The following is a 280,104-nucleotide window of genomic DNA, read 5'->3' on the forward strand; positions in this document are numbered from 1 at the left end:
TCTCTCTCTCTCTCTCTCTCTCTCTCTCGTCACGGCAATTTAAACACACAGTGTCATACCATTTGCATTAAAGTGGTGTGAATATATACGTAAATATTGGCGTCCCTTTTAAATACATATTAATTCCAGGGGTTTTTGAAGTGTTGCTTTGAAAATCACTTGGTAGTGTATGGATGGTCTGAACAATAACATCCTGTGTGATGTGTGTGTACGGTGTATACAATGCAAGACATGAAAGCTGTAGTTAGCGCCTCTTATTCTGTCTGTTTTATTTTTGTGTGGGTGTCATCTTTGAGCAATATCAGTACTTGGTTGCTTAAAAACCTATGATATTTACCAGTTATCGATCACTGCGGAAGATGGGGTAAATAAGCCACATATTATGGATAAAATTTGATGTTCACGAAGACTTCATAAAAAAAAACTAGCATCGGAGAAATCAACAGGTGGCCGAATGAAATTCACCATGCATGAGCTCATTGCGGAAACACTGCAATATACATTTCAAGCAGTAACGTTAAACCAACAAGAATTTACACGGTGTGTTAACAGACGGCCTCAATGAACTCTACCCGGCGAACAGACGCCCTAAAAATAACTCCAGCCTTTGCAAAGAAGACACGGTGTTTCCGATATCAAACAGAAGCCAGGAGCGCATCTCCAGGCGAAACTATCGGTGTCACACATCGGAATTTTAATTGAATTTGCCAGGCAACCGATGGGTTTCACTTGAATTTCCATTTACAAATTGAAAACACGCCAACAATTGATCAGATACGGCACCTAAGTGTTTGTCACACTTCAGCGACGGCCTACAATTAAACATCTCACATTGAAAACTTTGAGCTTGTGTCATTTACCCCATGACGTCACGGGCCGGGTCGTCATGTACATTTTACCCACTGCAGTCGTAAACAAGGTCCACCATTAAGTAGGGATCTAATATACATCTGTCCTACAGACTTGGCCAGATTTTCAACTTGATTAACTCTTTGACACGTTAAGATATACGCGCTTGATATTGCCAAGGCAACGACTCGCCTGCCACGACCTTTTTGGTCTGAGGCAACGCCTGGCTTGACCGGGTGTCTTCCTTTTGTTAACGTCACAATTATAGAGCACATTATTGACTTAAGGGAGAAAAAACCTAATGTCTTCCCTTTGAGTGCTGGAGGTGTAAAAGCATACCGAGGACAACCACTTTGCCCTCCAGGAAGACCTCCCTTAGAGCGCCCTCTAGTGTCAACATTGCACGTTAACTGAATCTGTAGTCTGCGACAGTTCAACTAAACGTTCTTTCTCTCGGACTTTAATATCGCAGTGATCCCTACAAAGAATAAACAAACGGTATAGTCATGTATATATATGAACAGCGGCACGGAAAGAATAACCAAGAAATTAGAACAAACAGTTACACAAAATATAATTTGTCACCTGGACCTCGCAATGACAGCAGATGTCAGGAAATCAACATGGGATAACATATTTCAATGTACCCTCTGTGTCGAAACGTTGTTTATCAAGTAACCCCCTTGGTCGTTATTTCCCTAATATCCTGCTGTGTGTACCACTGTGTATGACCAAGAGGTCGTGGAAAGCCTGGCGTTATGGTTAAGTTTTCAAAACCACCCATATTTCTTTCCCTTCGGTATATGTTGACAGAATTAGTGAATGATATCAATTCTGACGTGTACGTCCGTACACAGGCAGTGCAGATATGCCGGATACTGGCGTTTTCATGTTGTCAAAGTACCACATATCTAAAATAAACGAAAAATCCTGTTGTATACGTAAAATGTAAAAATCATTTTAGATTGTAACTTGGACGGCACACAATTCCACACTCCATCGAGGGTATCCATAGGTTCATGGTTATGAGTGTCACTTTTTCAAGGGTAATCACTTAAATAGTTTGTGAGAGTGAATTTCCCTGCAGTATTCGATCCACCAAGGAAAATTGTCCAGCAGTGGTTGTTGGGGATTTTTTGGTAACCACCCAACCTGGATATGGCCTTTGTAGTTCAGTTTATTCTCAGCAGATCGTCAAGCTGTGATTATCGGAATTCTCAATGTTGGAAGCAGGTTGTTTAGATCCAAACCATTAAGTGCATAAGAATTCCGTACTGTGTATGTTTCCATTAATGATATACAGAGAAAATGACAACAGGAAGAGTGATACATTTTCAAAATGATGATTAAATTTTCTTACCGTTCAAACTCTAAGTATTTCAAAAAGATATTTGTTTATTTTCAGCCTCTCAGCGCTTTATAATACAGCCTTATAAATTCATCTACTCTCTCCTCACTGTCAGGATGACCCTTATTTTAGACACTGAACAATAAATCTTTGGTATAAAGATCTCTATCTTTAGACCCCATTTTCTGAAAAGGCCTTTTCATTCTGCCCTGCTTTTCAGAATAAAGAGGTCATCGTTGATCTGATCGAATTTTTTACACTCTTTACATGAATCACTGCAATGTATGTCTTTTTCGCTGATATCACACCATAGCTCAGATCACGCATAGAGAGAATAAACCTTCGAGTCCGACCTAAGCTTGTTTAATATGGACTTTGCTCCGGATAGAAAAGTCGTTTTGATTTGTCGCATGCTTGTTGACTTGGCAACGGTCGTCAACTTTAGCATTATGAATATACGGGCAACTTGTAACACCCGCTCAATTACATTTAATTTAGGTTTTCTTCATTTAATTTTGCTGAGTCTTTTATCAGTTTATCGTCAGAGTTCGATTAAAAAGAAAACATATTAATGGTAATGTTTTAAAGGAATCTTGCCCTTACACTAGTACTCGCAGAACATCACTTTCATTTCCTTCCTTTATTCAATCAAAACTTGACTTTGATGACTCAGCAAAAAACTAAATGAGTGTAAGCCAACATGGATTATTGTGTTTCTGGAACTGTTTACGTCACTATAAGTGTAGCAGAGACATAAGAGCGAGACGATGTCAAAATGAGAATGTTAAATTTTGCAAACTGTACTTGCGATTGTCACCTTTCATTTAGAATCTAGGAATTCGCCATGATTGATTTCGCTGTCTTGACACTCAGCCCCAGATCGGTACTTGTTATCGCTGAAGTGCCACGTATGCTGTGAGGACATGCTTCGGCACGAATACCCAATTAAGGATCTCTTTGTCAAAATGGATTCAATCAGGCAGCTAAGGGAGCGTTCAGTTTTTACGGCCTGGGGGGGCCGGCAAAATCTTGTCACCGGTGTTCAAAAAAATGTAGACCCCCCCTGTATTTTTTGTGAAAAAAAGATGACCCCCCCCCCTTTGTCAGACGAAAAAAATTGATGACCCCCCCCCCCTGAAAAATAACCAAAACCCATATGTCAAATTTACCCGCATGGTTTGGATTTGAACTCCGGTACGCGGCGCACTTTTTCGATGCCAGTGCACAAACTTCTCAGCCACATCCATTGAAACGTCTGTTAATTAGGACGACTGTAAGGCAATTTTTAACTTCATTTCCATAGACAACTCATGTCAATGGACATTGTATAAAGTAAACTTTATTGGAGTGGTTCGCCAAAGGCAGCCCTCCGGTTAAGAGGGTCATGGGCCATTACGTAAAGTCAACTTTTAATATTCTAGTGGGCCACCAAAGGTGGCACGCCGGTAAAGAGGGTCGATCATGGCTATTGCATAAAGTAGACTTTACTGGACAGGGCCGCTGAAGGCGTGCGGCCAATACCATTATTCAGTGCGTGATCCCAGGGGTCCCTCAAAAATGTTTCTAATACAAGCCGCGGCTTCAATTGGGAATTTTACGGTAAGATTGCCGTGGGGTATTACATAAAGTCAATTTATTGTAGTGGGCCGCCGCAGGCGGCCCGCCGGTAAAGAGGGTCAATCATGGCCATTGCATGAAGTAAACCTAATTGAAGTGGGCCGCCAAAGGCGTCTGCCCGTTAAGAGGGTCATGGGTAATACATAATGTATATTTATTGTAGTGGGCCGCTGAAGACGGCCCGCCGGTAAAGAGGGTCGATCATGGCCATGGCATAAAGTGAACTTATTGTTGGTATTATGTTTTGAAAATGTGGTGACCCCCCCCTTTCCTACCAGTGAAAAAGTGATGACCCCCCCCCTTTGCGGATTCCAAAATTATGATGACCCCCCCCCCCTGGATTTTGCCGGCCCCCCCCCCCGGCCGTAAAAACTGAACGGTACCTAACCATGACAAGTGAATGTCATATCCAAAATTGCAGTGTGTAATTTTAAGGAATTATACGAAAGAGTGTTCATAACTGATGAATCTTATTTGAAATCATGCTCGACCATAGCATACACTGGCAATAGACCCAAATCGGTTGCCACAGTTTGCGTGATACACGGACGGCGCCCTCAGACAACTGACTGCCAAGCTTGTACAACTGCGGATACGTGCAGGTATTGTAAAACGCGTTGGATGAAGGTACTACAAAGTTGACCTATGTTTACCTGTAGCTGTCAATCAAGAGGCGTCGAACAAACGAACTGGGTCCGACATTAGCGACACAGAGAAGTCAAGGGCCATTCTCAATTCAAGCATGGAGTGTTTATGAAACCCTAAGACGTATTTACTGAGCCTGGTTTATGAGCTCTAATGCGGTCTGGTTGACTCACAACATTGCCACACAAAGAAGTCAATGATGTCCATATAACCGTAATGGCCCTCTTGACAAGGCTAGCCTAGCAGGTAATATTGTGATTATCCCGTGCACAATGGATGATTTTTCAAAGCTGACGAGCAGTTTTCACCAAAACGCTGTGTACATTGACATTCTAACGAGGGCATAGCCTAAGCAGATTAGGAACTCTCTAACTTAGCTCTCCAAAAAAATTAAAAGGTGTTTGGGTAAGATTACTAACATTTTCCTCTCCGTCGACAAGAATAAATGTATTTTAAAAGAAACAAAGAGCGCACCAATTTACTGAATTTCAGGATTATATATGAATATATACACATCTATTATACTTTTATCAGTAGTCAGACTGTCAGTAAAAGTAGATAAAGCTTTTTAGTTGTATACATTTTTCAGTACATTTATATTTATTCTGTTTATAATATATACATTTTCTTCTGTTACTTGTAAATACGCCGAAATGGCCAGGTTTAGCAAGATATCGACATTAATATGTGTAAGATACTAATTTTGTATTTATCGACTGTATTTAGCAAAACATAAACTTCTAGTCTTCTTACCTTCTTCTTAAACTTATACAGTCATTCCTAATGGTTTCTATTCTCTTGGCATGAGAAATCAGTAGTCTGAGATGACGCTATGTCAAAGGACTTAAACGTGAGAGATGAGCTGACTGTAATATTACACTGATACTGCCTGCAACACTAAACTTTTGGTTTCAATAGAAACCCTTGTCGAGTTTTTAGTGAAGGACTTTTCCATAAAATGGAATTACCGCACAGACGCAATGAAAGCTTGAAACCAACGTTAAGTGTCCTATCATTGTTAATTTATAATCCAGCCAGAAAAAAAAACGGTAAAGACTACGGTTGTTGGACATTTCTGGTTCTGAACAAAATAGATTCGCCTTTTTTCCTCTTAAAGTGCGTCAGCTGAAGTTTTCTTGAGTGCTAGCTCGAATGAGTGCTAGATCGAGATACTGCTGTGCAACTTCTTGCGGAATTTACGATTCCATCAGTTCACTGCATAACATTTACAACATCGGTCCAATTTGAATTCCATCATTCAATAAAACTCAGTGACTGAAAGAGATTATGTAAATTATTTTTATTCAAAAATAGTCGCTTTTTATCACTTCGGTGAAGACAACTTCAACACCTAATATCACCAAGGTATCTGGCTGTAACATGCTGCTTTGAGCAACCGGTACAGTGATATAAAAGAAATGTTCACCGAGAGGTGGCGCTCTGCCTATCACATACGATGGCACCGTCTCAGTGCCCGCGAGAGTTGGCACGAAGTCGTCCCTGACAACCGTCAAATTTCATTTGTCCATCAGATTAACGGAAAAGAAAATATTAGTGTCTGCTGTAAAATATTGCACCTCTCATGAGCCACGTGTAAACAAAATGACGGCATGCCGCGGAGTGGAATATGAAACCATTCTGAGCCAGACGAATTGGTTTGTTTTTGTTCGGTAGCATTCTTACTGTAATGTAGACTAACGAAACAGACTGGCAACCCAACCAATCAACGAACAGAATCTAAATTAGAGCAAACTTGGCCCGAAATTAAACAGGACACCTGTACGAACACGATCGTGCCTACCATGGCATGCAGTAACTCAGCAAATTTCCTATAGTCGTCTGATATTAAGTCTTACGCATGCAGTGCAGTCAACTTATGGAATCGTCAGATTTGAACTGTTTACATGTGAGTCACTTGCATTGTTTTGAACTGAGCCGAGAAATATCAATATAACATCCACAGCATTGGTTTGGGGGAGTAAACTACAAATATCCACAAACGTCGGGAAATTTCAAATCGATGTGAAACAAGTCCTATGTTTCGTACCAACGGAAATAAAAGTTGGAATTACAGGGTAATTAATTTTTCAAAATTGTCAACATCATGAGGCAGAAATAAATATAATTCTGTGAAGATAATAAATTACAACTGTCAAATTAATAAAATATCAGATCAACTTTACGTTTAAACATATGGTGAACTGAATATACCTTGAAGAGGTGTTTGACAAAACGTGGAAATGTCTGGAATTTTGTTGTGTACAGCTATGAATCAATATCAAATTACAATAAAAAATTGTAAGCAAGCACTTTTTCCAGTTTTCAAGTGTTGATTCTCAACTTCGCCGACTTCAAGGAGATAATGATCTCAGACAATTTTCCTTCACTTCATCCAAGTTTTAACGAGATATCTGTAAATTTGATCGATCAATTCTCAATAGCCGTACTTCGCAGATTAGAAAAGCGATACTTCTGCCGTGACTGCACAGCAACGCACAAAGAATGGTTGTCCGGATTTTCAAGCCATCCGACAAAATGTTCATATTGAGTGACTTTATTTGAAAACACTCGAGAATATATGTAGGCCAGTATGTCGATGACTCGCAAGTTTAGAATCGATTTGTTGATAAACACGCTCGTGAAGGAAGACAAAGGCGGACAATTTAATGGACGCAGACTCGGCTGGGTTCTCTTAGGAATCTTTGGGTGTGATTTCAATTGAGCCGCATAACTGTGTTGACGACCGCGTTATAAAGGTACCGTTTGCTTAACGGCGAACCGCAAACATAGAGCCTTCGGCTTTTAAACCATGCCAATCGCAAAGAAAACATTGCTCGACGTATTTACTATTAAGCATTGTCACGATGCAGAAATGCTGAGCACCTGAGAAACGTGGAACGCCATAGTGAGGTGGGAATCCTTTTAAAGGGTGTTGACACGACGCGGCATTATGTAAGGTTGGCCGATCACGATGGAGTTGGATCCCATCAACGACAATAGCAATTCGGATGGAGAGTTGTTCTGGCTTTTAAGTTTTGTTGAATGCAAAACAAAGGCTTCTGTCCGTTGTTGTTGGTCCTCCTCCCACTAGATCAGATAGGAATACAGTATAGCGTTTACCCTAAACTCAGATTGTCATAACGCCTTACCGTTGCAAAGTGTTTCAGTCGCTGACAATAAATTCCAAATGACTCGTAGGGCTTGAAAAATCCGACAGGGAAATATCCAGGGAAGACGTGGTCCCGCTTGTGCTTGTCGGTCTCGATAGATCGGGAGAGTTTGGAGGGCAAATGTGGCCCTTCTTCGACGGGGTGTACAGCTCACATAGGGGGCAATTGATGCTATGATTATCGTAGGTTAGAGACCCTGTGGGTGGGTACAATTGTTTAGATCTGTTCGATGAAGACGAACTGAAACTACCACTATTGGAGTCCGACCACTTGGCTGATTTCTTCCTATTCACGTTCCGAAGTAGGTAGACGTTCTCGTGCGCTCTTCTCACGCCGTCGCGGTAATTCTCGTCGTCGATTCCCGTCGCCGTCGACATGGTCCATTGGCAGTCCGAGTCAAATATCTCCTCGGTCCTGTGAGGTCTCTCCCGAGAGGCGGACTTTTTGCGAGGCGGCTGGAATTCATTCAAGTACGGAAGCACGAGTCCGAAGTTAGTTCTGTTCAGATTTGAGTTTTCCGTCACGGACATCGCCGTCGTGTCCATCGGTGCAAGACCGAGCCACACGTTTTCGTTTTGTAGGTTTGCCGCTGTCAGTGATACTCTAGAAGCGGCGTTGACCAGCGGATGAACCGTCGAGACGACCGACTCGTTCTCCTGACTGTTCCCGCTCCCCGTCTCAAATTCTTCTGTTTTGGGAGCGGTGGTGTTTTCATCTTCCGAGGTCAGCTCGAGCTCGGAGGAGTGAGTTTCTTCCGATGTCTCGTCATCGGACTTTCCGCGGTTTTTCACCGTCAGAGACACGGGTTTGGCTGCGGCAGTCTCCGTCCTCTTGGCAATTTGCAGCTTCCCCCTGGACATGGCAAGGGTTGGTCGGTGTGAATGAACGTACCGAAGCCGGCCAGCGGAAGCCGCCAGCTGGTACTTTCTGGCAAAGATCCTGGTCCGGGGCTCTACTAGGCGGGGTGTTCCCTGACTCTCGTCTTTACGCTTCGATGAGGCAGATGAGATTTTCGGGAGAATACAACACCTGTCTGTCATGACGTCACTGTTCTTCACCATAGTCGTGACGAGGTATAAAACTAGCAAACACGAGAGAAAATGCAGTTATTACCTGGACGACATCGCTGGTCTTGAAAGAACTCCAATTTCTCTCGCTCGCCATGATGGCATTCTTGTCAATGATCCTGTCGCTGTGGATATCACAGATATCAATTATTCCCTGATAACTTATCCCACTCGTGACCCTGCGCTAGCAAACATTGTGAAAATCCTCAAACGCAAGTTCAACAAGGTTGACCCCGTCTCCCCCTGGCAACGGAGACTCGAGTCAGCGGTGATTGGTGTGAGGTGCCCTTGCTGCGGGGAGTTATTATTGTCCGCGGTCCCATCTCCGTAGCTAGCGATAGGGGTATGCCGAGTGTAACGTCAATTTGCCAGCTATTGTGTTCGGAGTGTTGTAAGCCGTAGGGTCTCTTGGGTCAGTTTACCTGGCTTTTCTCTTAATTGGAAAGCGTACACAGCATAGTTTGTGCAATAGCCTGCCGAGTTTGAGATTGGAATTAATTAAAGAATTATGCAGACCACGTGACTGGTGAGAGCGACAGTCGACGATAAAGCGCGAGCGGGGGAATGCAAACTCGCACGGCGAACACTTAACAAACTACCCAGAACACGGTGGCATTTCAAATTTTCTGTGTTACTGCAGACTTGCTTCGGTAAATAGAACGCAAACAGGTGCCTTAAATTGTTCAGACTTATTAAACAGGAACTTGCGACCACAGCGAAGGTGTGCTATATACGCCGATTTTCTCCACTCACTATCGCAAGTTGCTACCCCTTTTCCCCGGTGAGTGGAATCTTCCAGATCACATTCCGTATGATGTAGCAACGGGCTGTCGGGGTTTTTATGTTCCTTTAGTATTTCGTCGATAACAATAATGCTGCTCCAATGAACACATTTTAAATGAAATTATATGTCATTAAAGATGTGAGAAAATATCGATTGCTTTTATTCATCTAAAGCTGAAGAGAGACCGAATGTACTTTTCTGAAAAGCTCTACAGCCTCATTGCTTTGAATTCGACTTTATGTATAAACGCAGGTGTTTTGTCAGACTTTTCGCCTTGCACCAAGGTGTCCTGCATACAAAAGCAGTGAAACCCAGGTAATGGAATTTTCATTCATTTCGATGCCGAAAGCTCATAAGTTTCTTCTCAGCGGGAACAGGGTTTGATCCGTGGACGCGTCTACTCGTAATTGTGGTGTCTGCACAGCTGCTCGTCAAACGGACCGCGCGTCCTGTAAAATAGCGGTTTGTATTGACCGGCCAATAAAACGCTAGACTGTTATATTTGAGTTGTTGAGTCCCATGTCGCTGTCAAATAAAGCAATGTAGGGTTAGAGTCTAGGTAAAACACGATTAAGAAGAGCTATTGCACGGACCGGATCATTTACTATAGGCCAGCAGCTGTGCCCGTACACAGTGCATGGACAAAAGTGGCGGGTTTCGTACCCTACCCCAGCCTCGACACACACATTCGCGCAACATGTCAAGAAATTGTACTTTTCCAGTTTTAACATCGATACTATATCTCCATAAGCTGGATTTTATGAAATACTTATTGTCAGAAGTTCACCGTTATACTCTTTAACAACAGAAAAACTATCTGAATAATGACAATTTTTATACCGGAGGTCCTTTCAATGGAATATGGCGGGAACATTAGAGAAGCATAGAGTTTTAAAATGTAGTTTATACAAGCCATTAGCAAGTTAACAGGTTTCGACTCCAATAAATTGAGACTCTAGAGGTAGAAGTGTTTTTATTTATTTTGACATTTTGTTTACGTTCATCCGATATGCTTAGCGAACATCAGATATTCAGTTGGTTGATAGAAATTACCGTTGAACTGGACTTAAAAATTTACTCATACTCAATGTGACGACGGATTCTTGTAATGTCTGTGGATCGTAACCGTGCTTTTGCTTTAATAGCCTCTAATACGTTCTCTTCAAGGTGTTCTCTTCAAGTTTCAAAGGTAGGGAATAAAACACGAACGGCTGTCTCTAGTGTCAGTTGGAACCACCTGTTGATTCAGGGATTCTATCGATGTGACAATCTTCGACTTGACCGATAAGAAATAGTAATCAATGTAACACTTGAATAAACTCGTTTTTTCTAAACGACATGTAACATGCTATAATGAAAACAGTGTCTACAAAAATATTTAATCGGCATTTATAGAAGTATGACACTCTCATCTTGATATCCTAGCATGGTTCCTACTGCAAACGGTATGAAGAAAACTCAAGACACACACAACTCGACCACCCAATATTCTTTAATGCTGCTTCATCAAAGTGAATTTTGGAGACAACTTTTTGCCCTCGAGGTCATAAATTCAACAGACTGGGTCGTAATAGACTGCCGCCGCTATTGACTTAATGGAGTGTATTCGCCCTGCACAACCAGATAAGACATAGGGCCGAGAAACAGGTACCATTCGGTTCCAGTAGATTTCTGTGCAACGGTTTAAGCAGATATGATAAACTTGACGAATGAACTTGAAAAGTAGGTAATGATGGATAACATCGGACGTTTTTATAGCTCTTGACTGTACTTTAGCACATCATTTAATAGTAGGGGCTAGGGACGAACTGATGTAAAAACTAACTTTGACTCAGCGCAAGGACACAGTGTTAATGACGTCACATCTATTAATATTGAGCTTAAAAGCAGTTTCCAATTGCAATTTGGTAGTAATGTACTCAAACGAGGTCACTGTCACTCTTATTGTCAAATCGGAGAAGTTGCTGTCTTGTCGATTATAAATTTAATTTTTATGTTTTTTCTAAAAGATCATTCGTTCGATGCATGCATAAACACCGTATAATCATTTGATGAAGATGTTGCTTATGATTTGTGTCCAATTAGGATATTTTAGCATGACTTAAATAAATAAAGTTTCTTGGGAAATTAAATCTAATTTAATACGGAAAAATAACAAGTAAGAGTAATCATATTTATATGCGGTCATCGATATGTTTTCCGCTTCATCCAAAAGTACGAAATTAAACTTGTCAATAAGGAGGTATCAACGAATAAGTAATACTTTTTCACCGACGAGAACTGCACATACGTGCAGTGAGAGACATCCTTCCATGCGTGGAAGCTCTATGTGTATTGATGCAGGCCAACAACAACGTCACTCTGAAACGTCAGAGCTAAACGTAGCCAGGTCTCGAAAGCTCACTGATATTATTGGTGACCATGCTATACTTTACACAAATAAACGAAATGGCGGGTGTCATTTGCCCTACGAGTTAATTGCAAACGATAGCTAAATTTAGTTCGGTAATAATCTAGCAATGTTTGCTCGGTTACCAACGTTACCTCCGGATCACCCTGGTAACCGAGAGGCGACTTGGAACGATTGTCTGGGCATGCACATTTAAAACTGTTTATACGACATGCATATGTTCAGTGTGACAAATATCTCTATAAATCCATCCAAAGTAACGTTGGTGTGACAGACAAGAGCAAGCTCATCGTGGGCGGTGGTGACAATGTAGTAATGGTACTCCTGTAGACAGTAGACACAAAGCGATGCGTGTTGAATGTAAGGAAATTTAATCCCGCGCTTTTCTGCATCGTTTGTTCGCATTTTAATGACACCGACTAACCAGTTTTCGTTTGAATGATAATCGTCTTTTCTATGAAAAAGAAATTGGTTTTCTGATTAGAAATTGTTGAAAAAAAAAAACTAAATTCTAAACTGAGTGCGAAGGCTCACGAACCATTCAAGTTCTCTCGTATATTCATGACACGATTATATTCCAAAGCAGACGATTTTTAACAACAATTGTTTACCTCTACAATGAACAAAGAAGCATTGCAGTTAACTTGTCTAACACAATTTCATTAAAAGCTGACTTTTTAATTTTCCATGTAAACTTTAGTGTGAATGAACAAAAAATAGCTTGCGGTAGTTTGATTACCTTTCAGTATTTACGTGTGACATCTGTTATTCTCATGTCGTCGACCGACTAGAAAAAGCACCGCCGGATATTCGAACTTTGTGTATGCATCGGGAGCACAGCAGTTTGTATCGGCACGTCTTCAGGAGGAATTTAATTACAGCCGTCGATGCCACCGATCTGACGTCTTTAACAATAGACATTTATAAACAGGTTGCCCTGGCCAGCTGCAAACTTGGGTATACCAGCACAGTTTGTGCTACGAGTAACCGAGGTTGATACAACGCATAGCAAACGAAATAGTCCAATTACCTATCATGATAACCAAATTCACAAAGGATTCTGTTTCGAGAACAAGTTGGGCTGCAATCACAGACTGTGCCAAGATGAGGGAGATGAAGTGAAGAAAGGCCCATGAAAAGTTTCTTTGTGGGGCGGGGGGGGGGGGGGTTTGAACAAAGTCATATTCCTGAAGGAAGTCTGAAACTTTAAGTACTCAGTTCATACTGGTCCAAAAATAGTTATTTTGAATTGGTTATTTATTCACCTTCGGTCATAATCCTAGATGACAGGAAATGATATTATTTTGAACCGCAATATTTCATTAAAAAATTGTTTCTTCTGTCAGTGTTGTCATTGGAACTAATTTTGAATAATTGGATAATGAATGTGGGTTTAATCTGCAAAAGTAAGCTCATCTGCTTTTCTTTCTAAGCGATAACCTTGTTTTTATGAGTAATTTCTAATATTGTAAACAGCTGTAAGGCACTTAACACTTTTGTGAAAATTGAAAAATATAAAGATCCGATTATCCCAAATTAGTTCCAATCGTATTCAGTAAATATTGTAGCAGCTTATTCTGTGAACAGAAAACCTCTGACAGTGTGTACATGACATTTTATGTCGCCGATTAAGTCAGAAATTTGTAAATATATTTAACATTGACAATGGTAATCTTGGCATTGCCATGGGAATGCAAACGGATCAGGTGAAACTGTCGAACAACATTTACAATATCACATGTATCACTGGAATTTAATGCAAGTCCAGTACTTTTAAAACGAAGTGGCAGCTTCTAGGTCTTCAAGATTAGAAATGTAATATATGAACTTCCTTTAATTGTCAGTTTTCAACTTGATGGTTCAACTTGGTGGTACAATTCCGTAAATTGCTTCTTTTACAAAAGGTAAAAAAAAAATTGGAAGATTTTCATTTCTGATGATCTAAATAATTCTCTTGAGATCGCAGTGTCTTCATAAGGTCTCCAAAAATTGCAAATTGGTCCGGGATGTTATTTGAACACACTCGTTCAACGAAGAAATAACATCAGTCCAACAGTAGATGAGGGCTTTGTTGAAGATTAAAGATAGTTTTGTTTGACCAGGCCTTTCGAAATAAATTTGATTCAATTTCAATTTTCACGGACACATGTATGTTCTCTGATTGTTCTGACCTCTTTTCTGTTAAATTTCCATACATAAAGAGACTTTAATCATGACTCTGTAAGAAAGAGCATTTTTGACAGTCTAATGAATTTCACGCGATGAAGAAGAAGTCTAGCCTCCGGTATGTTATGAAATAATGTTGTTGCCTTGGTAACGTCAATCTATCGAGTGTGTTATTCATATATATTTGTTTCCGTGACAGCATGTAAAATTTCTAAGTTACCATGATCTTTGTTTTATTAAAAAGTGAATGCGATACAAAAGGGTATAATATCATAATTTCAGTTGTCGATGTCCTCGGGGAGGGAGACATCACATAGTTTCTACTATACCATGGTATAGGGGTTTAACCTTAAACCTTTCTCCCTAATTCCACATTGTTTATTTGTGAACGCAACCTCCGTGGAAGTTCTTTCTTCTTTGTCAATAGAAAGCAGTTAATCATCATCATCAAAACAAGGCGACCGTGTAACGAGGTTGTTGACTTAATCAGAAAATATATTGTCATTTTATAATATCAGTTATATTACATACCATTGAAATGAAATAAACAAAATCATAAAGGAGCGCTGTGAGATTGACGCCGAAAACGTGGTGTGCTTCTATGATAAATGTCACCGGTCGATGGTCTACAGTCCCTCTGATGAAGTAGCTTAGGCGTGCTCAGTAGCATACAAGACAGTTGAGGTTTCATGGTTTCAGTTCGTTTGCACCTTGGTCTTGCGGTTCTTCGCTTTGCAGACGACAGCCATTCCTGGACCGACGGAAATCGGGACACGAAATGTGGCGGGCCGAAATCCACTTGAACGCACAAGTCGACGAAGAACGTGTGCCTTGTTGGTGTCGGGCCGCCTTCACGCTCAGCTACGGGCGTTCCCGTGTCGTCACTGCGACTGATTGTCGAGGCCAAGCCGTGGTACTTGTCTTTTCCGTTGATGTGCTTACATCGTTTCAGTTTGGTGATGTAGGCATTCCGCGGTCTCCACTCGCTTCCGTCGCTTGAGCTACCATCGTCGACGTCCTTCTGGTGAACACATTTGAATTCCAAGTCTAGCAGTGTCAAGTTCGGTAACCCTAGATTCTCATCCGCTCTCTCTTCAGATGGTTTCGTCTCCACTGGCGGTTTATTTTCAAGGGACGGTAACTTTTCTGCCTCAGATGATGTTTTTGTCCCTCTCCTCGTCTTACCTCTGGGCATTTTGGAGTTGTCGGTTGGTATCCCTAAACCAATCGGTTTTCGTGTCACCTGTAACGGCGAATTCTTAGCAGCCAGGTTCAGACTTGGTAGCGTCCCCTCTGCTTCTTTGCGGCGGTTGTTTCGCCACTCCGGGGGCTGTTGCAAAGAAACGTTTCTCATCTCCGTGACCATTGTAGAGTCCCCCCTAGGAAACGAACTAACCCCACTCGATTAAATGTAATCTTTCGATTATAACAACGCACTCCCGGATATTAAGATAAATTGCAATCTCAAATTGAAGATAAAGACACATTTAACGCCTCTGTGCTTCAGTGATAGGCAAACAAATGATATGTTGTTGAATGCACCCATATAGCAACCCTCACCTCAGGCTGATTTTTAATTATTGTAAATCTTGTTTTCAGACCAACTGCCACGGCCACCGTGTGCAATTCTTGAGTCATTTTGAATCGTTTGAAATCCCAAAATGTTGTTGACCTCACGTTTCAGTAAGCCGTACATCAGGTGTTGTATACAAATGTGTGTTCATTGTCTGCTAAAACAATAGTAAGGCGTAACTCTGGCTTCTGGATCTCTGGCTTCGCGCATTTGCCGTCATGATCGACAATGTGAACCATCAGAGCTATACATGTATACTTAGATATTTCAAATGTGAAAGTTACGCTGAATGACGAGGGAATGCAAACAAAACATGTGATGTTTAATTTAAATCAAAACAGGCGTGGACTGATCTTGTATAATGCGCACCAGGCAGATATCCGGACTCTCAAACTTTTACAACACATTCATTCTTGGGTAACCACTTGTGGGGAACTCATTTTAAGAAGTTCATGGAGTAAAAAGAAATCTTCATAAACTTATTTCAGTGAAAATCGAAAATTAAATTGAATATAAAGTGCCGATCAATATTGGGCAATGTTTTTCTCTAGTACCAATTCTCCGGTACTCACTTTGACTCGCCATAAGGAATGTATGGTCAGTATATTACTCATGAATGCAACGGCCAATAGACAGTTTATTTCTTATTGTCTATGCTGTGCCCATGTCAATACTGCGTTCGTATTCCTTCTTGAAGGTAGTATGCGCCTCGAAAGTGAAAGACTTGAACTTTTGCTCATCAAACGTTCCTCAAGGGATCCTTTGACAAGTCTCTTTCGAAGTCAAGAATAAAAATCAGGGGTCACCGTGCAAATTTTGTACTAAAGAAACAAATTACCCAAGATTTGCCGATATTTGAAATTCGAAATGACCGCCATCCCTGTGTTAACTCTATGGAGAAAAATAAAATTTTCGATTTTGGAAACGCTAAGACGATAAAAAGTTTTCTTACACCAAGAGCTTTAAAATGAACCCCCACAAGTTGTAGATCAGAAAACTTGAAAAAGTTTGAGGGTACAAATATCTGTGGCCGAGGCGCATTCTACGTCAGAAATAACAAAGCAAGCTTGACAATTGATTCAGCGTCAACGACGATGAAGCGCGACTCAATACTTACGAGAGCGAGCCCATCGCGAAACGACTTACCATAATTCCTTTCAAAATTTAAATGTATGCTGTCGCGTCTATATTTTTTATCGTAAATTTGTAATTTATGAAATATAAACATTGTAGAGAAAGCATGAAACGGCCAAGTATCATGACGGTTATACAAGGTAGAGACTCCCAGATTCAATAAACATCATTTGGTCGATTCGCACAGATATCGTTCTATCTTGTCCGATTCACTGAACGCTATCAAAGTAATACAAAATTTAATCTGTTCGATTCCTCTCTAATCTAATAATCTGATGTAATCTAATCTGGTGAATACATGAGCATCGCCCAAATACAATGGATTAGTTTTCATCTACCGGCAAAATGACTTTGATCTATCTATCTTTGGAATATCTTGAATCTGAATAACAGAGTTTAGGCGTGAATTACAATACATCACTCCATAATCCCCGTGTAATAAGTTTCCTTTGGGAGTTATCGACCTGGCAACTGTGTACATTGTTTTACCACTGAGGGCGCTATCTATTGGCAGCAGTTAATTTTCTTAGCGGGATTACATCAATGATTGCTATAATAAGGGAAGATAAGAAATTAAGTTCTTCATAGAGTTAAATTACCATTTAATATTATGTAATGCAAATGAAATGTATTTTAACTTAATGAGTATACACTCTGTACTGTGTTTATAAAATGGAAAATAAAGTTAATGATTTGTAGCTAAAGTTTCAAGTCAAGTATTGAAGGTAAAGGGCGCTTTTTGTACCCTTACTTACTATCAAATTAGTGTAAATTATCTCTTTCCTCTTTTGCTTCATGTTACCAAATCATTTTCATTACTCTTGGAAGTTAAACTCTCTTGTATGTTGTTTTGTCGACTTTGCTCTTTTATTGTCATGTCGACGCTAATTTTCATGCCGATTGTGAGTGTATAATGTCTGCTTTCAGGGTTTCATTTCATGAATAAATATTCATTTTTGAAACGAATATGTTATTCCAAACCGCATTTCGTATGTTTGTCCTTGTCTGTCTGTGTGTGCTTCAGTCTGTCTGTCTGATCTTTTTCTGGTTATTCTGTTTGCTGTGTGTCCTAGATTGTATCTTCAAATTAATGTTGTCAGGTTTGCTGTCATCACATTTGGTTATTTTCAGTCTAAATTAGGATAATTTTTAGTTCTATCAACCGTTAAACATCGGCTTTGAAGTCAGTCGTTCGGTCAAAAGCAAACTACTTAAAATTCTTACTTTGGCTACTCGTACTCCACGCACATGGAAGAGAAGGGCGCCACCAAACGCCTCATGTTTGTGTACGTCGCCGAGAGAGTTTACTTATAGGCTTCGGTATCAATGACATATCGATGGAAATACTAAGGGAGCGTTCAGTTATTACGGCCGGGGGTGGGCCGGCAAATTCTTCCTGCGCATCAGTCAAAATAAGTGAACCCCCCTACCCATTGTACCAAAAAATTATTGACCCTCTCCCCTTTCAAGATGACAAAAATTTCATGACCCCCCCCCCCCCATTTGCTTGAGTAAATTAGCTGCACACACAAACACCTCAGGGGTATGGAGCGATAGAATCCCCCCCAAAAAGGGCTTAGATTTTTTCATATGACCTTCCTTACAAACTCAAAAGGTGTTAATGCACAGATTTCCCATTCTGACTTGCTATAATTTTGAAATTACCCCTCAAGGGTTTGGACAGAAATTACTGGGGGATCGCAATATTTTTGCGCAAGCGTGTGTGTACATATTTTGATATTTGGATTTAACTGTTGATAATGTTGATTCACTATACATGGTATACATATATTTTCTCATACATGTATGAGGAACCTATGTAATACTTTCTCAATGCAAAACTATATCTATGCATTTATAGATATTTGATACTTTTCATAAATGTTCTTAAATGAAATAGGGATGTTACAACTGGCATGTGGACAAACAATTTGACCTTAGAATTTCACCAAAAATGTTCATCCACTATACATGGGAGTCAATGATAAAATTGTGAATAATTTTTTTCCAATGAAAAACTTGGTATACTTGTGCATATACAGACGTTCAATAATTAACATAATTGTACTTGATTAGAATATGATGGTTAAAGGTGCATATTAATGTGTACAAGAAATCTGATTATGGAATTTCACTGAAAATGTTCATCCACTATACATGGGAGTCTATGAGGAAAGTATGAATAATTTCTTTCCAATACAAAAATAGGTAAACCCATGTATTTATGTACTCTTAATTATTGATATCAATGTAGTTGATTAGATAAGGGTGGTAACAAATGGATGTGTTCGCCAGAAATTAGATTTTGGAATTATACGAAAATGTAGATTCACTGTACATGGGAGTCTATGACGAAAATATGAATAATTTTTTTCCAATACAAAAGAATCAAAATCTGTATATTTATAGACATTTGATAATTCATTTTAAAGTACTCAGTAAGCCTAGGATGGTTAAAGGTTGATATGTGTGCAAGAAATTAGATTTTGGAATTTCACCGAAATGCTGATTCACTATACACTGGAGTCTATGAGAAAACTAAGAATAATTTTTTTACAATGCTAAACTAAATTAATTTGTGCTTTTATAGGTGTTTGATAATTGATACAAATGTACTTGATTCAAATAGGGTATTTAAAAGTTCAGATGTGGACAACAATTATGATATTGGAATTTCACCTAAAAGTATCATTTAACTTTTCATGGTACTAGTAGTCTCAGTACAGGTAACTGTTAAATAATTTCCCTGACAAAACTTGCTATATCTCTAATATGTAAGTAATAGGAATTGTTCATTGCCCTCAGTGCAGTGAACTTGATTTACAATAAGACAAGCCTCAGAGTTGCCAAGTCAAGATGTTCATGTGACAGATAATTAAACGTTTGTTCAGATTTACAGGTGAATAACTTCAGAGAATGAAATCATGCAACAAATCATTTTTATCTCCAAGAATATTTCTGAACACTGAAACTGCTTTTTGACGGGACAGATACTTATGAAAATTAAGTGACCCCCCCCCCCCTCTGAGCTGTTTGAAAAATACATGGCCCCCTTTGCAGTTTTCAAATTTAAGGTGACCCCCCCCCCTGGATTTTGCCGGCCCACCCCCGGCCCTAATAACTGAACGCTCCCTAAGGTCAAGAATAAAGATCACCTTCGTAGGTTCCATCATAGGTGTCAGCTATATAGTGAGTAGTTGAGCCTTCTGCAGAAATTTTCCAGCAATAACCACGACAACGTGCAACTCAAATTGCGTATTGAAAATCGGTCAGATAAAATCCGTTATTCAAATAAACCTCCGATTTGGATAATTCGCGAATCGTATTTTGGTCATTTCACATTAAATGTAAATATTCTAACCCTATCAAACTACCGGTACTCATAAAATGCCCTCTATGGTTCGTGCATGGAGTGGGTATTGCAGGTCATCATGCAGAAAGTCGATTTCCATGTGAATCATCTCGACAAATTAATACTATTTAAATACACGCCTAGAGTAAATATTTGACTTCCTGATTCTATCCTCGTTTAATTGTAACCAGAAGTGAATTATACCTGTCTTTTCGGATGGCATCTCTTTGAAGCACTGAAACAAGACTTGCAAAGATAAAATCACTGCAGAAGATGGCAAGTCGTTTGAAAGTGTCAAAGCCACAGGAATGACTCAGCCAGGAATGACCGACTACAGAACAAACTCTTTTGATTGCTTGACCAATGAAACCCGTCAAGAACTTGATGAATTTGACGATCGACGTACCGAATCGCGGAAGACTTGGGGGAACGTGTTGTTCATTGCAACTGTCATCGTTAATCATTCCATAAACAGTAATCATTTCATTAAAGCAAAATGTGAATAGACTCGAAGCTTGTAAAATGATTTTGAAAGTATCCTGTGTCTTAATTCACATACATTATCCTGTGTTTAATGCCAGGTGACGACAGCTACACTGGCACACTTTGGAAAGCAAAAGTAGCACTATGGCAAACCAATCTGAGCGTTGAAATGGCTTCGTTAAAATCCACGTAATTGTGTTAAGACTCTGTAGGCCATAAACAATGAGTCGAGACAACTGTGCGCCCACTTACCTTACGAGTACGTGGCTGTGTGTCCAGCATTCTGGACTCCAAGCAAAATAAACGTGCTACTCCCTAAAAATTACAATCGCATACTTCAAATCGACGGCACTTGTCAGTACAGTTTGTTTTGTTTACGGTTGTTGTAACAGCGAGGAAGGTCGTCATCTTTACAAAAACGTAGCGTTCGAAGTTGGTGAAAATAGTTTTCGTGAAATGTGAATGGCCTTGTCCGGATTTTTGTTGTAATCTGCTGGTATTCTATTAAACTGTTTCTTCATAAAGTTACGTATAGCAGCAGCATTTTATGCTTAAAGGGTAAAGGGTATGGTTACTCACACTTATATGAAGAGACAAGTTCGACCAGACCGTTTTCTAATGAGCAGCATGTCTTCAATTATTCATATTCAAGTATTTCAGGAACTTTCGAAGGCAACTGATTTATTTCGTGTTTTCATTTATATTATAGAGTGTTGAATAAAATTGCTTCTATGGTGACAGTTTTCCAATTCTGTGTGCATATATATACCAGGCATGCGCAAACACACCTAGCCGTCATCATTTTATCCATCGATCCATTCCTACATTCCTATATCAGTCACATCAACTCAGTCTACCGACCCACATCACTTAATAAAGCTATCCATTCATTAACTGTAACTGTCGACTCAAATCTATGCCCGTCTATCCATGAAGAACCATGCATCCATCTGTCTACCCAGATAATCTAGACAGACTTATGCTGTCCTAGTTGTCGTTGTTTAGACCTTTTCATATGTGACATATAGAACTCTCTATAAATAGAGCAACGCGACATTTTGACATTCCGGGATATTAACACTGTCAGCGTGTCAAGCAGACTGACAAAACGTGCTAGGAAACACGATCTATTCTTTGCAATATAATGCGCATAGTTGCGCGTCTATGACAACGCATAGCAACGCCAGGTAGAACGACTGACATAAGTAGACGACCTCAGAAACCACTGGGTAATTTTACTCGGCGTTAAACACATAAGAAGCTACTTAAACGGTCATTTTTCTATTTGTGAAATAGGGGTCAACATATCATCAACATTTTCTGGTCAACTCTCTGCCCTAAATGGTTCTATAAATTAACAAGTCTGCATTTGAGTATAGAAGGGACCTAAACAATGAACTTTTGCCTTTTAAGTTGCTCCGCTTTCGAGGTATCTGGCGTTGAATTTATGCGCACAATAAAGTAAACGACAGTTGTTTGCGCCCTCAAGTGGACGACTGGCGAAAATCCAGTGCGCAATGAGGAAATGCACAAATGACGAGTCACAACATCAACAACAAATCTGTGAATGAACATGAATGATGAAAAAACGAACGAACGAACGATTGAGTGTTTGTATTAAATAATACAATATCGACATTGTCGAACTTAATCTTAACATTGGAACTGAAATTCATTCGCCAGATATGAATATATCATCTCTATGAAAAGTATTTCGAGGCCTACACACAGCATATATTGAAACATGTTTTGGAGTATGTAACAGAAAACCAGATTAAAGACATTTTGAAACTACTGAAAAAAAATCAACCGTAGCGGTCACGCCCCCAGTTTAACAACTCATCATCTCCCGTGGAAGCATCAACTCGTATCTCATTATTACGCTGGTATTACGGCCAATGATACCGGATATTTAAATCGAGAAATTGAGAAGACCCATATACAAACCTAGGCATCAAGCTAGCTCCCCCCTCCCCCCGCCCCGAGTCGACAGAGTATACAGAGTATTCCGCTCGAGGTCTTCGAAGAAACTTTTCTGAAAAACCGCAACCACGTACACTGATCTGCAAAATAGTATCTTCGCAGCTGTTTAATCATTAAACAGTTTTGAGGTCAGTGACTGACCCCAAGAGCAACCCTCAGCTAGGCTAACAACCCTCAGCTAGGCTAGTAGCTTGATGGGCAGAATCAATCAAATGATATGACCATTATCTTGGCAGTAAATCAAGGGCTTAAGTAACCTACCAACGACTTCTAAGCAGACCAACAAATGACCCAACTATAGTTTTCGTTTTGGGATTTTCACGGGTTGTTGTTCTGCAAATGGTTTAAATGTGCTTAATTAAATGGTCAATTAAACTTGAATTACCAAGGCAATGTAACTTTTTTATCGCTGATTCATTGATCCTTACCTATTAAATTTAACGCATTTTATTATCCAATTGGTTTCTTTGTCATTCCTTCGACTGATATCATCCATTATATATGTTGTAAATTAACCGATTAAACTAATGACTATTTAATTTAATTTAATTTCAGGGTCTATAGGGGGGTGGTAAATGAAGCATCGTCCAATGAAAGCAGAGGCACGGCTTTGATGTCAGCACTTAAGATATTGATTTATAATGGTGTAAATGATGAGATGCTCAAATTAACGCAATTGGCATTGCTGTAAACGTTGAATTTTTATTGTCTCATGTTTTCTACTACGCAAACATGATAAAGAGGAGTCTATTTTAACTTTTCCCTTTCACATAAGAATATTTTCCTCGGCGTTCACTTATCAACATAATGGTCCCCGTTGAGTTGATGAAGAATTTGCCGTTCATTTAATCTCGTGGACATGAAATGAACGTCCTAAAAGGGCAAAGTTCACTGCTCTGCGTTATTAAACAGTTCTAATCTGCAGTAAGGTAATCTACATCGCTCTCTAATTCACTCCATTAATATTACATTTTATTTGCACCAGGACTGATTAAAACGCTGTTCTGGAATGTTGGTTCCATTTAGCGGGCCAGATTTTCGCATTAGCTATCAATGAGCACGTACTGTTAACTCTAGCGGCGACTACAAACCTTGTATGAAACCGACCCAAAGACGACAAATCGAATGCTTCGAGCCACAGTTGTCACAGCAGTGGCGGTGTTGCAGAGTCTAATTCGAATTATTCGATTGAAAAGTGGAAAAGAATACCATCTTATAAAGCACACTCTCAGAAAGCATGCCAAATCGCATGTCCCTTTTTATTACTACACGAAACAACAAAAGCGGTTGAAAACGAGTCTTAAATAATTAATAAATCCCTTTTCAGGCCGTTGTGAGCGTCCCCTGTGTTTGAGATCTTGTCACGTCCCTCTGCCTAGCAACAACTCGGGAAAGTCTGAAGTGTGTAAATACAAACTTCTTGATCACAACGTTTTACTGTTAGAAGAGTTCACGCGGGGGCATGTCGCTATGGCTGCGTAAAATGGACATTGAAATTTATACGCGGGATCACAAATATGCAGAAATAAAAAAACAACAAGCTTATACCAATACGCCACTTTTCACATACCACACTGGTAAAGTGAACGCCGCGATTAAAGATATCTATCGATACCGCTTTCTATTCTTCGCCGTGCTCATGCAATATTTATGCTTTCCACCGCTCGTGACTTGAGTATCTAACAATTAGCAGTTGTAGTAATAAATGACCGGGATGTTGCATTGATTGTTGATTGTCAAGTGAGCTCCCAGTCAAACATATCCCGTCATTCTGCGCAGGTCGTGTACGATTTATGTGAAAATGATGTCGATCTAAGCTTCACGGACATGTTTATTACCAGCGCATACATCAACAGGTTGGTGTCGTGATATCGCTAGGGGGTCTTGATCTGACACAGAATCTCTGGCGACGTGAACGCGTGATCTGTGGTTTATTCTCTGCCTTGTAGAGGAAGAAAACACATCGGCTATTGTATGCTGAGGACCGCAAAGTTCCTGTGCCGAACATTTCATTCCGATGGAGTTAGAGACATGTATGAGCGAATGAAAAACTGCCTCGCCGGTTTAATGTTGCTGTTTGTGAATTTAGACGTCTGCGAAGGTTGCTCAGATCGAGAAGGAGGTTAACTTGCAACGGGGCAACCATACCACCGCCGTTGAAGCTGATCTGTTTATACCGGGGTCCAATTTTGTAACTGGAAGCCGTAGTTACCTCAGTCATACACACAACAACCCCCTGCAGTTCCTGTCCCGGCCATTATAACAGGTGGCTGTTTGTTGAAACCTTTCATCTCTGGGCGGAACTGGTGGATTCTTTCCTCACTGCCGTAGTATGTACACTTGGATATATGCTCTACCTGTTGACTCCACATGCCCAGAGGGAAAACAGCTAAGTTTGAAGGTGGAAAAATTTCAGGTGTGTTGACAAAACTCAAGGAGACACAGGAAAGATACCACGAACATATTGAGGAAGATTTAATTCTGGATTACTGGCTTTTCTAGTTTATTAACATCAGGCTTAAGAATAACTCAATTAACCTGGTTATATTAAGGGCATCTTAACTCTCTTGGTAACACGGAAATGTGAAATGAGACGTCGTATTTGAACACGATATATACACACACCTGAGCGACTATCTGCGTTTTTTACGTGCTTGCTTACATAACTAGATGAGAGCGAAGAACGCATGAAGTTAAGATTATTAGATACATCTGCCGATGCACAATTGTTTTGATATTGATTCGTAAAGGATTCTGCGGGAAATGGCTTTCTTGACGGTCTATGAAATGTATGTTATGACACCGATATAAGTATGGCGGACGGGCGGACTGCTCTGCAGGTCAGACGGTGTCGGATTTATTAAAAGTATGAAGGCGTTTCGGAGGCTGGGAGAAGTGCCGCAGCATACTGTTGCGGACCAGGCCGTGTATGCCAACCAAAAACAGCTCTCAAGGTTGTCTGAGAGACAGCTATCAGAGCTCGCAAGGCAGGCGACACAAGTCAACTTCGAATCAAGATGTTCCAACAAAAACGGGGTCTCGAAGGGAAAGGAAGTCAGCCGAGGAGAGGGCCATTACACAGCCTCTGATAATAATGACCAAACGAACCCCGTACTTTTACCTCAAATCGACAAGAAAAAGAAAAACTTTGCGGACAAAAGCCAGCTAGTGGCCAGCTGGAAGAAAAACAAGTTTGCCCTGAAGATTAAAAAAGCTGAGGCGGAAGATTTCGAACTGCCGACCTTGAAGGCGGTGAGTACGGCGAGTCTCAGTCGAGCTTCGTCTCACGGAGATGGTGCGAAAACAGACAGGGGAAACGGCCCCCAAAGAATTAGCAAGAGCAATACAACGGTTGGACGACTGACTAGAAGGGAAATTAATTTGTTACTGGCTCGCACCAGAGCCACCAGTGCATGTACTACTTCATTCGGCAGTCGGCCGAGCTCAGCCGAGTCGTCGGGCGTATCGCCGACAACTTCGAGGACAGCAAGTCACATAACCGATATTGCGCCTGTTGGGAAATTTCTCGACCACGGTGACGGCACTTCTCGGTCTAGACTCGCGAGAAGATGTCAACGCGTTGAAGGCGGCAGAGCCAAGACAGACGGTGAAATGAAAATAGGGAGCGTTTCTGATGAAACGTCGTGTTCGTCGGGGTCGTCTGCAAAGAGTCTCTGCGGATCCGAGGCTACAGTTGATGAACAGTGTCGAACTGACGGCAAATCTGTGACCACTATTGATGTCAATTTGACCGCTCTAGGAATTGAGAGCTATGACTATTATGAAGAGGAAAAAGCCGGCCAAGGTGCTTGGAAAATTAACACAACTCATGAAGAGAAGAGCGGGGGATCGGATACGTCTGGGTATAACAGCACGACGGTTCCCTCGGATGATTCCGATGAGGGCTACTCCCTGGAACCTTCGGACAAAACGAAAACCCAGATACCCCAAAACCCCGCAATTCCCCACGTGATATGGCGAGACAAGACGTTCAAATTTCCAATTCACTTTATTTACGGCGCCCCATCGCGACTCGCACCCATCATCATACCAGCCCACAGCGTGGACTGTCCGATGTGCAAGCTGTACACCCCGACAAGGGGCGAGGTGTGCCCTCCGAATAGCCCGACCCCTGAACTGAAGAAAGACTACGGGTTCTACCCGGTACAAAGGTACCTTAATGCACTCTGATCGTCTTTCCAGCTGAAATTTGCGGTTTGAGTTCGTGAACATAGTCCTTCAACGCATTGAACGTATCCTATAATGCTGCAATTAAACCACGAACTGCACTTCACTTATATGCGTAAGATTACATTGTGCTTGTATGAACTCCGAATAACAAACGTGTGCTCTAATATGCCGCCTACTTTCGTAAAATGGCGATGCTATATTGCAACGCATTCTCTTTGTGCACTCAGTCGGCAAGGCTTTCAGCTTTAAGAGCAATTGCAGGCACTTATAACAGTACAAAGGTGACAAGCCATTCTAAGCAATTACCATCACTGCTTTGTTCACATTCATTGCATTGGGCATGCCCAGTGTCGATTTATTCCACTAGTGTATAACAAGCCAACTCCATCATTCTGCTATATCCGACAGCTCCGTCAAAAAAGTTCAGCTTTGTGCTGCCCAGCTTTGTGCTTTGGTGCAGACATTCCTGTCTGTTTCCAACAATGGCAGATCTAACAAGAAAGAAATACCATCATGTAGTATAATAGACCGCTAGACTAACGCTTCTTTTATCATAAAAGTCTGTTTATCAATATAATTAATTACCCATCACGACCCCTTCTCATGACACTACCCTGGTTTCAGGTCCATGCCTTAGCAACCACGGCGTGTCTGCACCACAGTAAGGGACAAAAGTTCAGAACTGAAACTCAGAGGCGAAAAGTGCAAGTTTCAGGTTATTGATAAGATGATCGTGTGCATGTATGGCACCCTTGTATACGTTGCATTGGTAGAGTTCGCGCCGCCTTCAAAGTCTGAAAGTTTACCTGGCACATTGCCTCCAAGCGGTTTGCCAGTAAACGCATGATGCCGACCGATTTTTTACTGAGACCAAAAACAGTTGCGATCACTGTCAGATAAAGAAAGCAAGACAACATTGATATAGATTTTTATTTCAAGCTTGGCTGAACTTTGATACAAATCAAAAACACGTTTTTAGGTATAATAGTGTTTACGAGAATAGTAGCTACACTCTCAGGTGCAGATATAGAATGGAGTTTGTATAATGTCATTTGGCATGACAAATCTCTCCCTACCATAGCCCTTGGATGTCCAAGTGAGCATAGTGTATGTATATACGGTCATCTTCTCACCACTAGCCTAAAGATCAACACAATACAGTTTTGTTACGTCAACAGAGTTGTAGCAACGATAATTTCCTGGCACGGACCGCTGTATCCATGACGACAAAACATGGCTTACATTTTACAGGCAACCGGTAATATTGTTAATGACGGGAGAATACAACATTTGCTTTCGATTACAACTTCAACGTTGCTTCTACATGGTGTTTTTAGTGAGTTTACAGTGTACACACTAGTTTGAACAACCTCACGTATAGATGCAATAAATTACAATTTCGATTACGTAAGACGCCTGGTCCATATCATATATAGCTATACTATTGCCCTAGTATTCATCTTTATCGTTTTTACATCCTGCGTTTGTTTGACTGACATTTTTGCGTGTATCGCTGGAATTTTTATTACTTTTTTATCATATTTGACCCTCCATCACCACAGGCGATGCAAGCTTGGTTTTATTGCTTCTAAAGTTCAAGTTTTCTCTTTGTCTATGAAATATGTGAACTGTAGAGATAAGCAGCAAGGTGGGTAGCTCGACTTTGAGGCACACATGCCGATTCGACGGAGATATGGAGTAAAATGCTGGGTCAGATATATTAAGATGGCCTATTAAATGATTGAGCTGACGCTGGGTTAGACGCTGCTAAAGGGAGGACAGAAATGTTGGAATTGATCGTGATATTGACGAAAATATGAATGTGAAAGCAACGATACTCCCATTGAAGCGTTCAGTTGTCGCAGGGTCCTCTTGCTATAGATCCAGATTTATTGCACCTCCATTGACCTTGAATTTGATGGCAACTTAGGGTATCAGGTGTGGGATTAGGATTTCTCAAATTTTTCGGCAAAGTGGGTCGGATTTTGGAAGTACTTTATCATGCAAGGATGATCAAAGGAGAATGAAAGTATCATAGGCAATGACGTATAGAAGTGGTTAGGATTTCTGTGATGGGAGGCACATGCCTCCCAAACTTTACAATACTAAACAGGGGGAGATAGAGTTCCAATGGAGAGAAGAATGAGACAGTTGACTTGCAGACAACTTAAATTTATTAAACGGGAATTGGATGGAAGTGGGAGAAAATGGGCGGGAAGAAATAGACGAGAGGGGCTACAAAAACGTAAAATGTTCAAAATAGAGGCAAAGTGACTGGAGATCGAGGACGTGTACACTCTGAGAACAGTGTGTTGGATAGGAGGACTCTTCATTGTTACATCAAGCCATAGAGAAAGCTGTCTATATGTTTCTCTGTGATCAAGCACAGAAAATTCAGCTGTGCTCGCACTGTTCGCTAAATATGCACAGCATGTGTGGAAACTCGTTATTCGATGCAAATTCTTTTAGGACAAAGTATAGGAAATGAATCAATACATGTATATTACACTGCCACTCTGAGATGTTTGTTCACGTCTTATTGAAGAGCCGTTCAAATATACACTCCATTTGCTAGAGTACGTCATATACGTATAAAGTTGCTGGTATGTTGGATTACGGGCAAAATTCCGTAATTAAAGTAAAAACTTCGTACAAATATTGGCATATTGATGTTCAAGCTAGGCAACGTTTACAAAAGATGGAAGTTTACGCTAAAAGAGGCAAATATTTATTTGGCAGATAGATGCCGATTTTCATACGAAAGGAAGCTAAAATGTCCATTAATGAAACTAAACCTGATAAACACCGATTGTGAAAATAAATTATTGCAGTGTGATGGTTAACATTTCCCAACTATAATCGATAATGTGCATAATATGAGAAGCGTTGAACTCTATCACACGTGTGAATTCGACGAATGGTCAGAATAAAGTAACGGTAATACCCATGCACATGGGATTACACGGCTCATCCATAATTACGGTATCCGTCATAAGCTCATTTAATTCTAAATATTTCAGTTTCCTCGTCAGTCACACTGAAAAGTGGGAATATTTTTGTATACTGTTTTAATTATGGGTTTTAAAATATTAGTTTGGGTTTTACTGATTGCAATACCGGGACTGTCAGCTCTACTCTTCGTCACGGTATTGTACACTGATATATTAAATTTAGAAACGTCATATAATTTTGACTCCAGCAATGCTACTGAGGTATTTAATTCTTGCACCTTCCAACGTGTCCGCGACTGATTAAATTGGTCGATACATTCATAAATATTATTTGAAACTACGCAATCGTTTATTTACTTAAGGCGACGTGTCATGGTTTGTAATCAAGGCAAAATTCAGACTCGCATTCAAAAGTTTGAGGTCGAATATCGTCAAATAAGCGCAGGTACGAAAGTTGTCGAAAGCGATTTCGAATAAAAAATGAGAGGTAAATGTCGCGATCTGATTTGAACCTTGAATTCACCCCATAGATGTCCTACGTTTACACCGACGTCAGTGCTACGTACCTATGGTGGCGTTCATCGCCTCGTAATCAGCAGATTTTCCATCCTTTCAACAAGAAGTATTCAACTCACAGCGTGCCTATAGTATTTGGCGTAATGCCAATGTAGGGCAACAGCTCATGCAAGAGAGAAGATGTTTATTACAGTGTTGATGGACGTTTACAGCGGTGTCCATGGAAACCTTTTGGATTCATCCAGCAAAGAAGATTCTATGGTGTTTGGTAAATCACGTGACTAATGCGTTCTGAGCGTTAAAATGTGCATTGTGTGTCGTGAATTCAACTTCAGCCTGAGGTTTGTTTGTCATGAAGTGGCTTTGCTGGCCATGTGAACGTTCTCCGTGAAACGTACTTCACAGATTTTACTGCTTCGTGAAGGTAGCATTTAAACCTTAATTCGATTTATTGGACAGTTTCCAAACTTTGAACGTCATAGCAACCGTACGCGTGTTCTTCAACGCATTGTACTTAGGCCCTAATGATGAATTTTTACATCGTTTCGTCACAATCACAGCGACATTAATTTTAATGTTAAATTTCCAGTTCTGAAATAGATAGGGGAAACTGTGTCAAAGTACCGTTATGAACGATTAATGTCGTGTTTGAAATAGTCCCTGATGACTTCTATGGTAGCATATTTATTGGGATGTAACAGAAATAATTATAGTAAATACAATACAATGCAATAAATCTTATTTTATACAACACGAATGGCATTTCAACCGTCATACATTTCTCGGTGCGCCTTGTAATTGTACTGTCAACTTTAAATGTTTTACCATCTCAAAATGACACAGTATGTTCGCAACGACATTCTGATAACTTCCGAAAGATGTGCCCAATTCATAATTGCGATCACTCCGGTATACCTTTACTTAAATACGCCAGAAGACATCGAGCTATGTTTGAAAAAGCGGAATGTACAACAGCTATTCATACTTCACACAACTTTTCTGAGGAGTTTGGAATCGACCACGTTTTGAAGAACAGAAAAATGATTCAATACAAATTGACACGGAATGCAAAGAAGGTTTTCCGTCAATATTGGTTTCAACGATGTCTTACACCATTTTCCAACAGTTCTGTGTCATTAATTGGATCTCAGTTATAAGGTTGACGTCAGAATAAAACAACTCGCCTATTTTATGGGCTGTCGAAAAAAGTCAAGAAAATAAAACAAAATGAAAAACATAAACATCAATGTTTTATCGACTACAGTGACAATGCTGATAAAAGATTACATACATGTTTTTCAAAAATCTGGCACACTCTTTTATGTGCAGTGTACTTGTTGGCTGAAGACAATGTACTTTATCCTTGAGTGTGAAAACGTCAGTCAATTGAAGTGAAGGTTGCCTTCTGGCATCAGTTGTCCTGAATTTATTATGAACTGTATCCCAAAGGGAATGCATTCACGTCTACATCCTATGCGCGCGACAGGATATCAATCAAATTACATAGTTTTGCTATGTTGAAAAGAAAGTCAAGGTCTCAGCTCAAGGTATTGAGAAGTGAGTATGGTATCTTGACGTTACTATATGTCAGATGTATAAAGTTTTTCAAATGTATAATTTAAAAAGGAAGCTTCCATAACGATAGCTTCAAACTCCGAACCTTTAATATCTGTTCATTCTCTGTTTCAATTACGAAATGTCACGTCAGGTGAGTTTCAAGCGGTTATTGTTCTATCAAAGGTAAATTGATGCTCTCATTTTGTTTCATAATTCCTATGCAAAGTTAAAAGAGACAATAAATTTGAATATCAGATTTGACAATCTAGCCTCGGTTCCTTTTCATTGGATATGTTGACAATGGACGCAACCATTCTAAGGCCGCCAACGGTATCTTGGTGACAGTTTAGATCCGTCCATCATGACTGCAATTGCAGAGGCCAACCAGATTAAGTGTAATTCAATGACACTACAAGTCTATGAGATGCCAGCGGAAAAAGAAAAAATGTACATCTAAATGTATAATATTTCCCCATGTAACAAAGGAAATATTCTGTCCGCCTTAGCACTCACAAGGTTCTATCTCGCGAGAGAAAAGATTGTTATAGCGACCCTTGTAATTTTGTCAACAGATTTATTAACTCCCAAATTTTTGAAAGTTCCAACCTCGAGATAAAGTGCAGGCCTCAGAATAAACTTTCTCGATTCAACTTATCAACCATAATCCAAGGACTCAACTGAACATTTTCACGCGCAAGAAAAATCATATTTTGCAGATTACTTATAGTATCATACCTATCATAATTATCCATTCTTAGCGGTTCTACGTGTTGAATTCCTGACACCATAAGAAAACATAAGCTGAAGAAACTACTTTTCTCATTCTTTGTTATACATACATTTATAATGAGTCGTTATCATGCGATATTCATTATTATATCATACCAGTATATTGATGGTGCAAATACAGCGATCTGATTGGTCGAGACGCGAAAAGAACTGCGGTATATTGGCGATATACCACAGCTGGCATGCGCACTAGCTCTCGGCTTGAGGAAAAGTCCTTTTATGTCGTTCCATGCCAGAATTTCAATATACTGTTATGATATAATAACAATAAATCACACCAAGCGACGGTATACCACTAATTTTGACCATTTCACTTTATATGCACTCGCTATCACTCGTGCATATATGTCGTGAACTGGTCAAAATCTCGCGGTATACCGTCGCTGGGTGTGTGCTTTATTGCTTAAATATACTTTACATGAATAAATATAAAATGCAGCGCTTCGAGCATTTGATGTCTCTCCTCCTGAGATGAATATACAGCAATTAGTGAATGCTAAAAGCCGGTGACATTTCCCAAAGCAAAGTCTACTGTCCAATGGCTCTCTCTTTTGCACAATATTCTTCCAAATACCCCGTGGTGTAGGTCAAACCACTCCATTGAAAACAACGTTGTTGTGCTACAGTGCGCATGGTGAACGGAGGAACAAGGCAAGAATCCTCATTACGCATGTCAGTCTACTTGTTGAGTAAATATGTCTTCACTCATGTATATATCAATTGTCACCAGGACTTGCTAGGTGATCACAACAAAACCATTTTAGCTTTGCAAGTAAGTTTATAGATATTAATATACAGACCGAAAGTAAAAATATTTATATGTAAATGAATAATTATTCAATGAATTATTTATTAAACTGTGCCCTGTGAAAACGTACTCCATTCATGGTTTTTTTATCGATGTCTGGACTGTCATTTAAGGTAGAATGTGCCTCGAGAACAGATATTCGGACCCTCTGGCTTTTACAGTACTTTTCTGGTCTACCGCTTGTGTGGCTCATTTTGGAGCTTGTGGAGTGAAAGAAGATTTTGCCGTCTAATTTTTTTGTAAAGTCGACAATTTAATTTTCCCCATACAGTCTGAGCACATGTTTAAGTAATTTAGCTTTGAGGCGTGTACCACCTTAACTAAGACTTAAACTTAAGTGAGAGACTTACACTTTGCTGAAACTTTCCTCAATGAAACCGTCAACAATTCTCTTACCAAATTATAATTAAAAATCGGGGGGTCATCATGCAAAGTTTGGTACCAACATTTACCAATATTTGAAATTCAAAATGGCCGTCATCCGTGTGTTAACTCTATGGGAAAAAGAAAGTTTTCGATTAATATTCTAAAAAATTAATACGGCGAAAACTTTTCTTACCCCACGAGCTTTAAAATGAGCCCCAACAAGTGGTAGATCAGAAAATGATTGTAAAAGTTTGAGAGTCCGAATATCTGTCCCCGAGACGTATGCTACCTTATCATTTCAGCAAGTAATGATTAATTATGCGAGAGAGAGATTCTAATGTACTCTTTCGGACCGTCTGGCCTCTGGTAGTTACCACTAAACAGCGATTCAATCGCCAACGTTGATGGCGATGTAACAACGTTAACATCGCCATCTATTAGCGATAGGACCCAAGTTACACCCAAGTTAGTTTTGATTCCCATCAATTGTGGTACTTTCTATGGCCAACGACATTAAATAATTGTTTCTTTAGACAATGCCAACGGACCCTGACATGTTTTTATCACTTTATGAATCCGGCCATTGCAATGGTGCTTGTATTTCACGAGCTTGACATTACGACTCAGCTGTAGTTGACGTAGTCAGATTACCCCCCTGTGTACGAGAACCGTATTCTGTAGACTGTTTTTCGCACTCCCAACGGGAGAAATGGAGTTTTACTGTATTCGTCTTTTGTAGATCGACTTTTTTTGATGTTCATGGTAGATAGACATTTTCATTAACAAAGGATACAAAAGATATACTCAAGGGTTTTCTTGCAAGGTATGCTGTTAATTTGACCTGCCAGCAGGTGTTTTTGGAAGAAAGTAAAACGCAAAACTCGGGAAATTAGTGTTTTAGGAAGAAGAAATAGCGGTCAGATGTACCATGGAGGATAACACGGAAGATGGCGATACTAGATTGTCGTCACCAATTTCTCTCTTTGAATGGGGTTCGGACGGTGCGTTTCTTCGGCGTCGGAGCTCCATGCCCCGGTTCATCGACTGCAAAATACGAGACCGCAGGAAAGATGGCAGAAGCTGGTTCCAGCCGCCGGAAAACCACGAGCACTACGTCGACGACTGCCTGGCAACGCCGCCCCAGTCGATGCCGAACAACCTGAAACGCGTGCTCCTGTACGAAAACGTTACCGCTGAACGATTGCTGCAGCTTCGCCTCTCGGATTTGACCCAGCAGCAGAACAAAAAAGCCATGGAACTGACGGCCAAGAAAACTAAGTTTATCGATACCGTTATGCGAAGAAGTAAAGGCAGGCAGCACTTGAAGTTTGACTTTGACGGCAAGGAGATTCTACGACCACTGTCCAAAGCAGGACAGCGAGTGTTTAAGGGACTGGCCTGCCATCAGAAAGACTTAATGCCAAGCAAGGTAGAGTTAACGAAAGCCAGTCGAGAGTTCCTCAGAACTCGGGAATATCTCCGAATAACCACGCTTCCGATTATCAAGGAAAACGAAGAGTTCCAGGGGTCACTGGGACGGAGACAGAACCCCGGGCACGATGATGTCACGTTACCAGTTTTAGCGACAGAAACCGGGAAGGGGGTAGTTGACCAAGGGGAAGCCGAACGTGGCGAGAGAATCAAGAGACTAGACGCCCCTTCAGCGGTAACGAAAGGAGTTGACGATGATCGGTTTCTGAAACTCGAGGAAAGTCTAGTGCCGATGGTTCCTGGTAAAAGAAGGGGATCCGGCTTCGTAGTTACCGGTCACAGACAGAGTGTTTCATCGGACACAAGTCGTCATAGTGACCGGAAGTATAGCCTGTCACCAGGGAGTGGTCGCCATGGAAATCACACTCTTATTCCTGCGACTGTTCGTCACAACAGCGTCGGGTCGTTGCGCTTGATCAATGTATCTCCGTACGATAACAGACGTCACACAATCTCATCGTCTGATTATGATGAACTCAGCTTATCGATAACTGCAAGTCGTAAGCCTTCATTTGAAGGATATGCCATTTAAATTTCAAAGTTTGTCAAAGTTTTTTACAAGAATTATCATAGATTGCTTACGCAGACTATTATTACTTTTAACGCAAAATAAGCGCGACAAATTGTCGAAAGGGTCGAAGGAAGATATTCGCGTCATCCAATTTCGCCCACGTTATTACGAGAGATTCATATTGAATTTTCGTGCTGGAACAAAATCACTACTTTTTGTAATGTTTTACGACTCTTTCAAAACATGTACTCTTAATTTACAGCAAACCGAAACATTTCGCCGTTACGTTAAATAGCCTCACTGGATATTCATTCACAACAGTAACATTTGTGGATGGTGTGTCTATCTATCCGAATTGAATTTCTATCGTCTGTGCCCTCTCTTTTTCTTCATGTCAATTTCTTTCAGTCTGTCTATCTGTAAGTTTTGTATTTGTCTATGTAAGTCTTTGTCTATTCTTTGCCTATTGTCCATTATTCTTTCTGTCTGCTTACATATGCCGACTTGGCATGTACCCATGTCGGCATGTACTCTTTCCCTCTTTGCAGTGCGCCCTCTATCCGATCACAAACCCGATAAATTTGACAAGCAAGGTCGTGCCTACGGTGGTAGAAGTACCCATTCGTGTATATTTATCACTGCATGTATTATTTACGGCCGACATCCACAGTGAGAGAAGAAAGCGAATGCTTCCCTGTCTAATCTTTTGTCTTCTATAGATTTTAGATGAAATTTGCTGTATCTTCGCTAACACTGGAGAAATAAAATATTTAGAAGTGCTGGCAGTGACCACGTGATATTTTGTACAGCAATGTGAAAATTATTATGTCTAAAACTAAAACATTTCAAATAAATCCTCTTTCGAGTGGCATTTGCATCAATTGTTCGACAAAGTTTAAATGCCCATTGCTTTGTGTACATTTCTTTGCCTGTGACATCCCTTAACGCTAAATAAATGTTTGTTTGTTTTATTTGGAGCGATGTATTATCTCCTATGTGAAATAAAGAAATAAGTTTCAGAAATTTTAATGAGTGCATTGTCTTAAACTAATATTTGAATAATTAATATTCTTTGAAAGATTTGATGTACAAGAATTTCATCCGAGAGTGTTTTGACAGTCGGAAAATATAAAAAAACCTGTAAATTTGATTGACGATCACTGCTTTTGCCATACTGTATACGCAATGACAAGTTGATGAACTCATTGGTAAAGAGGCTGGGAATGCAATAAAATGTATGAAAAAATTGCAATGTGTCAGTGTTTATATTCCATCAATTACACCAAGGGAGTTAACGTCATTGATTCTGAAGACCGAAATGTTTCATCTTCCGAGATATCCTTTTCATCTTCCAATAATAAAAAAAATTCCATTTTTAATAGTAGTGAGTATGCCCTTCGACAAGAACGAGTGTATTTTTCATCCTTAGCAATTTCTGTATTATCTACTATTGTGTAGCGATACAAGAATAGGTAAGCCTGCAGAAGCGCCACCCAGTGTCACTACAATAGTTTTCGTATGTTTCTTTACAACAAAGTTGGGACATTAACACAATAAAATGACGAGACCTTAAGAGAAAACTGTCGGTTTTCTAAATGGCATTATTGATAATTAATCATGCCAAGGTTTATGCAGAAATGTACTTAGGAATTCTATCAAAGGGAAAATATTTGTGTTTAGGTATAGAAGCTGCATCAGTAAATTTTAGTCAGAAAGAGTTCCTTTGATCATAAAACATACGGTCGATTCATTCAAAGAGCGTTGTCAAGTGATTCTGGTGATTGTCCATAGCCATCCTTTCGGTATTTCATTGCCTGCGGCTTTTCCTAGCGTAATTGGGACACTAGTATGTGCGTCTTTCCCTCCAAACAAATAAGATTAGTCTGGGAAAGCTGCGGGCTACATCACTGCAACTAGTCAGAAAACAGATACTTACCAACCCAAGATTTATTTTGAGAAATCCATAAAATGTATGTACATTCACGATTCTTCGCACCTTTAACCATAGACTCTCGAGAAAATTTAGGGTCTCTGCATTGACCGAACATTCTATATTGACAATACAACCGAAAAAGGTAAATTGACTTTGAAATGATAATGTCAGCCACATTTCATGATTAACTCTTATTTTGCAAATATTGACTTCACTGTTTCAGAGTTTCTTTATTTAATAATTGAATTAAATGTGAATTGAATCTGGAGATAAGGAAAATAGACGTATGGTCGCTTTTATACTCATACATTTCTTTTCAAGCTTACACTCTGGAGGAGAGAATTTATGTTTGCAGCTTGGTGTTTACAGGTATGCGTGGCAACTATAGGTGTACAGCCTCAATGTATGCAGAACACTTTCAAACAGAAAATATGATGACACTTTTCCTCGCTTCTGCGTTAAGAGTGACATATAGAAAACGTGATAAAAGGTGACACACACTTTTTTAAATTTCATGTAGTCTTACTTAATTGTACAAAAAATGATAGAGCGATGTCATCTGCAAGTCATCCCATCTCACGCAATTTTCTCTGATGACCATACAGTTCCGATCGCGTACAAAGGCATCGACGTAAACAACAAAGGATTGACAAATGACATGTCAATATTTATTTTCCTATGTGACCCTTAAAGGTTCTGAGGAAAACAGAGTAACTGAAACAACACATTTTTTTCGTCATTTCTGACATTTTGTCCCGACAATTAAGTTTGTCCCTTTATTCTTCATTGTTGAGCTGAACGTTGAACACGCTTCGGCACCTGCAAAATACAATCAATTAAACACGTGAAAACACGTTAGTTTCGCTGAGAAGCATACCATTGCAACTTTGTGAGTGTAAACTGGAAAATCCCTATGAGTTTGAGTGATAACAGGAAAAATGAGAAAGATATGTCTGCAAGTGTTTTTTAAAGAGATACAGAGGCTGAGAAATTTTGTGTGTACCACAGCAGGAGCTGAGACCAATAATAATAGCCTGCTAAAATTTAATTTTACCCGACTTACTATTAGACGTGTACTTTTAGGACTTTATAAACACAGAAATAAATAATTATTTTGTTGCCTAGAAGTTGTATTCGTTTGATTATTTGTTTGTTTACTTATTCACTTATTGCTTTGGCTTACTTTGTTATTGCTTTGTTAACCGGGTGGGTGGGTGGTTGGTTGGTTGGTTTGTTTGGTTGGTTTGAATTTAGGGTTGGATCTACGTCGTACCATTGATAGCTGCGATTAAGCAGAATAAACTGTAGAACAACGGTCACAGTGGTCGAGACACGACAAAAATACCGACAGGAGAGTGATAAAAAGTAAAAAGCTATCCGCATGATAGTACCTGTTCAACAAGTCATTGATGACGTCGGCATCACTTATCCTGCTGACTCTTACCATGGTAACAATGAATACATGAAGTGATAATCTAGCACACTCGTTGATAGTGGTGTCGACTTCAGCGGGGCAAGCATCAAAGTCAAGCTCGGTCAGCCACCAAGGGTATGCCAATGCGATCAGCAACGTTGAGTTGTATGCCACCCTTGATACATGGACAGCAGGCATTGTCAACCTATCACGTGAGCATACACAAAAATTGCCATATTATGTCATTGTACCGTAAGGGACAGAGCAAGAAGTTTGAATAATTCGGGAATTGAGGAAATTTGACAAAGATTGGCTAAATGCCTATAATCAAACACGGCAAGAAATAAATATTAGGTTATTGAATAAATGCTATAACGATATATTGATCCCAGTACAGAAAATCATCTATTGATTTATATTAGACTTCGAGCACTAAGAGCAGCGATATTGCTACTACTACTATTACTAATACTACTGTTGTGTTTGTTGCTATTGTTGTCCAGTTGTTGTCATCGTAACGGTTGTTCTTGTTACCGTTGATTGTTTGTCAACAATGACTTTAATTACTGATGCTGCTCACCTAGCCATCATAACTTTCCCGATGACATAAATAATTGGAGAAAACATTCCAACCAGGTTGAAAATTCCTTGCTTGGCACGCTGTAAACGTCCATACCCATTTTCAGATTGGTGATTTTCTATGGTTAAGAAAGGAGAACAAGCATTATTCAGACGTGGTCAAAGTACACCTTATTGAGCACTGTTGTCCAAGAGGAGAGATCAGATATCATTTGTGTTGTTCTTGGTGAAGAAAATCGAAGAAACATTAAATGCGTTTCGTTGTTGTTGTTTGAATTATCTATTCCTGCTATTCCCTTACTTACATTTGTTGATTCAACATATGTTGTCGTCGCGAATGCATGTATTGAAACATTAAGCTCATCAATGGGCCACCTTATCAAAAGCGCCTTCTGCGTGTAGGAACATGGCATATCGTATCCTTTTCTCTCATACTTAAGTTCCTGTGCATACTCATCCCCTTCCCCCTTTTCAACGTGAAAGAATGTCACCAAAAATGCGGAGAGTGTAGTAAAGTATGATTAAGATCACAGGAACATCACGGTACTGATCGACGGTGATAATGATACACAAGTAAAAAAAATAGTGTTCTTGAACTTCGAATCCCGACGATTTTGAAACGTGAAGCCTGCACTGTGCAATTAACGCCCTACATATTCTAATACTTTAAAGGGCGTTGCTGTAAAACTAGTCGATTCAATAAAAATAAAACGCTGATTTACAAATGCACTGCATGACTCACCCAGGTTTGTAATTTTTGTGGCGATGTAGTCAGTTGTACCAACAAGAGACATTTGTAGAAACGAGTAACATGCCGCCACAGCTATTGGGTATCCATCAAGGTCAAACTCAAACTCCAAGAAGTCTTCATAAACCCGAACATAGGTCAGAAAGGTCATCGCCATAGCCATCTATTCGACACAGATATCAAGGAAACAAAATTATTGCATTATTCTTTCATTAGAGGTCCAATTACGTCAGAGCAAACATGATGACGCCAACCGTTGATATAATTTCAAACAATTTCCTCGCAAATTACGATACCTAGTCCTCTAGCGAAGAGATCAGTGATTAAAAAACCGTAGAATTACGTTCAGTTAACCAACGCATACTAACGAGTTGTTTAGCTAAAGGTATACTGTCACTTGTTCCAATTTTGCCACAGTTACCATGGAAAGAGAAAATGTAACCTACCACAGATTTTAAGCGGGTGGCCGCATTTTAATAACACCGCCCTCACATGGGCATTTTGAATACCAAGGAACGCCCCTTTGACCATATATGGGCATATTTAAATTACAGGTGACTGTATACCTTTAAGTACAATCTTCACACTACTCTAAAATTACGTATGTACCAGGTACTATTTCCAATGATTGAGACGTGTTCGGCTAATATGGACATTGTCTTCTACCTTACATTAAGGTAATATGCACCTCGAAAATGAAAAACTTAAACGTTTGCTCAAACTTTCCTCAATGAAACGTTCGACCATTCTCTTACCAAAGCAAAAATAAAAATCAGGTGTCACCGTGCAAACTTTGGTGCTAGAGAGACAAATTACTTACGATTTCTCGATATTTGAAATTCAAAATGGCCGCTATCCCTGTGTTAACTCTATGAAAAAATAAAATTTTCGATTTTCGAAAAACTAAGACGGTGAAAACATTTTTTTTTCGCCAAGAGCTTCAAAATGAGCCCCCACAGGTCAGAAGAGAATTGATAAAATTTGAAGGCCCGATTTTGTGTCCCCGGGGCGCGTTCTACCTTAAACAACATAACAATGTATGATATAATATGATATCATATCATATCATATCATATCATATCATATCATATCATATCATATCATGTGATATGATACGACATGAATTCCTTTTTTTATCATTTTGCCCAATTTGATAGCCTATATTTCCGAGCGAGGTCAGAAAGGCATAAAGTGTCACGAATATATTAAACTTACCATCATTAAAAAGTGGGCAAAATAGCCGCACAGAGCAGGAGGCAAAACACGCGTCCATGAGATTTTTTCAGTCAGAAGTCCGGCTGCCCGATGGTCCACCAAGCTGTCATCAACCTTCAACTGGTTAGCCTGGACGGCATTTTCACCAATATGAACAGAGTCATCAAATCCAGTCAACATCAAGCGTGGAACAAAGCAATCTGTCTGGAGGCTTTCCGCAGAAGACTTTCGGCGAGGAATTTGCTTTGGCAGGTCGGGATACGAATTGAATTTTGGCATCGTTATGTTGATGTTTGTGACAGTAACTGTTTCCAGGAGGTCGAAGTCTTCGGCTGACAGTTGGACAGGAGGCACAGAGTAGCGAGGTACGTAACCATAGACCCTTAGATGGGGCATGGACGACTTCTTACGGCCAAACGAGGGAAGCTTTGCTCGCTGTAGGTAGGGATGGGACTTGGATTTTGGCACGATCGGGAGAGCTTGATAAGGTTTCGCGCTGTCGTCACTCTTAACGACGGCTTGGTCATCATCATCAGTTTCGTTTACCGGAAAGTCAAGGGCTTCGACACAAACGGCCGGGGAATCAGCGATGCGTTCCAACACAAAGTCAGTCAGACCGCTTTCTCCGACCAGCTGATCGCTCTGGTTGTTCCAAACAGCAAAGGCACTGACAAGCGGAGTTGGCTCGTGTCCGGCAGAACCACCAGCGGCAAGGACCTCCAACTGCCTGTCCAACGGTGAACCCTTGAATTCAATCGGCAAAAGGTTTATAAACGGCAGCGGAGCTGGAGGCCCGAAATTCTTCCTTGGTTGATCGACTCCAGTTTCTGACCGTGGACCGATGATCATCCCATGTTGGTCTCGGGGGAGGAGATGCAAGTGAATCACTTCAACTTGTTCATCCGCGTCCCCTTGGTCTCTGGAGCGTACCTCCAAGACGGTACTTTCAGCATCTAGATCGGGAGGGAAATTAAAGAAGTACAACACATTTGAAGTAACGTGATATACTTCAGAATGATTAGGCCCTATAGCAGTTTGCGCCGTCGAATGAAATTGTATCATGCTGGCTTACAGATATTAAAAACGTGCATCTTGGCTATTTCAAGATACGTATAAAAAGATGAAGTAAAAGTGGCAATGACATTGATTCACATGTAAGATACTACTTTTAGTATGAGTTTGTTCATATTCACTAGGGGCTTCATACATATAGCAAATTCGAAGATACCACACCGGAACATCGAAGCGTTCCGATAAGAGAGTGTCATATGACAAGTTTGCGACTTACCGTCCTGTACTGGCCATGGCTTGCCAGTCGTACGATGAAAGAGAAAGGTAAGATAGCTGATGATAGTGAAGAGACCCATGTCTCACACTATTAAAATCATCAGTGACGGAAACGAGATAAAGCGGAAGGCGGTCATCCTTGGATGAGAGCACATAGGCGAATGATGCTTTTCGTTGCTGTAGAACCTTGTACATGCTCATTGTGACGTCGAACGCGTCGGCCAGAACGCGCGCGTCTTTGTGTGTGACGCAACCAATTATTCGCGTCGTGCATGATGCCTACAGTCATTATCAATGGCACTGTGACGTATACCATCATTGTACATCATCTGACGAGTTGTCTCTTGATAAAACATATTCTAAACAGTATCTAGTTCTGTGTACATTCTCGATTTTTACGTTTTAAAACAACTTTTAAACAAATTAGTTTTCAAAATTCGTTCCTCGTCCCTTTTACAACGCTTTATGAAATATTTTGACAATGCGACAGTCAGAGTATAATTGACATTTCTAATAACTTGTGTATTGGGTTTCCATCCGTTTACTTTATTTATTCCATCAAGAGTGATAGTTTCCTTTCAAATTGTTACATTTTGTTGTCACGTATTTTCCTTCTATTTTATGTTGTTTATTTGTTTTATCTTAGCTGTCATGGGTAAATGTCCCTGCTGCTGTATCGAACAAGATAAAAAGATGAAAAAAGTAAAGAAAATTTCGCCATGCTTCATTCAGAGAAGAGGTCGGACCACTTAACGTATTTATTTTTAATTTCCCGTAGGAGATATTGCTGCCCTGCAGAGATTTTCTAAGTTTTTGGATGGAAATAAAATGATATATCTTCGGTGCGCGGTCAATCATGGTCAATAACCAATTTGTCTTCACATACTTGAAAGTCATTTTACAGGAACATTTGAAAAAAAACTACGCCGGAAGAAAATTACCTTGCTTCCTGAAGCTTGAAATTTGTCATATCTTACCATGAAAGCAGAGGGTAAAGTGTATTTCGATACCATCCATTTCCATCCAAAGTTCGGTTAGGCTGAATGTTTTTCATCGTGTTTCTTATCTACCAAACTCCACCAGCAAACCATATTTATAAATTATGTATATAGATACGATGAGAAGAACTTTGATTACGGTGTATTCCTCACACGTAAATATTGAGCAAGTTCCGGATGTACCAACCTGCACAAAGTTCGTAAAGGTAGCATGCCAAGAGAAAATAACTGGGAAGCATTGTAACATCATGCATATTAAATGATATATCATTTTCTTCTTTCATCAAATAAACAATACACAAAATTCCATTTTTTGAAATATACAATGGCTAGCTAACACTTTGATAAATACGAGTGTAGTGTTTTTTAATCTTTAGCAATTTTTGTATCCTCTTGTGTGTACAGCGATGCAAGAAACGGTCAACCCCTTTAAGTCTGCTGTACTCAAGCGCTATCCAGTGGCACTATTATAGTTTTCTGATGTATCTTTAAGTCAAAATTTGGACATCGATATTTACATACAAATGACGAGACTCGTCATCAGGAGAATGCTTTCGATTTTCTAAATGGCATTATGGGTAATAAATATTGTATGCCCAAGGTTAATGCAGGAACGTACTTAGCAATTCTATCCAAGGGAAAATGTTTGTGTTTTGGTAGAAGTTGATATGAATTTTCAGTCAATACAGGTTCCCTTGAAAGGATGAAACAAGGCCGATTCAAAAGAGCGTTGTCTAGTGATACAGGTGAATGTCCATCATTCGGCATTCAGTGGTCACAGTGATGTTAGCCCCGGGCTTTTCCCAGCGTATTTGTATCACTAGACTGTGAGTCTTTCTCTCCAAACAAATAGGCTAGTCTGTTAGAATACAGAGACCAAGATTTATGAGAGCTTCTCAAAGAATGCGAATCTTTTTTGAGAATCTTTTTGAGAAAGCTGTAAAAGCTAAGTACACGCATGATTTTTCTTACCTTTTAACATAATCTCTCGAGTTAAAACGAGGGTCTACGTTGTCTATGCCTATTGTCAATGTATATATTTCATATACCACGTGATTCCGTGACCACCTGAGTGGTTTTGTGAAACGTTTTGGCAATATTACAAATGCAAGAAGGTAAATGAAGTTTAAATGATAACACCGGTTTCATTGCGTGATCTGCATAAAGCTAGTAGAATATTTGGCGATATTGACTTTACTTTCGGTTCTGGTTACGTATCACTGCTGCCGAAGAAGTTTGCAAAATGAACTAACAATTTCATTTTTAGGCATTTCTGCCGACTTTCTTGCAATTATTTTCATGACGCAAACTAAAAGAATCAGATGAGATGTAGTCCTGTGCATGTATCCCCTTCATTTAATCATTGAATTCGACGTGATTAGAATCCAAAGATAATTTAAAGGGCAAATACACGCACGAACACTTTCACATTCATACAACTCTTTTTAAGTTTACACTTTTGTGGAAAAAATTGTGTCTCCAGCTGGATTTTCATTTCAGGTAAGCGTGAGAGGTATAGATTTATAGCTTAAATATATGCAGAACACCTACCCATATCTGATAACACATTTCTTCGTGTGTGTTTTAACAGGGATATAGAACTCAATAAAGATTATATTGGGATAATTCACTTGATAAAAGGTAATAGACATTTGTACATCTTTTTTTTTTACACAGTCTTGCATGTAATCGTACGAAAATGATAAGACAATGCCGTTTGTAACTCATCCCGTCTCACACAATTATTCCATACAGCTCCGATCTCTTACAAAGGCAACGACGTTAACAACAAAGTCTTGACAAATCAACATGTCAATATTTATTTTCCTGTATGACCCTTGAAGGTTCTGAGGAAAACAAAGAAACTAAAACAACACATTTTTTTTCGTCATTTCTGACTTTTCGTCCCGACAGTTAGGGTTTCTTCGTCCCTTATAGTCCAGTCAATCTACGAGATTTTGGCACCTAACCCACCACAAATTGCAACAGAATTTTTTTCTTCAGAATGCATTTTAGAGAGATACCCAGAACAACATATTAAAAGTTTACTCGAATCCACCTTGGGGAAATATGACTAATTTGCATAAATCAAATATGGCGGCCAACGATCCGACAAAATAACATAATTGGCCATATATCACATGTTAAACAAGCTATTTCAGTGATTCCAAAGTTTGACACTAGTAATTTGGCTCGGGGAATCATTTTGGAGGTATAATGTTTCATATAGGCACTTCATTAATTTGCATAATTCCAATATGGTGGCCAACATTCCTACAAAAGACATTTTCTGTCATATACCACGTATTAAACAAGCTATTCCAGTGGTTTTTAAAGTTAAAAGTATATTTCTTAGGCCTGGACAAACAATTTTCGAGATGCAATGATATGGTGTGGCCAACATACCCACAAAAGACATTTTCTGTCATATACTACGTATTAACCCTTTTGGCGCCAAAGTCTATTTTTGTCAACTTTATAAAATGTACCACAGTCAATTTTTCTGCTTTTTGTTAAATTTTTGATAAAAAGATATAGCTGCTGAAAAATGAGATCTATTTCGTCCAATATTATGAAAAAACGTACAGAAATGTTCACAGAAATTGGTAAAATATTGCATTATAATTTTGCTGTAAAAAATTACAGCAGTCAAAGGGTTAAGCAAGCTATTTCTGTGCTTTCAAAGTTAAAAGTATATTTCTTTTGCATGGACAAATGATTTTTGAGGTGCAATGATTTGCATTGGCACTTTGCTAAGTTGCATAAATTCAACAGGGCAGCCAATATACCAACAAAAGACATTTTCTGTCATATAATATGTATTGAACAATCTTTTTCAGCTATTTTGAAGTTTAAATATATTTCTTGAGCATGAAGAAACACCTTTTGCGGTCAAATGTTTTTAAAAGACACTTTAATAATTTTCCTAGATTAAATATGGTTGCCAAATTAATGTCCAAATAGCTTCTAATATAAACAAGGTTCTGGTTGAGTTTTTAGTAATAGGAATGTCAAGAAAAAACTGTTAAGAGGGCACTGAACCCAACACAGCGTATTTTCTTCAAAATAATTTTTTTGCAAATATTCGTCCAATTTTGATTAATTTGTTAACCCAAAATTAAAAATTGGTTAGGTTCGCCTTTTAGCTAGGCAAGCAGTCGTAAGTTGCATGATATTGAAGTGTTAATGTATGTCAATGTCTGCAAATCACCCGATTTAATGCTTCCCTTTTATCCGAATTTGAGGCTTTCCAAAGAATATAACTCTAGTCTGGCTGGGTCAATCTTTCTGAAATTTTCACATTATGTTTTCTAAATGCTACATAACAAAAGAATTATTTTGTTTTGCAATAAAATTCTTACATTTAATTTAGACTTATTTTATTTTGCTAATCACGCTTTTAAGCACTTTTTACAGCAAAATTATTATAATGCAATATTTTACCAATATCTGTGAACATTTCTGTACGTTTTTTTCATAATATTGGACGAAATAGATCTCATTTTTAGCAGCTATATCTTTTTATCAAAAATTTGACAAAAAGCAGAAAAATTGACTGTGGTACATTTTATAAAGTTGACAAAAATCGACTTTGGCGCCCAAATGGTTAATACGTAGTATATGACAGAAAATGTCTTTTGTGGGTATGTTGGCCACCATATTAGATTTTTGCAAATTAACAAATTACCTATGCAAATCATTGCATCTCGAAAATTGTTTGTCTATGCCTAAGAAATATACTTTTAACTTTAAAATCACTGGAATAGCTTGTTTAATACGTGGTATATGACAGGAAATGTCTTTTGTAGGAATGTTGGCCACCATATTGGAATTATGCAAATTAATGAAGTGCCTATATGAAACATTATACCTCCAAAATGATTCCCCTTGCCAAATTACTAGTGTCAAACTTTGAAATCACTGAAATAGCTTGTTTAACATGTGATATATGGCCAATTATGTTATTTTGTCGGATCGTTGGCCGCCATATTTTATTTATGCAAATAAGTCATATTTCCCCAAGGTGGATTCGAGTAAACTTTTAATATGTTGTTCTGGGTACCTCTCTAAAATGCATTCTGAAGAAAAAAATTCTGTTACGATTTGTGGTGGGTCTAACCCTATTTTTACTGGACTATTACTCTTCGTTGTCGAGTTGAACGTTGAACACGCTTCGGCACCTGTAAAACACAATCAATTAAACACATGAAAACTACTAAGCATCGCAGGGAAGCATAACAGAGAAACTTTGTGAGTGTAAACTGGAAAATCCCTAAGTAAGAGTTTGAGTCTGCAAGTGTTTTTAAAGAGATTAAGAGGCTGAGGAATTTGATGAGGACAGAGTCGCTGCTGTGTACCACAGCAGGAGCTGAGACCAATAACAATAGCATGCTAAAATTCAATTGTACCCGACTTACTATTAGACGTGTACTTTTAGGACTTTATGAACACTGAAATATTAGAGCTTTGTTGCCTAGAAGTTGTATTCGTTTGTTTATTTGTTTGTTTACTTATTCACTTATTATTTTTGCTTGCTTTGTTATTTCTTTGTTGATTCGATGGCTGGTTGGTTGGTTTGAATTTACGGTTGGATATCCGTCGTACCAGTGATAGTGCGATTGAGCACAGTTAAAGGGACAAAATCGGCCATTTTTCATGATTTTTGTTTGATACGAGATACTACTTATATTGTTTGACATGTTGAAAGATACAGAATGAATGGGTGACCATGCATATATTTGATCCCTGTTTTAGACAAATTAAATTAAACCATCGCTAAAATGAATTAATGGTCATGACCATTAATTCATTTTCGCGATGGTTTCATGTATCGTGTCTAAAACCGGGGTCGAATATATGCATGGTCACCCATTCATTCAGTATCTTTCAACATGTCAAACAATATAAGTGGTATCTCGTATCAAATAAAATCATGAAAAATGGCCGACTTTGTCCCTTAAACTGTAGAACAACGGTCACAGTGGTCGAGACACAAAATACCGACAGGAGAGTGATAAAAGTACAAAGCTATCCGCATGATAGTACCTGTTCAATAAGTCATTGATGACGTCAGCATCACTTATCTTGGTGACGCTTATCATGGTAACAATGACTACATGAAGTAATAATCTAGCACACTCGTTGATAGTGGTGTCGACTTCAGCGGGGCAAGCATCAAGGTCAATCTCGGTCAGCCACCAAGGGTATGCCAATGCAACCAGAACCGTTGAATTGTACGCCATCCTTGATACATGGGCAGCAGGCATGGTCAACCTGTCACGTGAGTATACACAGAAACTGTCATGTCATATCATATCATGTCAATGAACCGTAAGACACAGAGCAAGAAGTTTTAATAAGTCGAGAATTGAGAAAATTTGACAAAGATTGGCTAAATGCCTATAAACAAACTTGAACACGGCACGAAATAAATATTACGGTATTGAATACTTGCTATAATGATATATTGATCCCAGTACAGAACATCATCTATTGCTTTATATTAGACTTCTAGCTCTAAGAGCAGCGATATTGCTACTACGTTACTACTATTACTGATAGTACTATTGTGTTTGTTGATATTGTTGTTTAGTCGTTGTCATCGTTATTCTTGTTACCGTTGATTGTTTGTCAACAATGACTTTAATTACTGATGCTGCTCACCTAGCCATCATAACTTTCCCGATGACATAAATAATTGGAGAAAACATTCCAACCAGGTTGAAAATTCCTTGCTTGACACGCAGTAAACGTCCATACCCACTTTCAGATTGGTGATTTTCTATCATGGTTAAGAAAGGGGAGAACAAGTATTATTCGGACGTGGTCAAAGTACACCTTATTGCGCACTGTTGTCAAAGAGGAGAGATCAGATGTCATTTGTGTTGTTCGTGGCGAAGAAAGTCGAAGAAACATTGAATTATTTTCGTTGCTGTTGTTACTATTATCTATGCTCTTACTTATATTTGTTGATTCAACATATGTTGTCGTTGCGAATGAATGTATTGAAACATTAAGCTCATCAATGGTCCATCTTATCAAAGGCGCCTTCTGCATGGAGCAACATGGCATACCGAATCCTTTTATCTCATACGTAAGTTCCTGTGCACACTCATGGTCTCCCCATTTCGACGTACAAAGCATGCCAGTGCAAAGGCGGAGAATGTAGTAAAGTATGATTAAGATCACAGGAACATCACGGTACTGGTCGACGGTGATAATGATACACAAGTAAAAAAAATAGTATTCTTGAACTTGAAATCCCCACAACAACGATTTTGAAACGTGAAGCCTGCACTGTGCAATAAAAGTCCGAATGCCCCAGAGAGAAAAGCACGGTCCCTCCACAAATGGCGGAGGGAACGTGAGAAAAGTAACAAAAATTCGATTCAATGAAAATAAAACGCTGATTTACAAATGCACCGCATGACTCACCCAGGTTTGTGATTTTTGTGGCGATGTAGTCAGTTGTACCCGCAAGAGACATTTGTAGAAACGAGTAACATGCCGCTACAGCGATTGGGTATCCGTCAAGGTCAAACTCAAACTCCAAGAAGTCTTCATAAACCCGAACATAGGTCAGAAAGGTCATCGCCATAGCCATCTATTCGACATAGATATCAAGGAAACAAAATTATTGCATTATTCTTTCATTAGAGGTCCAACTACGTCAGAGCAAAAATGATTATGACAACCGTAGATATAATTCAGACAATTTACTCGCAAACTACAATATCTACTCTTCAAGCGAATACATCAGCGATTAAAAAACCGTAGTTTCTCTCATTTCTTCAGTTAACCAACGCATACTAACAAGTGCAGAAAAGGAGTAGAAAGTGCCCGCTGTCACTTTGTTTAGTTAAGTAAAATCTCCTGACCGCTCTTAACTGACGTATATACCAGGTAATTATCGTGCAAGTGATGAGAAATACATAGTTGCGATGATAGACATTGTCTTCAACCTAAGACATCATAACATGACAATGTATGTTATGATATGATATGATATGATATGATATGAGATCATATGTATGATACGATGCGATTTGAAATCATGCGATATGATATGATATGAAATGATATGATATGATGCGATATGAAATATTGTTTTCATTATTTTTCCCAATTAGATAGCCTTCGTTTCCGAGCGAGGTCAGAAAGGCATAGTTTGTCACGATTAAATTAAACTTACCATCATTGCAAAGTGGGCAAAATAACCGCACAGTGCAGGAGGCAAAACACGTGTCCATGAAATTTGTTCAGTCAGAGGTCCGGCTGCCCGATGGTCCACCAAGCTGTCATCAACCTTCAACTGGTTAGCCTGGACGACATTTTCACCATTATGAACACTGTCATCAAATCCAGTCAACATCAAGCGTGGAACAAAGTAATCTGCATGGAGGCTCTCCGCAGAATACTTTCGGCGAGGAATTTGCTTCGGCAGGTCGGGATATGAGTTGAATTTTGGCATCGTTATGTTTATGTTTGAGACAGTAAGTGTTTCCAGGAGGTCGAAGTCTTCGGCTGATAGTTGGACAGGAGGCACAGAGTAGCGAGGTCCGTAACCATAGACCCTTAGATGGGGCATGGACGACTTCTTACGGCCAAAACGGGAAGCTTTGCTCGCTGTAGGTAGGGATGGGACTTGGATTTTGTCACGATTGAGAGAGGATGATAGGGTCTCGCGCTGTCGTCACTCTTACCGACGGCTTGGTCATCATCATTGGTTTCGTTTACCGGAAAGTCAAGGGCTTCGACACAAACGGCCGGGGAATCAGCAATGCGTTCCAAAACAAAGTCAGTCAGACCGCTTTCTCCGACCAGCTGATCGCTCTTGTTGTTCCAAACAGCAAAGGCACTGACAAGCGGAATTGGCTCGTGTCCGGCAGAACCACCAGCGGCAAGGACCTCCAACTGCCTGTCCAACGGTGAACCCTTAAATTCAATCGGCAAAAGGTTTATAAACGGCAGCGGAGCCGGAGACCTGACATTCTTCCTTGGTTGATCGACTCCAGTTCCTGACCGTGGACCAATGATCATCCCATGTTGGTCTCGGGTGAGGAGATGCAAGTGTATCACTTCAACTTGTTCATCCGCGTCCCCTTGGTCTCTGGAGCGTACCTCCAAGACGATACTTTCAGCATCTAGATCGGGAGGGAAATTAAAGAAGTAAAATAAATTTGAAGTAACATTATATACTTGAAAATGATTACAGCAGTTTGCGCCGTCGAATGAAATTGTATCATGCTGGCTTACAGATATTAAAACGTGCATCTTGGCTATTTCAAGATACGTATAAAAAGATGAAGTAAAAGTGGCAATGACATTGATTCAAATGTAAGATACTATACTTTTAGTATGATTTTGTTCATATTCACTATGAGCTTTATACATATAGCAAATTCGAAGATACCACACCGGAACATCGAAGCGTTCCGATAAGAGAGTGTCATATGACAAGTTTGCGACTTACCGTCCTGTACTGGCCATGGCTTGCCAGTCGTACGATGAAAGAGAAAGGTAAGATAGCTGATGATAGTGAAGAGACCCATGTCTCACACTATTAAAATCATCAGTGACGGAAACGAGATAAAGCGAAAGGCGGTCATCCTTGGATGAGAGCACATAGGCGAATGATGCTTTTCGTTGCTGTAGAACCTTTTATATGCTCATTGTGACGTCGAACGCGTCGGCCAGAACGCGCGCATCTTAGTGACGCAACCAATAATTCGCGCGGTGCATGATGCCTACAGTCATTATCAATGGCACTGTGACGTGTACCAAAATTGTACATCGTCTGGTGAGTTTTCACCTGATAAAGGATATTCTGAACAGTATCTGTTTATGTGTACATTCTGGATTGTTACGTTTTAAAACAACTCTTACGCCAAATACGTTTTGAAAATCCATTCCTCATCCTTTTACAACGCTCTATGAAATATTTTAAGAACTTCGATAGTTAGAGTAAAATTGATATTTCCAATAACTTATATATTAGGTTCAACTATTTACTTTAGTTAGTCCATGAAGTGCGAAAGTTTCACTTTGTTATATTTTGTTGTCACGTATTTTTCTATTTTATGTTGTTTTTTGTTTGTTTTATCTTAGCTGTCATGGGTGTAGTTTTCCCGTTCCTTCTATAATGAATGATATAAAAAGATAAAACAAAAAATATAGAAATTTTCGCCATTCTTACTTCAGAGAAGAAGTGGTACCTACCAGTTAATTTCTTTATTTTTAATTTCCCGTGGAAGGCATTGCTGCCCCTGCAGAGAGTTTCTAAGTTTTGGATTGAAATAAAATGTTGTATCGTCAGAGCGCGGTCAATAACACCGGCACTTTTATCTTCACACACTTGGAAGACATTTTACAGTAAAGAAACCTTTGACAAATCTACGCAGAAAGAAAATTGCCCTGCTTCTTGTGTTGGTAAGCTGAATACTGGACATTTATACATGCTTTAGGGGGTAGGACAGGAACGCCGTTGTATAAACTGAACAAAAATATTGTCAAAATTATCAAGTTAATATAGCTACTGCCCTGCAATACTGCCTATGGGCAGTGTCACTGTCACTGCATACCGATAGTGACAGTGGGTGAGGTAGCTGTCTGACTCTGATGTAGTTGAAGAGAGTTGGGGTCATTTGATGCTCATGACAGTGAAACATACTAGTACACAAGATAATGTCCAAATGGCCAAAAGGGATGTATCAATTTAACAAAAAATGTTGACTATAGTACACAAAAAGAGTGCATCTCCTTGAATGTGATGGTACAGTTTACTTCTATTCCTATATGGCTACCTGTATTTGTCATTTTGCAATGAATACATTGTCCATATAGAGTGCAACAAAGGTGTGAATAACCAGTTGGTATGCTAAACTTCGATTATTTTCAATATTGTATTGTGTATCAACATCATTTTTATAGCTTTTTTAATCATGTTGAAATGCTTTAAGCTTATTTACACAGCCTGAGTATTAATATGCTTCAGTCTTATGGTATATTGACATTTCGATGTAAGGTATATGAAATGCAAGTGACAGCAATGTTAGTGTAAATAACACGTGTAGATTGTGTTGATAGACTGAATACTTAATACAAATAGCACAAAAATTATGAAAAGTACCAAAGTTTAATGTTTGTAATATTGTTTGCTAAAGAGTGTAAGATCAGAAAAAAATTGTAGCTATTTGTATCAGGGAGTTTTTAAACTTTGGTATATTAGAATAATTAGCCATTAAAGAAAAAAGATTGGATTACTATGCTTGATTTTCTACAAACGTATGATGAAAAGTCACTGTTTTTCACGAAAATCAATCAAAATCAATATATAAAACTATTCATTTGAAGTTCATTCAGTGAATGAAATGTCCACAATCTTATCATACAATAACACAAAAATAAAATTTTGAACAGTAGAAATTCTAATTCAAATGTAAAAATGAGCGAATAATTGGAATTCATCCCACCAAATTTGCCATTATTACACCAACAATTTCAGACATTAAAAGTTGTATTTGATGGAAATTTTAAATCTTCCATTATATTCTGCTTTGTAAAATTTTTATAAGTAGCATCTAGGTCATATATGTCTGTACTTTTCATAAAAAACTATTTCTTCGGTATATCACCTTGCTCAGTTTTTCACCATTTTGCAAAGTGTATCAGGAATTCACGATTTGCATACTCTATCATGATCGTCATTTTGGGTAGTTTTCAGCGGGTTCTATGATTGACCAGACAAGATTTGGATTAATCAAGTCTGCTTAGACTGATAAATCCAAAATGTCCGCTGATTCATTGAAAATGGATTAATTTAAGAACTTGTCTCAGGAATATGGCTCTACAAACTGCTGACAAAATTTCTATAACCACTACAGAATATCCCCAACCTAATTCAGAGACTGTTTACATATACATAGAGAGAGAGAGAGAGAGAGAGAGAGAGAGAGAGAGAGAGAGAGAGAGAGAGAGAGAGAGAGAGAGAGAGAGAGAGAGAGAGAGAGAGAGAGAGAGAGAGAGATGTAAACAAAGTGATTATATAAGGTTGTTCATAAAATACAGAAATTTTTGTCCGAGTATATTCTGCAGCAGAGGTACTGTCACGTCTCGGATAATAGCAAAGCTTACTGAGCTTACGATGTAAACGGACACAAATCCCGTTAAGTTGTGAATGACTTTATTTATTTAACACCTTTTTAGTCCAATTTTACCAGAAAAAGTTAAAATTATACCGTTTTAAGGATGTCCGTCGAGCGATCACAAACAGACTCGGAACGCGACGTTCGGCGCGTCCGCCAATTAGCTAAGCGCACAGAAAGGAACTTCAACTAGCGCAGCGCTGTGCAAGTTGGAAATTGTAATTCACTGAGTTCAGCAGCATAATTTCGCTAAAAGTCACAGGTTTTTAACTGTGATTCACTGCATGACATAATGAATGTTTTGACGTATATATTTTGTAAAAAAATCGTAAAATCTCTTGTTTTTCCCTGTGCTGACGTAAAGGTATTATGAGTTCAAAGGTCAAATAGTGACCAATACACCTTAAGTTATTGGACTCCGCGTACTACTGATTTCCAAACTTACTGCACTGAACGTGGAAACTCAATAGGTTACAGGTGCAGATGTATGATAATATATGCACGGTTACTTGGTGTAGAGTAACTGTGATATATATCGCCTTATGTCCCACCCGGGACGAAGAGGACTGAATGAACTGTGATATATGCCACTTCAGTTTTATGCATCTTACTATCTTCAGGAGACGAGGACATCTGTATATATGTAGTTATAATCGCTCTCATACAAGTCACAAATGCCAGATCTAGCTAATATTACAAGATACCAATGTTTTCTATTTGATTTGTCTTACCTTCAGTTGTTTACTCTTTCGACACTGTTTTGTTTAGCGTGAAAACGACAAAGAAACAGTTCTCCTTGTAAGTACAGGCCAGACTGAAAGGTGCCAACAATGGCCCCTTCATAAATAAAGCTGTATTTTTGGTTCGAGTCCCATTCACCCACCACTCAAGGTAACAATCCGTTTCGCGGCATTTTTCGCAACAGCCTTCAGGAATGCCCGAATTTGAATAATCGTTTTCAGTAGTTCGTAACCTTGAGCAAACAGCCCCTCGTTTTGACTGCATTGTGGCCTCTCGCCATTTAGTTAATCAAGAAGCGACAATAACGGTCCGGTATTTCGATCCTAAGTGAGATTATACACTCAAACAGTGGTCATTGAATGGCCCTAAAGAAAGGACATGACAATACACTATTGTATGGTCAGTTTCCACATTGGTATTAGCCCCCAAGGGGGTAATACACTCTCATACTCGGGTCTCTAACAGAAATCAACTTGAACGCAGCGAGAGAGCAACAGATACATATTTTAATGACGGTGTAAACTCTGTAAATTTCCATATTCTATGTATTCATCAAATGCATAAAGAATATGATAATGGGCATAAGTACATGCATACAGCAACTGTCTTGATTGTATAAAAGTTAACTTGGTAAAGCAACGATTAGAACACGACTAATCTCAGTACGTTACGTAACGTTGCTAAGAGTTTTAAGTATCTGTTTTTGATATCACACTACTAGACGCAAGAACGGTACAAGGATTTTACTTTATAACTGGATAATGATTCACATGTTCTGAATTCGTAAATAATACTGTTTAATAACCTCGGTTTACTCGTATTGTACTTTTAATGGGCATACAGTCAGAAGTTGTAAATCGTTGGTAACGCCGACATAGCCATTGAAAAATTTAACTCGCTCCAGGCAATCTGTATTGGCTTTGATTACGTTGATTGGTGAGATATCAGCGTTTCAGTAATTGGTGAGATATCAGCCTTTCAAGGCGTACCTTTTGAGTGATAGCAGAAATAATGTTTGCAAGAAAATTAAACTTCATGTAGTCATGTAGTAGCTCATGTATCGGTATTTGACACCGAACAGTCCCTCGATTGGACGGAAGATAGTAAGTACTTTCTACTGATATTGAAATTGTGCTCGTCTTTTTGAGCAAAATGCGACAATTAACTTTTAGTGTACCATGACTCACCGAAAGCTAAACATACTGCAATAAGATAACAATATTACATTACATCGGTTTACAATAAAACGACTTAGATTTTCTTGTTATTAATGTTAGGCTTGTCAAGAACCTGATTAATTACCTTCGACTAGACGTCATATACCCCAGATATCTACTCTACCGATTTCTACATCTTATCCATACAGGAATACTGAAAAGAATAAGTTAAAATTACAGTCTCTTTCACCAAACGCTGTGAAAGCATGCAAATGGTTGTAAATTAAGATGATACACAGGTATTTCAGGTAAAAATGTCTTTCAACACTGGAAGATCGCTATTTACATGACAATGAACACGAGGACGGATATACTCGCACCACTTGTTCGTTTTTAAATATCCAGGTTTACAGTGGTAGAAATTTAACGATGTTTGCAGAAGTTATTGACAGTAAAACTAGAGTTTTATCGCCAAGGAAATACATACCAAAACGTTCTATAGACGGATTTCTTTGGTTGTTTAACATGAACAAAATACATCATGACTAATTAATCTTGAATACTCGATTTTCTCTTTGTTCGTTTCAGGGTTAATTTCCACAAACGAGCAACAAAACTAAATGTTAAAAAAAAGACAAATGTCGGGCACAGTAAATAATGTTCACACGTTAAAAATGTCCGCGGCAATGCGCCAAACAAAACGCAGGCTTCCAGGCAACGGTCGAAAATCGTAGTAATAAGCGGCGCGGATTCATCTGTCTGCCAACTGACCCCGTTGAATTAACAAGGGATTAAAATGTGCAGAAGTTGTCATGCTTTCAGCTTGAATTGGATTGTCATCGCCCAAAGGTCATCGTTTTGGCCCTTAGGACTATGGTTTTGCTGTGAAGTGCTGCGTGCTTAAGAGAGACTACGAACAAAAAGTCATTCTGACACGCTGCATTTACTGCAAATGATGAACGACTTTGTCATTGCGCACTGGTTGGCGACGGTCCATTTGGCCGATGTCACCTTCGGCGACTTTAACCTCTGGAAGATATCATCTCTCCCTCTCCCCTCTCGGTTCCCCGCCCCTCGAAAATAGGGTGATTCGATAAGGTTGATGATACCGAGGGGAGCGCATACACTACCTTGCTTGTCTCGGTTCTAATTCTTGTGACCTGAGTAAGAGTGCAATTCGCGTGACAGTCACCAGCTGGGTCACTGGCAATGAATAAAGCGATCAACAAGTTACTGATAGAATTAGACAACCTCTCGAGTGCCTGCCGTTGAACAGTTAATAGCAAACGATACTGTATATTTACATCCAATTAGGCGAATTGAGAAGTAAAACTTGTTTGAAATCACGATTTCAAATCCCACTGCCATCCTGACACCCAGAAATAATAAAAACTTGAATAATTAATACAAATGTACAGATATATACAATGGGGGAGCAGTGTTTACGACGTATTCGGAGGCAAATAACTTCTGTCGTGCAAAATCTTCTGTTGGCATTGCAGCCCTCCGATCCAACCCGAAACTGTTTTAATAGGTTTTACTCTTCCTTTGTAATGTTCGATGGAAGACTCAACAGGTAGCAATTCGGACTTCGACGTTGCCATGTCTTGGGCGATTCTGAACTCATGTAACCATTCTTTGTCTTTGCCCAAAGCCCTGAATACTTCCCTCTTCTTTTTGCGCATCTCCTTGTCCAGGATGACCAGCGGATACTTCCGTGTGTAGTAGTCCACTGGCCGGTGCAGAAAATCGTACTTTGATTTCGGCGAGACGATGACGCGAACGTCTTCTTGTTTTCGAACTTTCTCCTGTTGCGAAACAACTTTGTCAGTCTGAGAGCTGAGTTTCTGCTTTGGTAGGAGGCTTTTTACCGTGTCGATGTGTTCCTTCTTCGATATCGCGTCTTGTTTCATGTGTACCTGAGTGGCTTCTTTCTGTTTCTTCATCAGATAGTCCACATTAGTTTTGGAACGCATCACCGGTAGCCGAAGTAGCTGCACCGCTTTGGAGTTGTTCTTACGGCTCGGGTCTCTTTTCTTCTCCGGCTTTTGGTCTTTCTGTTGCTTCGAGTTCGAGCGGCTGTCTGGTTGCTTGTCTTCAACTTTCATCAGCGGTTCCATTTTCGCTTCGCCCCATCTCCTTGGCGACATCGACGTGAAGGAGAATAGCTGGTATCCTGACACCTCTCTGCGCAGAGAACGCGACACCTGCGGTCTGTCGCTCAGAGGGTGCTTTATCATTGGCAACTTCAGACTGGCCTTACCAGCGGGACTTGTAAGTTTAGAGTCGCCCTGACGGTACGCTTCGTTGAACTCGCTCTTTGCTGGTAGGTGGCCATCGAATCCGGCAATAGTTGCGTTTGTGGCTTCCCTTTGAATAAGTCCGAGCGAACGTGCCTTTTGAAACAGCTCAAATTCAGTAGGCATCGTTGGTAGCTGCACCGCCATGGTGCCGTTTTCGCTAAAATCGATAGAAACAATTCACTGTCCACGAAGTGCCCGTTGATATAATTTCGATCAAAATTGTTGTCCAAGTAAGTTCCGTGTAAAAGTGTCCCGTTCCCTCGGTGCGATCGAGTGTCTTTCGGAATGTCAGAACCGCCTCATGTTGTCAAGTGCGTGTCTGTTTACGTGTTACATGTAAGAGATAAGACTGCACACCTTCAACGCTGATACCGTCCCGTAATGTTCTCGAGATATGTTCCTGACAAGACTCTTGTATCCAAATCCACAGGCCGGCACGAATAGAGCAATCCGCTCTATCCAGAGTCCTCTTTCAGAAGAGATCACATATCCAACGAGAAAGACTGGTGAAGTTTGTGCGGGCCAAACAAACGTACGAGGCAAGCACAACGCTGCTGGTGCTGGCAAAGAGTGTAGTTGAGGTGACCAAAGACAAGTACTGGCAGCCCGTCAATATACCGACTACCAACCGCATGCACCACTGCACTCTGTGGTTACTGTGTACACTTGTGACGTCAAAACTTAGACAACGGTCATCGGAGTGACAAGGGTCAAACCTTCGTTCAACCACTGTTGTCGTCCTTTCTGTCAGAAACAACACTTTTTTTTCCACGGCCCAGGCTTTGATTCGTAACCTACGCTGCTTTGCTCTTCTCTGGAATTTGTGGCAAAAGTTTTGTGTCATTCTAATTGATCTGCCCAATCGATTTTCTTCGGAGTCTGATAAATTTTGACTCTGACTACAAAGGGACTGTATGATTAACGATTTGCATTTTTATTTGAATAAGAAGAGAGAGGACGCTATACCTTTAAATAATTAATTTGATCATGGTGTTCTTTTCTTGTATTCCACAATACTCACCAACCTGTGCGACCTGGTATTGATTTTCACTAGCAACTGGCGAAACATCGCCCTCTCTGACCGCTGACAGCTTTATAACGCTGGGGCCTTATTCCAATCATGATTGGTTGAACTGGCTTAATTTAATCACTGTATAGCTACTGTGTCGAAATAACAAGCTTATCTACACGTGATCCATTTGCCTAATAAAACTTCAGTACTAACCATGTTAATATCTGACAAAGTCGATTCAAAAAATACTCTGTTCACAGGCTTGACATATTTCGATAGAGGATCGTACTATGTTCTTTCTAGATTAAGTACTTCCAGACTTGCTCCAAGTCTGTTGGCTCATAAATATCAAAATAGAGTAAATTTAATGAATAAACTTCAGCAGACTGTCCCGTTATTTTTAAGGTAATTGAAGTAATGTACTCTGGTATAGGCTGTTGCATAGTTCGCGAGGTGAACGCGATGGCTAGGCCAGCCAGTAACCGCAGCCGATAATTGGGCCAATCGACGGGGGCCAGCCACTGCAATTTAATTCTTGTTCATACGGGGCTGATGCCTGGGGGCTGATGTATAGAGAAGCACTTGTATTTAGCAAACTGTGTAATTATTTTTATAAAATGACACGCAACCATTAATCTGTTACATAATTATATAAAAAAGTTTCATTGTCTTGCGCGGGTAATTGGTTTCTGAAGGCCGCAGTTCGCAGGTTTTATTTTGGCTAAGATAACATGTCGGACAGTTCGTACCTCTAGAAATGACAGTGTCCACTCTAGTTCAGTCAGGCACATTTCCAACCTTAGAGACAGTGGTTTAGCAGTGTAGCGTTGACAGACAGGGTGCTTGCACTGGAAGCTATACACACTGCCGGTCAATCAAGGAGAGCATTCCTCGTGATCTTTCAATAGCGATACGCTAAAAATATACAGAGTACCTGTAGAAAGTCAAAAGATAAATAAATAGATTTCAACAAAAGGGACAACTTTGGCAATCACCTCTAATGGTTTACTATTGTCACTTCCATTCCAAATTTTTGTCGATGGAAAGTAACTAATCAAATAATACCAACAATTTGTCATTAGTAAAAGGCAGAAAAAAACAAGCCTATTGTATCAAGGCCCTAGGGAAAAACTAGGGTCTATGATAATAGCTTTGTCTTATTGTTTTCCTAGGTAGAACAGTGAAAAATTGAATATTTGAAACTCTCTTAGCGCTCTACTTTCACGTCTTTCGTGCAACGGAAGGTGTAATTTTATTTTCGTGGTATATCTGCTTTAAAATGCTGGGTTTTTTTATTAATCTTTAGATATCAATAGTTTATTGCACACACTCTAAGACTTTTCAACGGTGGGGATAGGTTCATATATACGTGCTATTTAATGGATTACTTCAAGCTGTCCTATTTCGAGTAACCCTTAGCAAGTTCATGTCTCCAAATTATTTCTTTTCATCACAAACTCTGCCATATTTTTTCATGACATCATTAGACCTGTTGAGACTCGGATTATCAATAGTTTCTTTTCTAAAACGAAGATAAATCCAGGGCATAAAGACAGCGTGCGATATTTTGTTTCCCTGTAACCGATTCGAACTCCCTGTAATTTAATGTACGTACGCAAGTACTTTTTTCATTTACTTTCAAGATATTGGCCAAGAAATATGCCATTTTCTTCAATCTTGAGCTTTTAAATGCAGGATCATGATGCTTCATCGTAACTTTGTGGGCAAAAAAGTTTGTAATCCCCGTGAGTGAGGGTAATAATATCCGAAAGTCAGGACAGATTTTTTTGAAAATATTGTCTGTATATTAATGAAAGAGCTGTGGCGCCAGTCCAGGTGTGGACACTCGTATTGTGTTTATTTCAAGTTTGACAATCAGATACCACACAATGGCCCTTCACTTTGCGCAGGTACCGAACTCTGAAGTTATGGCTTGGACTGCAATATCGGTCATGTGATTGTATCGAACCCATAGATCATACCGCCCTCTTTTGACGTCTGTATGTGAATGCCAGTCAACTTGAAATTTTCTCAACGTGCAGAAGCTACGAGATCACTCTTGCACTGTAAACCAAACGTGTCTGATATACATTCAAAATTGCTAATATTCAGTAAAGACTTGGCCAGTCTTCTGTTAACATAAACGACCAGAAGTGAGATAATGTTGTAATGAACTATAAGACTATTTGAGTCATTTGAACAGGCCTAGGCCTCAATGAATAAATGATAAACCATATCAACTGTACAAACCTACTGTAACTTTTATTCGAGTTGTATTCTAAGCCAAGGACACCAGTATTTACCTACTGTTGTGCCGCATGTCGTCATGAAGACTGGGAAATAGTGAAAACGATAAACCAAGAATATGCACCAAGCGACAAGACTGAATGTCAAAGTAAAAACCTTCATGGACACATTTTTGTAAGTCGTTATAATAAGTGAATGGATAATTATGCTACATAATTTACGGAAAGGCTAGAAGTGAAATTAATAGATAAGGTCATCACGTACAAGAAAACAATACTGCAAGTCATCTTGGAATATTTTAAATTCTCATCGCACTGAAAACGATAAGCTTTATCAAGCGGAATTTCCATGCCGTCGACCTGCAAGTTCAATGTGAAAGATTGAGTCAACATAATAGACCAAAGGTTTGTTTGATATTTTTTGACAAAGAATGAACTACTTAGTCTTCAAAGATAGCTGATGAGACTGTGGGACTGGCAATTTTTACTTGTTTATAGGTCCAAAGTTTTAGGCCTACATATTTTAAAGAGGTCACTTTGACAGAGGTTTTACGTTTTTCAGAATTCTACACCCTTTCAGCCTCATGTCACTGAATTTCTTTACAAAAGCAGAAAGGCTCAATGCAGGCAGCTTGTTGTTGCAAATTTTGCTTCACAGATATTTTTTCCCATAACACGCCCCCGCCCGCCCGCCCGCCCGCAGATACACACACCAGGCTAAGTCCAAGCAGGCGGCCCAAGTCTACGACTAGTGTGGTTACTTACACTGTACGCCACGGTCGGTCTACCGAGTGCGTGCACAGCATCGCATCACTGTAGGCCTACTCGTAAACTGCCTGGCAGACGACACACCATATTGGGTAATGACCGGTCACAATTTTAATTTACCTTCATTTCCATCAGTTCATTACTCGTAATAATCAAGTAAATTAAAATAGGGCTGTTCACAGTTTAGGCCTACGTCGTTTTTCTCATTAAAAAAATTGTCCGCATTTCAAACAGCAGACATATAAATAAATATCACGATCTTTATCACGCTCTGAAAGCATGTTATACTTATCTGAATTAACGTTGTTTACATAACATTAAATACCATCAACAGGGTTTCAAAACCAATTTAGATACACACATTTTCCACGCCAAACTTGTGCCAAGCCTATAGCACAAGTCAACAGGTGGTAAAATCATTTGTCGTTCACTATATCACGACAATTGTCACCTTTACGGCAGTAGGTACTATTTTCCGCGGTTGACATGACTACGGATGTCTTAATCCGCAAAAAGTAACTAGTTACTTTTTTATAACAACATAGCTCATTAACTACTAAAAGTAGTTTAATCTTGTATAAATTATATCTAGATTGACATGTATCAATAAAAAGTCACGAATTTTAGAAGAAGAGAATCGCTGAAACGGGAACTCTTTTGTTCGGCATAGGCGGATGGAGCTAATTTGTTTGGTGTGTTGCGTGTCACCTTAATCAAGTCAGTAAATTCATGATATGACAGAATGTTGTTTACATTGTGTCAACTATACTTGCCGTCATAGTGTAGAAGCCCTACAGAGAGAATCGCTGCCACCGAGCAGCATGTTTCAGTAGCACTGTACCTTACTGCTGGAAGAGAAAAACAACTTCTGGGCAACTTTTCGCCCCGCCGTACCACTCAGCACACCAAAATGGCTCCACCAACTTCAGCGCCAGTTGGAACAAGAGCCTGGGCCAAACCTTCCGCGCTTCTACAGGGGCATTCAGCGGCCACGATTTTAACAAATCGAGCAAAAGACATTACGGTTATATCAGATGTACCCTACAAAGAAAGAAAACTGTACGTGCCACCGGACAGGCCCCCGAGAGGTACTCGTTCGATGCACAGGACAACACTCACGCTGGAAAAATCGCCTGTTGATACCAACTACACAACGTCGACAATGTCGGTGAGTTGTCAATCACATGGTTTGAAGCCAGGAACCTGTGTGTCGATGTTACATGTATCGCACCTAAACAGTGTTGAAATACTTCTACAACTACAAAACATGGAGTCTAGATTACGACAGTCGAATCATTCTCCATGGGTGCAGTACAAGTACAGTATAAGCGCCCCGCTGAGCATTTACTGCACAAACAGCCATGATTGTTTGTAATGAATTCAACCGGGAAACTTTTATCGTAAATTAGAAAGGGGTAAAGCTAGATCCTCCATACCTTCACTTTCTCAAAAGGAAATTTTGCCTCTGAAGAAATAGTATAAAATCCGAGATCATTGACGAAAGCATGACATTCATACCATGAAATAATAGTTCAGGTATGTAAAATATTAAAATCGCAGCTGCCTGTAGCGATACGATTTTATGGCAAATATCCGTCAAATTTACAGCTGAATTTACCCTCAGAGTACGTGACGACATGTCCGATAACTGCTAATGTACCTTAATTGCTCTCTATAATGAAATTGTTCATTACATGCTCATTTTTGCTGGGCGTGTATTAAAAGGCTTTTGTTTATTAATATAGAAATATTGATGAATGGAATATTCACGAGCAATTGTATTTTCGGTGCCAATGCATAAATCATACATTCTGATAATGGATATTTAATCACATACTCAAGCGTTTGCTGGTAATATTTGCTGGTATTGGAGACTGACTTGAAGCATTGTTCACGTTGCAGTTGTCAAAATATGTCTCAGAAATCTTGATGGGTTTTAGCAGTGGATATGCCATGAAATTGCCAATGGCAACACAATTAGATAAGGGAAATCAAAGGAGCTGACACTCTATTCAGAGTTATCGACAAAGTTAATAATGAATTGTGATATAGCTGCTCGGCATTTACTGAGTGAAATGTCAATTTTCATTGAGTTTGAGTCAAGGCTTTTGTTGAATCGATTTTCAATACCTTCTATGCAGGGTACCTGTTGATTGACAATTGTAGGTTAGAGTTTATTTATGGTTTCAATGCTGATTTTAGATTATCAATATTAATAAGAAAAAATATGAGCAGCACGTCAATACAGTAATAGTGCCTTGAATGTAGCCATTAAAATTGTCGAAATGCCCTGTGATTTATTGTATATTACTTCCCAGTACCATTTTGTGATATTTAAACATTATATTAATATTTTTGTGTTTACTGTAAGATTTATTTATGACAGAGATGAAAATCATAAACCTTGTTGACGATAGGATTGTTCACAGTTTCTCTCGGGAACAGTGAAAGAAACACTAATTGTTATTTCACATTGAGACACATAAACATTGTATTGAAGTAAATATTGAAAAATATACATTCTAGTATCAAGGTTTTCAAATTTTTTTTCAAACAGGTTGCAAGTGGTGATTATATAAACAGGTTGCAAGTGATGATTATATAAAATATACAAATGGTGTATACGGCTTCATGATCATGGATCTTTTGATAATTTTTTAAAGGGAAAACTGGTCAAAATTAATGAATATCATGTCACATTTGTTGGTGTCCCAATAAAAGAAAATGAACAGTAGTGTGCTGGCAAAGTTTACTTAAAAGAAAAATTGTCAATGGTAAAGTACCAACCCAATTATATACTATGAAATATTTCTTTGTAAGTTTAATTTAATTACTTCTGCTAAAATTGTTTGCTGCCAGTCTGGGGTGAGATCTCAATTGCGTGACCTGACCCATGAAGGGTATGTACAGACCATGTACAGACACAGGGACCGTGTTCAGACCAAAGAGACATACCGCTGTTGCCAAGCAACTGGCGGTTTGACAAGCCCACAGACCACTTGAAATCCTGACATTATCTCTGTATTTATTTGATTGCACAATCTGCACTGAAGCCCTCTTAAGCCAAAAGGGGCACTAAAAAGTCTACTAAAGTGATAACGTTGAGATAGAGCCAACAAAAAGAAGTCGGTTTACACACATTACTGTGGTTTATCTGATGTTGACCAAAGGCCTGGATTTCTGGTCAGCCATGCTTAAATATTTATCGCTAATTCCCTTGTTGTGGTGCAGGCAAACTTTAACCTTAGAAAGAATATTTAGATGTTGTAATAAGGTCACGTGGCAGGTCAACAGAGTCAATACAATCAGTGCAAGCATAATAATTGTCTGTTAGAGTTTGTTAATAATCTGCTTTCTAAAGATAAATTAATATTTGAAATTTTCTCTTAATTTCTAAATGATTATTTCAACTTGCAGGTGGTTTCTGCAAGTCTTCCAGATAAACCTCTACCCCTGCACACTGCAATTTTTTTTCCCTAAAAATATCAGGGAAACATTTTACCAATTTTTATGATTTTTTCTGTAATTTTTTCCATAATTTTGGACCTTATGGACAAATTTTCATGGGCTACACTTTTTTGATCAAAATTTTGGGAAAAACAGACAAAAATTGTCTAAATCTGAAAAAAATTGTTGGTGTTATATTGTATATAGGCAAAAATTGACTTTAGCACTCAAAGGATTATTACAACCACACTGGGTGATGTTCAGATTAATATTTGAAAAAAAAAATGCAATGGTTATGAGTTTTTTCCTATGACACAGGCTTTCATCTTTTTTTTTTGTCTTGTTTCCTTTTCAATTTGAAATTGAAAAACTTGTAGCAAGGTGTAAATATCAGAAAATTTGACACAATTATTTCATTTTAATATCTGTTTGTTTTTAAATGAAAGTTACAGTTTTGAAAAAATTATGAGGCTGCAAAGGAAATGGTGAATAATTTCCTTGACAAAATTGTAAACCAAATTGGGAGAATATGTCATTCTACAGTATTAATATATAGCAGTCTAATATGCCATTTATTGACAAAACTATACTAAGGGATCAAAGAGCTACCCTTTAATATACTACAAAGAAATAGCAAGTTATTTTTAGACTCAAATAATTGTATGTTAATCTCAAATAACCAAATGAAATTGGATGAGAAAATACAGTGGTGTTGCTATTGAATTTTCAACTAATCAATAGTGTGTACTTAATTTAATTTAATATGATATGCAAATGAATCCCCTATGTGTAGTGTCATATTACCAGTGGTAAAGTTTGCCAGGTTACAAAACATATCATGAGAAATCCGTCAAAGTAATTTGGCCACTGAAGTAAAGTAAAATATTTGCACTGGCAATCCAACAAATAGTTCTCTTTTATGTAGCGGTAGACTTTTAAAAAGTAAACCTGTTCTATTGTGTCCTTTGAGAATTCCCCTGAGAGTGTAATACATCCATGTTGTTTTAATGAGTAGGTGTTTTAGGTGATCCATTACAGTGGAATTCTATGATGAGACGATTGCTTTATCATGTCTCTCATAAGAGACACAACATACATTGTGGCATGCACTGTGGGTATTATAAAATGTGGTTTTGGGAAAGCTATCAATTCCTGGCAAAATTTATGGACTAATCACATTGCATTGATTCTTCCTCACAGTAGGTACACTGCATTATAAATAATACAGTGTGTGGTAGGTTTTTTAGACATTACCTTGTAATATGGAATTCAATTTATAGCAACTTGTTTTTATAAATTTGGCAAAATTTCTGATGTTATAACAATAAGAAATTTTACCCAAGGCATTCTGAATAAAAATTGCAAAAGAAAAAAAATTAATGGAAAATTAAATAATTACTGGTACTGTAGATCTTGCTTAAGGTAGTATGGGCCTCGCAAGTGAAATATTTAAACTTTTGCTCAAACACTCCTGAATTAAACTTTCAACCATTCTCTTTCAAAATCAACAATACAAATCGGGCCTCACTGTGCAAACTTTAGAACAAGCAAACCAAATCACCCAACATTTTGCGATATTCTGAATTCAAAATGGCTGCCATTCCTGTGTTAACTCTATGGGGAAAAATAAAATTTTGGATTTTTGAAAAACTAAGCTGGTGAAAGTTTTTCTTTCTCCAAGAGCTTTAAAATGAACCCCCGCAAGTGGTAGATCAGAAAAGAATTGTAGAAATTTGAGAGTCTGACTCTCTGTCCCTGAGGTGCTTTCTACCTTCATCCAAAATTTATTTTTACCTGATGCACATTTTTGACTTTGAAGATACAGATTGTGTCATGGATAGCCTAATGTTCAAAATTTCTGCAACCTAAATTTTATATTTGAAACAGTATTACATTTGATTTAAAACATAATGAGATACCAACACAAATGTGATATTTCCATGCAATGTTGTACAGTTCTCTGATTTCTCACATTTTTTTTTGCAGTCGTTTGGTGGTAGCAAGACATTGCCGGCAGCAGTGAGGCCATTTCCCTGTCCTTCATTGCACACATCTCACTTTGATATCGGAATCACAAAAGACAGGTACAGAGACACTCACTACGGAAAAACATACTTCAGTAAAGAGACAAGGCATGTAAGTACAAAACAACACATTGTGTTTCTTTCACCTGTACTCAAAATAACAATTCAATAGAATTGGTTAATGTTTGACCAATGAATATTCTCCATTGATATCCTCATTATCATATCATTTGCATACTCTAAGCCTTCCATATTGTTTGCATAAATTTATAAATTTTTTTATGATATCAAACATGAGATAACATTTGATAACAAACATTGGTGAAAGCAATTCTATACATACATGAAATCCAGTCACACCTGATTGTCTAATTTGTTGTTATAAATGATTTTCATTGATGTAGGCATAGCCATGAATTTGCTTCAAGCTCTCCAAGTATAAATCACGATATAAACTGTTGCCTAAATTGTTTTACTTATTTTTTTGTTTCAGCCAAACGAAACTCACTATCCGTCCCTCGTCCATCGATCATTCAACATTCGAGGTGCTGACATGCAGGATGTCCTAACCAGGAAGAGTTGGCAACCAAACTATTGGAGTTCATATGCAGATGTGCATACCAGACTTGGTCTTCAGAGAGGGCCGGGTGCTCCCAGACCCGACCCAGCAAAGATAAATTATGATATTCTGAACGGTAAGTTGGAAAGTGCTCATACTGGAGTGGCCAAATCAGTGCTTTGTTAAATTTGACTGAAAAAACATAAGAATCACATTAGGGGATCTGACTACAAAAATGAACTAAAACAGGTGCAAAAAGGCAAAAATGTGTGTCTGTGCGATGTCTGTTAGCAGAAGTCAATGTCACGGGCAAAGTGCTTTGTTATGGTTAAAAACCTAGTTGTGATCAGTGCTGTTGCTATGTATTTGACGCACGGGATCTTTATGTCTTCAATAAGTTTTGTAGTTTCAAACAACAATGTGTCTTTTTGAAATTGCAGGCAGAAGGATAGGACCTGAAATTCCCGCAGATCACCACAGAATGTCCGGAAATCGCAAACTCTATGATGTCAGAAAAGATGCTCAGGATTATTTTATTCTTGGATAAGCCGTCTTTATTTTGTAAACTCTTCAAATGTTATTTATTTAAGATATTTTTTAAGTCTCTGTTTTGGTTTTGACATTTTTTTGTTTAAGTGGTCATGTATTGTATGTCATTTAAGCTTTTGTGACAAACTCTATATGGTGTATTTTGTCATGGAGTGGGTTTGGGTTTGAAATACAGCAAGGTATTCATGAAAATTGTGTATGGTTGATACTAACACTGCCACTCACTATCAGGCCTGCAGGGTAGATTAAAAATAATAAAAGGCTGCTTTTTAGATGAATTCTTTGTAATATACTGAGATTCCAGAATAATTACCAAAGTCATGTCAAGTTATCACTGTTGCATATCATGGTTTAGATTCTGCTTTGAAGGTTGATGTCAATTCTTTCTGACGTTGAGTAGTTGAGTTTTGTGCACTTAGGTGCTGAAATTCACAGTGACATGCTACTCAATGGCAATTTAGTTGTTTCCTCTCCTAAATTACGGACACACACACAACACCAATAATGTTGGTTAATTGCCACTTTCGCAAGTAATATTTGTTTGTTGGTCAGTATTGATGGCATGACTTATGCCTTGGCTTTAAGACCACAAGCTGTTGAAGTGAATGTCATATTTGGGCTTTCGTTTTCATAAGTGTACATCTGTATAGATAAAAGCTGCTGTTTATAGTCATGGTGTGGTTACATTACAGGGAATATTTTCAAATTTCACACACATGTATGCTACCACTTTGCCAAAATGGAGTACACAATTGTGTGAAGAAGCTTTTGTGCCTTCTGTAGTTAAAGTCTCAAGTAGGCTGTGAGGTTACTCCGTCCATTGAACCAGAGTTTTGTGTTGAAATTACTCAAAGTTTACTGAAAAACTAAGATAGTACACCACTTGCATTGTGTAAATGCAGTAATACTGCTATGAGCTGTAAAAAATGAAAATCATTATTATTGAAAGTTTGAGAACAGTGTAATCGTGGCAGAAATTCAAATTGGTATTTGATTGTGATTGAAGGAAATTTCTAAAGATAATGGCTTTCTTCCGTGCAGGATATTAGCTATCTATCTTGATACTGCATCAAATTGAATACATTAACTGATATATTGTATATAAATGATTGATTTTGTAAACATTTTTTACATACCAAATCTTTGAAGTATTACGTTTTGTGAACAAAGTCAACATATGTTGTTGATAAGAATTTCAGTGCATGGAATTGTGTTGCATGTCTGATGAAAATTAAATTCATATAATGTATACAATTTTTGTTCTGAAAACAGAAAGCATCACATGTATTATAAGCAATAAGGGTGTATTGAAAATTATTGTAAATTACAGTAAATTTCAGGCTCATTTGAAATCTGAAGTTGTTCCTTCTTGCTGGACTTCAATCCCGCCTACAGAAACTTGTCCTTCGCTGAAAACCAAGAACAATTAATGTTACGCTGTAACATGTGGCTGGGTGAATATTTTTGTCACCATGATGGTTTAACCACATTGTTTGCTGTCATGGGATTTGATGCAAATGTACAGATGTGGTGATGTGTATGAAATAATAGGACACACTGTTGGGATATGTAAAATCTGAAGTATAGAAATTATTGTTCCAACTATCAGATTGCGATAATGTAATTGAATAAACCATCAGGATGTATATAAAGTTTGTAAAATTTCTGTTTTTAAAGAGAAGTTACTTTTCTACTTTTATAACGTATATGAATGTTAATAAAAAAAGATGGAAGTTTGTAAAATAAAGAGTGGTTTTCTATCAAAGTAATTCTTGTATGTGAATTTTATGCATTTATTGAAAGAGTAGATCCTTATTGTGTGTGCGGAATATGGTTCATGAACACAGCTGTAATCGCGATATCAGGTTACATATTACTGGTTCTTTAATGATAAAGTGGAGACTGCTTACAGCAGCTATCAGTACCAGTCATCAGCCAGTTTCAGAACTTAGAGGTACGCACGATGAGCTGAGGTATTCATAATAGTTTGCTAGGTATGTAGAGATGTTTTCAAAAACAGGTAGCACAATCAAAGATCTGTATCAATGGTCAGGTTGGTACACACACAGGGTACAGTGTACCTATCTGAACAGTTGTTAGTATGATCCCTAAATGGTACTTGAAGTACGGTCAATAACATAGCTTTACATAAATATACGCAATTTTGTAATACACTAGGATTGTAAGCCTTTGTTCAGCAGAGATTCAAGTAAATCCACCCTATTACATCATTCAATGGATATTTAAAGCTCTGATAATTCAAGTAAGGTTTTGTTTTCTGCTGTCGAGTACAAAGTTCTCTTGACTTTAATAGGTACGGATACATGAGAATATTGGCATTACGTTGAAATCATTTGTCATTGAACACAATAAAATTCTTGTATTGGTAGGCGCTGTTAGAATTGGTAGGTGTGGCATGGAGAAACACATCTGTAATATTTTGTAACAGCAGAAAAGTTAACACGTATGAGTTGCTTAACACATGGACAAGTACACCACATGTATTTTTAATCTAGAATAACATTTTTATTAAAACATAACCACTATTAATGATAGAATCTACATACACAAACTGCGTACAACTTACAAATACAGAAAAAAAATTACAGTAGTATTGCTATCCCAACACCTAAAGAAAAACAAAAAACATGGGTTAAATCATGGACCTACATTTGCCATCCTACGGTTGTATCACCGACAACTACAATACAATATTTCTGTATACCTAGAATAATGAGCTTAATACAGAAGGTAGGGATCGATAGCTAACAAATTTTGCTACAAGGTGTCAAATACATCCAAGTTGGTGCTACAGAATACAGAATCAATACAAAGACAAAAATCAAAGAAAATGTTACTAGGGTAACTTTTAAAATCTGACTTCTCTGGAATATATTGTTTTGTCTTCACTAACTGGCTAGGTGAACGCACACAGGCAGACTCCAACAAAGAACAAACATATCATACAGAATAAGCAGTTTCGCATGCCTAACTTCAGCTGAGGGTCATTCGTGTAAGTGAATACGTTTTATTTGCTGTGTCGCCGTACTCTTCTGCATTTTTGTATTCTCCTCATAACAAAGCCACAGTTTAGTGTCTAACTATGATGTCGAAATGCAATTTTTTTCGTGGGAAGTATTTTGTAATATTTGACATGAATCCGCTTTGTAACTTAAGAGACAATGGTAACACTGCACATTACACTGTTTGATGATCTCATCAATATCACATGGGTGACATATGTTATAAGGCTGTCAAGTGACCAGACCCTATACCTACAGTCCAAAGGTTTGTTGTTTTTATAAAGTATTACGTATGGTGGAATTGCTAAGCTTTGAAATGGTGAAGTTGCCAGGTGTCATTTTTCCAGCGAGTTGAATACAATTTCTCTGTGAAATGCACATGTATCTGAGGGTACATAGACAGATTCAGTGGGTAGGTCTGTGGTTGAGCACTGTTTTGAGTTGACAGGCAGGTACTAGGTAGTTTGCGAGAAACTCGTGTCATCAGAGTTGTACCCACACATGTACTGCCAGACAAGTTATTTTTTCATTGATTATGTGACATGATGCCAACAAAACTATATGACGTCACAGATTACATCGCATCCAGTTTATTGCATGTCTTCATGTGAAATCATGTTTTTTCATGAAGTTTACAACCTACTCCTGTGTGTGGAGATGTGTGTGTGCTGAATGTACACGGACCACTGCAGCTGAAGTTGGGCTTTGCGGAAAAACAAATAGTGCTATAAACGAAGAAAGACAAAAGTACATGGAATATGAACAGATTAACATGGTCAACTCCATACACAACTAGGATTCTGGGATAGCTAAGGCATTGTTTCACTCAACTCTGAACAACATAAATGTGTTACATTTTGGTCCATCTAGATGATATCTATTTAGCACCATCATCATCATCATCATCATCATCATCATCATCACGACTTAAACAGAAATATACATATTCTGGCCCATCTAAAGGACTATCTATGAAACAAATAGCACAAGCACACTGGTCTCTGAATCTAAAATTGCCTACAAGATTTACATGCTGTGTGCTAAACTGCAGTCCTTGTGATTGGTAGCCATACAATTATTTTCCACCAATGCTTGAGCGAGACAAAGTGTCAAATTCTATCAGTTGGAGCGCACATTCTGTTTGTCACTGACCACCAACCACCATGGACACTGCAGATTTCAACATCAGCAACATGACTGCGACATCAAAATAGGGAAAAGGGTTGGAATTTTGACCTTGAATGACTGACATGCCATTTGACTGGTTTAACCCTTTCAATGTCAGACTTGAGTACACGCCCTTTGTTTTGGATAGAGTGGGTAGACCTATATACTTGAGTTGAAACAGAGTTGAAAGTGGTGGTAGAAAATGATTTTCTATAGCATTTTGACAGTGACACTGTAAATCTTTCAAATTTGGATACTCTACTAATTTCACACACCAAGGGAAATTGATGACCACCTCTACTGTTTTTCAGACGTTAGCTTTGGAAAGTTGAAACAATCTTTGGGGTTTTTTTTTCATTCATTTAAAAAACAGCCCAATACATGTAGTAGTCTGTGATTAAGGACACTTTTAGATGTGGAACACCATACATAAATTGAGGGCAAAACTTTTTGTCAGCATTAAAAAATCACCAGCGAAATGGCACATCTGAATTGCAGTGAGCACATAAAAGTAAACCATGTGACCTTTGTCATGATTCCATGAACTTTGAACTTTTACAGTGACGACACTGAAATATGTGAGAAAATATCAAAATACACTCACCAAAACAAAACAAGTAAACTGTTAACAAAAAAAAACTATACCTTTCCTAGCCCACTATTAAACATATTTCTCAAATTAGAATTCAACATTGGAAGAAAATTTGGAAAAAAAAAACATTAACACATCATATTAGGCTAAACTAGCCTACAGGTATTTCAGAATGAGCGTAGCATGCTTATTTTAACATAAATGACTAACAGTAAGTCATGACTTGTGCCTCAAAATTTACTCAATGACAAAGGATGGTTTTTTTCCCCAGCACATAAAGCATTAGCCCTACTACATACAACTAGTCCTTGCGGGATTTTCAATTTGAAGACATTCTCTGAGACTCCATGGTCTACAGAAACGCTCCTAATTCTCAACTAACTTCCTTTTTTTTTCGTCAGTTTTTTCTATTTTTAAGTTACGGTGTATTACTGATGTGTTGAATCTCTGTTGGTTCAGTTTCTAGCTTCCAAATGTCGGGCTATATTCGGGATCAGACTTCAAAAAACAAAATATTGGCATGTTTAGGATGAGACACAAAAAGGGGTGAAAATGAACCAGCACAGTTGTTTGGGCTGACACTTGTGAATTCTAAAGCTGGATATTATTACACAGATAGGAAGACTACAGCCATATCAGGGTATTTCTGCTGGATTTGTAACATCTATCATAATTCTAGAGTGAAAGGAGAAGTCTGGGAAAGGGTTTTTTTTATCACTGTAGCAAGATAGCGTCTCATGTTTTTCCATTTTTGAATTTATAATAACTAGCGAATGTGCTCTTTATTTCTCCGTAATATTCTTACCATCAGAAAAAGAATGACTTTTTTTTTCTAGAAAGAAATATGCAGATGGATTTGAGAGTTTCATGAACTAACATTTCTGAATGCTGGAGAGTTTTTTTATCATTATTTTTCCCTTTTCTACCATCATTTTTTTTTGTATAATCACTTATATCTGTCTGCAGTATTTCTTAACACAGGCATGTGGGAGCCATGGTGTTACTGGAATACGTTATGACCATAGGCTCCCACAAAAAGAATGTTCACACACTGTACCCTTGACGACCAACCCTTTCCAGGGTCCACATTACTGTGCCTCTTTGAGTATGATTGTCATAGGTCGTCTTTGTTTGGCTTTTTTTATTTCAATCGGTACATTGGAACTGCCGGGACTGACTGGGTTACAGCATTTGGCAGTTGGCTGGTGTAGAATATTCTCAGTATATTTTTTGAAGGAACCTTGCCTAGACTGGGTTGGAGGCTCGCCCCTTTTTTGTTTTTATTCTTACATACTGAGCAACATAGATTGGTTGACTGCTCTTCCAGAGAGCTGGCTTGCACAATGAGTTCACACCCAGGCTGTCCACCCCTCATACAGCTGAGCTAGGTTATCAAAGTTAGTGGCATCGCGGATGACAAAGTCAACCTGTAGAGTAAGCAAAGAGTTTGGTTGTTATTTGACACTACAATATCAAAACATTAATCATGGAATGTCTGTACTGTCATTTTTGCATCAGTCTTTAGACTATATAGTAAAGATTTGTAAAAACACTCAGATGCACCTCCCTCTACACACACATCCCTGCATGGATGTATGCATGCATACATACATACATACTGTACACGCACGTCGTAAATACATATATAAATACACACAAGCATGAATATGAAGATATTTTCATACTACATACATACTGACATACACACATACATACATACATACTTTAATACATACACAAACATGCATATTGTCATCCAAACATACATACAGAAGAACAGAAATCAAATCTATACTTGTAGAGTAAGCTCCAATTTCCACTAAGATATGGAAAAGGGAGTTAAAAAATATCAACAGTTCAGAGGGGCTGACTTCTGACAAGACATGAAGAAATTGCTGATCACTGTTTGAACTTCATAGTGAACTTGATTGACACCAAATGGCAAGAGGCTTTTCCGTGAATTTTCACCCTAAACAGAGGCAACACATACATTTCAACAAAAGTGACATGCAAGTGATGATCACTGACCTGCTCAGCCACTGATAAACGTTTAGCAGGGTCTGGATCACGCCCATCTAGCTTGGCTTTGACACGACGCCACACGCTGACAGCATAGGAATTGCGCATCTGAATGGCCTTCCCAGTTCTCGGATCTCTCATCACTGACAGAGATGCACGGAGCTGAGTTGGAGCTGAAAAATCATTTGATCAAAAAGAAAGTTAATGATGCCCTGACCTAGTCAGCCAGCGTCCACAAATTGTTAACAGGGTAAAACACTCATTAGTTGAAAACTTACTGAACAACTGAAGGAATAAAGACATGGCAATCTACGTTTTTAACAGGCACTCTATGCATTTTACAGTAAGGTACACTGTATTTGCTGATTTAAGATGAAACAGATGTTATACTGACTATAAATTGTTTTGATCACTTCAAATGGTGTCAACAACAACTTTTCACTTGTCGACACATCTTCCTTAGTCAAAGCATTGTTAGCATAACTGTGTCATTGCACTTGGATAATAAATATATCATCTTTAAAATTGGATTTCAATGCATAGGACTGCAATCCTATTGATCCTACACACTTTTCTGTTTGATCGTTTTCATATAAGTCAGTAAACCTATCATAATTTCAGAAACTACATGAAGCCATCAATTTCAGTGACTTCGCCATATTCAATGCAGGAGGTACAATGGCTTACTCTTACCGCTTGTTTTTGTAGCCGACGGTGGCGTAGATGGAGTGGAATGGGCTGCTTTCTGCTGTAGCAGTGGTGGTCTGCTGGGAGATACTGCTCTAACATTACCGTTGCTACTGCTGCTAATCACGCTGTCTTTCATTTCTTTGCTATCTTCATTACTTTCTTTCTCTTTACTACTTTTCAGAGCTGTTGGTATTGACATTGAGATGTTTGACATCGTTTGAAATTCACACACACAAAATTGAATCAAGATCAGAATTGGTAAAACTTGGAATTTGAATGGATGATATTACAAGGCAAGCTACAGTCATAAACTATGACACAAATAAACCAAATATATGTTTCTGTATGACTTTTACCGAAGCGCCTCTAAATGATCATGATTTTGCACTGCACACACTGAACAACACACATAATTCTTCTAGGGATTACGCATGTTGGTGCTTTGCAAAATATTTTTCTTTTTAACAATTTTCAGGACACGTCAAATTACTAACAGATATCTTTTTTCATTCATGTAATATTCAATTTTGCATTTTACATATGCTTTGTACATGCTAATTCTAGGGCACTCTAAACCCTAATGTCTGTCTCCTATACTTACCTGAAGCAAAGCTAGGCTGCTGTGCCTTTTCATCTTCTTCTTTCTTGGCCAGTATCGGTGTCGCCAGACTTATCAAATCTTCACACAGACTGTAACGTGACCAAAGAACAGCAGGAGTTATGAAAACAATCCAACAATCCATCTGATTTTTTTTTACTTCAAAAATTGTTCTTGGCACAAAGGCCATGTAGAAACACAGTAAAAATTACAATCCATCAAGATGTTGTTAAGAAAAGTGTCAATGCTACTTGTTCTTAAAGATCTCAACAGTAAGGCCAGATTCTCGCAATAAACAGCATGTTGACTGGTGTGGACAGAAAAAAGTCCTACAGATTTGACAAAATTAGGTCTGGAAATTACGATAGAAAAACTAAATAGAGACCCATCACTTGATTTCATGAACAAATGTTCATATGTTTAAGACACACGCAAAAATGCACACAGACAGACAGATAAGCATACACATAAAACAGACACAGAATTATACCTTTGTGCTGTATCTGACAGTTCTCCAGTAACTGACATCAATTCATTGATATCATGGTCACTATCATCATCCCCATTGAAGACTGAAAATTAAACAAAAGAGATGAATTGGTCGCAATATTAATCAGGAAATCAATTACATTCAAAACAGAAATAATGACCTGCCAAGAGGGTGACGGCATGCATGTTTCCCTATGAAACTATGAGTCCATTTGGCCTTCAGCCCTATTTGAAGAGCCAGGATGTTTGCTATTTAATGTACAGTAACAAAGATAAATGGTGAGGGAACTTCAGAAACATTTTGCTGTCCCTTGACATGTTTGCTTTGGTACACAAGGAAAAATTCCAACAAGGCATTCATTTATCAATCTACTCGCTTGAACAGAATCATTGATATTTGACAAAATCTGGTCAATATTCTTTAATATGTCTTGTAAAATTTCATTTTACTTTTCCTCATAAGCATTTCTGACGTCAGTTACCTTCTTGTACTTTCTTTAGCATGTTGGCAAACCGTTCAGAGAACGTCTTGTACTGACTGGTGAATCTCCTGACCCGCCCTGTCTCTGTGTCACCAGTGATGGCGTCCTCCTCCCTGGCCATTGACCTCAGCATGTGTTTCACCTCTGAGATCAGTTTGTGATGAGTGGTGACAAAGCCTTTGGAGATGTTAAACTGAGTCCTCAGTGCATCCTGATCATTGAACATAATACAGTTATTGATCAACTCCTTACAAACAGCTTTCAACTTGATCAGCAACTCTCTCATTTGACACTGACAGTCAACAAAATTTATTTATTTATCTATTTATTTTTGACATTATGTACATTGTACTTGAAGACAAGTTAATCAGAGGCATGCTCAAATTAAGGATTATTTTGCTATCAAATTTGAGCTGTCAGCTGTGACTAAATAGAAGCAAGAAATCTTCACACAGTAAGCCAGAACTTCCATAAAGACGATGGTAAAATGTTTGTGTTGTATTACAGACTACATTGCCACAACACTTATGATTATTTGAACAGATTTTCAACATCTCAATGACCTCAAACAGTGACAGTTGCACTGTCTGTGTTCCACACACTTCCTCATGCTGTAGGTCCATGTAAACTGACATAAAAGTTAATTCTAGGAATTGCCATTTCTATTGAAATAGTCTAAAGCAGAACTCTTGTAGAACCTTTTTCCCCCATGCTAGTTGTTCTGTAACAATTGCTTGACCCTGGATAGAGTAGAGGCCCATGTCACTTTAAAACTGTAGTTGAATGAGCTTGATTCAATACACCCTACACACCAATGATTACTGTAAATATCTCTGAGATCTATGAAACTATGGAAGCACTGACTGAACTCTGACCTTTTTGTGTTTGAGGTGAGACTCTTTCTGCTTAATCAGATACTTGTTACTCTTGGCTTCTTTCTGTATGGCTTCCAGCAGAGCCTTCATCCAGGCTTCACCGATGGGCATTGATTCTGATGGCGGCTTCAAGGCGATGAATCTCTCCTCAATGGTAGACACTGTACTGTTACAGGACTCGGCCAGGTTACAGCTCTCCTCACATCTGATGTGAAGAGTGTACATGTATACGGTAAGATTAATTGTACCTGTCACCCCCAAAAGTCATGTACATATGGCAAACCATACAACAGAATGAAATGGGGTTATACAAAAACTGGCATGGCAAAGCAGTTAATACTGTGACATGTCAGACAGATGATGTGTGTGAAAGATAATGTATTCTATTGTCTTTGAGGCAGGATCTGAGAAACACACTAGCTCCATTTGGATAATAATTATCTCAGTTCCTTTTTGTGTCGTACTGCTATGTAACCTCTTTCTCATTCTTCATTCACAGTTCCTTGGCGTGAAGTTGTTTCACAGGTTCAAAGTACCGAAATATATAGCCAATTTAAACAATCAAATGACGCTGAAATCTCTCTTGATACTTGTGCTTATAATAGGCTTCACCTGGTCTGACTATGTATGCCCTGAAATAACTACAAAATGGCACAGTTTTCACACCAAATGTAACTCTGTGGTTTGGTGACACGATAGAAAATTTCAGTTTCATTTACCTTTTCAGCAGACTTATGAAGTTGGTGTCAGCATTGACGGCTTCCTGTGTTCTTGTACGATGAGCCTCAAAATGCAGGACAGCATTACACAGGGATATGACATCATTGGTTCTCTTACCATTCACCTGTCAAGGTCAACACAATATAACACAAAGATTAGACCAAAGAGATCAAAGGCTCACTTTGCTTGTACGGTCACACACACGACCTGCAACTGCAATAAACGTCTACCTAATAGACAGATAATTTTTTTTTAACTTGAAGGACAATATTTTAAAATGCAATTAACCCTTTCACCAGCATGGTTTGGCCCAAACCCATTGTTATCAGTGATGATTGTGGACCTGTCTACAGAGAATCAGCGGTGAACAGGTTAAACAATGACAATTCAGATTTGATTTACATTACTGCAAAATCTAAGCAAACCATTGTGCACTTTGAAATTACATGTAACAAAATACAACCCACATGTCCAAAGCAAACATTACTTCTATGCAAAATGACTGCATTTGCTGAATAATAAAATGTGTGCATTGGACCAACTACGATATCATCAAACACACACTTCACACCAATATCTTTGATACCTTTGAGAAGTTATATCAAGTGCTGTCCTGCAAAAACAGCTATTGTGTAGAAACAGTAACTGAGGCAAAATATGAATCTTGTGCTGACCCCATTATAACCTCATCATCAAGAGTCAAAACATCAAAGTAGCTGTTGGTGAAAATTGCAAGATTGAATGGAAAATGGAGGAGGGGATATGAGATGCAGAAACATTTGTCTGGAGATAATCTTTGGAGTGTGGCATAGCCGGGAATTTTATATAACTCACAGTGAGGAAGCTGCTTCTCTTCTCCATAGCTTCTTCAATGTTCTGCAGTACAGGATTCAAAGATGGATTAGCACCAGCAGCCCACTTCAACCTCTGCGTTATACTGCCCTCTAAGGTGGAGTACCTCTCGTGCACAGTGTTGAGGGCAGTCTCCAGTGAGGTCAACATCTGGACACGTTTGCGGAGGTCAGACATGATCTTGGATCTTGTGGGAGTGATGACTGGGCTGCTGTGATGGCCACTTTGCAGTAGGATGTCTTCATGCAACCATTGATACCTAGCTAGCTGTAGCTGAGCTCTCTGTACACTTGACTGTACACCACTGATGTTTATATCTAGTCGTCTGTAAGGGTAAATTTCAAGTTTCAACTCAATGTCTATAGTATACCTGATATGGTTTCATTGAACACTGAATTAAGATCTCTACTTTACAATTATTTCATTATTTTTTCAAAAGTTTTTTTGCCATTGTTTTCACACACAGTTCAAGCAGTGAAAGTTTTGCAACTAAAGTCCATTGCTTGCACCTGATCATGAGTTACGAGTGTAAGTAGATTTTGAAGGATATTTGCTGGTAACAGCATGCTACAGGAAAATCTCATTTTCTCACTAAGTTCTACTTACAGGTTTGTTAATATGCACTGTGCAATGATAACAACAGAAAACTAATCACATACCTAGCCAAGTCTTGTTTCTTCCACGCTGTATCGTGAGTGCTGGTCAGAGCACTGGCTTGACTCAGATGCCCGGAAGAGAAATCACACTTATGCATGCAAGTATCCACGGCTTTCTTACACATCTCTTCAATGGAGACTTTACAGTTTGCTCCTATGTCCTTGGTGTTGACCAGGGCCACCACATCAAGGCCAAGGCCGTTGATGTACAGGCACATGGTGTAACCAAGGGCTTGTGATGGCAAACCAATCAACTGTGATAAAACATGTTAAAAGTATTTTAAATAACATTAACCACACATTCAAGAGGTATTAAATACATCACGACTGCCCTGTAGTTCTGCGATATCATTGTGTTTTACATTGTGTGCCTAAACAAGGAAAGTTCACCACATGAAAATATACCGGTACTTCACTTGTGCAACAATACAACGCATTTAACAAATTTACATCAATCCTACACTGAGTTCTCAAGCTGTCAGCATTATGAGGACATGAAAAGACCTTTTCATCACAATGAAGATAAGCCAACACAGAGCTTGTATGATGGACTACTATTTGTACAAGTCAAACAATGGTTCACAATTATTTCATGTTGCCATGACTATGTGCATTTTCCTACTGATGCTGCCTGCAGTGGTAAGTGGACTCTAAGTCAATAAAAATTCCATGATTTTCCAAGGCTATCAAGGAGCTTGTGGACTGTGCATCTATACCAATCTTTAGCAGCACATGGACAAATCACTCACCTGTCCTCTGACAAAGTCAGCTATGAATCTCTTGATTGGCTTGGACAGGTGCTCATCACTGACCAGATTCACTGATGTGTCCATCTCACCAAGGGTGTACAATGGAGCAGGCTGACCGTTCACCATGATTCCACCATTGGACATAGAATACTTGTCACTGCTTTCACCTGTTGAGGAAAAGAAAGCCAGAACCTTCACTTGAGTAGGCTTGCCAGCAATCCTTGTCAATGACACAAAATTTCTCATTCTTTGACTTAATTTTATTTCATAATAACTTTGTAAGAGGTCTATACCACTACACACTGCATAAAAATGCTTTCTTGCATGCAAGAGAGCTCTTGAGTATCAGCAGTACATCAGCCAGTCTGTGAAGGTATGTAGCCTGCAAGGGATGATGAATAGAATCCCTCATTTTCTTCAACACTCAAAAATATATCAAATTCAATAGTTAGCAAAAATATCTTTAATAGTCGTATAAACATGACAGCTTTTACTGAAGATCTGAATGGTTGTCAGTCTGATTAATTTACAAACTCTACACAATGCATGATGCATAAACTACATATGCCAAGTGTTTGAGCAAATCACTGTGTGTATTTGCTACAAAGGGACATACTATCTCACCTTTAAAAGTGGCGGCATGCTGCTTACACATGGAGAAGAAATCTTGCATGGTCTGTAGTCTCTTGATAAAGAATATATCAGCTAGGATGCTACGAGTACTGTCAGTGAAGATGTAGCATTGCAGAGATCTGGCCTCCCGCACCACATCAACTTTGTTCCACTCTGTAGGGACACTGAGGCGATTGAAGACATCCAACAGTTCACTGAAGACGGAGTCGATCTGGGTGAACAGGCCGTTGAAGCCGGCAAGCAGCATCTGACCAGCCGTCATGTCAGAAGTGGACACTTCGGTCTTGGCAGACATTGGCATGATGAGATGCTGGAAGCGTTCCCTCAATGCTTGTACTACATCAGTGATGGCGACATACCCAGCCTGGTGGACACAATAAGCAAACAACATACATAACTCTTTGTTTTTGTGCATAACACTTCATTTGTTCAAATTGCTCTATGAGGACTAAATGGTACTGCTACTCATACTGTATCTTTCATATTTCTTTGATATTCAGCTGAAAATAACATTCATTGTTTTAAGTTAATCTGTTCTGTTACCCCTTTTCTCACCATAGTTTCACCCAATTCCATTGTATCATGTTATCAATGGTGAGTGTGGAACTTACTGTTTACAAGGAATTAGGTGTGAACAAGTTAAATACCGTGGAATAAATTCGGTAGTTGAATTGCCCTAGTGAAATGGTAAAAATTATGACTTATAAAAAGTTGCCTGTCGGGAAAAATCATCTCATACAGTGCATGAACTGAGGTACATAAATATTCTCCATTGATAAATCATTACAATGGGATTTGCATACTTAAATAGTATTCATAATATACTTTGCATAAACAAGAGAACAAGTCATCGTTGATGACACAGTCCCCACTTGTTAATGGGTACTTTGATTACAGGTCCTCAGAGAGGATAGAGTCCTCTTCATTAGGTCTGTGATAAAAATACTGTGATAAAATACTTTTGAATAAATTCGCTTGATACATGTCTGAGTTCAGGACATGAAAAAATCATAACAAAATGGCCGCACAGCAGCTATATTGAATTGTATCACAAAACAAATTAACGTGCAAATGTATGACCAATCGTATCACAAAACAAATTAACGTGCATATGTATGACATTGGTCAATCTCCTTTTACCAACTTTGAATAAAATCGCTTGATACATGTCTGAGTTATGGTTCTGGACATGAAAAAACGCAATAAAATGGCCACACGGCGGCCATATTGGATCGTATTACAAAGCAAATCAATGTGCATAGCTATGACATTGGTCAATGTCCCTGTACCAACTTTGAATAAAATCTGTTGAAACATGCCTGAGTAATGGCTCTGTACATGAAAAAATCATAATAAAATGGCCGCCTGGCGGCCATATTGGATCGTATCGCAAAACAAATTGACGTGCATATGTATGACATAGGTCAATGTCCTTGTACTAACTTTGAATAAAATCGATTGAGATACGCCTGAGTTATGGCTCTGTACATGAAAAAATCGTAACAAAATGGCCGCACGGCGGCCATATTGGATTGTATCACCAAAAAAATTGAAGTGCATATCTATGACATTGGTCAATGTCCTTGTATCAACTTTGAATAAAATCAGTTGAAACATGCCTGAGTTGTTGCTCTGTACATGAAAAAATCGTAATAAAATGGCCGCCTGGCAGCCATATTGGATCGTATCACAAAACAAATCGACGTGCATCTGTATGACATATGAAGTAATCCTTGTACCAAGTTTGAATGAAATCGCTCCAGGCATCTCTGAGATATCTGCGTGAACGGACGGACGCACGGACGGACGCACACACGGACGCACGCACGCACGCACGGACATGACCAAACCTATAAGTCCCCCCGGACGGTGTCCGTGGGGACTAATGAATACCATTATGTTGTCTCTATGGTAGTGAGAGAGGGCTCCTTACCTCCATCCCTAATGTCAGCTGTTTGAGATTGACTTCCAGTTGTTGTAGTATAGCATCTAATGGAAGACCAAACTCATTGGATATGTCTTCTAGAGTCTCAATGCACTGAAAGACAGATGGGTCTTCACTCTGTACAGTCTTCATTGTCTCTGGTAAGATGATGGTACGGAAACTGTTGTTCAAATCCTAAGTAAAGAGAACAGATCACAAATGGTCATGTCAGTGTCCCTCGTAGAAAGCATGGCTGCTCTTGTTCACAACTGACCGATTGATGGTCAAAAGCGTTTTACTGTTGAGGTTGTATAACATTGCTGGTAGTTAGTCGGTGTGTACAGGTAGGTATATTGCACCAAAAATATTGGCTGAAATCAGCTATAGATGATAATATTGTTTTGTCTTTGGCATATATGGTCACAAACTTAAACCCTTTTCATCCTATTTTCCTCAGTATTGGTCAATCCATCCTATTGAAAATTATAGGAATGGACCTCATTCTTGCAATGCTTTAGGGTAACCACAGTATTCTTATATCCTATTCTGTAGTTGCCAGGTATGATGATTAACTTACCTGAAGAGCTACGTAGAGTTTGTTAGACAGAGATACAGTCTGTATCACATTCTGTACTGTGTCAGACATGGGGATCTACAGATAAAATGAACAAGTAACAAGTTGTGGGTTAACAACAAGGAATATCTGAAATTGAATGGACAGCTATCATTAGAAAGTCTTCTGTTACTTTACAAGATAGAAGAGTGCTATGGCCACTGTAGGTATGTGAGAATTAGGAAACAAATGGATGTGTTGACCATTCCACACTCATCTATTTAGCAATTTTTTCACCCTTGCATTACAAAAGGTATGGTAGCAGTGACCACGTACCAAAATAAGTTGTGAAGAGTTATCATGTTTACACCTTATGTATACAGGTTAACAGGCTTCAGATTTAAATGACTAGAATTAGCGATTCAAAAGTTGTGAAACAGTGCTCTGAAAATTTCAGTGCTCTGAAACAGGTTTCACACAGGTGGATCTGTTAAGTCTACTAACCAGGGGGTGCTCCTCCAGTAGTCCAACTAAATGAGATATATTGCCATTCATGCTACACAGCTCTTCCAAGAACCAACTGCCATCCCTAGATGTCAGATCCATCAGACGATCCCCAGCACCTGAAAACGTCAAACCAGGTTACAGTCATAAAATTGGTTCAGAAATGATCAATGTTTTGAATGTACATAGCTTGTAAATTTTGTATGAGCTTTTCTATCAAGGTATCCTGCAGTGTTAATTGTATAGCTTCAGGCCAAAATAATGTAAGAAATTCACATTTCACAAACACACCACAAAATATTCTACTGTTATACAGAAAATGTGTCCTCGATTTATATTGTCTATGAAAGTATGTTTCATGCTGAAATAAGAACACAAGTTGCAGTGTGAAGATATAATGTTGATATTTCTGTATTGTCCTAACCTGCAGCAGCACCTTCCATCACAAGTGATCGTCTATTGAGAGTACACAATGCTGTCACTATCACTGATGTCAAACTGGTAACACCACTGGCACCATTATCTGCAAGTTAACAGTTGCAGTAATATTATATAGGGCTCAGCCCTTGGTGTCGCGCCAGGGGTTAACATTGGCAATATTATTTGTATTGATTCATGATAAAATAGAATTGCATATACGTTTGTATGACAACTATGCCCAGTTTCCCTCTGATGAAAGCAGTTCACGTACGTACACAACGTCAAACCCTGCAGCAGTGCAGGTATAGATTTTCGGTAATGTGTAAAAATGTTGGACAAAAATTGACAATTTTTACCATGATAACAGCCTATTGTGTTAAACAAGGGACGTATTATGCCATCATTACCAGTGCAATGGTAACCGCACTGTCCACCTTCCACTTGCAAGCTGAAAACTTGAGCGTTCCGTCTAAAATCTGGCAACTTTTGAATCTACTTATTGACACAGGGAGCGCTTTTCTAAAATTCAATCCAAGCATTCTTTGCGTACGCCTCCGTTCATATGCACGATAATTTTCTCCCGTTTTCTATTTTTTATGCGTGATATTAACGATATTTTGTATCAGCGACAAGGTGGATAATAACAGTAACTGGCCGATAAAAGATATATTTTATAAATGGCATGTTATAAAATAATAATTTGCACGTTTTGTGTTTGTTTATTTACGAGTACTCGAAAAACATGGCGGCACCCACGCAAGTAGGGTACACTTCCGGTTACTCGTATAGTATATTATGAATATGCGCATGCATAGTCAGTAAGCTGCTGGGGCGACTAATATTTATCAGCAGGTAATGTGCACATTATGAAGTGACTTTGCCAATCAAAGTGAGAGACTGGTAATTAAAACTAATAAAATATGACACACATGTGTTACACATGTACTTAATATGCACCTTCAAACATGTATGAACCAAATGAGCCTTGTATTTGGGAGGTATATCCCTAGATGGTGTCATAGGTCACCGGGGAGGGGGGGGAGGTCGGAGTTCAAAGGGTTAGTGTTAAATGACAAAAATCTCAAATACTAGATCATGCAGATGTAGCAGTGGATACAAATTTATTACAGTGAGGGCACCAGAAACTTCATCACACTTTAAATTGATAACCATCTTACCCTTTACAAATTTCCTGATAGCAGCCGAAGTGTCTTTGACCACTGCTGTCAGCACTCCAGTGTCTGCATTTTCTTGACTTCGTCTCTCAAGCAGTTTGATCAGTCTTGCGTTGTCCTCTGCCAGTATGTTCTGCAGTTTGTGTTCCGTGGAAAACACTCTCTTCCTCTTTTCAGACTTCTTCATGGCATTGTACTTCTCTTCAAACTTGGAAAAGATGGTTGCACACCTGTGTACAGAGCAACCAGAACATTAGACTGCTAGCTGTCAAGTTGGAAATATATGTCTTGCCTGTACATGTAATAATACAAATTGCAGTTGTCATATACCATGTAATGCAGCAGACAGCATGGACAGAAACTAAAAGAGCATTTATCACTGACTGGGACCATAGGGGAAAGAAATCAGTCCCCTTGGGTGGGGAGGAAGTTTTTTGTGCAACGGTTTACCTTATTTTATTTTATCTATTTTGACTGTGATATTTCAAATAAAGTTCAAGTCCAAACCGTCTGACTGCTTTCTTTATTACTACAAGTAATTTTTGTTAATTTTGACTGTGGTATTTCAAATAAAGATTTCGACTCCACACCGTCTGACTGCTCTATATATTACTGACAAGTCCTTATCTCCTCTCCAACTTGTGTATACGCCACTGTAATTGCTCCGAAAACATTGCCAACTTGCTAATCCGCTGTTGGTATCAGCCGATTAAGTGATTGAGTCAACACCACAGCCGTCCAACACGCATTAAAATAAGGGAAGGGTTGAAGATCACAGACACAGTGTCACGATGTCGTCCGTAAAACTAGTGGACGCTTAAAATATTCATGAATTCGTAAATAAACAGGAAGGTAAACAACTTATTATTCATAAATAAACGATAAAGGAGCTCCCTAGTGACCGGCCATTGAGAGAAATTACTGAAAAAAGTCGAAAACCTGAAATGTTGGCAAATATTCAACACTTTACACTAACAGCCACGACCTCACGATCGGTCGTTGAGAAAAATTACCAGGAAAAAAGTCAAAGCCTGAAAGCAATAACGTCATGACTGATCATTGAGAAAAGGTCGGGCTGAATTCAACACTTTACAGCCACGACCTCAAGTCCCATCGTTGAGGAAAATTACCGGGAAAAAAGTCAGATTCAAAGCTTGAAACCGTAACCTCATGACCGATTGTTGAGAAAATGTCGGGAAAAATTTAACACTTTACGGCCACGACCTCAACCGGCCGTTGACAGAAAATGAAATCGAATACCTGAAAGCCACGGTCGTTGAGAAACATGTCGTGAAAATTCAACACTTTACAGCCACGACCTGGCGCGATCGGTTTGGGAAAGAAAATATTGGGAAAAAATCGGAAACCTGAAATCTACGACCGTGGACGCTTAAAATATTCTCGTGGAGAGAAACTGAAGCTCCTTGTCTGTGATGAAATCAACTAGGCTACCGTCCGACCGATCAGGAGAGAAAATGTAGAAAAGTTAGAAGTCAATAACAACAGCCATGTGAAGAGACAGCTCAGAAAAAATTAAAATAAATCTGAACGGCCTGAAGGAGAACAGCAACGTTACAAAATCTTTGATGACACAGATTTAGTTCCTGACTGCATTTTCCTACCCTAGGACTTTAAAAAGCTAAGTCCATGCTTTTAGCTCATTCATATTATGTTCTGCCGTCGTTGAGTTGCGTGTTTGAAGAATGATAATGGTGGAAAGTGCATAAAAATACAGCGAAAATATATCAAAGTCAGCATGGACCCTCTGTTGTGCCGCGCAACAACATAAACGCAGCCGCTGACGTTTTTACAAACAGAATACATAGACGATGTATCAAATACCATGAAATGGTTTTTATTGAAAAGGCGTGCTTGCAATACCAGCACCTTAACAAACAAAAAACTGAATAAAAAGTTTATGATTTTATCCATCTAGTTCTCGGAAACGGAAGCGAGGGCTGTCCGTCTTTGAGGAAAATACTATAACTTACGCTTGACATAGACGCGGAAGGGAAAAACACACTAACATTCTAAAACGAGAACAGGCAAGAAAATGTCAGCAAATTCGTAAGCCTGGTAATACCGGGGTAATACTAGGAAGTCTAAGTCGTGTTCCTTGCCATTCAAGATGTTTTGTTGATACGATGTGCACATGGTGGAGGTTCTTTTGGAATACAGTAGGTGAGAACTTCATTGGTATGGATAGTCGCTGATGTATTATCGGGGAAGCCGGGCAAACGAGTCGGTCACAGCATGGATGTAAAAAATAGACTATTTTTTGCATCAATGGTCAAAGTCGATGACGGTGTGCTAAGTTTACGATACACGCTAGATGTACGGTGACGATGCATCGATGGTGGCATCGAATAATACGGATAGTGTATAATACTGGCATTCATGATGACATCAATCTATATTGAGCTGCCTGCAGCGGTGTTCGTTCGGTTGATGCTGTCCGAGCCTCGCTAAAAGGAGAAAAAAATTCTCCTTTTCTGTGGCTGAATAAGCTACCACCTCGATTGATCAAGGAGGTTTGTGTAGATGCTTGTGCCAGATGTGAGAGGCAAGAAACATGATACTTCACCCTTCATCTCTTTCTGTGTAGATTTTTCAGAAGATTTGTTTATGTTCTCAAACTCATCATTATCAACTTTTTTTGTGACAAATAGGATAAAAATTGAATCCTTGTTTTGATTTTGTAGGATTGATTAAAACCAGTCTTGTAGCGTGCTCATATAGAATGTACGAACTTTTCATTATATAACATCATGGGAAATATGTTTACTTCTGGACTGGAAATAAACAGGTTTGAGGTCAAAGGGTTCTACTTCCGACTTCCGCTCTTACGGACGACATCGGACCATGACCGACTCAAAAATGTAGGTTGGTTTTCTGGCTCAAGATTACCATTTTAGACGGCGTACTTTGGCATGTAACAGCTCATCGGTATGGCGATGCTTTTGATGGTCGTTAAATTTCGATTGACTTCTATATCTGCTCAGATTTGCGTTTTTTTGTGACACTGTGTCTGAGATCTTCAACCCTTTCCTTATTTCACTACGTGTGGGACGGCTGTGGTGTTGACTTAATGAGCTAATCCGCTGATACGCTCAGTCATTATCAAGTTGGCAATGTTTGCGCAGCAATTAGAGTGGTATGTGCACTGGTTGAAGAGGAGATAAGGAATTGGAAACACAGTCAGACAGTTTGGAGTCGAAAGCTTTATTTGAAATATCACAGTCAAAATTAATAAAATCAAATATTAAAGGTAAACCGTTGCACAAAGAAAACATCCCCACCCCAGGGGACTTTCATCTGCCCCCTGTGCTGGGACTAAGATTCACTATGATGGGGCCTTCTCTACAACTTTGAACTCTGTGATAGGCAATGGAAGAAGATACAGATAAAATAACATCACATGTACCAGCTATACAGACTCTGTTATGCCGTTCATACACAGGCCATTGAAACGTCTCTGAAACGGTTCTGGGCCAATACTGACACAGAAAGTTATGTGTGGACACTCCGAAATGGTTCTGAAGCGTTTCAGATTTGAGACGGTTTAGTCGGCCCGACCAGAGCCGTTGTAGGGATTAACTCTATCCGCAAATCGCTGTGTGGACAGACTGAGCCGCTTCAGAAGCGTTTCAAACGCCCTCACGCGACAGGTATTTGTAACATAAAACAAACAACAACCAATATACAATATTCACTTTCGCCATGGCTGCCGAACACAGTACTACATCTCGTGGTATACTGGTCCGACGAAGAGATAAGCTTGCTACCAAAAACCCTATCAATTCGACTAGAAAAAATTCATTACGATTTGAAAAACGTCGAATTAATAGGAAATTAAAACTGCCGAAATAATTTAGTGGTCGAATTTAATTTGGAACGACGAGGATGAAATTTAAGCGAGACATGTTTGCCATGTTGAGACTGCTTCAAAGCATGGACTGTGAAATTTTGTGAGGTCGACAAATTTTGTAACAAAAAAACCTCAAACGCACGTTTGTGTCACATCAAATTCAAAGTGGCCGCGATTACAGACGGAACAATCTGTGACACTGCCACCGGCCGCTCGACGGACGACACGTAAGTTGACATCGTGTGCCAGCCCTTGGAAATATATTGTAACTCCTTGACAGGCAGATGAGATAGTCTTATAGCGTTTGATGCATTGAAAGTTTGTAAAAATAATAAAAAATGACATCACCGATCATAAGAAACGTGGTGTTGAAGATAATAGTTTTTAAAAGAAGACTATGACGACCATATTTCTGTAAGTATTATCTAACTTTAGAAAACCAACATCTGAAGATTTACTTCAACCAACACTTTTGGATTTGTTCCACTCTTTATTATAAGATTAGTCGAATTTCTGGAAAGTAGGTGTAACATTTTCGATGTCTGTCCGAAGTCATATCCGAAAGAGTATAATCAGTTCGCGACAGCGTAAACCTCTCTCTCCCTCTCTCTCTCCGGCATTTCAATGTTTTATATTGTCGACATTTATATATCAGTCTGAAGTTTCAGGTCACTGCTCATTGCAAGTAGTTGATGTCAATTTTTCCGTATCGGGCATGGTCTCTATCGTCACTCTAATCGTTAGTGTTTTTTTTTCTGTTATATTCCATATCAAACTCAAAACACAACGTGAACAACGCTGATAATATATTGCATCTTTCGTATCGAAAACCGGTGAAGTTCGTAACTGGTGACATGTCACAGCCTGGAGAAAGTTCATCACCATCGATCGAATGTCTGTGACGCTTTTGCTTCCAAATAGACATATTGAAATGCACAGGGAACTTCGCGGTATGGCAATTATATGAATTTTACCGTGAAGAAAGTCTGTGACTTTAAACTGGCCGTACAACCAACAATAAACATGGCGGAGCAATGATACCGATTTCAGAGACTTCGAATTTTTTTTCATTGCGACCTCGACCGCTGGTGAGAGCAAGTCGTCTATTTTTTTCCACTGGCTATTTGGCTTTGAATTTTCAATTGCCATCATGTGCTAAGTTAAAGCTAAAAACAAGACGGGCGTTCTCTGTAAATCAATAAGCCTTTTGAATATGAAAAATCGGACATCTGAACCTCAACACGCAGCTTGAAAGTTGTTCTCCGAATCAGCATCTCTTTGGTGCACAAGGCAAATCAACGTTTAGAAGGAAAGTCACAGGAGGTTAGGATATTATATACCGTAGGTGAAATTAGAATGGAATGTTGAAGATGAAATGACTTTTATCAGTCGACAAAAATTGCCATAAACCGAGAATTGAGATTGTCTATGATTTATTAATTGGGAACAAAAATATTCGATTGAGTCATTAAGTTTGTGTTTGATTCGTTTCAAAAATGTGTTCCTACATTCTTATCCGATTGTTTGTGTTAATAAAAATGTTTGTTTCGCCTCGGATATTTGTAGGGAAGTTTGGATTAGTGTGGACGGTAATGTTTTGTTTGTGTGAGGAAAGCTTATGGCGAGGCGAAACAAACATTTTTATTAACACAAACAATCGGATAAGAATGTGGGAACACATTTTAGAAACGAATAAAACACAAACTCGACACAAAAACATTTTGGATAGTTAGGTGGGGAGCCTCTTTCACATTCTTTACAGCTAGTACGACGTCGTCCATTTCAGCCATCTTGTTACAAACAATGCTTGGCCGGCCATACACACATTTTGAACTCGAGAGGGCGCATTAAGACGTCTTAAACATCAAAACAATGGCTTAATTTTGTGTATGTGGACGCAAGCGGACTCAATCTATTAATCCCCTGTGTTTACAAATCACAAAGAGTGTTGCAGAAGCGTTTCAATTTTTCCCTGTCTGAACATAGTATGTGTCACTATGCCAATAAAGCTTAGACTTACAATACCCCTCTGTCTCTGTCTGTCTCTTTCAGAATTTCACTATCATTAAAATTAGTGATATAGAGTATTTCCATAAATTTGGTACTTACATTTCAGTGGTAAAGTTACAGACAAGTTCTTGTAGCCACTGCTGCCAGTCATAACAGCGATTCTGATGTACAAAGGATGCTGGGAACTGTGACAAAGAATGGCGTGATATTGGTCAATTCCAAACAGGAAATCAGTCAAACAAAGTTGAGTACAAATTTGTCTATTGGGAAATTGACAAAACCACTGATAAGTACATAAAATATCCTTGTGCATCTTTCTCTTTAAATTTAATGTTGAAATTGCATAGAATATCACAGCAGAGCAATCCTTGAGAAGTGTGTATAATAATCAATTTTTGTTGTCCCTTACCTGTGATACAATGGTACCATAGCTGTGGAGTACATCCAGACAGCCTTTCAATACTTGCTGTCTCTGATGAATCATGTTGGACAGCTCAGTCTCTACTTGCTCACACTGGATCACAGTCTGTGTCTGTCCAGCGTTCTGCAGAAACTCAGTGGCTGGAATGTAGCTCGGTATACCTGATGTGTGAAAACACAGCAATTGTAAAGGTTTCAGCTGGAATGTAGCTAGGTATACCTGATGTGTGAAAACACAGCAATTGTAAATATTTCATCGGTATTTTTTAAAAGATAGTTGGAGACGATGTCACCAACAATTTCACTTGTATTATATTGCTTCCAAGGAATTCTTTGCAGAATTGTTTAATTAAACCAAGTCTATATCAAAATCTTAAAAACTATCTACTGTTGATTGACCAATCAGAGAGCTCAATTCAGGGTGTTTTATTTACTCGTAAAGCCTTGGTCACCAAATTCCAGAAACGAATGACAGCGCCGTAGTAAAGTACTGTCCAATCAAAAGTGAACATGTCATATTCTGTAGACATCTGGTACGTTTTAATATTCAAATTTGGTAACACAGCGAAAACCAGCTGCAACACAAAATCTGGGCATTTATATAATGTGCCCTAGGGCATTTATAGGATGTTCCATTACATTGGAAGGCTATTTCACAAATAAAAGTTTTAATTCGTATCCTAAACATGTTAAATTGACAAAGGGGACGGTTGACGTAAACACATTGAAAACGAAAATATATCAGTTAGGGGCGATAGTTTTTAAGTCGGATAAAACCCTCGTACTCGGGCTCTTCTGGTATATAAAGTCCAACCCTACGATAAAATGACTCGGCCTGCGGCCTCGACATTTTATCGTTGGGTTGGACTTTATATACCAGAAGAGCCCTCGTACTCGGTCTTTATCCTATACTTTAAACCCTATATTCCCTTCTATAAAATCTTTTTGGTGGTTGCATTGTATGGAATAGCTATAACCAGGAATATTTGCTCTGGATTATGTATCGTCTTACAAGATGGATCATACACATGGACATAAACACACAAAATTCGGCATGTGGTTTGAAGGTCAGGCTACAGGAAAGACAACAGAGATGTTGCCTCTTATTGTTGCAGACATAATATGTTTCAGCAATCACATGATTGAGGCATTTGCCTTTGTCTGTATTCCAGAACACAGTTACTTTGTTCTCTCTGCAGCAATTACAGCACTCACTCAGTTTGAATTTGGCGTGGACTAGACATACAAGAACAGGAAGTTTCACTACTTACCAAAGTCTAATGGCTTGGCTATCTCTGTACACATGGTAGCTATGTGTGTTCCTCTGACAGTGTCCAGTGCTTTCGCATGCTGTGTTTGCCATGCATCACACTCACTCAGTTTCTCCTGAATGCTCTGCTGGACACCATTCTGAGCAGACAACACTTTGGAATGCTCTTCATATCTGGGTATTTGATAAAAACGTACACATCAATGGCAATATTACCAAAATTTTGTTGTCTATTTTTTCGCACTAATACCTCAAATAACAGTACATAAAAATACCTAGTGTAACACATGATTTTCTTCTCAACATTCTATATTCTATCCTTGATGAACCTAAATCCCTGTGCTTGGCATACTGGGACAGTAAAAATCTGTTGATGTTGAGTTGAATGTTTGTAGCTGTAGCTGAACTGCGCTGGAAAGTCTTTCATGATAATAAGTATGTAGTTCCCAATTAACGTGTTGAATAACAGTGGTTTGCTAGACTTCAGTGTGTTCTAAGCAGGAAGGTACGATCCCTGCCTACACACACACACTCAAAACAAAATAGCATTGCCTACCTTTTCTGCAGGGAGTGCAGTGAATGTTTCTTATCAGACATGGCTGCTTCAAGAGTTGACTTCTGTGTGCCTAAGTTACCCTCAGTGTTCCTCAGCTTGGCCAGGTCTGCCTTCACTTTGGAGAATGCCTCCAGGGAGTCCTGGAGCTTGCCGAGTGATGCTACCAACTCATCCCTGCAAAATAATGGAACATGCCAAAGTTACCCACAAACCTTTGTGGTGAATCAAAACTCACACTTAGAATCCACAGCTTTTAACTGAAGTACAGGGCATGTGTGGCGACAGGTATATCAATTGAGAAAAACATTCTTGTAGAATGGTTGACCTTTACTAGGGAACATTTTAAGGTTGTATTGTACTCCTGTCTTTTAGATTAATATTCAGCTAAATGTGGCAAGTACATGTACATCTAAGAACATTAGAATACTTTAAAGTCGGGACAGCTCTGTTGATTCACGTTGTGTTCATTTACACAGTGCTACCAACAATGGATCAAAACTTGACACCTTATGCTTGATTTCCTTAATAAATATATTCATTTATGCAAAGTGTTAAAATGAGGCATGCTTAGTATGAAAATCATATGACAATGACCTCATTACGAATGGTGAATATTCATTATGAAAATCATGCTCTACATTGAAACTTGAGGCTTACTTGTTTTTGAACCACAATCCCTTCATCTCAGCAACCCTGGATGAAAACAGACTCCTGGTGATCTCCCTCTCCATCTCTTCCTTGGTCTGCCTTCCCTCTGTGATGGCCGGATTCAGCTGACCACCACCATAGAAGGCACTGGCAAAGCCAGCCTCATTGCCCGTAGTCCAGTCTACCAGTGGGTCATACACAAAGGCCTCCAGGAGAGTAAGCAGGGTCTCTCTGCCTTTACGCATGGTTTTCAAGACTTGCTCACAGGATAGACGGAACACTCCCTGTTAGCAAAATGTAAGAAATTATTCATTTGATTAAGGAACATCAGATAACAATGAAAAGATCTCAGCGAAAGTGTCTGATATACTGTCATGTCTTGGAGTTCATGTATGCTTTCTTATTTTAATCTGCAAATTGCAGCTTTGAGGAGAGAGGAAATTTGGGGACATATATTTTCCTGTGCTTATTTACAGAGTTAAGCAATCAAACCTGACTTGAATTCTGAATAAGATGGCAGTCAAACTTGATGATGAAAGTCACTGAGGAGTGGCTGAACTGTTTGTGGCTTTAGTAGAAATGAGATACTGTGGTCCCAGAAATGCTGTCAGTTGACTCACAACAGCGTTTCTTGACAAGTAGACTCTATCACTAACCTTTGGACATGTCAATGAAAGTAAATAAAAAAGGTTGGGCAATCAATGGGAATGGTAAAAATGTAAACCACAATTTAGAACAAGAACCCTGCCATGTGAGGAGTGTTTTTTTGCACAAGTCACCAAACAACATAAAATTATATCTTCAGTGACTAAAATTTTTAAGCAAGAATGACTCACCTCTGTGCCAGTGACTCCAAGGGCTGACTCGATGTTAGGAGTCATACGGAATGGCACCCTCTCTGGCACTCTCAGATTTCTTCCTTTCTCAAAACACACATTGTAATCAATATGAACAACCTGTGAAAAGACAATAAGTCTTGATGAGATGAGCATATACGAGTACTTTCTCTGGCAAGCAACAAATAACCGTCTGAAGTATCTAGGTTGTAAGACTATTGCATACTTTCCCATTTCCCAGTACAGAGAACCATCTTCATCATAGCACACACCATGGTTGTACAAAACTTTGATGATTGATTGGTAAGATGTTTGAATCTGGCAGAACCTGTAACCATCTCAATCATGTTTTCAGCAGATGCTTTGATTTTCCTTTTTTAATGGCATGTTTTATTCCAAATTGAGGCAGACTGTATCTTGATAACAGAATATTTCAGACTTTCAAAGTTTCCAAAATTCTTAGCTGGTCTGCAGTATATGCGGACTCATGTCAAGTCATGTAGACAAATTTAGTTTCAACCTTCTTGTGTTTTTGTCAAACTCAAAGATGGTTGCCACTTTGGATTTCAATACTAGTAAATTTGAGGTAATTTATTTTTCTAACATAAAAATTGCACAGAGAATCGCAATTTTGATTTTGATGATAAATGAGAGTAGATTAGTTTCCTTTGTCAGATTTGTCGGCAAAAGTTTAAAACTTTACTTTTTGAGCTGTTTATCGCCTCAAAAGATTTGAAGTTTTTACAAGAAGGCACTTACAAAGACCTAAATGGACTGAAAGGCTTGAAAGTCAAACCAAGGAAAGTTGTGTAATTATTGGAAAGATTTATTGAGCTGATAGATGGTAGAATGAATGATTGAAGTCACTCTTACCTCACCAGTGAGTAGATCCACCATGACATTGTCTAGATGTCTGTCACCAAGTCCTATGATATAACCAATCACTGACATGACAGCTGTGGACCTAGCATAGCTCTGTGTAATCTGCCACCATTCCAACGCTCCTCCACAGGAACACCACAACTCCCTAATTATTAAATCATAAAACATGCATTTTCTTTTAGTCTCAGAATTCTAATTTCTCTGTGGATCCAAACTTAAAGAAAGCTTAACATCATAAGTAGCAGAAATCAAATGTAGTAGGGGTTATTTATACCTTGGTACTCCTTTTACAATTTAAATTTTATGCCATTTTGTTCTCTTTTCAATATAATTATTACGCTATCTTTCTCTGCTGAAAAGGGAAAAAACAACCAAGTTTTCCAGCACTTTAAATTACAAACAAAATCAATGGGAAACAAACATATACAGCCATCGTGTAAAGTATCATTTTGACTTTGAATTATAAACTGAGACACACAATGGAAAACCTGACTATGAAATGAATAATGCATACTTGGAGAGCAGATCTCTAGGTGTGTCATCCATCAACTCTTGAAGTACCTGTCTCATAACAGACTGGGGCCATTCTTTGCGAGACGACAAATCAGTGACACCCTATAAGAAAATACAAATATCAAATTTTTTCCATGTTACGTACGCATATTGGATGGATTCTGTGAAACTGCATTATTGTTGCATGAATATAAATTTTAGAAAATCATTTGTCATAAGAAAAGATGAGTTCTTTTTCGTTCATCAGTGAAAACTCCTTAAAAAGCAAACATATGCCATAGCATGAAGCCATTAGCATTGTTTACATAGAATGGTGCAGATAACAGTATGTACTCGAAAAGGAGTTTTCTAAATTGGTAACTCATCAAATTTAAATTTTACATGATGGTAACTGATTTGGCGTTATGTTTGAACATTTAAACTACAAGACAAGTGCAATTCTCTATTTCTGTATGAGAAGTGCGACACCGACCATGTTTCTGTGACAATGCTTGTTCAGGTTTGTTTTACCTTTTCTTTGAGAGCTGGGGTCATCTTGCTATAGTAGACTTCACTTGGTCTGGGGATTGGGTTTGGCTGTACTGCTGTGCTACTGCTGCCCTGTTTGGGTACAAAATGGAGAAATAAATCATGAAAATCTGCTGATGATATTAAAGATACATTTGTATACTTACATTTGTGTTAAACAAGTCAGTGACAAAGGAAATGCATAAACTACACTGGATAGTAAAGTGCCGGGTTTCTAGAATTCTTGGATATTCATTTCCTTCCAAAGTATGATCCTAAAATCCATATTGATTTGAACAATGAGGTTTGATAAACACACAGCGTGCCACAATGTGATTCAGGTCCAAACACTTCTGTGACTTGTTGAACAGCAAGAATAACTATAACCCAATTCACCATAGCTCCCCATGTAGGTGTGTACGATTATCCTGTTGAAGGTAAGAAGGTTATACCAAATTATAACCCTGAGAAGCATGCTGAGGGATAATAGGCAGGGTAACTGTGCACTGGACATAGAGAAGATTTTCCCAAAAGGAAAAGGAACATTGACTTACTTGAGCCTTGATAGCTGCTGCTGATGCCTCTCTCTGTTGCCATCTCTTGTAGAGACCAAAGAGAGGAGTAGCGCCATCAACCCACTGAATCAGTCCAGATCTAGGTCCTAGCGGTGTCACTGAGTAATGCCTGGCATGGTATAGAGGCACCTCATGTCTGGAAAGTAAAACATAAAACATTTGAATAACAATGTATCACTGAATGACTGAGTGGCAGGAAGTGCCTTCAGGAATGAGCCCTCTGTGTTGCAAAAATGGAAATGCTCACAGAATTAAACTATTGCCTTTGCTAAAACAAACATACCAACACTATATCTCCAAATTGTAGTTTTTGTACCTTCACCAATCACAAGCCACCTGGCTCAAAGTGGACTTCCGGTATGACATAAATGCTAGATTCTATTAATATGGTGCAACAAATAGAAATGTGCTGATGACTGTAAAAAAGTCTGAAAGTGATCAGAACCCACCTCTTGTTAGCCCTGGCAAACATGTTATTGACGATAGTCAGGAACTGCATGATTCTTTCATCAAGGTGTAGATCTTCCAAGCCTTTGAACAGGTAGGTGTATTTCTGTCCATCAGAGCCTACGAATACTAACTTCTTAGGCTTTGTCTTGGTTGGAAGAATTGTTACATTGTTGGAGAAGGACTCAATTGTCACAACCTACAATCAAGACATAAATTCATAAATGACTAGAAGTAAATACAGGGGAAAGAAAGTTCTCTGTTTTTCATTAGTAAATTATATTTAACTCCCCGCTGGCCAGTACATGTGTTGCTGGTTGTACAGTCATGGTGTCTGGCCAACAGGCCAACACATGTCAGTTTACAGAATTACATGAATGACGTCACTACTCACCTGGTCAGACTGTGCTGTCAGTCCTGGCATTGATATCACTGTGCTGTTCATCTGGGCCAGTTTAGGACTGATTTCATCCATCTGGAGTATGTGTGTGGCTCTCTTACTGGCCCTCTGCTGCAGGGAATGGTGAAGCTGAAAGCAACAAAGCACAATGAGGGGTCAAGCAAATGACTGCATTCTATAAGCTAATGTATTTGTATGACTTATCCTATGGTACATACAGTTTCCAGGAATAAAACTGAGACTGATGAGTGGTCACATCTGGATAACACCCTTGAAATGTTTTACACTTGTAAGTGAAGATGACAATACAGCAGTCAAGTCATCACACACGTGTGAACAACGTTCCTCGTTTTCTACCCTGCTTAACTGCAAATGTTAAGAATTACACTTCCACTAACAAGCAAGTAATAAAACTACATACTACCAAAATACAGCATAATTATATTGATTACTTTATTTATATACTTATGAGTGCACCATCTATCTGAGACTAAATTTAAGGCAGAATTGCCTCTGGGGCAGATATTCAGATTCTCAAATTTTTAGGGTATCTTTTTGGTATATCGCTTGTGCTGGCTAATGTTGAATTTCTTGAAGAAAATGAAAACGGAAAATTTAAATTTTTTCCCCATTGAATTAACATAAGGATGGGGCCATTTTGAATTTCAAATATACGTAAATTTTAGGTAAGTTGTTTCTCTAGTACTAGTAGCAGCTAATTTTCATTTTGAAAAAGAATGATTTACAGTTTCTGTGATGAAAGTTTCAGCAAAAGCTTAAAAATCTTTCAGTTTTCAAGGCAACTTCCTGAATGTAGAGCCATTTCCTAAGCCCCTATTCCTGCATTGTTGTATTACGGAGCGCATAGGTGAAGATGATAAGAAACTGTTACTGATAAGACAACGATTTGTGTCTGACCTGTTTGAACTTTGACCAGCTGGAGTGTGGATTGGCAGGATTACTTGGATTCTGAAGTGATTCCATGGCTTTGTTGATGGATTCCGAGTAGTTCTCCTGAAACCATTTCTCATTGGGCGTCTCCGCTGGTTGCTTAGTGATGGCTTGTACTTGTTCCAGTGCATATACGGTCTACACGGATTGTGAAGCATTGAAAATGTAAAAATACAACTCTTGATATTCAAAAACTTGATGGTTTCAGCGATGAGTAAGTTCTGCTTGGGATTGTGTAAAAGTGTACATAGAGGTTTGTTTCAGATTTAGTATTTTTTTCTGTGTATAAATGAAGTTACATGTTTCTCAAAGGTTTCATACTCATTCTGACTGTTTATAAATGCACCAGAAAACTATCAACCTTGGTATTTATGTTTTTACTCTACATAACGGTTGAATACAAATAACAAAAGGTCAACTATCCGATTCAACACAGTAACAAACTCAAATTTCTACAGTACTTCCTGATTATCTCACTGAAATATACCCAACTTACAGGTCTGAGGATTGCGTTGTGTTTCTCTCTGATGATGGCCATTTTCTCATCCTTGTTCAGAGTGCTGTTTGCAAGAACTCTCTTGATTTCATCTTCCAGCTGTGGTAGTCTTCTCCTGTAGTACAATGGGTGTATAGATATTAAAGTTATTGTAGCACATATTGATATCACACTTTTTGTCATACACACACATATTTAACTTGTTGTTATGGAATAAAATGTGTCCCAAATCTTGTCAAAAATTGTTCCTGCCTCAAATCGCAAAGGGCTAGATTTCAACGCAAGCTGGGTCAACGCCAAGCTTTATTACAAATCAACATTATCCTGGGGGTTATGATGCGCTGTATCCATTTATCATGAGAGGGCAGCATCGGAAAAAGTAATATTTAATATTATTAGGGGGGATGAGACCCAGAGTTCTTCATGGGTGCTGAAATTAACATTGCTAAAATTGACGTACAAGAATAGACTGTAGCTTTTGGCCAAGCCTGGATCACTTACCCTGATACATCAATGTGATGCTGGTTTAATGTTCCCAGCCAGAGTTCTTCCCATAGTAGAGTAATCCGTCTCAGTTCCTGAACCATGACTTGTACCTGTGATACTAGAGTTGGGTTGAACTTAGCCAGGTTATCCAGGATGTATCCAAATGCATTCTGTAACATACTTCTGTTTGCCTCATCGTCTTCATCCTCATCCTCATCATCATCCTCATCTTTCACATCATCTTCTACCTCGATGTCATCTTCATCGTCCTGCTTGGTGGCATTGACTGCCAGGATTTTGTTCAGCATTCCTGGGAAAGCAACAGGGAATACGATCAAATAACTAGTCTAATTTCATGGTGTTGGATGAATAGTTGGATAAATAAAGTGGTTTCAATCGGGTTCGAACCCACAACGCACAGCACCCAGTCACCCAGCGAAGAAGCCACAGACAAAACCGCTCGGCCAAATCCCCAATCTCAAAAAGACTGGTTCTATAACTGAGCTAAAGTTGTTACAATTCTGACTGCGACCTCTCCACACGCTGTAGAGTTCGTGGAGCACTCACGCTTGTACGCTCACTTTCACATATCGCTCACAAACTTTACCGAAGCGAAGCAATGAATACATCGCTTAAACTGGGCGAAATATCATGGAGTTGGATGAATATTTCAAGGCACATCTGATCTGTCTATTAGTACAGATTATGCTATGGACATTGGAATGAAACTATCGCGAGTGAGGCTGAGTCTCCACATCAAAACATAGAAACTACAGAGTAGTCTTGCCACCGTAAAGTCAATGGGATTTAGAAGTTAACACGTAAGATGTTCTTGCCATACCTTCCTTGCTCGTTCCCTTCTTGCCAGTGGAGATGGGACCACACCCAATGACAGCCGGGTAGATGATGAGATGTGGGGAATCCTGACCAACTCTGCATAACAAGTCTGATATGCTCTGTCTCACATAGGCCTCAGGATGATTCAGTCTTGAAAACAGCTGTGGAATAATACCTATGGAAAAGAAAACATAGCAACAGTTGTTATCGCCATCACTCAATATGACAAGCAAGTTTCAAATATCAAATTGCTTTCTTTTTATTTTGTAAAGATGGTTTAGCATTGAAACGGGAAAGAAGAACGTCAAAAACATCTGGAAAAACTCAACCAAAGAGAGTTTATTGAAAACAACTTCAAACATCGGAAACGAAAGAATAAAAACTCTTGAGTGTTGAAACAATATGTTCTTTCTTTGAAGTACCTTTCCAAGGTCCCGTTGGTGTGTTTGCCAAACCATCTTCTAACACATCTCTGAGTTCACCAGCGTGTTTGACCAGCAATCTCAGAAGTCTCAGAGTGGCTGTTGTATTGGCATCTTCATTGCTGTTGACGTTTTCATCTCTGGAAGTCCCCCTGGAGTCTCCTCTGTCTCTAGGAGAGTTATCTGAAGTTCCCGTAGTGTGACTGCATTGCTCCTGTAGGGGTAAGGAAATACATCACCCATATTGTCAGTCACTGAAATTATGTCATCATGATTTATCAAACTGCAATGCAGTGAAGTACCATGTGATTTGACACAATGTGTAATTATGTAATGTCCTTGGGTCAAATATGGCCAATTTACTTGCATATCTGTTGCACACTTTACTGCTGAGACCCTCAAGGAGAAGATATTGCAGCTTTTGCTTGTGTCAGCTTGAATGTCAAAATTTATATGTACAGAAGTCACACTTAACAACACAACACTGTACTACAGTGAAAACTGGATCTTTCAGCTTTGAAATTAATACAACAGACATTTTTTCTCCTAAGTGAAATCATTTTCATAAACAGATAACAGTTCTGATGCTTACAGAAATTTCCTTTTGAGATACGGCAAAGAATCTATTTCAAGTAAATGTACTTTTACAGTTTCCAGCTAGATACAATAATGTAGATATAATAGCCTACCTCTCCTCTCAGCTTGAGATACGTGAAGTAACTCTTGGCTGCCAACTCATAGTGACTGAAGATTCTCCTGCAGACACCCTTCCAGATTTCAAGCAGAGCATCCACAACTTTGGCGTCTGCTGTTTGCAATGCTGGACACACATTCAGCAACTGTTTCCTGGTTGTCTCCGTGCCGTCATCATACGCAGACTGAAAGTAGGTAAACACAAATGAATAGCACTGATGCTGTTTACACCTAACATGGTACAAATTTCAAATATACACTTTGAAATCACATTTACACAAGACTACATTCACTGCATTTGACTCTAAGTGATGTAAGAGGTATAGTTTCTTTGAACCTGTAGCATGTAGACTTTTAACACTTGAACCACAATGGTTTGATCCAAATCCATTGTCATCCATGGTGATTGTCTACTGGTTCACGGTTAATAGGGGTGAACAGATTAACCCTTTGAGCGCCAAAGTCAACTTCTGTCGCCTATATAAAATGTACCCCAGTCAATTTTTTTAGATTTTTGCCAAAATGTTGATGAAAACCTGTAGACAATGAAATGTGATGTCTGTTTGGTCCAAAATAATCAAAAAAATTACAGAAAAATTCATAAAAATTGTTAAAATGTTGCACTAAAATTTTGGTTGGAAAAATTACAGCACTCAAAGGGTTAACCCTCTTCCTGTCAGCTTCATCTGTTGCTATTGGGTCAAGTTGGTTCAGCCAGTTGAGCAACAACTTTTCTCAATATAATAGATTTTGACTTCCTGGGCATGTCCCACTGAACTTATTTGACTGAATTAACCTTTTGAAGACCCCTGAAAACATACAGAACTTTGGGAATTTCATTGACTTATCTCACAAAGTTGTAGATCAAAATGGTGAATTTTACTGATTTGACGTAATAGATTGTGTCAAAGCCTATCTTTTGGGGCATTTATTTTTTTTCATTGTCATGCATTGAACTGGATTAATCCATTACAACCTTATGTTGAAAGTTCACAAAATGTGAATCTGTCAACAATCACATAATTATACCAACATTTCTACTGATGTTCTGTGATGGAATCTAGTTTCTATGACTGGCAGACACATACCTGCACCTGTTCAGTGATGTCTTCATCCTGGATACCAGAGGCACTGCAATGGGCTTGACTCAGCACAGACAGAATACAGTCAGTTTCATCATTGGTCAGCCCCACTGGTAGGATAGACAACACATTGGACTTCTCCTCTGGCAGTAGCTTTACACCGCCCTCAGAGCTGAGGTAAAGAAAGTACAAATTGCAGTCAAGCATTGACATAATACATGTCAACAGAGAATCTGTAAAAGCAACATTTCTGAATGTTCTTTCGACTTGAGCTTACCTGATAAAATATTTAAATGTTCACACATCAAGTGAGACTGACACATAATGTAATGTGCATATCTTTGTAAATTTTACCTTTTTTTAAAAGGAATGGTTTTGCAAATTTGCCAACATTAAATGTACTACCGGTACTCCAGTTTACAGGCGATAAAATGTCCAAGTCTAGAAGATAAAGTTGTAACACTTTCAACAGAAATTTCACTACAATCCCGACTGTATCTATGAGTAGTGCAATTTGCTGTGGCAATGTTTGGCATGTAGAGAAATGGCACTGAATCTGTCCAACTGCCAAATCAGAAAAAACATGTCAATGTCAAAACAGACCAATCGTACCTTGCAATGTCTACAGTCTTTCTTCCCCACTTGTAGCACCAGTTGGCCAGAGATGACCATGCCTTGGCTAACCCTGGTGCCTGCATTGCACTCAAGTGAAGCAGTCGGCCACACACTCCATCAGTTTCACTGATTCCAGGACTGTTACCAACACCTGGTGGCAAAAAATTGTCTTGTGATTTTAGGACCATAAGTGTTAAATGGTAACTATATCTCCTTTGACAATCAGCCCATACATGTATGTTAAATGTGATCTCTTACATTTGTATTTTAAAGATTCGAACATGCATAGGATTCTATTGAGAAAAGTGACATTATACAATACTCTTCACTGAAAGCAGGAGCTTTTATACAGTGAAAGGTTAGTATAAAGACACTGAGCAATATGTCATACAGATTTTTCATGATTAATCACAAGTCAGCCAATGTGAGGGAAACAGCACTGGAAATGATGAAATATCAATTACAGACCATATATTCATTGCCACTTTAAACACGGATGAATTTTATATTTATCACATACTCAGGTTATGAGATATCAAAAGCATCTATATAAAATCTCAGGTTATGAGATATCAAAAGCATCTATATAAATCTCAGGTTATGAGATATCAAAGCATCTATATAAAATCTTGATCAACATGAAATGATGCTTACTTTCATATCCTGTGTTTGTTTCTACTGTCACACCAAGGCCTTGCTGTACACCATCATGTTCCATATCCATCAGACTACCCAAGTTCTTGGTTAACTTAGACATCTCGATCAGATCAGACCCCTTAGGTAGCTTGAGATGAGGGTTTATATTCTTCCAGTCTGCCTGTATCCATTTGACCAGGGAAAGCAATGACCTGGCTGTGAGGTCACCCTTGCTGCCAATGAGGCCGGAATCATGAATTCCAGAGTCCAGCAAGCTGCTGTTTTTCACAATACTAGTGCTCAATGTCTCAATGGACTCTACGCTTGATCCCATACAGTTCAGGAGTTTGGCACTCTCTCGCTCCACCTGCAGGACAGAGTGTGCGTCATGGCCCTGATGATGCAATGTACTGAGGGCAGTCAGCAGTGGAGTGACAGCGCCCTCACTGGCATTGATCTCTAGTCCGGTGGAACTGTCAAAAGTGTCACCGTTGGTGTCAATCAGAGACAACTGGTCCAGCAGTAGTTTCTGTGCCAACTGGTAGTTGCCTTGTTTGCGAGCCAGTCTAGCTGTGGCCATCTGAATTCTACAAAGCTGATTATACATACCTGGAACAGCAAAAGCCAAAAGTCAATGATAACACATGAACAATGGTAGTTGAGGTTTTTCAATATGCGAACAAGGTCAATGGTCATCCATATAGGTTAAATTTGGATTTTGAATGGACCCAGTGACAAACTATGTGAAAGAACACGCCAAGAAATTCGTGTATTTCCATTCGCATATGAACATGTGGATTTTTTTGTACTGCCGTCATGTAATCTGTTGGGGTGTACTGAATCTGTAGACCACAGTGTGTCTGTTTTTCTCCAGAGTAGAACCATTGAAGGCATTTCTAAACTCTGGCTATGGAGACTCTAACAAGATTTTAAATCACATGCTCATATCTGAGACAGAATTTCTACTGAGTCTGTTTCTGTTCACTGCTATATTTTCATATACATGATGGTGAGCTGATTCAGTTCACCCAATGAAAGTAACACAGTGATGTGACAACTTTCTCTGTCTACTGGTTTATTCTGGGTTTCAGTGGGGGTACTGCAGCTCCAACATTCCTATCTGCAGATATCCCTGTCAGTATTTTTCATTATATTTCCAATACTTGTGATCGACCCTGACAATAATCAAACTGCTGTCAATTTGTCAGACTAATTGTAAACATTTTTCAGGTAAGCATTGACAGCAGTTTCATAATTTTCAACAGCACCACTGAAATGTTAACGACAAAACTGCTACATTATTAGATGCCTTTTCACATTTGCTTGCATTCTACAATCTACTGTTCACAATTTCATGATGGGCTTATTGATGGCACTTACTTTGGTTTTCTGGTCCATGCACATGTTGCAGATATTTGGTCAGTCTGAGAGCTTTGTTGAACACTCCGACATCATGGTGGTCTGGATCTAACAGCAGGTTGTCAGATATTGGAAATATCACGTCCTGCAATAACGATGACACATTTCAAATGAGAACATCGTCCTCAAAAATAGTATAAACAACAATAACTTAGGGATTGCAGATAAATACTCGCAGTCTCCTGATTTCCTTATGTCCAGAATATAAACATGAAATTCATTTCATTTCAAACTCCAGTACATGGTGACAGGTCTAAAAATTTGAGCTTGTTAAGGCAGTACCTCACACCAGGGAGGTGAGTTTCTTTGTCACTGTATAGTAATGTAATCTTGCTATAAAACAGTTAAAATTGACAAAAGTTGCTTCTAGCTCTCAGGACTTAAGTTTGCCCGCCAACTGAAACAGTACATCTAATGTCACCAGAAGCACAGTAGTCTTACTACTCCCCTGTTTGTCATTATAGATGATAGAAAGGAGAACCAATTCAAGTCATTGTATTGCTACATGTGGGGCTGGACACTGTCACAACTAGGAGATGGGTTTTCTGCTTACCTTCTCTGACTCACTGAGTGCATTCTTCAAAGCTGACACACACTGTACCAGCAAGGCATGGCCAGGTGAGTGGATTGAAGGAACACTGATACTAGCAACATTCAGACAGCTTTCAGATAGTGCACAGGTCTTCTCTAGCAGAGCCTGCAGTGTTGATCTACAATGACAAATGTTACAGTGAGAAAATTCTGCAAGCAAAGCTTTTCATTTGATTAGTTAAGTACCCATATGTAACTTTTTGAAACATTTGCACAGCAAGCCTTTCTTTCTGTTTCAGGATGTCCATGCTCTACAGCTAATTTTGAATTTCTTAACTGTTGTATAGACGAAAGTATGGAATCATTCGAACTTTGAATCATCGAGAATATACAAGAATGTATTGCCCAGTTATTTATTGAGGACTGCCATCATATGTAATATTTGTGAAAATTCTGACTGATAAACAAATCATGGTAAAGGGGAGAGAGAGAGAGAGAGAGAGAGAGAGAGAGAGAGAGAGAGAGAGAGAGAGAGGGAGAGAGAGAGATGGGGAGGCTGTAGGGTGGAGAAACAGGGGGAGGACAGAGAGAGAGAAAGCATAAACTTTGAATTTTGTAGCATTAACTTCAATACTCACCTTGCTGACTCAGTATTTTCTGAGTTCTTGACTGACTGTTGGTAGTATGTGACAGCACGTATCATCTGTATTTCATTGTGTTGCAGTAGCTCCTTAGGATCCCAGGGCAGAGTACACAACAGTTCACTCTGTTTATCATTTTCCAGTCCGTCCAAGGTGGCACCAGGTATTAGCTCAAGATGCTCTGCAACCTCACTGAACTGATGATCTTCAAAACTGGATAGTGCCCTGTGGGAGAAATATCATACCGTCAATGAATGACACTTGTAAAATTCACACGTGGAAATAAAAACATCAGCAAAACTTTTGAACCTTTTAAATTTTCTTGTTTCTTTGTGTTTGAAACAGAACAGAGAGCACCAAAAACTCAATCAGGGAATGACTAGAGCACTGGACACAAACTCTAATCCTCTTGGGGGAAAAAAAGACGAAACTGCAGTAACTAGGTGAAGTAGCACAATCTCAGTGACAGGCTCAATGCACACCCATCAAGTGTTCATATATGGTACTCTAATCTTATCAAATCATAACAGCCTAACAATAGCATAGGATGTTCTGTAATCACAGTCCATGCACTCAAAGTTACTTCAAACGGACTGTCAAGGATTTTCCAGGAGTGTGCGGACCCTGTGTAATGTTCAACTGAATACAAAAGGTCCTAGTGTCCATGACTTTGAAGTAAACAATGCTGGACAGACATTATAATGTACCCTGATGACAGGTTGCAATCTGTGTTCTCACAGCTACTCACTTGATGTAGTTGATGTCTGTATGGATGTTGAAAGCTTTCTGCATCTGAGATGTTGTGTTTTCTGTTCTCATTTTCTGAACACTGTCCTGCCATTTCTCAACATCAGACCACTCACACAGTTGGACGTAACACTCCATAACCTGTGGTTGTGAAAATTTAAAAACAGGCAGCATTACATCAGTGTTATCTCGAACAAGTTGCTATTACCATGTGGATAGGGAAATAAGATAAGCAGGTATGTGTGTTAGTTTGCTACTGAGAACACCTGAAAATGTTGAAAATTTAGGCTGTACCCAGTTGCCACAAATTTCTAGTGGGCTTAACTTGTTCACCCCTATTCTCTATAAACAATTCCACACTCACGGTTGATAACAAAGGGTTTGGGCCAAACCATGGTGGTGCACAGGTCTGAATTCAGTCACCTATATATAAATAGCAAATCACTGATTTTCACTTGCAAACCATGCTAAAAAGTGCACCACCAAACCAAGACAGTGTGTACATCAAATTCGATACCCCTGATGTCTATCTTGAACCATATGTATTCACTGTACCTGATTGACCAGGAACTCTGCCACTGCGGCATCTGGTTCAGGCAGTTTAGCCAGCAGTGTCTTCTTACTGCCGCCATTGGTCACATTGGTGATGTCCACTGGGGCTTTCTTGCCCTTGGGACTGTTTGGAGGTGTGCTGCTGCTGAGCTTCTTGAGAGACGGCTTGGATGAAATACTTGGAATGTTGGCAAAGTTTGGAATGGATTCCAGGCTGAGGTATTTCTGTATTGTTGCCATGTACTCACCAGTGGCTGCTTCGTATCTGTAATTTGACATCCACGGAAAAAATGTTGAAATGTAAGGTTGCTTGATTGCTTTCTTGATGCTTGAGTCCAAGTCTTTGACTTTGTGTTTGAACTCAGAGTGTGCATTTTGAGAAACCCTTACAATGCCAGCATTCTACACACACCTTTTGCGAAAAAGATTTTCACGTTGAAGTGAAATATTTCTACATGGACACCCTTCAAATCAAACCCCCTTCTCCTACAGATTCTTGAAAGAAACACAGAATTTGAATAGGTTTTCCATGACTGGCAAGGACACACGAGTATTATGGACGCTTTCCGTAATCCATAAGGTTTCCTAGACAGACTTGTTGCACCATGTTGTCACTCTCAAAACTTTGAAACAATCAAAAATGATCCTTCAGGTGAAAAACAAATTCAGTATATCTAGGCAAAAGCGTCACTGTCGCAGCTGCAAACTTGGACATCCACAATGAGAAATTGGGGATACACTTACATAATAAATTCCATATGCCCATAACTGAAATTATGCCTGTCTTTGAAAATGACTGTCTGTACCTAAACCCATACATAACTTTTGTACGTTTGGTAAGAGTGCTATTTCCAGACAAAAATATATTTACCTGCCAGCTGCCTGTTGAGACACATTACCAATCCAGGGTAGATTTCTACCAATGACATCTTTACACCAGGACATCATCCCCTGGATGGCTTCATGGCTGTGTAACTCACACATGGCCTTCACTACCATCATGACGGCATGCTCAAAGTCTGAGCCCTGCAGGTGTAAGATACACAGCACTGGTGAGTACCAACAAATGCTGACAAAGTGATCATGAATCACAAATCTGTGTCCGTTGTGCATTACCAATGCAAATGAGGAACTAGGCTTTTACCCTGTTCACCCCAATTCTCAGTACACAGATCCATAATAACCATCGATAACAATGGGTTTGGGCCAAACCATGGTGGTGGAAGGGTTAAATCAACAGCCCTTTCATGACCAAAGTCTCCTATTAATGTAAACTTCTGGAATAAATATCTGGAATAAATTGGATATTATAATTCCTTTGTCTCTCTTTTCACTATACCTGCTATGACTCTGTGAGAGAGTACTGGATTTAAATCTAACTCTTGGTGATGAAAGGCTGAACTTATTTTCTGACAAAATACATTCCCAGAATTATGAAATTTGCCAAAAAAGATTTGATACCACAACTTGCTATGCATTTGGTAATGTGGCTGACTTCATCAATTGAGCTTTGTCTCCGGAAGAGTTGTCCAAACTTAGTAAATATAACATACTAATTTGTAAAAGTTTGGAGATTATATGGTAAATTGACGAATATGAATTTTGAATTTTACAAACCATTGAATTGTTGTTGTTTTTCATATCTTGTAAGAGTTCAAAGCCATGCCTGATGACAATGGCAGGCTGTCCTGAGTGCAGGGCTACAGACATTGCTGACAGACGTATCCTGTTCAACCACTCCTGGCAAGTACCTCTGTTGGTGCGGAAGAACATCTTCACAACCTGGCAAGCAAGCAAGTCAATATAATCAAGAGATGCATACAAAATTTTAATTCACATGCAACATGACATTTATTAACCCTTTTGACTGTCTTGAATATAGAAATTTTCAGGCGCCATAAATAACACATTACTATATACACCTTGAGTAACAGAAAATTCCTGTGAGATCAAATACATGTGCACAGTATGCTAGGTACAGCAATTTTACTACTTTGTAGCAGTCAAGGGTTCCCTACAATTTTAAGACATCTAACAACTACAATTTTTCAATCTACTCTTATTGGTGAAGGTTTCCATAAAACAATAATTGGAATGATCGCAGACCATCTATTGAAATCCTCCTCTTCTAAGTCTGGTTACATAGTTATCTGGGTGACACTACGTGCTTGTGATTGCTGTGTTGGCTATGACTCTCACGCAATGATTTTTCATTGAAATGCATCACAGTTGGGCATCATCGGATGAAAAGGTTTTGCTATCAATGACATTGGATTCACGGAAAGATGGTGAATGCCTGGAGTTTTGTATTTTTTCCCAGGTTTAAATGGATAACAGTCAAAAATTAAGGATAAAGTCACACAGCTCTCATTCACTGATTGTCAAAGTGCATTATTATTAATATTACCACAACCACTATAATCACCCACCGCACAGTAAAATAAATTACCCACAATACTCTTTGATTTGTATCCTTGAAGTTACTATTCTAAAAACTTTTTCAGTTCTGCATGTAAGCACTAGTGTGCAGCATCAGAATAATTTTTAAATAATATCTAGTAAAAGTACGTTTAGATATTTCAGTGAAAGTTTGAAAATAACCACTAAACAACCATAAAAGTCACATTCTGCAGGTACTACAAATGCCATACTTTTTAGGCAGCAAGTTATGACGAACTGAAGGGGTCATTCTCTTAGAAAACTTAGCATGCAAATTTCCTTTGTCACTTCCATTGCAAAAAATCAATATCCTTTTGTTTCATAAAACAGGTGCAACTAGTCTCCCTACTTTCCATCACATTATTCTGTATGGCTGAGAACACAATCTCTGGCAAATTGCACAAAATGCTATCTCCTCTCTCATTTTGCATTATTTTCTAAATTATTTAAAATGAGAATTGAGAAGAATGGTGTGCATAAAAGTACGTTTTAAAAATTTTGATAAATAGTCTGTGAATTTGTCTACACATGGGAGACATAGTAAATTTCACTCAGGTATATCCAAGGATACAAATCGCAATGAATTATGGGAAATCTACAGTACTGTGCACCGTTATCATCATCATCATCATCATCATCATCATGCCTACCTTTGGAAGTGTTGGTAATGCCACGGCGCATCCTTCATAAGCATTGTACATGTGTCTTTCCAAGTGATCCAAGAACTGCAGCAGTAACACTGGACGTAACTGTGTGGCGAAGTAAGCTGATCCTAGTGCTGTGAAAAAGATAAAGAAACAGAATTATACGCCAAACTCTACAAACCTGATAGTGCAATCATACAAAGGAGACATAAGTAGCACTCCCATACATCTCAGACACATCAAACTTAATTGCACCCTGTGTGTAATGTTTCATTATGTAACTCAACAATTCTACTTCAATATTTATATTCCCCGGTATCAGTGGCAGGGAAAGTCCCACTAGTGCTATCAATTCATTTCCAGATATGACAAATTTCACTTATGAATCTGCAAATCTTTGAGAGAAAGTCAATGTCCATTTTGTTGTCTTTGTGCAGTGTATTTTTCTGTACATTTGAGCATTGGTAAAAGAACGTGAAAAAGAAGGCTATTTGTAAGTTGAAAATTAGCACAATTGATAAGTTGATACAAAATATTGTCGTATTTTAAAATCCCTGAGTCAGTTGTGAAGCCTGTGAGAGATATGCACAAAAACATTTCCATAGTAGTTGCCTGTCTATACAATATAGTTTGCAGAATTCCCATTGAAAACTATACGTACTGCTACTATCCTTGGTAGAGCTGACTGGTGATTTGGGTTCCTCTGATTTGCTTTCTGCAGCATAGGCTCTCAATGTACCTGAAAACGGAATAAATGCAGAGTTCAAGGATTATATTAAAGTCCATAATTGCCGATGCCTTAGTGATATCACTACCTTTCCTTCACTAAATTTTGGTGGCAAAGCTCCTTGATTTTCTAAAGCCCTGTAATCTATAAAATAACAAGTCATCGTTGATGACACAGTCCCCACTTGTTAATGGGTACTTTGATTACATGTCCTAAGAGGATAGAGTCCTGAGCACGTATCTTCATTAATTAGGTCTGTGACAAAAATACTTTGATACAGATGGCGCTCAATGGCCAAGAATGAGTTCCATGGTGATGAAAACATAAAACCAATGTAGGCTACCATCCTAAAGTTCATAAAATGAGTCAACTAGGAATTAATCAACAGGATGTTGCAAAACATTTTTGCATACAATTCTAACACTTGACAGATTATCACTGGTACCATATTTCATAAAGTTTGATGCAGTATTTACGACACTATGAGATCAACATCTGTATCAAGTTTCATCACATTTGACGTTGTATTAATTTGTGGCTATATCACCCTAATTAGGAAAGTTCATTACTTATGCAATTACAAATTCATTAAAATGACACTGATAAATGTCAATGTCCTTGTACCAACTTTGAATAAAATCGGTCGAGATATGCCTGAGTTATGCCTCTGCATATGAAAAAATCATAACAAATGGCCACACAGCAGCCATATTGGATCATATCACAAAACAAATTGACAAGCATATCTATGACATTGGTCAATGTCCTTGTACCAACTTTGAATAAAATCGGTTAAAACATGTCTGAGTTATGGCACTGTATATGAAAATATTGTAATAAAATGGCCGCCTGGCGGCCATATTGGATCGTATCACAAAACAAATTGATGTGCATATCTATGACATTGGTCAATGTCCTTGTACCAACTTTGAATAAAATCGGTTGAAACATGTCTGAGTTATGGCTCTGTACATGAAAAAATCGTAATAAAATGGCCGCCTGGCGGCCATATTGGATCGTATCACAAAACAAAATGACGTACATATCTATGACATTGGTCAATGTCCTTGTACCAACTTTGAATAAAATCGGTTGCAACATGTCTGAGATCTGGCTCTGTACCGTACATGAAAAACTCGTAATAAAATGGCCGCCTGGCGGCCATATTGGATCGTATCACAAAACAAATTGATGTGCATATCTATGACATTGGTCAATGTCCTTGTACCAACTTTGAATAAAATCGGTTGAAACATGTCTGAGTTATGGCTCTGTACATGAAAAAATCGTAATAAATGGCTGCCTGGTGGCCATATTGGATCGTATCATAAAACAAAATGACGTGCATATCTATGACATTGGTCAATGTCCTTGTACCAACTTTGAATAAAATCGGTTGAAACATGTCTGAGTTATGGCTCTGTACATGAAAAAATCGTAATAAAATGGCTGCCTGGTGGCCATATTGGATCGTATCATAAAACAAAATGACGTGCATATCTATGACATTGGTCAATGTCCTTGTACCAACTTTGAATAAAATCGGTTGAATCATGTCTGAGTTATTGCTCTGTACATGAAAAAATCGTAATAAAATGGCCGCCTGGCGGCCATATTGGATCGTATCACAAAACAAATCGACGTGCATCTGTATGACATATGAAGTAATCCTTGTACCAAGTTTGAATGAAATCGCTTCTTGCATCTCTGAGATATCTGCGTGAACGGACGGACGGACGCACGCACGGACGCACGCACGCACGCACGGACGCACACACGCACGGACATGACCAAACCTATAAGTCCCCCCGGACGGTGTCCGTGGGGACTAAAAATACACATACAGTATCTGTATTTCATATACTATGTATCTGCACATACTGAATGTTGTACTGCCAAAACGTATTCTGTCACAGTACCCATGTGTTCAGACTGGGTGAGTGAGTACTTTTTAGGAGGACGTTTTGTCTAGACATCATGGTTCTTGGAACTCATTTTCTAAAATCCACAAGATTTATATGTCTTCAGGAGCAACAGAAAGGAAAGACACGACAACTTACTCTCTATATTCTGAAAGGTCTCTTGTGGTTTTCCAAGTGGTGTCCTGAGTTTAGCAAGCACACAGAACATGGCTGACTCTGATGTGGCCCAGAACCATAGCAGACTATCGTTGCCAATGACCTAGGGGTGTTAAACAGACACACATTCATACTATCAAGTTGTGCAAAAAAGAACAAGTTTCACACATAGTGCGACAATCTTGTCATGAGCGTTAGGTACTGGAACACTTTGCTGGAAATTATTAAATATATTCTGTGCAACATTTAAATCTTGACACCCAATTTTTGCACAATGTTGCCACCTAACCTCCTTCAAATCTTACTGCTTTTAATGGCAAAGTTGATAAACACAGGAAAATTTTGATTGACGGAACATTATAGTGTAAGGATGTTAACACGGTGTTTCCACACCAGTACTTACCATATCATGAAACAAATTGCTCTCTTTCCTAAGTCTCTCATTATTTGCTATCTTTTCATGTCTCTGACAACTGAAGTACTGTCTCTCCAGCCAGTCCTGCCCTTCATATTTCCTGGCAAATGGAAAGAAAGATACAAGTCAGTTCAACTGCCCTATGATCAATGATGTGTCATGTCGACAACCAAATGACTGAAGAGGAATTCAATGGAACTCAATACAACATATCAATAATAATTTACTTTGTTCCAAGTGGAGAATTGTTGAAGCAACAACAGTTAATACTTGATGTGAGTAGCAAAACAATTATTGTAAATTCCAACTAAAGAACTTGTCTTCATCACATGGACATTTTGTGGGTACAAAGCCTGACTCTACATCAGTTATGTACTTCAAGTAGAAGGTCAAAATTTGATGAATGATAAAAAGAGTTTATAGTACCACAGCAAAGTTTGCCAGAAATATCTGGAGAGAAATAGGCAGCTAGTGAAACGTTAAGAGATCGTCACGCAGTACCTCTGAGATGGCAGTGGGCTGGGTATGTTCTGAGTTGATGAATTTAATGGTGTAGGAGTCACACATAGAGTAAACAGCGATGTTTGGAACTTAAGGTTCACAGTCACAAACTATAGCATACTAAACATTAGGTCTGTATCGCTCATTCTATCTGCAACACTAAAGTTGACATAGCGATGGCCTACTTACCCACGGGCTGCACCTTTCAGTATGAATGCCATTATACTTCTAAAGCTGTGAGAATGGAAGCTGCCAGTTGGTGGCTTAGCCATGTGATTATGGCAGGCCATTCTGAGTGAGTGTAGACTTCCTGTTTCAGTCCGACTTGACACTGTACCAGTCCTTTGTTTACCATCCATCAGGGACAGGTCACCAAATCTGGGTACGGCAAAATAAAAGAGGCTCTAAGTTTGACAACTTATAGGACTGACAATATTGATTTTTATTTGTTTATAAAAGCTGTACAACATCATTACTTACAACATTTCCAAGGTAGTCCTATTCACAAGATGTACATGAGAGTTTAGGAGTTTTTGCAAGCTGAGATCCAAGATGTAACAAAGTCCTACAGTAACTAACTTTACTGCAGTGATACAATGCACAACCGTAAAATTCCTAGCTCAAGCTGCGGCTTCTATTCAGAAATCTTTTTTATTATCCTGGGGGTCAAGTCTGAAACCAACACACGACTACTTTTACGTACATTTGATCTTGATACGGTTAGGTTGAGTCTCATAATATGCTTGCCAGTTGCCCATTTTTACGCAAATGATCTTTGGTTGAGAATACTGACAAAATATGATCAATAAAAATGTAAACATGGACAAGAACACCCATGTGAAGAAGTGGGGATACTATCTGCAGGCTATCGGTCTGTAAAAGCCTCCATACATTGATAAAATCTGTACTGAAACATTTTTTATCCAGACTCTCATCGAATCCTAACACTATACAAATGTAACTGTAATTTTTGTCAAATATTTTGAAGAAGTTAATACCAAAGCTAAATCAAAGGACACTCGCTACATACAAACATTGAACTGAGTGTGAAGAAAGTTCCCATTGACAATTTCTAATTAGTCAGTTGATAATATAAAGAGAGAAATAGTGATAACTCGACATGGCTGGTGATGTATAATTACTACAAAGATCTATCTATGAGAATGCCATACATCTTGAACCAGAAAACCATGCTTCTTTTGTCCTACCATTTTGTTTAATACCATATAAAATAAAAAGAACATAAGATTGATCTAACCACACCAATGAAAAAAGTAACATTTGTAATATTTGTAAAATCTATTTACAGTGTAATCACTTGCAGTCATTTCTACTGATGCATCAAATATTTGAAGGTAAAAAAGTATTATTCAAGATTTGTAAATTTGAATAGTAACCTTGTTATTATATCTGTTGGCAAGCTCTTGAACATGGTTGTGTAGGCCTCCTGGACCACTGAATCAGTGCTGGCAAGCTTGACCTTTGACACTTCAATCAATCTGTAAAATGACAAATATGTGTATGACAGTGAGTAAAGTTTCAAGTGCTGCATTGTCATTTGGATAAAATAAAAGAATTGATAGCTTTTAGAGCAAACAGTGTAACAATTCACAATTTCAAATTCATTACCGATGCAGACTAAAAGCTGTGGGTACATACGTTGTAACGGTAGCTAAGCCACCTTAATGACATAATGATGTAATAAACATGTCTCAGGAGAATACATGGTGTGCATGTGAAATGAGATTGCAAAGATTTTTGGAAACTACAGTCTGGGGCTGGTGTGTCACTGTCAGACCCCTCATAACAATTAATATGTTTTTGTCAGGTTATGGCGAACAGATAAAAATTTAAAGCACCAGCTGTGAAAATTATACTTTTGGATTTTAAACATTTGTAAAAGAAGAAACAAACAACATGCTGAGTATAATTTAACACAGTACAGCTGTTGAGATTATTACAAGCTGTGGAATTTTCAGTGTTTCACAGAACTACCACATCTTCTGTCCACAGTGTTACGCTATGAGACATACTAAGACTATCATAACATTTACAGAAAAATAATATTGGCTGGGTGATTCTGCAATTTTTAGAACATTTCATGATCAGGTTGGCATTGTTTTTGCACTAGCAAAATCCTTATGATTTGCTATGGCTTTCCAAGGGACACAGAAATGTGTAACATCTGGGCACATCCTGTGAGAAAAGGTCAGCAGAGATTGGAGTAATAAACTGTCAAAAATAGGTAGGAAACATGTGCATGGTTCACACTGCACTGCTGTCAACTCTACACAGTTACGCATCATTTCAAGGCACACACACACACAGTGAAACAGTTCTCAATATCTTACAACTCCACATCATACAGACTCACTTGTTTACTGTCCGATCACCATGATGGTACAACTGTCATCTACAAGCTAGTGTAAAGATGGCTGTACAAGCAGACAGTCTGATATAAAACCACCAACTGAATTTGGCACTGATTTCTAAAATGCCTTTTCTTTCCTTTAAAAAAAAATCAATACTAGGCAATATCTCCGAGATGGGAGTCTATCGGAAATGCAATAACCTAACTGTTGCAACGTGCAGGTGCATGGCAGCTTTTAACTGCCAGGGGTACGAGTGAAACAATGGTGAACTCCCTTGGGAGTTGAAATCGGTGATAAAAACCGGAGAGCTGGAACAATAGTGGATTGACCTTACCTTTTCAGCAGATGACTAGGTAGATGTTTGAATGCTATAACCAACTGTAGGCAGTGACAGGCCTGCAGACTCAAACTGCTCATTGATGATGTAGCTGTAATAAAACACACAGCGGTAATCAAATATCACTTGATGAGGGAAATAACCAAGTGTCTCCAGTGTCCTGCAGTTATTAAAATGCCACCATACTAAAATGCTGAAGTGTGGACTTACAGATTGGTTGACATTTGAGTTAAATGCTTTTAAATTTTACAAATACAGCCCACTATTCATACTGAGTAAAAAATACATACGTCAAAAGCTTCTAATTACTGAGACAATGTACGGTTCACAGTGGGTAATTTCACGGCATGGAGTTCCTAGGCACATACATTTGCCCGGGCAAATTGTCACATTTGTAAGGACAAATTTGGCTAATGTTTCCTACACCACATGGAGATACTTCTATTCAAATAAGACTTTACACAAGTATAATATGTTCATTTATGTTACATTTTTACAAAGTATGCATGCAATTTGATTTTTCAGTTACAGACATTTATGAGTGCAGCTTAAAATTAGCTGAAGAAGCCCAGGGGAATTGTAAAATATGAATCACCTATAGTGATACAAGCATCTGACATGACCTATTGTAATTTGACATGTTAGGAGACAATGTCATGTACTTTTGATACTAAAACTTTTTGTGCTTTTTAATCGATATCATGTTGAACTGGAATAGCTTTAACTTTTGTAAAAAATTTTAATTTTTTTTGTTCTACAAAAGAAGTATATTTTCTTCTCTCTCTCCTTGCTGTACAAGGTAATATTTTGCAAACACAACTACACGAGTGAATATGCCATGTTATTAAATCTATTCCAGATTAGAATTCCGTCATAATAACACTGGATATTGTACATATACTGACTATGTTGAAACCTATGGCATTTGCACATGACTTTGGGAGTAGAATAAGAAATTGTCTTTTACAGAGAGAAAGAGAAAATATGTTATGGATCTAAAACTCAATGGACAAATAATCCACTTTCAACTCCTCCTGGAAAACAGGGTTTCTGTCATGATCATGCATTGGGTGTGTTTGAATTTAGGTCTAATGTACGCTGTTATTTTCAACTCTGTTGAATTTAGAATATACATACATGTATCCACAATAGATGTACCACATCAAACACATGCCCTTCAACTTTGAACAATAGTGGGTGCTGTATTACACACCATAATATCAGTTACATTACAATGATAATTTGTCTACTTGAGACAGCATATCATATACTGAGATCAGTGCCGCAACGAACTATTCACCTTTGGATAGAAGTGCCACAAAAGCCGACTTGAACTCCACAGAATTGTACAACATTGGACTCTCAGTGTTCTGAAGCTTTTCCATGATCTGTTGTAACCACTTCATGGCAAATAATCTGAAACAAAATCACAAAAGACAGAACTCTACAGCGTCAGACAACACATTAAATCTGTAACATGTCACAAGAGCATAATCTCAGATAAAATCTGTTGAAAGATATAGGAAAATATAAGTTTGGTACGATTGACAGCATGGCACTGAAAACCTGTACAATTACTTGACTATAATTATATAATCAAATTTTCTTATTTGTTCGGACAGTCATTCGACATTTTAACATTCTGATATTTATACGTTAAAAAAAATGAACAAATTTTTAAGGATACAGAAGGGAGAGAGAGAGAGAGAGAGAGAGAGAGAGAGAGAGAGAGAGAGAGAGATGGTAATACTGACAACTTACTTGATGTCACATGAGGTAGCTGAGTGTACGAGTACATCTGCAAGTATAGTCAGGATCTTAGGGAAGTAACTACTGGTAGTACTGGATGTGACAGAGCTGAACACAGAGCCTTCTGACGTGACAGGCTGACTACTGCCAATGTTACTGCTTATAAAGTGACCATGTCTGTTGGGATAAAGAATATATGAAATAGCAAAAATTTATACAAAACTCAGAGCTAAACAACCAGCAACCAGATTCACCTGTTGATATTTGGAATTGGATATGATATGCACGTGTATCAAACACTGAATCAAAGGTACTATGATGGTCACCAGGGCAAGGGTCAGGACAGCGATATGGTTAGGGTACTGTACGGGTCTGGTGGGTAGGTGTTCAAAGGATAACTGTCCCAGAATTCAATCATACAGTCCTTTTGATTTCCATAAACAGTGACTTTATTCATGACAAGGTTTTGTGAATCAAGGAATGAATGAACAAGTAGCAGCATTTTATTTTGCAGAGTTATACTCAACAAGTCATTGTTGATGACAAAGTCCCCATGTAGTTAGACTATGGTGGTAATTTGTCAAGGTGGCAAAGCTCTGTTGGTTGGTTGGTTGTTTTGAAAAATATGCTTTCCATGTGAAATCATCATGATGGCTGGAAGAAGTATAGAGCTAATTTTTCCACAATATGCAATATAATATCTAGGTATATGTCACCTGCTATATGCAAAGTCCTATAGTGATTTGCTGAGGCCAAATATAAAACATGTGTTTCCAGTAACTTGACCCGATGTGGGAATGTCATTGATCCTAGTCTATTTTATTCATTTTTGAAAATGCAGGGTAATTTTCAGATTCATATTCTCATTTAATCTCACTATTTTCATCAACAGATGCCAAGAAATTAAATGGCTGCCAGGGGAGCATTTTAGATTGTATCAATAAACAAACCTACATGCATTTGTGTGCAATGGTCTGTTATCCTTGTGCCAAATTTGAAAGAAATCCCCTACGGAATTTCTGTGATATGTTTGTGAACAGGGAGACAAACTGTGCAAAGATACATTATTGAGAATAAAAACTTTTTTCTGCTGTATACACATTATGTCAGGGACTGCTGTTTGTCTGATCCAATTGAGTTCTATGAAACTCACCTGTTGCAATGTGCATACAAAGCTTGCAATACTGCATACTGTATACTAGGGTAATACATGGCTAGCTCCCAGTGACACACACTCAGATAGTCTGTCAGTAGTTCAAATATGCTGGGTGACAAAGCCCACATCTGTAACAATAATCACATGATTACATTAGAATTAGTAGAGTTGAGCTGTTGACCTTTCATATCTGTATTGTCTATGATACCAATGTGCAAATGTAACCGTAACTGATCATATAACTAATTAATCCTCACTTGATGAGAATTTTCAGCACTGAATTACACAGTTCACTTACTGCTTTAACAACAACAAATTTTCTACAGTAAAAAATACTGTGATCACAAAAAATCACATTACAAAAAATTTGCTATCCTCATGAGAAAATACAAAACTGCACTCAAGAGGGCACTGTCCAATATACCTATGAACGAGCCCCACCTAGGTGACAGTGCTTGCGGAAGCTTTCTGAGTATTAATTGAATGTTGATGTAGAATAAGAACTTTCTACAGACAGACATTTCCTTTAATGAGAACCTGTGTCTCAAAGTGATTAGCTATCTGATCTGTCATTCCTAATTCATAAATGTAATCCCTCATCGTGGTAGGTCATTGCTGAATACAGCTTCTGCTACGCAGTATACATACTGATTTTCCTTCTGTCTTGATGAAATTGTTCATTTATCAAGAACTTGCAAGGCCTCGGTCATTTATTATAAACATTACAGTGTCAATTTTAGAGTGTTCACATCATTCTCTGAGCAAATTTTTCTCCCTCAGTGGAGAGTAGGGTTGAATAGTTTATCCAAATACACTTCAATTATCCATAAAATGCAACAGTAAGTGACTTTTCTGCCATCATTGCAACTCACTGAATTCAATTAACAAATGCGACAACGGATGAAAATTTCATAACATTACAAAAACTCACATCATATGGAAAATAAATCAGACATTGCGTGTGAACGATTCATATAACAAATCTGAAGAGCTCAAAATGATTGCTAGAGGGGTGTACTTTATTGATGCAATGTCAATGGAAACTGACAAATACTCAGTCTGTTAATTGTGACTGTAGAAAGGATTATGCACCATAACTTGCTGAAATTCAACATAACTTGCTGAAATTCACCATAACTTGCTGAAATTCAACAAACAATACATTTCTAGAGCAGACATACAACATGGGAAATGTTGACAGTGACGGGGTAAAATACATTTCATTTCCATTACATAGCATTGTTGATTTCAAGGCTTTCATGAAACAATGTTTGCATTTCATTGTAATTTGATTTCCTCCCAGGCTGGTAAAGTAAATACAATTTCTCTCTGATGAATATCTGTTGTGTTAAATTCTTCAAAATGATTATGTTGATATGGACGACATTAACATGACTAGAATTCTGATCAAGGAATGAAAATAATATTCTTGAAACATGATGATGTAAGGTTAACTCCTAATATGATAATGTAAAGCTATCTGCTAATATGATGGTGTAAGGCTAACTGCTAATATGATGTAGTGCTAACTGCTAATATGATGATGTAAGGCTAACTGCTAATATGATGATTTAAGGTTAACTGCTAATATGATGTAGGGTTAACTGCTAATATGATGTAGGGCTAACTGCTAATATGATGTACAGTAGGGCTAACTGCTAATATGATGATTTAAGGTTAAATTCTAATATGATGTAGGGTTAACTGCTAATATGATGTAGGGCTAACTGCTAATATGATGATGTAAGGTTAACTGCTAATATGATGTAGGGTTAACTGCTAATATGATGTAGGGCTAACTGCTAATATGATGTAGTGCTAACTGCTAATATGATGATGTGAGGCTAACTGCTAATATGACTTAAGGCTACCTGCTAATATGATGATGTAAGGCTGACTGCTATTATGATGTAAGGTTAACTGCTAATATGATGATGTAAGGCTAACTGCAGATATAATGATGTAAAGCCAACTGCTAATACACAATCCATATCTGAAACTGAATAGGGAGATAAACTAATCTGACATGACTCTGCATGAATATTGAGTAACAATTCTGAAGGAGTATATGTACCACGTGGCTGACCTAGCAATCATGCAAAAGAGTTCAGGAAACTTGAGTGTGAGGATTTGAATGGCAGTATGTCTGAAAATGATTTATTTTAGAATGGGCTTTGATTATGTATACCTGCAGGATCAATTTTATTACTGGCAATGTTGCTGACCTGTGAGTGCCTGTGCATTAAGTCAATTTCATTATTCTCCTTTGTCATCGTGTATGTCTGTCGTATCCAATAAATCAAAGTGTGTAATTATCTAATATGATATGCCCAAGGCTTGAATAGCGATAATGGAGCATAGATCTATTTTTCCTGTGTGCTGTTAGGGGGCTGTCTGACTCTTCCGTGAATTCATCGAAAAGGTGAAGGATGCTGTTGAAACTGTAACAAGTCCCTGGAGCATACAAAGTAATAGACTGTACCATAAAAATGGGGAATTATGAATTTAGAATTATTTTATTATTATTTCAGCCAGTGAAACGACCGGACACAACTATGAAATATCAGTTCAGCCTGTACCATGAGCAGACAGAATTATGAATTGCCATTTCATGGCATACCATGAACTGAGGAAATTACTCGTTGTGCTTTCAGACCGTGCCGTTAATGGGGTAATTTGTGAATTATGTTTTCTATACTAATTTGCTGAGGTGACCCCCTGTCATATCTGTATTCATAAAATGTAGTGCAATAATCAATAACTGCACCTTCAGCTAACTTAATTCTACTACAATTTCTTCAATCTGCCATTTTTTCAGTGAAAGTTCAAAGCAAAAGCCTTTATCTTCGCTGAACAAGTTTTGAAGGTTTGTGGTTTATACATAGATACACAGTCCTGTACTTGTGGAGATCTTATCAAGATTAATGTTAGATTCCAATGATAGCCAGTTTTCTCTTGAAAACAAGACTTCTTTCAATAATAACTTATTTTGTAGATAGTGAATGGACTTTGTAGATGATAATTTTGGTATAGTCTGTAATTTTTAGACAAAAGTGTTCAAAATTATTCAATTTCATGTGAGGTTGATTTGTCTAAGCATTTAAATATAGATAGTTCTCATTTTCTCAGAAATGTGTAACTGAAGGACACCTTTCTGTATCTGAGGAACTTTATAATTTTTAAGATTAAAAGTTTCACAGTCTTTATGTATTTATTCAGCATTAGTGCATTCCATGATAACAACACAATTTATGGCTAAAGAAGGATTCTGGAGAATGATGGGTACTCTTTACAGCTAATAATATCAGCAAGTACTTGGCCTGTGAATTCAACTGAACTCTGAATGCAAATTGTGAGTGGAGACTAAAAATGTGATACACACACTCTTGGACAGTTTCACCTATGTTGACAGTCAAATATAATTGATTTCTATCATGACACTTGAAAAGGGATATCTGATTCCCTCAAAAGTCTCCGTCGTAACCATTTGGAGAAATTATAAGTTTTGATTTTCACAAAGATAGGACGGTCAAAAATTATGTCTCTGTACACTTCAAAATGAAATTGTTGACTGGAAAATAATTGTAAAACTAAGAGTAGAGTCCAACAAGGTTAGGTGGAATCTACCATTACTGAAAATCCTGGTGGATATTCAACTTGATTTAGCACTGCAGACAACTTACCCCAATAATGGTATTTTTGGAGCTTCCAATCTCAGATAGTGCGCACACGTCGAAAATCACTGCAGCTTCAGCGTCTTGCAGGTTGACATGCTTCCCTTTGAACGCATTCTCCTTGACAAGTTCAACCTTGGTCTTGCAGTCGCTGTGCTCCAACAATCTGTTGTAGGCTAGTTCCAGATCACTCAGCACAAAGCTGTGAACAATAGCAGATTTGAAATGAGTAACGTCCAACAGTAAATGAGATTTCCTACTCATTTTTTCTCAAAATCTAACTTATCAGGCTTGTGTATTATCCAGATAAATTAGAGTGACTGGAAAATGATCCACTAGCAGTGACAAATCTGTATCTGTATACACAAGCTTTAATCTGGAATTCAAGGATATGTGTACAGCGTAGCATGCACACTCAAATACGACTGTAGATCAAATTCTATGACTTCGCATAGTTGATAATATTATGTCAGAAGTTTTAGTCCGCCTATTTTGATACAAAAAGCAGATAGTTGGCCTATTTTGATACAAAAAAAGGAAACAAGATAGTGCTATATTATAACTATCATTGTACACATATTGTAATAATAATGTAATGATTAAATGAAAATAATGTCACATGACAGTAATATCAATATCATTTACTGTGAATTTCAAGTGACATCATTATTACTGATATCATATTAGTTATTTATTACACAGTGCAATAAACCAGCAAGGTCAACTAAATGGAAACACTGTAATTTACAGCTGTTGTAATTCCCACATGGACAATAGCATCTGGTGAGAGCAATGACAGATAATTAATAATACCTGTAGGCAGATTCCAAGAGAGGGATGTTCTTCATTCCCAGCAGGCTGTGGTAAACACTCATCAAACTTGACAAAACCTAGCACAGATGAAAAGGTAGGAAAAATGGATGAGCACGATAATCTCTCCTTGAGGTAAGGATATGAGGGTATAACTTCATGAAAAACCTTGCATTATAGGTCAACACAGGCAATACTTTCGTATGATCACAAGTTGACAACACTTTATGAGACAAATAAATGTTGATATGTCTGTTACTCTGCGTGTTGATGATTCTGCATGGACGCCTATTTCACCGCAACTACACAACCGTAAATGCTATAAAATTTACCATATAAGATTAACATCACCATTCTTGTCACGATGATTCTGTTTCTAAAAAGCCGCATATATCTACCATAAAACCATTTGATCACATTTTGAGTTATCAATGTTCATGAGTGGAAAGTTAATTGTGCTTGGAAAGTTTGGAGTTCCACAAATCTTTTATTTTGTGTGTTCAGGAGGGGGGGACAGGGGGGGGGGCAGCATACTCACGGTTTGATCAGATTGGCATCTGAGTTTGATGAACTTGGACTGCGGACCCAGAAACTTGCCCACAAAGTCTGCCGGCAGAGCAGTGCCCACATTCTCTACAATCTGAGGCAAAGTAAAAAACATTGTGTATTTAAAGTGATGTGGGAGCTCAAAGATGCATACAAATGGATGGAAAGTTATCTGATCCTTTATTTCACCACAGTATTTTTATTAATTTGTGTAATTGATACCTGTAAACAAACATTACTCCCACTGAGCAAAGAGATGTAGGTCAGTGGCTGAACTATGATATTTACAAGACAAGCAGGTGGGATACGGATGAACTTTTCACCCAAGATTTATGTGACTGAAACTGATGACTGGAAATTAACCTCCTTCAATTGTCAGTCAGGAAGAATTTTATATACACCGTCGCCATTGTGATGGAACTTATTTCAATATCAGTGGTATTGACGATATTCAGTGGAAGACCGTCTCTAGCTTAGACTCTGCATACAAAATTAAGATGATCACCCTAGGAGTTCAAGAAATTCAAGTTCAAGGAGTTCAATGTGTATATACCATAGTGGATGGAAACCTATGCAACGCATTAGGAACTGTCGTAATTGCATTTGTAATTAGCTGTGTTACAATTCAAATTTTCACAGCAGTGTTTCAATTAAATATATCAACTATACATTCTTTGTTTACTGATATATTGCTCTCTTGAAATCAGAACTTTCCATCATTTCAACACATGCTCAAAACATTGTTTATAATATTATTGCCCGAATACATGGGTTTATGTGCCCGGGAGCAGGTGACAATTTGCCCAACGCAAGGAGGGCAAATTGTCTCCTGCTGTGAGGGCACATAAATCCATCTATTCAGGCAATAATATTTTTGTTATATGCCTCTTCACAGTTAAAGGTCTGGTGAAACGCCCATGTTGCAAAATCACAGAAATACCATTGATGGTCTATAGAACAGTTATGTTTATTTCTTTTATCGTTTAGCATGCGTGATTATTAAATATGGCAAAAGGAAAATGCAATGTGGGCGTGTCTCCAAACCCTCTCCAGTCGACTTTTTTCTTTCCAAAGTTTGCCCGATGTCATATCTTATAACACTGATAACAGGAAGTAAGTATTTCACACCTTCATAAGCTCCCCATGGGGATAAGCTTAACTTCTAGGGTTTCGGCTTGCATAATTAGTATCATACGCTCACTGTTCGCGCTAACACTCGCAACATTTGCAAAATGCGATAAATCAATAATTGAATGTGGCAAAAATTCTATCAAAACGATTCTCCACGCTTACGAATATATATTTTGACATGAAATTCGGTTTCACCAGCCAAACCTAAGCTTACAAGTTAAGTTACTCTTTTCTCACTAAGTTACTGTACTTCCGGGTTTATCGTTTAACTTATGGCTCAATCAAGGTCTCACTCTTGTCCTCCATATATCCAATCATGAGATGTACAATCTATGTATTGTATTCTGTGATTTGTTCGTTTCATCCCCGACATGTATCAGTTGCTCTGATTTGCTTAAATTTTTAATGCAGTCAATTGCCATAGTCTTTCACAAAGGTGTCTTGAAGTTCATACCGTTGTCAATCCGGTTTTTACAAGGGATAATTACATGCAGTAAATGATTTTTTTTGGTTCGAAAAGCAATCAAAGCACAGAGAAGTACGTTTGGTTGTTTTTATCTCATTTCTAGTCCTGAATTGCACCTAAACGTGGTCTATATAGGAGAGCAGACAAGTCGATACTGATTGCCCATGCTATTCTTATGCATGTGTGCATCGTATACATTTCCGGTACAGAGTCATTACTGATACGATTTACGTAATACATGAACGAGCAAAGGCGCCCTTTATTGACCGTGGATTTTGTTTACATGTAACAAAGCAGACGGCTCTGGTAGTATTCTTTGGGTAGAGCAATTCTCCATCAGACGTAGCACTGGCGGGAAAGTCTGCTGGTGAGAAACGGACGGCAAGCATTGGTTGCCCCGTGGAGGTAGAGTACTTTGTTAACATGCTGTGTTAGCGGATATGGGGCAGAGATAAGGGATGGCTGGGACTGCTATTCGATGTAATTATCAGCATTGTGAGTCAGAGTGTACCAACCATGACCAAACTGAGGGCGTGGCGTAAGTTTAGCGAATTGACCCCGAATTGACTCGCACATAGAAATATAGAAAAATTAGCACTCACGCATACTTTTATTATGTACAATTTTGTTGCTAGTGTAACAATATTACCACCCAGAAGCTAAATAGCTCAGCAGTACAGCTTGATTTCACCAGACCTTTATAATAATGCTATATGACATTTAGTTACATGCAGGGCATTTTCAAACAATTTTGCTACTATCGACCAGCATCAAACAGATTTTAACGAAAGTCAAAATAGCAGCGCGCATGGATATTTTACATCTAGCGTTAAGCATCTACATTGAAGGGAAAACATCAAAAGGCTTCACTGGATTGGGTAACCATGGAAACAAGTAACTACATCGTTCACACGGTGCGTTAACCCCCCGTGTGTTCCCATTCAAATCAATGCACTGATTTGGACTAACATCGAGGCATGTAATAAACTTAAGGTAATTTTCAGAGAAATACAATGTATTGTACAGATGACAGGAACACATCATAACCATACAAAAATGACATTTCTTGAAAGAGACACTTACCAAGTGAAGCAGGTCTAAGACGGATGTTAAATGAGACTGAGTAAGTATAAACTTAGATTCAAGCTGATCCAGGGCATACTTGAGTACCACATCAAAGCATTTAGATAGGTGAGACTGTAGACCATAGCACAGAGCTTGGAGAGCTTCATTGGCTGGAAAAAAAAGAACTTCTTGTTCAGTAAAATATATATATTCTCTACATAAAGTGAACATTGATCTATGACTGGAGAGAGATGTTGCTGATGTTACCTAGAAGAAAGTTACACTTTACAAAACTTTATAGTTAAGCCAAAAATGTAATTTACTTTTCAGAGAACGAGATTATAAATGACAAACTTTGAAGTGTCTGCAATCATTCAACATAACTGCCATCTGAAATATTTCCTTTCTAGCATTCTTTGATAAAATTGTCTCATGCACTCAAGGAAGTATAGGAATTAAGATGACACAGAATACACATCAATTGGTCAAAACACCTGACTATGAATGAAATTGATAAGATACTTGCATGTTATAATCCTTTCTGATTGCAATATGCAGAAAACACCCTTTCCACACGAATGAAACTACAATGAGAGCACAATTTACCTGCAATGACAATTTCTTCTTTGAACGCTTTCTGCGTTGCCACTTCTTTGCATTTGACTACTCTCTGCAATACCTGTATGAAGGCAAAGATAGATTGTTTACAGAGCTGTTTGACATGAGGGACAATTTCAGTTTTGAAATCATGAACCATCCCTATTTGTCAAGTAAGATTCCATCAACTCCTGCCTTTAGAGTATACATTTCACAACTGTCGATGTGAACTTTCCAATGTGACACAGCCTGTACACGTAGGCATTCAAGTTTGAAAGACAGGTTCTCTGAACCCATGTCAATTGGTACATACTGTAAGGTCATTTAAGAAGTTCTACAGTCGATGTGGAGATGTGCTCTCTGAATAAGATATGTCCATTACTCTAAAGCCAATTTATTGCTGGTTTTGGCTAAAAACAGTGATTCAGTGGCTTCACTGAAATGCAATTTAATTTTATCAATCGGTGGGAGTACATGCAACCATTGTACATGTACAGTGTTCAAGATGGTCCTGCTATATATTGTTCTTACTCTCCAATGTTTCATGCACCATGTGACAAAATAAAATGTCACTCTGACCAATACAGTGTTCATGTAAAACAGATGTTTAAGTTGTACAAACAACACACATGGATAAACACATGCACAGGAATACAGATCTGTGTGGCCGTGCATATGGGGGTGTGTCTGCATCGTGGTCCATTCAATTCAGTTTTCATTTATTGTGTTGCCTTGGATTGCTAAGATTGCTGGACAAGATTTTCATGTTATTGTATATTTTCAAAAATTGCAAGTATCAATAGGGGCAATTAATCCCTGATGTCAGAATCAAGTTGCCCAATACAAAGGACATACATGTAGTTGATGACATTTGTCAGCTAATATACATGTACCTTCATCAAGTTTATGTCTGATGAACTACAGAGGTGAACAGAAGCCTTGACATGTGTGTAAATACCAGCAAATATAGGCTAATAAGCCTGGTTTAACACACCATAATTCTTTATGTGAAATACATGAGGCCTGCATTTGTTGCTAATCCCATCATAAACTAACATTATTTCAATTGCTGATTGATTTTCAAAAAACAATTCACTTTCTCCTTGATGTTAAAAGGATGTAAAACACGGTATCTTTGTTCCTCTACATTTTGACGTCACTAATAATTTGACGAAAACTTGCAGAACAAAGACTCAATGGAAAGCTGGGAGCAAATAAATTGGAAAGGAAGTAATTATGATGCGGGGGACAACAATTGTTAAATTACAATAATTATGATGTATTTGGATGACAGTTAATGACGCAAGCTAGTTCGGGGGAAAATAATATATTTGGTCAAGCACCTCCAATTTCATGTGATGAAATACACAGTGAATTTGGTTATTCAGTAAGAGCTAAATAACGCTGTATTACAAGGTTTATAATTCTGCCACCCCTAAACTGTATATGTGTATATCAGGAAACTGTTACTGTTCTTTGAAGTGTAAGATATTTTCAATTGGGAGTATTTTCACATACTAACCTCAGCAACATATGCCGGTGTGATAGCCGGTGATTTCATTGGGTTGAAATGGTCTCCTAGTGCCTCTACAACAGTGGTGAACACTCTAAAAGAGAAAGAGCGCAGAATCTGGTCAGATTTTTTGCTAAGGAGGAAAGTGATATATAAGCAGTGCTTTGAATCTGAAGAGAAAATAATTCCTACTTGGATGCAGATTTCGATATACATGTATTGAAAGGCCAAGATGATTTCTAAATAATGTTTTATTTCATACTTCAATGGCACAGAAAGAGAAAAAAGTTACTGTTAATGGTTGATTATGGGTACAGAACACCTCTATCTTGGAAAATCAGCTCACCTCAAAAGAGCAGAAATTTTACTTTCACAGACATCAGGGGGTGGAATTTCATCATCACCAGGTGAAATCCTACCATCATGATTCAAATCCTGGTGAGGAGAAAAGAATAACACAAATATAATACACAAATCTGAAACAGTAAACTGAAAACCAACAATCCTAGCTGTGAATGTTAATCATAGGAGTGAAAAACAGGGTTAGGAAAAATTTCCCTATATACTCTGGTATTATAGTTCCTCTATCATTTATGCAGTCCATTTCAGATAGCATGTAACACTGTACTGTATTTCTGTGATCAGGCATCTAATTCCTAGGCAGTGCAGATGATTACGTCTAAATTCTGTAATGTCCTACTCTCTCATTTATCACTGTCAGCTCTATCATTGCAATAGAAACCAATAAGGTTTGTATGGCATTTGGGGGTTTTTCAGCCTTTGGTGTTTTCTTTCAATTCCAAAGAATGGCTGGGATGTGTACAAAGTGGACATGGGGGAGGGAAGAGAGGGGTTAAACCACTTTCTGAGGAATAACTCAAGGATCTGCTGTGTGCTTGTAAAGGCACAGCGTGTAGTATCATGAATTAATCATACACACTGACAGTGATAATATCATTTCATGACCATGATATATGGCAGCTCTTACTATCAGACAATGATGCAACCAGATTGAGTGGGTGGTGGAAAATTGTAAACTCACAACGAATTTGGCCATTCTTATTTTTAACACACATAGGAATTAGTAATGTCACATCGTGAAAATGTGGATAGTACCTGCATTGAGGTTTTAAATATGCATCAGTTCCCAAGACTGACAAAGACTAATTTCAATAAAACTGATTTCTTTTGTTTTCCTTGTAAGAAGAGCTGAAATTATTTTCACATGGCAGCTGAATGAAACATAACACAAAACTTATGTTTTCCCCGCCTGAAGATATCATATCTGTGCATATCCTTTGATATTTTCCATGAAGCCCAGTAATCAATTTTCTTTTCCTTGTGAAATCTGGTGAGTTAGTTACAATGTCCTTACCTCAGCGTAGGCCTCCATATCCTCAAGGAACTGTCCCAGTAGAGTCATGGAGAATCCCATGTCGGCTATCCAAAATGCGTGAAAACTAACCAGTGCATCTGAAAATTGTGAAAAAACACCACCGATTTGAATAAAACATCCTGTTTTTTTCCACATCAAATGTAATATTTATGCACATGACAAATGGTACATTTGATTTATGTCTACTGGCTTCTCCCACAACTGAAGACACACAGGGTACAATTAACCTTGAAAAATGACAGGAATTATACACAATGAGGAAGAGAAGCATTTCTATAAGCTTCAAGAAATTTGATAATGCTATTTGTCTGAAATGACATTTACATGGACTTTTCATATATAAAAGAATCCTTTCCATGTGATTTTATAGCGCACAAGCACAACCTTACAAATACAGTTCTAAGGCAAGACATTATGCCAAACTAGTACACTGACCGCTCAGTCAAGATGCACTGTGGTCATTGACTGACATCTGGTGCTATCCGTGTTAATACTTTCAGTTTCAGTGACTACATGTAGTCTCTATACATGTATACAGTAAAGTATGGCCATTTTAATTAAACCTTACTCTTTTCAATACCATGGTTTGTCCAATGCAAGGAAAGAATGGGTAATAGAGTACAAATTTAGGGGCCACTATTGATTTACATGTACACTGTACCACTGACGTGAGGGAGATTTGAAGGGCTGATGCACATGAACACACTGTTGCGGTACAATTTCAATCATGTTTGTCTTTATGTAACTCATATCTGCCCGGCTTTTTCAATCCACTGGCACAAAGTTTGAATGATCTAATAATATTACTCACTGCCCGTAGATTATCACTACCAGTGCTATTTCAAAGTTGGCTGTTCTAAAATATATCATTTTAAAAAGGTGCTCATTTTACAGTTGATTAGAAATATGAGAATTACAATTTAGCTACGCCAAAATGTAAAAAAGAATACCTAATTATAATACCTAATTATAATATTATAAACGAGTATAAAAAAATGGAAGTTTGAAAAATTTCCATGTTGTATGGACGAGTCATGATGATGATGATGATGATGATGATGCTGATGATGACGACAACAATAGGATGATTTTAATACTGATAATGTCATTGTTGGTTTTCAGTGACTGGTAGATACTCCAATGGGCCTCTACATCAACAGGATCTGCCCAGCTGGGATCTGCCTCACACTTAGCAATAATCCTGCCTTATGGCTGCCTCTTATGAAAATGGGACAATGTACGCATGGGCTTAGAGTGAAAGAACACTACAAGTATAGGCTAGACATTACACAGACAAATTAGGTCAAGCCATGCATGAGTGATTAGGATCACTCATCAGGATAAGCCATGCGTGAGTGATTATCCCTCAGATATGGATTTTGCTGACTTCTTACAACTCACTGCTAGTATTATTCTGTAGGGTAGATTCTCTGCATGGAAAGATCTATTCAGTGATTTGCGGGGAATGAATGCCGAGATAATGAAATAGGACAGCAAGAAATATCAATTTTCATCATAACCTTTGAATACTGCATCTAAATGAAATCAGAAGGTCAGTTATGAATTATTAATGATGATAGTGTGTACTTTGTATGTACACTGAAATTACAAAACCTGACGCCAATGTCTGCCTTTCCCCCCTGCAGTAATTTCATTCACCAACATTTGAGCAAACTGATGGCTACAGTACTACCTGCCTTTTACACAGCACAGGCTCCATCCACCTCGATTGACATCACAATAGAACTATCACTCATTGTTTACAATTAATGTCACTTTTCCTTGTTCATAATTCAGAAAAACAAGTCCTTGAAAATTTAATCAAGCGCAGGACCTGTGATGATTCTCTGACAATTATTATTCCAGCTGATGAATATGTCAAACAAACGGTATCTTTCACACATGAATAAGGTAGAGCAGCCTGAGATCGTCCCGCGATACAATTAAATTCTATCATATGGTAATATTGCCATTTTTACTCAGGGTGTACAAACTTTTGACATTTGTATGTTCCTAGTATTACCCAATGTTTCAGAATACAAATTTGACACTGTAAATGTTGAAGAGTGTAACGTTTGATGTTCAAATGATGCATTACGACATAGGCGTGACACTTAGACATTTCTGTCTATGAAAAGGTCAATTACCTGCTGTGTACGTAGTGAGGGATTTCTTCTGGGTTGTGTCAATGTGCCAGCCTACTAAAATATCTACAGTGTCCTGTCAACAGAAAACACATCGTTCATCATTGTTCAATTTTCAACTTATGCGAAAAAACATCTGCAGGTCATGAAAAGCTATCAAACATCTCTTGATGAAGGCCCTGGGAACTGTATACAAACATCTTTGGATACTGAAAGTATGACTTCAACATGTTACTTTTTCCTCTGTGGGATTATAATGCACATATTCTACTCTTTCCTGGTATAGCTATGCAAATACGCTGTTAATACAGGCAAATGCACTTTGAGTCATCATTAGAGACAGAGTGTGTGGGCTTGTATCTAACACAAGAAGGTAATTACAAATGGCAACATATACACTTCACAGAAAACAGTAAACTGTTGTGAAGTACAACAGAAACTATACTTACTCTAAAATGAACGCCAAAAGCTACGGGATACACCTCTGCAACATGGCATATATTATCTACAGTTGCTACTAATAAATCTGTAAAGAAACAGAGAGAACATTTATCATTAATTCAAATAATAGTCAGTGTGTGTGCAGTGATAACCCTTTTCCTGCCAGAAAGTACCACTTCTCCATTTGTCAAGTCAGTAAAAAGCAGTATTGAGCCAAAATTTGACCCATTTGGCTTGGTATGTTATAGCAGCTTTAGTCTGTAAAAATCACGTTTACCGTATCTCTGTCTCCAGGGACCTTCAAATCTTCAAGTCTTTGTTAAAATGCACCATATGGGACATGTTTTGCTTTACTAGTTTTAACTAACCTGACTTGATGGTGAAATATGAACTCGGCAGGAAAACGGCTTTAATGTATAATTGATATCATGTAAAAATTAGCATATTTTATAAGTGTGATATCCAGCCTGAACTGATGAAAAGCTTTACTTGGAGAGTGTTTTTGAGAAATGTAGCTTTTCTCTGATCATGTGTTATGTTCATTATAGTATACGCGTTAATGTTCAGTTTTTGCCAACTGTTTAATTGAGCCGCACTTCAGACGTCAAGAAACTTATTTCCTCAATACAATTACAACTTATGGCTATTTTTACTCCTGACGCATCACTACAACCAATTAACTGTACGAGCTAATGCCAAAGCAAAGCCATGCAATTTCTGAGACTGACCTTCTGAGCCTAGATGTCAGTTTGCATACATGTAAAATACACCCACTTTATCCCTTTTCCTGCCAAGTCCATATTTCACCACCAGGTCAAGATGGTTAAAATTAATCAAACACAATGTATTCCATATGATGTATTTTAACATAATACTGTACATTTGAAGGCTGTTGAAAACATAATACTGTAAAGTTGATTTTTTTTTTGGACAAAAGATGCTATAACATACCAAGCCAAGTGGGTGAAAATACGTCATTTTTTGGCTCAATACCGCTTTTTACTGACTTGGCTGATGAGGAAGTGATACAGTTATTACTGTCTGGCAGGAAAAGGGTTAAGGGTTGTAAGTGTGGGAACTGTATCTATATTCAGAGTAATACCAATCACTGACAATACATGTATTAATGATTATGCAGGTTTAATGATGATTTGTGAAGTTGTCTAGAAATGTTGTCTGATTGTTTGAAATCAATAATTATGCCAATAAACCTCTCTAAAATTTGGTCACTTATACAGGTAGCATTGGGGACAGATATTCAGAAATGTTTCCAATACTTTTCTGATCTACCACTAGTCGGGGCTCATTTCAAAGCTCTTGTGGTAAGATCAATTTTAACTGTCGCATTTTTTTGAAAATCAAAAATTTTATTTTTCCCATTGGAGATACCATAGGGATGGTGGCTATTCTGAATTTCAAATAATGGTAAATGTCGAGTAGTTTGTTTCTCTAGTTCCAAACTTTGCACGACGATCCCTGATATTTTATTGGTTTGGTACGAGGATGGTTGAAAGTTACATTGAGGAAAATTTGAACAAAAGTTTTCCTTTCACTTTCGAGGCACACACTAACTTAATTCATGATTTTAATTTTTGGTGGCCAAACATTAAAAGAGTATCATTAAAATTATCCAGTGCTGTAAACATGGCTGATATGTCTCATTTCACTACACATAGATATTCACAAATTTGCAATGATTGAGAACATTTTATCATCCATGATCCAAGCCATAAACATCCTTTTCATTCAGTATCTATGTACAAAATTTCATCCTCAACTGTTCTTAGGGTAACTTGTGCATGTACTCAGAAATATGGCAGATACACAAACAAGAAAACTGGGCTGACATCGGCTCTGTGTGTAAACAGGGAAGCTCAATATTTGCATATCACAGCATATCTGTATGGCATATGTCAGGTATAGCTAGATTGAGGATGATACTGTAGCTTTGATGTTGAGTAAACTGAAGAGTGCTTCAATCGTACAAGAACTTCGTTCTTTATCATACAAACTTACCTGCAGTATCTACATTTTCAAGCGTTGTCTGTAAGTTATTCATTACAGATGGCATCAAATCGTTAAACTGAATCTTTTCTCTGTCTTCTGCTAAAGCCTGAAAAAAATAAAATGTGACAGCCGGATGATAAGGTATGTGCAACAAAAGAACATGTGAACAACTGGGATTTCACCTTGAAAATTTTACAACCCACTTCAGGGTTTAAGATACTGAGTCAAAGGAAAAAGAGCATTTTTATCCTTCATCTGTAAAACATGACTTTTCACTTTTTACGTAGCCTGACAATTTCTTATGACTCTAGTGCATGGTATTGGCATATTGACTGTACACCACACTGTACGTAGGAAAGTGTCATTAACTGCCACAGTCCTTTAAGCAGCAGGCTGGATTTAATCAAATTCTTTTCGTTGTATTGTTTTAATCTGCTACTACAAAATGAAGGTGAAAGGATTGTAAATCCTGACTACCATTATCATTATAATTGGAGGTAGAAAAAAGACCTGACATGTACAAAACTAAAAGCAAATATTTAAGACACCAGGCCCAGGGTCACATGTGAAAGGAATTCAGTCATTTCTCTTATAAAAAAGTTAAACTAATAACTGATTTCACCGTCATGTCATGCAAAAACCAGCACCACCAAAATATAAATAATGTTATTTCATCATATTCCACTCATTAACATGGCTGACACACATCCTGTACCACATAAACATACATGAATACACAAATTTACTATGACTAATACCTTTGAATATTACATTTACATGCACCTATGTCATACACAGTGTTTTATCTTAAATAATAAATGTATTGATGTTCACGGTAACTGTGTGCAACAAGTCTAACATGTGTGGAGACTTGCAAACATTTTGTCGGGGTGTCAAATCATTTTGCTACACTTTGACGACTGACGGAAAGGATTTTATCTCAAAGCTCTTCTAAATCCCTGAGGCCTTTAGAAAATGTCAGCCACATCTCTGAAGTAAGATGAACGCGCACGTAACATCTGCCTCAGCATGTCTTAACCTTCGTTGGAAAAAAAACCGCCTGCCTTGCCTGTTCATCTGCCCAACGTCTGTCATATCAAGCTATTTACATACAATTGCATACATTCATGAACTCTTCATAGCACTGATTTTCATAATTTCATGATGCAAAAAAATGGTATTTCAATTATTCATGAGTGTAAAAATTTAATGGCCACTATGAATACACTGAAAAACTTTTGTTTTTGAAAGAGTTTGATCAGATCATATGATTTGACAGATGCAGTCATGATTCCTGGGAAAGTAAGCAATCGATTTATTATGAGCGAATGTAATTTCAACAAAACTCAGAAAATTAAATCACAGCACTTTGAAGATGATTATTACCTTTCAATGGGCAGATGTTGACTCTGCTATTACCATTATACAACCAAAACTTTGTATTAATTTCACTTGCTTATCATCTTTGGTGATATCTATTGTGTTTTCTTGATACAAATGACTAAAAGTCTATGAATTCATGCCAACTTTTCCCTAGAATTATTTATACCTAGCTGAGCAACATACATGTGCTAGCAGAAACGAAGGTTGTATGTCTTGATTCTACGCCACAAAGCTATAATAACCAAAGTGCTCTTCCTATTTCTTCCTGGGCAATCACAACAGCAGTGTAAGAATTTTCAGTCTGGGAAGTGCTGAAACCCAGGAATGGTGGGATTGAAGGATCGGAGGGATCTCACTTGTAAAAAGATTGAAATTGGTCATGTGACTCACCTGGAGTAAAGTAACAAGGAGGAGTATCTTGACTTCATCGGAAGGTGTACTACTCAGTTTATCAAAGAGCCACTGAAAGAACCTCTGTGCATCATATCCCAGATGGCTGCCAAGTATCCCCATACAAACTGATATCTCATTCTTCAGTTCATTCAGAGCCCTGTCAAATGAAAGAAAGACAAAATACTGGGTTATTGTATCAGTTTTAAGTATTCGTATCTATACATAACGGTTAAATATTACAAAATGGAAAAATTTCTATATTTTGGCGACTCAATGGAATGTTGTCATAACCGGTGAGCGTTGGACTGCACTTTTGGAAGACACACGGAATACAGCGTTTGTCAGCTGACACGCTCCACACATCTGCCATCTCCCAGTGGTCAACACAGTGTAAAACAAATCTATCACTCTCTGATACATTGAATTATTCACATCCAAAGAAAATGCACTGCATAGTTCAAATTTTACATGCAAGATTCACTGAATGCAGATAATTCTATACACTGGCAGCAGTCTACAGGAAACCAAACTTCATGTAAGGTTTTTTCTGTATCTCTTTCATTATATGTCCACAGTCACTCCACCAGAGAGAGGGACTGTGATTTGTCTCAGGATGACTTTGTTAACATTGCCTATGCATGAATATTCTGATTCTTTTATCCCCGATGGTGAAATCTGTCTGAATAGCTGTGTATTGCAAAAGCCATGTGTCACAGTAATTATATTTCTTTCCTATAATAGCAGCATCTCATACACAAATGTCAATAATGCAAAATTAGAGGACTATCAGACTATTAATTAAACCATTCTGTACAAGTCAAATTCAGGTGGTATAAGAAATTCTAGACGTGAACACGTATATTCACAGTTGTAACTGGGTAAAGCTTTATGCAATTCCAACCTAGTCATGATATTGTGTTACACTGTGAAGTAACTTGCAAAACAGGAATGCACACACATCACATAGAGTTCTGTCATCTTCATGGGAGGTCAATGACCCCGTGAATTCAACTCACTGCATTGTTATTCTTCAAGGTAATCTATTGACTTGTCCTTGTCAGACACTAAAAGAAAACACACTGCACCATGTAGAATGTCTCACTCCTTCCCTTTCCATGCTTTAGTGTATTATTGACAATCACGGTGCAATGAACTCATTGAAATCAATAGGGGTGAAAAAGCTTCAATGCAGGGGGAGGGGAAAGGAGGGTTACATGTAATATAATCTCGCTGTAGCAGATGTATATTCAAGTGGGGGAGGGTAAACAACTGTATTCAAGGCCTTTTTTTCTCAGCTATGGCATTATGGCTTGTTCTGAACACGGATTCAACACTTTGAGATCTATTTTCATTATTATTGTCGTGGGAAGAGCCGTGCGTCAACTCCACTACATCCCTAGGGCAAACCTTGACTAATTACAGCGGATGTCACGTCTGTCTTGTCAATGATCGTGACGCAGGATGTGAAGCAGCAAGATGTTTTGCTCACCATGCTCCGAAATGCAGAAATTACAAAGTCCTGCTAGAATATGGCCCTGTTACAGCAACTCCTTGATATTTGGTCTATATGAGTAATTCTTTGTCACTCAAATTTGACACTAAATTGATCTACTGGGTGGTGCTTTTGTATGGCATCAGTGTCTGCATGAGTATCTAGTGTCAAAAACGACTGGGTGTAAAACATGTATACATGTAGTAGCCAGGACCCTTAGCTGAAAGAATCTCTGCTATCTGAGTCACATAACTGCTATCAGTTTGTGTAATACTGCTGATTAGGTAATATTTGAAATGTGTATACAGCTGTGGATTTTTTCTCTTTCAGAAGAAATATCAACTGCAAAAGAACTACTGTAATATCTTTCATTTTTTTTGTGCTGTATGAAAACACCCACAAAACCACTTATTGCGATTTGTATTACACTTACAGATCTGAATTAAACAGAAAGGTAACACTGATTGAAATTTAACTATCGAGATGAGAGGGCACTTGAGGTCATAGAGATAAAGAGATTTGAGACTGAAACATGACTGAATTTCTGATGTGATTTCATTATGGACTGGAGTCGAACACAGCCCTACTGTATGAACATATTGTAGGGCGGTGTCACAAAGTGGAAACTTGAAGTGATCTATATTGTAAATTGTCCAAGCAAAGAAATAAAGTGCGTATTTCTACCGGGACATAATTTGATAGGTAAACGCCGACTCAGAGAAATATTATACCTACATGTCGGATTACCATGTAAACAATGCTGTCTGACCACTTCACAATAATGACACTGGTACATTTAAAAGTGATTCTGCCTCATGAAAGCCGACAAATCCGGGATTGTAATCATACACTTTTTATGGTTTCCTTGCAACTGTGAGGCGAAGGAAAATGTGCACAGCAGGTACGCAGTATTGATAAAAAGACATGAAAGAATTCGCCAACCCCCCTACTGTCAATCTGCATTTAGATATCATGGACCCCCGCCAACGCATACACCTATGCACACCGCAAGATTAGAGCTCTTTTTATGTTGTGGTCTGGTGATTTTGAATGTCCCAATAATTCTCAAGGCTGTACTCTTTATGCCAACATGAATACACCATTGTCAAAAGAAAGCTCTGAGGCTTGTGTGTACGATGCCAATAGTGACATTGCACTTTACAAAGAACAAAGTGACAGTTATTGTTCCAGATAGATGACTGTCACTGACAAATACAAAACGAGCAGGCACAAATTTACCTTCAGAGACAGTTGGGCAGGGTTGAAATTTACTGACATTCACATTTCTACTGTGTTTACAATGTGGGATTGCAGTTATTTCTCATACAGACAAGCATAGCAGTAAACTGTTGTTCCACAATCTGTTGTTTGCTTGTAAAACATTCTTACAACCAATACATGTATGTAACATTTGCCATACTTCAAAGCTGTCTTAATTTTAACCCTTTTCCTGCCAAGTCGGTGAAAATCCGCTTGAAATTCGGTGTAAGCTAGAATCTGAGCAGCCACGGCCGTTATCCTGCCAAGGCGGTGGAAATCGGGCTACTTTTTGGTACCCCTTTCCTGCCTAGTCGACGGAACTACGTGTAGCAAACCCTTGCTCGCGCTAGGGGTTGTTCGAGGACAGGTTTTGGGCGAGGAACGGCGTTTGCTCTCGAAATGGGTTCACAGAGAGTCCAACGACAGGGAAAGGTGCGGAAGCTACCCAGCCAGTCCCCCACCCCGGTGGGGGACTGGTTTTTTTGGGGGGACGAGTAGCGTACTTGGCAGGTTAGCACGTTGACGTATTCTAGCGGAGTTTGGGTTAACTTGGCTCTGAGGCACTACATAGATTGCGGCCGAAATTGACCGTCTCGGCAACGCTAATCTGTAAGGCAACCGCCTAAGACCGCCTCAGCTGGCGGGTGCAATTTTTTGCCAATGGTGCGAGACGAAAATCACGGACTTGGTCCTGATTGACGGGAAGTGCGGACGGATTTGACGGACTCGGCTTTCTGTAAGGCAACCGCCTAAGACCGCCTCAGCTGGCGGTGCAATTTTTTGCCAATGGGTGCGAGACGAAAATCACGGACTTGGTCCTGATTGACGGGAAGTGCGGACGGATTTGACGGACTCGGCTTGATTAGTCCCTGACATGGAACTGATCCGAACGGACTTGAGCGACATTTGTGAAGGGTAACCACCGCTTTTAACCGACTTGTTACCTTCTCGAAAAGACTACCCACTCAGATGTCGGACGTTGTCGGCTGCACTTGGCTCTAGACGTTCAAGCCGTGCAACGAAACACACCGCCTCAGCCTTGCCATTCACGAACATGGCCTCAAAATTTGATACCATTGTTCACCGACTTGGCGGCTGCGGTTAGGTGCGTGAACCGTTGTTCACCGACTTGTTACGCCTATGTTGTCCCTGTGAAGTTCGGCAAACGGCCGAGTCAAACGGGAGTTGGCAGACCTGTGTTTGGTTTATACCGTAGTATGACCGACTCAGGTAGAGGTACCTGTCGGTATATTCCGAGTTTTACGCACTACGGGCGTCAATGACGGGTCGTCATCACCGCTGATGACGTAGACGTGCTGGCCACATTATTTGAAGGAGCCATGTTTGCCCAACGGACGAGGCCGAGACAGCCGTTGACAATTTTGGCATCCTTCATCTTTGACCGCCTTAGTTGGGTAAGCCGCTCGGCAGGCGACGGTTATGACCTAAACAAGCCGCTGAAGCACTGTTCGTTGCCGTACAAGAACGAGACGGCCAGTCCATTACTGCTTAATGGGCGATCTGTCGGGTTGGCTTGTCACCGACTTGGATGACAATACGCCCTCCGCAGGCGTACTTAGAAGGGACATGAGGTAAAAGATACGGTTTCCCACCCGTACTAAACATGGGCTTGGGCCAACGTCCTTGGGTGGCAGGTGCGCATGCCACGTACCCAGCTGAACGGAATGTCAAGTTGAGATGCTAATGACATTGACTATGTTATGCTAAGTGCTCGAGGGATTTGCATCGCAAATGAGTATTATTAGCATATCAAATGGTGCGGACAGGCAATTTACATGACGGGTAGGAATGTCAGCGCCGGTTGGTGGACTGATTGCCGTAGGTCCATTATAATAACAGGTGGATGCATATATTAACACCCCTGCATCCAATCATGTCCAGGGCTTTGTTTCCCTGTGGCTTTAAAAGGGAGGGACCTGCTAGTCTGTCGACACTGTTCCAGACATGAGCTTGACGGACCGCAAAAGTTTTCTGAAGGCGAGCAGACGACTGAAGCTCAAAGATGCAGAGTCTCCGGGCGGTAGTGGTAGCGATCGTTGTGATGTCCCTAGTAAACGTTCTAAGAAGTCGGGCAAGAAACGCTCCCGTAAGGCGAAGCTATCTCCGGCTGAAAAACCCAGTGGTAAGCGTAAACGTAAGAGCGATCGTTCTGCCGATGAGGATGATGACGGGTCACCGGTCGCCAGTGGTTCTCACCCGGCTGCTCCGGGAGAGACTACTTCACCTGCAGAGACTACATCTGCTCTTGTGGGAGATACTTCACCTGCACAGACTACGTCTGCTGCTGCTAGTGAGACAGTGAGTAACGAGACGGCTGATGCCATTGGTTCTCCCCCGGCTGCTCCGGGAGAGACACCACCTGTTGCTACTATGAGCCCTCATCCTGCGTCAGGAGAGGTTCCTGTGCCCAGTGCGAAAGAGCTTGAGTCCTCGTCATCAGCAGAGGCTGCCGAGCCCGCTCCTGCCATAGTTTCGTGTGCTGCGATGTCCCCCGCCGAAAAAGATAGTGCGGAGGTTTCGTTATCAGGATAGCCCACCTGATTTTGAGCCAGATATGATCCTTGATGCCGCTACGGGCGAGTTCAGGCCCAGACGCCCAGACGACGGTGATATCACCGCTGAGTCCGACTCGGAGGTTGACGAGGATGCGGCAGAGGACGATGACTTTTATGACAGGCAGTATGTAGGTGAGGCAAGCTCTGACGACGATGATGACGTTGCTGCTGTGTTGGCGGAGGACGACACCCCTCCTGTCTGGCGTATGTCGGAGACTATCGATGCTAATATATTTGAGGAGACCGATTTTGACCATGAGAGAGGACCGACTTTCACCTTGCCCAGCCACTCCCGTGACCTCGATTACTTTTTTAAGTTTATTCCAGCTACACTGATCAGATTGGCCAAGGACGAGACTAATAAATACGCCAAATTCCACCAGCGATATATCGCTAGGAAAATAGATAAATACTGGCGTAACGCTGACTACCGAGAGGTGCAGGCGTTCATTGGCGTCTTAGTCTGTATGGGTGTCGACCGTAAATCATCAGTGGAGGATTATGGGTCTAGCGATCCCTTTCTGAGAAACCAGGGTATTTCTACTGTGATTACCCGCAGTCGCTTTCAGCAGCTTATGCGATACTTTCATCTGGCAGACCCAGAGAACGATCCACGTCGTGATCCTGATGAGGCACGCCGCCGACGTCGGTGTCAGGAGGATCCCCTGTATAAAATCAATCCATGGATGGAGCCCATAGTTGACCGGTGCGTAAATAATTATAAGATGGGTAGAGAGATCTCCATCGACGAGGGCATGGTGCGATTTAAGGGCCGTTCTAAATTTAAGCAGAGATTACCGCATAAGCCTGATCGAGACGGTTTCAAGATATGGCAGCTGTGCGACTCCACCACTGCATACATCGCTAACTTTGCACCGTACCTAGGTGTGAAATTTCGGGATCGGACTGATGGGAGACGGCAGGAGCGAGGTGTGGTGAAAAGAATTACGATGGAGCTGGTCCAGCCATTCTGTGGATATAATCACAGCCTATTCTGTGATAGCCTGTTTAGCACGGTCGTTACTGCTAGAGAGCTGATGGAGACCGGGATCTACATGGTCGGGAGTTTTAACGCCGTAATCGTCGCACCATGCCCCTCAATTAATTCCGCCGGGTAAGAGGAAGCGCCTTCCTCTGTCTGTTGGGGATATGAAAGCCACAACCAGAACGGACTCTCGTCTTAACATCACTGCTTATCAGGATAGTAACGCTCAGGTGCTGATCTTGAATACGGTCTATCCACCCTTGGAGTGCGTGCCAGTGGGGGAGGGAGACGAGCGCGACAAGTGCCTCTGTCGCTGTATAATTATCGCCGGTACATGGGAGGCGTCGACCGAGCCAACCAGAAGCGCAAGTACTTTCACACTGGGCGCAAGAACCACAGATGGTGGACATATCTGGCATGTTACCTGATTGATGTTGCCCTGGTAAATGCATATATATGCTTCAAGCATGTACACCCTGATAGTAAGCTGACCCATAAGATGTTTCATCTGCGTGTCGGGAAATAACTCATTGGCGGTTATTGTGGGCGATCGCAGCCCAGTGTGAGAGAGGTCGAGGCCACCGTTTCTCTTGCCTCGTACATCAATCCACAAAATCAGCCGATGCACGTTGTCAGCCGTTTGGAGGGGCGGCAGAAATGCTGTAAAGTATGCAGCAGAGAGGGTAAGACCACTGCGAGCGGACGACTGTCTGAGACGTCCAAAGGATGTAGTCTGTGCGGGATTCATCTTCACGAGGGCGAGTGTTTTGCGGCTTTTCATCATCGCATGATGCTACGAGGTAAGAGGAGCATTGGCGTGCAGACCTCTACTCACACAGCCCCGACGACACCCATCAGCAAGAGAACCCGACGTAAATAACGGACAGGGGACAGCTTCGCCTAACAGTGGCTTGACTGTATTCTGAACACGGACCATGATCACATTTTGAGCACGGTTGTGCCGTTTGTTTGTGCTTTACGATCCCGCTGATTGTAAATTGAAACACGGATTATTTTGTACAATCCCCCGATTGTAATCTTTGTACACGGACCATGCACTCGGACGTCGAGACAGACTCTGAGATTTATTATTCGGCATAATGTAAATTATTCCCGAATAAAATACTATCTATGGATCGCATATTTTCGTTTGTTTTGTTTAGACGGATTATTTTGTACAATTCCCCTATTATAATTTTTGAAACACGGATCTGCCACCCCGATTGTAATTTTTGAAACACGGACCATGCACTCGGACGTCGAGACAGACTCCGAGATTTATTGTTCGGCATAAAATGTCAAATAAATTCCGAATAAAATACTATCTATGATCGCATATTTTCGTTTGTTTTGTTTTTACCCCCACTTTCGTTTTTGGCAGATCCGTAAGGACGCTATAGTAATGGATGAACGTGCGTTGTATCATGCAGGGCTCGAAAATTCTCGCCGCCCGACGCCCGTGACAAGTGAATTTTGAGTCCGGGCAAGTGAAAACAACATTCTCCCAGCCCGACGGACAAGTGAATTTCAATGAGGCCACTGTACGTACGCGCTGCCACTCTCTAGTTCTTTGAGTGTACCGCTTTAGATATGGCCGGCCGATAAAATAGCTCTGTTCTACTTGGTTACAAAATAGCAAAATATTGACGTCTTTTCAGCTCTTATGTTTTTTTTCTTTTCATGAAATCATGTCACTATGCCTCCACAATAGAAAACTACAGCTTACAATACAATGTTGTAAGGTGTTAAAACAATTTACCCTCCTTCCTACAAAGTTGCAATGTATTGAAACACTTTACTCTCCTTTCTACAAAGTTACAAATTCCCTGGTACGTGAAGCAAACATTGTTGCTGTTTGATTCTGCAATCGCGGTCCCTCAGTCCCTCATGGACAATACATCATGGAGGAATGATGAATACACTGAGGCTTGGCTTTGCCTCTGTGAGTCCCGCGTACCGGTCGTCCTTTTTTGGTCCAAGTTTTATCTACTTTGCTTGAATCAAAATTTGGCCTGTAATTACTCAGTTTGATAGTAAAAACCATTATTTCAAAGGAAACTTTCACAAACAGAGTCAGAATACAAGGGAAAAGGAGAAAAATTTGAGGTTTTCTGAAAGGTCAAATCTGGGTCATCTTATGTGATGTCATGAATGAAGACCCTTTAAGTACACAATTATGGTTCAAAAGAAACCACCTAGGGAGGTCCAATAGGTACAATCTTATGATAAAAGGTAATTTCTTGGTGCTTTCCAATTTAATGGCATTTAGCTTGACTGTCAGTTTTGAATTAAATTTTATTAACAGTTATGGCAAAGGGAAATTGTCAACAGTAGTTGCAGTAAGCATATCCATTTCAAATCATCACATTAATATTTCTGCAGAGTCCTCCAGTTTAATGATGTAATAGTGAACATCACTAGACATTTCTTGATGATATCAAAATATCAAATGAAAATGTTCCTGGGCTACAATGTTATCATTATCATTAAAACTATTATTACTCTTTAAAACATTGGGAAATGAATTGAACAATATCAGTGTGTCTTGTTTTAAAGGATACTTATGCTGAAGATGCTATTGAGCCTGCTTGATCACAACTATGACACAACACCACAATACTTGTAGCTACACTGTCACTATGCTACCGAATGCTTTCTTCTGCATGGAAAATTTGTATTTGTGTGGCTAACAAAATTTACATCATGACTTAAAGAGTGCACAAATGTGCCACATAAGGTAGTAGAGCTTGTAGTGTATATGTATGATAAGTTGTCATACTGTGAACACTAACTCAATGCTGCAGATGTATTTTGTATCTGTGGTAATACACTTCACATTGCTACCTGATTTTTAGAATTGCCACGCTATTATTTCTTGTGGCAAAGTTTACCATCAGAAATGAAAAAGTATTTCGATCCCTTCAATGTCATAAAAAACACAGATAATTAATGTAATAAAAACTAAACAAATATTTCTTTAATGTAAAAACTATCATGAACAACATACAAAACATCTTGATTTGTAAAATTAGGAACTCCTGAATGCCGAGAAAGCTGTTGCTACACTTGAGATCATAAACTGTTTAAAAGTTGCTCAAAGTGGCTACAAGATTTTTTATTTGGCTAAGAGTTGGCTAATCATTTGGTGACTTAGGGGAACCCTGCAGTTTATGCACATACCATGTGGTAGCAGTAAACTAAATGATACTGAAAGTTTCACATGGGCACAATTTGACACAACACCTGTGGCCCATTACATACTTACCCTTAGTGCACCCACCTGACTTGCCTAGTTAACACAAGGTACCAGGTCATGATGACACACAATGACAATGTACCGGCGTTGTTTTATTGAAATGCATTACATGTCCCCCAAAAATTTAATTGGTCCCCCATTAAGACCTACTATGGGTCACTGTGTCCCCATGCTAGCAAAAGCTGGCTGAAACACTGTGTATGTGTACGTTACATAAGATATTATTTTTGATACACAGAATAAGGACACAAATTTATCAGTAAGTTACAGCTATTGTTTCTTTACAATGACATTCATAAAACCATACATATTTACTCTTAAAATCATCTGAAATTCAGGGCAAGTGAATTTTTCTTCCGGACAAGTGAAATTGAAAATTCACTTGCCCTATGGCAAGTGAGTTTTAAAAAAAATTTTCGAGCCCTGTCATGTGGGAGGGGCACAGCCCAACGGAGGCTGTGCTCGTGCGACGTAGACGTTGTACCAACCATCTGTCGTTGGGGTTAGTGCATAGAGCAGTTGCACTGTCCAGAGCTAAGGTGGTACAAAACTGCACCTTAGTAACAACTGCACAACTAACCTGTTAGGAAACGGTAACACTAACGAGCTAAGTGTTCACTGAACTGGCCAAACTACGTACACGCCTTCCTTCAATGGCGGAACTATGTCGTTGACACTACGTCAAAGCAGACTGCACTGTGCGACTCTTCCAAGTCGTTCAAAGTACGTGCCAAGTGACACAACCCAGGGAAACAGGACAGGTTTGAGGGTGCTCCCGCACCCATAGCACTAACCCTGGGTCTTCTACTAACCCACGAGAGAGGTGAGTTTCCCCGGTGTGGCCGTGCGTGCCGGCGAACGAGCTTTACTTCCGCGAAAGTAAGCTAGAAAAGGGCATAAAAGTGCACGTCCCTCGGGGCAAACAACGCCCGTGACCTCGTCATTTTCTGGACACAACCTCATCAGCGGTTGCCCCTCTATACGGGCATGCAAAAATTTTTGAAGTCTAACACGTATATGGTCGGTAATCGTACCCCGAAAATGCGGTATTTTCCCGCCAAATGCCTGGCAGGAAAGCGTGCAGGAGAGCCTATCTTCTGTAGACACGGAAAAGGGGGCCGGTTTTGACCGACTTGGCAGGATAACGGACAGGGGCGCTCGGCAGGAAAAGGTTAATATTACAACTACATGTAGTAATGGTCAAAGGTGTTGTTTTATACGTGGGAGTGTACCATATTGCTTTGGAACGGAAGACACTTCACTAATCTTATTGTCAATAGCAATAGCACAGAGAAAGCAGATTTTCAGCTCTGAATGTGAGATGCTGCTGGCAAAGGGAGAACTTCATCTTACTTTGATGGCACACATAAAAGGAATTTTATCAAAGCTGCTTATGGATTAGGAGAGCATTGTTGATAACTGTTATTGAGTATCCTAAATACAACAACTACAACAACCAATGTGCCAACATATTCTATTATTGTTTGCTAATCTTGTGCTCTGCTAGACATTCCACTAGGGATCTCCAGTTCTCCAGATCTCCAGATCTCCAGTTCATCCCGTTTGTTACTGCTGAATGCGTTTATAGCTACATGTAATTTCATTTTAGAGTGGCTCAATCAACAGGTGTGCATGCATAAAAGTCTGAAACCAATGATTAGGGTATTTGCGTATGGCTTTCCAGTGCAATGGAGGCAATGAATTTGCATCACATACTGCTATGTCTATCTGTGTCACATGACACATTCTATATACATAAATGTACCTCCAAAACAGCACGCAAATCCGAAAGGTTTGAAACATTCCAACCCGAAAAATCCTATGTTTGGCAGTTCATCTTGCTTGTACAATTGTCAGTCAACAAAAAAACCGACACATACGAAGCTGATAATGGGGCTACTATTGTACATGAGTCAGTATGCTGCTCAATTACCTCATTATTAAAAAGAGGGGCCCCTCTTTTCATGCAGATCTTAAAAGATTACTCTAATTCAGCTACTGCTCAGATGTAATGAGCGGCAATGTTTTACATCAACAATTTTATCTCCTATTTGGGCCATCAGGTAATGTCATAGCTGATAACAAGAGCAGCGCGGTATAATTAACATCAAATGAATATGAGTATCAAAGTACCGCACAGACAAAGAAGATGATTAATCGATGTTTGATGTTTTCACAAGTTAATCTAAGCATAATTAAAACACCGCGCATGCTAATGGTAATTGACAGAAATAACAGGTATGTGTATTACTCACTTAAGTAATTATACAACATTTACATAAACCTTCCATATGATGTACATTATCATGTTTTATTACATTGGAGTAATATAATCATAAAACTTTATGATAATGTAAACTATAAAAGAATATTTAGGTCAATGTTCAAACAGCAGTTAATCATTTTCATGTTGGTTTTGAAGAAGCAGCCTGCTCTATTCTGTCAACATACTTCGAAAATAACAATGTAGACACAATATCTTGCAAGCAGTGGATTAATTTATCATTGAAGTATATATTATGATTCCAAAAGAATGCCATTTTGTCGTGTACTTATTGCACATGGTTTGAGCCACCATTCTCCTCCATATGGCTGGATGGGAGAAAATTTAAAATGCTCTGATGTAGCAAAATATTTGACACAAAACGACACCTACCTTTCATAGAAGATATCTTGCAAAGCATTCAGCAAATTATCGATAACTTTAGAAATAATCTGCATTTCAAAAGGGAGAAAAAACAGAAAGAAGTTATATGACTTTACATTGTGTAGGTTGTAGTAAGATCTAGCGTTATCATTTGTCTGTGATCGGTGATGCATGGATAGCCTTGAAAAGACACTGCCACACCAAACACAACATTTCTGTTGTGTGTAACATTCTATTGGATTGCATTTTGAGCTCAGACTGTTTCTATAATTTTCCAGCTAACCAAACAGTGTAAATCTTGTTCCTCCCATCATTTCAAAACTGTAGAGTTCACAAATAGATTTACATGTGTATATGAAACACATAACCATATGGAATCTGCTAAAACCCAACTGATTTTTTTTTTGCTTCATTTTAATATCTGAAATACATGTAGATACCTACATTAAATGCTACCACTAGAAAACCAATGTTTGTAGGGACATATATTGAGTAAAATTATGCATATGATTCAGGTTTTTGCCTCCAGTATTCCATGAGCACATATGACTACATTGTACTCAGCATCAATGTGGAATATGATAATTTAAATCTGTACATACGCCACACACACACACGTACACACACAGTTCAAGTTAAAGTGAACCTACTCTACATGCATATTACCATTATTCTATATTTCACTACATGCAAATAGCTTATGTACATGTATGATGATGCAAGCAGAGAAGTCCGGATAACTCAAACTGCTTAACAGTAATCTTCTCAAGACGTTGCCGCAAGACAGCTGCACTTTTCTACACCTGTTCTAAGATTTCCTTCATCATCGTGATCATAATACTGTATGCGTTGTTTCATTCTGATTGGGTTTACATGAGAAGCTAAGGGCAAAACATGCAAAGTAAAGACACCCCTTCCTTACCTTGCCGTTTTCTGGTTGATATAAGTAATCTCTAAGCTGCTTGGCTGCCGTAAGACGCCGATCACGATCATCTTCCCGTGTAATACGTCTGACAAGGGTTGACAGCCGAGAATCATCATTGAATAACAAACTGCGATCTGCAGGAGACAGAACACAAGAGTGGTCTCGTTCAGAAATGGAAAAAATACTGGAAAAGCAATTGTTTGCAATTTTAATCACCATAGAAAGGATAATGTGTATAAGAAGTCAAGTTTCATATCCAGGGTACATGTAGTTGGTTTACAGTTTTCAACCAAATGCTTTTATTTGTCGATCTTTATGAATTACTTTGTCTAATCATAAAATCGATAACATTTACTGTAGTGCTGTACCGCCATGTAAAATTGAGTAACAAGAATACACTGAATAGTGTAGCATAGTAATTAGTATGCAATGTACATTCTATGTACATTTAGTATGTATGAATTACATACAGTATGTATGAATTTCATCTGCACATGCAACTGTTGATGATACAAAAATGAATCTGGTAAAGTAACAGAAATTATAAATGATAGCCTACTTCCTGACACTTATTACAAAAAATGTACATAGATGTACGATATGATGTTACATGTATGTAAACTGTACACAAGGAAAGGTTGAGTTTGTTCAGTTTTTCTGCTGGCGAAAAAGGTTGGAGTTTTTCAAATCTAAACTCAGGGGACAAATGCCATAAAATTCGCACTCATGCTTCATGGAATGTATGGAGTTCTCAGAGTCTGAGAGTGTCACATTTCACTGCAAAATTATTACTACTCATTGCTCAGCAAAACATGTCATACCCATCATCTCTCCATTTCCATGCATGACTTACAAGCCCCATCAACATCTCCGCTTCCTAGTGCATTATATGAGTGCATTGATACACCAAGAGGAACCCTGGTAAGATGACTCCAGAACCCTGGTTATATTTTAAGCTTCTTCCAATTAGCGATTGGATGACTAGTGTAGGCAAGCTCCCCATGGCGGAATGGTATTTCTAGCTTATAATTTTCACTTTATTGACAAACAAGCATGCAACAAGACAAGGATATCCTGCGATTGATTCTTCCTGTGGCAACTCTTCCCTAAATGATGTCCATGTACAGCTACATGACTGTTGGAGATCAGCAAAAATTGACTACACAGATAAAATATGCGGCCGTTGGCATATTGAACAGCCATAACAGTGTTCATTGTCCGTTCATTGTCCGTTACATACGAAAAGCAACATGTTTAACCATTCTCAGGCCAAATTTGGTCAAAGGTCAGGTCATGTTCGATACTGTAGATTGCATTTTAACAAAGACATTTTAACATTTGATGACCCTGAAAGCATCAATACTATGAACAAGATTTTTACAGACTACACAGTTGCTGTAAGATACATGTACCATGCCAAGTGGGTGAAAATATATCAATACCACTTTTTACAGACTTTGCAGATGGGGAAGTGATCTAGGTCTTGCAGGATAAGGGATACACCAGTATTACCCACGGGTAGCTTTTCTGACAAGGCTCTTATAATTTGGTAAATTTGTCATGTTTACAATACTAAATATTACTTGAAATGAATCTCCTTAGGATGGTTTTCTTGTTATCAAAGTTAATAAATGTTGTATTGTATTAGTATTAGTATTAGTATTACTCAGAATCGTCTTGAATTTGAAACAGAAAGACACACAAAGATGCTTTCCGGGTAATAATTCTCAATTGACCCTGGTCTCTGCTGGACTAAATTTAATTAGTGGCAGCATTGTGGTGGCACGAGACAAGAATTGTCTGGCTACTGAGTAAAATGTGAGTTGTGCAATGATTGTAAGCAAAAATGCAAGTTGGAAAGCCTCATTCCCTGCCAATACGTATCAGAGCACAATAATACAAGCAGTTTTTAACACTTGGTTTTATAAATATTGACGCAAATTTTACAAATCTACCATAATGGAGGTACTCATTTGATGTGAATGCTATTGTCTTTTAGAGTTTTAAGTTTTCTACCCCATCTTCACTATAAGTACACATACAGGGCCATTTGTGTAAGTTTAAAGAATTTCATGCTAACAGCACTAAGATAAATTTTAATCTCCTCAAAATTCTTTAATATGCTGGTTAGAAATTATAAAGACGAGCATGCAATTGCTTACATGTATCTATGGGTGGTCTACAACACCATCAATGTGTTATGAAATTGTGTCTCAATTATTCTCTTTTCATTGATCGATGTGATTAAAATGAATGAATGTTGTTTGTTTGAATTCATCTCACTCAATTAAAATAAACTTTGTTCCTTGCTGCATCCAGATGTGGGAGATCATAATTACTTTCACTTTTAATCAGAGCAGTCACGGCATAGTGACTAACACCAGGACTGCAAAGATACAAGTATCCCCCACAGGAAACAGACAATAACATAACAAATGCCGAAATGACAACTTCCAAGTCTGACAACGGTCATTCAGAACTCACAGAAATGGCATGCAAAACTATGCAATGCCAGAATGTTTAATATTGGTTTCACTTGTCTCAACATGCCAATAAATTGAATTCTGTGCGAACTGTCGTAATTTATTTCTGTAAAACAGGCAGACACAATGTACCACTAGGCCACAGAGTAACAGTTACTAGTTGAAAAGAACGGAGACATGCCCTCACATGAACTTTGAACTCATTATTAGTTGACGTTAGATCAATACCTTGACCCAGACAAACACTGAAACAGTCTGACGTTTCAAAATCCCGATGAAACTTGAAAATCCCGGACGGTGATATTTGTACTTTCGTCATAAAAAATCTTCACCTTACTACAGAGCTGCTAATTGACTAACTGTTCCTTTACATGTAAATGTGAGTCTGGGTGCACTGATGATGTGTTACCATGAAAAATCGAGGCCACCTAAAATTACGTGGCATGAATAGGCAGGTACCCAACGGTCAGTGCTGAGTGTGATACCATGATAACAACATTATAAATAGAACTGGGTGTATCGAACTCACTACGGTCATCATTGAGAGGCCCTCATTTTGACACCGGGCATGACCGTGTTTACAGTTTGCAATTTTGGCAGCTTGGATGTAAATAATGTATGCACTGCAAGGGACATCATATTGCCGACGTTATCTTGCAGAAACTTACCGTGGTTTTGCCTCATATCTTTTGTATTTCCACGGGGAAGTCCCCGACTACCATACTGAATCAAGCTTTCCCCAAGCAGAAGTTGCGCTGATAAATCAGACTTGTCGGAGCTCCCAGCTTTGTCAGACTGTTCCTTCTTAGTCCTACTAAAATTCTTGGGAGCATCTTCTTTGAAGTCGCTTTGTGTATTTGGTTTTCGTTCTCTTTCCCGCCTGTTTCGACGGGAACGACCATGCTGTTGCGACGGCGGTTGTCCTGAACTTCCCGTCGGAGCTTTATCTTTCTTGCTGTCGGTAGGCACGTCTTGTGAATCCCTTGGTCCTTTATCTCTGCGTAGTCGCCTTGGCCGGTTACTAGAGGGTCTCTCGCTCATCACCTTGGGTCAAACAAGGCATTTCTTTTGACTCCAACGCAGACAAAATCACGAGCTTTGCTTTCCGTGATCAGCTAGCCGTCGCCATATTGAATTTTAGAAATTTTCAAGTTTCATTTCGCACGCGCGAGCGCCCTCTCGTTTGTTAACACCCCGTGGAGCTAGCTTCAACTTTGGGTTTCGGATGCTTTTCAAGATTAAGATTTAAGTTCGTTTTCGGATTGCAAAATGACATATGTCACTCGATGGGAAATTCGTAAGGCGAAGTCCATACCGTTAACATTTAAAATAGCAAAATGAATGAATTCACCTTGGGAATCTTTTCTGATCTATATTAAGGTAGAACGCGCCTCGGGGACAGATATTCAGATCTTACTCAAACTTTTACAATTCTTTTCTGATCTACCACCTGTTGGGGTTCATTTTAAAGCTCTTTGTGTCACGGGTAACAAAACTTTTCACCGGCTTAGTTATTCGAAATTCGAAAATTTTATTTCTCTCCATAAAGTTAACCCTGGGATGGCGCCAATTTTGAATTTTAAAGATCGGTAAATCTTGCGTAATTTGTTTCTCTAGTACCAAAATTTGCACTGTGACCCCCGATTTTTATTCTTGATTTTGAGAAAAAGTTTAAGTCTTTCACTTTTGAGGCGCGTACTACCTGAAGTGGATTTTCTCTCCAGAATAAACCACAAACCCACAATTTCTCATCACAATTCATACATGCACGATTGTGTTGATGCTGATCGTAGGAGTCTTTTTGTTCTTATGCAGGACATCGCACACTGTCACAGTACATTGAAAATGCTATGTAATAATGACTTGCCGCCAAGAGCAGTAATGAACAAAGCGAGTAAGTAAACATATTTGTTCGGTTTTTAGATCTCCCCGTTGTTGTCTGAATAGACGTATGATTAATTTTAGTGATAGGCCTACTCTAGGGTCTTTTTACCTAATTATTTCAACAGGTTTAGGCCGAACAAAAAAAAATGTGCTGTTCCGATAACCTGACCTACCCTATTTTTTACCTGCCGACCCGAAACTTTTTAGAGCTATATACGGAAGTAAAACAAAAAAGAAAAAAACCCGTAAAATCACGCGTTCGTGACTTGGCATTTGATTTTTGCTTGAACGAGGATGTCTTTATGGGTTTTTTCCTTTTATATGTATAATACATTTTTCTGGAAATTTTGTGGCCAGTGTTTGGCCTCCCTGAACCTTTGAAAAATGCATATTTAAAATAAAAATATTTTGGAAAAAAAAATTTCTGCCGACCTACCTACCCTATTTTTGAAAAGCATGTTATCGGAAAAGCACAATTTATTTATTTATTTTTGTTTTTGGCCTTATAGTGGACACTCGGAACTACAATTTATGCTCAAGGTGAAGTTTAAGTTGTTCCTTCAGACCTGAAGCAATGTGTTTGTGTTTTCGCAGGTATTGTTAATCAGTCTTGAATAGCTCTTATATGTGTACTGATCCTGTAAATGGGACTCGCTTTCCAGTGGGTTATCCAGAATAAATAAATCTTTCGTGAATTGGTGATTTTACCAAATTGCAACCATGGCCACTTTTCTCATAATGTTGATAAAATGTGTGGGACAAAATGCCCAATTTTGTATAAACACACAATCATGTCGAATTACGTAGGACCTTGATTAGTGTTGGCAAATTCAGAATACCACAAGAAAATTTATAATTTTCGTTATGCTTAACTCTCTGAAAGGGACTGAATACTTTTTAAAACCACGTCATATGACCCAGTCTCTATCAATTTTGTACAGATTAGTTTTTTAAAGAAACAACATGTTAGATAACGTCATTCACACGAGTTTGGATATAATTATAACCACATTTCAAGCTATTCTTGAACATGAACCTTTTAATTGCAGTGGTATGCGTTACATACGACGAACATCTTGCATCAAATGACATTACATAGACTAGACTTCTCTCCAGCTTACGTGCCCCCTGTTATAAGCGAAATGTCAACCTTTTTTATATAATATTTTCTATGACGGGTCAATTTCGGAAAACTTTAACAGGAAATATATGCAGATAAGTTAGTCTTACAGGCCGCCTTGACCCGGAAGAGATACAGCTAAGTATGGATTCAAACTTGCTTATGTCGGTGAATTTTATGGTGGTTACATGTTGCATCTTGAGAAATATTATCTTTGTTACGAGATATACGGTAATAAATATACTTCAATTTTAATGCCTATAGGCTTAGTTTATTTGTGCAGAATGCACAAAATACTAAATACGTTATTGTTAATATATCTGAAGAGGAATCATCGCTGCCCAATAATGGGAAACATGGTAAATACCTGCAAGCCATCGGCCCATAAAGTGTCGTGAATGGCTCCCTTACGAACACCAAAAAAGTTTCTGTAACGTTTTAACAAAATTCAACCGAAACATTTGGTCACTCATGACTCATTGAAATATGCGTATAAAAGAGTTCAAGTTTTTTTTTAAAAAAAAACCTCAAGTTTCAGGGAGTTAGTTTTTAATTTACTCAATTTTATTAGATCAAAGTTGAATGTTGAACACCTTCCTGCTTTAGATCATGCAATAACACGTCATTCAACATCTCATTTGTAACTAATAATTAAAAAGTACTTGTTTGAAAGCTGTTGTGTGTAGACATAAAGGAAAACCTTCTCAATGTGCCCATGTTCAGTGAAGTTTGTAATTTTCTAACCAGATCTGCATAATTTTGAACATATTTTACAAAGCTAAAACCAGCCACTGCAGGCAGCAAATCCTCGTTTGGATTACAACTCGTCACGCCGTGCAACACGAAACGGATGATTGCGAGTACTATTCCACTTGTCGGTTTCTCTCGGTTTAGAATTAGGTTTGCTTATGCATAGAATACATAGATAAATACATAAACACATAAACAACTATGGTCGTTTTTGTTAACAATAGCTTGTTTTAGTTCAATCGTTTTCTTGTATAGAGTTTAATATTCTCGGCTTCTTCTTTTCAAATCACCAAGTCAGTCACTTTGATCGACAAAGAATCATTTTCTTTCGTTCAATGTTGCATTTTGATCGCTGTCGTGTTATAATCTGAGACGCAGGGCATATAAGGTCATGTACATGGTGTACAGGAAAAGGGAGAAACCCAAGTGTCGTGACTTACGTCTCAAGAATAAAATCAATTATTTACCTGTAGGCTTAGGCCTAATCTCCCTAATCCCCACGATTTGTACCACACTATCTCTTACATTGTCGGTCCAATCAATAATTCATATGGCCTTGTAAAATTCGAGGAAGTCGCTATACTATCTTTGCTTCATTTTTATGTAATTCTACATTTACTTACTAAGATGTTTAAATCAGTTACGTTTATCTTTAACGGAATATTGAAACATATACTAAAAGAGTGGTTTACAAGACATGGTACATATCTTCCGTCTAAACCGATCAGCTTGGAGAGAGAGAGAGAGAGAGAGAGAGAGAGAGAGAGAGAGAGAGAGAGAGAGAGAGAGAGAGAGAGAGAGAGAGAGAGGCCTTCCTTTAGTACAAACGCACCAAGGATATGTACTGCCAGTCGATTCGCAAGACTGCTAAAACACAGAGCAAATCTTAACATAGGAAAATGATATAGTGAAGTGTAACATTAATATTGTACACCCATGTTAGTCCGGTACGTTCGTGAGAGAGAAAGAGAGAGAGAGAGAGAGAGAGAGAGAGAGAGAGAGAGAGAGAGAGAGAGAGAGAGACGGGGGCGGGGGTGGCACGAAATAATCGAAATACCATCATGGATCCGCGGCCCGTAAAATGTCCGACACGCACCTGAAAACACTTACGGGAGAACCAAGGTATCGTTTGAATATTAGATGTTGTGTCCGAAAATGTAGAATGTTTGAACTTAAAATGTAAGTTTTTTGATATTATAATTTGCGAATATTTTTGCTTCTGCGAAAATTATTTAATAAGTGATTATGGTACATATGCATATTTAAAGCCATTTTCCCCATATGGTCAAAATACGACTACTTCAACTTCCTTGCAATGTTTGGAGTATCATCTGAGAAATGGACGAAGGAAATGAGTTCAAAAATTGCAAACTAAACTTGAAGTATGTGATGAGGTGATCGAATAAATTTGAAAACAGAAAACGTTCAAAATTATCCAGAGAATACAAATGGGTCAATCTAAATATGTTTCAGGTTTGTTGTGATAGCATACTTTTTGTGATATTTAATGACAGCAAAACAAAAAATGTGTTCTTTCTTCTAGATCTGGTCAGAGCTTTTGTCGACAAGGTTTGCATGCGGAGGTGGAAATATCTCGGATCTTACGATGGAAATGTCTCGGAGAAAACGAGTTACTCTACCCACCATAGTCACTATCAAGTTTACGGGAACCTAACTTGACATGCTCAATTAAACGACATATCCAGAGCTTGATGCATTCCATTCTTACTTGAAAGGCCGAGTTTTTATTATACATACGGATGAGTAAATAGATATAAGTCGATTCGGAAGTGAAAGTATTGTACAGAAGCCGCCTTTTTTCACAGTGAGTCGTACCTTTACCCATAGACCTTAGAAACGTTTTTAAAGTCTATGCTTTACCCAGGTATAGTAAGTTTAGTTGTATTTGGAACATGGTGGCAGATCACGTCATAAGTTGCATGTGAGTGGTAGCACACAATTTTAGGCGTCATCGGAAAATTACAATCAGATATTCAGATAATGGTGTTGAACAAATAGATGGACAGACGGACGGACAGGCAGTCAGACAGACAGACAGACAGACAGACGGTCAGTCTGTAGATGAGACGAACGAAGCAAAACAGGTAAAATAGGTAGCTAGATGCCATCTTACAAGTTATATAATTATATATATATATATATATATATATATATATATATATATATATATATATACTGGAGAATATAGGAACTTGTAGTAATACTGTTGTCACTCTACAGGCTGTTTCATGCGGTAAGCTCAGTATTACCGCCCTGCAGAAATGCATTGAGCACTATACTTTGCCTGTATTGACAAGCAAACCATTTTCGTATATATATATTATATATATATATATATATATATATATAAAACACCAAGTTGAAGTCCTCACTTTGTGTCGCTTATATTTCTTGGGGTGCGACTTTGAGCAGATGACAATGCATATTCTTTGTATTTGATCCTTGTTTGTTGCTCGGGGGGCCCTTGTTTTAGTATCCTTTACAATTAACCAGTGGATCCATACAAATATTCATACTCAGATACAACATGAATGACATACTTCAATAGTTTAAAGAATGGTTCATTTATTCAATGTAAAGGAACTACCTCCATCTTGTGCGTACACAAAACATAACCTGAGGTAATCCTGTTTACTGAGTGAATGTGATCAACATCTCACCCTATAGCATGTTTTCATAAATTTAAGAACACCTCTTTTGATATGCAAACTTTCAATGTATCATGGAGATAATAAGCACCGGAGGGAATCGAGGTGATTATTGTTTTCTTTGAAGAACTGGAATGAAAAAAAGATTAACTGATGCAAACTGTTATAAATATGTAAACTCAAAGCAATCGCGAGCAACTTATATCCACCAATATAGCTCCAGACATAAACACAAAAAATATTTGGGTGACATAATTTTTGGTAAATAAAATAAAAATTTTTGGTAAATACCAAAAAATTCTGTCACTCAAATTTTTCTGTATCTACAAGAAGGGTGAGAGTACAGCTCTTGTCCTACATGAACAAAAATATCAATCCAAAATTACGTAAAAAGTTGGAACTTTCAATGGTAACTTTGTAGGAAAGTAAGCATATGATAAAAAGTGAAAAAATGTGATTTTATATAGTCTTTCAAGTGTTTTGACAATTGACAACAAATTTAAGCTAGTGGCCATATTGGAACAAGTAGAGGTCACCTGTGGGGGCAATATAAAGGTCACGTCAAAGGTGATGTCAAAGCTATGGAAACGGGACTTTTTAGGCAATGAATTCTGTAAATAATGATTTTCATTTGAGTTTTTGTTTCTTTTATCATCAACTGTGCCATCTGATAGTAACTTACAATTGGAAATAAAACAGTGAAATGATGGATAGATGACAAGTCATTCACGATGACATAGTCCCCGCTAGGTAGTTGGGAATATGTTGGCGAAAGTAACCGGAATGGATTCAATAGTATTGACTTCAATTCAGTTACTTCCACTATCAAATGATGCACATGAAAAAAAGAAATTAAATGAGGGCATGCACCAAAGACCTGTCTGTGACTGATGCCCATATTGGATTGGATTGCACAATTGGACATAAGTATGAGTGGCATTGGGTTATATCCTTCTACCAAAGTGTAATGGGTCTTGAAATGTCAAAAGTCAACTAATCTGAAAGAAAATGGTGAAGATATGTCCAAGTAATGGCTGTTGACATGAAAAACTCAGAATGTCAGATATAAAAGAAAAAAATACCCCGTGTTCATTACAGTAGACACTTTCTATAAAAAGCTATTTCGCATTGCTTGACAGTTGAATCTCTGTATGATCAACATCTCTAGCGAGTGTCATCAGATTTAGTGCAGTCATGCGGGATATAGATCACTAATTACATTTTTCCCTGTATAGAGACAAAACTTTACTACAGGAAACAATGGGGTTGTTCCGAGTCTTGCAAACCGTGCTGCTATACGGTCGGTGGGAGGCCGTATAACGCCGGGAATACACAAAACGGTACGCAGGGCTAGGGTTGTTCCCAACCATGGTGGTGAAAACAATAATTAAGCCAATCTGGTCTGCCAAACTAATTACGAAAGGTCACTAAATATGTCAATTACAAATTAATTGGCAGGGTCTTGGTAAATGTTATTGCTGCTTGCTATTATAATGCTGTGCAACTATAATCTGTACCAATTATCATCAAATTTGATGCAGTGCTTCTGGACATTCACCCTAAATACAAAAACTCATTAAAATATGCAGATTATCAATTAACAGGAAATGATACTGCTAAATGTCATACCATACAATTACAGCACTGTCTTGCAATTTACAAGTATAATGAGATCTGTACATTTCATCACCCTCCTTTAAATGTACCTGAAGAAGCGAAATGTCTTATGCAAGAAGTACATCTAAGTCTAGACGAAATAACCAGTGTCAGGGTGGTTCTTTTCAACGTTTTTCACACACACACACACACAACACACACACACACACACACACACACACACACACACGTATTATATATTTTTGTATATATTAAATCTAAACAAAAACAATCATGAAAGCTACTGTTGAATACAATGCAATAAAATCAATCAATAAAAATATATCATATATATATATATATATATATATATATATATATATATATATATATATATATTAATATATATTTGTATATATCAAATCTAAACAAAAACAATCATGAAAGCTACTGTTGAATACAATGCAATAAAATCAATCAATAAAAACATATCATATTATATATATATATATATATATATATATATATATATATATATATATATATATGTATATATTTGTATATATTAAATCTAAACAAAAACAATCATAAAAGCTACTGTTGAATACAATGCAATAAAATCAATCAACAAAAATATATCATATATATATATATCATATATATATATATATATATATATATATTATATTATATATATAATACTATATATATATATATATATATATATATATATATATATATATATATATATATATATTGTTACGTGCAGAGAAAACGAACAAAAGGGTGAACTCAGCAGTTAACGTTTAAACAAAATTTATTACGAAAATAAAACTAATTGCTAAGTCAGGGATAGAGTACAAGCTTTAAAGTGTACAGACTACTTATCTCAGCTGGGACGGCAAAGCTCCAGTCTCAGAGTTGTAACAGTCAGTTGGATGAATGAACAGTCCTTGCAGGCTTGAAGCTGCACAAAGTCCACAGTATAAATCCAGCGTTGGCAGTGAAGGTCTTGAAAAGTCTTGAGAATGACTACTGCTGGAGTTTAGTAGTAACACACAAGAGACACGATCCCAAAAGTCTGACTGGAAGCTGTGCACGTCCCTTTTATAAAGGCATATAAGAACAATCTAGAACTTTTATTGACATGCTAATTACTGTTCTAAAATTATCTCTCTTACACAACTAATCAACTTTCCAGAACATTCCAAACATGACTATTGAATTCAAGGTTGTGAGGTCATTAAGGGCAGTGACCTTGAGAATGTTCTAGACTAATTGAACTCAGGTCATGATGAGTGTGGGGTAAATGACCTACATAACACACCCCCTCTTCAAAAAAAAAGAAAATTTTTCAAAGAAAAATCTTTCTTTTACAAATGTAATCTTGAAAAGGATTTAAGTACTCAAATTTTGTTTACTCTGAAGTAAAATTTCTTGAAAGTGAACAACAATAAACTCTAAATACGAGAGAGACAGTCTGCAATTAAATTGTCTCTGCCTTTGATATGTCTAATGTCAAGATTAAACTCCTGTAACATTAAACTCCATCTAAGCAATCTCTGATTTTTGCCTTTAAATTTCTGTAGAAAAACAAGAGGGTTGTGATCAATATAAACCACTATTGGCTGATTTGAAGAAGTAACATAAACTTCAAAATGCTGTAAAGCTAATATCAAAGATAAACACTCTTTTTCAATTGTAGAGTAGTTTCTCTGGGATTTGTTAAATTTGCGTGAAAAATAGCAAACAGGATGATCTATACCATGACTATCCTCTTGCAATAAAACAGCACCAGCAGCCGTATCACTAGCATCCACAGCTAATTTGAATGGCAAAGTGAAATCTGGTGCAGACAACACTGGAGCACTTTGCAGTATGGCTTTAAGTGTATCAAATGCCTGTTGGCATTGCTCTGACCAAACAAACTTTACTTTCTTTTTAAGTAAGTTAGTCAAAGGCTCAGTAATTGTGGAGAAATTTGGACAGAATTTTCTGTAGTAACCAGCCATACCGAGAAGGCGCATCAGTTGTCGTTTGCAGTTTGGTATGGGAAAACTTGAAATGGCACTGATTTTGGCATCAACAGGTTTTACCTCACCCTGTCCTACAGTATGTCTGAGGTAAGTCACCCTCGCCCAACCAAACTCAGATTTGGCAAGGTTGACAGTCAACATTGCTTTACTCAGTCTCTCAAAGAACTTCCGCATGAGCTTGATGTGTTCCTCCCAGGTGTCACTATACAGGATGACGTCGTCAACGTAAGCTGCACACCCGTCTAGCCCGGATATGACGTCGTTGATCATCCGTTGGAACGTTGCCGGAGAGTTCTTCATTCCGAATGGCATCACCTTGTACTGGAACAATCCGTCTGGTGTAACAAAGGCGGATATTTCACGAGCACGATCCGTCAGAGGGACTTGCCAAAATCCCTTCAGTAGGTCAAATTTCGTCACATACTTGGCTTTTCCCACTCGGTCGATGCAGTCATCAATCCTCGGGATTGGGAAAGTGTCTGTCTTTGTTAAAGTGTTGACCTTCCTAAAGTCCGTGCACATACGATAACTGTGATCTGATTTGGGAACAAGTATGCACGGCGAACTCCAGTTACTTTTACTGGGTTCAATAAAGTCATTGTCCAGCAGGTATTTGACTTCTTCCTGGAGATATTTCGCTTTTGTTGGATTCAGTCTGTATGGATGTTGTTTTACAGGCTTACTGTCCCCAACATCAACGTCGTGATAGATGACGTTTGTCCTCGTTGGAACATCTTGAAACAGGTGTTTATATTCGTGGAGCAGTTCTTTCACCTGTTGTTGTTGTTCTGGCTGGAGGTGTGCCAACTTTGTAGACTCCAGCTTCTCCAGGATTTCTGAGTTCTGAAGCTTGACCGAGCCCAGCTTTGAGTTTAGAGTATTTTCACTCAAGTCAGTTTCAGTATCACTATCTTCATAATGGCCAGAACTGACGGTACTGACAGGCTTTGTTTTAGTAGGATTATCCCTATCCAAATATGGCTTAAGCATATTTATGTGACATAGCTGTTTTTGTTTTCGCCTGTCAGGTGTTATTATGATGTAATTTAAATCACTCAATTTCTTATCAATTAGGTATGGCCCAAAGTAACGGCATGGAGTGGTTTGCCAGGAATTGGAAGTAGAACAAGAACCTTTTGACCTGGTTCAAACTTCCGTTTTGAGGTGCTTTTATCATATTTGATTTTCATTGAGCTGCTGAGATGACTCAAGATTTTCTCTGGCTAATTCACATGCTTTAGAGAGTTTTGTACGAAAATCTGACACATATTGCAAAATATTCAGACAATCATCATCGTCTGATAGGAATTTCTCTTTAACGAGCTTAAGTGGGCCACGGACTGTATGTCCAAATACAAGCTCAAATGGGCTAAAACCAAGAGACTCCTGAATTGACTCTCTAACAGCAAAGAGCAGAAAATGAATTCCTTCATCCCACTGCTTTCTCTGTGTCAAAACAGTAGGTCCTAATCATGTTTTTCAAAGTTTGATGAAATCGCTCAAGAGCACCCTGACTTTCTGGATGATAGGCGGATGACCTATACTGTTTAATGCCTAGCTGATCCATTACTTGTTGAAAATACCAGACATAAAGTTGGAGCCTTGATCGGACTGGACACATTTAGGGAGGCCAAATAAAGTGAAAAATTTGACTAAAGCTCTCACTATAGTCTTTGTCTTTATATTTCTCAGTGGTATGGCTTCTGGGAACCGAGTTGATGTACACATAATTGTCAACATGTACTCATTTCCTGATCTTGTTTTTGGTAGGGGCCCAACACAGTCTATTAGTATCCTACTAAATGGTTCTTGAAATGCAGGAATTGGCTGTAAAGGGGCCTTTGGAATGGTCTGATTTGGCTTTCCTACCATTTGACATGTGTGACAAGTTTTACAGAAATGTGCTACATCCTGCCTGAGATTAGGCCAATAAAAGTGACTGAGAATTTTATGATAAGTTTTCCTGACTCCCAAGTGACCAGCCCAGGGGGTTTCATGGGCCAGGCGCAATATTTCAGCACGGTAGGGCTTTGGAACCACAATTTGATGTTTTATAGCCCAATCGTCATCAACCAAAACATCTGGAGGTCTCCATTTACGCATGAGAATACCAGATTTTGTATAATAGGAAACAGAGCTATCTGAAGTTTTACCTTCATCATCTACCCTGTCAAACAAAGACAAAATATCTGGGTCTTTGTGTTGTTCTGCAATGAGATTTGATCTAGAAAATGTCTGACTTCGGTCAGCAGAAGTTTTACTGGAAGTTTCAAATCCACGAGGGATAACGAATGATCCGTGTCAAACACCTGACTGAGAAAGGTGTCATTTAAGTCAACATCTGTGACATTATTTTTGAGAGTATTTTGATTCTCGGAAGTTTTCTTTGACATGGCTCGAGTAATAGCACATGAAGGGAAAAGGCCGGGAATTTCTTCCTCTATTGGCTCTGGATTCTGATCTAAACTAGGATTATCAGTCACAAGTGGATTAGTAATGACCTTGTCCCCAGCAAGGTCGTTTCCAAGAAGAAGGTGAATCCCTTCAAAAGGCAAAAAAGGCCTAATACCTAAAGTCACAGGTCCAGAAACAAAGTCCGAAGACAAATAGACATTATGGAGAGGAACAGGAATGTAGTCATTACAATCTACCCCCTTAATAAGAACTTTAGAACCTGAAAATGACTTTTCAGAAAACGGCAGGGTATCTGCCAACAAAAGAGACGGGAAGCCCCGGTATCTCTTAAAATTTTGACAGGGGTAGGAAGAAAAATCACTAGAAAGTGATATAAAACCATCATGAATAAATGGCTCGAAATACCCATAATGCTATCTTGAGAAGAATTGACCTTGACCTCATTAATTGGGGATGAGAGGGGTTTAACCTCAGAAAATGTGTTGCACACATTATTAGACTCTAATTGAGTTGATGAAGAAATAAAGCCGGTGGGCTTAGATCCACTTTGACCACTTTGACCTTCACGTTTTCTTTTCAATTTGAAACAATCTGACATTAAATGGCCGTCTTTCTTACAATAATTACAAGAAAGTGTACCAAACTGTTTTGTCAGAAGGAGATTGAGACTTGGGATCTGATGATGTGGAGTGTTACTTGAACTCTGTGAACTGTTGTCATTTGATTTTCTACTGTCCTTTGAAAAATTCTTGGATGAAAAGGACGAGTTAAATTTACCTGCATTGTTTCTGTATGAAAAGGACTGGGATGGTTTGCTGAGAAATGAAGATTTGTGGGTCAATGAATAATCATCGGCCAAACGTGCAGCAACCTCCAATGTATCTGCCTTTTGTTCATTGATAAACGTCTTGATGTCACTCCGGATGCACCTTTTAAATTCCTCAATCAAAACAAGTTGTCGTAATTTGTCATAATTCTGACTGACCTTTTCAGAAGAACACCAACGATCAAACAGTTGTTCTTTTGTTCGAGCAAATTCAACATAAGTTTGATCCTTCACCTTCTCACAATCCCTAAATTTCTGACGGTAAGCTTCAGGCACAACTCATAGCCCTTGAGAATTAATTCCTTCACAGAATCATAATCTGAAGCCTGCTCTACTGACAACTGAATGTAAATTTCTCTGCTTTACCCACCAAAGCACTCTGCAAAAGCATAGACCAGGACTCCTTAGGCCAATTCAGACTCTGAGCAATTTTCTCAAAATGAAGGAAATATTTATCAACATCCTTTTCTTGGAAAGGGGGAACTAACCTGAAATGCTTAGTGATGTCAAACTTGTCTGAAGGGAAGAATTTTCCTGACTGTCCAAGCTCTAAACGTTTTAGTTCTACTGTAATCGCTGTTCTTCTAATCGCAATCTTTTTCTCTCTGTCTTTCTTCCATTTCTAATCTTTCCTGCCTTTCTTTTTCTTTCATTTGTAATTTTTCCTTTTCTAATTCAATTTCTTAAGCTCCAAATCTGCCTGTATTTCTAATTCTAATTTTTTGAGTTCGAAAGGAAGACTCAGGCTCATAATCTTTTAAGGCAGACTCCTCAAAATGGCCAGAATTAACTAAATGTTTTGCAATCTTGAACTGTATTTCCCGCTTGCGCATAGATCTTTGACATCTACATTAAGGAAATTTGCCAGTGCTATGAGGTTGTCTTTTCTGAGGGAATTAAACGTGTCCTGATCAAGGTCATCCATAAATTCGTCTGGCTTGAATTCCGCCATGATTGAATTTCGCTGAGTTCACAGTATACAGTAGTTTGGAAAAAGCTGGCAAAATGCTGTCAAACGTCTCAAAATATTCGTCTCCCGGACGAGCCCCCAATTTGTTACGTGCAGAGAAAACGAACAAAAGGGTGAACTCAGCAGTTAACGTTTAAACAAAATTTATTACGAAAATAAAACTAATTGCTAAGTCAGGGATAGAGTACAAGCTTTAAAAGTGTACAGACTACTTATCTCAGCTGGGACGGCAAAGCTCCAGTCTCAGAGTTGTAACAGTCAGTTGGATGAATGAACAGTCCTTGCAGGCTTGAAGCTGCACAAAGTCCACAGTATAAATCCAGCGTTGGCAGTGAAGGTCTTGAAAAGTCTTGAGAATGACTACTGCTGGAGTTTAGTAACACACAAGAGACACGATCCCAAAAGTCTGACTGGAAGCTGTGCACGTCCCTTTTATAAAGGCATATAAGAACAATCTAGAACTTTTATTGACATGCTAATTACTGTTCTAAAATTATCTCCTTACACAACTAATCAACTTTCCAGAACATTCCAAACATGACTAATTGAATTCAAGGTTGTGAGGTCATTAAGGGCAGTGACCTTGAGAATGTTCTAGACTAATTGAACTCAGGTCATGATGAGTGTGGGGTAAATGACCTACATAACAATATATATATATATATATATATATATATATATATATATATATATATATATATATATATATATATATATATATATATATATATATTGTTTATATAAATCTAAACAAAAACACATCATAAAAGCTACTGTTGAATACAATGCAATAAAATCAACAGTAGCTTTCATGATTGTTTTTGTTTAGATTTAATATATATATATATATATATATATATATATATATATATATATATATAATAATATATATATTATATATATATATACGTGTATATATTATATTTAGCTTCTTTCTCAGAAGGTTTACATTATTACTTATGGCGAGTAAGTTTCTAGTTGAATTTTTCATTATGAATATTTGTTTCCAGTTGTAGAGATCACAAGAGATACACAGAGACTAGCATATTTGACAACTTTTGTAAGCTGGTATCATATTCGAAACGTTTGCAGACTGTTTAAAAATATATGTATTGTAGCAACAAACCACGTCTCACGCCGTCCACGTAGCGGTCGCTCTACCGCTTGCGCTTGCGGCAGTACTGACAACAAGTGGCAATTAACTTTCTTCATTTGCCTGGGTGGTCCGAGACAAGTGCATATATGTAAGTAGCTAAGCAGCCTTGCACAGCACGAATCTTGAGCAAGATGGCCGCAGTACAAGACCAGTTTCATTGATTTTGCAAAGAGTGTCCTACTTCGGGCAAAGGAATTTCGGTCAGGAGAACGGAACGGAAAGGTAGGCTTTGTAAATAATTTTCAACCTGGAGACAGGTTGCTGTGCTTGGTTACTTGGTTAGCCCGAAAACATCCGCCACATCGCTGTATCAATATGACAACATTGCTGTTGTACACGATCCATCTGTTCAGCAGGCGATATCCTACGAATCTTGATTTCGCCGTATTTACTCACTAGTACTGTTTGTAGATGTGTGTATTGGTCTATCACTGTCGAACGCATCGCGCTTGAATACCTGTACCAGGTGGGGAGGGGGTTGGGAAGGGCGGGAATCACAGCGGTCGATATTGCTTTCAGTCACTCAGGTGAGGTGGTTGGACTCTTTGCTCTGTCAGTCAGTGGACTCGAGGCGCGGCGAGAAGGGCTCATAGCATCATGGGCTATACTATTACTATACATACCGTGATTGTGGTTACGAGACATCCGTGACCATACCAACAATACCCGTTCCTTTCCCAAACTCATGAACGTGAGAAGGGTTTAATAATGCGTTCAGTCAGTTCCAGTGTGAATGCCATTGATTCAAATCAGTGGGGTACGTTCCTGGTTTTGGCATGGAGCTATTTTTTGTGGCTCCATGGTTACAGAAACCCTACTATACTTGTCATTGGTGCCATCACCTTCGAGGTTAAACCTCTTGGCATTACAAGTAGGTGAAGAACTTAGAAACAGGTGTCAATTTATTGACTGAAATATTCCTAATAACACCACGGTGCGCATTATTTTATTTTTTTGATATTTCTACTGCAAAATATATGCCTGTTTGTATTTACTGTTCCTCAACATAAGTGTACTTTGTTTGAAATAAAAATTTACTGACTATTGGCCCCTCAAATTTTTCATACATCATGATTATGTCAGCCAATGGTGAACATTTATCATTGAAAACAAACAATTACACATCAGGCATTGTAAAGTAGTCATGAATTTATTATTGTACCAGCCCGTATGCTGTCCTCCATGATACTATTTCTAGTACTTGGTAAATTGGATTGAAAATTAAAACGTGTTTCACCGTCCTTTATTATGATTTATGGCATCGGTATATTACTGATTCACTCAAATTGCTTTTCATCTAGAGTTTGCCCATGAACTGACCGAAAAGGTCAAATTACCATTTTTTTTTTCTTTGCCAGGTAATGAAATATCGCAGTCAACCATAAACTTAACAGTGTTGACCATACATGATATGAGCTTCAAGTAAACCTTGGTAGAGAATATGCAGAGATTCTAAGTTTCAGAGAACAGCTGCTTATTAACTCACACTTCTTTTTACTCCCCGCGGACGAAGTCCGGCGGGGACTTATAGATTGGGTCCCGTCTGCGTCCGTCCGTTCCGTCCGTCATCAACAGTTTCTCAGACACTGCTGAACCAATTTTGTTCAAACTTGGCACAAAGGCATAGCACTATGACCTACAGATGCACGTCGATTTATTCTGTGATACGATCCAATATGGGCGCGAGGCGGCCATTTTGTTGCATTTTTCATGTCTTTGGACCATAACTCAGACATCTTTGAGCAGATTCTGTTCAAACTTGGCACAAAGGCATAACACTTATGGCTTTCATATCCATGTAAAATTATTTTGCAATACGATCCAATATGGGCGTGAGGCGGCCATTTTGTTGCGATTTTTCATGTCTTTGGACCATAACTCAGACATCCTTGAGCAGATTCTGTTCAAATTTGTCACAAAGGCATAACACTATGGCTTTCATATCCATGTAAAATTATTTGCAATACGATCCAATATGGGCGTGAGGCGGCCATTTTGTTGCGATTTTTCATGTCTTTGGACCATAACTCAGACATCCTTGAGCAGATTCTGTTCAAACTTGGCACAAAGGCATAACACTATGGCTTTCATATCCATGTCAAATTATTTTGCAATACGATCCAATATGGGCGTGAGGCGGCCATTTTGTTGCGATTTTTCATGTCTTTGGACCATAACTCAGACATCCTTGAGCAGATTCTGTTCAAATTTGGCACAAAGGCACAACACTATGGCCTACAAATGCATGTCAAATTATATTGCGATACGATCCAATATGGGCGCGAGGCGGCCATTTTGTTGCAATTTTTCATGTCTTTGAACCATAACTCAAACATCCTTGAACCGATTCTGTTCAAACTTGGCACAAAGGCATAACACTATGGCCTACAAATGCATGTCGAATTATATTGCCGATACGATCCAATATGGGTGTGAGGCGGCCATTTTGTTTGCGATTTTTCATGTCTTTGGACCATAACTCAGACATCCGTGAGCAGATTCTTTTCAAATTTGGCACAAAGGCATAACACTATGGCTTACAAATGCATGTCGAATTATATTGCTGTATGATCCAATATGGGCGTGAGGCGGCCATTTTGTTGCGATTTTTCATGTCTTTGGACCATAACTCAGACATCCTTGAGCAGATTCTGTTCAAATTTGGCACAAAGGCACAACACTATGGCCTACAAATGCATGTCAAATTATATTGCGATACGATCGAATATGGGCGTGAGGCGGCCATTTTGTTGCAATTTTTCATGTCTTTGAACCATAACTCAAACATACTTGAACCGATTCTGTTCAAACTTGGCACAAAGGCATAACACTATGGCCTACAAATGCATGTCAAATTATATTGCCATACGATCCAATATGGGCGTGAGGCGGCCATTTTGTTGCGATTTTTCATGTCTTTGGACCATAACTCAGACATCCTTGAGCAGATTCTTTTCAAATTTGGCACAAAGGCATAACACTATGGCATACAAATGCATGTCGAATTATATTGCCGTATGATCCAATATGGGCGTGAGGCGGCCATTTTATTGCGATTTTTCATGGACCATAACTCAGACATCCGTGAACCGATTCTGTTCAAATTTGGCACAAAAGCAAAACATTATGCCCTTCATATGAACACCAATTTATTTTGTGATATGATCCAATATGGCCGACAGGCGGCCATTTTTTTGCGATTTTTTTCATTTCTTTGAACCATAACTCAAACATCCTTGAACTGATTTTGTTCAAACTTGGCACAAAGGCAAAACACTATGGCATACATATGCATGTATCATTAACCTTGCGATAGGATCCAATATGGCTGCACAACTGCCATTTTGTTTTGAATTTTGCATGTCTTTGAAGCGTAATTCAAAGGTCATTACTCCTCATTTTGTCCGAACTTGGTACAAAGATCAAGCACTATGGCACACATATACATGTCAATTTACTAATGTGACATGTTCCAATATGGCTGCCAGATTGTCATTTTTTTCCAATATCGCTGCCAGATGGTTATTTTTGGATTTTTTCATGTCTTTGAGGCTTAATCATATGCAAATATTCCTTAACCAATGTTGTTGAGAACTTGGTACAAAGATAAAGTACTATGGCATACATATGCATGTCTACTAATTTTGTGCTATGATCCATATGGTCAATAGACAGCCATTTGATTTACATTTTGGTGTGATTTTTTATGTCTTTGAAACATAAACATAGGTCACTGTCCCTCGTGGACTGATTTTGTTCAATCGTCATAGAAGATAAAATACTATGGCTGCATTCTTGTGCACATTAATTTGTTTCATTATATGATCCGAAATGGCTGATTACAACAACATACCCGATCCCATACCATTTCGAAAATTCCACCAAACCATGTTGTATAGTATGTGCCGTCATGACACTAGAGGCAGTGAGGGCATTGTTATGTGTGATGTAATCAAAAAGTTCCTTCAGTGGTCATTACCGGCAGAGATGAGTCATTTATTGAACGTTCCTTACTTTTATTATGCAAGTCACAGGCCTGATGCACCCGTTGCATCAATGTCATGTCAGCTACCTAGACCACAGCTACCTAGACACCAAAGATTATAACAAAATGGACAAGCGGGGGACTGAGTCCTCAACGATGACTTGTTAAATGCCAAGGATGTGAATGCTTTCACTTTTCAGTCTTAGCCTTGACAGTGAGCGAGATAACAGATATGTCTCAAATGATAAGAGAAAAGACAAAAAAGTCTAATATGTGTCTCTGTATATGTGCCAACTCTCTCGACTCAGTCTGTTACTGTAAAATATCAAAATGGAGCATTGTTGCTCTGTCGCCAGATATAACAGAAAAAAGAATAATAAGTGTGAAGGTGAAAATTGTGATTTTGACATGCTGTTTTATGATTATACAGCTACATGTTAATGACTTGCATATGAGCTTTGCATTGATTATGATGTCACATTGTATTACTGTACGACTGTACTGAGTGAGCAAAATGAAAAAAAAATTGAAATGTGAAAAGTTAACCATGTAGAGGTCTCTTGAGGAGCAACAATCTCCCTCAGTACAGATTAACTGTGACATGCGACAAGGGAGAGATGACACTGCATCAAGCTTTGGAAAGGTGACAGTTGCACAGATGATCTTTCCTCCACTTAAATCTACAGTTGTTTATAGATCATATCGTCGATGGAAGTGAAAATATCAGAGTTATCAGCCCATATACTTTAGGTACTTCAAAATGTTGTAACACAGGGAATTCTACTGGTATGGTCATTTCAAAATTCTGTTACACATGTGCAATACCATTCATATTGCTTATGACTTTCAGAACTATATATGGTAACTGTCCCTATGCTAATAAATATTTTCTACAGACAGGCTTGAACAGCGTGTTTCAAAGACAATGAATTACAGTAAACATTATCAACCCCAAGCAAGCAAATTTTCTCGCACTTTTGATTGAATGTACTTGTTAATCTTCTGTTTAACTGCAGATACAATGTACGCTGACTACAAAGGAAATTCTTTCCAAATTGTACTTGCTATTAGGGAAATTTCATACATAATGCATGAAGTTTAAAAGTTTTCATTCGAGCAGACTCAATATTTTTTCAGTCTCACAACAGTTATTTCAGTGCAGTTGGGATTGATTAAATCTACAGCGGGTTGCATCATGATCTCAAAGTGATTACAGCCAGGTTTTGTAAATGATATGATTTTATTTTTAAAAGCAATACTAATGTAGAATTTTATTTATATTTTACAACCTCGTTACTTTTTCATAGTTGAACAGGATATTTTACATGTAAATAGTTGCAGTAGTTAAAGAGATGTAACAGGCACTTTATTACCTATCATATTACATGTACATATCCAATATCTATGCAATGATGAATTCTCTATTTATGATTGTGTTGAGAAGGAATTTTGGTTTCTTAGTCATTTATTCTTTTATAATCTTTTTCTCATTTTGGTTTGACATCATTTAATATCTTTTGATCAAAAACACTTTTCAACTATTTTGAAAGCATTAGCTAGGTTGCTTTGAAGATCACTGTATCATTATGTTCATAGCTGTTTTAAATTTCAAATACATGCATTTACTATACTTTATGTACACATTTGAATTCCAAGTATGTTTGATTGTGGCACTTCTCTCAGAACTCAATTTATACAATAATTGATGTGTTATGTATTGGGAGAGTTAAAGCCATCGTGCCCATGGCTGTACATCGTTAATGCTCGAAAAGCAATCTCATTTACTGTGAGTAGATCTACTCAAGAAAACCATCCTTGTATCCTGTTATTGTCTCCTGATCTACTCATCCTTGGGTTGCTGATTAGGATCAGTGGGCCATCGTGGCTCCATCCCTATGCCTCCACATGGCAGCATAGAAACATGAAACTGCATTGTATGGCATAGCCAGCTATTTCATCGAACCTGTCTGTTCACCTGGACTCATTGTTTGAATACAGGTTATTTATGTGTTGTCACACATTTATCCTGTGAAATTGAAACAGACTGAAACAGAAAATATGTTGGAAGCCCACGGTGAAACAAAGTACACCTTTCATGTTTTCTCGATATTTGTCAAGATGACAAGGGCAACTTCTCTAAAATTCATGGCTGAGCTATTACTTTTGGATGTTCCCACTCTTAAGAAAATAATGATTTTTCAGTGTTTCAACCTAATATTATTCTTCACATGTCATTGATTTCATTCAAAGTAGTAGTGAGAAGTATCAAGATAATACAAAAAAGTAGGATGCCCTGTACAAATCACTGTTTAACAGTTCAGTCTTAACGCATACATTATATTCAGTGTGATATCAAAGGCAATGATGATTTTCAATGCTGAGAGTTCTTCTTGTCATTAATGCACCTTGGTGACCATCAACCATCATAATTTTGTAGCAGTGAATCAGTGTAAGCATTTAGACAGACTTTTTTGCTTTCACTGAATATCACAGCATAACTGCACCAATTACTGCATAGTATCTCATTTTTCAAAACCCGTTTCAAATATGGGAGACAAAATTCTTTATTAATTGAAGTGTGAATTTATTGATTTGCATGAATAAATAATAAGAATATAAACATGATTTAAAAAAAAGAAAAGAAAAAAAAATCATTGCAGATGAATAGATGAAGGTTATGATATATATTTACCAGTACGAAGAAACCTCGCAAATTAGAATTATCAATGCAAATCAATACTAATCATACCAGGGCTGAGCCTATCAGTTTTTATAGTATGTACTAATGTGTAAATCTTTCCAACAGATTCAAAAGTTGAGAAAGCATTTTAATGTGCTGAACATTGAATATTGATGTGGACTTTTGGTAATTTATGATAGGTGTTAAATATAGAAGTCATAATTGATTTGAGAATGGACTGTTGCCCATATTTTATTTGATTTCATTCCATTTTTATTCTTGTTAACAGCGCCTAATGGTTAACATTTACAGAAAAGTTGATTAGTAAAAAAATTGATAAAAATACAGTCTTTAGAAAAGATGACCAAAATAAACCGATATGCGCAAGACACAACATAGAAAATACTCAAAGATCACATCACTAAGGATAATAGAAGGGACAGAGTATTCTTAAATAGTTCATTACTAATTCAGGAGGAATATTGACTTTAGATTCTTGGCAAAAGTTCAATGTCACTGGCTTTTATTGAGAGCTTCTATATAAGGAAGGCACTTTGCAACTTGTATATACTCAATTAAAAAATCAATTACTAGTGTTTGAATGGTTGAAGTTGCCGGGTGCCCCTTTCATAGATATATGATATGCCAGGTGAAACAGGTTTTACAGAAACTGTTGGTGATTTTTGTCCAAGACCTGTACATGTATGTTAAAAAGACCAGGAGTTCTACCTTTCATAGGGATATATACCGGTACATGTAGAACTCTTTGCTCTTTTGGTGTTTTTTCTTTGTGTTTTGTCAAAACTATATAATGTAAGTACAACAAACATGCTTTAAATGTAAGTTTATGCTGCCAAAATATTTTAAAATTGGTAAATTTATGAGAGTGATGCAGAAATTAATATGTGAGGGTGTTCTTTTGTAACTGGCGATTCATTAGTTTCTGCAGATAATTAATGTAAACTCATTGTCATGGTTACATGGAACAGAGCAAGGTTCAGGCCATTGGCTTATAAGTGCCAGCTATCCGTACCTTGAATAGTGGTATTGCCGTCTAGATATAGCTATGAATCGGTGACAGCATGTGTAATTACTTGTCCCATAAGAAAGACAATTTCCCCAGAGGTGGGAACGACAATTCACAACTTGTTATTTGCACTGCAAGCAATACCACATCATTGCCAGCAATTTCTTAGCTGCATATTAATGAGAAGGAAGATGTCCCCTTTTGTAGGACAGTTAAACCCTTTCACCCCCAGTTCCCTGTATACAGGTCCAACTTTACCATAGAAAACAATGGATTTGGGACAAACCATGGTGGTGAAAGGGTTAAGATGTATGTGTACTATTTGAATAAATTCAATAATCTATTGGATTTCTTTCATTAATTTGATGTTTAGAAAATTCATACTGTATTACATGTACGTGTAACTTGTTTGACAAGCAACTTTGTGAACTGGTTAGCGAGTTGCTTTAGGGGCAAGTACGTTTATTGTGTAAAGCCTTTCTACAAACCTGAACAGAGTTGTTGTTTCCCCCATATATCCTAGAGCTACATCTAGCTGCAGTAGGGTTCACACTAGAAAAGTATCGTGGGCCTTTGTAGATGTAGAGTTAAAAGAATTATTGTTGAGACACACTTTGTGAGGCTTTGGTCATACAAGTCACAGTCCTGTGGAGGGACCGTGTACAAGTGTAGTCTGTGTGCAATATGTCATCAAAACTGGTCCAATAATCATTTCCATTCAATGGTAAAACATGGGACATTGTTTGTTTACAACAGTAAGTTGGACCATCCTGAACCGCTAGTTGTAAGTTGTGGTACCAGGTGTCTTGAATGGGTAAGTCTACCCTGCTAGCATGTTACGCTTGTCAGGATTGGTCCAAGATGGACAGATGTGTGAGTGATGCAATTAATCCCTTACATGCTGTCACTCATCATTTGAGTGCCAGAAGTCAACCCTTGGGTGGCTTTTAAGTCCAACTTAAAATTTGTGTCAGACATGTTTGTGTGAATACATTGTGCTGGCCATAGTCCTGGTTGGACAAGACCACACTGTAGATACATGTACCGTCTTCAACTTGGCGGTTGAGGTCACAGACTGCAATAATTGAATGCGCCCAAGGCCAAGTCATGACCTCAAATGATCAAATGTGGGCACACACCAAATCTATTCCCTAAAGAGGGTTGTTTTAGCCCTGGTAAGGGCCTTGTTCAATGATGTGAACAGTGGCCTTGTTCAGGCTTGAAGGCTACTCTTGCTGATTAACCACCAAAATGAACCACAGGATAAACTGCTTTGAAAACATACATAATTTACCAACTCTTGAGGAAGCTGTCGGCCAAACATAATAGTCTAAATTATTAAAACATAAATTTTGAGGACATCTTAATTTAAAGATTTTTCCAGGAAAGTCAGGTGCAAAACTGAAAATCTTGAATTGGCATATTTCTGACATGGACGATCTTTGATGATTTCACATTACATGCAGTTGTTTCACTGTTATGATCATGAGTGAATTTGTTTTCCATGGTATACCGGTATATCAACTGTCAATGTCATTTGTCTGACTCTAAAAATACTATTTTGGCCAAGTTCCCAGCTGACCAGGCATGTGGCTACCGGTCATACTGGCCGCTGTCCAAACTTTCACTTTTTATCAGCTGGTAGTCATGTCAGTCGATAACGGTAGTCGGCTGACTGTTTTCGAATGTGAAAGATGCTGGTTACAATGGCTGCAGTCAGATGAAGCATTTGTCAACAGTGTTGAAACAGTAAAGAATTGCTCCATTTTTACGCCAATTATTCACAATGGGATTCACTAATGAAACGCACACAGTTCACTGTGTTTTTCAATGTCATTATTTATCTTTTAATGAGATTGGTTTATCATTAGTACGGTGACCTTTGTGTTTTTCATTGTCAACATAAAATTAATTAACCATAAATCTTTTTCAAAAAGACATGTTCAATATACACCTACATACTCATGACTGTATGCAGAGTTTTTGGAACAGATAAATAATTTTGAAAACCTCTAAGCATTGTCACTCCTCTAGAATTCCATTGCTGTAATACTGTAAACTGTATTTTATTAATTCGGTTTTTATATCTTGTGTAATTTCATCCTCGGTCATTACAACAAAATTAAAACTGCTGATCACATACGTATGTATGCCTTCTGTGCACCTTGAGTGCTTAGTATCAATATTAGCACTCTTCTCTGTGCTGCTGTGGTGTCTTATTGCAGGTTTTAAAAAAATTAAATTTCTATATATCTACAGTAACTTCTCTTGTAAACAATAAGATTGTTTGACATGCTCTGAAGTGTGCAGGATATCCTTCAAGTGTTTATAGAGACTGGAAAGCATAATAACAAATTTCAGAATTTTGAAAAAAATATATTGTTAGGATTGGTCTTGTTAGTTGCCAATAGTTCAGTGATATCACTTGCCTCAGCAAGCGTGGATATCAAATAAGTGGTTGTTGTTGTATACAGAAGTGCTCCTGTTTTTCTCTAAAATGTACATCACTGTTCAGTTATCCCAGTTGTTTTCATGAGCAAATATATGACAAGATTGTGCCAGTACTGGTATTATCATTGTTCACTGTACATGAAAGGATGTACCTCACTGATGTGACTGTGGAACCTTAACATTTTATATCTGTGCGTTTTAACATTTTTGATGGCACGATATGATTCATCATTTAAAATTCATCGATGAACAGGCAAGCATTGCATGATATCATTTTGCAGTCTAACTGTAAGACACTGTTGCCCTGATTTCAGGTGAGCGTCTTTAATTATCTGTTGTTTTTCCATTGGAGCATTCTTTTCCAGCAATTACCAATACATGTAGTTAGGTTTTTTTCAAAAGACAAGATGCCAACACGGAGTAAGTATGCCATAGTGCATACATATCCAAAGTTATAGCACTCCTCTAGCGCCATTTACAAAATTCCTGTGTATCATTATACCCATATTGGTGGTACAAATACATTATTATCTCATCTTACATTTTTTTACTGGTTTGTATGTTCTATACGATAGTACAAACAACTGTCCAAGAGAAATTTTACATTTAAGGCTGGGAATAAGATGCTGAAAATTTACAAATTATTAAATGCTAATTGAAAGGAGTGGGAGTGGTCGGGACATTTATTTCATCAAAATTTGTTTCATAAAGTACATGTGGTATATTAATATCAGCATTATGGAATAGAGATATTAAAAAACCAATTTTAGTCTTGTATTGTGTACTGGCTATTTTTAAGCATGTATGACGCAAAGCTGTGGTCTAGTCATGAGCTACGCAATGAGGAATATTGTATTAATACAAGAAATTTCATTTATGCTATCACTAGGACCTTGTTAATACAGATGTATTAATTATTAATAGTGTTTGTAAGGCCATCTGTATCAGAAGTGTATGTGCTTGTATGAGCCTCAGTATCATGTAGGTTTGTAAAGTATTTCGTATTTTTATGACAATTGTGGAAAATGAATCGGTCGATGACCTACTCTTGGTGAGAATTGTGTATTACTGGTGTTACATGTAGTATCGGTGGAATAGTTAGTTTGTTCAGTAGGGATTAAACTGACTGTATCAACGTTGTACAGTGTTTCAAAATCCAAAAGCCCTTGTACATACTCACTGGCTGACGTGATACAGGACAGTAAATGCAGAGCAAGGGAAAATGGGAGTGGGCAAATTGTTATTCTCTTTTTTTTGCAATTATTTACTGAGTTGAAAGCCCGACAAAAATCTGCCATAAATTAGAATGGATTTGGTGCAATGGAAGGTCACACCTGTTGATGGCATATGATTTCCCAGGACACTTGCCAGTGTGTACTTCTAATAATTAAACTGCTAGAGTTCAAGGAAGATTGATGCTCATGTGACAGGTATAGTTGAAGATGACAAAAAATAATCTTTGTTTCTCACCACTGTCTGATATACTACAGCTTTTGCCAAGTTGTGTTGATAATCAGACCTGAAATTTGCTGGTGATGTCTTTAAATAAACTCACCACCGGAAAGTAAACTTACAGTGAACAGACAAGAAAAAATAAACAAAAATCCGCTGAAATTTTCTTCTTTCTGTTAATAAACATATCAGAAAGAGTGTCCATCATAAATTTTCTTTCCGTTACTCAAACATATGAGAAAGAATATTTATGATGGATATTCATAAATCTATATGTCATATATGTGGAAGAATATTAGAATTGATATGCTATTTTTGGCTCAGCAACTTCCTGGATACTGAAAACGACCGGTGTGTTAACAATTTAAACATACAAATTACTAAAAGTACCAGTAGGCTGAAGAGAATGTACATGTAGGTGTGTACACATTTGCTTGGGCAAGAGTACTTTGTAGGGGTGTAAATCATAGGCTGTTATATACACCACAGTCACGAGGATGATTTTTATCTGTGTGATCACGATGCGATGGAGCTTCAAATGCACTTTGTGGTTTTAGTGGATTGACTTGAGCAGTAGTGATACATGGACTGATGCAGGACAAGCATTTCAACTCATACCGGGAGAAAATAAGATGTGTGGTAATTATTAAATGTCAGACACACCGCTTGGGAGACGCGGCTAGACTCACCTTACCACATTTGTGTTTGTGTTTTATGCGGAGCACATCTTGACATTTAGCATTTTCATGGACACATTTCAATACAAAACCTAATAGAGATAAATCTGCATGGGTGTAATAAAAAACCAAACACGCCTAAATACTTCCCTTAAATGTCATCAAAAATTTAACCAAAGGTGACGGCGAACTGTCTGTTCTAAACATCGCAATCTGTGCTCTCTCCCGGCCTTTCGAAATTGTTAGTAATTTACGAATTGGGTTCAAAAAATATTAGTAAGCACAATTATGTTATTCCGAACCACCAACTTTGAACAAGCACTTCTGGTACTCAATAGGTGATTATAAGGGGATAGAAATGATGAATGATCCATTATAGGACAAAAGAAAGAAAAATCCCCTTTTTAGTTTTTTGACAATGAACACTCATATTTTGATACGCATTTTCAAAAGATTTATTAAATAGCACAGTACATCATGGGTCATGAATGCTTGTAACATTGAAATTTCTTCCTTTTTCTCAATTAAGTGTGTAATTTTGGTCAACGGCCAATGAATGTTATTCAATACTCTATCTTTATTACACAACATAACATGTTCAAGTATATTGTGACACAAATCATAACTCCCTTTGTGTGTGTAGTCAGTGGTTGATGATATTATATATATTAATTTATGAAGCGGTCATTAATATTATCAAATATTATCAGTGTTTGCACAAGTTTTAGATGCTAGAAAATCTGTCCCCTGTTTTTCATATTTGGAAAGCTCTGTTACTTTGAAAGTATGCACGTCATCCATAGGTACTAGGTGGTGCCTCTATAGCTGCAGTCATTATGCCATGTTCATCTCTAAAATTCTTTTTAAACAACCACCAGTGTTCTCCCCAGGATATTTTTAGAAGAGGGCGAAGACGTGGTGCGAAGCACCACAAGCGACCGCTTTAGCGGTCGCGGGGGGAGGTCAGGAGGGGGGTGTCCCCCCTCCTGCCCTTGGAGCTTTTGAAAAACAGAGATTAAAATGGTGTTATTTGGTGGCACTTGGGGAGTATTTTTTTCAGATTTTTTTCGTATAAAAACTCTTAAGGAAAGGAGATCTGAGACAGGGTTTCATAACTTTTATTACAGTTCACTGATTTCAATTATGAAGATTACATTTTTGAAAACGAAAACATAGCGAGAGACATACATTTATTCATCGATGTCAAAATTATCACGGTGACCATAAAAACTCAGGCTTGCGGAGCATTTTTTTTTTCGTATAAAAAACTCAAAGGAAAAGAGATCTGAAACAGTGTTCCATAACTTTTATTACAGTTCACGGATTTCAATGAAGATTACATTTTTTGAAAACGAAAACATAGCGAGTCTAGAGACATACTTTATTCATCGATGTCAAAATTATCACCGTAACACTCACGTGTTCTCATCCTCATACACGTCCGACCGAGCCTAACATTAGGTTGTTTGCTGGGAAGGAATACACAAACGAAATTCTAACCTCCTATAAAAACTTCAGTGTACTCTGCTGTCCTTGGTTACCCTCCAGCTCCTTGCCATGTGTACTCAGCTAAGTCGGTTACCTAATGCACGGTCCCTATGGAGGGACCGTGGCTAACGTAACGTTGTTGCTGCGAAAACGAGCCCTGCCACTCTTGACGTGTTCTGCTGGGAGTGGGGGCTGCGATGTGAAGAACTGAAATATCGCACAGGATAGTATTACACATGCACTATGCCGATGCGCACGGAATTTCGAACGGCGCGAATTTGAACGCCAATTTTCGATCTTTACAGAAATAATTTCCATAGACTTGGTCCAAAGTCCATTTAGCATCTATCCATCGGAAGATGTCTAGGTATTCCTCAAGTTTACCTACTTTAAACGGGTTTTTCCAACTGTTACCGGCGATCGCCTTGAAGTCAGCGCCATCTTGAATTTTAGCTGCATGACCCATGACGTCATGCAAGTCTCGCACGTTCCCGTTCAAGTAAACAGACAACACGTGCGCTCGACCATCGTCTTTCACACTTCGCATTGCCGGCAACGTTGTGCGTATTTTCGCAAAAAAAACCGGAAATGTAAATATCGTAAATAAAAGGAAATAAAAGAAAAGAAATTTGGAATGAGTTGTGTTTTTGCACTTTTTCATTTTTTTTAAATTTGGAAGGGGGAGGGGGCTTGACATGCATATTATGAAAGAGTCTTTTGTTTTATAAATAAACATAATTGTATAAAAATATGTTGTATAAAAATAATTGTATAATGCAGGCGCACATAACGACATCTTAAGTCATTAATCCTCCTAATTACCGTACCAAGACCCACTGCAATTTGCTTACCGCCAACACAGGAGTACGGAAGACGCAGTTCTCTGTCTTCTACATACCCTCACACACTGTGACACCTTGATACTTCCAATGCATCTGTTCGAATTTTATTTGTGGACTTCTCAAATGCATTTAATACTATTTCACCAAACTTATTAATCAGAAAATTGAAAAATATGTCAGTATACACGCAGTTAATTTATTGGGTTGCAGATTTTTTGGTTGGGAGGCCACAGTTTGTCAAGGTAAATTCAATACGATCGCATGTGCGATTGACAAATACCGGCTCGCCTCAAGGCTCGGTTATATCACCGTCATTATTTACCATATTTACATCTGATTGTACCCCCATACATGCGGACAGTAATGATGACGACAAGTCTTTAATTGGCCTCATTACAGCAGATCAGGACACAATCTATAAGCAAGAAGTGGACAGATTGGTTACATGGTGTGATGATAATAAATTAAGCTTGTTTTTGAATGTAAAGAAAACAAAAGAAATGATGATTGATTTCAGGAAAAACAAAATCAGTCCACCTCCGTTAAAATCAAAGGTGAGGAGGTTGGAAGGGTAAATAGTTATAGATATCTTGGGATCCTTCTTACAAACATGGTTTCTTGGGATGACCATGTGAATATGTTAAACCGTAAATGTCAGCAAAGATTGTATTTTCTGCGTAAGTTGCATAGATTTGGTGTATCCGGGAACATTTTGCATATGTTTTACAGATCAACGGTTGAGTCAATCATCTGTTATTGTATTTCTTGCTGGGGCGGTAGTATTTCCTCTTCTAATAAAGTTCAGATAAATCGTATCATCAAAGCTGCTAGGAATATTCTAGGCGTACAATTGTATAGTTTTGATGACTTGTATATGAAATCAGTGAAAAACAAATCTACAACTACATTGTCTGACAAAACGCATCAACTGAATAGTAATTTCACTAAAATGAGGTCTGGTACCAGATACTATTCAGTAAAGGTGCCGCACAAACAGGTTTAGAAATACTTTTGTACCCTCAGCAGTGAGAATTCTAAACCAATTTTCTAACAGGTGAAAAAAACAAAAAAACAAACTCATTAATGGCTAATGTTAGAATTATTTAAATTGTATTGTTGTTGAGCAAAGGAGAAAGAGAGCAAAAGTTACAGACAAGTCTCCATTGGAAGACATTCATAAAACAGAAAATGTGAAAGATGTAAAGGAAAATAAGGGCAACTCCACACATCAGCTCTACCAAGTTTGTTTAATATTACGATATGGTAAATAAAAGGATCATTGCATTTATTTTGTGTTCATGTGATGGAGAACATCATGATCTATAATGTAAAATTTCTCTGGGGAATTTAACATAATTTGCATGATGGATAATAGTTGGAGAAGTTTAGTGTCATTCAACATTTATTTTATTTATAAACTTATTACTATTTTATTCACAATTTTTGAAGTTAAAAGTAATTTGCTTTCTATTCATTCACTTTTTACCACGCGAAAATTCGCATAACGTAGCCGACAATGATGAGACAGCAATACTAGTCAGCGCACGTGTTGTTTGTTGATATCTGAATGCAAATGAAGTAGGAACGGGAACTTGCGAGACTTGCATGACGTCATGGGTCAAGCAGCTTTAAATTCAAGATGGCGGTTATGCAAGGCGATCGTCGGTCCTGCTGCGAAAAATCCATTTGGAGGAGAGAAAAATGACAAATACCGAGTAATTATTGAGCGGGTAGGTTATATGAACACCGGACACGGTCCTTTTTGAAAAGTTATGTCAAATTTGTGCCTTTGAAAATTTCTGGCCAAGGCCGTATCCTGTGCGATATTTGCGTATTACACATCGTAGCCCTACCACTCCAATGACCAACCTACCCGAGTGGTAGAGGCTACGGATTCGCAGCAAGTAACGTTGCGGACTGAGCCGTGCAAATATGGCTGCCTTCGATGAGTTGCACATGGGCTTATGATCTCGGATGACATCACAAACTCGCGAGATTTGCAAGATCGATGAGAATTACGTTTGCAGTCTGCAGGATCGAGGCTCACGCTCGCATTTTGCTTGTAAATCACTGTCAACTTTTTTTCCCGTACATTTTATTGTTTTATGTTTCAAAAAAGATAAATCTTTTTCATTTCTGGCAAAGGGGCGCGATCGGAATTTACAAGAGGGCGCCAGCCCCTGTTACATTATTCAGGGGAACACGAACCACTGATCAGAACATTTGGCAGTCTGTGGTTTTGCACAAATTTGTCTCATCTCATCAAATTTAAGTAAGCAAACTGAGACTGGTGATCCTGCTAATGTTTTCTTAGAGACAGTTACACTTTTAAAACGCTGCAGATGATCGTCATTTATTTTTTTTTGTCTGGATAAACTTTTTGGTCATGGGACTGTGCACAGCATTTTCTCTGGATCATAGTAAACTATCAGCATTCATAACATTTGCTGAGACAGTTTCTTGTAAAATATTTTGAAGGAAACCTATTAAAATTGGCACGCTGACTGAAAAATTCAATTTTCAGATCGTCAAATGACAAATCTATGACATCTAAGATTTCCGGCTCGCTTCCACCTCCATGCACAGAAAAACACTTTGCAGTACATGTTCAACCATGTGCGGTCCGGACTGCAGTTCTGCTGTAGTTCGACTGTCTTTCAGGCTGACTGTTCTTGATCTCTTCTAGCTCGGCGGTTTCATTGTTTCGTATTTTTTCATATCAGTTGCCGTTTTTATGCCCAACTTTCTTTCCCAACTGGATACTATCAATCCAAAGTATTTGTAACTGCCCGCTTCCCTCGATCCGCTTCAACAGTCCATTCGGAAAGTTGACAGCATGTGAGTGTTTGGGTGTCTCGAAACTACCGTAATGGGTTGGTAATGTATGACACACCACTATGAGATTACAAGACCCGGGGATCTTGAAACCTTTTCGCGCATGCTCATGTTATCACAGGTCAAAGTCCAAAGCCAGCTATCACCATGTGTCGATGCGCCGATGATAGGGGCAGCGTAGGTTTTGAAAGACGAGATATGACAGTATTTCCCCGGAATTCACAATCTAGACCGAAAATCAGGCTTCAAAAATAACAAAATCGTTCGTAAATGGCCGATCGGGCATTCATTTTTTTTCGTAAATTTTCATTTTTGTTCGTAATTTACGAAAGTTACGAGCGACAGCGAGAGCACAGGCAATGAATTGCATTGGCTCGTGTCTTGAGATTCACAGCTCTCTTGAGTCAACTGCAAGCTTAATATTGAAAATGCACTTAGCCTGTCTGTGCTCTCTATGAGCCTTTTAAGCTATCACTTTAGTCAGGAATCAGGGTCTCTTACATTAAGGACATTATCCACGACAAACACTTCTGTAGAGACGTGACAGCTGTATCAAATTTCCCATCCAAAACGCTTAACATAGTGTGTACACATAGGAATAATTTCTTTCATCAAGTGGAACAAACTTGTCCTGTAGATTGTTTGGATGAGATACACTGTTCAGAACACTCCTTTGCTTGTTTGACACATGGTCACTTGAGTGACTGTGTTTTATCGCCACATGAAAGAAGGGACATAAACCCAGTTCCCAATGCAGCTCGATTTACATGTAACTGTAAGCCAATGTGACAGATACACCAGGTTCTTCTTGTCTGAAGAAAAGTTTCATCATGCAAATTTTATCAATAAGCTTCTAAAAATGAAAAACATTTTTGATTGACTCAATAGGTGAAAAGATACAGTAATGAATCAATATTATTGAATATGTCTGTAAGCTATGGAGTTTCATCATACAGTAAGTTTCTTCCTAAGAGGACACTGAGTTCAATAATATTGGCACAGAGTCCAATAACTTTTGTGTTATTGGATGGTATTTGACCTTTGACCATACAAGTTTTATGTTAATACCAGTTCTTGGAAAACGAGACTACAGAGGGCTAGTCCAAAAAGCTGTGAATTTATGTGGTTGTTTTTTATGCTGCTGAACTACAATTTCTTCATGTGCACTGCACTGCCATGGTTAAATTTTTGTTCTGTAGGCTTCGCAGTTATGTTGATCGTTTTCATAGTTTGCATTGGATGATGTGACCCAGGGTACACTACTAGTACTACAACAGGGCATTTGCAAAATGCTATACATATAACTTTTCTCGTAAAAGTCAACTAAAAAGGTGTGTAATAAAAGGCAGGATTTATATCCTTGTATATTGTACAATTTGGTATCGTGTCAAGGACAATACCACTGCTGTACGATGTATTCTGATATTTAAAGCAGTATTTTGTGAATAACGTTACATTATATCAATGGATGATTAGATAAATAAGTAAACAACGAAACAAAGAGAGAAAATCTCTGAAGATTTGGGTAAAGCAAAACTTTGATCAAGAAAATATTCAGAATACAAATTTTGCCAAATACCGAACCTAATGACATTTTAGGAGGCAGCTCTTGAATGCTACTAGGTTTAAGTGCAAAATATTGAACTATTTTAGCTGAAAGTGTATAGCGTAGCCTATAATTTAGCTACATGGCAACTTCCTGATTTGGTAGATGTAGATCTCAGTGAGGGACTGTGTCCTGATCAATATCAGTAAACCTCGCTGATTTGTCGTGGCACGGCACTATTGAATTGCCTCCAAGCCCTTTCCACGTTTACATCTGTTGTCAATATACTGTTCTATTCCTGACATTTTTTACTTTCAACCACAGGCAATTTGATCTGTCTATCAGGACTTGTTTTAATGTGACATATTAATTAAGAATTGGATTTCTGCCACGAGGCAGTTTTCCCCCACAAAATTAAGTGAATTGAAATACATTGAATGTGTCCCTCGGTGGAATATATGCATCAAACTTCTAGGTGTCTTTGTCAGAAACCTTTCTAGTTTGCTAAACTTGGAGTCTTTCGAGTTATTCATATTTGTACAACTGTAACTTATTTTACATTTGTTGAGTTTAGGAGTTTCCTGCCCTCCAGGCAATACATGTACATATAGCTTTCTGAGACTGAACAGGAAAGTCAGTTGCCCGTACTCCATCTATGCTTGGTTGCCATGCAAAATATCCAATAAGGAATATATATATGTATCAAGTTACAAGTATCTACATTCGTTCAGCTTGTCTTGTATATTCCTGTAATTTAGCAAATATTTTACATTATCTTGAGAAGAACAAAAAAACTGTATAAGCTGAACATTTTTGACCTGAGGCCAACTTGCAACCAGTATATTCAGTCTTACTAATAAAACTTCAATCATTTTCCTCATTCCTGTTATGACAGATGTAAATTTCCAAACAGCCAAGTTTCGAATTTCACTACTTTACTCTCACTATTTTTATTGAGGCCAGTACACCGGTTACTGGAAATCTCCCTAGAATACCAATACAACGATATTAGCGGACAACAGAAATGGTTAAAGAGGCTCGCACACCATTTACCTATTTGCCATAACCCTAGTAAAAACACTGAGTCTGAAACAGAAGGCACTCAATGATTATTTTATCATAAACAAAATTCTTCACAAAAGATGAATGTTCCTTTACATGTAAGGAGACAATAGCAATAACTTTTAATATTGTTTTCAGTAAAATTTCACTATTTCTGTTTTCAGAAAACAAATATAATTTCTTCTGCTCCTCAAAGTATGTGAAGTACAAAGTACTTAGTATATAGCTTTCTATAAAAACAGGATACCTTATTTGCCAGGGAGTTATGCAAAGTTGTTGTTGACAAATGAATTCTTGCCGTGACTACAATTCAAACTCAGTTGTCAACAATATAATATTGGACATTTCTCATAGTCATATACATGTACATGCTGTGTTTGAGAAGTTTAACACCAGGCATGTCGCCTGATTGTTGCTGGAGTATAATAAATAAACTGTAAATATAATACAAACAAAAAATAGAAAATACATCAAACCAAAAATTACAGAAAATATATCATTTACAGCTGATGAAACTTGAGTTTCTGCCAGTATTTTCTTGATACAACACAACATTCATGTGCCATTGGTAAATATTTCCCAATTTCAAGTAGGCGATCACAACGTTACAGATTGCTAATGCATATTAAAATATAATTAGCACAGCAGGGAAATTAATTACTTGCAATGTTTGCGACAGGATTTCTATATCCTGTAATGATTTTAACAGACATGATATTGCATGCAATAACTCATGGCCTCAAAGCTGTCAACATGTCTGTGTAGCAAAAAACAAAAATGTCATGAAACGGAACTTCAAAGATTCAAATCACCATGCACACCTCGGATCGATGTCAGATAGCTGGCGAGTTTGCAAGGTACAACCTCTCTCTAACTTTTACATGTAAGGTAGTGCAGTGTTATTCTTTGAAAAGCATGAAAATGCTTATATTAGACAGTGAAAGGACTCCAGCGTAGAAAAATTATGTCACTGGCGTCCTCTTCTAAGTCAATCATTAATTAAATTTGTTTCTCCAGTGAATGGATATGAAAGCCATTGGCATTTTATACTTCATTCTGATATACTATGCCCAATTATTGTACACAGCTCATTCTACATACAAATCCTTCATGTATGTACAAGTTACCATACATGTTGCTCTGCCAGAATGAGTGCTATGTGGATTGCCAATCCTAGGCTTGAGTCCTGTGACAGTCAAATGAGCAGTTTCATGTCCAGACAGAGAAACAGTGCACTATACCAGACATACAAGTAAGTTGTGGGTATCATACCAAAACTACAGTCTACAGAGATATTGTAGACAAATGGTTTGGCTAACTTGCAAAACTAGCTGTTTTGGCCAAGCAATATCATAGAACTCCATGAAGAATTAGGCTGTCATCGAATATTCGGACCTGTACTTTTCTGCATAATCTCACTTGTAATAAACAACTTAAAGTAAATTTTTGGCACGTGTTGTGTAAAACATTTGAAAAGTTCAGAAACCCAGCTTGTGTTGTATTTGGCTTTTACAGAAAAAACGACTTCACCAGACTGCTATGATACAAGGTGTGTGCCCTGTGTGCTGTGAGCATGTAAAGTTAAACATGAACATGTATCATACAATCTTGCCTTCATGTAGTTGGCTTGACACTGCCCAGTGGCTGGCCAACCAAAGGTATTCTTAGCATGCAAAATGACTGGAAGCTGTTTTTTAGATGTATCTACTTTGCCAACAAAATGGACCGGGAAATGCGAGCTTTTATGGGCAACAACAGTGAAGATTCACTCTCTCTTTACAAATAGAACAGTTCATAGCTGAGGAAAATAGCAAGTCTCAATTCGAGGAGAAATTAACCAGATCCGGAGCTAAGGTTTTGCCATGTCAATCCTTATCCATGGCATGACGTAACCAAGATGAGTTTGTATTTGCAACATAGTGATCAATACTTCAGATGATAGTCTATGTATAGTGTTGACTGGGAGTCCATGAGTGTATATGATATTATAACATCAATTTCCTGTGACAAGTTCCCAGGTACCAGAGAAAGATGTGTCCAAGAAGGTCCCTGGTTCAATTGTGCATGGTGCAGTGTCTATGTAATCAGCTATGGTTGTGTGACGATTGGAAAATTAATGTACAAATGATTTTTATATTACAATTATTTCAAAAATGCTGACAAAACACAAGCACCCAGGAATTTTATAAGCAAACATGTACAAATACATGTTACTTTATAATAGTTTCATAAAGACATGTCGGGTCCATTGTCTCGATCTTGCATTGAGGTGTAACATCAAAAACATACTCGTATTGATTGAAAGAATTCAGTTAATACATGGACCATTTATTTGGCCAATGAATACAAACTATGTCATGAGGTAATGATATCAAGATATTAATTTGAGTTTTGGAACACGACAAAGGGAAGGTCCATACACTATTGTAAAATGAATTGAAAGCTGATGAGACAGCAGAGAGCACAAAAGAGGTTATTTGGAATTGAAAACGCCAGTAACAATGGCAGAGGAATTTGTTGCCTGTGGGCGTATAGGTAATTTGAAGGCAGTATATACACAGATATGTCGTAAAAACCATCCCTACTATATCATAATTGTATTCTTTTGTCAGTTTGCTACTCCATTCTGTGTGCCTGTTATGACTTAGTGAAGTGTAAAGGATGAGCAAGAGAAATTGATGTCCAATACCGTGGGCAATGTCTCCCGTGAGACTGTACATGACAATTGTTGTGTATTTCAATTTTCCTTATAGAGATGAGTAAAAATGTTTCTTGATGAAGTAGAATGTATTTTACTACGTAAGTTGTGATCTGATGTGGATCCAATGGAGTCTTTGGTTAGCTTTGCATGCTGGCAAAGATAAATGCACTGTTTACCGTACTGATGGTAAGGCGATGACCTTGGCAATGAGTACAAGAAATAAACCGTGCAGTTTGCTGTAAACTCTGAGGTCTGCAGGAAGTTGTACTGCAAATATTGTGCAGTACAGTTTCATGCCATAAGCAGATGAGTGTGAGTTTTGTTACTGTGTTATACCACGAATTTGCCAAGTACATGTATTTGGACATTTTGGCTGTATGCATGCAGCAGAGCACCTGCACACAACTGAACTACAGGTTGCAGAGTACTGCAGCACCCACATGAGACAGAATCTTTCCATTAACCTCTACACTACCAAGCTGTACATTCAGTGCATTCAAACGTAGTCTACGTCTCAGGTGACATTGACTGCCACTGACAAACATCCAATCTTCAGAGCTTATAATTCAGTGGCTGCCAAAATGCAGACTTCTCTGAAGAGGTCAATAGCTTTTTATCAATTTTGTGTGATGCTAAGTGCAGGGTCAAATTTAGAGCATTGGCAGGACCTCGCATTGGTGTTAATGTGTTATATTGTATGAGCTTGTCAGTCATGCCAGTGAATTGTTCTGATTGGACGAGAGCACACCCCGGCCATTGTAATAAAACTATTTTACCAGTGCTAAAATTGGCTCCTCGGCACCCTGCTGCCATGGTAGCAGAAAAAATCAATGTTAGAACTGAACAACTGATTACTAATAAATGCACAGCAATCATTACAAGATGAGAGCAAACATTTAGAATATTGTTTTTAGAACTGCCTTATTAGAGCATTTGGCTTGCACTTTGCTGAAATAAGCTGCTTCACTTTTTGCTACCTCTGTCACTTTCATGGACAAAGTCATGTACATGTGCTATGTAGCCTTCACGTCACATCAATAATGCTCGGTCCTGGGCACTTGATTTGTGTTCAACGACAATATTTGATTCTGCTTTCGCTTTTTTCCCCCACACTAACCAAAGAGGACCTGTAATGTTGATAAACACAAATGTTGTTATAATAGCAATACAGGCAGGTACACACTCGATTTCAGTACAGATCGTGCCATATTCACACATGCCTTAGCGGCTTGTGCTCAATGTCTCACATTTTACCCATCTCAATTTACCCAAATCATGTGTGTACCCACCTGTGGTGAGGTTACTGGTGCCAAAAAAAGGAAATGTGTCTGTAACACAGTTATGTTCAATTCCTTGAGAATCTGCAGTCTGAGTGCAATACCCTAAGCAACTTTATTGAGAACAGGACACAATCTAGATTATTGATTAGGTGAGGCAGCTGTGTACGCCACAGTCAATTCGTAGGTGAAATCTGCTGTTGTATTGCCGTGAGTCTCCTAATTGTCCAGAGTCTCCAGGGTCAGACTTGCCTCAATGATGAAGCAGACACACATAGTATGTGGCAAGATGTAGTCTTTGCTCCAGGGAATGATCCATTTATCGATGACATCCAAGTCACTACTTCTCCCATCTGTCATATGCCGTTGCTAAACGGTGTCCATTTATACCTTGAAAGAGTCTTCATGGCCAACATTACTGTGACATTACTCAAATCACTTCATAATGTACATGTATATGTCCTCATCTTGTTCTAGATTTCTAGTATCACGGTGCTTGCTAATGACACTAACCTTTTCACAGTGACCATGGCAGACATTTGATCCATTATCTCTGTAACATTATAAAAATTGGATATCTTTGAAATTTTACTTGTTAAAACCCCGAGGCTAGTGCCCGCATTTGGCTCTCTATTGTTGCTTGAAATTTAAAGTGGAGAAATTTCTGTTGGAGTTTCTCAGAAAGCACTGGCATGACATGTAGTGTGGCAATTGTGATTGCATCAAGGCATTCAGATTCAGTGTTTCCCATTTGAAATGTAAAAACCATTAGTGAACTACAGAGATTGCATTTGTGTATTGGAGATTGAAATCAGGCACGCAGTGAAACAATTGCAGTGATAATGATGACAATCAGCTTAATGAGGAACTCCAAGCTTTATCTTTCTGTAATTTTTCCATCAGTACTATCCCTTGGAGAGGGACAGAAAGGGAGGTAAAGTAGTGGGAGAGGGGAAAAAAGGAAACATATTAAGTTTCACTCATGATTCAAATACATCAAAATTGCATTTAAATACATATAAATTAAGAGAATGCACTGTACCAAATTAAATGCTAGGCAATATCATATCAATTACATACCTTACAAATTTTGAGAATTGGATTTCTTGATATAATCATTCTGTCATAAAAAATATTTTGTGTCATACTCATAGAACATTTTTTCTTCTTTAACATTTCATGAGACTTTGTAATTTTATTCAGTTTTCCAATATAACAGTTTTGAACACATTTTCCATTGGGTATACCACTTTGTTTTGCAACATGATCCACCATGGCTGACCTGCAGTCACATTATGGGAACTGTGATGGCAAGGATTGTACAGGTGCACTGCCTTGATCACATGTTTTGTGATGCAATCCAATATGGCTGACATACCGGTACATTCAAACTATTGCTTGACATTTTCATCCCAATGTTGTCTATCAAATTTAACAAAAGGACTGTGCGATATTATACAGACTCGTTAAAGGGACAAAGTCGGCCATTTTTCATGAATTTTGTTTGATACAAGATACTACTTATATTATTTGACATGTTGTAAGATACTGAAGAAATGGGTGACCATGTATATTATTCGACCCCGGTTTTACACAAATTAAATGAAACCATCGTAAAAATGAATAGTCATGACCGTTAATTCATTTTCGCGATGGTTTCATGTATTGTGTCTAAAACCAGGGTCGAATATATGCATTGTCACCCATTCATTTTGTATCTTTCAACATGTCAAACTATATTAATAGTATCTCATATCAAACAAAATTCATGAAAAATGGCTGACTTTGTCCCTTTAACTGTATTCATGCGTTACGTTAACTGCACACAGTATATTAATAGTTTGTACAAATGACTATTTCTGTTTGCAACTTAATGTATTTATGCTTATGATACATAACAACATTACAGTATATACATACTATGATTATTATCATAAGCCAGCAGTCAGTGTAGGTTTGTTAGACGTGTGAGTCTCTCATTACTAATTACATAATTACTTTTTTAAACAGATCAAGAGCAAATATATGTGTTTTTGTATATATATTATATTATTATTAAATACAAAAATATTCAACATGATATTCAAGCATACCGGTACAGCATTCTTGCAGATACACTCTGATTGATGTGAATAGCAATGTTGTTTGACGATCTTCACAATGTTTATGTCAATTGTGCTTTAGCTTCCCAGTTGTCAGGCATGTGACCCAATCCATGCATTACAGCGTACACTTTACCAGAATAAGTGTTTCTTAATTTGTCCAATAGGAGCAGAAAAAAACACTGGAATATTAAAGGAAACAGAATATGGTAGTGTATCAAATAGCATAACTGCTTTCATTCATGTTTAAATTTCTCAAGGAAACAGTAACCATGGCTTTAAAATGCAGTGGATGGCAAGGCTGGCTATCACACTGATAGTCCTGCAAACCATGTCAACAGAACCAGTAAAACAACGGAATTCTACCAAATAGCTATTTTTGAAAAGATAATACAATAACTTTTGCCTACTCTGAGCCTCAGTGTGTTTTTTGGTGTGTTTTTTCTTGTTCCCGTTCACAAGAACTGTCAACTGATTACTATACAACGACACAGATGGCTAGTACCGGTATTCATTCTCTTCTCTCAAGTGAGTGTGATTTCTTACATGTATATGCTTCAGTAAAGTAGACATGTTGCTGTTAATGTTTATATATATTACTTCTAGGACAGCAATGAATGATGAATGAAAGAATAAATAAATAAATACATAAATAAATAAATAAATAAATAGATGGATAAATAAATAAAAGAAGCCAAATTTACAGCTTGGAATGGACCGGTCCAAATGTCAGTGCTTGTGTCCTATAAGCTATCACAATTGTTTTTGTCTAAGGAAAATTTGTCATCATTTCTTAACTATAGTGTAAGAGGAATATTGAGAAAACTCTGCTGGATTCATAGAGAATGACTGGCTGACTGAATGAATGAATAGATAAATAAATAAATATATAAATAAAGAAAGAAAGAAAGAATGTACATAATATAAAGGCATCAATCTTTGGAAATGGATCAGATAGACATATGCCCTAGTTTTCCTGACCTTTCGCACATCCTCAAGCTGTGTTTGTACTGCGTGGGTCTGGAGTCAGTGTTCTCAAGTAGTATCAAGTGAGAAAGAGCACCAAGTAGTCAAGCAGGAAATCACACAATCATTGTCAAAAATTGTTTAATGTCAACAATGTGAAAGCGACTTTACAAGAGACCGCAGTAGTATTGCTCCAAGTTGTGAAGCGATGGTTTTCATTACCAATGTCATGATTTTTTGATAAATATGAATTTTGTGTAATGATTGCAATTTGGTTAGATAATGATTAAAAAGTACTAGATAATACATGCAAAGATCTGAATGTTCTATCCCGCTTAATACTTATATTTACATAAAATAATCTCAAAATATGGATCATTCTTTGTTAAACACATCCACCCCTGGTATTAGTAAATTCCCAAGCAAGTTTTGGTAAATTTAGGTAACATTTCTGTAAGTGTTATTTTCTGTCGAAGGAATTTTTTGGCTGCCATCAGACGTAAAGTATTTCTATGTAATATTTTAGAATATCTGCCTTTCTGACCATCCCAAGTGGCATTTGCCATTGGGAAAGGAAAAGATAATTGGATAGCTTTCCCAATGCCTTACACACAAGCAACACATGTGACAGTCGCTTTCAGACTTAATTCTGGATCGATTTCTTCGAAGATTTAGGAAGCCTCCAGGGAGAGCAGTTAAACATGACACAGCAGTTTGAGATTGATTGGAGAGGCAGGTTCAGTGAACTGGTTCAGTGGAAAACTTCACAATTGCACACTGATCAGGTATTCCTGGGGCGTGTTTTTAGATGCATATAGTGTACAGTGATCTTGATAGTGACCTTGGTAACTGCCCTTCTCAGCCTCTGTGGACAGTACTGAATGAAGGGAACATACCGTGGTATAACGTGATCTCATATATTCTGTGTTGAAGCTCCATTTAGAGCTGATGATTTTTTTATCGTGTTCGTGTACTCTCTGTAAAACAGTTTCTTCTTCTGTTACCAAAGTCGTGTGTTCAACTTGGCAATAGAGTCTGTTACAGTGTGTCCGTAATATTCCAATTTCACTGTTGACAACTGCATTTTAGTTTGCACAATGTAGTCGGGACTACAGTTCACTTGCCAATAAAAAAATGTAGTTTGTGCATAATGCATGTCGTGTTTGCAGTACTTTGTATCTCAAACATTCACTGTACTCTTGGGAGATTACCGTAATGAGAAAATGTAATTGTCGGTTCAAAAAAAAAATTGGAAATGTTTTCAGATGTTACAGTGATTATCCCCTTTATACATGCAGCTTGAAAGTGCCTCTTGTCAGACAAGTCAAATAAACTCTAGAACGAGATACAGTACAATTGAACCCATTTACTGTGTGGTTAATATCATTATATGTAATGCTGATTACCAATCAGGAATACTTGAAAATGCATGAGCCGTGCTTTTTATCTACAACAGTGACATTTCCACTGTTACGTGTATTGAGTCACCGTTTCCATTTACGCGATGACATTTCAATTCAATTAGTGAAACCTAATGAAAATGATTGATGCATTGTCTCCTAATTAAGTGAAATCAATCTTACAGAGCGATAATTACCGTTCAACAAAACTAGCACCAGTATTAGTATCAATTGTACATGACGTGACATCAAGATGCATAACATGACATTCAATAATGGTCGCTATCGGGCAGTTCAGAACTGAGTGGTCGCAAAAGAGATAATAAATCCATTTGCAACATGACTTTTCGGTGAAGATATCATCTGTAGTGGAAAGATTGACAAATGTAGTTACTTATCGCATTCACTGTTTTTGGAAAATGCCAGGAAATGCAACAACATAGTGAATGACCTTTCAGTTTTTGCATAACCAATACTGTAATTGCAGAATGAATGAAGTAAGACTTTTATGAAAACACTAGTCATGTGTATACACAAATAATATATGATCATTATCCTATTCTTATCCTTCATCATCAGTTGCTGTTATGCTGTTTGGGTCATTAATTTCACTTACAAATTTAGAATGAGTGTTTTGCTTCTGTTTATAGCTTCCAGTTGCCATACATAAATATGGCAAAAGAAGATACAGAGGATAGTAGCTGTCCAGTGTCATTGTCTGTCTGTCTGTCTATATGTATGTATGTATGTATGTATGTATGTATGTGTGTATGTATGTATGTATGTATGTGTGTATGTATGTATGTATGTATGTATGTATGTATGTATGTATGTATGTATGTATGTGTGTATGTATGTATGTATGTATGTATGTATGTATGTATGTATGTATGTATGTATGTATGTATGTGTGTATGTATGTACCGGTATGTATGTATGTATATATGTATGTATGAATGTATGTATGTACAGGTATGTACATATGTATTTAAGTATGTGTCTTCCTGTATGTATATATGTATTTATGTATGTACATGTATGTATGTGTTTGTATGTATGTATGTATTTATGTACTAGTATGTTTGTAACATGAGTATGTATGCACATCTATGTATGTATTATGTATGTATGTGTCTGTATGTCTATCTGTCTATATGTATACATGTATCCGTTGATATATCTGTATGTTTTGCACAAAACTAATGGGGAAAACCCATTCCATTCTGAGGCTGTACCCATGGTACTTACCTTTTGTGTGATTGGCCGTCAATCAGCCATGACCCTCCTCTTACATGTGTGTAACCACACAATCTTCGATGGCTCTACCTGTTTTCGATTACTTCTCTGCACTTACACCACAAAACTGGACAAAAGTTCACTGAAAATACTAGTCAATGTGCAGTATATGGTCCCATAATCTTGATTAGTACATATACATTGGTAGGAGTTATGCTATGGAGCATCATCCAGTGTGTATTGTATATCAGAGTTTTGAATGGTAGAATGGGCCACAGGGACAGATATTCCAACTCTCAAAACTTTTAAAATACTTTATTGGTCTACCACTTGTGGGCACTTATTTTGACTTGTGGGCACTTATTTTTAAGCTCATGGTGTAACTCAGGTTTTCACTGGCCTTTTTTTTGGTGAAAATCAAAATTTATGTTATCCAAAAACAGGTAAAACAGGGATGATGGTAATGCAGGAAATATTTTAGTTATAATATTTGTTTCTCTAGTACCAGATTTTATGTATGTGAGCCCTGATTTTTGTTCTATATTTGTAAAGGTAACAGGTTCAAGTTTCTGTTAGTTCAAGTCTTTCAGTTTCGAGGCCCAAACTGATTGATTCTGTCTTTTAAAGTTTTTTTGTACTAAGATAACAAGTGCTTGTTTCACTATTTTTCATACTGCAGAGAGAGTGAAAGAGAGAGAGCAAGATGAATCCAATATGGCGGGTAGCTCATGAAATGAGCAAGTCCAGGTCAGAAACACAGAAAAGAAACCAGAGGAGACGGACGGTTGCCAAGGAACGCACAAAACTTGCAAAAGAACAACAGAGACAGGTGTGTAAATTTTCCGGCACTGTATTGATGTGAATAGAGGAGTTTTAGTGATGAATCAGAAAGGTGAAAAATATCAACTGTTCAGTTCAGAAGTATCGATTTTTCAACTTGCAAGATGCTCCTAAAAATGTTTTACCCTGCAGCTATTCATTCATTATGCACATCAAATTTCAAAGCAAACTGAATTTACCTGATCATTATGCTATGAAAATTGATTTTTGAAGTCTGACTGTTGGGATCTGCACAGACTCTGCAAACACCTTCACAGGTGAAATCATGCTTATGGCAATAGAAGGGCAGTTGCCATGCGTTACAAGAACTTGCCTGCAGTCTTGTGGTACAATAATGAATACATGTGTACTAATTTGTGAACTTCCATTACGGTTTGCTACACAAACCACTTCATTAGACACACTGTCAGTGCATGGCTTCTTACGTGTATGTTTAGTAGTCAGTTTCAGGATTGTCTGTTGCATCAAGCTTAAAAGGACAATATTGCTATATTTTCAAATTATTTCGGTTATTTTTGTTTCATGTGAGAAGTTATTTATGTTGTTCTTCTCACTGAAACATGTTGAATTATCAATCACCAGAGCTTTACTCACACCTTGCATACACACATAACATGTAAATATGCTGATGACAATGTCATACCAGAATACCAGAAATTATGTCACATAATTTCTGGTATGCACCATAAATTATGTCATCAAAAGATTATTGTTATCTACAAGCGGGGTGGAGTAGAGATCTGACAATATATTATGTTTCAGTGAGCAGAACAACATGAATAGTTGCTGACATGGAACAAGAATATCCGATGTTATTTCAATGATGTGACTTTGCATTTGGGGAAAATACTCGGAACTGCAAATTTTGATATTATGGTTAAAGAAATAAAAAATACAGTGTATTTTGAAATAATAGCAGTCATATGAACATGAAGAAAATAGCAATAAACATCAAATTTATTCTCCCAAAAGATTTCATCCCACGTATTTTAGCTAGTGCCAACACATTGTGGTACTGTCACCTTTAGTGTGAGTTGCTACCTGTTTTCATGTATCATGTAGGTTATGACTCAACATTTTTTTTGAAATACAAAGCTGAAAATTCCAAGAATGCATTTAATCTCTTCATTTCAAATAAATCTAGCTTTGAAAAATGACACTTCTATTGACAGTCCCTTTGAGCAGATGCATCAACTTTTGCTGTGAGGTCAATGCAAAAAATGAGATAGGCATGTCAGATTGACGTTCTGATAAATAAATCTCTCGGCAGGAATACTTGGATAGGGATCGAAGACGTTATGTTCTGGGCGAAGAAAATCAGTGCAAGGCGACAGTTGAACATGATGAAGCAGGGGAGGTATGTCACAGTGACAGAAGTTACTTTTGTACTGTCTTTATGAAAATACGCCATTCAGTTTATACTGCAAATTTCAGCATTAATTGAGCCGTGAGATTCATGAGTACTTACATTGCCACTATTTTACATTGTACCTCGGAACAACTACCACATTTGTGATTATTGTGTGAGGTGAGCATTATACACTATGATTCCAGATTATGTATTGAATTTGCATTGAAAATCAGCTGCTAGTTGCAGATTCTTGAAGACAAGGACGACAAATTCTACAGCAAATGATTTCCAAGCTAAAAATACCCAGTGTTTGTTAAATGCCTAGGTACCTGTCTGATCTACTGACTATGCGAGTCTTTAAGTTTGTAAACGGTGTATCAGTTACTGTATTTAGACACACAATGTACCTACCATGCGGACTGTACCATTCCTCACATGGGTATTCTTGATTCTTACATCATTCTGGACTTGATTGATGAAAACAAGATTTTTCAATGCATGTAAACCGCTGATGATATAAACTATGGCCAGTGGGCACTTGTGAAAGAAATTACTCTCTGATGAAATTGCTTCTGAGTGCTGTTTGTAGGATATCAAGTCCAGTGTTTTTTTTAATTTGCTCACAGGCACTGAGTATCAAGAAAGCCGCAATCGTTAGCTTGGAAGAATTTCAAAAACTCAAATATCCTGGAGTTTTGTTGAAGCGAATTTGAAACAGGACTTAGACATGTAGCAATTTTGCTGCAGGATGAAATCTACATTTCTGTTTGAGTCAGTATCTGTCGATTGATTGAATATAAATGGGAACAGTTTCTTTGCCTTTTTTACCCCCGGTACTTCTGCAAACAAGTTAGGGTAGATATGATGAAGGGAGATGCTATACAAGTGAAGATCAGAGATATTCAGACACAAATGGGGACAGTTTATTGCATCAGATCTATAAAGGCGATAGTAATGAGGAATCATATCTGTGTAGAAATGGTGTGCGATGTTGCGAGATGAAAAAAGATCAACAGGGATCAGGGATAGTGGGAAATGATCAAACTGTATTTCTAGAGCGGTATGGAGTTACAGACATATATGTTGTATGCAGTATACACTGAGAGACAGTAGGGAGTGACAATGACAAACTAGACACATACAGGGTGGTTGGCAGATATCGTACATGTAAAATGTTGACAGATATTGTACATCAATCTCAAATCATGGAGATATTGACAGAAAGACCGAGGGTGAAATTCAGAAAAAACAAGACAGATACATTAACGGGACAGAAAATGTACAATTTGTCATCTTTCAATGGATATGACTTTTTGAACTCGTACACTGTGCGCACAGCGTGAAAGAAAACTGTCGCAATTTACTTCAGGATCTCACATTACATTTGTGTGTGTGTTAGCAATAATATCCAAAGTTACTTTACAGTGACAATTGTACGTATGGAAGTTTCACATCAAAGGTGTCCCAGTCGTCCACTGAAAGTACAATTAATGTCATTGTAGATTGTAAAGCTGACAGGGATGTTGGGTTTAGTTTGAATAATGCCATACTTGTAATGTATACCCCTGTTCCTTCTGAACTCGCGTTGAAATGACGTTGAAAAATTAATGCTGTATGGAAGTGTGTTTGCACGGAATCAAACGTAGCCTATAGAGATGGCATTCAGTGACCAAGGTATCACTAACAAAGGCTTCAAAGGTGCCAACAATGATGATACCATTCTGCCGGTCTCAGTTGCTCGCACTCTCATGATTTAGTAAAATCTGAGCGAGAGACGATACGACATTCCCTTGAAAGATGCCACTCTGCCCGGCGGCATAGTAACTAATTTCCTTCTTGGTGTAGAAAACATGCCCAGGACCCCCGAGGGAAAATATCACACTGTTTTTTTTTTTATTCTTTTTCCTGACACAGTCGAGCGCGGAGAAGTTTCAGAGGGAGTTGTGTTGGTGCATAGAGCAGCTGGAAGTGGGTCTCTTGAATCCCAAGGCAACCAAACTGCAAAGTAAGTTAATCTTCTGAACTCTGATACTTCCTGTACTTCCTGTGTGGAGCCCTTGATGTCTGTAAAACCCAAATCCCCAATCATTGTATGTATGCCACTGTTTGTATACATTGCTCCAATGCTGTATACTTCAGTGTGGACCTACATGTATACCGTAGATTAGAACTGCTTATACAGAAAATAATGAATTCTTCTTCGGTTATACTGGCATATACTGAGCACCATCACTACTGCATCTTCCAATTGGATATGTTGTGTGTGAGAGGGCATTTACATAGAAATGTGAACGTTTAAGAGCAAAATCATACTGGTTTAAGAATTCTCACTTTTGAAATAGCAGTTTTGGCTCATTCAATCGTCTGTGGTGTAGGAATTTGACGTAGTTGAGTTCTGATTTCTAGTTTGATGTTTTGTAATGTGGACCAAAGGTTGTACACTGTAGACTTAGCTCATCGGTGTATCACTGTCTAGACTAATTACCTCAGCAGTGCTTTCCTGAGAGTTTTGTCATTTCTAGTGCCTCCACGATTCTTGTCTTAGAATTTTCACCTCGTCTTTGGATTCATTCTGATCAATAAGTCGGATAAAATTCATGTGTAGACATATAATTGGTGTTTGAATTTGTGTATTGCTTTGCATATTAAGTGTTCTCACCTTCCTAAATCTGACCTACTGTAAGAAGGTGTCTCATTGGATTTCATAGGTAGCCAATCAGAATGTATTATTGCGTGCCCTTGAAATATACTAATGTGTGTAAATTATTTTTGATGACAGGTGATTAGTTCAGTGTGTATGAAATTACAAAAGGAAAATTGTCTTATTTGTTGGATGTAGGGCAGAGAGTCAGGATTCAGAATGCCGTAGTAAAGTACACACTTCATGTACAATTTGATGATTGCTCATGAATCTTAGCTCAGTCCAGGAGGATTTCCTGACTGATGTGCATGCTTTAAATGTGGTTACTTTAATACCCACAAATGTTTTAGAGTTTTATGAGAAAAGAAACGTAAATATGGCGAATTTAGCAGCTTAGAATAGTGAGGAATAAATCTGTGAGACTGAACTTCTACCAGTGTAAAATTGCCTGTGTATGACGTCCCATAAGGTGTCACTCTTCAAAGAGTCCCTTTGGACGTGTGATATGTCATGGTGTACAGTGACTGGCAGACATGTTCAAAATCTATATTGCCAAGTGTACACTAATAAAAAAACCCAATTAATTTCAATCTTTGATGGGGGAATAACTTTCAGGAGAAACATGTAGAATAGATAGTTTTCAATCAGGATATGGAGTTTTCTATATTCTTCATGAACTGGCAAATTAAAGGTAACCAATTGCTCTAGATTTGCATATGTCTATATAAGGCAAAAGAGGTTTCTCAGCTGCTAAGTTTATTCATAAGTATAAGTAGCATCATACAGTTGTGCTGTCACTGTATTTTCATTTCCCTCCCTCCCCTCCTCTCCCCTCCCCCTCCACCTCCCCAAGTGAAAATCAGTTGACACTTTTACTGGTACAGCTGACCAAATGGCTTTCATACTGAGTATTCTTGTCATTAAGTTTGTCTAGTTCAGTAGTATAGTTCAACATGAATATATTACTGGAGCAATTTTTTTTTTCAAATTTATCCATATTCTGTTATAAAGTGACAAAATCAGATTCATTCAGAGGAGAAGTGATAGGTACTGGCTTCTCATCCTATTTTCATCTGCACCACATTGAAAATGTATAGATGTACTCAGTGTCAATATATAGTGATTCTGAATACATAGAACTTTAAATCCCGTAGTACAATTTCCATCCACTCTGCTGGGGCATAGACCCTCAAGTTTCATGAAGGCCTTTAGCTAGGGTTATCTTTGTGTCTATTCGTATTTACACCCAGCATGTGTGCACACCCTTCACATGTACTATCTTGCAGAAACACTTACACATAGAGGTTAGCGGTTCTTAGCATGCCCAGCTCATAAGGCGTGAATGAGATTTCATAATGGGAGTATGAGAGATTAAGAGTAAGCGTATATTGGAAATAGATATGAACATCAAAAACAGTGGCAGAAACTGAATACTCTCACAGACACTCATAATGTTAACTTCAAGTATTTATTATACAGCTCTATATTTTGTATATAGTCAACCTGTTTTCATATTGCAAGCCATTGAACTTATCCAGATAGAAGAATCCCAGAAGTCTTGAGTGTCAACATTCTGTCTCTGTAAAATCTAACTTAACATATTAGTATTTGTTTAAAGGGAAACAGTCTTCAGAACTGCACCTGTGCGAGTTCCTTGTTTACAAACAATGTATTTCATGCACAACATCTAGATGCACCTCATCATCATAGATTTAACATTTAAACTGTGTAGATTATCGACAAATATGTTTTCATTTTCATCAATCACCATCGTACCTTGGATACAGTGTTTGCATTGGTCGTATGGGTCCCATATGACCTTTGAGCAAAGTTCCGACGACTGTATCCCTTTAAGCAAAGTGTGTCTCATTCAGACAATGTATATCCTTATCAATAGTGAGTATTGATGTACCCAGGGTTGTGCTTGATATACCATCTTCTGAACAGCAAAACATTGTAGAAATGCTGGCATTATATCAACAACGTCTCATCACATCAGTGTTTGTTAATGTGTAGCCAACTCTTCTTCTCACTGCTAGACAGAAATGATAAACATAAAATTACATAGAATGAACTCTAGCCTGACATAGTCTGACCTCATAAATTAGTGTAGTATGATGTTATCGTGGAGCTGGTAAATCCATCAAATATTTGAGCAGTGATGCGCATTAGATAACTTTACAGGTGTACATGTAGCAACATGCTTTATATTCGTATTGATCGGTTTTGAAATCAAAATACCATTTATTAAAATGGATGAATACCAAGCTGATGCACTGTGTAATAAATCAATGGATCAAATTTGAAGCATCAAAGTCCACCGAAGCATTGTATGCGGTATAGAGTAAATATCACAAAAGGCAGTGTATTTTTACATCACCTGGGCAGTTATATAATTGAATAAAAAAACAAGTAGCAAAAAAAACCAAGCATTTAAAAATTGCTGAGAAATAAAATGACATACAAAATTACATATAGTAAATACATTGTGGTAATTATAAATTGTCAACAAAATAACTTAGCAAGTTGTATCTTTTATTTTGAAATATTACACATTGCTTACAGAGTTGAATTTTACATTGTGTACTCATAACGTAGATCATGAATGTGTTTTTTACAGTGCAGTCTTTACACCTTACAGAAAACATCGGCCAATTACACATTTAACAAGGCTACCACACTGACAATCACTCTCTACTTTTACTGTGTGTCTTTCTGTAATTCCAACACGATCTGCAATTATTTTTTCCCAGGACAAGAATCGGAAAAGATCCTCCGGACGCTGAAATCCTCGAAAGCCCCGATGGCAAAGAAACGACAAGTCATGCACGCAACGTTCGGGGATTACAGAACCAAAATCCAGGATGAGAGAAAGAAACACGCAGCAGGTGTGTAAACTTCTATGGAATGGTCCCATGAGATGAGTCAGGTTATTGCCCCACCATCCCTCCCCTGTTTCCTTGTAGAATGGTCCACATGCATCATTAGTATTGAACAGTTGGTTCCGGGCCAAACCATGTTTGTGAAAGGGTTAGGTTTAATGCTGTTGGCTTTGTTGGCTAATTGCTGGTGGATTTCAATGCAGTGGTGACATGATGTCAGCTAATGCATGTATATCTGTCGATTTGACAAAGTACACAGACTTTCAGAAAAAAAACCACTTAATGCTGTTAATACTGTTTGTAACTAGCATTGTCAATCTGTGAAGAATTTCTGTACAGATGATGTGCATTGATTTGCCAACACATTGAATTTACGTGGTACATCGATATTTCATTATACCTGTTGATGCCAGGTTTCACAAATGCAGGTGCCACAATTCTTGCTTGGTCTCTTCTCGTGATCACAGATTGAATTTGGATACTTGGAGAACAGAGAGAGGCCCATGTGGAATGAGCTTTGGTGTCTCCTGTCTTCCCTTTTCATGACATTTTTGCCGTGTCAATCAATCTGTTGGCATGCTGAAGTGTTAGGAGCAATACAGTGACTTCTCATAGAAAGCAGAATTGAAAAAAAGCTGTTTAAATGTGATGATGTTATCCAGCTCATTGATGAAATGCATCTTGTTGACAATTATTACTGCAGTGGCCGTGAATTTTTGTAGAAAGAGCAGTTTTAAACAAAGTCAGAAAAGAAAGTAATTTTCATACTCAACGCATGCTAAACATTTAAAAGGGACATTGTCTGTAACTCTTGATCATATTTTCAGTATTTTTCTTTAATACATAAACGTACATTTGCTCACCCTCTACTGTAAAGCATGTGTACTGTACATTTAAATGCAAACTATCCGCCTTTTCAATACAATGCACAGTGTATCGTATACAATGTACCGGTAAGTTGACAAATGAACTGTAGCGTGGAATAGAATTCAGTTGTCAACAACAGCAATATTGGACACTTGTATACACAATTGTGTTAACAGGTTGTGTCAACAAGTTGAAAAGTGAACATTTCAAGATTATTTGTTGAGTATGACAAACTGTTTTTCACAAACAAAACAAATATAGCGAACAATCATCAAAAGTTACAGCAAATTGGGCTTTAAAGGTAATATGGTGCCTTTTGACTCAAAAGGTTTAAAGTCAGGCTCAGGCTTTCCTCAGTATTGGCTAAGTGAAACTAGTACAACACAGCTTTCATGGATGCCTCAATGAGAAGTCATCATAGATGGAAGCAAATACCACTTGCAGGCTGTATGCCTTGGGCAAACTGCAATCTTAAAATCTCATTCAGATCATGTATTGTGTGTACTGTGATGTATCCCCACCATTAAAGATAACACTAATGAAATATTGTATCAAACACAATGATCAAAGCGATATCAAATGAGTTTATCAGGAAAACATACATAATTTATGATAGGACAAAAATAACTCAACAGCCTCTGGGTATTTTTAAAAATAGAAAATTCTTAGCTTTCCTTTTTTTACATCGCAGCCATGAAGCAGAGATTCATCAAGCCGGCTGGAAAATCCCAGGAAGCGGAAGTTGGAAAATTCCTGAGGAGGGCGTCGTCAGTCAATAAGGAAGATGCAGAGGCCATTTTAGCACAGCAGAATGGGGACTCAGAAGTGAAAGATGCAGCTGATGTTGATGCTCACCATAGCAACAGTTGTCAGGGTAACGTGGACGATGATGAAAACAAAGCAGAGGATAAATCGGGGGTTGTAGAGAAACAGAGTGTGGTGAATTCTGCCAGTGAGAGTATACCCGCAGACAAAGACTCCAAGAACACAGGGAACAGTGACTTTAAATTTGACTTTGATATAAAACCTGACAGCGAGTCGGATGAAGACTCCGATATAGTCTCCTCTCAGGAAGAGAAACAGGACGTAGAGAAAGCGGATGAAGGAAAGGATGGAGAGGGGTCAAAGGTCAACAAGGATGCCAGCCAGGACAGTAGCAGCGAATCAAAGGAGGCGATGTCAAAAAGGACTGATTCTTGCCAAAAGGAAGCCAGTGTGGAGAACGCATCACTGCAAAGTCAGATGGAAGGGATGTGTGTCAAGGCAGCTGAAAACTGAACTTCTATGCTAGAATAGTGTGTAGGGTGTATTTAGTGTATTTCATTGACGCAGCAGGGAGACTTGTTTTCGTTCATCTCAGTTGAAGGCTTGGAGTAGCCTCCAGTACCATGGAAGAATAGATGTTCCTCAAGATTGCAAGTAGAAATGTCATTACGGTGGTCGAGAAGCAGCAAATAGAACCAGTGTCTGTGCGTGTTACATATCTTTGATGTTTGGGGGAGATTTTTAGACCTGTGTTGGGCGAGTGTAACCCAGCCCAGAAATGTACGTAAATATTATAAATCAACTCACAGCCACACTCCGAATGGTACATAGTTTAGCCTCTAGTGCATGAAGTCAATTTTTCAGAGAAAAATTTGACGGTGTGGAACCTATAACCTCTGTACAAATTTCAAGCCTGCAAGTCTGCTAAGACCTACAAACTGCGACTGGCTGAAAATTCAACTCACAGACATTCCTACGTACATGTAGAGCATGAGAACCTGAATCAAAAAAAAAGATAATTCTGAAAATGTAGATAATGGCTGTGCATATTCAGAGTTAATGTGATTTCGTTTTTGATACAGAAAAGAATCTAAGAATGTGTTGCGTTTAGCCGCTGCCCCAGTGTTAATTTAGGATGAGATGATATATAAATAATAGCAAAGTAAATTTACATAATATACCTTGATATTTGCCATACATCGACTAGAATCGTAAAATGTATATTTACAAGCATTTCTTTTTACCTTTAGAGTTTATGTTTGTCCTTGTTGTGAGCTGTTTACCAAGATACATGTGTAAAATCAGTATATTGATTATTTAATGGTACAGTATATTCTAGAAGCTAAATAATGTTTGTACATGTCAATGATGTCTTTACAAATATAAAAGGACAATTTCTCCAAAATGAAACATATTTTGTAATTATGGCTTGTCAGATCTATATTTTCAGTCATGAAAGAGATACTTATTCAAAAAGATTAATAGTTCTGAAATTCTTCATAATTTACCACGATGTCAACAACATTAAGAACAGCAAGATATTAAGACTTTTATCTGAACTGACAGGTGATGAACCAATTTTGTCAATATCAGGCAGCAAGTATGAAAAATACTGAGTTTGTGTCAAGTAATTTGATAGTCAGAAGGGTATGTTTCTGTTCTATTGATTTTATAGTACCCTGGAGAAACCTTTGTTGTTTACTTCTGAAGACTGGGTCATATGTCTTTTTATTGTGGTCAACATATTCTGTTCCTTTGTTGATCCAAAGATGAACATGTGCAAATATCATCAATCAGTGGTAGTCTTTGTCACCTGTAAGTCACCATCAATTTATCTGGTTAGGACATCCAGGGAAGTGTTCCGTATCAAGAGGTCAAGATCTTTAATACTAATATTACAAATATCCTGTACATTTTTGTCAAAATGAAAATGAAACACTCTATTCCAAAAGTATCTCACATTGCAGTCTGTTAAATCTAAGTCCAAGCATGTCTGTGGTGTTCAACCTACGGGTAAAGATCTTTCCAAAATGGTGTAAAATATTCCATCAGCTGAAGCCCTTTGCTTGGTGACATCCACTGTTCTCTTGTCTCTGCCTTTGTCACACCTTAGCTCCCATTTATCTCTATGTATATCAGTGGGTTGTGTCAGAATATACAGGTATTAAAAATCCTTCATTTAACTCTCAATTTTTAAGTACAAAGTCTCTCTTGAGTTCAACTCTTAACTCATATCTAAGTATGAAATCTTTTTTAATATTCATGCATTTAATAATTACACAGTATTCAAAACAAATCAACGTCCAAATTTGTCTTTCAAGCATAGACAGCTATTTTTTGCACACTTAAATACTTGTGTGCAGAGCTCATCTGTAAGGCCCTGAAGCATGTGTGGAAAGTTTCAATTAGCCTATATATTTTACAGCTGTGTTTTGTTGAAGTTCAGTTCATGTGAAAAAAAACCCACACAATGCGTCCACTGTAATGTGCCGAATGGCATTAGTTTTTAGCTTATAGTTTTAATAAGAAAAAATTATAGTGGAATATGAATATGAACAGTAATGCTATCTCCACTTTGAGACTTTGAACTTGAGCATGACACAACTTTTGGCTGTGGCCATTAATGATGTGATAAAGATTTGTAAAATCCTTCCTGTGAAATAATCAGACAAAGAGACGTGAAGTAGTCAAAGTTTTCGAATTTCCATCCCAGATTTACTAGTATGTGTCCCAGATACAGTGAGATTTGTATTTGAGCACTGCTCTATAAGTTATTGCAGCTACGTTACTTGAGTATCATTTTTGATTTCAATATACAGGTGTAATTTTATTTAACCCTGTATGCTACAGTCATAATGTGGGACTATTGTCTTCACTGTGTTTCAGCACAAATATCTCTAGGCTGACAGATTAACGTTATTGTTCATTCTTCTGAAGTAACGAAGTAGATGTTATAGGGATGATGGCTGTAACATTTGATAATATTGTCATCATTTGTGTCCTAGAAAATGCTTACATTTTCTTTCTGCCTACATAAAGTAAAATGAAATACAGAAGGTAGACGTGGTGTACATAATAACCAGTGTTATCATTGAAAAGTGGATCCTAGTTTAGACAGCAAATCAGTCCTCAACATTAACAGTGGACATGTAAACACATATTTGCTTTATTGAATTGTGTTAGTAACACAAGGCGTTTCAATGTGATTTCAGGCGTAGAACAAAAAACTATTTTATAGACAAGTAAAATACTAGAAAGCATATCAATTTAGGTAAACAATAGTATTTCATTTTCATTTATTGCAATGAAGAGTAAGCTGAAATGATTTAAACTAAAAGAATTTATAGCTGAAAAAATGCAGCATACGCCAATTCAGTTCCATCAGTTTGAATATCAGGTGTCTTAAAATAAAAAATGAGATACTTGTATTCAGCATCACTCATCAGCTAGGAGTACTGTTTATTTGACCAACAAAATAGAGAATTTGATCGTGCACCAAGATCTTTGAAAAGAAGTATTTCACGTGGCAATATTTGACAAAGATCAGTTCATTGTCAAAATCAGGTGCAAGGAAACAAAATGGGGAACAATTATGATGTTCGTCAGGTTACAAATATACAGCATCCATTATCAGTGAATGTTCATTGAATTACTAACATTAATCATTGTATAATGAATCTTGTTCTGTTGTACATATACTTTTGGTTGATAATAATCATGTACATTGAAGAAAAAACAAACAAACTAGGGAGTATGAGTAATTGCTACAAAAAATTGGCCAATTGTTACTAGTTGCTGTAAAAGTACAGCTCCTTAGTCGCAGATCCAATGTCATGCTTCAACTTTATTCTTTAATATTTCTATGCATTCAAGTTTTTTTATTCACTATTTTGATTCTTATCTTCCAGTCAAATTACTAATTTAACCTTAATGTTAACATTATGTCCAAGATTGCCCCGATACTCCCTTACTTCTCACACCAATGAGCAAACTGAAATGCTTCTGCACAATCTCCGCACACAGATTGTACCTTGGCGTGGATAATTCTAACCTAGCTAGAGAGTCTCTTGGTCAGTCTCCTCAGCTGGGTTATAATTTTTCATGCCTCACTACAATCTCTGTGCAGAGATTGAATATTGCAGTAATTTGAATGGTGTCAGAGTTAGTTTGTGACATCTATTATAAAATGTTCATTTGCGTTGATCAAAAGAAACAACATCGAATCCATTCATTCTGAAAACTCGATTAATCCTTTAAAATCCTACCAGACCAATGCAAGATCATTCAGAGGATTTTGTCGGCAAATTTGCCAGTAGATGGTCTTATTCAGCGAACTAAGTTATAAGTCCTTTCATCCAGCAAATTACGTTCATTGTATTTTCTTTTCTGAGTAATCATTCTCAGTTAATGTTCTTATATTGCTGACATTGGCTTGCTTTTTGTAAAGGACACACAGTATAGTGGGTCCAGTGCTCTGTATTATAATAATAATATGTATTAGGCTGCCTTTCATAATAAATAGAATCATTTACTCAACAGTATTATGTTCTATGTAATATTCTATTATGACCACACAGTTGCCCCATATCCCACAATCTCACCTGGTGTTGGACAATCTTCTTTATCTTTGTTGTTTTGTTGTTCCTTTGTGAGAATACTCGCCCTTGTGTTTTTTTATTCTCTGGGAAAACTATGCATGAATGCTCAGTAACCAGTTTTGGGGGAATATGCGCATCTGGGACAGAAACTTCACCTTGTCTTCATAGTGGTGCGTTGTTTAGAGATTTTGAAGAAGCTCATCTCTGCAGAGATCACTGTTATATCATTGTACATGCAACCAAGCCCTGTACTTTGGTTCAGTTTGAAGAGGTTGCTACATGTATGCAGTGATCCTTGTCTCTTGTGTTCCATCACCAGGCAACAGCCAACACATATTACAGTTGCTGTTGTTGTAGTAGGTGTCTTGCTTCTATAAAAGTAAATAAACAGACAATGTAGCCTGACCAAAAAATTCCAGATCTGTATTTCAAAAAACAATGAATGCTGTTTTCTCTCATTTCTGTATGTCCCCTTCACTTACATCATAATTTCCTTGTTGATAAAAATATTGTCAATGGACAGTGGAACTCCTTTTCATATTAATAATATGATCATTGCATGTATAAAAGCAGTATCGCTAGACTGTACCATGATTGTATCAGTTAAATTTTTTTCTGTACTTTATTTTTTTTGCAGAACATTGTTTACACACTGAAATGAACTTTGGCAAATAGAAGTAAAACAGATGCTGTATATAAGGACTGTGCTTTTGGACCGATTTCCTCCAGCTACCCCCACCCCACCCCACCCACCCACTCTGTAGAATATCAATTCTAAAGGTTCAGCTCCATACGCTTTTGTTAGACCATTATTACCTTCAGAAATATGTTTTATGATAGTAGGTAACCATGGAGATGTAGTGTACAAGTCATAATTAATGGCATGCTCATTCCAGTTCGTGATTTAAAGAAATCAAAAAAGCCTGAAATTATTGTCTTCAGAGATTTCCAAGAAATTGGTTGTGCCTAATAAAAGTACCACAAAGTACAGTATAATCTTCCATTTTATTGGAGGGTCATCTAAAGCCATTTTCTCATCTCATTGATCAGAGAAATGGAACAGTGATGTACATTTTGGCTGTTCAATGATAATAAAAGTGAAATTGTGATTTCTGTTTTTTCTACCAATACTTCCCTTTGACTTGCTGGTTACAGTTCCAGAATGCACATCAATACACACTCTCTGGAATTTACTGATCGCCGAGATTTGATGTTTGTGAAGGGTAACATTGTCATGCATTCCGTATGCACTTCAAAGATTACTTCAAGCTTCCAGAAGGTTGGGTAATACTTGTGATGAAAGAATTGTATTTTTAACTTTAAAAAGTCAAGAAAATATTTAAATCTAATTTTCTCCTACACTTTTGCATTTTATAACAAATTCGGTGATGATTTTTCCAAGGCATATATATCTGTTTTCTTGAAGAATGAAATTTTCAATATGAGACACTATAAGAAGAAATACCCCTTTAATTAGAGCCCTGGTAGTATCCTCTATATTATATTATTATATTATTATAGTTCATTATTTCAGACTGAAATGTCCATATAAGGAAAATGCAAAAAAAAACACCTGAAAAATTCACCCAGTCCCTGTGATATATCCTTTTGCACAGTTAAAAATTTGAGAAAAATACTAGTAGATTACAGAAGATACGATTGCTTTCTCCAATATATTATCTGTCACTCTATCCGATGACTCTATTGGTGACTTTTCAAGTGTACACTTAAAACTGTACATATTACGCCTAATAAACTTCACTTAGAGACATGACATGGTTTGTTGCGAACATAGCTGATGCACTACAAAATGGACGAAGACAAGTAAGTCTTCTCCAGACGTTGCTATTAATAGTTTTAAAGTTGTTCATCAGTTTCACCCAAAGATTGCAACAGTAAAATATTGCTACAATATGCCATAATAAATACATTTGGACTACATACTTTAAATTGTCTCAATAACATGTTAGCTCTTACACAAAATGCACGTCTCTGTCTTGCGATATGCTCATTGGATTGCCACACCCATCACAACATATTACATGACCAGATAGGTGCGCAAAGAAACAAAATTGAAGTTGTTACCGTTAAGTTTTACCGAGGGAATTCATGGAATGTTCGTTTTCCTCCCATTGAAAAGCACGCATGCAGTCTTATTAGCATTGTAAATGATATCATACATCTTGTCATACGCTTCACATATCCATGAGAAGATAGATGGGTAAGCCCTTCACTGTCATCCAGCGTAACCTAAAGTGTTAGCACTGACACCACACATAGTACAACCAACATTGCATTTACAGAGTTCATTGATGAGATCATCAATATAGACATTAAAAAGATACGGAAAGAGTACTCCCCCTTGTCTTACACCGTTAGAAACAGAAATAAACTCTGATATAACATTGCTCCATTTTACAGAAAACAGTTGATTTCTGTACCAATAGTATAATATTCGTACAAAATACAAAGGAACATTCCCGTCGATAAGCTTTCTGACCAATTTAAAGCGACGACCAAAAACTTTAGATGCATCAAGGAAGCAAGTAAAGACAGGTCTTCCATTAACAGCGTAATAGCTAACGATTTTTTAAATGCAAATAAACACAGATAAGTGGAATGTTTTCGCTTTAAACCAAATTGTAAATAGTGTGAAGTAAAAGTAGAATGTGTTCAAAGACTTTCGAGAAAACAGTTGCTAATGCTATCGGACGGTAATTGCCGGCATCACTGGTAAGTTTAGTTTTGTCCTCGATAATGGGGACTAAGATTACCTTTATAACCTGTCTTAGCAATATGTCAGAACAGGTAAAATAGAGAAATCTGAGAATTTCAAGTGCTCAGCAGTAATGTTGTCAATACCAGCCGTCTGTCCATCCTGTAACTTTTGTAAAGCATCAAGCACTTCGTCCTGAGAAACATAGATATCAGAAAGAAAAATGGACATATTTCATTTACTCATCAATTTCAGTTTTGCCAGACTGAGAGTGGACAGAATTCAGAATCTCACTGAAATGCTTCTGCCACATGTTAACAATTTCACTCTCGCCTGTTACACCACCTACTGTATATGAAAGTGGAGATTTTCTGCTATTTTGCTTTCTTACTTCATTCCAGAAATCTTTCTGTTTGTGGCAATGACGACTGTACAGTTTGCCATCTTATCAGCCCTCTTTTGATTTTCAAGCCTTTAACAAGAACGCAAAGCATACTTAAAACGAGCTCTAGCGCTTTTCATGATTTCAAAAATGGTCCTTGTTTAGGTTTACCCCCATAAACCCACAGTAAAAACATGGAGCAGGCATAGAGGTGACACTCTTTGACAAAATCATTCCACCCAGGTACAACATGAATTTTCTGATGACTTTTACACTCAATGGTTTCTTTTGCAGCACAATTCAACGCATCAACAATACTGCTATATCAATACTTCTGTATCAATAGCCTGCAAATGTTAAAACGAACACCTACTAAAACAGGAATGTGGTCAGAGCCTATAACATTGACATGTAGAGACTCGAAAGAGAAAGCACATTGTTATGATAAACTTCAGTGGTTACCCATGAGCATCGCTAATATAGAATACCAGAATCTTTGCCTAGCAAATCAACATCAGAAATGACATAGCCAAACTGCTCACAATGCTCAACTCACGGCCAAATCCTGTATCAGTAATTACATCAGCGTTCAAATCACAGATAAAAAAGACATTTGCTGTATTAACATCAGAAAGAATGGAGTCAAGTTTCACCAGATAATCACTAAAAATTTCAAAATTGTCATTTGTATTAGTAGGCATATAACAATTAACAATAACAAGTTTGTCTGTGTCGTTTTCTAAAACTAAACCAAGCAAAGGACGTAACTGTCATCAAAGTCAAGAATTCTTACCAGATTACTAGTACCTAGAGATCTACGCCAAAGAATTAAAACATCCCCTAAGGTCAACCGATACGGAGTTCAGAAGAATCAAATGCAGATACGACATGGGTTGACTGGCATGTAAAATTGACAACAACACCATTGGAACTAATTTGGGATAATCGGATCTTCAAGTTTTTCAAATTTCTCAAAAATGTTAGGGGTCCTATAGCTGAATGTTGCAGTATTACAAATTACTCATAAAAACAAGAGTGTAACTTAAAAGGAAAAGCAGATGAGCTGACATTTACAGATTTAACCGGCATTACTTCACAATCCAATTATCCCAATTAGTTCCAATCGTGTCCAACTCCCTTTGGCAAGCCAGTGCTCCTGTGAAAGACAGATATCATGACTTTCACACAATTCATACAATGAATGAAAACTATATACCTTAGAAATTTGCAACTTTTGGTCAACACCCTTTCAGTGTACCCGAGATTGTTTTCTAAGACTTGTCTGTATCAACATTGTTTGTTGTGTGGATATACTCAGAAATTGACAATTGCAGAGAGTCCTACACACCCGCGTGACATTGCTTTTGACCGACCATTCTTGTGATAAATAAGATATTTTCAAGTCCTGATAATTCTGTTAGAAACTCATTTCTCATAAATATAGTTACGATTACGAAATGTAATCTTGTTCAGAAAACAAATTGCCAACAGTGTGTTGCCTGCCACGGGTGTGAAAAGCAATAGGCTGCAGACACTTCATTTGTAGCCATCAAATTGTCCTCCTATATCATTACTGTAACATTTCTCCCTAACAAGGTCAAGGTTGTTATGATTCGGTAAAATATAAACTAAAACCACATCAGCAAAAGAACTGATAAAAAAAAGCGATAACACTTAAACATTGCACTAATTCTTTTCATGTATCTGTGTCAGTCTGATACATATCCATCATCATTTTGCCCCTGTTGCGACCATAGTTTAGCCCCGACTATCGCCCCAGTGGTGAGTGTGGACCCATGTGCGTCGGAGACAGCTGAGACAGTTCAGTGTAAAAGCAGGTAACATGGTGAAGTTTAAAGCATAGATGAATGTGCAGCTGTCGGATCGTTTGAACAGGTTCTGACAATTTTTTTTCCTCTTATTACAAAAAAACAACTTTGCTTTAGAGATCGTAGCATACACATGTTTCATGACTAAAGTTAGAGAAAACATGGTGAATGTGGAATTATTAACCCATCCATTTCCTGAGAAGCTGGTTTTTTTTGCTATTTATCACACCATTATTTTGCGAGGAGAATCTGCTAAATTGATTTCAAATGGCAAAGAATCCTCTGAAGACCCAACGTTTCATTTATGATTACGACGCATATTAGACTTCTTGAGGTATCGTCAAATACTCAGTACCTGATTGGACCACAGGTGTATTCTGAGAGACCTAACTTCACGGAAGCCTGATACAAAAACTTGTTGTGTCTTCAACATACGTAAAGTTGTGAACTAGATAAGCTTAATATTACTTTCACAGTACTCACAAATTAACGTATTCATCATTTGAATATGTGTATAAATTGCTATATTGCTGTATCCACTATTTTATTAAAATTTTGCTGACTCAAAAAGCACAATGAACCAGTTCCGCCATGATCTGTTTTTTAAACGTGATGTAACTATATTGAAGATTACCAGATTCGTGATGGAGCATACACTATACACCGATATATTGAGAGGAAATGTGATGCCGACATCGTGACTAATAAAATCTATTGGCATTTTAAATGTCTGTACCGTCGGCATGATTCATGCTGTTTTCAGTGTTTCGGAATTTTTGATGATTTTTCATTCGGTTTTGCATTCCGTTGAAAGTTCTACTTTCGATCATCGGTCTCAAAAAATAATTGTCGTTTCCATGGTAACATGAATGGTGCACAGATGATTTCCCGTTCATTCACACAATGATTTAGTTCGTGTCGCGCAACATTTGAAAATACATGCAAATAATGGACGTAAACTGTAATTGAAGTGTGAATTACATGTAATTAATCAGTTTACTGTCTTTGATCATTAATGTGCTTTTAAATGTAATAGCAGATATTTCAACGTGATCTTCCAGCTCACCATAACCATCGCATCGCCTATGTTGTCGCCGGTACATAAAACCAAGGTGCATGGGTGTTCGACTTTTCAAGTATTTAACGTATAAACGGGTTATTTACCCTACGGTGTTTTCATTCATTCACATCAATATTAGATCCCTGCTCAAAGATTTGTAATATACCTATACCATACATAACACCATCGGAACTATTATTGGATAATTTGCAGTATGAGGCGAAAAGTATTATCTCAATTACGAAAGTTGTTAAGTATTCTTTTGGGAAACACGATGTTACAATTGACGCCTACTTATCGTGTGCCTGTAGATCGAAATGACACGACATTGAAATCAGCTTAAGGAAAAATTAATATGTGGATTTTCCTCACAGTTTGCAGCATACAATTGTCCGAAAGCAGTGCCAAGTGTGTTAAAATATTTAAACTTCGGATTTCAGTAAATTTCCTTATTGAAGAGTTCGAATGTGAAAATTCCTTTATGTTTGGCATCCGCTATATGCTAAAACAGCGAAATCTTAATATTACAAAGATAAAGTGCAGGTCTTTGCATCATTTCCAGGGTGATTTTTAAATTCTGGCTGCTGACACACCTTTTCTGCGCTCTAATTAAGCAATAAAGCACACCAAGCGATGGTATATCACGAGATTTTGACCAGTTCACGACATATATATGCTCGAGCGATAGCGAGTGTATATGTGAAGTGAACTGGTCAAAATCGAGTGGTATACCGTCGCTCGGTGTGCTTTATTGCTTTTATATCATAACAGTATATTGAAATTCTGGCGTGGAACGTCAAAAACGGATTTTTGCTCAAGCCGAGAGCTCGCGCATATGCCAGCCGTGGTATATCGCGAATATACCACGGTTCTTTTCGCGTCTCGACCAATCAGATCGCTGTATTTGCGCCATCAATATACTGATATGATATAATTTCCGATAATTCACCTTTACGTACACCCTGCACTGCCTGCAGTTGCAAATCATTGTTAAATTTTGCTGCGAACACAGTCGAGTAGGTGGGCGGACTTGTTGTGAAACACGTATTTCACCGTTTGCTAGAGTCATTACCAAGAAATGCGCTTTATCACATTCAATTTGTAAGATCATGACTTCATTTACTCTCGATTGTTACCACCAGGAACAATTCATTTGTACATTCGCAGGATACTACACGTATACGTGCTTCAAACATCAAAGACCAGATTTTGATTGGCCTGGATCTCTTTGTACGTTTAAAGTGCGCCCTCTGTGCTCAAAACATTAAATACAGTCGGTTCCTCTAACGCCACGGTGCTGTCGGTGATTAAAAAAAGAAAATTCAATCAGAAAGCTTAAATTATTTACGTAATTACGTTAATTTCTGTCTGCGTCAGCGTCATTTGGGTTTTCATAAAAAAAAGATAATATGGAATTTGTTTGATTTTGTTGATAATTTACTATCTGGAATGGCTTGCGTCAATGTCAAACTGGCGGTCAAGTGGAAATAGAAGCTGTCAAATTGTATCAACTGATGAGATCAATGGCACGATGAGAGTAGAGTAGAGCAGAGCTAGTAAGGTTATACTGTCAAGCCTAAAATGGGCATTGGTTTATGATATTAATCTTTTACTACAACTTCCAATGCCTACTGCGTCCATTGTTCTTGCCGCACACCAAAATAAAGATCCGGGTCACATTTTACAGAAATTTTAAAGTTAATTTCTGGTCACTTCGTGAAACCTGGTTATGAAATTTAAAGTAAACACAGGGGAAAGCCAGCTTTTCATTGGAAGTTGTCCAAATAACAGATAAACGTAGTTGTAACCACTATCAATAATCACATTGATACTATGATTCTGTTTGAGGCAATATCGAATCGAAATCTAATTATTCCTTTTGTATTTTTCAGTATTTTTCAGTAGGCATCTTTGAGTTCCTGGCGATCCGTATACTTTCACTGCAAAAATGACAAAACACTCCTGTATATTTCTGTCTATGAACAGTATGTTAACTGACACTGAAGAGACTACGTATATTGTATGTTGTTTCTAGAAGGACGCGCCACTCAATATTCAGTGAAAAGTGGGGGTGGAGGGGGCTGCGTAAAACCTATACGGGTATATACATCATCATTTTACGGAATATACGCACATGCAGTTTGCAAGTAGATCTAATGACCTTGCATCGAACGAAGTTGGACCGTTGGAGACAAGACAATATTTCATATCGCAACAGGATATTCAGCGTATCTTATAACTCGATCAAAATAAGGATTCAAAAACAAGCAAATATCAGCAATGGTTTCTTTAAAAGATGAAATATGCACATTGACACACCTGAAGACAAAGATTGTGTAAAAAACGTCAATATTTGGCCAATCTTTATCAGGTACATTCGACAAATATATTGTATACCTCATTAACAAACAGAGAAAAACTGAACATCTGAAATATTTATTAAATTTTGTATTTAACTTTTAACATCGATATATTAAACACATATTAATATTGTATCTTTTACTATTGTTGATTTTGTTCGTTAAATTTCTTTTTGCAAAACTTTATTGCATCGTGTAATCAAGCTCCAGGTGGGGATACGATTTCAATAAAGGCAAGTGCTATTTGTGTTGCACTAGAATTTGAACCAGATTTAATACTGCCACTTGTGTAGTGATGTGTCAATATCATCGCGCTTTCTATTTACTTGTAACTGAATATAATGTTCCGAGGTCGCGATCATATGAGAAAAACATTGAAATTTCACCAGCTTGGTTGCCGGAATTTAGCTAACACATTAAAACTGCTGCCTGTAAAGGATATAACATTAGTGCCATGTTAAGCAAAGCAAACCATGCTTAATTTTATAGTATAAGGCTGTTCTCATGGCGAGTTACGTGAACACGTGACTAACACGCATTGCCGAAACGAAATTGACAAGACATACTCGTTTAATTCCCGCAATGACATATCGATTATAATTTGTTCGGTTATATAACTTCTTTCTTTTGACTTTGAAACAGACATTGATAAAGCAAAATGCCCATACATGTATATTTAATCAAACAACAAAAGTCAATATGAAAGCAAACACTAAACATGAAGAAATATTCAATTCACGGACTGCCCAGGATTTATATATAACGACCAAGGCAATATCTGGTTTACAGGTCAGTGACCTTTGTGATATCCGACTATACTGATATGCCAATGTCAAGGCAATTTCAATATTTTAATTCGGACTTGTTTACGATGTTTCGCAGTTTTTCGTGACGATCGCTATCGCCGTGAACATTTATATGGATCAAACTTGCTGACATGCTCGGAAAATATCCTGCCGATAATTTTACACTGCCGAGCACGCGTCTATACATGACATCGGGTACTATTGAAATGCTGAGACGTAATTGACGCAATACATGATATTGTTCGGCTAGGTCTATGACTGTTCCACAATATATCTGTAAGACAAGGATTTTTTGTCCAAAATGTTCAAGGAGTTCTCAATATAGGTAGAAATGCTCATCAAGCAATACATCACGACTTAGAGAAGATAGCATCATAATGAACCTTACACAGTGATGTCATTGTGCTATTTCCGATCTCGTCACCAGGGGGAATTATAATAATCAGTTTACAGAAACGATAACACATATACGTGCATGGTGACGCATGGTAGACGCATGATCTTAAAATACAGAGCTCTCAATCTGGAAGGCAGTAGTACTTCCAAGCTGCATTCTTCACTAGAGCACATCTTACAGTTTCATTGTTTGTCCTCCCCTTTGTTTAAGATTGGAAATCCACGATGTAGAGTTGCAGAATGTGAACATAATATTCAGCAGGCTGAAATCTAATCTATTGCTTGAATATTTGTGGAAGCTGTTGACTTTTATCCTTTTATTTCACAGTAAGTTATACATTCATTGCTTTACAAAGTACGTTTTGTTAGCGTCAAACGCGTGTATTTGGTAGGACCTTTGGCTTTGGCACTGTTATCGAAGATATCATTCAGTAAACTGCGTATTAGCGTTAAAGGTATACAGTCACCTGTAATCTAAATATGCCCATATATGGTAAGAGGAGCATTCCTTAGTATTCAAAATGCCCATGTGAGGGCGCTGTTTTTAAAAAGAGGCCACCATCGTAAAATCTGTGATTAGTTAGATTTTCTCTTTCCATGGCAATTGTGGCAAAATTGGAACAGGTGACAGTATACCTTTAAGGCTCTACTGCTATGAGAAAACGTTCGACAAGAAAAATTGGTTCCGTAAAATCCCATCAAATTATGTCACACCCACTTCATGGAAAGCAGAGAGATCGTGTATGACCCTATTGCAACTAGCGCTTCAGTTGATATTTAAGGGGCAATATAGTTTGTTTCCTGAAAAAGCTTTGTGCATGAACTCTTGCCGCTGACTGAATTATCGCGCGATCTTATCATCGCGTCATCTTTTTTGCGTCCATAAAATTAAAATGTCATGCGATTTTTCAAAAAATACCGTCAAGGACAGTGTGCTCATATTTGGTTTGAATCGGTTCATTCAAGAAATATTTAAACCAGAAAAACAAGAATGACAAAAGTGAATAAGGTCCGAAACTTTAGGTACTGGAGGTCAACTTTAGCAACATGCATAGCAGAGGAATGTTTCAACAGAGCTGGTCCCTCTTAGTTTGAGCAGGTCTGTTGATATGTAACAGTTCATGAACAATGACAGGAAATGACTCATTATCTGTTTCAGTTACTGCCACCACTCCTACACATAATACTATAGGTACACTGCACACAAATACGTTAGAGATCATAGAAGCTCTGACTCAGATTGGGCTGTTCCAGTTAATGCCTCCACTCCCACACATTTGCAGGATTTCATCTTCTTCTTACCTCATTTGCATATTTTTGACACTGACATGTTCATTTGAACAACGTCACATCTCAACCCCTTGGTCTACCTGTACACCAAATACTGAGATGGTAGGTGCGGCAGTTTGGGAGCTTTTGCGTGTGACGGACATACATACATACATACATACATACATACATACATACATACATACATACATACATACATACATACATACATACAGACGCCACTGACTCACCATATAAGCTCCTTTTGGTATTTATATACATACCAAATATGAGCTAAAAATTGTCATGATAAACCTCGTGCCATGTGTACATATGTAACCTTCGATTATGTCCATGATCGACAGCTCAGTATGTATCAATAAATTGTTTCATTCCACGGGCTATTGGCCAGTCAGAGTGAGGCGACAGCGACAGTACGGCCAAATTTTGACACTTTTCTCGTTAGATTTTCATAGTTATTTTATGTACAACCTCGAGTTGGAGCCTAAAAAATATTGACTTACTCATTAAAAACTGGCTTCGGAAATAGTGCAGACATGTTTTAGCTCATTGTTTGCTGGGGGGGGGGGGGTTTCTAGATTTGAAAGAAAACTTCAAACTTTGGCAAACATCACCTACTTCGCAGGACGTTGATTACATACTTATCTACGGGATCTGGGTTTGAATTGCGGTTGGTGTGGTTAGCGAAAACATCTTTCCTAGCCCGCCTGAAATGTACTTTCTACGGATTAAAAGTCATGATAAGCAATACAGTATACATGGTATATGTCGATATAAATACCCTGGCAAATTTCCCTGTGCATATTCTTCATTTTTCATGAAAATGTTGCACAATATGTTTATCAATACTATAATGTACTTGATATGCTGTTCTTTTTTGGTCGCTATTGGTAGATTTTTTAAATTTCAGCTTGGGAAGCAAATGCATCAATACCAGAGAATGCCAAAGTTGTACCGTGCCAACAGTCCGGGATAATATACATACACGACTTACATGTTAAACATCACCTCTGTCTTTACACAGACAACGGTTACTGTGTCAATTGTAGATCTAATTTCCCCTCGACATACCGGGGTATTAGTGGTATTATGCATACAATGATTGCATGTCCCGTGCGCAGATCCTCTTCCCCGATGACAAGTTTGCAAAAACTCGAATGAACGTGAGAGGTCGCTCCGCACTTAGATGTCACCGGAAGGATCTCTCACCTTCAATAGTGTTATTGCAAGTACCTGAGCGAGCAGTTTTGTCAGTCTGTCGTCGTCAAACACAAAGCTATATAAATGTCGTCAAAGAGTCAGTCTAATTACCGAGTCGTAATACGATGCCGCCACAAGCTCGTTCGCAAGCACGGGCAAAATGCATGAAAACTTCCTGGCTCTTTCGACAGGGTTCAACGTTAACCTCAACATGCGACCTTAGGTGCTGCAGGAAAAAAGAGGACACTACAACTTGCATCACTTGTCAGAGTCCAGTCCTCGTCATCGCGATCGACATCTCTTGGTAGTTCGAAAAGCGCTACAGGTCAGGGGATGTCGTCTTGTACCACTGGGGAGGACAATTATCTGAGTATGTCAAGAGATCTGCCTCTTCCTCTCTATGACCGGTGCATCATTTATATTTTATGTCACGTACGATAAAGTTTCAGTACACGATTTGGACCAATCCGAGCAGCGAGAGGTTTATGTCAGTCCAAAGTCCAGAGGATGAATACGTCATGAGGCAAAGTCATGGAATGGATTTTTTTAGCAACCAAGTTAGCATGCAACATCCCAACATTTAGTTCCACGTGAACCATTGGGGGGGGGGGGGGGTGAGGGTTAGGATGAAATGGGTTTAAAACGAAATTTCTTATGTTACTCTGAAATGTTTTTCTCGTCGAGACAAAGTATTTTTGAGCAAAAAACAAACTTTTCTAAACAAACATAATCACTGTACGGATGGACTTCGTACGGATGTTTTTACACCTGCGTTGAAAGTGGATATATTTAACAAGTTGTAACCCCTAGTTGTGGATTAATAAACATTGGTAGCCAATCACTGTAGACTCGCCAGGGTTGGTTGGTCTGTACAAAGCTCTATTAACTTCTGCCTTCATCGGTACTTACCCAAAATATCCAGCAACCTCTTTTTAAAATCTAGGAGATATATAAAACATAGATTATCGTGTGGTAGTCTAGGATCTCGCCGTCGTCTCTTGGCTTTCGCCCAGACCATGGAGGTAGCAGAGACCCAGACTCATACGCGGAGTTTGGGTGAAGGCCAAAAGACGACGGCGAGATTCCAGACAAGTCGTGTTGAGGCACAGTCACCTGTGGTCTATTCGGCTCTGCGTCTATGCGTCCTATAGATGTCTACATATGCCTGAGAAGTAGATACATGATAGATGAACTTGCTAATTTTCACAGTAAAATCGAACTTCGAAGATGACATGGTTGCATAATCCCTAAGCTTACACGAAATAGCCATTGGTTTCCTGACTTTCTACTTTTCAGGCATATGTAGACACGCATAGACGCAGAGCAGAATAGACCACAGGTGACCGTGGTTGGGGTCTCCAGCAACTTCAAATCCAACCACGAGTTGGCGGAGACCCAAACACTGATGAGTACTTCAATCTAGTTGATTATAAATTGTAACTACAAGCCAACTGATTTAAGCTGGTAATTCAGTGGAAACAAAGGACTGATACTGTTCGAACATTCATACCTCGATTTTGCCTAGACCCTGTGCGTCCGAGTCGCCTACGGCCTCCGTACCTTCGACCCCACTCCGTCTAACCTCGTGGCATATGAAACCAGCTCATTTGAACATGAATGGTCTCCAGGAGAGACGATGACGTCACTGGCGTCCCTTTGAAAGTCAATCAGCCTAAATATTCCTCACATGATTGGCCAATGATTAAATGGGTGTAGCCAGGGAGCGGGGGCGGAGACTACTGAAGCCCGGTAATCTGTCATCCAAATTTCGTTTATAATAAATGGATCACGGCAAATTTTTCTTCACCTCCTAGGAAGCAATCTTTTATCCGCTGTAATGCAGTGGTAAACTTTTAGCGTGGAACATGTTTTAAAAGCCTCCACACCACCCCAGATATCAAATAGTTCACTCCTAACGACCCTTGCGTCATCTTACCAGCTTGCGCCAGTGTGGCGCGCTCGTGATAATTTAAGTGGCTGAAGTGGGCATACTATAAGGGTCACCTTCAAGTTGTCACAATGGATGCTGCGAAAGTTCATCGTAGCGGTCAATGACCGATTGCAATACTTACGCTGCACTGAATGTTTTGTATGTTATTTATAGCTACCAGAGACTACAGTCTATAGAAGCTATTGGGATGGAATCCGTCCGGCGTCCGTCGTCTGTCTGTCTGTCTGTCTGTCTGTGTGTCTGTCTGTCTGTCTGTCTGTATGTATGTATGTATGTATGTATGTATGTATGTATGTATGTATGTATGTATGTAAGCTTATGTATGTATGTATGTCCGTTTGTGAGGATGTCCGTCCACTCAAATATCTTGAGAACCACAGTACTTACAGATTTGATATTTGTTGTGTAGATGCAAAATATGATTATGAGAAACCAGTTATTTGTCTATTGATATTGTTGAAAATATGCAAATTAGGACAAAATAGGCGTTTTTGGTAAAAATCCTTTTCTCCATAACCGCTGGTCAGACAGCTTTGATATTTGGTATACAGGTTCCTAGGGATGACCTTACTTAGATTTGTTCACATTGTGATGAAATATACAAATTTGTGTTTTTAAGGAATTTTTTTGGTCATTTTTGGTCAGAAAGTTATTTCATCGATTGCTACTGGCTCTGATTGATTTCTTTGACGAAACAGAAAATTGCTTCACGTAGTAAGAATTGTATAAGAACTTCATTCGTTCGCGAAGCAGGTTTTTTATTTTGAGTGGAGCTGCGTCGAAGTATGTTCTGAATTTCCATGCATATACATCTAAGCGGTATGTGAACACACATTCCAAACTTATTGTCTATGATATTTTTGCCTTTCATGCGATATTAATTTCAAAGTTCAGGAATTTTACTTTGTCCATAAGGACAGAGTTCTCAGGAAGTTTGGTATGGATGACCGGTGACGACATGCGACATACGAGTTTTTTTTTCTTTTTTAATGGGTTACATTTTATTCGATTCTTTTCATAGACAAAGATAATTTACAGTTCTAAATAGCCATGGTAGCAGAAAAAGACCTTGAATATATTAAATTACAAAATAGGGAAATCAGCAGTGGCGACATGCGAGTTTTTTAAACTGCGATCTGCGGTTAGGGTTAGTGTTAGGGTTAGTGTTAGGGTTAGGGGTTAGGGCTGTTAGGGTTAGGTTTTCTCTGGTAAAAAGCCTTACTTTGCTCTCAACCTTGGAGGTTGGGCCAAGGGAGGGAAAAAAGGAACGGCAAAACTCTTTTCGGAGGAATTGGTGGCCCTGAGAACAATCAAATATTAGAGAAAAAAGATGGGGTCACCATACTTGATCTTATACAAATGTATGATGAAAAGTCAGTTTTTCTAAAATCACTTAAAATTAATATATAAAACCATTCATTTTAAGTTCAAGCAGTGAATGAAATTTTCACATCTCATTGTACCAATAACACAAAAGTAAAACTTTGAACAGTAAAGACTCTAATTTAAATGGAAAAATGTGTGACTAAATGGAATCATTTATTTTTTTATCAAATTTGCCATTATTACACCCAAAATTTATGAGATTAAAGCATTAATTTCATGTAATATGTTAACCTTCCAGTATTGTCAATTTTGTAAAACATAAGTGGCATCTAAGTTGTATATGTCTTGTACTTTTGAAAAAAATTCGGTGGGTCACTGTGCTCATTTTTTCACACTTTGGTTAAACGTAGCTAGGAATACACAATTTTCATACTCTCTCACGATTGTCATTTTGTGTGCTTTTCAGCTTGCGCCATTGAACTGGCCAGAGCTGGATAAACTCAAGTCGGCTTAGACTGAGAAATCCCAAAAGTCCACTGATGCATTTAAAAATGAATCAATTTAAGAACTTGCCCTAGGTATATGGTTCTACAACCTGGTGATAAGAGGTAGTGTTGAACATCTGCGTGCAGAACGACACATTACATGTTTAGTTTTACTCTGCGTGCATTCCTAATAAATATGTGGCTATATGGTAATTTGGGGGGGACTTGAAATTTTTGAGGGTATTGAGGGAGTACTTGAAAATTTTTGAGGGTATTGTGGGGGGATCTGAAAAAAAATTCAATAGCGATTCCTCCTCCCCCCCCCCCCCCCACCACTGTTTAACGCGGCCTTATCAATACCATTATGTACTTGATGTGCTGTTCTTTTTTGGTCGCTATTGGTAGATTTTTGTAATTTCAGCTTGGGAAGCTAATGCATCAATACCAGAGAAGCCAAAGTTGTACCGTGCCAACAGTCCGGGATAATCGACATACACCACTTACATGTAAAACATCACCTCTGTCTTTACACAGACAACGGTTACTGTGTCAATTGTAGATCTACATGTAACTTCCCCTCGATACACGGGGTATTAGTGGTATTATGCATACAATGATTGCATGTCCCGTGCGCAGATCCTCTTCCCCGATGACAAGTTTGCAAAAACTCGAATGAACGTGAGAGGTCGCTCCGCACTTAGATGTCACCGGACGGATCTCTCACCTTCAATAGTGTCATTGCAAGTAGGCATGCTGGGACTGTAATAGCTGAGCGAGCAGTTTTGTCAGTTTGTCGTCGCTATAATACAAAGTTGTGTAAATGTCGTCAGGGAGTCAGTCTAACTACCGAGTCGTAATATGATGCCGCCACGAGCTCGGTTGTTGGCAAACACGGTCAAACATGTATGAAAACTTGCCGGCTCCTTCGACAGGGGTCAACGTTAACCTCAACATGCGACCTCGGTGCTGCAGGAAAAAAGAGACGCTATAAACTTGCATCACTTGTCAGACGTCTAGTCTTCGTCATCGCGATCGACATCTAGTCTCTTGGTAGTTCGAAAAGCGCTACAGGTCAGGGGATGTCGTCTTGTACCAGTGGAGAGGACAATTATCTTTGTATGTCGAGATATCTGCCCCTTCCTCACTATGACCGGTGCATCATTTATATTTTATGTCACGTACGATAAAGTTTCAGTACACGATTTGGACCAATCCGAGTAGCGAGAGGTTTATGTCAGTCCAAAGTCCAGAGGATGAATACACCATGAGGTAACGTCATGGAATGGAATTTTTAGCTCATATTTGCTATGTATATAAATACCAAAAAGAGCTTATATGGTGAGTTGGTGGCGTCTGTCTGTCTGTCTGTCTGTACGTATGTATGTATGTATGTATGTATGTATGTATGTATGTATGTATGTATGTATGTATGTATGTATGTATGTATGTATGTATGTATGTATGTATGTATGTATGTATGTATGTATGTATGTATGTATGTATGTATGTATGTGCGGATGTATGTCCATCACACGCAAAAGCTCCCGAACCGCTGCACCTACCATTTAAGTATCTGGTGTACAGGTAGATCCAGGGGTTGAGATGTGACGTTGTTCAAATGAATATGTCAGTGTCAAAGATATGCAAATGAGGTAAGAAAAGGGCGAAATTCTGCAAATGTGCAGGAGTGGTGGCATTAACTGAAACAGCCCAATCTGAGTCAGAGCTTCTATGATCTCCAACTTGTTTGTATGCTGTGTACCTATAGTATTATGAGTAGGAGTGGTGGCAGTAACTGAAACAGCTTATGAGTCATTTCCTGTCATTGTTCATGAACTGTTACATATTAGCAGACCTGCTCAAACTAAGAGGGACAGTGTTGAAACATTCCTCTGCTATGCATGTTGCTAAAGTTGACCTCCAGTACCTACAGTTTCAGACCTTATTTACTTTTGTCATTCTTGTTTTTCTGGTTTACCCAGTTAGCATGCAACATCCCAACATTTAGTTCCAGTTGAACCATGGGGGGGGGGGGGGGCTGGTGAGGGTTAGGATGTAATGAGTTAAAGACGAAATTTCTTATCTTACCCTGAAATATTTTTCTCGTCGAGACAAAGTATTTTTGAGCAAAAAAACAAACTTTTCAAACAAACATAATCACTGTACGGATGGATTTCGTACGGATGTTTTTACACCTGCGTTGAAAGTGGATATATTTAACAAGTTGTAACCCCTAGTTGTGAATTGATAAACATTGGTAAGGGGTGGACCATTTGATATCCTGGGGGGGGGCTTGGAAGATTTGGGGGAAAAAAAAGATGCCAGGTGGAGTTGCTCGAAAAAAAAAATCTGGCTTTAGGTGGCTGATGGAAAAAAAATTATGGACCATTGCGACTCGGAAAAAAAAATCTTGGCAATTGTTCGATGCACACTGCAGCATCAATAAAAATCAAGCAGTAGCTCTAGAGTTTTATAAAGCATAAACCATCAAGCTTGAGGAACAATAACTGAATATGAACAATTGTACAGTATACATGACCTTCTAATTAGAGGAAGTATGCTGAGATTGAAATTGCTCACCAGTGTTTTCCAGAAATGTGTAAATCTGAATGTAAGGATTTTGTCAAAATACCACAAGAAGAGAGACAGCCTGCAAACATTTTACTATTATCGTTTGCGCATAGAAAACTCATAACAATGAAAAAATGCGTAGAGACTCAATCCAATGCGTAATATTATTACGCATTGGATCGACTCTCTACACATTTTTTCATTGTTATGAGTTTTCTATAAACGCATGTTTTATTCGTAAATGCAAACACTGTTATAGTGAATTATCTTACCAATGTTTTTCTTAACAAAAGCGAATGTGTTTTGATTAGAATTGAATGAGTTTGATGGTTTTGGGGAAACTACTATGTGGTAATGAAGAATGGGAAATGGGCAATGAAATGAGCAGACAGCAGGTGATTTAAGATTAAATGTTACATCTTCACTGCAAATAAAACCATAAGTGTGTCATAAATAATACAAACAAAACAAAATCATGTTTGTTTGTTTTGTTGTATGTGAGCCACGTCTAAGACACACAACAAAAGTAGTGTTTTCAGTCAGTAAATGTCACCTCAGATGCCACCAGAGAAAACCATTTCCACTCCAAAATTTCATTTTTCGCCTTGCGAGAGGGGGGACACCCCCCTCTCGCGCTCTCCCCCCCTCGTTCGCTACGCTCACTCGCCACTCAGTCGCTTCGCTCCCTCGCAGTCCACCCGTCTACTTTCTTAAATTACCCGGCTACTTTCAATGTAAGGACAACAATAACAAGTAAATGCCATAAATGTACATGATTTTACAAATATGTTTTAGTAAAGTGAATCAAAAATGTACATGTATTTACATAATTTCATTTAGTTTCTTGAATATAGTCTGTGTGCGACAGAACAGCATCTTTTTACTGGGTGTGAAAAACAAGCAAACAAATATTGCACCGAAATTTGGTAAAAAAAATATATCTCAAAGAAGGAAAGTGAAAAAAAAAAGTTGCCAGCATATGCCCTGTAGAAAAAAAATAATTCATGGTGAAGCACGTGGGAAAAAAAAATAATGGCTCTCCACCAATCTTCCAAGCCCCCCCCCCGGATATCAAATGGTCCACCCCTAGCCAATCACTGTAGACTCGCCAGGGTTGGGTGGTCTGTACAAAGCTCGAGGCACAGTCACCTGTGGTCTATTCGGCTCTGTGTCTATGCACCCTATAGATGTCTACGTATGCCTGAGAAGTAGATACATGATAGATGAACTTGCTAATTTTTACAGTAAAATCGAACGTCGAAGATGACATGGTGGCACAATCCCTATACGAAATAGCCATTTTATTTCCTGACTTTCTACTTCTCAGGCATATGTAGACACGCATAGATGCAGGGCAAAGTAGACCACAGGTGACCGTGGTTGGGGTCTCCAGCAACTCCAAATCCAACCAGGAGTTGGCGGAAACCCAAACACGCAGAACACTGATGAATACTTCAATCTAGTTGAATATAAATTGTAACTACAAGCCAACTGATTTAAGCTGGTAATTCAGTGGAAACAAAGGATTGATACTGTTCGAACATCCATACCTAGATCTTGCCTAGACCCTGTGCGTCGCCTACGGCCTCCGTGCCTCCGACCCCACTCCGTCTAACCTCGTGTTCCACTTTTAACGGCGTGGCGTTAAAGATCAGCTCATTTGAAAATGAATGGTCTCCAGGAAAGAAGATGACGTCACTGGCGTCCCTTTGAAAGTCAATCAGCCCAAATGTTCCTCACATGATTGGCCAATGATTAAATGGGTGTAGCTCTTAGAGCCAGGGAGTGGGGCGGAGACACGGAGGCCGTAAGCGACGCATAGGGTCTAGGCAAGCCTGGATCAGGGTTGTCGAGAATGGCTCACAAATACCTCCATAGGTGGCAGCTCCATACTCAGGACCCCAAAGACTACTGAGGCCCGGTAATCTGTCATCCAAATTTCGTTTAAATGGATCACAGCAACTTTTTCTTCACCTGCTAGGAAGCAATCTTTTATCCGCTCTAATGCAGCGTGGAACATGTTTTAAAAGCCTCCACACCACCCCAGATATCAAATAGTTCACTTCTAACCACCCTTGCGTCATCTTACCGACTTGGGCCAGTGTGGCGTGCTCGTGACAATTTAAGTGGTTGAAGTTTTTGTGGGGGGGTCCGTTAGTGGGCATACCATACAGGTCGCCTTCAAGTTGGCACAATGGATGTTAGGAAAGTTCATCGTAGCGGTCAATGACCGATTGCGATGGTTACGCTGCACAGAATGTTTTGTATGTTATATCATGGAGGTAGAACTACCTCCATGGTTATATTAAAGTCCCTGGGCAGAAGGTCAACAAGATCATTACATTTGCTGCATTCTGATTTGTTCACGGCTTGCCGTTAGTTTACTGTGAAATCCAGCAATCTGTGCGAACGAGAGTCACAAAGCTGATGTACAAACATTCCCGCCAAACAGTACACAACACGGAATGGTAACAAACGGTGGCGTTAGTGTTTTGGTCGCTTATTCCACAAGAAATTTATTCACTTTAACGAAATTTTAATGGCGAATAGACGTAGACCCCAACATGAAAAGTCATACCAAAATAACCGTGGGTAAACGAAGGGAAGAAAAATATTCCATAATGAACTTGGAAATGGCTGATTACATCAACCGCCTGTTCTTTTCATTGTATTTCCATTTCATTGTAATAATCAGGCACCGTTTTGAATCTCCGACAGTGGTGCGCATCAACTTTTGGGGCAGATCGTCCATGCAGCCGACACGAACACGAAGTGTCTGTTACCGGCTACCAAAAACTATGAAAAATAGTAAAGAGTGAGTTACAAAATCACTATCAATTTTAAGTTGAAGGTAGAATAAGTCTGTGCATTTGTATAAAATACTATAAAAATAGTAGAAAGTGAGCAACTAGCTGAAATTTAGTCGAGGAGACCTTGACCGCATATCATTTGCATCCACTTTTGGAGCATACCAAATTATGTAGCTTCAAAAGTGTGTTACGATAGACATGCTGTTTTTAACATGTCGTGCTTCGGTTAAAGATGGTTTTTACACGCTTTGTGTCATCGAATGATGTAGTCAGTGTACTAAAATTTAAGCGATGTTAACAGTTCGGCATCATTTTGAGAGACGTCGATGCAGCATACTTCTGTTGTACTTTCATCCCGGTTCGCTGGTGCCGCAGGATATGCCGCATCACTCATTGCATTGAATTCAGTATCCTTCAAAATGCTGCACGAGATCATGAGGTTTTGCTATATTTGTCATTTTGTTATCCAATCCTTGGTTCTCGCATTAATGCTTGTTGACACTGAGTATTTACATCGTGTTGGGTTCATCCGATATTTTTATCAAGTTGGTCAATTTGCCTTCAGATAAGCTTAAAGCTGATATATAACATGCACGTTTAAAGGCACTGTTCGTGACCCCTGGGATCGCCTTTGTCCTAGACTGTAAGAGGGTTATGAAGGTGTGATAGCCTTTTGTTTTCCATTGAAATTGTAATCTGGTGGTTACATTTTCTGATGAGACAATCTGGTGCCAATACAGGCCTTTAAGCAATAATACCACGGCCCATATGGGACTAAATCACACTTTGCATGACATCCAAGTACAGCCAAGTACATCATGGAGTGCAAAGTTTACTAGAGTCCATTAAAGAGCAGGAGGGGATACATTATTGCTATTATTTTAGAGTTTAGGTCATGTAAGTGAATCTGTATAGCTGTGGAAGACATCTTGGCCACAATACTGGATAATCGGATACATTATTAGTAATAATCTGTCGGATGACGTCACAAAATCCACTGGGTATTCACAAAGCTGTAATCTATTATGTCATTCGAGAATGTACATATACATACCTGGGTACAAAATTAGATGAGAAACTCAGAGTTTTTGTGACAGCGTGTGGAATTAATAATAGTCGTATATACTGTTTACATGAAGACCAATTTGATGTTAACGCCAAACTTCTTGCTATGTTTTACAATGCTTCGGCTTTGAGCAATCTATCTTTTGATATTGTCTGTTTGGGGAGATGAGATTTCAGGACATGACTAGGGCATATTGGAGAAAATCGTTAAGAAAGCCAGTAGAATCATGGGAGAAAACCAGTTATCCATTCAAAATCTGTATAACAGACGCCTTACTGAGACTGAATTTATCAGACACGACTCATCCTTTGTATAATGACTTTGACAATGAACATATCGACAGGAGTGGACGACTGAGAATACAACGAACAAAACACAAAGCATCACAATACTTTCTACCAAAAGCAACCTCGGTCTATAATTCAGATTTTTTTCATGGAAACTGACTGTTTTAACTTCAGCTGTTTGTAACTGTTATATATATCTTGTGTTGTATTTCTGTATGGTAACTTGCTATTGTTTTAGTCGCGAGCAATGCAATTTCCCAAATGAGGGGATTAATAAACTATCTTATCTTATCTTAACATGACATATGTATTGAAGTATAACATGTTGCACGTGAAAAAATAAAACCCGTATGTTTTAAAGCTTATATGCAAATTAGCAAAAAGGAAAGTGACCTTGTGTCTTAATTTATATAAAGGTAATCACTGACATTCGTTCTCGTCACACATAAATAATGTTAAAGGGATACTTCTGAAACCAAAGTCATTGCAATATTTAATGACACCGTGGTCAAAGTCGTTATATAGTTTTACGTATTTGCATCAGACTGAGTGACCTCTATGGCAATATTGCAGAAGTAGTGTCGCCACAAACTGATGACGTCACCAACTTGCCATATAGTCTGCTCTATCTTTAATGGGGATACAATTACGTCAGAATTGTCCGAACGAAACTATGATGAATGAGCGCGTAGTTCAGTTCACACCTCGTGTAGAGAACATACACGCAATTGCCGGCTTATAGATCGTCACGAAGTACACCCTTATTAATGGTTGGCGCTTTAAAAACTTGTGGATGGGAACAAGTGTAAGACTTTCCGTTTTGAAATATTCAACGCCCAAAATAAAAGAAATGAGCTGTATTTGCAAGCACTCCAAGACACAGAAACTCTCGCCGTAATTTTTCAATTTTTCAATTTTTCAGCTTTCAAATGATCACACTATTCCAAGGCTCCCTGGGTCCACACTTGCTGATGGCCTTGTAGATGTCCTCGTTCTGTGAAGTTATCTGCCTCGAGTGCAACAAAAGTTAATTTCTAAATTATACAATGAAAGAAAAAAGACGATAAAGCTCCAGAAATAACGCACATGTCCAAGACCATAAGCTCGGTAGAAAGGACTGCGAGACCGTGTCATATCAATTCAGCAGCGTGAACGCACTGACTCTAAAGTAAACATCTTTGAAGATGAACGCAATGGTACATTGTAAATTTGATGGACTTTTCAATCGTTGTTTAATTTTTTTTACGTTATAGCACAACCCGGACGATAGGAGTGGCAACTGGCGCCCCAAATGAACAAGCCAGATGTGCAACACGTATCTCCTATGCCTGTATAATCATTACGTAATTGTTCAAAGGGGGCTCGTCATAAAGATCAGTTTTTGCTGTTTCTGAATATGTTGTTGCGTAGGCCGGTAACCCTGAGCACATACTGGTGCCCAGAGACGGCCCTCTACGTTGCCGTATAGAAACACGCTTTCTGCAAATGTGACTAAGGACATATTATACATTTCCTGTAACGTATAAGAAACATGCATTAATGAGCGTGATCAGCTGAGTCACATACTCAGCTCTCCGGGTGACGATTTTTCAAAAATCTCCAAATAAACCCGACGGGTCGCTCGCTCCAACGCCTTGACTTGACCTGACTTGACTTGAGTATTGCACACATACATATTTTCTTATGCATGTGCGTAACTATCCATTGTCCAATGTACGCCGCATATACGGAATTTCCAAAAAAAACCAAAACAAAACAATTTATTTAGATGGTAGTCACTGTGAGTCAATCTAACGATGACATAGTATACTCATATTAATCTTGCGAAGTTGTTCATGTGCACCTGTGTCAGGTGTCCAGGAAATTATTTCTGAAAGAAAACCGAACTTGAAAACAAAACGTGATAGAAGCAGTATACTTGGACAACTAGCTTGACTTGGGAAAATCGGATTCAAGCTTTACTGCTTCAAACACCGCCATCATTGACGACGTCAATTTGCTGTTGGAATCTCCGGCAGTATCACTTACGGCATTTTATTCACCGAAGAAGGTACGAGTCTGTTGAGAACAAGACAGCTTCGTTTTCGTCATCAATAGCTGTCGCCTCATTTGTATTTAATTTGATTTTATAACCTAGAATTGGACCAACTGGCGAAGAGTAAAATTGAATACACTATGTCAAAAGTTGAGTGACTGGACACGTCATGTTCCATACCCCTTCGGTGGAAAATCTTGAAAGCCATAATGTAGACGGTTGTAAAAATGACCACCGTTATTGACTCTTACGTCATCAGACTGATGTACCAGTTAAATGCAAATAAACTGCTCCCTTCGACAAGTGCACACTGCACTGTAGAGGTTTCCAAAAGGCAACGATGGATTTGTTGTTCCAGGGGTGTTATGTAACAATCTTAGGGGTCATGAACCATTAAACGATACGGAAGTAATTTGTGTGTGAGTGTGTGTATTTTATATATATATATATATATATATATATATATATATATATATATATATATATATATATATATATATATATATATATCTATATATATATATATATATATATATATCTGTGTTTTTGTGTGTGTGTGTGTGTGTGTGTGGTGTGTGTAGGTGTGTGTGTGTATTTAATACGTTGGCAGTTTTGCAAGATCCACCTAAATATTCCAATATTGGCTTCACGAGTGGATGTTCTCCACTTCCCTATAAACGATATAAATATTTTAATGTATTTTGTTAATTTATAGGCCAATAATGATGTGCAATTTCCTCTCGGTTGTACTGTAATTTGCTGGCTGCAACCATAGACTGTAGCAAGGGGGCACATACGTCATTACCCAATCCAAAGAGCAGAGGGAATTAACAACACCCCTCGGTAACGTTTTGATTCTTCGATTATAAAAGACAAAGAAAAAAATATTTGAGATTATACTACACAGTATAAACTCTCATCGTCCCGCTGGAAAGACTCGTGATTTTTCTACGATAAGTTTGTGGCACTGTTCTTCAGACTATGATAGAATCGAGTTTTACAAGAAAGATAAATTTGTTTCCCACTTTCATGTTGTAAAACTTTCGTCTGCTTCTCAAACGAACGACTCCACTGCAGTATATTGTAAGTGGGCAAACGGTCGATATTCTTTTGTAATTTTGCATGTCAAGGAAAAAAGACCCTGAACTTAACATCGTTGCTTAGTATCACGGCAAAGGACGATGACCCCGCTGTACTTTATCAAAGGTTTGTGATCGATCCGTCAGTGTAGCTATTATCTCATTACCATAAATTAACATACATCTGGACAGAGAACAGTGTTATATTATGCAATGGCTTTTGTGTCTGTTTCAGTATCAACGTCTTCCATGTGTTTGAAATTACAGCGACTTAAAAAACCGCACGATATTATATTGACAATATACTGAGGGATCGAATGTCCGCTTCAAGCACTGACCAACGACAAGCAATTACAGAAACAACAATATAGTTCCCATGATTGACATCACATCAACGAATAGCGTGTATATGTACAATATATATATATATATATATATATATATATATATATATATATATATATATATATATATATGTATATATATATGACAATATTTGGAGCAAGATGATTTCGCCGAATATTAAGATGAACGACCAGGAGAAGCTGTACAATATGGGGACACACATTGCACAACATCTTTCTGAAAGTTGCAACAGATTCCATTCGAAAGAAGACTTTCTCGGCACGGTCTACTCACATCAGCGAAATTTAAGAGATGTTTCCGCCCACATTTGGCACCTCTGGAACGGGGGTATATACTTGTAGACAATTTTCTCCAATTTCCCCCCCCCCCTCACAATCTAAAATATTTTCATGTACCTCCGTCCAACTTACATGTATATTTTATTTAAGTCCTCAAAAATATAAATGATATTTACGGCTTGCAGATAGCGGACTGCACGTTTCAATTGTTTGCTCATGACAAAATACATACCAAGTTTCTTGTGAAGGAAACAAATCCGATCACTGATCTTCATGAAGTCCTCACACGCCCTCTTGGTCCAGTCCCATCAATGTTAGCCAACTTCCATGAAACAATGACCAAAACAAATAAGGCTATTCTTGCTCATCATCTTGAAGCAACATTTCCTGAAGCAGCTGTTCACCTCAGCTTAAGGGAGCGTTCAGTTATTATGGCCGGGGTGGGCCGGCAAAATCCGGGGGGGGGGGGGTTCACCTCAAATTTGAAAACTGCAAAGGGGGGGGGGGTCATGTATTTTTCAAACAGCTCAGAGGGGGGATCACTTAATTTTCATAAGTATCCGTCCCGTCAAAAAGCAGTTTCAGTGTTCAGAAATATTCTGGGAGATAAAAATGATTCGTTGCATGATTTCATTCTCTGAAGTTATTCACCTGTAAATCTGAACAAAAGTATAATTATCTGTCACATGAACATCTTGACTTGACAACTCTGAGGCTTGTCTTATTGTAAATCAAGCTCACTGCACTGAGAGCGATGAACAATTCCTATTATTTACATATTAGAGATATAGCAAGTTTAGTCAGGGAAAATATTTAACAGTTACCTGTAGACTACCATGAAAAGTGAAATAATACTTTTAGGTGAAATTCCAATATCATAATTGTTGTCAACATCTGAACTTTTAAATACCCTATTTGAATCAAGTACATTTCTATCAATTATCAAATACATATAAAAGCAAAAATTAATTTAGTTAAGCATTTAAAAAAATATTCTTAGTTTTCTCATAGACTCCAATGTATAGTGAATCAACATTTCGGTGAAATTCCAAAATCCATTTCTTGCACTCATATCAACCTTTAACCATCCTAGGCTAACTGAGTACTTTAAAATGAATTATCAAATGTCTATAAATACACAGATTTTGATAGTTTTGTATTGGAAAAAAATTATTCATTTTCCTCGTAGACTCCCATGTACAGTGAATCTACATTTTGGTATAATTCCAAAATCCAATTTCTGGCGAACACATCCATTTGTAACCACCCTAATCTAATCAAGTACATTGATATCAATGATCGAGAGTACATAAATACATGGGTTTACAAAATACACAGATTTTGATAGTTTTGTATTGGAAAAAAAATTATTCATACTTTCCTCATAGACTCCCATGTATAGTGGATGAACATTTTCAGTGAAGTTCCATAATCAGATTTCTTGTACACATAATGTGCACCTTTAACCATCATATTCTAATCAAGCAAAATTATGTTAATTTTTGAACATCTGTATATTCACAAGTATACCAAGTTTTTCATTGAAAAAAAATTATTCAGAATTTTATCATTGACTCCCATACATAGTGGATGAACACTTTTGGTGAAATTCTAAGGTCAAACTTTTTGTCCGCATGCCAGTTGTAACAACCTTATTTCATTAAAGTACATTTATGTAAATTATCAAATATCTATAAATGCACAGATATAGTTTTGCAAAAAGTATTACATAGATTTCTCATACATGTATGAGAAAATATATGTATACCATGTATGGTGAATCAACATATCAACAGCTGATTTTTAATTAAATCCAAATATCAAAATTTTGTACACACACGCTTGCGCAAAAATATTGCAATCACCACAGTAATTTCTGTCCAACCCCTTTGAGGGGTAATTTCAAAATTATAGCAAGTCAGAAGGGGAAATCTGATCATTAACACCCTTTGAGTTTTGTAAGGAAGGTCATTTGAAAAAATCTAAGCTCTTTTTTGGGGGATTCTATCACTCCATACCCCCGAGGTGTTTGTGTGTGAAGCTTTACTCAAGCAATGTGGGGGTGGGGGGGGGGGTTCATGAAATTTTTTGTCATCTTGAAAGGGGGGGGGTCATCAATCTTTTGGTACAATGGGTAGGGGGAGTTCACTTATTTTGACTGATGCGCAGGAAGAATTTGCCGGCCCACCCCCGGCCATAATAACTGAACGCTCCCTAAGGAAAGACTGCCATTATATTGGATGCCATGGCAATGAACAGACTCAAAATAAAATTCCAGCTATACCCTTGGAGAATTTACATCAAGCATATTTTATCAGTTAAGAGCAATTGCTGCAAAGTATGGTGCTACAAGAATGGACTTTGTCATTGATCGGCACAGAGGTATGTCTATAAAAATGCACAGAGAAAACGAAGGGCGACGACAGGTACCTTTACAGAGATCCGGACCACAAGACCTAGTCTAAATATGCCAAGGAATTTCAAGAAATATCTTGCCTCTAGTAAGAATAAGAAAGCTCTCATACTCTTTCTGTTTGAATTATGGAAAGAATATGAATCAGAATGCCAGCAAGGTATTATCATGTATGTTACCAGGAGTGGGCTTTGCTACAGATTGCGTTAAGCAAATGATGTCATGGATGTAACTGAAGTACCAGAATTGGAATGTGACTATAAAGAGGCTGACACAAGACGACTACTTTATGCTCAACATGCATCATACATCGGGGAGGCAGACAACATTGTCGTTCGCAGTCCTGATACAGATGTTTTGATGTTAGCTGTGAGTTGTGCTAACCAATTACTTGGTCAGCTGTTCCTTCATCAAACCAGGAAAAATGGTCATATGCTACACGTATACAAAATACATGTAACAGAGTCTTTGGGAGACAGAACTGTCCTTGGCATTCATGTGTTCTCCGGCTGTGATAGCGCGAGTACTTTCAAAGGCAAGGCTAAGGGACTGGTCAGTTTCTTCGGCCTGGGAGGGCCGGTGGATTATTTTTTGCCGACGTCAAAAAGTGGCTGACCCCCCCTATTCCAAATTTTGAAAACAGGGACCCCCCCCCGCACGCGGCAACTGTAATATGTAATAATATAATATTGTAATATATATATATATATATATATATATATATATATATATATATATATATATTTATATATATATATATTATATTATATTATATTTTACATACATTTCTATTTTAACAGTCATTCTGTGTTTTAATGAAATTGTTGGCATGTCAGTTGTAAGATAGGAATTTCAAAGTGTCAATCTTAAAGTTTGAATACAATACATTTTGAATGAGCTGTGAATGTATTTCACACTTTCTATGCTTAACCAGATGTCCTGAACTGTTGTACAGAAATGGATGTCAGTAATCGGCTCGATAAGCACGGTGAAAAATATTGAACATACAGATATCTCTGATATATGTATGCCTGATATGTTAAAGTTTGGCGTGCTGAAAAATATGTCTGATTATTAAAGTTACGCGCCCAAAGGGCGCGCCGAAAAATGCAACTGGATTAAATTTGTGGCTGACACGATGCACTTTAGGCAATGATGAGCCTGTGTCGAAATTCAAAAACACACTGACCCCCTATTGGGCATTTCAAAAACATGGTGAACCCCCTATCACCAAAGTCAAAAACAGGGTGGCCCCCAGGCCGAAGAAACTGACCAGTCCTAAGATAGCGTGAGTGCTTTCAAAGACAAAGGCAAGAAGAAGATGATAAAACTGCTGCTTGGAAGTGATACCTACTGTGGTACATTTCATGACTTATGAATGTCATGGATATTGTCTGATACACTGATGACACAAGTAGAGTCCTTTAACTGTGACTTGTAAGGGCAAAGTGGGTGTAATTATGTGAATAAAGCAAGGTAGGATTACTTTAAATTTGTTGATGCTCAACATGGAAGCGCAAAATAAATGTTGAGAAATGTTGCTGCATTACTTTTTTTGAATAAAACCAAGAAGTTTACTTTTAATTATTCTATTGATACAATACTGATTTGCACAATGCACATCTGTAAAGGACTTGGGCGTCATCATTAGTAGCTCCATGGACTTCTCTGAGCATATCGATAATGCAGTTAAGAAAGCAATGAGTAACCTTGGCTTTTAAAGCGTTATAATTGTAAAGATTTCAGTGATGTTAAATCTTTGAAGACCCTGTAGCATAGCCCTGGTACGCAGCAGCCCTTAACACTATTCTGTTATCTGGAATCCGTGGCAGAAGAATCTTGTTGATAAGGTTGAACGTGTTCAAAAGAAAATCATTAAGTACTTCACCTTAATATGCGCTATCGTTCATCAGGATACAGAGAATTATGCAAAATTTTCAATTTGCTTCCTTTAACACTTGCACATCGTTTTTTGATTTTACGCATTTAAGGATTTCTAGTCTTTATCACGGAAAATTTTTATATTGTCAAGAAAAAATAACTGGTCTCTGTTTTGACTCGGATAAAACTTGAAATGGTATTTCCTTTGCAAACAAAGAAGACTAATTAGCTATTTTTGTAAAAAAAATTACACAGTGAAAAAAAAAGATTGGCGACACTGAGAGAGAACGTCAATATTTTCGCTTAGCCACTTCATAAGCCAAAGTCACGGCTGTGGTCATATTTTCACATTAATAAATGTTATCTGGCCCACACTCGCTAAGTAATAAATTAAGAAACCTTCCTACGATTGTATAAAATTTATACAATCGTAGGAAGGTTTCTTATCTTGTAGCTTCCTGTACAAATGTGTTCATTCTGTGGTGAATTTTTCTCATTGAACTCAAATCCCACTGAACGTTCAACGTAGTCTACGGGTAACCTCCCAACAGATACAGTCTCAAATTGCATACGGAGCGTGCAAGCAGCATCTATAGGTGATGTTTGCAGGCCATAATTGATGCACCAAGTCCACATGGACATGGATGGATCATAGCAGGCTCAGAGTTATCAATCCAGTGGATGACACTTCCCCTGCACCAGATTTTGTCATCAAGTTTGTAAACAGCAAAATGCAAGCAGTCTGGGTGCTTTAACCGTGCTTATCAAGGTGTTCATGTAGAGAAGTGGAATTGCTTTGCACTGAGTTGTGTCAATGTGTTTCCTGCACAAACAATTCTATAGATGATGAAAGCAAACTAAGAGACGAAGAGAATGACAACTCCTCAGACATTGATAGTGATGCTGAATAAACAGAATGAACTGTCGGAGAGACAAAATCATATTTGTAATCATAATCATACCTAGATGGATATTACTCAGTAATGACAAAAATGTAGCGGGAACATCTGTCTTTCAGATATATGGCACTAGGCGAATTTCAATGTACTGGTAGGGCTTTGGAAATGTACTGTTCATGCTTTTTAATTTTTTCTTGTGCACAGATACTGGAAACTGATAGAAATACTCGACAGTGTAGTGATTTAGTGTTTAGAAATAATCAAAACAATTAAATTTCTTGAATATACAACAGAAAAATGTAATACTTAGTCACAGAGAATGCGTGGCTATAGTGTTTACTCAGTATTTGGTTGAAATGAAGGTAAAAGAATGATTTTCGGTCAAAAATTAGTTATAAATATCATTTTCTAAATAGAAGGACATAAGTCATCAAATATTTTCTCTTAGAATCAATCATACATTATTAAAGTGAAATCATTGACAATGCAATTTAAGGGCCTTTCTTCTAATTTTAGTGAAAAAGTGAAAAAAACCTTGATTTTGGTCAAAAACTGTTTAATTAACATTTTCAACAAACTGTGCGTTTATTATATGTTAGTAAATATGAAATGAGAAAGGTAAATGGTGTACTTCTGATGAAAGAAAATAAAAGTGTATTAAACATTTTGGTAAAAAATATTGAAAAATGCAGGTTTTTGGTAAAAAAACTTTTCAGTGTAATTCGAGTTAATTGCTATTTTGCTGATAAAGTATGACTTTTGCTGGTAAGCATTCCAATAAATGCAATGAAAGCAACCTTGAATTAGTCATCATGATTTTTATCAAAATATGCAAATCTGCGTTGATTTGGTTAAAAATCCGAAAATCGCCAATCTAACTCCGGTAGAACGTCGCATTTTCTGTACAAGTATGTGTAAGGTTCATTGTCAGCACAGAGCAACTTGCTCAAATATCTTCTTTCAAAAAGTCGACCTCCAGAGCCCTTTTCAGGGTTCGGCCCACAGACTACTGGGAAAACGTGGAAACAAGATGACTTCGACTCACATACCAAGAAAACTGCAAAAATGTGACATCTTCGTGCAGGGTTCTCATTATTATCGTGTACCGGCAGCAAAGAGAGCAAGATTGTCACCCTGCTTGTTTGCGTCCCGGGGAAGGGAGATAGGGAGCAGTGATACCTCTTGAAGTGATTGAGAAATTTTTGAAACTTTAACACGTACTGGAGTAATTTTAGGTAATTTTATAACGTGAAAACCGGGGAGAATAACTTTTGTTTGCATGTGGTGATAAACATAGCCGGGAGTCCATGTGCATTCTGACTGTCACGTAGCGTTTGCAGAACATGAAAATGCAAGCCATGTTTTAAATAATATAATAGGGCTCGTAATTATGGGTGAAACAGCATTAAAAACAAGCTGGCAATATTTAATTGCTACCCGGTCAAAACAAATAGCATACATTCTAGCGACAGTTGGATATGACAAGGTGACCTTTGTTCATCTTGGTCTGCCATTGTCAGTCTCACTACTGAAAAATTATCCTCATCCTTGAGACCATATCAGAAAATTATATGGCGTTATTACTCAGGTCCAAGGGGAACTGTATGTTCAGCTAGTTGCAAGTCAATATCATCCACTTGAACTTACTCTGTCGTCCTGTGTGGATGCATAGAAAGGGGCCCCACATCGGAACCAACAGGTACTGACTGACCAGTCTGGCAACTGTATTAACTGTAGAACTGCTAATTATTTTGTCAAGACTATACGCTTCAATTCCAAAACATTTTGCATCTGACGAGAAGGTCACTATGATCTACTATTACTATGTTCGTACTACCCTTGAACAAGCAATGATCTCTTGACATAACAAATTGACTAGCCGTTTCATGTGATTAGTGCTGACTTTTATAGATGCGTAAAAATACCTGAATACATATGTACAATAAATATACAACTGCTAACGTCTTGTTAAACTTTTTTTAGGTTACACTGTGACCATATTTGTCCGTTACAATACTTCCAAATCAGCATCAGTATTCTTTTAGCCCCCCACCCCCACCCCTGGCTCCTTTCAGTGCTTCTCTGGCTTCTGTATATTCAAGTGCCTTGAATTTACCCTCGATTCGTTCAAGCTCACCCCACCCCCTTAAATCTGCCGTCCCCCTCCAGAGATGTTTGTGAACGCAGCCTCAAGCCTTATCGTTTATCGAATATTACATTATGTTTTGATGTAAGAATGTACCACTCCTTGCCTCCAAACGAATACCTTAGCAGGTCCTGGCGACAGGAATTACAAAAAAGAGTGGGCCACAAAATAAAGATTTTCTGTTGAAGCAATAATAGTACGATTTTAAATATTATGTATTCTGTCGTGAAAGGTACGCAGTTTGTACTCAGACAAAACTAAGAAATAAATTGCTTGTTTTAGCAACAATACCATTTGATTTGGCGTAATTTTCAGTGACGTCATTTTCTAATTTTATATACATAACATGGGATGTTTTATCTTCGTGGTACTGTATGGTACGATCAGACTGAGACGAGAGGAATGCATCGAAGAGAAACGAGCTCATGAATTTTGTTTACCTGCAGACTCTATATTTATTGCTGTTGATTTGACAACATAGAGGACCATAACGGGTCAGCATGTGACGTCCATATGTGTATCATGTGGAACACTAGCCTGTTATCTGCATGCGGGTTATTTATGGGCAATCCTTCTGCATGTTTTGCATTAGATAATAAAATGGGCTGATAATGTTTATATACTTGAGAACGTAGCTCCGCAAGATTTCTACTGTAGTGGCTGGTACAGAGAGACTATTAGAACATAATCGGGGGTCCCCACTGTGGGCTGGAATGCGGGATTGTGTAACTGCATCTGTACTGCCACTTGTGCCCCCCGTGATGGCATGAATATCATTTACATGAATACTGTGATTGGCTGTGAAGTTGAATAGCTCCGGGGAAGTCACTCCTATATCATCCAGCCATCACGCGCCGATCACGGCTTGTTATCTAAAGGCCATGTGTGGTCGATAAATGCACGTTTCAATGCCACGCCATTTCGCGCAGTACTAGGTATATATGTATAGTTGGGCGTTGTCGTCTAACTCTGAACCGGAATTTCGCCGCCGTACAAACGTTGAATGCTTTCGAATAAACGTATTCTCATTTCGGACAAGCTGCTGACACCAGTACAGCCGCGTTACCAGTATAGTCGGTCCACTGTCTTTCCCCGGGTTCACGATGCTATTTTGCAAACACTCGAATGAACGTGAGAGGCCACTCCGCTTAGAATCTCACCGGAGGGTTCTCCCACCTTCAATAGCGTGATTGCATTGGAAACGCAGGCCAAGCTTCAAGATGGGCGGCTCTCTCTGAATAGCTGACTTCAGTTGCCGGTTAGGGTGGGTTCCCCCAGACATGTAAACTTTGTAGTAGTTGACCATCACAGTTAATCCCGACAGGGCAATACCTATGCCACATAATCAAACTATCAAATCACTACAATGGGTTCTACAAAAAATATCACTATGTAAATCCAACTTGCCGTGTAGCTTCAACGGCTTTTGAAGCGACGGAAAAGACTCCAGGCTTCGAAACTGTAGGTGTGTAAAACGGCAAAAAATTGAGCAGTGAAAGTCTAACCGTGCGAAAACCTCAAATATAAGGAAAAATACAAATGTGAAAAATGCCTACCTGGCCCATAACATACATTGTTGCAGTTTCGTCCTAGTTAATATCTCCATCAGTATATATATATTCAAGCTTCTACAAGACTTTCCCCCGGTTGGAACTTTACGTCGGACGAAGCAGTGGCAGTGATCGTGACTACGACTGCAACTGTACTGACCTAACTACGCAGTGGCTACACTGTTTTAAATCCCCGGACCAGGGTTTTTGTTCTCTGTTTTGCGCGAATGATATATCTCCTATAGTGTTATTAGTCAATGGGGTGACAGGAAGGTGGTTGTGTATTGGCTGTCTATAGGAGTATTTGCTCTGCTGTGCGATCACATGGCTTCCACATGATGGCCATGCTGTTAGTCTGTCTTCATGAATATGAACGAAAATGATGTCACGTTTCTCTGTCGCCGTTGCGCAGTACAATGAAATCCTTGACACCAGAGACCCGCGGAGAAAAGGGCGTTGACCGCCGCACTAAGCAACGCAGCAATGCGCACGCACCGGACATTATTATAATGGCCAAGTCAATCTACTGAATCTAACGGTGTTTAAATCGCAAAGGCAATTCAAATTGCGAGGGAAATATGATACACAATACTGCAATACTAATTCTCCGATCAGGAGACGTATGCACAAATACCTCGGCTTGAGAGCACTATGCTGTATCGTTTCAACTGGAACCTACCAGCCGATCATGAAGCCCGCTGCCCGGAAGTCCCGTTATATGAATTCCCGGTGATCGTTAGCTTACTAGTCGCTGTTCTTTTATTTTGTGCGTAAGCAATGTTGGACTTTTAATCGAATCTTTAGTTTTTTAAATCATGAACGTTTAAAAGAGATCAGAAGACTGCCTACAAGACTATTCAATGCGTATTGGAAGACTTTAGCTGAAGTGTGAGCTATGTACCGGTGTTTGAATTTTTAAAATAATTTCATTTACGCGCCTCGGGGACAGATATTCGGACTCTCAAACTTCAATTCTTTTCTGGTCTACCGCTTGCGGGGACTCATTTTAAAGCTCTTGGTGTAAGAAAACTTTTCACCGGCTTAGTTTTTCGAAATTCGAAAATTTTATTTTTCTCCATAGAGTTAACATAGGGATGGCGGCCATTTTGAATTTTAGATATCTGTAAATCTTGGGTTATTTGTTTCTCTAGTACCAAAATTTGCACGGCGTCCCCTGATTTGTATTTCTAATTTTGAAAGAGAATGGTTGAAAGATTCCATAAGGAAATTTTGAGCAAAAGTTTAAGACTTTCACTTTTAAGGTGCGTACTAATACCACAATTAGGCCTACTGGTGCTTCCAGACGTATCTATACAGTGATACTCTACAGGGTCAATAACTAAAACCTTTGACAATACTTTCATTATCTTGTTTAAAAACAAACAAACAAACAATCAAACGAACAACAAGAATTTTAATTCATCTGCCTGAAGGATATTAAACTGAAAAGTATCGGCTTTGCCAATACCAACGTAATACGAAATCCTACTGTTGATAAATGTATTTTTGTCCGGACCAAAATATAGTAGGCCTAACTTGTCAACAATAACATGGGACATCTCACTCGTGCAGGCTGCGTTTGACAAGTTCAACGCTAGACATATCTACATTACTTTTGGAGTGGAGTAAGAAACTTTATTTTACAAACAGAAGATAAACACTGGAGAATTCATCACAAGGTCACAAGTTCCGGTACCAACGGAGCTTTGAGAAATTCGGCGTTAGAGATTCGTCTTACCTACGCAGGCATTTCTAATAGTTCACTCACCCAGCAAGCGCCCTCTTCGAAGTGACAAGAGCTTGGGTCAACTTAAATTGTTAGGCCCGAGAGATTTACATGCAATTCAAAGAAATATTTGTCGGAACCGCCGATGTTGTCAATACTGACGCAAAATCAGCTATCAATCACGCCGTAAACATTTTACTTTTTTCTTGACGTTACCGTAGATCAGTAACCGTGTTCTTGATGTTTAATGGTGAGTACATTTATCGGAAAACATGATATAGCTGATAACATCTAGTCGTTCTCGATTATTGATTATAAATACGATAGAAATACGATACAACAGAGCATAAAATATATATAAAGCGTACTGTACAAAATTTCATTCGAGGCCTTTTGCTCAGCGCCATTTTACTCTCGCGTGATTTTTCGACTTTTTTCCTTTATGTCGTTGAGCAAAATATTACACTGGTTTGATATTTTTTCCTAGCGAGGAACATAACCTCATCATGTGCACCGTAGAAAGTGACTTATTGTAAAAAGGTGAAACTTTGCTCTGCTAATTTCGGGATAGAGAAACTTGTCAGCTAATAATAACGACAAACAAAACAAAACGCTATATCGAGCTAGCAAATTAAGACTTCAATCTGATTTGAAAGAATGTCTTGAATATAACTGCTTCGGGGACGAAGGTAGAGAATTGAAGTGTTTGACAATTGCATACTTCAGATTGTGTTGAGTAATTCGCAGTTTTGTGAGCAGCACGTGTTGAATAACTGTGTAAGGGAAAGTCAAAAACATGTTTCACATTATGAGGAAGATTGTGTAGCTTTAGATCAAATACAAACATTGGCGAGTAATATTTGGTCAACTTAAAAATTTTCATTAAACTTGAGAAAACAAGGGCTCAGAATGGGCACAAAAAATATGAAAAACTGATCAAACGAACTATTTCTTTTGGAGGCGAAAAATGAACTCATTGCAAGGTAAGTTGTGAAAGTATTTCCCAAGATTTCTATACAATAAAGTGGGATAAAATAAAGGCATTGTAGTTTCTGTATTTTTCAATATCGAATGGCCTGGGGAACCCTTATATAAAGTGAAATTATTTTTGCGATCTTGAGATTTTCGGGAAAAATCCAGTTGAAAGCGAGAGATTGATAACGTGTGAGAGGGGACCATAAATGTTATCAGCAGCATAATTGACCAAGATCAAGACCTGGGGCTTTTTATGGTCAAGGGAAAGTAATTCTCTTTTTACATCAAATAAAAGGAACTGTCGTGAGTGCGTTTGAGACAACTGTAAACTTTCTCTGTGATTTTGGATGTTTATATATATATATATATATATATATATATATATATATATATATATATATATATATATATATATATATATATATATATATATATATATCGAAGTATACAGATGTCCTCGTGGGAAAATATATATATATATATATATATATATATATATATATATATATATATATTATATATATATATATATATATACAGAATGATGTCTAGCATCTGAGTTATATTTTAAGTTAAACTGACTACCGCTCATCAATTTTGGATTTATGCATATATTTTACTCCCAGTCACCAAAGCAAAATCTTGAGTACAGAAATAGTCATTGTTGAAATTCACTTAAGACGATTTCTTTTTTTAATCGAACTTACATTGTCTCTGCAAAAATTAAATGTGCGAAAGCCATATAGATTTTTGGTGATTTCAACGCAATATTAACCAAACTCGATTGGAACTAATTTCGGATAATCGGATTTCATATTTTTCTAAATCTCAAAAGTGTTTGGTGCCATATACCAGTAGTTGAATGTTGCAATATTACAAATTACTCATAAAAACGAGTGTATAACTTAAAAAGAAAAGCAGATGAGCTTACATTCGCAGATTAAACCGACATGACTTTACCATCCAATTATCCCGAATCGGTTCCAATCGTGTTACCAATAATATTTATCAAATCTCCAATTCTTTCACATTGGAAACCCAAGGATAGCCTCCTGATCCCGGGTCCCGGATTCAACACGTTGGATCGAGATATCTTGAGAAATTAAAATGGATTCGTTTCCTTACTGACCTTGCTGCTACTATTACGTCCCGCTATTACGTCCGTACGTGTTTTCGATTGTAATCGGAACCTCTCGCGAGACCTTGTCACAAAGTTTAAAGAAATGGCCAATCGTTGTTCTAAAGAGCGCCACCACGCCCGAGCCTTTATCGATACACATTTCAGCTGTGATTACCATCTCCCTTCCTTTGACATTTATCATCCTGTTGAAATCATTAACATCACTTCACCCGATGTAATCAGTGGATGAGGAAACTGACAAGTGAGTGGATACTTTTATTCTGAACAATCAATATTGTTCTCTGTATCACCATCAATTCAAATTAACTTGATGTTCTGAAACGATTAAAATACTTTCTCGAAATTACTTTCTTGAAAACTTATATTACTTTCTCGGAAACATCACGCCAAAAGCACTTAAACAGTTATCTATGAAATATAAAAGCTTGCTTTGTACATGGCGTACAGCGAACGGTGTGCTTCCACATTGCTTTTGTTTTACCATGGCGTTAACACCCTTCGCGTCATAAAATAAAATATTATAATCTGAAACAATGTTTATATGACGGATAGAACCAGTGCTTCCCCTGACAATCTTTGACACATAACAAATCCAATATAAAGTCATATTTTGCCATGCTCCATGACATTTCACAATCTGCACCACCGAGGGCGCTGCAGCTGTTGCACGTTGACTTGCAAGGGCCGAAACACTGCGAGTTGTCTTGCTGCCAGAGCCGGGCTGTCCGACTTCCATACAGATTAGGCCAAAGAAAAAATTGATTTGTTTCTGGTCATCGCGCGCATCGTTTCAAAGTGTGCGCGTCAACTCTTTTTTTCCTGTTTTCGTTTGCCCTGTGGAAGAAAGGGAAAAATGTATCAAATTCCATCAAAAATCAAAAAAATGAAAAAAAATCGTTTCGCCGCATCATTTTGCCACATGTCAATGACCAGAAACAAACTATTATTTTTGGCCTTATATACTTATGCGCGTTCTGAAACAGTTCTGTAAAGATAAATAAACGATAAAAAGTTTATGAATATTTATGTGTATTTATGTATATTGAATACATATGTATATTGCATGAACAGAGGTGTACCATATTTGCTGTCTCATGGAATAAATTTCTGCTGTGTTTTTACGCTTCATCCGTCAATTGGGAAGGAAGGAACGAATAAATCAATCAATCAATCAATCAATCAATCAATCAATCAATCAATCAATCAATATAAAGATTCTGCAATTTTTTCCTTCAATTGTGATTTCCTAAGGTGGGTAAGAAATTCTCCGTTATTTAATGAGGCCGGGTCATAGTGAGGGCCAGTGTGTGAACTGCGTGAGATGTAAAATGTACGTAGGTATAGAGTCACTCAAAAGCTTCAAGTTTCACAGTAAAATTTGTCTACGTTAGGTACATAGCATCTCCGCACAATGCTGTTTTTGAACACATTCGGTATGGCAGTTGTCATCAGGTTGCTGTCACCCCGCCTAATTTAGTTTATTTTGAATTTATGTACCTTGTAATGACCTCAGGAAAATTACAGAAAACGTGACTAGAATGAATTCGCCAACTAATACTGAGGAATGTTTTGTTAAAACTCGTTTTCGGAGTATAATTACGTGCATTATAGAGGCCAGGCATTGATTCGTTTCCTCGGCAGTTGCTATTGAATTCGGAACAGAAACTCCGAAATACCGCATACACTCGTATTTGACCATATCCCACACCGTGAATTACATCCTCAATAGGACCCTATCGATATCCAGTATCATTCATACTATTGAATAAAGACATACATTGTCAAGAACCGCTGCAAATGGATTATCGAATGATCGACGCCGATATGTCTAGGGTTAGTTGAGACGCTGAAATACTCTTGACCTTTAAGACATACAGTTTTTGTGCGCGATTCTTTCATTTTACAAAGTTTTGGTATATCACAATACTCGAAGCATGGTGCGATTTCCCATGAAGGGTAGTTTGGTTCGTATTCCTACGATTTTAAACACAATTACTTTGTCATACAAAACTTATTTTCAACAAATGTTATGTGTTTTTAATTTCTCGACGACAACTGCAGAAAGTTAAGTTAGTTCGGGTCTCAAAATTGAAAGCCTTAAATTTTTACCCAAACTTTCCTTCAACGACACTTTCAACCATTCTCTGTCAAAATCATGAATACAAATCAGGGGCCAGCGTACAAACTGTGCTACCCTAAATCTACCAATATTTGAAATTCAAAATGCACACCATCCCTATGTTAACTCTTTCGGAAACTTTTATTACCCCGCAAGCGGTAGATCAGAGAAGTGCTGTACAACGTTGAGAGTCTGAATATCTGTCCCCTAGGCACACTCTACTTTCAGATGGGAAAAAGATCACGCTGTCCGTCATCATCACAGAAACCGATGTAAAAAGACATGTCATATCAGAGTAGATATCTCGCTGTTTCAAATATTCAAAGTACTGTCACTGTATAAGAGGAGTTTTGCGCCCTCAAACTTCAAAAACAAACTCAATTTGCGACATGTAAATTCAAGGTTTCTGTCCTTGTGGTTATTTGATTTGTACCTGGTACATCTATAGTAGGCTTACTGGAATGCATCTTGCCTTTACCGTGAACTCAATGCTTTCGGGGATTTGGCCGAGCGGTTTTGTTTGTGGCTTCTTCCCTAGGTGACTGGGTACCGTACGTTGTGAGTGCGAATCCGATTGAAACCATCGTATTTTACACACAAACGTACATTGACTGCAGCTCTATTTTAAGACAACATCCTCTGATTGAGTATCATTCGTATATAGGCCTTTATATTTGTATCGTACTTGAACCTCAAATGTGTACATGGAGTCAAATCGAGTGCAAAAACTGATTCTCAAGTTTACAAGCGAATTCCCTGTATAGACAGCAAAGCGTGATGTGTCGTTTTCTGATTAGCGTAATTACTACTAACATCTCAGTCAGACAGTCAAATGTGCTGTTTGAACGAAATAAAGTTCGTCAGCCTCTGTAACTTTATTCCAACATCTACTGTGAAGACTATATCAAGTCTGATGTCTATATTCTCTACACGTGTCAGGTCAGCTGATTTATCAATTTATTATTTTAGGTTTATCATTTATGTTGTCCGACAGGGCGTAGGATGCCTTTGTTCGTTCGGACGAAACGCACGTTCAGTACCGCGGGCTGTTTCGCTCTCACCTCAATTCACAATATAGTCCTTTGTAGGATAAGCAAAACGTGATAATTCATGTATACATTAAGCACATGTGCATGACTCTGCTGAATTCTTGAGACTGTACATCGACTAGTCAATGTTTGGTGCTAGAGACGCTTCTTTTTGTTGTTTTTCGTTTACTCCTGATGCTCGTGTCTCCCGCCATTTAGAGGTTTCGCGGCACTCTTAGAAAATAAAACACATTTGAAAGATCTTTCAAACAAAGAGATGTTCTTGCTTGTAGCACACACTCATACTTAATGATACAGGTACTACACGAGTCAAGCATCTGTAGAAATAAGAAAGCTTTCTGTGCCATTCCACGCTACGACACCATTGAGTATGCAACACGCCAAGAAAAGTTGCACTCGATAATTAAACCCATGTTATTGACGCACATTGACAGCAGTCGACACCTACAAATTGCCGCATATTTCCTGATCTGGTGCCATGATCTCATTTGCATGTTATGCCCTACACCTGCACAATATGGCATAATGCAATTAGTATGCCATCATAACCAATCAAAGCCCGCAATCGACAAATTCGATCCACGTTTGGAGGTGGCTCCATCTCGCCTTCGGCGTGAGAGACCGTTTATCATCAAATGTCAATTAAGATGTAGGAAAAGAGCTCAACATCGATGTACGATTCGACTGTTTCAATTAGCCACGGCCGTTCGATACAACGACTTTCCTTGTTGTTCTGTAAGTAACGACTTTCCTTGTTGTTCTGTAAGTAACAAATCTCAATTCTCACTCTTGTTGTACTCAATCTCCAGATCATTTGTACTAATCGATAAAGTGCGTCGTAACTGAAATTGCCAGTCATGATCAATGTAATTGGTTTTCGTCCACACTGTTCACATTCTGCGGCTGACTTGTCGACAGACACTGTTGGCTACTGAGTGGTTCGATCGCTGTACACATAGCCAAGGTTACCAACTGTGGAAAGACGAATACAGTTAACGCCTCGGAAACTAGAAATCCTGTGGTGTCGCACTTTTTAATTGGTACTTTATCTCGTCAGCGCAGGACTCAAAGCTTCACGAACGAACATCTTTATAACGTGGTTATGCAACTCCCAGGATGCAACCACACGGTTCTATTTGTGAATATATAAATAATCAGGATCGGGATATGTTTGTGCCTGATCACTCGAATATTGATCAACGATTGCGTTCGACAATCCTTTACGTATTTTGCAAAAAAGCGATGTTTTCTCTTAATCGGGGCATCTGCGTTTGCTTTGAACCGTAGCCACAACACAGTGCATTTGATCAGAACCATTCTTGAACAAATTTCAAAAAGTTCCCGTTGACGACGTAATGACAATTTCATCATAATTGTAATTGTTACACTGTAAGTTACATCAATTAATACCACTTGACAGACAACCCTCCTCTGAAAGCTGGGTTCAAAGCCTTTCGTGAAACATCTGTCAGCTAGAAACGCCCGGAGGCAATGATTTGCTTCACGAAATGTTTACAGATTTTACACAGATCACAAATTTCTCTCGGCGCAGAAGACAAATAAAAACCAAGCTATTTAACCACAATCTAAACTGATTGCTGCCTTTATTTCACTTCTGGCATTACCTTCCATACGGTCTACTAGTGGTACTCCCGAGTAATATGCAAATACATGCTAATTACCAAGGATATCATACATTGTTTTTGAAAAACCTAGGGCTAACTTGTTTCGATTACATAGCAATTCACTTAGGGCTGCATGGAGAGACAAGTGTACATAAGTAAGGCACGTGTGCTATTATGAGCCATCTGCCGACTTTCTGACACTGATTGTATTTTTCCACGTCTATTTTTAGGTTTGAAATAGTTCATGGATAAGTTACAATGGATCGAAAATGTCGGTCCGATTGGCTCAGCGGAAACCATGATACGATGAAGACGCGGGCCCGACTTCAAAATTGGGCATGATTAGGTGTCGATAGAATATCCTTGATATTCTGTTCAATGTCCATGACAGGATATTTCTTCTTCTCTCTCAGCCCATGTCGCGATGAAATTTCCAAGAACATGCTTTTATTTCCGTGTTCTCGTATCCTTGCTGAAAGCAATCTTCGTCTTTGAAGTTCATGTGAATAGAAAGCAAGGATGCCAATATTTGCCAAATTGAGGATGTTACTCGGTGGAAAGATAGGCCAATTAAATGTCATCAAGCACTCATTAATGTTTTCAGTTCACTCGAATGATTCGCGATGGATTTCACAATTCAATTTTTTTAGGAATGAGACGATACATGCGAAAAACTAGACTGTTGACTGCCACTGGTGCCACTGTGGCCTGCGGTAGAACATTTCATGACTTTGACATTCGCCCTCTAGCCTTCGGCTCTCGGTTTTAAGGACGAGCATATTCAATCGTTGCATATGCCACAGTTTCTACGGCGTTATTTTGGGCAAAGAAGGGACGAGGAAGTGTCGACAGTCCACAGGGAATCCAGAAATCTGGTTGTTGTTGTTGTTTGTATTGTAAAGTTGTTTATATTTATATTAGTGTTGTTGTTGACCGATAAATTCAACGAAGATAACTATTGTGTTGTTGTTGTTCCAATATATGTAGAGAGTGTACGTTGAGAGAGAATTGTATCGGTCAAATAATGATAGTGTCCTTGTAGTGTTTCTTATGACATCTACATTACGTTTGAACAACACCAACACGATAGTTATCTTCGTCGAATTTTATTGGTCAACAACAACAACAACACAACAACAACAACAACACTATTAATATAAACATAAACAACAATACAAACAACAACAACAACAACAACAACAGCCAGAACCAGATTTCTTGGTTACCTATGGACAGTGTAGCGCAAAAAACGCTCCACCTGGCTTACACAAGAACGATCAATTAAAACCGGAATGCTTTGAATTTTTTTCTGGCACGACCAGAGTACTGCAGACCCATAACCATAGAAATTGCAATACTCCAGTACAGAACGGCTGTACGGCGTGTTCCTCCGGTCACGAAAACCTGCCTCACATAAGAATAGACGAAGACACTGACAAACAAGCTTATAATTAATGCCCATTGCAAGTATTTCCCATACAAACACAGACAGTGTTAACCAATAAGATTGTCAGGTTTTACCAGAAAGCCACGCCTACTTTGAGAAACCTGAAGAGATTTTACAGCACGTATGATTTACAGATTTACAGCTCTGGGAGGTACATATTTGTAAAAGGACAGTCGATAACTTTTGTTTCACCCACACAAAATAAATGCGATGCAAACCAAAAGGTCACCAGACAGCGTACGCTATATGATAAATTAAATTCGTTATGGTCATTAATCGTCTAGCTCAATTGCCTATAACAGCAAAAGAGTACCTTTTACCATCAGTTTGTCATCTAGATAATAGGTTATGTATACTATTCATGCCTGATATCTGGCAACTTTACCTCTGAATACCTGTATTTAATTTCAGAAATTTGTGTACGCAACACTGTCAGCGATGTTTTGTAGTAATCCTATAGAAAACTGCAAACAAACGATTAAACCATTTTCCTGAAGAAAAAGTTTAATTTATACTGACATTGAAAAGTGTCATCTCGCCCGGCACCGTCTGTCATTATGAGTGATACCCGTGGTTGGGAAGACCATACATGCAGAAGTACCTGTTACTTGTCTGTAAAGCTTGACATAAGGAGAGCTACAAACAAACAAGCGTACGTCTATAGATCTGCTAGAGGCAGTAATTATTGTATGGCATACGGAATAGCAGCTACAGCCTAACAGTAATTACCATGGTGATGATTGTTTGTGTAGTAATGATACTTACCATGGTAAAACCGGTCGCTATGGCGATGGGCTAGCGCTCACCTCACGCGGAAGCTCGGTCTCACCCACAGTTTCATGCAAAACATTAACAAACATATAGAGAGGGAATTTCAAACAGCTTTTGTCACAGAATTAAGTCAAATCTTATCCCTGAAGGAATATGCAAAGGTTGTAATGGTTGTAAAGAGCTCTGTGACCCTTCAACTTTAGCAGATCTCATCATGGAAACGGTTTTCATCAACCCGGAAAAAGTACAATGACATCTAAGCTGCAAAACTCTTTTATATACGAGCTTGTCGTGATATAGCCTAGGATTTTAAAAGTATAAATGTAAGATAAACAACTCCAAATTATTTCCAGATCAAAGCGTCTAAGATATAAAACGTGAAAAACAATGCAACTGAACAATTATAACACTGACAGGTCATTGCATGTACGATAGAAATGACAAACGTACTTCGCATACCAAATGAATTTGACAGAGAGAGTGAATTTTATTCGCAAATTGTGATTTCGGGGTTCTTTATATGAGCGCAGCGCTGATGGTAAAAGTTGAGTAATATTATATGATTAGCATTACAAATGTTGCTTGGAGTGCCATAAACATGACACCCACGTCACTAGCCATAGAATTTTGACTTCACTATGTTCACGAAGATGAAGTATCTTGAGGCTGAAATCGTGCATTAGGGATACTGCAGTGTATATCGTCGTCTTGGTCGGCGTTACCAAGACAGTAGAAACTTCTACTGTCTATAGTGTTACTTATACCCGGAGCCGTACACACAGTGGCGTATGAGACACCAAGATCTAGGGAATTTCGACTTATCTGTCAGTGACTTTAAAATGTCAAAAACTCACTGAAGTACCCAACAAAGAACAGCACGTACAACCAAGAGCCCTGAGCTGAATGGGGTAGAATATCGCTATTATAGGCGATGCAAAATAATCTTTTTACAATCTCTGGCAAGCATATAAGGTACAGTCCAATGAAACATTATTATCGAAGTATGTTAACCACATGCTGATTCCAACTTCACTATTTGATATAAAACCAAAACAAATAAGATCCGAAAAAAATATAAAGCAGGCGCTTAGGACTCGCGTATCCTACTCTTTGCAAATCACTGGTGGACGTGTCACTTGTTCGAGTCGGTAATGAAGTTTGACGGGACTCTTTAACCATCTTTAACTGTGAGACGTTTTCACCCGTTGACGGGTCATAACGCACGTTTTACATCTAAAAAAAATCAAAGCAAAGGTGACGCAAGGCAAACGTCAAATGATCAGGCACTTTTCATGTTGATGTACTAATTATAACAGTCGGACAAATTCTTACGAAATTGTCCATCAACACTTCGCAGCTTGAGATCTACCTTGCGGGCATTTTACTGCAATGCTCGTTTACTTTCTCACTCATGTGCATGTCTCCATTCTGTTAAACGTTGACGCGGAGAGTCTAATCACTCATTTGTCATAAAGATCCTTCTGGCATTTGAAGAAAAAAAAAGATGCAAAATCAGACGAAATCAGAGGAAGTCATTATTTCCCGCGAGCTCATCGTTAGGTAATCTTAAAATTCGACGCAGAACGCAACACCGAGAGATAAACTCCCACGCGATCTGACACGATCTTTGACGAAAACGGTAAACGTATCGTTCTGATATACTTAATGTCGTTTTCACAGCACGTGTTCCACTCATCTTGTCAATTTCCAACACAGATGTACGCAATCGGAAGATTTAACGACCGTTATTCACATCAGCGATGATGCACTTCGGACGGATTCTTTCAGAGCGAAATTACTGCACGTTTAGAGTTCCTTCATGTAATAGCCGCGCGGGATCACACCAAAGAATGGCCGTGTGACAGTAATCGAGGGTACCTCGGTGGGATTAAGCCTGTCAAAGGGGCAAGGACTTCGTCATCGTGATATTAGCCTAAATTCTGTGACATCGGTGAGCTGACCTGTAAATAATTGCTTAACTTGCATGTGTCGAAAAGTAGAAATAACCACAAAACTTCATCCCGTAAATCTAGACACAAGTCACCATATACTTGATTTCACAACACGTGGTGAGCATCGAGGAAAAGGATGAGGGCCTTACTATTGTCAACCTACAGTCTAATCAATGGTAGAAACTATATAACGCAGATATACAGACACGGAAACACACAGGAAGTGATGTCAGATTTTTTGAGAATAATTAATAGGGACATCCTTCCTAACCTTTGTCATCCACGCTATAAATCAACCTTTTTAGCTGTAATTAGGAAGTTGTACCGAGTGGGAAGTTAAGATGTACAAGAGACAATTGACATACTAGTATCGTTAGATCACTGTCTAAAATCACAAAGAGAAACCATCACACACATGAGAATGCGATCGAAGACTATTCATTTTCAGGACAATCAATATCCCCGGCTGATATTTGTGAAAAGACATTGACAGGTGGAAAGGACAAATGACCAAATGTCATTAAATTAATGGATCCACTTTCCTCCATTTCTCGAGTACTGGAGTCCTCTTATGGTTTCAGATATGACAATCTGTTTCCTTTGAACTTTAGCGACAGACCTTCAGTGGCACTTGAACCGCAGCCAAGACCAATTTTTGTGTCGAGTTCAGGGTCATTCCGATCAACACAACAGATACTCTATATTTATAAAGTACTACCATACAGAATATACGTCAACTGCATTTGCCGTGCCCCATCGATACGAGAAGAAGAATGAAAAACGTACTGACACCAAACAAAACTCGAATTAATAAGTTTACCTCATTGGATTCAGGTATTATAAACTCGAGTGAAACAAAAATATATGAAAAGTTGCGATAGAAGAAAATGCAACTGAGGTTGTAGCATCTACGAAGCCTTGGATGTAACTGTTGTTGCATTGGGAGGGAAAATATACAGCAGTTATACAGTCAGACGTCTTTTCTGTTAGACTATTTTCTCGCAGCCAACGAACAAGTTTTCTTGATGTTTATTGATTGTGTACGATTCCTACCGTCTTGTAATACTTCCAAATTTCGTTCAGGTCCCTGAAGTGTAAAATTAAAAATGGAGCGATTTTTGAAGATGATATTCGTACATTTTCGCCACACGGCTACATTTTCTATAAATAACTAAAGAGTTACGTGCAGATGAAATGTTTTATAATGTAAGATACCTTACAGGGTTGTCGTTCGTGATTTCGCTTATAATGTAGAGCAGCGACTATTAAGGCTGTTTTTGGCTTCTTCAAAATACAGTTGCCATGGAAACATGTGACTGGCGACGGGAAGCTGTTTTTGAGGAGTGCCGAAGGAGCCTTAGCGTGTAATGTTTGTGCACTTCTCCTTTCAATGGAGGTGGATATTTGTCGAGAACTCTGAAAACAGACAAACCTAGTGCAATGTTTGACTTTCGCAAGATGAATTACCTTACATTTATGATTTAAGCAAGGTATAACTTGTATCTTTGACCATAAACCTGAGAAACAATGGCTTGGCATATAGTTAAACAATATCTTCAGTATTGTAATTCCGTTTTTAGTCACGGCTGTCTGCTCTTCTTCGTAAAGCATACCGAAAAAGTTGGCTGAAAGTCGTTGATATTATTTCCAAGCAGCCAATCAGGTGGAGAATATCCTTGGTTTCAGACTCCTTAACTTGCTGTAAATAATGACAAATTATCTATCAGATATAGAATTCCGAGTCGCTGCACTTTGCCAGAAAAGTCCCAACCGGTAATCACGTGGATTCCACCCGTCAACGCAGGGAGTCCATGTGACAAGTCAATTAAATTCAATTTTCATCGCGAAGAACGGCCAAAGTAGTAACAGAGAAGATGTGATGCATGAAAGATGTTTCAATTTTTTTTTAGAAAGTGGAAGGGTAGTTGAAACAAGACAAGATACAAACCATCAAATGTAAAAAGTTGAAGTCAAATATTAAAACGAATGCATGCGGTTTGCGTGCTTTTGTTTTATCTATAAGTGGAAGTGTTGGTGACATAGCGCGTCTCTGCGATCTCGCTATAGATGACAATATGACCGAGACGACGTCACGTGTCATAACACTTGATCCGGACAAAGATGACGTCACGACACCATCTTCAAGTTCTCATGTTTTATAGCGTTTCTCTCTGGACCAACATCATTCACTGCGTCTTCAGACGGTGATTGGGGACGTCATGTCCAAAAGTTTGAAATACAAAACAAAATCGGATAAAAGTGAGCGAACAAACAGATGAACAGAAAATTCGCTTTCAAAGTAATATTATTTACCCACTCAAAGTTACGAATTTATACGCTTCGAGTCATCGCATAAGGTAATCGGATTTTCAAACTCATTGATCTTTGTTATCATTGGCGACATTCGAAATTTTGCTCGTTCTCTCATCCTTTTTAATCTTTTGACGTCTACGGTAAAGTTTTGTCCTCTATCAGACCACAACAGCTTATCCTGTTTTTTCGCATCAATTTCAAAGCTGGCTGATATTTTTTATCCGTCAGAGACACACCAATCAGCTTTGGAATTCACGAAGCACCAGAATTAAAGTTCGTGATGAATTCTAATCTCCTGTCTGTGATATTTACTGGTTAGAGTGACAAAAATGGAAGCAATCTTTATGAGACTGTTTGTTAAGCGCTGAACCGTAAATCTGCGAATCTTATACACAGTATCAGGTATTTAGGTATAAGGAGAAATCCAACACCTTATTTATTCGCTCCGCCTGTAACGATGTAGAGATAATCAGCTTATACCGGGGGAAGGATAGAGGTTCCAGGTGTCTGTTGGTTAATTAGGATGGCCACTTTGTGCGAGGCAGAATAAATATACAAAGACGAAGGATTGGATGAATATTCCATGGAAAATATTCTATCCACATCCTTGATACAAGACATTGAAGCTTTGAAGCATATCTAAACATTCGGCTTCACGATGAGGGATTATATACGTCAAGGGCAGGTTCTGACCGTGAACGGGTTGAATGACGGTCATAATAATGGGTTCACCCATGACCGTGAATTGATTCGAGATTGTGAATCTGGAATTATCCCTGATTTTCTGCGCTGCATTGCAGATGATTTATTACCCCAATTCAGACAGCGAGGGGGGAAACTTTGAATGCCACGGTAAATAACAAACCACGTGACAAACACGACACTGATTCAAGCTGTTGATTTCTACCGCACCTCTGTCTCGGAGCAGAGTTTTAGCAAAATTGAAGTATTATAAGTCGCAAGTACGCTGTATCGTCATGGAACCTTACGAGCTGACATCACCGAGTCACGGCCAACAACGACACGGGCCATTGCGACACGTTGTTTGTAAGTCGATGCCGTGTGATGTTCCACGACATTTTAAGGTGGTGGTAAAATTTTGCCATTCAATATCAAAAAAACTTTTGCTGTTTAATATAAATTTGCAGAATCAAATAATTATGATGAGTCAGCAATTCTTTGCATCATCACGTGATATGTCGTTAGAATATAATGCTATTTACCTTTATTACCGTTAGATGACGTCAGAGAGCAAATATGAATAGTAATAAAGCACAGAAGAAATTCATTCTGGAAAACAGAAGATAATAAAGACCTGAAAATGTAACTCGGACTGAGTTGTAAATAAAGCCATCGATCTCGATTCCACCGGCGTAACGGCAATTCGTACTACGGGATCACGTGGTACCTCCAAGCGAGGACTGATCTACGCACGACTGCTGTTGGCAACATACAGCGTAGTGCCTTTCTTCAGTAAAACTTAAAGCAATTGTGGAGGGTTGCAACAATTGTTAATCGTCCTCATCGATTGTTATATTTGAAACAACGCCTAGAATGATCTCCTTGCTTACAACTTACAATCAAGTTTGGCCTGTGTCTGATTCTTCAAACTCATTTTGAAGTTTCTAAAAATGTCAAGGTTCATAGCAAAATCGAAAACAGTTGAACTTTTTATACATATTTCTGTTGATGATAAACCGACTGTTATGTAGAATTCTAAGCGCACTTTATCTGCGGCAAAGATCAGAAATATTTCTATTACAATTCTTTCGATTGTCACTGTGACCTTCGCGATGTCTTGATCGTATAGTGGTTCAGCTGGAATTACAAACAGATCTTTACGCTAAGGGGACCGTAAGAGGGGGGCTCGCATATTGCATAGCGTTGGTTGTCCAATATCATTTTATTTCAAAATTTGTTCCTCATATCAGTTATTTGTTAACCGAAGATTGAAATATTGGAAGGGTCACAGTATCTCGGAAAGGCTGTGGTATAGAGTGTATTCTTTAGCACGACAAGCAGTCGTAAGGTGGGCGAGAAAGAAGTGTAAATTTATGCAAATCCAATATTTCCTGGCTTCTGTTCTTCTCCCCTTTTGAAATTTTCGCATGTAATGTTTTGAAGTGCTGTGCAACAAAATGACAATGTTCTTTGGCCACAAAATCTTACATTCGGAATGTATTTCAATTTTGCTTATCTTGATTTTAATCACTTTTTTCAATGTCAATTTGTCTACCGCTGCCACGATTTAAGAATGCAAATAGATTATTCAAAACAAAATTGTAATCCTTTTTCCACATAAAATTTCATATAGCAGTGTATATTTTTTTATTCAGTTTTCATTATCAGTACCAAAATTGACGCTTTTTTACCCCAAATATGCACCTCTTTATCTTTAGAGTAAATTATACTATCATTACTCAACTTTAGATTCTCTGCTTTTCTGAAAATATAGTATGAGTGCTGATTCAGGTCATTTTTGATGAGAAACATTGCTTTGAAAGAAGTCTCTTGGTCAAGTGCAATGCCACCTTAAACTTTACAGCTCAGTGTCTGTAGGACCATGGAGTCCATTAGTTCATAAGTTTAAAAGCTTAAAAAGTTATTTCTACCAGTCTGTTTCTGAGAGTTGTTGTAAGAGGGAGAAAGTGTTTACAAGCTCTTGGTATTGCGCCTCTCTATGTCTGCTTGCATGAGAATACATTATCCTACGAAGTGTTGAATTGAAACAAAACCACGGTCACTCCACAAACAATCGAAAACTGTGGTTAAATATTTCACTGTGAAAACGGTAAGTTTGATGCTTTCTGTAAACATAGGTGTCATCGACACAACTCTTGTAAACAGCCGATAAAAACGGCATATAAAGAGCCACGTCGAACAAAGTATATATGAAAATTAAGTGAACATTGCGAGCAGCAGAAATACAACCATAACAAAACGTTTGGAGAGGCGACGGAAACTGCAAGGAATGTGAATCATTAGTTTGTCTCTTATACCCGCATAGACTTTGCTATACTCACGAAGAATGGGAAAATACACTTGATTTTAGAGATTGCTGTAGATAATTCCACGGTCCCTTCGTGGAGGGACGCTGACTATTCATAACGCTACCACACTGGATCGGCTGCAATCCATTAGAGGAAGAGAACAAACAAACAAACAAACATAGGGACGGGAGAAAAGTATAGTAACAAGTTATTTGCCTGAAGAAAGTCATAAAATTGAAAACACAAGCTTTAGGATTTAATGTAAGACAAGAAGGTACAGCGTCTGACTGTAACGAAAATTATAATTTCCATGCTTTCTTCTCTTTGTGACTTTAACATTTATTGTTAATCATTGATACATTAAAAGTACATCCGATTCGATTTTTTGTCCAATGGAAACGGAAAGTTACAATATTGGATATACGACAACAAGTTGACGACAAAATCATCTCTGCAGGATTTCATCGTGCCACAAGGATGTTGATCTTGGCTTTGTTGTTTTACACCAGTGGGGTTTAGGAAACGTGGCCAGTAACTGTACTTTGTGTCTGGTCAGACGAAAAGTACATCATTGTGTTAGTGATCTATATTGAACAAAAATCCACGTTAAATAAGGCCACGTATAATGACAGTCTTCTACGAAAAAGTACTTTTTAGGGGTTATTTGATTTTGGCTGACTTTCATATACGCACAGACAAATAGAGAAACAGACTAGCAACGGGTATTGTTCAAGGCGTGAAGCGGTTACGTAACCCGTCCATGTTCGCCTCGCCTCAGGTAGCTCTCACCTCTCTTTTCCGAAGAGTGCCGACCATGCATCCTTCGGTAATTTTCGGATTTTCGCCAATTGTTAAGCGAAAGTATGTTCGGCAAAGTTTGTGTTGTTGTTGTCGTGTGTTGCTGAGCGGAATTGGCGTGCTGGCGAAAACGGGAGTGTTTTGAGCTTCAGGAAAGTGAGTTTTACCATTTTAAAAATTCCTCTCATATTTTTATGAATATATAATGAGTGTGTTTGAACCAAATTTGAAAGTCTTTTATCGATACTGTCTGGTTTTACTCAATGGTTTACGGTCAGTCATACCGTCTTTTACACATTCGTCAAGGAAGGACATGTTTATGAAACTGTTGGCGTGTTATGTTTTGATTGGCGTGAAGCAGTGTTTCTGCCTTGAGAGCTCACAAAGTAACTATGGTTGCTACGCGACTGGCAGCACGATGCCATCTCGTCGTATTTTTCGCATAATCTCGTGCAATTATCAACCACAAACAAAGTCTCCAAAAAGTTTAAAGTTGCAATATGGATCAAAATTGTCGATTTTTTTTCGTAAAACTTGAGCAAATAGACCATACTACGTTGAAGTACTCTTCTTAGCTAAGCCTCTTACCAATCCCGGCATTCATACACGTTCATTTTGATACGTTGCGGCCGCCTAGAAAAACTGTTTTGTAAACAAACTTTCAAAACAAAAACATTGGCGTTTCTGCTGTGCACGTGACAAGTACCACCAAGAGTGATGACGTCTCAATAGAGTGCACGTTGGAGGGGCGATGTTGACACGATGACAGAACTGGACATACATAAAGTAATTTATTGTAAATTTTGCGTTTGCCTAACTTTGGTGGCATCACAGTCTTTCAGAAATATAAGTATATCGATATGATAAAGTGCAGCTCGACAAAAGATCGTGTGATTGATTTTTCTCACCGATATACACGTATGTCAGTGCCGCGCCGTATGCACCTACTGTGTACGTTCGATCGATCGAGCGTCCAGACCACGTACACCGATCTGGTTACTGTGTGTTCACCGCGTACCTGACAGCGTTTCCGCAATCCTCTCCCCGTTGTATGTTGTTACATTTTCATGTTAAAGGCGAGGTACTGGAGGTATCTGCACACAATATTTATTTGAAAGCTTTGCCCACTTCAGCATACGGTATCATCCACAACTGCAGAAGTTCGGCAGCTGTCTTGCCCCTCAGACTGGTCTTGCATGGCCTTGTCAACGCGAAGATCGACGCGTCGTAAATGAGACCATGCCATTAATGATGGAGACTGCAGTTTTTCTTTGTCGTTCCGAAAATGCGTATTTGACCTGAAGGATATAGATTATCAATGAATACTAACAGATCTAAGTTATTTCCTTGCGGAGGGACTACGGCCCGGTTCATCACATTACAAATCGTTGCCCGAAGAAACATCGCTGGCTAGCGAAGTTGATCATCACACAGTGGCGACGTCGGTGTTTTCGCGAGAAACTGTAGACACAGTCTGCCTCCTCGACGTGGTGCAGTAGTCGCGTGTCACTCTTTTTTCTGGTTCCATCTTTCGATCTGACAAAACAATGTTAGCAAAGTTTATTTTGCCGACATTTTGGCTAATTTCTTCCATTTTTACCAGGCTGAATCAGTAAGCAGAGACCCAGGGCGCGGGCAGAGACCTGACCGCTTTCCCGTCGGAAGGCTAGCTAGGCACGTTGACACGATGTTGCAATTTCGCAAACCGTTACCATGCACCAAATGCGCATGCGTATATATTCAAATAGTAAAAATGACGTTTCAAATTCTGTGCTTTACTCTCGCAATCAGTACGTACCAAAACAGCAATTTATTCGGTAATTAAATCAATTTACTCAAATTAGAGCCATCCCCGTGTTCCTGTTAATGGTCGAATCTGCAAATGAAATTGTCATGGATTTTTCTATAGGGGGGCCTAAAGTTAAATCTTCGAAATATGAAGGTCAATTCTGATCCATATTGCAACTTTAACACCTTTGAAGCTCATTTTAATATGAAAAGGCCATAGTCTACCGAGACGACCATGGAACGAAATGCACGCCGCGTTGCTAGTCAGTTTCTCTATTTGTCTGTGATATTCGCCAAGGGGACTTGCGTGGTTGTGTACATCTAAAGCTTAAGTCTGAGACTTGGTTACTACAAGTGAAAAAAATATGAAATTTGCACGTTGGAGGTGCCACGTCTAATACATTTTCAATATCACCCGATGGGTAAGGCATTAGACGATTCTTCAGATTAAATTTTCAGTCTTACAAGTGATTTTTTCAACAGATGTATGCCTCCGAGAAAACATTGTCATATTTCGCCAGCCCTAGGACTCTTCTGTTGACGTAAATTGAAATGTCACGATCGCATGACATCGATGATGAATGCTGTTTTTCCTGAAATCTTAGACTTTCGACGGTCTTTTGTTAATCCAAATGGTCATTTGACATTTTAGAAAAAATGTTGTATGTCATCCATTGCCGATCCTTCTAAATTCCATCCGTTCTTGAAGAGAGCACTCAATATTAATTAATCAGGGTCCGCAGACCCACACTATCCACCCCTCACAATTACTTTTACTTCGATTTTGTACGTGTTCATCGCGGAGTGATGGCGTTTTGTACCCGCGCAGGTCACCTCAGAGTGACTTAAATTTTCGCTGACATAACTACATTTGATGTAGATGCGTCATGCGGCCCACCTTTTGCTTCGATAACGGTTAATGGATGATGGCGAACTTGGTGACGTCAGCAGTATGGCCGTAGGATATGGAAAAGACTTGCTTGCGGTTCACATCGATTTGTTTCAGTCACGTCATTTTCTTACAACATACGTATTCACTGAGTTCGTTGTGCACCTTATGTAATCAGTTTGATGGCATAATTGCACATTAACAAAATGAAATAAAACTTGAGATAGGTTTTATTGGTTTAACGTCAATACCCATGAAATCGTAAATTCATTACATATTTCAACTGCCTATATCTGAAGTAAAATGTACACTTAGGACATGTAGAAATATGAAATATAAAAGAGGTGTCCCATTTGTCGGCTGAAAAAGAAACTACCATGAATAGTCCAGAGCATGTTATTGCGCATCAGCGGACCCAAGAACACAAACAAAACGCAAAGATTGCACACGCTAATGCAAAGCAAGACAAAACAAAAGAAGTTGGGAAAGAAAACAAATTACGGTGTTGGTTCAATGAAGTAGTAAAATACACATTCTTCTTAAAACATGTCCGCTGGTCAACAGTGAAAGTTAGAGCTTCTTAGATGAGCTTCTTTCTTACTTCAGAAATTTTCAAAATACCAACAACTATATTATAATTGAAGAAAGTGCATCAGTTGATTTGATTTTACAAAATATACACTTTACACAACCACAACTTTTCATGTCATACAATCGTATAGCTGTCAAGGTTACTTTCCACTCACTATTTTATCAGTTCCAAGAAAATCGAACTGATTGTTATTAAGGCAAATGAATTATTCATCTATTTTACGCACGGGGATGTGTACACATAATTTTCTGTCTGTGGAGCCTTCTGTTGGCAATCTTCAACAATTCTTGTCCCGTCATTTCCCCCAAGACCGTTAGATTGTTCGGATATTGAATTTTACTTTGAGTTTTCTATCCGTCTTCTCGAAATAAACCAGACGCCCTCCCCCGTCTGATCGCGTTGTGTGTTATGCAAGTTAAATTGTTTCAACGAAAAATTTCCATCACAAAACAGGGAAAAAAAATCAATTTTGTGATATATCTCCTGCGTTACGTTATAAGGTGATGGGTGACCGACAAGATTGTATGGTGGGTATGTGTCCTCTGACCAAAGCCTGAAAGCACATCCATTTTATTAACATTTTTTAGATGCGAGACCATTAAAAGGAATGCGGGTTGGAAATTGTAAAGTGAAACGAATAATTAAGTTTCCTCTAATTACTAAACGTCGTAAGCTCTATATATAAGCTGAAATAGATGGCCATGAAATAGGTTCCGATTATAAGCATATGAATCGTTTTATAAATAAAGTCCTTTCATCAAGGTACAGACCTTTTTTTTGCTGAAAGGTATAATGGGACACTGTATATTCACTCGCATGAATTTCAAACTGCATGGAAAAAATCATTAAGTATGTATGCGCAAATCCACAGTGTTTCATGTCTAAGACTATACCTGTTGTAGCACATTGTTACTGCGGTGGTCTGCATTTACTATTTGTGAAGGCCTCGTCGTGATGAGATACAACGACTTGCCGAACTCCACAGTACTTCACGCATGCCCCTTAAGGAATTACAGGCATGTTTTGATGATGCAAGCCGAAGTGTATGTACTTTGCTTCAGATATGCAGCATCTGAAACACGTTTCAAACTTGTTCAATCTTTTCATGCAGTCGACCTTTCCAACGGATGTGGCAAGGCTTTCACCGGTTGGTGAAAGCTTTTTTTTTCAAAAAAAAGCATCATTAGCCTGTACGAACGACAACCAATCTCGTATCTCTTTTCATAAAACTTAGCAGTTGCCACCAGCAACAGGTTCTTTCAGCACGCCACACGATGTCAGCGCTGAGATTTCAATAACACATGTTGAATGTATTCACATCCAGTCTCTTTCACTCAAGAACTAGGCGTAATTACAGGCATGACTCGAATATGGATATTCTGAAGAATATTTCAATTCCCGGTCAAACCGTGTGCGGTGATATGGATGTAATGTCGGGAAAAAGAGCCATTTGAAGTTAGTATGCGGTTTGTCACGGGGTAAGTACTCATTAAAGATATCTACCTGTGCAAGAGGGTTCATCTGTTTTTTTTCTGTTACTGACATCGTAGTCACAAACAGCACACACCATACTTACAATTTGAATGTTCTAAACATAGCTTATTATGAACTTCGGTCATCAGCCGCCTTAATACGACAAGTAGTTCTAAAATTTTTCGTTTGAGAAAAAAAAATATGACTTGCTCGGGGCAGACGATGAATATTGACGGACAAACAGACAATGGCGGGACTTTGTTGTGCCTGTCGGGGAGACATGTCAAAATAGCATCATTAGAGAGAAAATGATACACGTCACTTTACCGTGAAAGAGGAGAATTACGAACATTTCAGAGGTGTTTTGTCTATCCACTATCTCCATATGTAAACAACTAAACGTTTGCTAACTCTGACAAGGCGTTACCATGGAGACAGACATCAACAAAACACGTTTACCTTAGAGATAGATATCTGCAAAGCGCATCTGAAGATGCCACGAGGGTTAGTGTTGGAGATTGGGCTATTTTATTCTTCCCGTTACAGAGAGTTCTAAGAATCCATAACGTTGATCATTATATGAGGAAAAATAATAGTCTACTCATAGGCAGCTAAAATCCACCAACACTGACCCTTGAGTAAATTTTGAGGCACAACACGATTTTCGCTAATATTAGTGATGAATATAATAGGGCAAACTTGCATTTGCGTTCAAAGCGTAAGCGAGTTTCTTGAGTAAAATGGACGCGTTCAAATAAATTCTTTCTCTCCTTAGAATACAGATTGTAGTGTTTCGCTAGAGGTGTATCTGTAATCGGATCTTTCATGGCTTGGGCATTGTGATAGCATGATAAATGATAATAATCGGACAAATGTGAATACACACAGGGAGAAACAAATCATTGCGGATCTTTTTCTAGCTTTCCCTTCGGCTTGCGTGGTTTCGTCGCCGCTGACAAAGGTGTTGTGAAAGTAATACCCAGATTTCTAGTGTTACGCCTTTGGCGTAAACAAGTTCACAGCGGATCGGAAAATATATCCTCGTCTCGCAATGCCCTTAATTGTAACCACTACGTTGGTTGAAGTTTGGGTGGAAGATGAGTGTCGGACGCGTATGCTCTTGAAGCTAAATATAATACTCAAAGAATGTACTTCATTGCCTATCTACAACTTTGCAACTCGGGATATCCTTGACCATTCATAAAATAATCCCACGATTGTATCTTAAGACTAAACGCTTCCAGTCATCAAAACTTGTGACTTTGATTAAAAAAAACCACACTTTTATATCATTCAGTAATGCTAGAATTGCGAACATCCTATGTGATTTTCCATTTCTGAGAATGTTGCGGTCACGTGAGAGTAGCATTGATAGGATCATACCGTGTCGGACAACATCAATTTAATCATCGCGAGGAAGTTTGCCCGTTTTTCGGTTTTGATGCAGACGCACTGCATAACAACTGACGTCTCTCGTGACCCACTCTGTCACTCTATCGCATTGAAGTGATAAGTCAGTAAGTAATGTGAGAGATATCGCATATTTTGTCGTGATGCAAAACGTGATTTCCATTTGCACGAAAGTCACCAAATTTCATGAAATTTCATCACAGAGAAATGAAAGTTTTTTCCCACCCAGTGGTCGTCAAGGTAGCAACTTTTGTTTCACAATGTTTTCGTAACCTTAGCTACGATCGTAGGATTAAGTTACTTCAGGTGAAAAATCTTCTGAGAATATCTTAATGAATTTTGAAAAATGTATTAATCTTTTCTTTTTGATATGAAGTTACCCTTTTGCTCTGTTCAGAGTTTGACTAACGTCATTCACATCTTGGCAGCTGCTGATTTTTGTGTGCTTAAGGTAGACTTCGCAAAGCGTTTAATTACATATGAATAACAATCTTCGAAATGTGTTTAATCTTCTACGGCATGAGCTTATGGCATTCCATGAACTTTTTGGTCTATAAGGGACAATCATGTCTCAACACGATAACTTGTACCGTAAACCGTGCCGCAGAAAGTGTGCTTAGGTTTCAGAAAATTATTTTATTCACAGTTAGCAATATAGTATATATAAGCTTACTGTTTGTAGAAGTATATGCTAGTGTAAGTCTCAGATTTCTTTCGATCTTCAACAAATCCCGTGTACTGCTCTAGTATTTGTCTACATAACATCGGAAAGTTTTGATCAAGTCGAACGTATGTTGGTGACATCTTGTTGATGACCTGCTTGTCACTCACGTAATACCACAGTACAGAAAATTCCATAACATATTTCAACGTGGAATTTAGGGGACTTCATATAAGTACCAAGAAATATAGATGCGTGGTTTTGGCTTTACAATTTTTTAAAGAATATACAACATATACTAGGAGGAAATACTCATTTACTCACTTAAATAGTTTCGAAGGAAGATTTTTTAAACTTTGTCGATGTACACCAACAAGAAAGGATTTTACACAGAACAGTGTCCAAATGATATATCCCAACGTTAATATGCATGAGAACATGAATAATTCAATGTAGGCTTTGCATATCAAGGCACCAGTGCTGCTAGACGCTGTATTAAATACATCGGCGCTGTTAGGTGTTTTAGGATGAAGAACAGTTCCTTCTAGTATTTGTCACTGCGCATTTATGTAAATAATTTAGACAAGAGCCTTTATAAGCAATGCGAATAGGCTTAGAATTTTGTCGAAATACAATGTTGTGTACAGAGGACCAGCATCAACGTTACCGATACTTTAAAAACTAATTATTGGTGTCCTGTTGTATGATTAATTCTCGTAGACACCGCTTGCTTGTGCGCATCAAGGGCTCTGATTCAAATATTGCATACTTTACAGAGAGAGCAATCAATACAGGCCGTATCATGATAGTAATAATGGCCAATGTGAGACGACAATGTGTGGATTTTAAATTTAAAATGATACCGAGGAGAGATTGAAAGAAATTTCGCAAATTCATTAAAACTAGGTATTTGCACAGAAACGAACGGGTTAATATTTTAATTAGAAATGATTTTCATCGGGACTTTTAAAGGCGAGATTACCCCTACCATGTTGACTTTTACGGGCACTTTGCCTTTTTGCATATGTAATATCTTTTGAGGGAACCGAATCAATCAGAAGTTTAATACAGATTTCTAAATCTTATCCATAAAGTGTCCGCCGAGAACGGCATGTTGGTTTCGACAAAATTACTTGTGTCGCGGTTTCGGTGATTTATGCTGCGGGCGTTGACAAATTTGCAAATTGCAGTAAATCGGCACTGTCAGATGTTGTGGAATGGAAGACAAGTTCCTTCTTGTGTGAATAATTTGCTTTGTACAAAATCAACGCTCTGCTGACCAAGTGGTCAGCAACTCTAATAAAAAAAAGTGCGCCACAAGTACAAATGAGGATCTTGTTTACATATGGTCAGTCACCTGAGTCATTAAGGTAAAATACGCCTCGAGGACAGAAATTCGGACTATGAAACCTCTACAATATTCTTTTAGCCTACCACTTGTTAGGGCTTAATGTGAAACTTGTGGAGTCAATAAAGTTCATACCAGCTCAGTTTTGTGAAAATCACGAATTGTATTTTCCCTGTAGAAATAATGCAGGCATGGTGACCATTACGAATTTCAAATATCGTTAAATATTGAGCAGTATGTTTCTCTTGTCCCAAAATTTGCACGGTGATCCCCGATCTGTGTTATTGATTTATATATATAATCCCATGGTATTTTTCTCTGTTTGACGTCATCGTATACGAGTGTTTTTCGCTGAGCCGTACAACTTCGAGCCGAAGGCGAGAAGTTGTGCGGCTCCGCGAAAAACACGAGTATACGATGACGTCAAACAGAGAAAAATACCATGGGATTATATATTTATCACATGAACAGTCTTCTTATTTTTCTTTTGACGTGAATGGATCAAAATTATCGTAACAAATTGCATGAATTTCGTCGCGATTTGTGTTTTACTTACGCGGATTACTTTCATTTAAAGAGTAAAGCGGCCCGTCACCCAGGAGATACTTTCATTCATAAATCCCATCAAGCTGAAATTTGCTACATCAAATGGTATCTCCACCAACCAGATGTACGGATTCGGTCACGTGAACCTGTCAATCATTGTCTCGCACTGTACCGATGCCAAGGCAAGTCAGCCATCTGTACGGTGGACATAACTTTCATCGTGCTAGCGACGGATAGCCATAGTATTCAGAGTTATTCAGAATATTTACAAATAGATTTATGAAGTAAATGCAACGACACAATTGAAACAGTAATTCTCATTCTCAGAGATTCCCTGGCTTTTAAAAATATCACACAAGTTTACGACCGTGGCGAGCGCGAAAGATTCCGTTCGATGACACACAGAGTGTACCTCATTGCATGCACTTTATGCCCCCAACGCTGCCGTCACCGGTCTCTGCCATGCCGGTGTCAACTCGTTAATCCCGATCTCGGTCGTCATTGTTTTCGTCTTAAGGATTTTGATGTTTGCAGTGACATATATCTCACCCGTAGATACATCCTAATTTTACTTGACGGAAACTGTTTTGAGTGCTTTCTGAGTCGAATTTCGAAGTACATCGGATTCCAAAGCGCTGCAATGCATATACAGCTCAATAGTTGATGTCTTCGTTATGTATAGCGAAGACAGCCTTCCGCCGCGCTACAGGTTTGATTCCGAGCAAGAATTTACGGAATTTTTTGTATGATGAAGGAAATTTATCGTTGTTAGTCGAATGACTTTATGCTTGTGCCTGTATGTCGCTTTTCCGAAGATTATACTGTACTCATTTATTCAGTTGAACTTCCGTTGAGGTGAAGATTTCAGGTCAAGTTATCGCCAACCGGGATCGCCAGGTACGACGTCCACATTGACTCATTGAGCCTTACGAGGCGACTCGACTGGATCGGCGGTATCCCCATTCGATTCTCGGGAACAGCTATAGTTTTAGCGACTCGAAAATTTCGCTGGACATACCTTCTGTGTTTCCATGTGTGGATTTATCGGGTCACCTTCTTTGAAAAAGTGTCATGAGAGCACGGCATCGATCACGACAAATCGGTCTATGTTCACGTCGCGACTCGCATATGAACGGTACCGTGCAAGAAAAAAGTTCCGGTTGATGACGTACAACAGGGGTAATTCGGATTTCTTATCCGTCCTGTTCTACTCACGTCACACAGGTGAGAATTCTGGCCAGTTCATGTGATAAAGAAAGAGAGCGGATGAAAATTTGTTTGAGAAAAGTTCAAGCAAACGTTTAGGCGCGAAATACCTTAACACAACGTGGCGTCAAGTTAGGTTAGCTGTTCGCGAGTGCTGTAAACACAGTTGTGATTTTTTCTTCCCCGAAGGTCTTGAAAAGTTGATGTTGCATTACGAAGGAAAATCCGGAAAAGCAACCCATAATGTACTCTACGATTTCTTCTTTAGATCTTTTTATAGGAAACCGAAATATTCTGATCACATAATCATGTAAGGTTTGACAGCCCCAAACTCCTGCACCTGACGAAATGTAATA

At 38.3% G+C, this 280,104-nt stretch overlaps 5 protein-coding genes across 6 annotated transcripts; 2 read left to right on the forward strand and 3 right to left on the reverse strand.

Moving 5' to 3' along the window:
* Positions 1–47,987: 47,987 nt before the first annotated feature.
* Positions 47,988–56,176, reverse strand: LOC139151815 (uncharacterized). Its single transcript, XM_070724814.1, has 6 exons — positions 55,811–56,176; positions 51,128–52,079; positions 50,371–50,539; positions 49,600–49,717; positions 48,982–49,209; positions 47,988–48,116 (listed from the first exon to the last, which is right to left on the reverse strand). The coding sequence occupies exons 2-6, from the start codon at positions 51,521–51,523 to the stop codon at positions 48,074–48,076; spliced, it is 954 nt and encodes a 317-aa protein (XP_070580915.1). The 5' UTR covers positions 51,524–52,079; positions 55,811–56,176; the 3' UTR covers positions 47,988–48,073.
* Positions 56,177–56,312: 136 nt separating this feature from the next.
* LOC139151814 (uncharacterized) lies at positions 56,313–60,182 on the reverse strand. The gene is made up of 2 exons (XM_070724813.1): positions 57,014–60,182; positions 56,313–56,967 (listed from the first exon to the last, which is right to left on the reverse strand). The coding sequence occupies exon 1, from the start codon at positions 59,422–59,424 to the stop codon at positions 58,420–58,422; it is 1,005 nt and encodes a 334-aa protein (XP_070580914.1). The 5' UTR covers positions 59,425–60,182; the 3' UTR covers positions 56,313–56,967; positions 57,014–58,419.
* Positions 60,183–63,993: 3,811 nt separating this feature from the next.
* LOC139151822 (uncharacterized) lies at positions 63,994–71,654 on the forward strand. Its single transcript, XM_070724820.1, has 4 exons — positions 63,994–64,474; positions 68,740–68,889; positions 69,271–69,472; positions 69,777–71,654. The coding sequence occupies exons 1-4, from the start codon at positions 64,217–64,219 to the stop codon at positions 69,881–69,883; spliced, it is 717 nt and encodes a 238-aa protein (XP_070580921.1). The 5' UTR covers positions 63,994–64,216; the 3' UTR covers positions 69,884–71,654.
* A 733-nt stretch (positions 71,655–72,387) lies between these two features.
* Positions 72,388–157,827, reverse strand: LOC139151823 (serine/threonine-protein kinase SMG1-like). The gene is made up of 70 exons (XM_070724821.1): positions 157,323–157,827; positions 154,169–154,305; positions 153,256–153,314; positions 141,028–141,187; positions 139,264–139,360; positions 137,256–137,332; positions 136,810–136,882; positions 134,642–134,739; positions 133,613–133,701; positions 133,276–133,360; positions 131,763–131,835; positions 131,175–131,326; positions 128,487–128,588; positions 127,952–128,028; positions 127,148–127,340; positions 123,462–123,592; positions 122,321–122,485; positions 121,860–121,975; positions 120,557–120,650; positions 119,248–119,349; positions 118,040–118,228; positions 117,338–117,449; positions 116,917–117,037; positions 114,791–114,868; positions 114,136–114,263; positions 112,664–112,828; positions 111,918–112,072; positions 111,050–111,311; positions 110,496–110,635; positions 109,745–109,972; positions 109,129–109,285; positions 108,537–108,660; positions 107,175–107,765; positions 106,518–106,671; positions 105,912–106,077; positions 104,820–105,008; positions 104,131–104,344; positions 103,713–103,883; positions 102,887–103,181; positions 102,386–102,500; positions 101,857–102,027; positions 100,933–101,067; positions 100,541–100,737; positions 100,071–100,227; positions 99,520–99,609; positions 99,011–99,111; positions 98,488–98,641; positions 97,615–97,734; positions 96,788–97,062; positions 96,131–96,304; positions 95,576–95,748; positions 94,294–94,466; positions 93,984–94,069; positions 88,010–88,236; positions 86,836–86,934; positions 86,412–86,530; positions 85,932–86,006; positions 85,364–85,549; positions 83,422–83,794; positions 82,798–82,964; positions 82,052–82,302; positions 81,375–81,717; positions 80,540–80,664; positions 79,821–80,025; positions 78,946–79,156; positions 78,465–78,546; positions 77,978–78,066; positions 77,380–77,559; positions 76,696–76,859; positions 72,388–76,094 (listed from the first exon to the last, which is right to left on the reverse strand). Exons 1-70 carry the CDS (start codon positions 157,693–157,695, stop codon positions 76,017–76,019), a joined length of 11,187 nt encoding a protein of 3,728 aa, XP_070580922.1. The 5' UTR covers positions 157,696–157,827; the 3' UTR covers positions 72,388–76,016.
* Positions 157,828–172,169: 14,342 nt separating this feature from the next.
* Positions 172,170–215,685, forward strand: LOC139151824 (protein starmaker-like). 2 transcript variants are annotated; one of them, XM_070724822.1, is made up of 6 exons: positions 172,170–172,298; positions 202,483–202,632; positions 203,914–204,000; positions 205,909–205,999; positions 209,389–209,523; positions 211,076–215,685. In XM_070724822.1, exons 2-6 carry the CDS (start codon positions 202,507–202,509, stop codon positions 211,660–211,662), a joined length of 1,026 nt encoding a protein of 341 aa, XP_070580923.1. In that variant the 5' UTR covers positions 172,170–172,298; positions 202,483–202,506; the 3' UTR covers positions 211,663–215,685. The 2 variants fall into 2 exon arrangements, with proteins under 2 accessions (XP_070580923.1, XP_070580925.1); XM_070724824.1 differs by lacking the exon at positions 172,170–172,298 and adding an exon at positions 188,300–188,408.
* The last annotated feature ends 64,419 nt before the right edge of the window (positions 215,686–280,104 follow it).

This window comes from Ptychodera flava, chromosome 15 (assembly GCF_041260155.1).
Source record: "Ptychodera flava strain L36383 chromosome 15, AS_Pfla_20210202, whole genome shotgun sequence".
Classification (NCBI taxonomy): Eukaryota; Metazoa; Hemichordata; class Enteropneusta; family Ptychoderidae; genus Ptychodera; species Ptychodera flava.

Bases quoted from the DNA above. Each gene is read 5' to 3' on its own strand.
- LOC139151815 (XM_070724814.1), bottom strand. From the start codon at position 51,523: ATGCCCCATCTAAGGGTCTATGGTTACGGACCTCGCTACTCTGTGCCT. The intron at 50,540-51,127 runs GTAAGTTTAATT...TATGTCGAATAG, and splicing joins TTGCCCACTTTGCAATGATG to ATGGCTATGGCGATGACCTT. The intron at 49,210-49,599 runs GTGAGCAGCATC...CTCACGTGACAG, and splicing joins GGGAAAGTTATGATGGCTAG to GTTGACCATGCCTGCTGCCC.
- LOC139151814 (XM_070724813.1), bottom strand. From the start codon at position 59,424: ATGGCGGTGCAGCTACCAACGATGCCTACTGAATTTGAGCTGTTTCAA.
- LOC139151822 (XM_070724820.1), top strand. From the start codon at position 64,217: ATGGCTCCACCAACTTCAGCGCCAGTTGGAACAAGAGCCTGGGCCAAA. The intron at 68,890-69,270 runs GTAAGTACAAAA...TTTTTGTTTCAG, and splicing joins TCAGTAAAGAGACAAGGCAT to CCAAACGAAACTCACTATCC. The intron at 69,473-69,776 runs GTAAGTTGGAAA...TTGAAATTGCAG, and splicing joins AAATTATGATATTCTGAACG to GCAGAAGGATAGGACCTGAA.
- LOC139151823 (XM_070724821.1), bottom strand. From the start codon at position 157,695: ATGAGCGAGAGACCCTCTAGTAACCGGCCAAGGCGACTACGCAGAGAT. The intron at 118,229-119,247 runs GTTACTATTCAA...TGCCGTACCCAG, and splicing joins CCAACAGATATAATAACAAG to ATTTGGTGACCTGTCCCTGA. The intron at 81,718-82,051 runs GTATGTGATTAG...TTACCCTTACAG, and splicing joins AAGAAACAAGACTTGGCTAG to ACGACTAGATATAAACATCA.
- LOC139151824 (XM_070724822.1), top strand. From the start codon at position 202,507: ATGAATCCAATATGGCGGGTAGCTCATGAAATGAGCAAGTCCAGGTCA. The intron at 204,001-205,908 runs GTATGTCACAGT...TTCCTGACACAG, and splicing joins AACATGATGAAGCAGGGGAG to TCGAGCGCGGAGAAGTTTCA. The intron at 209,524-211,075 runs GTGTGTAAACTT...TTTACATCGCAG, and splicing joins GAGAAAGAAACACGCAGCAG to CCATGAAGCAGAGATTCATC.